We start from the raw sequence: 263,400 nt of genomic DNA, 5'->3' as shown, positions 1-263,400 counted from the left end.
TTTTAATACCCCCATCATGTCCGTAACACTTGATCAAACTGTTTCCCAAAAGTTTCCTGCTGGACACCCTCAGCCCATCAAACATAAACTCGTACAGGTGGTGTGTGGTGTCCCCACCTGTTGTCTCAGTGGGGAGATGTGTGCATCTGAATTCAACTTCCTCTCTTTCACTGAACTGAGAGACTAACTTCATTGACACTTTGCCAAGTCCTGCTCCCTAAAATGCACGCTGGCCAATCACAGTGTAACCTCAGCCAGCTCCAGCCAGGGTCTGACGGCGATACGCCTGTGCTCCTTAAACTGTCAGGCAATCATGTGGGGCTGTCAGGCTGGATTTGTGGATTTTGAGTTAGTCATGGATAAATGTTAAAATGATGCTTATTACCCGGAGAGGTTGGAGGGAAGTACACATTTCTTTTTTATTTGTGAAGTCAGTCATTAACTAACACTTCAATGCTAGGCTGTAAAGAAGGTATACTGAAAGTATACATATGTGGCTTTTTTTTTGTTTGCAATTATTTTAACATTGACCAAAAACCTACCTTGCCAGAGAGACTGGCACTGAACCACAGCTTATTTCCCCCACGGATCAATAAAATATTCTGATTCAGATTCTGATAAAGCCAAGTCTGAAAAGCCGATGAAGCTGATGTTACTATCCGATGGAAACAAATGGCCATAATGTATCTGTGGAAGATTGGCTGTCAACACTCACTTCCTCACTTCTTTCTCCTATCTGTTGTGTGTTTGCTGCACAGTTTGCCCAGCTGCAATCCCTCCGGTCTTATCTTCCATCCCTCCTTTTACTCTGTGTTTCAGTGAACCTGACCAGTTGAAACTTATGTGGACACATTTGCTTTTTTTGTTATTTAGAGCCTGAAGAGTCTGACAAAGGGCAGTGATCCTGACGTCCTCCGACAGTCCTGCCACTGTCCTCTCTGCAGCCTCTCTGTCTCCTCCATTTTCTCTCTCTCATTCTTTTCGTGGAAAAGCTGGCTTGTTATGATCTCCTTCTATCTTATTCCACTGTTTATTATTTAGTTGTTTTTTTCCCTCAGCTTTATAACAGCTCTGTCTCTTCACCTGGGTTTCATTTGGTGTTGAAAATATGTGATTTTTTATTTATTTTTTTACCTTTTGTAGCTAACAATTTCCATTGCTGTGTTTTACAAGGCTGTGGCCCTGATCTCTGCAAGTTGCTGTAAAATGGATTGAGATGTAATCCTTTCTAGATTCTTAGTTTCAAAATTGCATTTATTATTATTATTAAGATCTATTATTGCTGATTCTAAAGTCACAAGTGGCAGAAAGAAAAAGGTAATTGTTACTGGAGAGGCAATGAAACCCATCAAGGCCCAGTCATAGAGTCAATAGAGCAAGCATGACATGAGGAAAAAATTGCAGAAATAAATGCAGCAATATTCCATCAGTGTCTTTAACATGGGGATCAGAGACATCCCTCCTCTGTATCATTCCCACACATCTTTAGGAAAAATGACTGTGAAAGCATGAAACAAGAAAAAGAAAGAAAAAGAAAAAGTGTCTAAGAAACCACTCAGACTCTTGAGGCTCTGACCAGGACAAATGAAAAGATGCCCAAAGGGCTGACCCTGAGATGTTTGTCTCAGCAGATCCGCAGCAAAGCCAAACAAAGGACAGCGAGCGAAACAGAGGTGAGGGCCACGGCTGTCTGTAAAGAGAAGATCAAGTTTTCTTTTGATTGGAGACGATGAGTTCCAGAGTTAGAGAGAGTTTGCAGAGGCGTCTGCAGAGAAATTTCTTCTGCTCTTTGAAGAGACATAAAAGTGTGGAAACACAGAGGAGAACTTAAAAAAAGAAGAATCCTTCAGAAGGTAAATTGCAGATGGTATTTTGTAATAAATGCTGCAATTCACTTTCTCTGTGTTAAATTATCTCTATTTTTGCTACATCTCCAACTATAGCCCCTGAATCCCCTAGAAAAAAGGCAGCCTAAAATGGTTATACAGCCAGCTAGCTAATTTGTTAAGGTAGTTCATGAAGATGCTGTTTGTCTTGTGATGTCTTTGTCTACGGCTACACAACAGCAACGCAACAGAGATATTCGATAATATATACAGTATATAAGTGTGTGTGTGTGTGTGTGTGTGTGTAATATCACCATTAGTGTTTTTTTTTATCCTACAGTTGATTTTCACCATCAAACAGTGTCCCCCCGGAAAGGGGGGAGACACATGCATACCTGGGTCTCTTGGTGGTTTTCAGCTGAATGGAGCTTGAAGAGGCCAAGACACAAATCACATTAGAGATACACAGAAAATGAACAGAAAAGACACACTCCCTCTCTTTTGTGCCTTCCCGACTGAAGGTAACACTCTTTGATGCATTAGGGACACTGTGTGCTCATGTGCAGGTGAATATGCATTCTTGTGTTTATTGGTTGAGAATCCCCACATGCAACATGTAGGAGTCCTTGAAGAAAATTCTGTCTCGGTTTCATCTCCATCTGCATGAGTTTGTCCTCTACTTGCCCTTCTCCTGGGGTTCTCCTCCTTCAGTGTAACTTGTCATCTGTATTTTCACATCAAAATTGACAACCAATGTATTGGACGTATCTTGAAACAGCAAAGAAACGGAGAAGTCTTTTTCTTTTCATGTTCTCAAAATTAATAAAATAAGAATAAGTCCTCCAAGCAATGCAACATATACAAAAATAAAATGTTTTGCTTCCTAAAAGAAAAAAGCTTACACCTGGATCAGTTGGACATATCATTTGTCCAGCTCAGTATCTCTAGGAATTACCCCCATACCGAACAATTTACATCTGATTTACATCCAAAGCAGGAAGTATGCCCTATACTGATGCAGAACAGGTGGAGGTTGAGGTGGGGTTGAAGTGTAGTGCGGCTGAATCCAGAAATGAACTTAAAATTAATTCTCACATTTAAATTTATCGTAGCAATGATCTTTGCCCAACCTTACCCGTACCATAGTGGCCATGCACAGACATTGTAGGATGCATGAATTTTAAATTATTCACACCTACAAATAAAAGTTTCCGGTTAACCTCATCGGCATGTCTTTGAACTGCTGGAGGACGTTGGTACTCCCATGCGGACACAGGAAGACTCAGACTACAGTCCCCATGTTCATCATGTCACCCGGTCCAACAGCGTGACTCACTGATGTGTCATTAATAGTTTTTGGAGAACAAAGGATCTCTGTGGCTTAGTAGAATAAGCTATGTATGTTTTAAAATAATCAAGACACAGGGAAAATAATAAATATATCACAGAGTGACTCAAGCTTTTTGGAAACAACAGACACTGCAGTGATGTGAAGCACTAGAGGGATGCAGAGACCTCACTGTAAAATTCTCTATTTCCCTCTGCATTACAAGGCTGCCGGGTTGTCTTGTGGTACCGCTCGCAGCCTAAATCAGCTTGTCATCAGTGCAACGGCATTGTGAAAATACAACATCAGAAACACATTATCCTGTTTTATGATCTGCTTCTTTAATGCCTCTCTTTCCTTCTCCATGTCTCAGTGTTTCTCTCTAGTTTCTCTCTTGTCATGTTCTCGGTCTCTCAGCATGAAGCTCATCCATCCGAGGGGAACTTCGGTCCTTTCCTTCTGGTTACATTTGGAATCTCTTCTCTCTTAGCCTTGTCATCGTGAGCTTCACAGCCACATGGCTTCTGCTTGGCTTTCGCTCAGTTGCTGAATCATCACTTTGGATCTCTTCTTTCTGTCTGTTTTTCTCTATCATCTGCCAGCTCTCAGTCCCCAGCCACTGATCCAAGAAAAAGTTGCTGCTTCTCTGTGCTTGCTTATGTAATTCCAACTTATTTATATGTTTTATTATGTAATGTTTTCTCTGCAGTAGCAACACTCAAAACAATATCCTTGCCAGTAAGGCTTTATGCAGAGATGAAGCATGTGAAGCCAACAGTCCTAATGAGCATCAGAGTGTTTGTTATTGCCATGAGGGCATTCGTTAGCATTGTAGCCACAGTGCTAGGTAGCTCTTTTGACCCTTGCCACTGTATATTGTGTAATTATATATACTTACTACTTTATTTGTTTGCTGCATGCATTTTAGAAAAGCTCATTCACCAGTAGAACTCTGCTTGTGTTTCCCTAATTTGTGGCATAATCATTTAAGTACAACACATGTCCATTTTAAAGTAACATCTGCAGCTGTGATGGTGCTGTGCACTTTAATGCAGCACCTTCTGTTTAATTCAGATGCCTAAACTGGATTTATATAAGAAAGCAAGTCTGTTAAAATAACCCTGATGATCTCATGTGGCCATCTCAGCTTCCATTTGAACATACCAAATTCACGAAAGAGGAGCTGCCTTACAAATTAGTTGCATGGAGTTTGCAATCCAGATGTGGTCCTTGATCGCTCTGTGAGGCACAGCCACCAACTGCTGGTATGAAGGTTGATATAAAACGGACAGCCTGTTTCAAAATTTTTAAATTAAAGTCCGAATTCTTAAATGAGAATTCTTACGTGGATTTACAAAAGAACCAATAGAGATATGATATGAAATTATGTACCACTTTAAAACAAATTAATAAACGAGAGAGAGTGCCATTGCCAAATCTTGCTTTAGCCATGCTCGTGGTGTAGCTCAAGAGATGGCAATGCCAATACCATTTTACTTTGATAAAATATAATGCTGAAATACCTCAGCATTACTGAATGAATTGCCATTTACTTTTGTACAGACGTTCATGATCCCCAGAGGATGAATCCTATGGACTTTGGTGATCCTGCAGATTTGTACTTTTGAATGTAATGCATGTTGGAATGATTGTCATAAAATTAGCTATCCTTAATGTCCAGGAGCATCATTTATAAAACTGGCTCATTGGTCAATTTTGAACTTAAAAAGGACTTAAGCAGAAAACCGTGCATATGTAGTTATTTATAAAGCCTTACTTTCATGTGGAAATGATCTTATCTGGAAGCAAAGTCGAGATTTGATGTCAGTGATTTTCCTTGTGGTTATGTAGGGATACTGCAGTTTGCGATGTACAAGCCTGTAGTGAGCTCTGCATGGGCTTTATAAGAATGGGCTTATAAGAATCATCAGTTGAAGATATTAGCAATTAATTACCTGAGCATTTCTTTTCAAATCAGCCACAGCTATCATTAACTGGAGCTGCGTTTTTGGCTGCGTTTGTCAACCCGCTACTTAGCGCACCAAAGAATATGTGTTGCCTTGCTTCAGTCTCCTCTACCATCACTGTGATCTCGTCATCCAGAGAGTTTTTCATCAGTGCCTGTTCCTGACCAAACCCTCATTTATTCTGCCGTTACATCAGGGGAAATCACAAGGCAGGATGCTGTCAATTTAACTTGATTTGAGATTTATCGATCACAGGTGCATAAGTTACAAATGAGATTTGTCAGAAATGATCTTCCCGTAGTCAAACAGCACGCATGCAAGTAAAATGTTATGTCACAGAAGAGTGTGTGTTTGTGTGTATTATATACCTGTGAATATGCATTCAACAATTAACAGCTGACCTAATTATTTTGCACATCTTCTGGTGTTTGTTGCCAGATGGAGCAAAGCCAATGGGCAGGTGTGTATGTGTGTTTGGGTGTATGAGAGTGCTAGTTTAATATGTCACTTATGTTCCATCCCTCCCAGGAGGCCACATACAGGGGCGAGGACCTGGCTTCACTGAATGGCATATTTGGGCCAATTAAGCTGAAACTGGAGCATATATATACACACAGTCACACACTTACACATAGACACACACACACACAGTAGAACCTGAGAACACCCTGTGGATACACCCTCCTGCTCTTTCACATGCACACACACACACACACACACACGTGCACACACACAGACACAGACACGTTTCCCTTCTGTTCCACATCTCAGAGGCACTTAAGCAGGTACTCAGTCTGCTTTCTGTCCACACACACACACACGCACACACACACTGTATGCTTATACATCCACTGCAGCTCTCTGTCCCTCCCTCACACACATCCACTGCAGTACTGCTGTCTGTTTTTTCCCTTCACATACAACATGCACGTGTATATCTCCTGCAGCACATTTCTAACTTTTGTCCTTTGCATGTGCTTTTGTCTTCTCCACTGGGATAAATGATTGATCCCATTTTGCATAGATATCCCTTTATGTCAAACATCGTCTGTTTTCTCTCCTCCTCTCAGACTCTGACTCGGAACATCAGCTCAATGTCATACAAGGCTGACAGAGGCTCCAGTACATCTGTAGCTGAATACTCTCCTTTTACTTCAATCCCCACAGCGAGACAGCAACACAGGCCAGTTACTCTGAGTGCAAGCTCTAGGCTGTGTGTGTGTTTACGCGTGTTCAGGATTATTCTCACATTTGGACTTACGCAGACAGGAAAGTCAGAGATTGTATTGGTGTGTTTTTTTATTTTGTTTTTTTGTCATGAATGCCTGCCTGCCGCACCAACAGACACAACCGCAACAGAAATTCTCAATCCCGATTCAGGCTCGTTCAATTATTCATACTGCTATTGCGGCGCTCTGGCACAGAGAGGGAGAGAGATAGGAAGAGAGAGAGAAATGGAGGAGGAGAGAGATGGCTGAGGGAAGGTGGGAGGGAGCTAGGGGGAGAGGCGGGGGGGGGGGGGGGGGGTGTATTGGTGTTTCCTATTCCTAAGAAATGCAGCTTTAGAGTTGGAATATTATGTATATCCAGTGACACAGTATCGACTCTGTTTCACTGTGGTCCTGCCACGCTGCCTCTCATAACCTCTCCCATCTCCTGTTACTTTCTCTCCCTCTGGCTTCTGCCTGTCTCACTTTGCTCCATTTGATCTGTCTTTCTCCTTCACGTCCTCTCATTTTTTTTCCCTTCTCTTTTTCCAGCCTCTTTCCTGTTCACCTCATCCGTCACTCTCTATCTGCTTTATTTACCCTACCACCCTCTTCCTCTTTCTGTCTTACCATGTGACACTGTATCCCCGTCCCCCTTCGCTGATCATAGGATGGTCCTACCATTAGAGTCCTCAAAAACAAGGCCACAAACTCATTTAAGAACACTTTATAGTGTTCATACTGTTGACCTTGAATATGTAATCACTCCCTGTACTTAACCCTCCTCCACCTAGCCTCTGAGAGGTGACATCATCCCATTTACAGACCATCCTACACCTCACTAGCCCCTTTGGGAGGGCTACCGTAACAAGTCCAGGACCCATGTTTGGACCTTCTGACCTGCTGGTCTCAGGGTACCTCATTTCCTTTGTCTTATCTGCCATGCTTTTACTTTTTATCCCCTCTGTGATCTTCTTGTCCACATTGTCTACACCCCTTTTTCATGTATATTTTGACAATCCCATTCCTCCATGCCTCTCCGTTATGGAAATTACTGGCCCCCTCTTGAGGATGGCCCGTTTCTGTGAGATATGGGCTGTAAGTGCCTCCCCAGAGACATAGACAGAGAGAGAGTGAGAAAGAAGAAGGCAGTGAGGCAGGGAACAGGAGAGGGAATGTGGGAAGGGAAAATAAAGAAAAAGTATAAGCTTGCTTAGTTGGGTTTATAGTGCGAGAAATAAAGATGATGGAGGAGGATGAAGGAATATGAGAGAAAAGACTTGGGGGAGAAAATGAGAGACTTGGGCATATGAAGTCTGAAAGTACAGAACACAGTGCAGAGGAAGCAACAGCAGCCCATCATTAGACTCCTTAAGCTAAGGACATCCCGTTTTCGCTAGACAGCTCCTGTACCACCACCCTTAAAGAGTAGATTATAGGTTAAAACTAATTGGCGGTTTTTATGGATTAACAGGTCATTTATTAATGTTTCACAGATGAGTTATAAGATATTAAATAAAATTGTAAATAAAATGTTTTTAAAAAATTGATGAATTTAACACAACACACAACACATGTCCACTTGGACTCAGGGATAAACTGATCAGAATCTGGTGCTCAAAGTTTACTGTGACCACATAAAACACATTTTTAACCATCCATTATTATCCATTATCTGGGAGGCTGGAACCTGTCCCAGCTGACATTGGGTGAGGGGCAGTGTACACCCAGGATAAGTCACCAGTTTATCACGTGGAGACTGTCAACCAACCAACCAACTCATGTTTGTATCCATAACTCATACATAACTAACATAACTATCCTAATTATGACAAAATTTCCAACAAATGTCTAAAAGGATAAAATGATGAAGTGATGACATTTTATATCCAAAAGGTCAAAGGTCAACTTCACTGTTACATCATCCTGTTTCAGTCCATTTTTCAACACGGTAATTCAAGAACAGAAGGACACGTTGGAGACAGTTGGTCAGATGGCTGATGTCTAATACTCGGTGCACTCATGCTGGGTGTCCATGTTGAAACTGTACTGATTGTACAGATCTTCTGTGCTGCTGGATTGAAGATGTGCGTCCTGTCTCCACTTTGTAGAATTTGTACCTTCTTTGCGACGACATTCCTATATAATGTTGCCGAAAGGAAGTTACAAATAGTCTTGATTTTATTTTAAAATGTTATTTTCAGTTTATAGAGTTCAGTTATTTTCATTTTGGTTTAGGGAAAAGTTTCCCTGTGCAAGTGACTCCTTCACTGGTCTTCTCCTCCGATGAATCTGCCACATTTGTCTGCCTCACTGCTTCTGATTTCCATGGGGGGAGTTCACCCGAAACGACCTTTCAAATGAGATCAGAACTCCTGGCAATGGAGACCCCTCCCCTTCAACCTCCCCAGTGTTCCTCCAGCTTCCTCTTTGACATCCTGTTGTTGTGCGTCAACCATACATATTTCATTGAAGTTTCAGCAAGGGGTAAGTGGCAGTAGGTAAAGGGTAGGCACATTAATAAATCAAAGCAGATCAGCAGTGGCATGATGGGATTTCATACAGCGTCAATACCATTATGGTTGTTTTTGTTTTCTTTTTACCTGACCTGAAACTACACAACTATGGCTATGTGTTTGTTTTGTGACCCTTGAACACCAAGGGTACGGGTGGGAGGGTTGGGGTGGGGGTGTAAAACCTTAATTAATCAAATGGAAAATTAAAATTCATTCATAAAAATCACAAAGAGGTCCACTAGTAACCAGGAGGAACCCTGAAAATCACCTGGGAGAATCTCACTACAAACAGCTGGAGGAAACACCTGAGAGCCCACAGAGGTGCACGTAAGAGCATCTGTCTGTGGAGAGCTGAGCTAGGGCTCAGCAGGGTTCCAGATCAAACTCATGCTTCAAAAGGCTCCTGCTTCTCAAAGAACAGGCTGAATTGTCAGGATTGTCCAGGCTTGTTTGAGATGCAGAGAAGCTCACATTCAATAATTGTGCTTGCAGGTTATTAAATGAGGGAGACAGCTACAACCCCATGCAGCAGTATGAACAGTGTTAATAAGCACAAACGCAACCACGTTGATACAATGACACAAGGTGTTAAGTTCAACAAAACCAATAAAATAAACACTTTGAGTTCAGCCAAGGTGTAAAATCATAATAATCAACCATAGTGAAGCTGTGTACAGCTACCGTGCTGCACGCAGACTGAACCAGCATCCTGACAATCTGAAATTTGCCCCAAATTAAACCACTTTTAAATTCAAATTTTAAATTTTTGCTTTTCCTGCCTTTGACTGATTCATTTTCTCTCCTGCACTTTTAGTTCATTTATAAATGTGGACAATAAACATACTTAGGCCCAGGCTACTGACCCTCACGCCTTCTCTGTGCATAGTTTTTAAAAACAAAAAATATAGTTTGCAAGAGGCAAAACTCTGGGTCTTTGGCCGTGGGCTAATTGTACAGGACTGTAAATTATGAACCACTTTGAGGATTCTAATAATTTTTTCAGGTCAGTTTAAAGGTTTGTGGTCACCGTGTATGTAGATTATTCACTTTTTCAAAGCTAAGGGATTACTCTTCACATACAACACTTAGTGCAAGTGTTTATATTGTCTCTATGTTCAGCTCTGGTTGTGATGGCCTTGCATCTCAACAGCCACCTGTTTGCAAAAGTTAGCAAATTGTAATTGTGTCTGTGGTTTTCTCTGTCTTTAAACAAGCTTACCAGGCAGTAATACATCATGTATCAGGACTGAGCTGTCAGCAGTGCTTTCAATCACCAGTGAGGGCAGCGCCACTGCTAAAAGTTACTGATCTGAGCAGTGACAATGTTATTTAGTAGTGTTAGGTCACTTTGAAGATTCATTAAATATTGATTTGCACATAATCTGAGCTCCTCTAAAGCACATCAGTTTTACATGAACTGTTTGTTAAGATTGGCATCGTGAGAAAAGCAGGATCTTACCAGAAGAACATGTGCAGATGAGAGTAGAGCTGCCATATATGGAATACAAAGTATTTTAAAGTAGAGACAGACAGGCAAAGATGCTCATTCACAAAAACAATATGTTTGCCATATCTACAGAAAATCTGAAAAAGTTCATCCTTAGCTTTATTTATTATGTGTTTTGTTGCCTTTATTTTATGGCAAGTAAATTTGAGTGTACGGAGGTGGAGAAAGACTTTGTAACCATAAATCCACTGGATTAACTACGTATATCAATATATCATCATTTGTTTACATGATATCTCATTTTTAAGTTGCGCGGTTATCGCAAATACTGGTAAATCACATTCCTATTGGAGATGTGAAAGAAGATACAGCTGAATTAGAAATCGAGCCTTCATTTCCCAGGAGATTTCGTATGCTGTGGCAGACACAATTGCATAGTGAAAGCAAGACTTAAATGTATGATCTAAATCCTGCTGAAGTCTGAGGAAAGGATAAACGCTCAGTAAGTTACTACGACTGGCACGGTGATGCAGTCTGTGACTGGGCCGTCTCTTCTCTCAAACAACACCATATAGAGGTTGTATTAATGAAATCTAATAGGACAGTTGAGGCTAATTACCTTGCGGCAAAGCAGTCTTAAAGGGAAGAGATAATGTGCAGCTCTACAGCAAGTATTTTAGCCCAGTGAGCAGTTAAGCTGGTGGCAACTAGGAGTAAAGTCATCTCTTACTAGCAGGAAAATTATTAGAAAGTTGTAGGACCTGCTAGATGTGATTCCTGTAACTGTTTCAGTAAATGAGGTAATTCATTACTATTTAGTTACTAGTATTACTAGTTAGTGAACATGCCTCTCTGGTCTTTTAAATCAAGAAAATCTGTGGTTCTGCCAATATAACTGAAAGTTTATAATCATAATAATGTATTACAAGAATGCTTGTATGTGAAAGGAGCTGCTTGGAGTAATGGCCCTGTCCCCCCCCTCAGCTCTTTGCAACTAAAACTTGTTGTTTTGGTTTTGTCATTTGCAACTTCACTGTTTGATTTGCCTCTGCCAAAGCTTCTCACATTGTCAGATATGCCCTAAGGTTATTTTTATAGCCACTTTTTCTCTTTCATTTCTCAGACTGGTTTGCAAACTTGTGCTGTTGTGGGCCCACGAAGTCCACGGAGACAAGCTTATGATATTCAGTCTATAAAAGTCCAAAGTAGCTATAAGGAGTGAAGCCTCTCTGTGCGGACCGAGACAAGTGTTAGTTTAGTGGAGAGTCCTTGGTCCTACGGTGAGTCCTGACCAATAGGGCAGCCTCCTGTTGTGGCCTGCATCCACCTTGATCCCATCCTGCCCAGGAAGCCTCATTATCCTGACTGTATCCTTCCTGGAAGCTTCTGCTGATCAGTAAATGCCACAAGTTCCACTCCCTGCTGCCTCTGAGAGCTCTCACCATGGGAGTGGGAGGAGTCTCCTTTGAGGAGAAAAGCTTGATATTGGTGATCTGCTTTCAGGCATCTGCTGTCATTATTCCTGTTGCAAGTCTTGGAGCTCTGTATGAAACAGCTCCAGTGGCAGAAATAAGTAAGCTGTCAATAGCCCAAAGGCTTTCACCATTTTGCTGATATTTGAAGGAACACACACTCTTTCAGTAGACATACTCCTCAGTATCATTTGTTGAGTATAGCACCCCCAAACTCTCATTACATGGTGCTGCCTTGTCACCCCAGTGTTAACAAGAAATTGCTGTACTTCTGAACTGAAACATTATTCTTGTCTTGCCTCTGCCACGGGGGACAGCTTATGAATTAATGAGATGTCAGCAGAGATGTCACATCTTTATCCACTCGATCTCTTCAAAAGAAAAAAAAAAGCAACCTCCATGGAGAAATTGATATAACATAGCACCATGAATCTTGTCTGTCTCTGGTGACTTGACTTAGGGGGCCTCATCTCTGAAAATGCTGGTTTCTTCTGTTTGTTTAGTTTTTTTTAGTTTTTTTTTTAATGACAAATATACATCTGGAATACAGGAAAGAGGAATAACTCAGTGGACCCCACTTGGCATCCAAATTGAATCACTGATACAGACAGCATTTAGTTTAATTTGTGCATGTGTTATAACTCTGTGCATAGATGTTCAGGGGTTCTTTAGTCATTTTAGCCGTATACATAGCATATGAGTAAGAAAAGAAAGGCTCACTCGTCCATTGTGTATGGATACACGTCTACTATTCATTGTCTTGTTTGTCCTCAGTATCTTTTTTCATTGCCAGGTGAGGAGATGCCCTGAAATATGTGCTCTGCCAGCAAAACAGTATGCAAACTACTTCATCTTAGAAGCAGGAAAATCATGAACAACCATTCAGTAGTTGCTCTGTACTCCCTGTCCTTCAGTCATTTGGCCTTATGTCAAGGCTGTATGGAGCCATTACAGTCTAATCAACTGACTTTCTTTGCTAGCAAAGGTAGGCGTAACCCCAGTAATTTCATCATGTCATGTTGTCAGTCGAGATTGGCCATGTAAGAGGTGACAATGGTGGTCTCATGTGTAAGATCATCCTTTAGGCCGCCTGGATCTATTTTCAGCTGTCTGCTTTATATTCTACACAAAACAGTGTCTGGAGCACAAATGCAATTGCACCACAGCAATATATTCTGTCAGGGCTTAGCAGCATTACCCTGGCAGGGGATTAGCTGAGTGTAGTAAGCAGACCCAGTTATTATGACTGTGTGCCCATTGATGGGTGTAGGGTGTGGTGGTGTCAAAAGTCAGGCTTGTGCAGCTGAGGTTTATCCACCCGTATGCTAATGCCTGAGCAAGTATTCATCCAACTGGCACAGAATAACCTGCAGGCCTGAAAGTTTTAGATTATATTATGTGTACACAAAACAACATTTGTCAAAATGTATGAAAATTACCATTTTTTTCAAGAAGGTCAGCCTTTTTTTATTTAACAGCATCTTATCAAAAATCTTACGATAAATTATGGTTGGAAAGTCCTTCTGCAGTAACAGCCACTTTGGCCAGTACCCAGTCCTCTTTCAGCTGTCCTGGTATTTTCTATAAATGCATTTGGCTGATAAGTGTTTGGGGTCCATCTGCCAATGTGGCTGAGGGATAGAATAAATAGTTTTCTGCCCTGTGTGTTTAATTCTTCTACAGGAATTTGCTCTTTGTATTAATGTCTTGTCATTCCTTTAAAAAGCTCTTGACCCTGGCTGCTGTCTGCTGCACATCATGGAGATTAAGCTGATGTTTCTCTCACAGGTAAAGAAAATCCACTTCAAAGTCATGCTTAAGATCAAAATTTATTGAATGGAAAGTCCTGGAAAGACCTACAACTTTGTCTTTCCTCAAAAATGTTTCAGTCAATGTTCAAACACGTGCACAAGTAACTGCAAATACTACAAACAAATTGAGATTTCTTAATACAGCAAGAGTCCCAGTCTGTAGTGCATGGTCTAAAAACTCTTAATGGTCATCCAAATTATCATGCTAATTAGTAGTGGATGTCATGGACTGGGATGAAATAATAATACATCATTAATGACAAATATATTGATTACATTACCTGCAGTGATCCACTAGCATACAGTCCATACAGTGAAATTGTTCTGAGTAAAGCAGCTGTTCTCCTGATGAATCCTGAGGCAGAGGCACCAGTAGAGGTGAAAAGTCACTGCAGTTCAGAGTCTCGGAATCTGAGAAAAAAAAAATAATAATTTGGGTGGATAGATGAAACTGTTGTGTACAAAACAAAGTGACGTCGGATCCAATCCACGCAACACTAGCGTGTAACTACACACTAGTACACGTGCTGTGATGTCACCTGTGTAGGTACTACTTACTATCTGAATAATGTGCCCTTTAAATAACAGAAAAATACTGTGTCATTGACTTTAGACCAGGTTATTACAGGTCAATGGTGCAATTGCTTTCTGCCACCTCAAGCAATACGTCAAGAATGTGCATGAGCACACATCGTTTTAAACCCAGCACAGCCATGGACACACAGATGGGCACGAGCTTCTTACACAACATAGGAACATTTGTGCTGCACTGTTCACTGCTTCAGCAGATGACAGAACCATGCTGTCATCTGCAGTTGTAGTCAAAGCAGTTTAACTGTCCACTGAATTTGAAGTACTGTAGTGGTTTGAAGTCTTTGCTGATGTTTCAGAAGCAAACAAAATTTTAGTTTCAATTAAGTGTTCAGTTGAAGTGTGAGTGATTAAAGCTATCAAGCTGTTAATCAAAGAGGAAGGTGTGAGAAAGCACCTGAAATGTCAAAAATGAAAGCAAGTTCAAGTTCCACTTAAGATGTTGCTTGAAGTTAGTACACTGTAATGTATTAGTTTGTATGTGAGTAGTGACAGAGCATTTGAAGTGTCAGCGTAAAAATCACTTGAGGTGTCAATGGACAAATGAAAGCTGAAAGGTCAGCTGTTTTTGCAACATTGAAGTGTTCTTTAAAGAACCCGAGCTTAAGACAAAAATTAGGTGAATCAAAAACTTGAGAAAACTCACAAGTTTACTGTGTGAGAGAACTTCTTTAGATCAAACACCGCGTGATAATATGATATATATGGGCAGAAATTATTCAGCACAATATTAGATTAAAATACTTGTTGAAAAACAAAGATAACTGCCGCCCACTGTGATGAGCTCTTCTGAAATGTCTCATGGTAAAATACCTCTAGGTGGTGTAATATTAGTAGAGCAAATCATGTCTGATGTATCGCTTTCATCAGTTGACGTTGAGCAAGAGATTAAGTGTCTAATTTAAATGCAGGAGGTGTCAACAGTCACTTATTAGGTCTTGAACTGATAATGAAAACTGGTCTAAAGTGCTACAGTTTTAGTGTAGGCTGCACTTGAACTGGGCCACTGAAAGGCTGACATGACGAAGCATTTTCTCCTCTGACAGCCTCGTTGTCTTCAATGCTGGCACCGCATCTCACAGCAGCAACAACAAAGAAGTGAGTGGGTTATATTCCTCAGTCGGCCTAAAAAGAATCACTGCACACAAACACACAGGCAATGTCTTATTTCTCGCCTATAGTGCCCTCCGTGTGACCTTCACTGCCTTCGGACTTTTCACTTATCTGGCAAGTAGTTCTCCCTCTTTACTGTGTGACCATGGTAAAAAATACATTCACACATTCTGATGAAGATAACCAAAACCACGAATGCACTTGACATTAAGTATCACAATTTTATTACAAAAATTAAATTCTTCATCTCTCAGTTTTGCCATGCTTGGAGCATATAACAATACAGTAAAAAACCCAGACCCAGAGAAGATAGTAAAGCAGATTTCAACAATGCTTTCACAGCACCCTGTCATTCATGCTGTTACTATACAAATACTGTGACATTCCTAATACAGAGTAGTACAAACACCTGCCAAAACACGTCATGTCAGATAACAAACTGTAATTAACTTACATTTACCAGTGGAACAAGAAACTCAACCCAGCTCAGAAAAGAAAACAGAAACCAATGAACATTGAAATTGCAACTTATAACATACTGAATGTGCTGAATATCTGTAGGCACCCAGGCTTTGTAGCAATGTTGGCAAGTTAACGACATTCTTACAGAAACACTTGAAGCGAACAACGATTACAAATTGACTTGTACCACAGTCTGACTTTGCAGTGTCCTTCAACATACCCTCCTCTCCTGGCGATCTCTTCGTCAGTCACAGTGCAAGTTCCGGAGGGGCGGGGCAGATTGAAGGAAGAGGAGTGGGGGTGGGGCTGGGGTCGCACGGAGCTGTACCACGTCAGACATCACTTCACAGCGCCAAACACCAACGAGAATTGGATGGACAGTGTAATCTCCCACTCTAAAGAGGGAAGGGGGGTGGGGGTGGTTATGTAATTCCTCACTTGGATTGTGAATTGTCCAAACATAAGGCGCAGATTGCCAGCTGCCAGTCCAAGACGAAATAAGCCAAATGAAAAGCTTAAGTGTGCGTTCAACAAGACGTCTGAGGAAAAAAAGGAGAAACAGACACCAATACTTTCTCACCGAGGTTCCCAGGACGAATTAGATTTTTTTTTTTTCCCTCAAGATGAAAAGTGTTGTTTTGCACATAAATATCTAAGAATGATAGAAATCCCAAATTTAAGCTTACCAATAACTCAAATAGTCTCTAAGAAACGTCAAATGAAGACAAGAACGACAAAAGCTCAGAAATACAGAGAGGCCTTTCTTGAACAATCAAATGCAGTTCAGTTGGGTGAACGACAAGGTTCGAAGGTCCATTTGGTTGCTCCACCAAATATTTCGATGTTGCTCTCTGTCCAGGAGAAGACATTGCCAGCCGGTGCTTTGCTGTTGCAGGTCGCCAGGTTGTAGATCTCAGCAATAGAAAGTTTCCTATTCCAGATATTCAAGTTCGCTAGCTCACCGACGTAAGCTTGTGTGGCGTCAAAGCCTCCTCCCAGTGTGTCCTGTGGAATGATGCAGACAATTGTAAATCATCAGTTCTACAAGTGCACGTCAAAGCTTTAACTGAAGTGTCAACAGGTCTATTTTGTATGATCATTTGGCCAGGAAAGGATTTACAAACTGAAATAAAGGGAGATGCCACGTGTTTTCCTGTGAAAAATCCTTGAAATGATGTTCATTTGAGCACAGGATCACATATGATAAGATTTTATTATGAGTGACATGTGAGATAACTTAAACTCAATCCTGAACCTAGTTAGTTGTCTTTAGTTCAAAACTACAAAACTGTGACTTCACAGACTCCAGCCTGGAAATTGTTTACTTTGTGTAAGCATGCATGACACAATTTCTTTTAGTAATTTGGCCATATATTTCATGAGTATTCCCATGGTTAAAGTTAAAGACATGGTGGTCTCAAAAGGATTTTTTTATAAGTCATGGCGATTGATTTGAATCTGAATATCCACCTGCTCTTGTCCCAGGACCAGCACTCCCTCTGGTTTGATGGGGTGGTATGGTGCCAGATTTTCCCCGTTGCCCCGCATCACGCCATCCTGGAAGGCTTCCCACATACCATCACGAGTGGTCCATGTAATGCAGAGGTGATGCCACTTCCCATCATTGATGAGGAACGGCAGCTTTGCAACCTGCAGCGTAAGACATTGCATGAGGTACGTCTTTATCTCCGGTTAACAATCTCCCTTTCACACTTCAGTCGCAGAGTCTCTCCCCGCCTGAAAACTCATCACTTCCACACCTTCTCATCTTCCTGCTGAATCATTTCCCCATCACACATCTTTTCCTCTATAAAAACGCCTTTCGTTTCTCACCTATCTGCTATTTTTATTCCATTTCCTGTTCTTGCACAGAGAAGTTGTCGGGTTACATCGACCCACCCAAGCACAAAGTATTATAACTTTATCCTATTTCTGCACCAACTGAAGCTATTCGGCACATTAACATGATATGTGGGAAAAGCCACAATGAAACAAAAGGGAAGAAATGTATGAAATCAATGTTCATCCATGATAAGCAGTCTTCCATTACCTTGTCATTGATGAGAATCTCCATGGGGTTGTTCCCCCACTCGATCAGCACCAGCTCGTTGGACTGACCCGGGACAGCGTAGGAGAAGGGTGTTCCTACACCAGGCGAGGCATTGGACTTGATCCACAGACACACGCTGAAGGAGAACATCTCAGGAAGGCTCCTCTTGGCTTTAGCGTACATGTAGTTGGTTCTCAGAGGGAAGGTGAGCTGAAACTTATCTGTTGGCCTGGTGTCTTTACCTGTAAGTGAGATGTCAGTTAACACTGTCATATGGATGCTTCAGCTGTTTGAATATGTAGTATAGAATATTTTTCAGCATTTTATTTTGTGAATGAAGTGGAGGATAAAGCTTCGAGGACCCAAACATTTGATGAAGATTATGGGATTCATATTCTAAGAGCCTCTTTTAACGTAAAAACCCCCCCCCAAAGCTCATCTAAAGAGTTAACAGATTTTTTTCCACGATGTCTCTTTTTGAATATGAAATACTGTGTTTACAGTGTTTTTCTTTTCTGTTGCCTGTGTAGGAGGGTTCTCTCTTCTCCATCTCTGTTCCAAAAAAGGTACGCACGCGCATTTGTAGAAAAGCAGAACAAGCCTCCAAAACGCGCCAGTGCGCGGCGCACCCTGCAAAGTTTCCGAGCCTCTGACCTCTGCGAAATCACTCCCCTTTGCATGCGGGCTCATATGCAAGTTAAACAGTCAGGTTTTGGCTGCGAAAAACATAAACTCAGCGAAGTAAAGGTGCTAACAGGTCTTGAGATATGCAAAGCAATGCAGCCCACTCACCCACCCACACACACACACACACTATCTGCGCGCAACGTGATGGTTGCACATTCTGAACGGTCCCACATGGATGCTATGATGATGAAGATATCTGTTTTTCTAAAGACTGAAATGCCCTTGAGCTTAAAGACACAACTGAATTACACTTAATCTGTTTTTAGAACTCCCGCAGAGACACATTCAATGCAGTTAAAGTCACATGCGCGCACTGGGTTGGCCATGAAAACCTAAACGCACCTTTCTCCAGGTCTGTGATCCGATGGTGCAGAGAGGTGAGCGTGGACTCCACTCTGTTCCGCTGCTCGGTGTCGTTCCTTGAGACCGGTTTGGTCTCCTCTAACGTGTTGACCCGGGACAGAACTTGCTTCTCCATGTCGTCTATCTTGTTTTGCAGCAAGTCTTTCAGGCTGTTCGCCTGCACGGTGTTGTTCCCTCGACTGTATTGCTGCATCGGACAGAGGGAGACAGACACTGGGTTAAGGGACTTCAGGGAATAGTTTCTCTGGTGTTGCACTGGCTAAAACATGTTCCTGCTCTTGTCCTAACCGTGTTCCTTACTGTCTGTCTGCGTTTATGTTCTGCGACACATTAGGAAATGTAGCTACCCTGTATTTGCTTTACTTTACATCATGCTTCTCTGTGGGAGGAACAACTTGAACTGTGTGTGGTTCCGAGCAGGGAGTGCACAAAGCCAGAACAATATTGCAGCACTGCATTAGCGGCTTAACTCTCATTCTACACAACAACCCGGGAGGCTGTTTTGATTAACTTTTGACCCGGTCGCCTCTCTTCTCCTTCGCTTGCCTACCTCTAGATTCTCCAGTCTCTGTTTCAGCGTCTGCAAAGTCTGTCCAAGCTGGGCCAGCGTGTCCGTGGTGCCCCGGGATACATCCCCCATCGTGTTCTTCGACCCCGGCCGTCTTCCGCCGGGTCCCGCCGCCGGGAGGCTCTGGCTCTCGCAGCGGCTCAACTTGGACGTTAGTTCCCTGATTGTCTCCTTTTGGTTCATAATGGTCTCTTTTTGCTGCAGCACGGTCTCCCGCAGCTGCATGACCGTAGTCTTCAGGTCCTCCGCCGGCCCGCTGTTCTGCATCGTGGCCGTGCACAAGTCCATATCCTTGGGCACCGACGTGCAAATAAACTGCGTCTGTCCAAAGTCTTGCGCGGAACTCTCCACAACAACCAGACAAGAAAGTAGAAAAAGTTTCCACGAGAACCCGTCCATGCTTCCAGTCATGTACCGCGGCTGGAGTGTGTGTGTGTGTGTGTGTGTGAGTGTGTGGTGTCTCTGAGGTTTCAGCACCACGGAGCTGTCCACTGAAGCTGAGCGCTCTGCTCGCTGTGTGCACTTTATATAGAGGACATAACGCAGCGCAGATTCACTGCATCACTGAGGGGAGGCAGCAGGTTCAGCCGTACCTACAGAGCCCGGCCCCCTATTTAAGGTCGTCCTCACTGTTCGTAGAGCCTCCACACACCCCTCTCCTTCAGAGAGAGAGAGAGCACACACACCATCTTACGGCTTCATATTTCCGCACTGAGTTCTTTGGCTTAAGTGAAAGTAACGATATAAACGACATGTGTTCTCCATTCAAAACTTTGTAAAAAAGTACAGGAGTGTAAAGTGATGAAGGTAAATGTGCTTATGTCCTTTCCATAGTGTTTGATACGTACTGTAGGAGTAGTACTGACGCATTAATGCATGCACATTAATATTTAGTAACCATTCCTTTCTGAAATGCAAGATCAATTGTATAAAGCGAAAAATGGAAGTACTCGAAACTCCCCGAGATTGCGTTTACAGCATACGGTTTGAAATGACACCTTTTACTCTTTAATAGCCTAAAAATGACTTCATGATCATTATCCCTTTTCCCAACACCGCCATGTGCTGCTACAGTTCAGCGGGACCCCTTTAGAAACAAAACTCCTGTCCGAGTGAACGCAACGAGTTGCCTGCCACTCGGATTTCTTATGACAAACTGAGTTTAAACCCCTTACAAGCGTGTGGAAGACGCGGTTTGTGTCGATTCTGTTGGTCCACCTTAAATGAAAGCCGCTCCCCATCTTCCAGAGGAGCCTGTCCCTCTGTCGGAGTCCCCCACCTCTCCCTGCCTTTGTGTGTGTGTGTGTGTGTGTGTGTGTGTGTAGTACGCGCTCTCACGCCGTAAAATCTACATCCCCACACCGGAACATGTGGTGAACAGGGTTTGCAGCGTTTACTTGTTAGTGAGGTCAGCAGCTATTCACATTTCCTGTGCGGATGCTGCGTACTTATCTGTGCGCCCTGTTGTACAATGAAAAACCACATCTTTCCACTTTTCACCCAGAGGGTTGTGAAGTGACCCCTGCGTTGTCCTCTATACTTCTGAGTGAAGAGAAACAGAGATGAGAGCAGTCAATGAAAACGCAGAGCAAAGTCATTAACGCAGAACACACGGCCGGTTAGAGAAGCTTCGGGCTCCTCAGTCAGTGTTAAACCCCACCGCAACAAGACGGAGGCGCCAAAAGGAAAGCGAAATGTTTCCAAATAATTAAACAAACTGTTACGTAACCACCCCGTGGCTATCAAATGAAAAAATTAAGACAAGGAAGAGCTCCAACACTCCGGTATAGATCCTGTTGGGATGACAAATCACCAGAGAAGGCCGTGACGCAGGAATGACCCGCTGCTGCGCGGAAAGACCCTGACCTGAAGTGAACTAAAGAACAACTTCTGAAAGCTTTTTGGCTTTACATGGCAGAATAATACTAATCGTAATCACCGCTAAAGTTTTTTCCACTACATAGAGAGTGGATGAGCAAATAAAGTTATTTCTGTATTTCAGTCGTTTCATTTTGTTCTCAAGCTTTGCTCACTTCTTTGTTTGCTTCTACAAACTGTTAAAAACTAGCCAATATGCGGAGGAACCCCTTCATCACTCAGATAACATGAGATAAGAGGTCGTAAGCAGAAAGCTCAGCGCTTTATATGAATGAAATCTTTCCTTTTCATCCAAACTGAGCTTTTCTTTCAGGGCACAGGTGAGGAATCTCCTGATAAGGTGATATATAAACTGAGTAAGTCTTTATTACCTTGACCAAAAAGTTATTAGAGGTGGACAAAGCAAATATATACAGCCACATAGGTCTCACTCTCCTTTATTTTTTTCTTTGTTGTTGTTGTTGTTTATTTTTACAGAATTGCTACGTGTATGTCGGTATTAATATTTGAAATGAATTCATTAAAGAAGTACTCAATGCTCCTTGCAACCTGAGGCCTCATTAGGTTTTTAAAAATGTGGCGTGCAAAATGGCCAGTTTCCCATGTGAACAGCCTCTGTCACGCAGATGAACGCCCAGTGGATTACTGTCTCATCAGTGCACAGCTTGTGCCATATTGGAGTCTTTATGTAAAAGTCACACGTTTGCTGCCATCTTCAGAGTCACTGCCTGTTTCCCTCCGTGTCGCATCGGTGTGGCAGAGCGCTGCGTAAAAGTGTGCCATCAGGCAGAATCCTGGGAAGAAATGTGCAGACCACACATTTTAGCAGCACTTTAATTTTGTTCTGTTGCGTTTCAAGCGGGGTTTTACACTTTTGCATGACGTCGCAGCAGCCGCGGGCTCAGATGGGATGGAAATTGACCCAGTAGTCCGCTTTAATTTGTTTAATTATCGATCGTAATCAGCAAGGTGCCAAGCTAAAGGCGGGAAACAGCGGATATAACAAATGGTTAATGGCAGAGTCTAATTGCCGTGGCCCAAGACAGGCGTGTAACAAATCTTTATCTCAGCACATGCACATTACAGGCCAAGCAATGCTTGTCATTAGTGCTCATAGCCTGCAACTAGAAATGCTTCATTTATTATTCTCAGCAGACCGGCAGCAACACAACGCTCGATTACCAAATAGGAGCAAACTGCGCAGCTTTGAATGCTTTTGATGTGCACAGTTTAATGTCGATGATCTAGCTGAGCAAAGTGCTTCCCACCTCTCATACAGTCAGGTTCCAGTAACGGAAGAGCTGCTTGCCACATATATCTGCTCAATATTCTTCTCTTATCCCACGCATAAAAAGTGCTGCAGCACCATATGTTCGGCCATGTTTCCTCTCATTCTCACCATGTGCCTGCCACTTACTCTGCTGTAACACTGAGAAAAATTGTATTAGATGTCAATCAGCCTTTACCGAGCTTTCCAGAGTGTAACTAATTGAATTTGTTGCCAGGAACTTTTGGAGCTGGTGCTCTTGCTGGCATATTGTTAAGGTTGACTTTACTTATAGAAAGACAAAACAGGTTTGTGAAAAGTAAAGTATGGAGGTGGGGCACTGCAGCCAGATTCTGGTGTGCTCTGCTTTTGTGTTTGCCGTGTTTCTGCTCCAACATTCAGAATGCTCAGAGCAAAGGGTCAGATGTACATACGCATCGGCTGGCAGGCTGAGCTGGACTCCAGAGGCTACTGTGGAAAAGGGCTCAAATCCATAATGATCAGTCTCTCAGGCTCACTGAATAATGCAAAGCTTTATAATAGAACCCACTCTCTAATGGCAGAGACAGATAAGAACAATTTCACACACTGGCAGCAAACTGCTTGCTTATTTATACAGCATCTGCAATAGCAGAGAGGAATGATGTGGAGAGAAGTGTAGCACAAACAAAACAAGAAACAAGACGAGTTGTAGATGGGGTGGAGGATGTGTGTTGGTGTACTTTGGAGTATGTTAAATATGGTTTATCATATATTGTTTTTCTACATTAACCACTGAATAAAAACCATTGCCCTGCTTATAAGTCAGAATTCCCTTTTATGTTCTTTGTACAGTTCAAAGGAACTGCAGTCTTAATTGGTAAACCTATTAACTTGCTCTGTTTGCTCTGTCTCCTGTTCCACAAGGTAAGCTTTACTTTCCCTCTGCACACACTTCACTGATTCTCTTCTGACTGCTGAGATTTAAGACATGCTGCCAGGTACCCAGAGCCTCAGCGCAGCAGCTCCACTGTCTCTGCTGCACTGAAATCTCCATTTCAACCATACAACCACAGAGAAGGGAGTGGGGGAGGGGGGGTCCAATGGGATGCCTGCACTGTGGAGCAGTGTGCTGCTATGCATGTATTCCCACTGGGGACAGCAAGACTGGAGGAATGGAAAAGGAGCAGAGAAAGCTTAAAGAGTTTAACCATTCATACGTTTCACATAAAGAGTCTTCTGGTCTCACAGGCAGTGATTCCAAGTCATGTACAAGCACACACACACACACACAAACAAACATTTTAAACTGCTCAATCTAGGGCCATATTTTCAATGTATATTGGTGAGTCACAGGGCTGAATGATGTGGACTTGACCTTCCATTGCTGTAATCAATTGCTCATAACTTCACAGACTGGAACATTGTTTTATTGATGTCCAGTCATACTAGAGTCATTGACTAACTTCTTCCCCTCTCATTAAAACCCAGAGTGACATAAACAAATACTGGCGGCATTATGTGTTCTGCTGGGCGCTAAGCTAACCCCATCATAATTCTCCAAAGCCTGCACATTAACGCTTTTGCAGCGACAGCGCTGTTCATCAAGCCGCTTGTGTTGGTCTTGTTGGACTCCCTCCAAAAACAACATTTTCCGCATTAGGCCGTCGCCTCAACAAGTTTGTGGCCAAAATGTGTCTAAAAGAGGAAGTGGGTTAAGTCTTTAACATAAGACTGATTGAAATAATGATTGTGTTTTTCCGGAAACCTCTGTGAAAGATAAGGGGGAAAAATGTATCCTGTGCTGTATGATTTTGGCACAATGATTTATTATCCAATTTTACACAGCATATATTTCAAAGACGGGATTGATGACAGTGAAGGCCTACTCAGGCTCATCCTCAGGCCACTTGTGGAAATAGAAAAGAAGACTTTGTGTGTAGGGCTGTCACAGCATCAAATTCCCACCACACGATTACTGTGGCCAGTAAAGTCACAAAAATGATATTATCTCAATTTCTGCAAAAACATTGTTGATAATTGCTGACTGGTGTGTCTTTTTTATGGAATCCTAATACTCCCACAGTGGCCAGCTAACTTTTCTCAGATGTGGGTAGTGTCTAGCTCTCATCTGCCATCTCCTCTAACATGGTTTTGTGCTGCAGTAGTATCCACTCACTGTGGTAGCAGCTAGCTAGCTAGATACTGTGTCATGTTTTTCATGTTCTTTATTATGTGCTGTGGCAACCAAATTTAAGATCCACCTTGTGAGAAGGTGAGCACCCTCCTTCTCACGGTCTCCCACGAGGGACGCGTTTTGATGGCCTGTGAGGCAGCGTCGAACACTTAAAATTAAAAAGACGTTTCGGACTTTGTAGCGCATATACGCGCTGACGCGTGTGTGCGCACACGCACACACACACACACACACTCCCAAGCACACGGAGAAATGGACTCTATCGTCAGTTTATGTATATGCAAATGCTTGGTGACATGTTTGGCGTGGCGTACGCCATGGACGCTTCGGCGCTGAAAGGTCAGCCCGCTGCGTCGCTCACCTTCCACAACCACAACTCACCCGTGTCAGTTTTCTCCCCGGTTTAGCATCCAGGCGTGTGGTGAGGTACCCACTACTCGTCCACCTCTTCAGTTCAGTTTGTAAAGACTCTGGTTTGCCATACATTCACACAGTCACCTGCACTCCCGGTCCGACTCCACTGCTCCTCTGCGGAAGCGCGCGCCGCTGCAGGGGCGGACTTTATTGGGCCCAGGGCAAGGGGGCACGGCCCATTGCACTCAGGGGGTTTTTATTTTTCTATGGTATTGGCTATGTGGTGTTTGTATAAAATTATTGTGTGGTGTGTACATATTTGGTGTGTGGGTAAATTAACTTGTGCATTATTTATTTGTTTGTATCCATTTATTATGATTATAGTATTGTATGGACCATTATGTTTATTGGTAATCCCCTCAATAATGGTTTGGACCATTTGGGCTCTACAAGCAGCCCTATTTAAAGGAGCCTCATTTTGCACTTGTTGTTCCTTGGGAGAACTAGTATGTGCTGTTGTGAGAGTTGGTTATCGGTGTTCAGTTCCTGCATTATTCCTGCATTTTGTCTGCCTGTGAAAACCTTGTGTTCTGGGAGATTAAAAGGATTTTTCCTGGCACCTGACGCTTTGCTGCCTCCTGTTTTCAACCTCTTCCACCTGAATCCGGTCTTGCCGAGATCCCGTTATTCGGGGAGACCACTCTGGTCCCTCACACACCTTATATACCAAAGCCAGAATGGAAAGATTTTTTTTCCTCACAATATTATCACGTGTGGATTGTCTGTATCAGTAATGCATTTTTTTTAATGATTTTTTAATTTGGCATCTGATTTCTGACCTGCTGCATGTTACATGAGGTTTTCCACTATCCATGTTATTCTGGTGTATGAGAAAACTTTCTCAGGATACCCGAATTCCCAAAGAATTCTGTGTCTTTTATGGTTCTTTGTGTAATAGCATAAATATAACATACATTCGGACAGACTCTCACAATAATAATGTTGCATTTGTCTTCGCACAGTTTCATAAGGGAAGTAGTTGTCCGAAGAATGGCCAATAACTACATAAAGTGGGTTACTCAAATTGTTGGACATTTTCCCGATACGATCATCAGATGCTGCAGCTTTCAAATGCTGCAAGATGATTCAACAAGCTCTTCATATGAGGTGTGCTGGGGCCATAACTCTGACTGCTTACAGACCATTTACTTTTATCAGTACAGATTAACTCTGTGCTTTTGTTCTAATTAATTCTCTTATCACTTCAGAAGAGGGACTTTGTTCAATATGTAATTCTATTGCAAAAATGGACCTTTTTTTCTTTAGAAATATTCATACTGAATTGCATGCAAGCAGCACTGTGAGGTCTCGCAGCCTTGCCATACGTGTGTAAAGCAGGCGTGGAACATTAACACGACACACTGCATTATGCTTCAGAATGGTCACTTTTGCTCAGTGCTCATGAAAATGCTGCTGTTTGTGCTGACAACTGGTAGCTCAACAACACACACACACTTAAATCAAAACTATTCTGAGGTGTACTACAGCACCATCCAGGCAGAAATAAACATTAAGCCTTCTAAAATTTTATACAGTGCAGTAATGGAGCAACAGTTCCCACAGAGCTTGCGGTCTTAAAGACAAGCCAAAGCACTTAGCGTTTAGTGGCGAGGCGAGGCCGTGGCACTGTGGGAGCAGGTGTGTTTTAGGACTCAATAATGTTGTGAAGATGAAACCCTGTAAAGCAGACGAGTCTGGAGTGGAAGAGAGTAATAGGGGAGCGAGCTCTCTGCACATCCTCTCTCAATTACATCAAGTGACCAAAGCGTCCTTGTAAAATAGTGCTTTCTCTGCCCTGGTCCTCCTTTGTGCTGGGTTATTTCTCCCAAAAGGAGATTAAATTTTCACTGAGGTTGAAGTGAATAGAGTTTACAGAGAGGGAAAAAGTGGGTGACGTTTCATCAACACTTCAGGTTTCTTGGTTTGCAAGTGAACAGAGAATGGAAAAATAAAGTTGTACCTTTTTGTGTTTTATTATATTTTAAATTCTTTACAAAACAGAAGAGGCTTAATGCAGCACAGCACTTGCCAGCGTCATGCTTCTTGTTGTGTAGGTGATTAATGTTCTGTCTGTAAATTTGGCTCTTTTTCAGGTGTGTTTCATTGTGTAAGTAGGATATTTCATAATCTGTGTGTCTTTGTTATGAGAGATGTCACATTATCCACACAGTTAATTAAAGCAGTGTCATAATCACTCACATTTGCTTTGGATGCTTTTTTCAAAGGTCTGCATTATTTATAGCAGTGTAAAGCAAAGACATCTCAGCGTTGTACCACACTGTTTACACAACACTGCACTGAAGTGCACATCAGTAATACAGATACAGAGACTTGATGAGTGCCAGTGTCATTTGTAGGCACATTTGGGCTTACAAACCCAAATGTTACTTTCTGTATACATGCTCATGAGACCTTGAGCAACAGCAAGTCAAGACAAGTGTAATCTGAATTTCAGAAGCAACGCTCTTAAATCAGCCTGAGATATTGCTTTTTCGTGTCCCTTTGTTGTTGCGTGCAAGGCCACTTTTCCAGTTCATTTACAAGGTCACTCTGAAGTCCAGGGCAGAGTGCCGCTGAATCTGGATGCTTTGTTACTCTCATTTCTCATTCATCTTTACTATTGTCAAGCAGGAGATACTCCTTCCCAATTGAACGCCATGCTTCTATGGTGGTGTAATTTCTCTTGGCATCTGTCTATTTGTCTAGATAGCTGTATAGCTGTTTACGGTATATGGCTAACTAGCTGCTTAAATGTAAATGAATAAATGTTAATAAATGTTAAATCAAAGTCTCTCATAATATGGACTCAGCAGTCATTTGTAAAATACAGTATATTCAGTTTGTAAAATCCATTCAGACAGCTTGTTTGACTCACAGACCCTGAACACATCCTTGTGATAGACTACAGGAGCAGAATACAGCGTGATCTGATCCAGGCAGCAGTTAAACTTGTCAGAAAATGATTGTGTGACATTGGTTTTACAGCAACATCTATCTAAAATTAGCTCATGTAAATTAACAAAGGTCAAAATGAGCAACTGGTCATTCATTCATCGAAAATCCACTATGAATGAAAGTTAGAGTATTTGTGATACTGGTCTCAAAAACTCTGTAATGATTGTTGATCACTACAGTGTTTTATTTTGTTTACAGAGTAGATTTGATGTTGAAATCTTCAGCCATTTGACTCTTCCAGTATAGTATCAGCATACTGTATATGACTTGCATAAACACAAAGAACCCAGGTCTATGATAGAAAATGTCTCCTTGCTTACAGAATCACAACATATTGCAATATAATGAATTGTAACCCCTGTAGCGCATCACCAGAATCTTGCCGACACCCATCCTTTGTGGGGAACTTGTGGGGCTTTATAACATTCATTCTGTTCAGCTGATGATTCACTTCTACTTGCCCTTTCAGAAAAGAAAAAAACTACTCCATCTACTGAAGTGGTACGTACTGCTTGGCTCTCAGACCCAGGCACTCCACACCACCCACATCTGTCACTGTGTTTGCTAAGGTGAGCAGCAGGTGCTGTTCATGGTTATGGAAAATGCACCTCATGCTTTTAGTGGGGGGGCTTGTTCACTCATTGCGAATATGTGGTTCCAGTCTTCTCCAAAGAATAAAGCCTGAGTGCTGGCCTCATCACCAGACTATGTGTGTGTGTGTGTGTGTGCGTGTGTGTGTGTGTCTGTCTGTCAAAACTGATTTTTTTTCATGTGACAAGAGCAGAGCCTGAAGTGTCACAAATCCTTCCAGCGTGTGCTTTGTCAAATACAAAGTGACATCACCATTATCGAACACATCACTTCAAAACTCAAGGTCAAGGTCAATCAGCTCTTATCTCCCTCCTCTCCTTTCCTCCCCCACTCCCCATCTCTGTGGGGAGTCTCCCTCTTTCATATGTGCATGCGCATTACCAAGTCTTCCACTCAAGTAAAAATAATAAGCATTTTTATTCAGTGAAGGAAGAGTTGCATTTGTTTCCCATTGTAACAAAAACAGAGCAAAAACACAACCTAACAGTGAGGAAGGAAGTAAAGTGTACACGAACCTCTGTGGGTTTATGAAGTAAAAACCACAAGTAGAATCTCACTTTCCTAACCTGCTGACGCTGTGGCAGGTAATCTCTCAATGAGTGTCATGCACATTCATTTTCCTGGGAGGAAGACATACAAGGTAGACACCCACATTCATTCAATTGACTGGGTGTCGTCTAGTCTAATATGAACTCATTGATCAAGGGTAAATGGAGACATGTCTGGAGAATGTGTGCTCCATGATGCCTGGGCGCCATGAATGAATAGGTACCTGTGTAAGTGGCTATCGATTATCTTGTCAGGAAAAGCTGCTAGCAATTACAGAAGAATTGCATGAACAAGGGGCTAATTTACATATCTCTCAAAGCTAATTATTGACAAAGCTGTCTTTAATAAGAGCACAGTTGTCAGATACAGTTGTCATTTAAAAGCTCAATTTAAACCTGACTTCTGCATGTTGCTAACATATTTCACAATACAGCAGCAACGTCTCTGTGGAACAATCCACGTTCTTGTTATGGTGTGATATTAAAAACGTTGTACTTTACATCATGGAGCTGCAAATTTGTTAAGCATCTCATTATCAACACACAGAGCAGGCAACTGCCTTAGGGTCCTTGACCATCAAGGGATCCAAAGATATAGATTCACAATGTAGCCATTAGTTTGTGATAATTTGATTCATTGCAAATTTATTCGGGTAAAGTGTATGCTCCAGTAAAGCACACTGAGCAGTGAAATTAAGTAGTAAGGGCCTTAAGCCTGCAATAACTGGCTAGGGTAGCTGAAACAAGCTAGCAGGGGATATGGCTGACCTGTTATCTTATTTCTTTACATCCTGCCAGTACAGATCAGCATTGGCTTCTTTCTGTCCAACTGATGAATGTAAGTACAATGTTCACTGTTCTTTTAGCTCATCTTTGGTCTCCACAAACTGCCACCAAAATGCTTAAATTGGGTAGAATAAGACACATATATCAACTTGTGACTTGAGGTTTGTTTTTCAAATAAAGTTGTGCACACACGATATACATCTATCAGCCACAATATGAAAACCACTGACAGATGAAGCGAATAGCGTTGATCATCTGTTTCCAGCGTAATGCTATGTGGAAAAACCTTGGGCTCTAGCAATTGCATGGATGTTCTTGGTCACACACCACCCACCCAAACGTTGGTCCACTCTTAAAATAATCCACCCTCCAACCAGGTGGGAAGTGTTGCACTCAGTGCACAGGACCCAAAGGTCCCAAAGGATCCAACATTCTGATGTCAGGGATCACAATATACCTCCAGAGATCCTGTGTGCCTTCCCCTGACAGGTCAGGTGGGATCGCCAACCTGGAGTGGGTGGGTGTCCATTGGGAGCTCACAACTCTGGGGCCTCTAACCCCTCTAACCCAGCCCAGCTGTTTTCATTTAATGGCTGAGATGATGCAGCTGCAGCAGGATGGACCTGAAAGATTCCATGTTACTATGCTTGGTCACCAGGTGTTACATTTTAATACTTTTCACATACCAACATAAACAAAACCCCAAAAGTCTCAACCAGTAAAGAAAGCCAAGTTTTGATGGTTTTACTCAACAATGTCTGTCAAAGAAAGTTATACAATGAGACTTTACACGTGACCCTCTGACTCCAACAAGATAATTTTCAGCAAGGAAGATGTGAGATTTGAAGACATTTGAAATAGCTTTCTGTTTAATCATTAAGACCGGTAGAAGCCTTGAAATATGCTGCCAAAATGTCTTGAAAGTTGTTAGTTGACAGTGTTTGAGCAAAGTACCACCCTTTGAAACCATTAACTTCCTAAATATGCTTTGAAGAGACCCACCAGCGACACCTCTACCACAATATTTCTGCCGTATAGGGCATACGGATGATAAATATTCGGTCCCATGTATTTTATTCTTTTGATAATATAAGATATGTACAGCCTTTGATAAACGGCATAAGATTTGTCTAAACATTATACACTGAACATGTGAACATTATACTTTTTAATGTAATGAAATTCTCAGATTTGTACCAATTGAAATAACAGTGTAGATCAGTTTTCCTCAGAGAAGCTGCCAGGTGAACAGGGAAAGGTTGACCTACCAGAGGGACTCCCTAGCATTGTATCAGACTCCTTACATTCTTCAAAATACATATAAGGAGCATTAAATCGGCTAATCTTTAATTTCATTTATTTTTACTTATTTATTCATTTATTTATTTGCAAATAACGATCACAACTGTGTCAAAAGAAGTTGATCTTCCAGCCTGATGTGTGGAATGACATGTAAGTCCATTAATTAGGCCGTTACTGAATATGAAATTATCTTAATAGTAAATTAAATGCACATACATGTACTCATACACTTTGTGGAGGATATCGATGGCCGATGACCTGTAAAATCCTGTAAAAGTGTTCTTTTACTTTTACATTGGTCTTCAACAGTACCTCACCTCTTACAGGTCCAGAATTTAATCCCCAGGCCTCCACCTTCAAATCCTACTCAAGGTCCATAGTTTGTGTTCTCAGCTTTCAACCGCTATTCGCCAACTTGAGCAGGTCCAGGAATTCATCACCAAGTCTGAATCCTCGACCACCTCAGCCGACCTCCTTCGCGTCTTGGGATTGATTTCCACTTCTCAGGCTTCCACCCCTCAGATAAGCCGTGCTGGTGTCCAGAAGCGTGTTGTTCCACAAAGTGACATCTGCCACTCTGTGGTCTAAGTTTGAATTATCAAACTTGGCAATGTGTTTTGACTGAAAAATATTTTTAGTTGATGAATTCTAGTTTATTTTCTACCAGAAAAGAAAAAAAGAAGCTTTAATGAAATTCTCATCAAATTTTTAAAAACGCTGCTAAGAACAATTTTCAATCCATTATCCTTTTAATCACATTGATCATTAAAAATTTAATTTTTTGTGTTTGCCACTTTTCATAGGTATAAAAGCGGGAGGCCTCAAACCTTCAGTCTTCACCTTGGAAGAAAAATCATACAGCTACACTTGAAGAAACTGAACTGTCCACAAGTCACAATGAAAGAGAGTAAGTCAACCAATCAAATGTTAAAGGAATCTCTCCACCTCCTATAGATGTAGACGTCTGAAACCTTGGGAGCCTCGGAGAAAGAAAGCAAAACTTTACTAAATGCAGTAAGTCTATATGAAAGAGAAAATACTTGAGTTAGTCATGATCAGAGTCTGACTGCAGTTTATTCAGGTGACTCTCAGAGATCCAAAGCCAGTTCATTTTCATTAATTAAACTTAGTGAGCCCCCTGCCTCCACCTTCATTTTACAATATACACCTACAATCTCATCCTCCAACTGCAGCGGCTAACATCCAGCTTATTCAGCCGCAGCTTTCAGAAAGATATCTCCAGCACCTTCCATTACCTGCACCCCCTTGCTTTCTGCTAAAAGAAAATTGTTTTGCCCTGACAACCTTGAGGATCAGCCTCATCCTCCTGCCTCAGCTAAATACTGAAACTGTTGCTCGTCTGCTGCAACTGCTCCTGCAGCTTGTTGCAGCCAGCTAGTGCAGATCCAGCAACAGCTTGTAGCATCTGACAGCCATCTGCAGTCACTGTCTGACTGACAGCATTTGCCAGATATTAGCAGCCACAGTGTCCGCATCCAGATTCCAGCAGCCTTGTTTTTCTCCACCTGCTCCTTCCAGGTATAGCTCTAGCTTCCACCTAAAGTCACTGACATCCAGTCTCCAGCCAGTCAATCCCAGCTACTGCTAACAGTATCAAGCAACCAGCTCCTGCTTCCACCTCAGCCTTTGCCTGAACACTTCAGCAGGCAGTCTCAGGTTTGCCTTCTACCTGTATCCTCCAGGATCAGCCTCCACAGCCAGCTCCACAACATTTACTTCAAATGAAAGCCTTTTCCAGCCAGCAGCAGCCACAGCCTCCACCTGTTTCTTCCAACCTGCATTCAAGACTAAGCCTACAGTCATTGTGTTCCAGCCTTGGCTGTAACACCTTGTTCCTCACCAATGTCCACCTGTTGCCTTTACTGCTGCCACACAATACGTTAAAAAAGCCCCCACCTTTGCCAGCAGTTTGTGCTGTCTGCGGCCTCCAACTTCAGAAAAGCAGCTGCAGCCTCAGCCTCTTACTACTGCAGTCAGCAAGCATCCTCATGTGAAACCTGCAGCATATGCCATGTACAGGCAGTCTCCATCTACACCCTTTGGTAGCCAAAATCTACCACAACCTCCAACAGCTTCCAATAGCCAGTATCAATTTCCTTCTGTAACTCTCAGATGACATGTCAGATGACATGTAATGACATTTAAATAGCATCTTTAACACAGCTAAATATGACACACTGAATGTGCTATTATACGAATGTTCTGACATTTATGGTGTACAACCTTTTTTTCCAGTAGGTTGCACCATTTGTCAACCAGCTCATGCCCCAGCCTCTGCCAGCAGCAACATATTTATGCCAAAGCAGATCCAGCCTGAATCTTGACTCTAGTGCTTTGACTTTGTTTTTGTTTTAAAATATTTGATCTTTTCTGTCTATACTCATGAATTTGAGATTTTTGATGTGCTCAATCTTGATTTTTTTCACATTCAGCTTTCAGCCTCAGCATCTCTCACCAGTCAACTAGAGCCTATGTGTCCAGCTGCAAATGCAAACTGAAGTCTAAGTCTGTTTTCGGGGTGGGTTGTGTCAAATCGGGTGGTAGAAACAGAGTGTAAAATCCAAAATTCTGAAAACTGTTTACACTGACCTCTGTGGATCTTCAGAATAATAAGGACATTTCTGCTGAAGTTTACAGCTGCTTTACAATGCTTTGAACAGCACAAATGAAATTCCAGCTCCTGTCTACAACTTTCACTAAGTGCTCCAACCTTTGTCTACCATCTATTCATTAGCTTTTTCCATCAGGCCTCACTTACAGCTAGCACAAGTCAGCTGCAGCCCCAACTGCTGCTTGAGACATTAAGTCACAGGCAGAAGCTTCACCCTCAACTCAAATCTGTAGTTGTTTATCAGTCAACTGCGGGCAAAGCGTCTATCTGTAGCTTCTGACAGTCGAGAAAATAATTTGGTGTCAACATCAACGTCCGGTGAGTACCATTTAAAGCCCACACTGCAGCAATCAACGCCTTTCAGGGACTTGATAGATTTACAATTCATATTCTCAGCCAACCTTGAATGTGAGTTCTGAAGGCTTATGCTTTCACTGGAGCTGCTCAGTGAGTAAATACTGATTATTATTATGCCAGGGAGAACCAAGCATTCATCATTACAGCAGTGTTTTTATCAGTGTATTGTGAACTTGCCTTGGGAATTGCACAAGGTCTTTTGTCAAATACAAAGTTCAGAATAACCTTTTATCTTCCTTGAAACTCAAGAATCAAAATGTTAAAATGTTTTAATTTGTACTGAGCTTGATTTATGGCAGTGGTGCATTAATATTAGTTATGAGTGAGACAGATCCTGTAACGTATCTGTTTATTGGAGCAGATGAGAAGAGGATTAACGCTTCTGCCCTTGTGTCTCCAGTTTCCTTCTTGAAAGGAGTCCCTGGTCTATCTGTGTCCCAGCTGAGCATCACATGATGCCAAAGCTTCCTCTTATGAAACATTTGTTTCCTTGAAACCATCCATCCATCACCTCACTCTTTCCTCAGCTTTGTTACAATCAATCCTTGGAAACAGGGGTTTTGCCTTTTCCTGCCTCTGTCTGATTTAACTCTGGGAGCAGCTCCAGCTTCAAGGATCCAGCCCAGTTGATCATGTCACCCTGTTCCCTCCACGATGGAAGGGTGGATGACAAGAAAAAAAAAGTAGACTAATCTTCGTTTTCTTGTTCTTCCTCTCTTAGGTATCAGCTATCCCAGGGTCCCAACCTCTATCACACTTAGGAGATTGGATTGGTTTCCCCCCTACAGTAGCCAGTGGGACTGGGAGGCGAGAGGACCAAATTTGGTCAGATGCAACTATGAGTTTCTTACACACCAGATTGCTCCTACACTGTTAGTATGGCTAGCCAAGAGGCCGCAGAGATGATTGCTGCGCTGGCAAATGCACTGAGAGGGATATTTTCATGCTCCATCCATCTGGTGCAGCATTTTCATGTTTTCTGATGAGCTGACAGCCCAAAGAAAGCTGTTAGTCATCTCATCGCAGCAATGTCCTCTGTGCCCAAAACAGACTGTGTTGTGCTTGATTTAAGTCATTAAGGCCTTATCTCTTTGTTGATGAAGAACAAACTGGCAAACATCTTTAATGTACTCTACCAATTAAATGGCTCTTAGTAATGTCACGACCAACTGAGTGAGTACATGCAGGCTGGTGTTAGATTTCTCTGGGACAGATGGAACAACTCTATGTGACTCGTCCTTCAAAAACAAACCTTTAGCTCCTGCTGTTTGAGAAATGAGTGTGAAGTCTGACAGGAAAGGATGTTGAGGACAAAGAATACATACACTTGATACAGGTGCTGAGAAAAGCAAGGCTGTACATAGCAAACATCACCATATTGTTAAACAATAACTGAAAACAGTGAAAACAATAACACAATTCAACATTAATTTAAACATCTTCCATTTGTATTATTGTTTTGTTTTAAATGTACACTTGTCCTTGAAACGGCTATGACTAGTATTTCTGATGACAACATCATCATAATTTAGAGGTTTAGTTTACTGGCATGTTAATAAACTAAACTACAAAACCACATAATGGAGCATTTAATAGCTAAAAAGAAAGACACAGAAGCTCAAAGAAGCAAGACAATAATTGTAATATGTATTGATATAAATATAAATAATTAGTAAATAATAGTCATTAGTAAACATAGTCAGAATCATATTAGCCCTTATTAGCACTACTGTTTCTTGTATTACAGTATACTGCATTATTGTGTGTGGTTTGTCCAAGCAGTGTTGCCCAGTGCATTTGTTGACTCCATGGCTACAGCCTTGAGAAGTAGACTGAAAGTAGAGAAATATATGATCCCTCTGCTATCATTTGATATAAACAGCTTTCAGATGAACAGGCCGGGGGTTATCACATCACGCGGAGCAGTGTGGTCATGCACATCTTCATTAGGACAGCACTTCGACATTGCTTACATTTATTCTTGTAAAAACATTGTGTAAATAACCTCAGATTTCTTTACCCAAGTGCTGAATTAAAATGTGAAGCTATTCAGTTCGACTTCAGTTCTATTCAATTCCACCCAGATTAAAGCTAATGACAGACTAAAATGGTAATAAATAAATATTGACCTACTCTTCTTACATTACTATTTCTTAGAATACATAAACACACATATATACATATATAAAGGCTAATGTACATCAGTGACTCAGATGATAAGATCAGTTATCAGTTTAGTTTTTACTACTAGCTAATTTGCGAATGCTAAGGGAATGTTCAAATTTTGTTTAAGTGAATAAAATTAAAGTTAGAGTGAGATCAAAACAAATATGTTGTTACATAGCATGGTATTTAGCAAAGAAAAATCTCTTTCGTAATAGGTGGTTATCAAACAAAAGAATTTGTTTTATGGTGTTACTCAGCCCATACCTGGGCTTTGACATTAAGTGCACTAAAAAAAAAAAAAAAAAAATAGAAACCCCCTCTTCCCAGTTTCCTAATGCGCTTCCTAAAATAAAAAAAGAAAAAAAGGTTCTTTTTTTTCCAAATTGTTCTGATATTGAGCTCACTCTCTGACAAAGGTATACTCAGAGTTTCTCACTCATTCTTTTGTTTGAGCTCACAAATTACATGTAAAATAATCAAATAACATCCATGCATTAAAATTTTTGCAAAGCTTCCAATACTAGATTGTTTTTAGAGATGGCCAGAAAAGTGTTGATTCAGCTATGTTAGCTATGTACATACTGTTAACAGAAACGTGACACCATAACCTCAAAGCAGTAGTACTGTTGCACAGAATTAGTATGACAGGTGTTTCATGTGTCCATTTTGCGAGGTGTTGTGATGATACAAGAGGAAATACAAACACACAGATGAGTCACTGCAGTGCTGTTGACTGGGAAAAGACTTGAGTTTAAACAAATGGAATTAATGAAATAAGGGTGGCTTAACATCCAACGCTGATCGACAGAACAGTCCTCACGTGTTTGGCTTTGTACTTGGCCCACTGTGTTCATGTAAGTCTTAAAGGAAATGGCAAAGATGGCGTTTTAAACCGACATTTGTGAAGAAAGTTAGCCAACAACAAACGCAATATTATGATTGTTAGAGGATGAGTTCTGGTTCAATCTCTATATATCTATATATATAGATATATATCTCTATATATATCTCTCTCTATATATATATAAATACAGTTGACAACCATGTTAGTGCGCAGAGTTGCATAAAACATTAGCAGGCCTCGGTTAATTAAACATTTAAAACATGGTTCTTTAGTTTCGTGTAGAGTAAGTGTGTGTTTATATTTTGCTGTGCAACAGAAAAGCCAGCGGTGACGTTTCATGACACCCTCGCCGCCCCAACAGTGCATTCTGGGTCCAACCCAAGATGGCTGCGCCCTTGCAGAAGTGCTGAAAAAGTGCCTCCTCGGAGAGATTGTCGGGATTGTGTGTGATTTCCACGAAAAACATCGCACCAAATCAGCTACCAGGGTCGCTGGTTTGCAGGAGAGGACCATACGACTTAAGTCATCGATAAGTGTAGCCGGCGCTTCGTGTGGCTGTGGCAGACTGTCCGTGTGAAGATGGGCCTCGTCTCCAGCCCCTTCCCATAGCGAAGAGCCGTGGGGAGAGGAGCCGCAGATTCCCTTGCAAACACGTACCCGTCCAACTTGGATTTGACGGGTTTGACATACTATACAGGCTGTGGACGTTGCCCTACAATTTTCTGACCAGGATTGTTTGTGCGACAGTATCTGTCATCGTCCGGAGACGGAGAGGTTCCTCAGCCCGGGTTGATAATCCCACCGCACCAAGGTCTGCACACATCTGCACGCTTCGCTGCGACCACTAGCGCCATTTCTGCACATCTGCTCTGTCTCCTTTATCTTTCTGCTCATGCTGTTTCGCAAACAACATGGGGAAAAGAAAGCTTCGAATAGTACTAGCTTCTCGTGCAGTTTGACGGCTGACAACGATGGCTGTCAAATTAGCCGCGCCAGTTCAGCTAGCACTTAGCTAGCAGACTGGTTTATTTGCTAACTGTCCTGCCAGGTGCTCGCTAGCACAGAGCTCCGGCTGTGGAGTTAAGTTCAACACAAACAGGCCATATTGACGTGATTTCATAATCCAAGTAGCTCATCATCTGTGGCTCGAGCAGCGTTCATGTGGCCAGCTTGATCCCCTTCATGACATCAACCTCAGTGCCCTCAGTAAAAGTGTGCTAACAACTTGGATGCTACGCTGTGGAGTGAGGCAGTTTGTCTGTTAGTCTTAAAGTTCAGTGTAGAATGAATCCAGATGTGTGAGTCTGTTTGGTTTCAGTTGTTGTTGTGGTTTAGGAGATAACGCAGCTGTGCATTAAACATGACTCATAACATCCTGTGAACTAAGACAACTCTGTTGTCTTAACGCCACACACTGGAAAACTCAGCAGACTTTTAGGTGTCAGGATTGTTAACGCCCCCAAAAAATATTGAATTCAAAACATTCTACAACATATGCCCACTGGTGTCTTTTCTTTGCATTACTGGCATGACTTTAATAACAAAACCAAAAAGTCTGCAAACTTAATCTGGCACATGTCCTTGAAGGAACTCTGTGGAAGCAATGCTCACCTTTCACGGAGGATGAATTACAACTGCACAAGAAGTCCCTTTAGAAGTTAAATCATATGTTGTGGAAGGCCTTGTATCTTTTTCACACTAGTGCCAATGTGACGCATACTTTTTTTGATATCTTTGAGGATCAGAAATGTCTCTCTACACAACCATTTTGCCAGAGTTTTGAAATATTAAACATTGTCCAAACATAATCAGTACATTTTGCTACTGTGCCAAAAACAGCACTGAGGTGAGATACACATTCTCAGTTGTGTAGATGTTGGGATTTTACACTTTAATTTATTATTTTTTGACCCACCAGCCCATTTGGGAAACTCTCACAGTGGACTGTATATTCCTGTCACTGATGAATTATCTTTATCTCAGTGGGGATAATTAAAAGGGAGATAATCTCCCACTCAGAAGCAACAGGTACTTCCATGTCGGCTCATCCAGAATTCAGAATTTTTCCCAGTTTGTGTTACGGAATTTTTTTTTTGAAAATAGTAAGGTGGAAACTTCTATTAAATTCTTGGGCCCTCACAAAATCTTAAAGCTAATATCACAAATTATGTCAGAACAGTATTGAGCTCTCTCATTTTGGGCTTTGATAGATAAATGAGTAGGCTACAGAGAGCCGATGAACACCTGTAAATGACTGTATTATATTGTTAATATTGTGCTACTTGATGAATGAAATTACAAGTATCAGATTAAAATATTCCTGCAAATGCAGTGGTCACGTTTAAGTTTCCTTAACTATCTTACTGAAGCACCTAATTATTCTGTGTCTTTAACGGCTGCAAGAAATATTCTGTCAGGCTTGTATTGGCCTACTATGGTTTGCTGTTTATTTTCATGAATAAAAATGTTTATTTTTTTCATAGATCACAGCCTAAGTATAAGACAAGTATCAGCCAACCTGAAAATTTTTCATTTAAGATATTTTTATACACTAATTAAATAGTGATAAATACATTAACATTTTTTTGTTATTGTGAATAAAGTCAGTTAAATAATAATGTTTTTAGTGTTAGTTTTCCTTCATGACCACACAGCAACAGCAAATCAAATCTGTTTTACTAACGAGCTCTCACCTGCAGGGCCCTCATGAAAATGGACTCGGACTTGCTTCATTCGCCAGCCGTGGGCCTCGCAGAGGAAGAGGAGGCCGACATGAATGACTGGAAGCTTCCCCTGGCCTTCATGAAGAAACGGCACTCAGAAAAGATTGAGGGCTCCAAGGCCTTAGCACAGAGCTGGAGGATGAAGGACAGGGTAATTTTTCTGCTCATCTGTCTGGAATAATTCAGCAGTTCGCACATGCTCCCTGTGCTGAGCTGTGGTTGGAGTTATTATGTTCTCTTTCTCCTGTAGAGCTGTACCATGCAGAGTTATGCAATGGCTATATTTTCAAATACCACTGAGTGGACCGTGATAGTTTACATAGGTGCAATAATAAAATAGGAAGTCTGGGACAGTTAATAATCATGATAATAATTTATTATCCAGATATCCTTTAAATACCATCTGAGTGACAAAGATATTGTCCTTTATTTTTAGTATAAACTTGGTGATATCCTATATCTTTGTTATGGTTAGCAAATCCCATGAAAAGACCAAAACCAACAATGAATTGGTCCTGTTACTAAGTGTTGCCTGCGTGGCCACAGCCTGATACTTCTTTTGTGTCCTTATGAACATGTTAACTGTTGTTTAGTTTGAGTTGATCTCACATATAACGTCCTGTTACTGTAAATAATCGTTAGCACACCAAATGTGTACCGCCAGTGAAAACAGTAACAGTAATTGACTGTTTCTCCTGGTTTAAATAACGTTTGCTGAAAACTCCAGTGCCTGGCTGGTTTTGGAAATTACTGAGCCTCTGTTATAAATGAAACTATTTCTGACAAATATTTACATCTTGAGTAGGAATTAGTGGTGTCACGATTTCAATTCTATTTCAAAAATCAATCAAAATGAACATTCATATTCAATTATTGAAATCAAAAGCAAAGATTGGCAGCTCTCTGGCTTTCTTTTCTTGTGCGCGTCTGAAGAAACTTTAGCAACAGCACTTGTGGCATGAACACACAAAAAATAAGCCACCCGGATACGAATTTTTAATCCTGGTCGTGTATTTGCAGGTGAAGAAACTACAACCGTTGTTGAAAAGTGCCTTTTTTGTTCTTGTCTTTAACAGTTTGTCCCCAGTTGATTGGTGAAATATTGTTATTACATTTCAAATAAATTACTTAAAATTGACCATTTGGCCTTAGTGTGGTACATTCTAAAACTATGGTGGTTTTGCATACACTTGATATCATGTAATCTTTTTGAAGAATTTGAAATTTGAAAATATAAATGACAGTAGTCTGTATACAAATGATCTCTAAACAAACTAAGACTTGATAGTCTAACAATGGCATCGCCATCAGCGTTGAAAAAATTTGTTTGAATCAAATTAAATGTTAATTGAATCGTGACCTTAAAATGAAAGTCAAATTGAATTGTAACGTAGGAGAACTGTGACACCACTAGTAGGAATTAATGGGCTTTAGTGGGAAAATCAGCTAAACTGGGATAAAGCAGAAAATATTAAGTTGGTTTTGGTCTTTTTTAGAAATTTCTTTTTTTAAAAAATAGCCTTATCAACATATACTATAAGACTCTATTAACAGATGCCAAAAAAAAAAAAATCAGTTGGAAAATTCAATAATAATAAAAATAAAAATAAAATACAATTAATTTACTTCAGTGGAAAAGTGTGTTGGGCCAAGACTAAACTTTGTGCTTGTTTGCTTTCTTGCAAGATGTCAGGGGTAAAGATTGATGCTAGATTAGCTTAGCATTTAGATGGGAAACAGCTAGGCTGGCTCTTTCATCAAAAACAAAAATCCGCCTGCCCGAACTTCGAAAACTTACTAATTAACACATTATATCTCTGGTGTCTTTGGGCAGAGCCAAGCTTGGCTCCCCCCCGTCTTCAGTCTAAGCTAAGCTAACCTGCTGCTGGCTGTAGCTTCATAATTACCATATGCATATGAAAGTGAGATCAATCTTGTCAAAGTACTACTCTTGGCAAGAAGCATATTTTTTAAGGAATTGCATTAACAATAACTTCATACTTAAAAGTGTCTTTGTGGCTTTTGGATGTCATGTTTTGGGCTTGTTCAAGTTAATACATAGCTGTGATTGGTGTGTGAAGTCAAAAGGCGATGCTGGGGTCATCCCACAATGCCAATTCACAAAATTTCAATCCATTAAAAAGAGAAATCAAAAGCACCAGTGCTACGGTGAGAGGACATCCGTATTTAAACAGCAGGACACAGCAGCAAGCCATTGGCTACCCTTGTCTTTATTATGGTGCCAATTCATTTTATTCTGCTGGAGGCTACCCGCACTATGCTTTGATAGGGGAACCTCAGAGCTTTCCCTCATGAGTGGCGACAGTGTAGTTCAACTCTCATAAAGCTGCCATTTGATCCACTGTAGGCCTACCAACCTGATTCTTTCAGCGCCTTCTTGCCACAGAGCACTGCTGTTATAATGATGGCAAACTTTGTCATACATAACCCTGACATACTCTGCACCAGCCATAGAAATTCACTCAAAGTGAATGTGACATGTGTTACATGTTGCTGATGTTAGGCCACATGGTTCCCACTAAGGTGTCAAGCTTCAGAGTAATGTTGAATGAGAAGGCATCACTACATGTGACTCTGCTGTTGATTTAAAAGATGTAATAGGAGCTGGCTGAAATAGGAAGCCCTGGCAGAGTGTCATGCTAACTCAACTGTCAACATTTTTCTATGCTCAGGGCATTTTCAGGCCATATACCCTCATTTGTACACTTGTAAGAAGAATGTGTTCTTTCACATTTCTGGGCTCTAACAGTAGCTTTTTGTGATTTTTATAGCTAGGATTTGGCCTTGAATGTAACTCTGTCCCTGCCTGGGGTTCAGTTAATTTTTTAAGATGTCAGTCATTGCAAAATAAGAACTCATTTTTTTTCAAGAGTACTCTGAAAAGTGATTTTTAAAAAAAAATATATAATCAGATGTAATAATCAGATGGTATCATGCTAGTACAAAGTGGTAGGTATTTGGTGGCTGGCTTAAGTGGAAGACTAGAGGGTGTGGTGAAAACAGCCACACAGTCAGTCAGTGAATCAATTAACTGATTAGTTGATCAAAAGAAAATTAATCACCAGCTGTACTAATAATCAGTGATTTGTTTATTTTTCAAGCAAGAAACATCAACCATTTGCTTGTTCCAGTTTCTTATGTGTAAGGATTTGCTGCTTTTAGTTGTCTGTTTATGTTTATGATAGGAAGTTAAGAGTCTTTGGGTTTTCCACTGTCGGTTGGACAAAAGAAACAATCTGAAGATGGGCTCTGGAGAATTGGTGTTTTATAAACTAAGCAACTAATTGTGAAAATAATCAGTAGGTTAATCAATAATATAGTTGCAGCCCTAGTGGTGATTTATACACTCCCAGCCGGTCACGTTACTGTTCTCACAGCTCTGAACCTGCTCTTAACCTCCCACCTGTTTACACCTCTCCTCCTGTCTGTGCACCATGCTCTCTGCACTGTTCACCAAAATGCCACGAATCACAAATTTCAACATCAGGAAAATACCAGATGGTAATATTTTGGTGTACTGGGCACAGTTAAGATGGCTGTCACAAAAATAGTGCCCAGAATGTTATTCTGCGGTTGCACATTTTCTTTTCAGTTGTTCATGGGTGATCTCAGACAGCACTTGGCCTGTAATTGCTTTGGTTGATTTAAGATGATAGACAGCATCTTTCGCTGTTAGGATATCGAGCGAGCTGGTATGCCAACAGTTAAGCCTGGTGAGAGAAGTGTGCACTGTGAGGCTTACGAGTGGGCTGTAAATGATGTTCTGCACTGTGGGAAATCAGGGGTCTTGCTCTTTGAGACATTCGCACACACATACACACACTGAGAGAGTTGTATTGGAGGAGAGAGGGCTATGCAATTACAAAGCTCATTGGTCAAAATGTGTTTATTTCCCTGTTGGGCCAGTAGCAGCTATTCAGTTGTGTGTGTGTGTGTTTGCAGTTGGGTCACAGCTGTTGATGTGTCCCAGTCTATACAGTGTGGCTGAGAGTACATTTACTGCATCTGCCAGTTGGAACCATGATAACAGATTTCACATATACTGTATGAAAAGCTGTCAGTGTTGAACAGTGGAGTCCAAGGTCAGGGCTCACTGTGGGTGACAGGGTCCTCATTTAAGGAATAATAAAATACCAAGTAATGTATTAGAAAGCTATCAAGAAGGCATGGAATGTTCTCTTTTACAGTAATGTTATCTTCAGTAAAAGTAACTAAGTCAGAGGTGTGTGTCTCTAAGTATCACAGTTTCATTGTGGGGCTGTCAGGCCTACAGCGTGAAATTAAAGCAGTCATCTTGATAGAGGCTGAGTCAGTGGGATTACGATTGTGGTAATTTTACATTACATTAAATGCATTTTCATTCTCACACTGAACATGACACTTGTATGCTGGTGGCAAACATGAACCCCGACCTGATAAGACAACTGATTGCAGGACAGGTTTTGACCATTATTGATCCATGGATGGTACACTTGCTTGTAAGGTATCATGCTAAAAAAACGGACATTGTAGATTGTGACAAAGTCAGAAGGTTCCATAAATCCCATATCTGGTATGTATTATAGATTCCTGCATAATGCATCATAACTATAGACAGATCAGTTGGGTTGTTTGAGCCTCTGAGTGTTTCCATTGTACTGTATGGTCTCCACATGGTGTTGACACAGGGGCTCTGCTCTATTCAAATGTTCCAGACAGCCTTGCAGCCTTGCAGCCTTGTGAGCCAGTGTGCACAACACACCCAACACACCCCACACCCAACACCCTGATACTTAGGCAGCATCATTTATTTAGGTTTTTACACCTGCACTTCTCCTACTGTGTTGTGTCAGAATGTGTTTGTTGGGAACTGGCGCCGGGAAAACAAAATCAGGTTTGCGGTGATTTCAACTTAATGAAACTGACCAAAAAGGATGTGTGCATATCCCTGTCTTCAGTGAGTGCACACAGTTTTTAAATTGTGAATGTACACAATATTATGTATCGAGCCCCTGGGGTTTAAATATTACTTTGATGAGCAGATAAACTGCCTCAAAGCTAGATGTAAGTTGACCTAAACACAGAAGTCGTTGTCTCCTGAGTTATTATGCCTCACAATCCCCTGTGGAGCTGTAAGCTGTATGACGTCAGAGTGGTGTGATGCAAACTTTATGTCCAACCCTTGCTAGTCTAACGCTGACAGGGGGACATGCAGGAGGTCAGTGGAGGTTGCACAGTAGAATAATGTGAATATGAGCCACAGGCAGCAGGACGTACAGTAGGAGAGTTTATACTACATACTATACTATACTACACGGGACATTTTTGGACACCATGTTTTTAACATAAAAAAACCCGCTGTGATTAAGTTTACATAATTTGTTATATTTGCAATGGCTTCGATCTATTCAGAACTTTGTCATGGTCACTGTAATGAGGCTCCTGCAGCAGCACATACTAACATACTGACTGCTCCAGTGCTCCTGCCTTTAATTAAGACTCCTGTTAAGACCTGAGAGCAGGCTAATTAATATTTTCTATAATAAATAGATTCATGCTTAATTAACTCTCCTAAGACTCAGCAGTCATCACGGGGAGGCACATTTCACCTTCAAGCAAAGAACATGCAGAAAAAACACTTTGAATCAATCTCACAAAACAATAACTAAACATGCTAAAACATGTTAGACACTAAACTGATTGCGAAAATGAACAACTTTTCTCTTTTGCTTTTTAAGTCACATATACCTTTTTATAATATGTGTGCATATCTCATGATGAACTCATTGCTCATTGAAGATCTAACCAACTGTGATAAAATCTAAGATGTTCAAAAGCCGTCCTGATTGTGTGTGTTTACTCGGAGATCGTGATGCTGAGCTAATCTGTGAAGAACTGCATTTACTCAACTCATGCTGGCGTGATGTGCCTACAGCACAGCACAAAGTAAAAGTTTTTCACCTTGATGTGACACAGAGGCATATCAGGTTACAAGTAGAAAATAAAACAGCAAATAGTTTCTATAGCTCTTCAAACCACTATAACTGTTTTTGTTGTTCTCTCTGCAATATTTAAAACTGACCAAATATGTGCACATCTTCTTTATATGTCCTGTTTTATTGAAGAGTAGCAACGCAGGCAGAGCTTTGTTTACTCTGTGACACACAACACATGTTGTTTCCTTTAGATCCTTCAAAATAAAAGCCTCCTTCTGGTTCGGTGTAAAGCATTTAATGTGAAGCAGAGATCGTGGCCTGTAGACATTTGACCCAGATTTCTTATTAGTGTGCTTTCTCTGGACAGGTGCTTCCTTACTTCTACTTATATTTGTAGCCAGTAAAACAAAAAATGATCAAAAATATGATGAACCTGTCGTCCATTACTGCTCATTAGATGACAAAAGCAAATCTATACAATATACTGAACAACTGACACACCTGAAACAAATCCCACTAATTACAAAAACTCCACACTGTGTCCACAAAGCCTGAGAGAGAGACGAAACAACCACGCTTGTTGTTGCACTTCAAATTTTTTAAAAACTTTAGTGTTGTAGCTGCTTGGTGTGCATTCTTATTGGCAGTGGGGTATGTTATAATGGAGTACATCATACCTTTATTTCTCACCATCAGACACGCAAGCACCACAAGACTTTACTTGAGCTACGGTTCTCCGTGGTGACCTCCATGGTACTCTACGGAGGCCTGGCAAATTAAAATGTGGTTGTGTTATGTTTGTGTGCGGCTTGTCTCTTAAGTGCTGCACATACGTTGTCAAATTGATGAAAATTTTTTCTTAATTTTCCTGTGTTTCGTCCATTTGCATGTGTTTTCTTAAGTTGCAGCGCGTTGAGCTCTCTCAACCACCGTGCTGATGCCACAGTTGTAATTAACACAGAGACAGCACGTTGTTGTTGAAACACTTTGTCACAGCAGAATGTGTGTGAGTGTTTGTAGCAGTGTGAAAATAGCCTGCAGGTGTTTGTACAACAACGTTCTTCCATGAGATTTTAAAATTGAGCACATCAGGTCATTTGTCTTCAGTGTGCCTTTCGTCATGGACATTGAATGGTTCAAACACAAATGACTCGAGGCAGTCTAGTTTTGTTCTTTAACTTTTGAAGAACTGGGACTTTAACTATATTTTTAAAAACTGAATCTAGAGTAGACATCATGCTTGATTTTTGCAGTCAGAGTGAGCCACTGTGGCTTGTGATATTTGCCAGATGACCTGTTACTCGAGCCACTGTGGACACACACACACACACACACACACTCATTTAAATCACTCTCGCACCCTGCTAGTTTCCACACATGCGTTGCCTGCTGGGGTTTTCGATTTAGGAGTAATGAAATCAATAAGTCATCAATATCCAGGCTCATCGTATTAATGTGGAAATGAGACAGGTGGTCTGTGCGGCTTTATCATCTACATCATTAGTTTACAATCAATGTACATGTTCATTAGGCAGCCTATAGACTTAAGGCCACAGAGCCATGAAAACAACATGTATTTCCGTTTTATTGTTTACTAGAAATGATTACATTCCAGACCACTCGTTAGTGAGCGCCTACCCTGCTGAAGTGTCCTTGAGCCACATACCGAAGAAAGACGTAGTTGTGACCCTTTCATTAACCTGACCTCTCTGCGTGTAAAGACGAGGCTCAATGTGTTCCTTTTCTTCTGACATGTTTTTCTGGACCTGTGGGGGTTTTGGATTTCAGAGAATTTTCTTGTAGCCTCAGAAATAAAGTATGGCTATATTGAGGCTATTAGCTACATGGAAATGACTCTCTCGGTCTCATTTTAGATCATCTTTCACTTCCTCTTTGTATCATCGGCATTACTGGAGGGATAATGCTGATCCTTTTTTCTGGGAATGAAGATTAATGTACACTCTCTGTCTTGTAGTGGATGAGGATACTTTGTAAGTGAACATCATGTAAAAAAAATTAAGTTTTTTCTGGCTTGTAGGAAGCCTGAAATGAACTTTCATTATAGTCAAGCGGCCTGTATGACAATTAATACGCTTTTATTATCTGTGTCAGCGTAGACTGGGTACAATGTCCTAACTGAGGCCTCCTTTAGTTTTTTTTGATGGCACAGCTAATGACACAGACGTTTGGTAATAAGTCATTTGAGAGCATCTTAAACGTCAGTACACTTACAAAGATTTTGTAGACGAGATCCTTCTCTGTATTTTAATGTGTACGAGTGTGTGAGAAATGTGTAGAGGGCTGATGGAAAAGTTGTTGCCCCTTCTTGTAAAGGTTAAAATGCTTGTGTAGACAGACAATAGTATAAGTATACAGTACAGTATGTCTGCACTGTGTCACACACATATGCATCTATGCTTCTTGTGGGAACTGCATGCAGGTTTTTTCTTTTTTCTTTCATCTACAAACACCCATACGGCCAAAGGTCTCAATGTATAGTATGTTCAAGATAAAGTCCCTTTCTGATCGTCTAACAGCTTTTTAAAGCTTTTGGCATGATGGGAGGCTTTGTGCGGCCATTTTTCTGACTTTAAATAGATTGAATTCGGCAGGATTTGAGCTTTTTTTTCATTTTTCACGCAACCATTTCTGTTACTTTGGGGACAGCTCTATAAATACCTTTGACAGGAAGGATTACCTGAAAGTATCCCTGTTTATACCATTCATTGTACATGTTCAAAAGATACAAAATAGAGACACATCGAATTCTCGGAGAACAAATGTGGAGACAGTATGATGCAGCCAGGGGGAGGCTATGATAGACATGATAGGGCAGACTTTCAGCCCTGACTTTGGGTGTTGCCATTTGTTTCAATTGTCAATTAAACTCCTGCTGCTAAACAAAAATATAACATTTTTCATATCATGTCCAAAAGACTTGTAGATCTTCTCCAGACTTTGAGCTAAAGCGACCAATAGATGACCTGTTGCTGCCAGCCTGGAGGAGATCAATGCTCTCCATCATTCTAATAACCTTCATTTGCTGCGTGCCTAACAAATTGAATAATCAGGAGCCACTGATCGGCATGGACAGTGTTACTGCGGGCTGTAAGGGTGTCTTAAAAGGGCGCAGAGGGAAAAGGCTGGGAAGTCCCCTGGAGTCCTGTGCAGTTATTAATGAGGGGAGGACAGCAACCAGTTATATGCATGGTCCCAAAGAGAAGGAAACGCACAGTAGCTCACATGAACAACAGACTTACAATTAATCACCTTCTGTCTCCTTCACTCTTTCTCTCATATCTTAAATATTCTCTCTTGATTTGTATCACTTTTTACCACAGCACGGCATCAGCATTTGTGGAAAAAACAAAGTGAACACAGTACTCCTTCACTCCTCTGATGCTCTGTTTTCTCTCTCTCTCTCTTCCTCTACTCTCGTCCTCCTCCTCACACAGATTAGTTGATTATTGGAAATCCATGAGGTCCAGCAAACCTGTTTTAAAATCTAATTTTGTTTAGCCTTGCGCCTCAGATTAGTGCTAACAGTCAAATTAACAGGCTTTGATAAATAGCCACTTGTTATGGGTTAAAAGGTGCTTGGCTCACAGTGGGAACCCTCGCTTTGCTATCCCTGCTTTCCTTCTACCCCGCTCAGCTTTCACTCTTTCATCTTATTACTGTCTTTAACTTTCTTTCTTTTGTTGCTTCCTGTCTTACTGTATCTGTGTAATAATCATTTAATTGTTAATTTATCCGTTTTTATTTTTTATTGATCAAAAGTTGTCAAACATAGTGAAAAAATAACCAACAAAAGTTCCTGCAGCCTAATTTTGATAAATGTACTGTTTTCCAATGATCCAAAACTCAAAGCATTTAACCAACAGATTTTGTACTGCAGTGTTATTGTTGCCACTGTTCACATTCCAAGGTTGTTGACTGGTGATTTGTGGAAATGTGTGCTGATTAGTTACTGAGAAGTTGCAAGACGTGACTCGCAGGAAGTTCAAAAGTTTGAAGGTTTGAAAAAGTTGTCAGAAGAATGTAAAACATGTTAACTGTGTGATGAAATATTAGCGTTTGGATGTGTATTAGGTAAAAGTCAATGTACCTTAAGTATAATCACAGTCTTAATTTGAGTGAGAAAGTTAATTATTGATCGTGCTGGTTTGGAAGAAGGAATTAAAGCTTTACTTGGATGGAGGGGGGTTCAACCACATTGTTTGTTGAATTACTGGAAGCGAAGGCAGCCAGATATCTTTAGGTTGTTGAAGACGTTTCACCTCTCATCCAAAAAAGTTCTTCTGAAATTGAAGGAGAAATCCATCTATTTAACAAATAGCTATCACAAATCAAATCCCAAGAAGCAGAGGCCTTCACTGAACACATCAACTCTGTGGGCCATTACATTAAATTCACCAGGGAGGTTCCCAAGGGAAATAAATTACCATTCCTGTTCTGTATGGTGCTCACTGAGGACAATGGAAACTTGAACACTGAGGTCTACCGGAAACCCACGAACACAGACCAGTACCTGCTTTTTGACTCTCACCACCCATTGGAACATCAGGACCCTACGCCAGTGTGGGGGAGTGTTTCTTCAAAGGAAGAGGGGAGAAAGATGGAACGCACACACATCAGCGAAGCGTTAAAATGTGTGGCTATCCAAATTGGGCCTTTGTCGAAACAACTAGAAAACAACACCAAACTTCAACCACTTCAACAGAATAGACGGAAAAAAGTTGTTCCTATGTGACGGGGTTGTCTGAGAAACTCAGAAGGATTTTCTCAGAGCACAACATCTCAACACACTTCAAACCCAGCAATACCCGCAGACAAAGACTGGTCCATCCCAAAGACAAAACACCTACAGACAAGTGTAGTGCTCAGACCTTTACATGGGGGAGCTCATCAGGACAAGACTCGGCTGTGTATCTGCATCTCAAGGATAAGGGACACACCTTTGAGGACTCCAATGTTCACATTTTGGACAGAGAAGATTGATTGGTTTGAGAGACATGTGAAAGAGGCCATCTGTATCTGGATAGAACATCCATCATTGAACAGAGGTGGTTGCTTATGACAACAACTTTCAGCCGCCTGTAGTGCAGCTTTGAGATCCGGTTTATCCCCGATTTGCACCATCTCTCATGTGACCCTAACGACTCACATGATGGCACGAAGCGTCAATGACCCTCAAGACCAACACCCAAGATGACATCCCCACTAGAGGTTAAATAGCTGGATTTTCCCCTTCAATTTCAGAACTGCAGAAGTCTTACAGATGAGAGTGAAACGTCTTCAACAACCTAAGCATACCTGGTTGCCTTCGCTTCTAGCACTTCAACTACCATGACCGGGATTACTGAGAACCTGCATTGACAACCACATTGTTTGCAACAACAACAACTCAATTGTCATGGAGCTTATACTTGTATGGAGAGAAATTCAAAATGCATCCATCACACTTGTGTATGCTGAATATTGGATGGGGATTGGCTTCTAAACAATTTGTAATGTCCCAAATCACACTTGTAGGCTCTCTTAAAATCAGATTTTCACTGAGCAAAAGGAACATTTAGACTTTCGGCAATGAATGTGAAAACAGCCTTAGCATGTGTGACTCTGCACATATATCATTGTACACAGTGAAACTCAAACATTCAACTGTAGGAGGAAGAAGAAAAACACATTTGACTGGAGGGGAGCTCTAATGGCAACTCCACAGCTATATGAACAAGGTTTAAAGTCAGACTGTTTCCTCCAAGCCAGACTGTGATTTTCTGCTCATTGGTTTCACCAGCGTTTTCCCTCATAGTCAGCCAATTGTATTCAAACCAGGCTGATAAATGAACTGCTTGTTTTTGTTTTCTGTCTGTGTGTGGAGTGATATGTGGAATAAACAAGCAGATATATCAGTGAGAATAATGTGGACCACATCTGTGTGCTGTCACACTCGAACGCCGCGTTGCACCGCAATGATGAGCTGGAACGGAAAAATACTGTCCCCCCTTCCTCTGTATTATTCTCATGTAAATGAATGTCAAATGTATTATAAATTGTCTGCGTTGCATACTGGATGGAAAACAAATAATTTCATCAGGGTTGTTTATATTTGGATGTTAATTATCTCGCCTTTTTGAGCCACTTAATTGCAGTCATGATCAGCGCCAAGGAGTGTAGTCTCTTGTGCACAGGTGACAAGTTTTTTCCTTCTCAGTTGAGTACTAAATTCGGTAGCTTTTGTGTATTTGAGGTAAAAAAAAATATTAGTCCTTGTTGACTTAAGAAAATGAAATGATAGCTTATCGTCTTCTCCAGAGAGTCAACAGTTTTCTTTGACATTTTACCTGCCATGACAGTCAGATCTTTTCTCTCTCTGGACTTTGCATTAATACGTCTCTAAAGTGTCCTGTCATTTCAGCTGTTGTATTTTAAAGGGCAATCCTGCCCTGGTTCCTCCCAGTTGAGTCTGTGCCTTTCTTGTTTCTCTTTCAGCAATATAAATGTATTTTCCCAAGATATTGGTGCAGATATTTTGCGGCCCCTGCAGAGCTTACAGAGAACAGGCGAACATATATGCATATTAGCAGTCAAATCTCTCTCTTTTGGCTTTTTAAAAGTGCAATCAAACAACTTGCAGTAAGGTGTTCTTTCTGTCAACAGGGGATCCAAGTGCGTCATATTGTTATTTAAAGAATGAAATGAGCAAGTTTGGACAAGATAATGAGAAATGCCTCATAGCATAAATAAAGATATACTCAATTATTTTATCAGCAGTAGGGCCCCACTTTGCCTCCCAAACAGCTTGAGTCTTCATTTAATCTTCTGTCACTGAGGTCCTGAGTGGTGTGTCAGGGAAGATTAGATCATTCTTGAAGGAAAGCCTCCAAGTCTTTGAAGCCTGAAGGAAGAAAGAATGTTGGCGGTACGTCCCATGAAACCTCGCTGAGTTTTAGATCTGGCGACTGGGGAGGCCAGGTTTTGTTTTTTGTTTTTTTCAGCTTCTTTCTAATGTTCATGAAATGACACTTGAGCTTTCACTGAGTTTAAAGATACCAGTATACATTCACAAATGTGCGCTTAAAGCGTCCTCTGCCTTATGTCTGTCTTAATGTGAAAGTTAAATGACTTGTATGATCATAAGACATCTTTAAATTGCTCACTGGTCCAGGTTACTTGCTTGCTCGACTTGCTGGTGTGTGTTTTGAGTTGTACCTGACTGGTTTCATTATTCCCCCTCTAGATATCCACCCAATTCAACATGAATACGAGTATTGTACACTTTATCAAGGCACAGTGTGAACTGACCTCAGAAACAGCTGTGAACACAGATATTAAAACCTGACTAACTGAAATACATGGAATGTAATGTTATTTTAAATAAGCAAAGACGTGCATAAATCTTCACACTGCCTCATATGCCACATGACAACAATAGGAATATAAACAAGCATTGAGGGTCTAGACACATTATTCACTTCTCTTATCTTTGAAAAACCTCTCCAGAGACAGTGTGATTTTTGTGACTGCACCCAAACAGGCAGTGCTCTATTGATGGGCTCATAGTTAAAGACAGCAAGACTCACATTGCCAGTAAGGTGCTTGTCAGGCAGGCTGGTCCTATGTTGTTGGGATTATTTTCATCAGTGAAAAAGCCAAATTGGAGTCAAAGTAGGCTTTGACCTTCAGTGCACAGAAGGAGAGTTCTTTGCCCTGGCTTACATTTCAGTCTCACTTTGCAGTTCTATTATTTCAACATCTACTCCATTTGGGAAGGAAAAAGCATCCTACAACTTGACAGATTACAGTATCATTGTCATTGAAGGGAAGGTTTTTTTGACAAATTTGTGCAATGTTCTCCATGTCGTTCATGTCTTGAAAATGCCTGACAAATTCAGTTGCCGCTTTACCCAAATGTAAATATAATTGAGGCAAATCTAAAAACGGATAATAGAGAAGTACAGAAAATCGAGTAAAAGTAAGCATTGGAACAGTGAATAATATAACCTCTCACACACTGTGTCAATCTAACTTTTCTCATTTTTCAACCTCTTTGTCCTTGCTCTACTGTCCAGAGTCAGACTTATTCAGTTTGTAATCAAGAAGTCTTGACAGTTCATAAGTCTGTCTGCCTGTCTGTCTGAAGTTTCTTGAGGCTGGAGCAAGTATAGGATAAGTATAGGATAGGAGGAGCTTGGACTGAAACTTGTTTATAAAGACAGTTATAAATACTGAGTGTTGCAGAGGAACATCCTGAGATGATATGAGGATCTGCAGCAGCACAACCAGAGAGGAGGATGACCACAGCAGCTACATACAATAACAAGTATAGCATAAGCATATCATAGTAACACACCTAACATTAGAACAGGGGTATGGGTTTTGAGACTTATTAAATGTCATCCAGCCAGTCAGAGAGGAGGGAATTGTGTTCCTAATATTTTCAGATTTGCTCAAAGCACTGCTGTGTCACCTTACAGACCTGCCAGCATGACTGTAGTTTCTTAGTCTTGTTCAGGAATATCACACTACTGTAAGGCTCAGTCATAGAGCTGTCGACTTGGTTTTTCACAGTAACCAGGTATTCTGTGCATGTAGTCATGCAGCCAAGCAGCAAACTTGTGTATCAGTGTCCATTCATCAGGACATACATCATAGAGGCAGGAAAAGGGCAAAGCGGTCAGGTAAAAATATATGAAGTGATAAGGTGCGTCTGCATGTCCAAGTTGAACCTTGTCCCGCTAGCACACTGACCTTTTACTCTGTCAGTGGGAAATGCTCAGGGCACCTTAATTACCTTCACAACAACAGCCCTCCTAACCCTGATCGGCCATGGGTTGTCATGTAACCCACTGTATACGTACAACATGTGCTCTGTAGATCTACATTACACACTGACACGGTATCTAAAACTACCTGCAAAAGGTCACTTGCAATGGTGCATTGACCTGCATGACCACATTGTACTTGGACAAGCTATCGTGTTTGTGTGTGTGTGGGGGGGTTGTATACAGTTGCTGTGGTACAGTTTAATTTCTGAATGCATCTGCTAGAAAGCCATGTTGTTGTTTTGGTGGCTCTCTCTTTCTTTCTCTCTTACAGAAACTTGTCAAAATAATATTTTATTACTGTTAAAGCAATTAAAATTGTCATCTGGAGCCTTTAAAAAAGGTCCAGATTTCTTGACTTGACCTGATTTCAGTGAAGCTGTAACCAAGGAACAGAAAGAAAGAAATGAGCCCTGTTGGGAGCTCAGCATGTAGCTGACCTACGGCTAATTGGAGCCAAGAGGACATGCAGAGCCTGGTGAAGTTGAAGCACCATCTGTCCCAGAGTAAACTGTATCAGGCTTTGAGTCACAAAGTGACACGATGATGAAACAGTGACTGGTCAGCTCGGGTCAAGCAGTACCATCAACAAAGATTTGTCCTACTGTGTCGTTGGCCAATATCAGGGCCAAAGATGAGAGAGTTATGGAGTAATTGTCCTTTAACATGTTTAGCACATTAAATAAAGGATCATTCCATACTTACTCAAAAAAAGTCATGAAAAATAATATTAAATTCGCAGATCCTTGCAAAACGCCGGCGCTCTAATACTTTACTTTAAATAATAGTTTTAGTTATGAATTTTTGATGGTTGGCTCTCTCATCTTTAAAGAATCTTTAATTTTCAAAAATTAATGTTTCCAAGTATTAATACGCATTCTGGCATTCTGGTGTAGTTTTGCTGGAGTCATAAAGATACTCCTGCTGCCTACGTTAGCTAAGTTGATCAGTGGTTTCAGCTACAGCTGATTTTCACTACCCAGCTATTCTGACCAAAAGAATTCACAATTTGTTTGATATATATGAAATATATAATATGGAAAATCTCCTTCGACATAATTTTGAGCCACACACTGTGCTAGTAACAGCTAGCTAGTTACTGCATCGTTTACTTCTTCTTTTTTATAGAAACCACCATTATGACACATTACCACCAACTACTTTGACAAAATGGTACAAAATAAATGGAAATAAGAGGTGCTGGATTAATTACACAGTATTATTATTATTATATATGTATTTTCACATATAGATATTATATGGTTATAATCAGAACTAGTAAATTGTGACTCCCCTAGTTTCAACCAATATTCCACCAATTATTTGCAATGTCTCATCATTTTTTATTTTTAGATATACATTAGTACTGCGGGATGAGTGCCATGGTGTCACAAAGGCTTACGTTTGCTGTGATACAAGAAAAGTGCTCATAGTGAAGATGGAGTGATGGCTAACTGCCAGTGCAAGACGTAATTTGCACTGTAGGACACCTGTGTTGCCTGATCAATGCCTAGGTGTGTTTGTGTGTGTCAGGACTTGTCACATGAGCCAAAGATCAGTGGGTGTTTTATTTCATATGGCCTATTTCTCTTTGCCCTCACTTCCTGCTGAAATGTTCTGCTGTGTTCTAGTTCATTATCTTGTGTGGCTTCAGCCTGTAGTTATGATTTTACTTTCCCAATTTGACATTTATTTATTGGGATATGTTACAGACAAAGTCACTGAAGACATACCAACACGTTTGTAATGATGTTAAGATCTGTGCAACTTTCAGTTAAAAAAAATCAGATTTTTTTTTTATAGCTTCTGTATTTTTGACACTGTAAAATGTGGACATTGTATTGTTTTGAACATATGGTATTAAAAATGTATCGAGACTGTGATATTTTTGATAGTCTTAAGATGTAGTTTCCTGAAAATCTCCCAGGATGGACCTGAAGAAAGCATGTATGCTCAGTTTGAAAGATTTAATTTGGTTTTGAAATTATTAAGAGCAAATGCACTGATCTATTTGGATTTGAGCTCTGGCATGTGATGATGATGTTGAGTTCTGTGTCCTCGTCCCACAGATGAAGACGGTGAGTGTAGCGCTGGTGTTGTGTCTCAATGTGGGAGTGGACCCTCCAGATGTGGTCAAGACCTCCCCCTGTGCCAGACTGGAGTGCTGGATAGGTGAGTGAGACCACACACCAACATGAATGCTAAGTGGAACAAGCAGTCATGCACAACACAAAGAATGGGATATGATGAAGTGGGTTCTTCTTATACATTATGTTTTAATAAGGGATTCTGAATGTGCTGCAGGACTGTGGAATTTGTGTCAGATGCAAATTGTCAGTAGCACAAATGCACAAACCTTTGTTCACAACAGGGGTCAGAAGTAGCATCCCTTCTTTTTCTACTCATAAGTCGTTCAAATCTGAACTTAAAGTTATCATAACACACCCTTCTGGAGTCACTGTTGTCTGTTTCAGAAATCATATATTCTTGTATTGCATACCTGTCAACAAATATAGACTAAAAGTGGCTCGAGGCTCAGTGTGTAGCTGCAGCTAAACCTTCCAATCTTCCAAAATTTAGAACATCTTCTAAATAAGAGGCTTTGGTGATCCTCAGGCTTCACACATTTTGATTTTAATCACATATCTTGAAGTATTGGATGGATTGCCATGAAATTCAGTACAGACATAGATAAACTTCAGGATTAACTTGGAAAAACTTAAAGCTTAGGTGTTAGCGTTTTTCTCAAAGCACCAATTGCCTCACAGAACAGCTAGTGTGGCTGTATCCTCTTAGTCTTCGCATTTCTGAATAGTCCAACTTATCCTAACAATAACTAATATGTAAGGTGTGCCTTGGTAGGACACACAGTGACTATGCTGCAAGCCTGTAAATAACAAGTGAAAGCAAATAGCCAAAGAGGTTACCATTCATAATTTCATAAGTAGTGGTAAGCCATTCAGGACTACTGTCAACTTTAACTTGAGTGTAGAAGTTTAGCTTGTACTTTTTTGCAGCATTTCAGGACACTCTTTGACATTCCCATGGGAGCTCAATTCATAAGGCCTCTGTCAAGTTCTGCCCCGACCAGAACCACACGACATGACACAAAACGAGAACAAAAGATGCAGCCCCATTGAAAACAACTGTTTAGCTCCCTGGAGACTGCTTGACACTGAGGAGTGAGGAAAGCACATTAAAGAGGGAACACAGTTCTTAAAGTTTCTGAAACTTTCTCACCGGCTTCTGAGGACACTGACATTGCGCAGACCTACCTCTTGGTTTTTGAGATGGTGTTTTGGAATATGAAGCAGTAAAGGAAGGGCTTTTTGCTGAAATGCACCCTGGTGTTATATGTATGATGCATGTTACAGCTATATGCTATTAGAAGGGCTTACATCTGCTTTTCAGTGGCCATGGTGTGTGCTGCATGTGTGAAACTTCCTTTATATTCTCACACTTTTTAAATTTTCATCACGACAGGAAGTTGCGAAATGGTTTTGTGAGCTGGTCATACAGTGATGGCTTTAATGGTGAATGTACTTTTTTGCCATGATAGGCAAAACTCTAAATGACTCTGTAATAAAAGGTCATTAATTGGTATTTTCAAGTTGCTTTAAATAACTTGTGAGTTTTGTTTTTCTTGACAATGAAACAAAGTAAACCAGAAGGTATAATTTGATCGATCGAATGCATCTTTCTGTTTTCTTGTTGTGATGATGCATTTTAAGGGGATCTTCATCAAAAAGACAGTGGTATAATTTGCAGGACGAAGCATATCAGTATCTTCTGCAAACTTGCCAATACATTCTTCTCTGTCTGTTGAGCACAATTTGATCCGTCCTCAATCTATATTCTGCTATTCTTCATGCCATATTGATTCTCTCTCATCAATATTTCACCCTAAGGGGCTGCTGCTATTTTTCCAAACCCTGCTTTTGATATGAGAAGAAAAATTTCTTTGATGCTGAAATCATGAACTATAGCTCGCTTGTGTAATCATTGCATAGAAGTGTCTTTTTCTCTGAATGTTTTATTATATTAGCATTCCTGTATGGGTAATCATGATAATCATGTTACTAGATAAATGTAAATGTGTAAATGTTGGCAGTGATATGGTTGGTCTGTCAGCTCCAGATTGACCGTGTGTGGTTTTGCTGCATGCTAACTGTTGTGTGCTACGTGCGTGATCGCAATGTGTTTACACTCTGTGTTTTCTCGGCAGATCCTCTGTCGATGAGCCCACAGAAAGCCCTGGAGACCATTGGGGCCAACCTGCAGAAGCAGTATGAAAACTGGCAACCCAGGGTGAGTGAGTTCCCGTGAAGCAGCCTCTCCTTTTTGTGCATGTTCACATAGTGATACAGCAATCACTAATGAGTCACACCACTGTAAGTTTCGTGCTTCCCATAAAGCGCTCAAGAATAGAATAAAGTGAATTATAGGCATTCCAAGGCATTCCTTGGTCAGATTATTACTCATCAGTTTTGGCATCCATTAAGCCATACTATATGTTTTAAGATGTTTTATGGATTCTGGCAGCCTATCCTGAGTGATGTTTGTAACCCCTCCCTATGCTGTGTCAGAAAGGGCTTTTAATGCACTATCTATCTATTGTGTTCTATCTATTCTATAATCTTGTTTTTGTTTTTGTTTTTTTTTACTTGACGGACATCAGGTTCTACTCTTTAATGTGTTGAAATGTGGCAAACACAGTTCTGGTGCAGATGAAACCTATGTAAAGGTGTGAAAACTTTAAGCACCGTTAGCTTATTCAGTGTGTGAATTTGCAGACAAAACATGTTACTCAACATGACCATGGGTGAGCTTTTCCGTGGCCTTGATGCATGTGAGAAAACAGTCACTGCAGCTGCCATGGTAACCGTTTGGCTCCTACTTCGCTTTGTTTACATTTAGTGATCATTTGAATGTGTATGATGACAGGGTCACCTCTAACACACTTACTGTGTGCACTGTGCCAACAAAACACCCACATGTTCTTGACATTGATTCATGATTTTCTTTTTAAACAGCTCCATTATGTGGTCTTTTTCAATGCAGCTGTTAGACGTTTGTGTGTGCATTCATATTGTTGCCAGCAGCAGCAGTTTTCTTCTAACTCATCATACAACATAGTGACTTTGGTTCATTTGGATCATTTAGAGTAGTTGCCAGGTAGTGGTTAAGGTCCAATACTGCTAATCTTAACAGTAACTCACAATGGTGTCCATTTCACAAAGTGCTGGTCCTGGCCCTTTTGTGACCGGGTTCTTCATGCCCCCTGTCTTCTGGTGCACACATCTACGTTTAAAAGCAGCAAAAGCAGCAGCTGCTTGTTTGGCTCCATTCTCACACAGTTGATCAAGAATTTCTGATGTGACTCTTACTCTGTAAAGGATGTGTCTCAATATGTAGTGAAATTCCTGGATGTACACTTGCAGAAAAATATGACTTTGTTATAGTAATGAGAGTAAATTTAATTTATTACTTCAACTGCTGCCACCTACTATTTAGATTGTATTACATGGCTTAAGTTGATATACTATGTTAGCTGGTCCTGGACGTTTTGCATATCCTCCATATCTTTTTCTGTTCTTGCTGTGTTAGATATGTGTCCCTTGGGAACTGATGGACAAAAATAAGCAAAGGCTTGAAATCTGATCTGAGCTATTGAAGTGAGTTGTATTTGCAGATATTGGATTTGAATTGCATTTCAGATGACCTGCAAATATTTTTTAAATCCAGCATGAAAGGATTGGATTTGATCATGCTTCTGTTGAGACTTTGTAACAAAATGTCTGTTTGGTATTAGGTATGTGAAGGAAAATTCAATTTCAGCTGTCTGTCTGAACGGGGCCTCTGAGGGACAGGTTCAGAAGGATGGAGGATTCTTTTAGGCCGAGCGGAGAGGCAATGCTGAAAAGTAGAATGTGAAAAAGAGACGAGCTGGCGACACAGAGGGCACCAGTCGCAGGCTACCTACATGACCACCAAAATAAACCATCTCATGGATCTCCGGAGATAAAAGTAAAAACATAAACGGCGTGTGGCTGTGTGGTAAGATAGTACAGAAGCAAAGCATGAGGTAAGAGGAGGTGGAGGAAGAGATGTCCCAGGAGAGGGAGAGCGGCTAAAGGAATGTAGGCTCGGGCTCGGTTGACCAGGAAGGTCAGCAGCAAATGGTGGTAGGAGTGCAGGAGGAGGAGTGGGAGGGTGAGAATGCTGTTCCTTTTTTTCAGCCTGAGGATTCACAGCTCTGCAGCACGAACACTGCAGAGCAGCGTTCGCCAACACACCTTACGTAAACTGTTGACAAAGCAATCAATTACACAGCCACTATTTGCCCACTTTGTCAGAAATCTTATAATGAGTTCATTTTGAACGGGTCGAGTTGGTACACATTAAACCCAAGAGGAAATCTTAATATCTGTCACATTTCCCGCGTGCTGCCGGTGGTGCCAGCCTGCTGTCACGAATCCGTTTCCCTGCTTCTTTCTTACACCAACCATCACGTCCAGAAAACACAGAGAGAAAGGCGCACACTGTCTTGGCCTGCTGCCCACTCACTCTCTCCACCAACACTACTCCCACAGTTCTTTTTAAAACCTCATTTTCCACACCTCAGAATGATAATTCTTTTCAGTCAGGTCTTTCAGGTGTTGATCTTTTCTTTTGGATTTGTTTTTTGCTTGTATGTTTGTGTGTCTGTGTGTTTACCTGCCTTATTGCTTTCATAGTAGATGCAGATTACCCATGATGGGTATGCATAATTAGCATCATGTTTCATCTTGGAAATACTGATGTTGTACATGTGGTTGCATTTGTGTTTTCACTACAAATGAGTCAGCAACCAGGAACATTTAATGCTTTCATGGCAACAGGTGGTTCTTCCCAACATAAAGAGCAGGCCATCAGCACAACACACGTCCACACATATGCACGAGCTTTGGATTCATGAACCTGTGGTTAAAACTACTTGCTTTGTCCTTCATTTATGCTAAATATATTGTTACATTTATATTATTTCCCAACTTATAAACTCTCAGCTTTTTAAGTCTTTCTTATACTTTTTCCTATTCCTTCTGTTGTATAACACCTTAATGAGCTTATTGTGCTCACCATTAAAAGCCATCTTTGCTTTGAGGTTCATCATTTCTCTGCCTTTTCCTCTTCCTTTTGTTACATGTGTCTGTATTGTGTTATGTTAGAGCCCAGAATGGATTCAACTGAGCACTGCTTTTTTTTCCACACAAACACATCAAGAAACCAGACCATACTGAGATACCTTACTTAGTTTACAGTTTCTTTTTCAGTTTTCTGTCTCGACATGACTCCTCTGCTCTTCTATTCTCTTTCAGAATTTACTTGTTGTCTTTCCCTTCACTTGTCACCCTTTAGGTTCTCTTTCTCTTTCTGTCTTTCTTGTTTGTGATTCTGGTTTGAAATTCTCCTCTCTTGACTTTCCAGATGTTTGGTTGTTATTGGGATGAAAAGTGGTATGCTTGTCTTGTCAAAAGTCATGCAGTACTTGCTGAACATATTGCAGCTGCCAAACAGGTTTTATACCATACCTCAGGCCAATATCACTGTCATTTTCTCTTTTGGTCCGTCGGTTTCTGTATCTTTGTGTTCTCCATCGCTCTCGGTATCCAGCTGTCCTGCAGCCTGTGAACCCCTGCTGTCCACTCCACCAGCTGTCTCTGCATTATGTATCAGTGAGCTGCAGCTCAACACTTTGTTGCTGATTACCTTTGAGGTTTTCTCTTATCACCGTGGAAACACACCAAACTGCACAGCGGAGGACCAGTACAAGTGAAGGAGTTATGTGCAGTCTGCAATGATGCAAGACGCTTTTTAACCTTAAATAATGTTAAATTCTTGTTATGCGCTAACGGTGTTTGTAGGAGCACTCCAATGATTTTACACACAAAGTTCATGAGATAACTTTTGTGAAGTGGTGCTATATAAAAGAACTGAATTGAACTGAACGGAATCATAGAGAGTTCTGCTTTATGTCTAAAATCCAGGTACCTCTGATCTGGACTGTTGTTTTCTTAACCTGACTCACAAGTCTCCCAAACTTATAGACATGATGCTCAAAATCTCTGGATTACCCCTTTAAACTGATGCAGCTGGTGTAAATAGCTGTAGAGTTTATCTAATAATGAGTATTACCTAGTTTTGCTGTTGACTTGTCTCGTTGTTCTGGCCATTGGAGCCACTTGCTTAAGTCATTTTAAGCTGCCCACTGCAGCCACAGTCCACAAAATGTAAACAGATCACAGTTGTGCAATAGTAATGAAGGTGTCGTTATGAACGGATGGCTACAGTAGACATTGGGAGAATAGGCCTTTAACAGGAGGCAAACTGAGACTGACTAATCTTAGATGAATGAAGTAATTAGGTTTGAATACTCAGTATGTGCTGAACTCGTCAGCTGGTTTATTTGCTACTTTACGGCTTGGCGACATTCATGGTAACGTTTACATATCAGACGATACTTCACCATTGCCAACTGTGAAGGGTTTAGGGTTGGCCCTTCCCAACAAATTGATTAGTCTACATAAAATTAGATTAAAAAAAAAGTAAAAATGCTACATGGTCTCTACAGGGTCTCTCAGTGCAGAGGTCCCCTCCATACAATGAGTAATTCTACAGCAATGACGACAATATGCCTTTTTCACAGCACACAACTGACATGTTACAGCAGGAAAATCACAGTGAATCTTGAATCTTTACTGGGATGCTTGTGATTAGTTACCCCTGTACTTTATTTCTTAATGTCTACAGTACAGAAGGTCTACAGAGAATACGTGAGCTTTTATTTGTAAAATGAATGTAGGCTGAGCAGTGTCATCAGATACAGATCAGATCATTTGTGTTTATGAAGGGAGAGACAGCAAGACACAGTGAAGATGTGAAACTACTAGAGTGACCAAGATCATTTGTTTACTTAGCAGCCTTTTTCTCTTTGCAAGGGTTTTGGATTGCCACATTCTGCCCAGAACAGAAACCAACATGCAAACATGTACAACTGGTTAGGGAATTTCCAGTTGTGACTCACTCATGTGACCAGAGACAACCCCTGTCTAGTGGAGTTTGAGAACGTGCCCTCGCCCCTCACCGGCAAGAGGCAGAGTTCAACACTGTGTAATGGCTGCTTGTAAAAGCTGTAAGGTTGTCAAAACTGTAGTAGTTATATTTTTCCGCTACTTTAGCGTTGCTACTGTAGCAGTGATGAGGTTTCAGTGATGTATTTCTAAAGGAATACAGCGGTTCAGCTCCCGTCTTTGATGCTTGGTGTAAAGGCTGTTCACTTGTGCCTGAAAGTGAGAAAGGCCACTGGTTAAAATCATGTGAGTATAATTACAACAACCCAGATCATGTGAGGATAATAATGCGTGGTCTTGTGCAGCTCCTGTGTGACCAGCAGTAGGGAAAATGTGTGTTGACAAAGCATCTAAACTCAGCATAGGAGGCAACATGATGTGGGTCATTTTCACACATTTTCAGTTTTTCACGATTTCCATTTTTTTGGAGTGCACGTTTTGGCAAAGAAAGAAATGACCTTGGCTGCTTCAGTAAAAACAAGTTGATCCTCCTTTCTCTCCGCACTCCACAACTCATTAACCAACACCACTCCACCCTCTACATTATTCTCTTGTAGGACCCCTCACAGATGCCAAATCAATTGAATCACATTTGAGCTCAATTAACAACCAGTGTGTGCGGGAAGCTGCAGAGTGAATAACGTGATGCGGAAACCGTCTTAATGATCTCCCCTCGCCTCTCCTCAGGCGCTCGGTCCAATAAGAGCCACAGAGAAAACCATAAGCCCGCTGGAAGATTTATGGGCATCCCACCAATACATCTATAAACCGTGTGCTTATGAGGAAGACTACAGGTCACTGCTGACATATCCATGTGTGTCACAGAGAGAGGGAGATTATTGATCAGTTCTCTCACTGATGCTGATCACCCTGTAAGTACCCACTAAACCACAGCTTGGAGACCTCAAACCACCTTTTTGTTGATGGTTAGATGAGATTAACTCCAGATCATCATAATGTCACAGTGATGCAGAATGTTTACTCAACATCTGCAGCAGAGCTACATACTCTGCTAATCTAAGGCTTGGGCCTTGAAATGTACCACAGGCTCATGGCAAGTGGATCCTCCTGCGAGTGGAGCGGTAATGTGTTGTATTGATCATTGTTCCCAGTACGACACACGTAATCTCTCATTCTTTTTTAAGAGTTACGTGTGCTTTTGTTAGCTATGAGTCTCTCCATCCTCCTCTGGTGAAGGGAAGGAGACAGCTTTGAGGGTTTTGTTTTTATCCCTGTACTATTTTTCCTCATTAATGTGTGTAACATTGTCATGGTAGATGCACAGACCTTCAGCAATACTGCATCAGGGTACTGTGTGCTTTGTTTGATCCCGACAGTATACAGTACATCATGGTATAATCGCCATTCTAATGATGTATAATGATGTCTTGTTTTTTGTGTCCTAAACTGTCACCAGGACCATCTGTCACTACCTTCTGCATGGCCTAATGCTTTGTGACGAGTCATGAGAGATGACACAGCATGCCAGACATGGTTTTACATTTGCAAGTGGCCTATAGTTAGAAAAATAGAATCTTAGAAAAAAAAGAATCTTGCAAGAATTCAGAACATGGCCCACAGTCCAACTAAGGTATAAATAATAACATTAATAATAACTGTATTTCATTCAAGTGAGGAAATTCCTGGGACACTTGAACTGCACAATCGCAAACATAATGATTTTCACCTCTTTTTCCCTGCTGTGACATATGTACATGTGTGCTTCATGCAACAGTGTAATGAATTGCTTTTTGCTGTGCCGTGCCCGTCGTGACTCGCGGCTCTGTCTCCCGCACACAGAGGCTAATGGCGAGTGTGACACTAATATCACTACAACCTGACGCTGTGTGCGTATGTGCATGTGTTGAAGATCTTATTATATGTGTGTGTGTTGGCATGACCCTTCCGGTGAGGATGCAGAGCAGGAAGGGACAACACAGGAGGCCAGGATGTGACTCAGCGTACAAAGATTTAAGATACACCACCCACCATTGATTTATCTATTTTTTATTCTAGCAGTGTGGAAGGAAGTGTGGCTCTGACTGCATGTGCATGCCAATCCAACAAGCTTCCAGTTGAACAGAAAGTGGGCAATGGTGCATTGGGGCGTTCAAGGACAATGGTGCAAATTGGGGGCGGATCCAATCAGAAAGTGACTTACTAAATCTCAGCTGTGGAGGAGTAGTGTGTTCTCGATGACAAAACCGACCATCCCTGAAGACATTTTTGTCTCTGCAAGTCATCTGAGACACTGCCTGTCACTCTGCCTTTTCCTCTGTAAAAATGATCAACCACTCTGCATGTTTCTTTTCTTTATTATTAACGTGGCTCTGACCAGCCAACCTCAGCTGTGATATTAAATTCTAAAGCTCTTTTCTTCTGTGCTGCAAGTTCAAGTGCCTCTTAAAATTGTCCAGTCCCCAGAGGAATAATTTTATTTATTTATTTCTTTTTGTCATTCACAGTTTCGGCACAGCCTTCCATTGAGAGGGATTATGAAAAATCAGACTTTCAACATTGGTTTAAAACTTGACAGTATGATGAAATACATAAGATGACTGAATAAATCCTACAGCCAGTCTCGCTGAACTAGCCAGTCATTTGGTAACCGTAAACAGGTCAAGGAACTGATTGGTACTCGCATGTGTCTCACCCCTCCTTATTCTTTGACCACTGTATCAAGTCTTCCACCTCTGGATGAATGCACATTTAGCACCAGATTGTGTCATTATGTCATTTATTATTGTAAAAAGTAAGTAGCTGAAGTACTTGCTGCACGTACTGTCAGTAAACATCACATCAACCATTGACCATGTGCTCAGCCAGTTACTAAAGTTCAGCTTCCTAGTTCCTGGTTAGCAGTTAGCTAGCTTCTAGCTTCTGCACATTAGGTAGCTTGGAGAGCTTCATTTGGTCAGTTCTTGAGACTTGAACTGTGCTTGGCTTGAGCTGCAAGTTTTTCTTTAATGGTTACATTTCTGTAGCTCTTTCTTTCTTCAATCCTCTGCCGAGGCCATTCAACATTAAATAAATGGCTCCTTAGAATTTGTCTAGGCCTGAGTGATTTGAGTTTGAGTTTGTCTCCCCTTTTAAAGTTATTTTTATTACTAAAGACAGATTTTGTTTATACAATATAATCTAATTTGCTACACCACAACAGTTTGTTCTCATTGCCGAAGCGTCTGCTAACAGACATTAATGGCCTTGCTGCAGTCACGCTGACATCCAAGAGTCTATGATATAGTGGCAATTTCTCATAATTTATCGAGTGTACTGTATGTATACAGCAATTAGTCATGTTTTTCCTCTTTTGTTTTATTTTCTGTTCTACATTTTTTATATGAGAAAGAATTGAGAAGAAGCTTTAGCCCTGAGAAGCATGACTAATGAATCGTAATGAGCTGTTTGCCAGTAAGCTCGATGTAGATGTGCTGTTTTTATTGCTGTAAACAGCAATTGCTGTCTCGACAGCAAATGTGCAGAGGGCTCCTTGTTCTTTTAACAGCAGATAAAATCATCGGGCCGCACTGACTAATAATTATTAAGTCTTTTTTTTCCTAAAGTGGCTTCAATTAAAGAGTGAGTTCTTACATTATGCATTCAGCAGATTGTGATATCAGTCTTCATGTCCCTGTTCTCATTAGTGCACAATATTAAGTCTTTATGTCACAACTCTGAGACATGGCCTTGCTCAGCCTCTGCCAAGCATCCTTCACTCCAAATTCTCTCCCTCTGTCAGTCAGTGTCTCTGAAAGTGGGGGACCTGCACCTCTCACTCTGTGCTAATTAATAGGACAGCTGTCTGTATAGATCATTAGTGCCCCCCTCTACCCCTTCAGTTTTCAACTAATGGTTCCTGTGCCCCCCCTCCCCACTTCTCTCTCTAATGGCCTGCTTGCCTCTCATGGTGTCTCAAGGCAGTATGAGGTGTCTGTATCAACGACCTGACCGACAGTGCCCTTTTAATGGGTTCATTTTATACAATTTCTGCCTCACTGTCCATCTTTAAATGTAATCACACTTAACCCTAAGAATAGAATAGCCTTTTTTTATGGCAGATGGTCAGTTCTTATTAAAAGAACCAGAAAATGATGTCAGGCAGATTTCATTATCTTTTCCATGACGGTAATCAAACACCCATCTGGGGAATGGTCAATTACGTGACACGTCTGGCTGGTGTAGTGCTGATTCTCTAAGTCTCACGGAGGGCATTTCAAACTCCTTTTTGTTTTCATAAATAAAAACCAATACATTTTAGAAACTCTAAGAGGTTTTATTGAGGTAAAAAAATGCTAATAAAGACGAAATAAGAAAATAAGAAAAAGAAATTTTTGGCAGATGCATGTTGCAGGGAACTAAACAACCTTTTAAGGATCTGTATGGCTTTAGATGTGCTTCATTAAAAAAGCAACACTTCATTATTTTATGTACTTACATGTGAGTGCACTGCAATAATGAAACAAGTCATGCTTGAAGAGTGGAAGGGTCCCACCTGCAGTAGGACGTTGACAGAACAGGAAGTGGCTCAGCTCTCTCTATGCTGACCAGCTGTCCAGAGCTGCTGCGGAATCTGGGAGGAACAGCTGAAAGGACAACCGTTTCTGTGCACTTTTCTTCAAGACAAAATAAATACAGAGGTCACACTGTGGCACTAGTTGGAAAAATAGTTACATGATTACTACGTTTCCCAAAATGTCTTTAAAATGTGCTCGAAACTTCTGTGCCAACAATCTGCACTTTACACTGATGATAGCCTGCAAGTTATGCTTTTCCAGGACATTATGCAGAGTATGTACAGAACTGAATATGTGCACATTATCACACCTACTGCCAAAAGTTGTTGCCACATAAAGAAACTGCTGCCAGCCGAGGAACCCAAACACACAAAAACTGTGAACCGTATTACAGCTTGTTCTAACATGAGAGAGTCAGGAAATCCTCCAAAAACCATAAAGCCCAGTCCCGCAGAGCCTGACAGGCTTTCTTTCTTCTTCCCTGTCCCTCAGCATCATTAAAAGGAAAGGAGAATCTTTTCAGGATTAGAGGGGTTTGTAGAATACTTCAGACTGTGGACAATTCATCATTATACATCTTCTGTGCACTCCGCTACACCACTTGCTCCTCCTCGCTTCTCTCAGGCCATGGCAAAACTTTCATCTCCCTCCCTCTAATATCATTCTCATCCTCACCCATTCCCTGTTCTTCCCCTGTCCCTTCATCTCATTTCAGCTCTCATCTTTCTTCCATTTTCTGTTAATGCATCATATCAGCCCCCTCTGTGGAACAGGGCTTTAATAGGAGCTGTTTGCAAAACAAGCTTAATCATCTTAGAGGCCAAAATTATTTGTGTGATCTAAGAAAAAACAAGGGCTCCCTGAATTGTGTGATTACAAAACCCAGTTAAAGAACTGATTGGGTTTTCACTTAAAAAAAAAGTTGAGATAGATTCTTTTATTTGTCATTGTCACACTTTGTCCAGCCAAGTTTTTTTTTTTTGCTTCGATTAGTATAACCCTGATGACAGGCGTCAACGGTTCTGCAAACCCGCGATTCAGTTTAACTTTTGATTTGTTCGTTTGGTAGTTTTGGTGAAATAAAAGTCTGGGCGTTTTAGTCCGATGTTGTCTCAGTGCCATGGCAGGACCGGGGCATGGCTGGCCAGTGGCAGCAGCTGCACTAAACAGAGGGATGAAGTGGTGCTACACTTACAGGACAAGGCTATTTCACCAAGGGAACTGTTTCACTTCACATTTCCTTTTCAAAGTATAATGGTTTTAGAAGAAGTTGGCTTCTCAAGTAGATGTGACAATTTATACTGTATCACGCATTTATGTTATTGCAGTAATTATCAGAGACATTTTCATTAAAATGATTGATAAAGCTTTTTTTTCCACTTACAATTCTAAATGATGTAATTGTACTAAATTGTTGTAAAGTTATATTATCTGAAGTAGACGTTACGAGATACAAGTGACTCCCAGAGGTCATACTGCTTCCCACACCACTAATGACCAAAGTGCTCTGAAATGAGCAACCCACCAGCTCTGTCAAGTTTTAGGGACAGATTTACAGACCGCACTAACTCCTGTCAGATTTGAGGTGGACTCAGACCAAATTGTCAGAATATATTTACCGTATATATCTCATATGTAATATTCCAACCTTTTCCTTGTCTCTAAGACAAAATAAGCAGCCCAGACTGTGACCCCCTTTTACCATCTTTGTCATTAGTCTCCTCACGTTTTGTATTCATGTGTCATTTCATTTTGCTTGACTGCATGCTGTCATTAATTACTCGTCACAGGTGACACATTTTTGGCCTTGAGCTTCCTCCAAAAGAAAAAACAAAATTCCAATAACTTTCAAGACATGGCCTTAGTTTCTTGTTTGATGCTGATGAGTCCTCAGCAGTTTTATGTTTCTCAGGTATCATTCATAAAATACTGATTCTCTGACAGCAAGAAAATCAAGGATGAGTTAGTGAGCCACCTGATAGAACTGATGAAGTAAGAGTGCAGGCCACAGAGGGGTGGTAAAGTAGCCTGCAACTCCTGAGAGAGGACAAAACAAACATATAGTCAGTTTGGTTTGGAAAATAAGATTTCAGTTTATTTGACATGTGACAATTTCACAACCTGTGCAGAGCAGACAAAGTCTCTGTGTGCCCCCCATGTTGGGAACCCCCTGATATACAGTATGTCATATTTGGCAGTGTCTCCTTCTGCACTGCAGTGAGAACCAAAGCCTAAGCTCTTCCCAAGCAGTGTAACCAGGAGAAACACTTGTCTGTCAAATATGCTTAACAATTTCAGGATCCCTTATCAGCCGTGTCGCTCTAGCCAGTGAAATTGTCTGTCAGCAGAATGTGTTGACAAAAGGTTGTTAGGTTTCTCAACTTCTCATTACACCTGGGATTGCATCGGAACGAAAAGAAATTTAAACAGGGGTTTGTTCCTAAAAACAAAATACATTTTGCAATGCACTACCCCTGTGTCCAAGCTTCTCTTCTAATTTATTTAGAAATAGATTTTGTGTCTGCCAGCTTTGCTCAATGTGTATGAATTTGTGAACACCGATGCAGGTGTGAAATTTCAGGGATGACAGCATGACCTTGCAAACATTTTGCAGATTTGTAATGTAAAACCTCAGAACACAACGCTTGGCCAAGCATTCTTATCTGATTCACATCAGCTCCATCTCTCAGCAAAATGATCAAAAGACTCGGAAGAGTTCAGAACATAGACACCTCAGTCTGGTGCTGATAGATGCAATGGGATAATGTTCACAAAAATGAAAAGGACCAGACTAAAGCGAGGTGGTCCATACAGGAACAAGAGAACAGAGGAAGCCATTTATCACAGCCAATCCTTGAGTGCAGATGGCATAATGAAGACAGATTGTGGCTCGAGCTGACAACATGGGCTGCTTATCTCTATATTAAGCAGTCCCACCCTTTAGGAACACACTGGCCACGTATTAGGAGATTGATCTGGAGCATTTACCGACTGGATGAACACCCTAATTAGACTAAAGTGTGACACCAGGTCTTGTTTTCGCCACTTCTCTCCCACTGGTGAGGTGACCTTGTCACTTAAGTTTGAAGCAGAAATAGTCCTTTATTTCCTGCCAGAAACTCAGCTTTCAAGACAAACATCACATCAGCGCCTCCTGTATACATCTGTATTTTCATTTTCTTCTTATTTTATTCCTTTCACAGCATCATCTTTTGAACAGAATGATGTTGAGGTCAAATGATGATTGTCAGAGCATGAAAGTCATCACTAGTGCAGTCCTTCCTACAGATTAGATTCTTCACCCAGATTATTTGCTGTGAATAGATCTGAATAAAGGCAGCTCCTGTATATCTGAAACCTTTAAGCCTCCTGAGTGCTTAGATCAGCACAAAGCCTTGTCACAGTGGAGAAATTTCGGAAAGGAACACAGAACATGGCTCAGAGGACAGTCTTTCTCATTTCCGAGTGTCCTTGGTGTCATGTAATACTGTACTGACAGAAATGAGGAAATGCTATTTTGGCTCACCCTCCCCCACCTTCAACAGAGAGGTCGGAGGTCAGAGTCAGGGTCAGGTACACAGTAGTGAAGTAGTAGTGATTTCTCATTGGCTGAACGAGGTGCACTGTGGTGACCCTTTTCTGAGGGGAAGCAGGAAAAAGATGATCTTCATCCCTGCTGGGTAAAGAGAACAATAATAATAATAATAAAACAATAATAATAATTTGGCAATGCAGCTATGAATTTGCAACAGAATACTGTACTTGATTTTGAGTCTTCTGGTACGGCCAAGCGTTAACATGTTCCTGTCTGCTAGCGTGTCAGTGATCAGCTTTCAAGCAACAGAAGATGTCCATTATGGTTTTATTCAAAGCTTTGTATCCATGTTTGAAACATCGTTCAGGTTTCAGCCTGTGTGTACATGTGTCCTGTTTGTAGCTGTGTTCCAAATGTCTTCAGCTGCTCTGTGTTTCTGCTGACTTTAAAATGTGTTTGATTAACTAAATGTAAGGCTTTCCACATACTTTGAGAGTAGTAATGCAATAACTGGACATTGGCATCTAATGAGCTTTTTGTTATCTAATATGATCCTGCCTGTTCTCCATCTCCCTCCTACTCTCCTCTCCCACCAGTTAAATGCATCATCTCATCCTTGCAGACTATCAATTTTCTCCTTCAGGATGTCTGAAACAGAGGATGATGATTATCCTCTTCCAGTCCTGCCCTCCACCCCTCCATTTACCTATTCGTCTTTCTAGTTTGCCCTCATCTTTCTCAACTTCATCCTCCTTTTCACCCATTTTTTTTCAGTTCCAGCATTTCTTTCAGTCTGTTAAGTGCTGTATGACCAGAATTTCTCTCTCTCTCTCTCTCTCTGCCTCACACACACACGCACACACACACACACACACACACACACACACACACACACACATACACCCATCTGTGTTGAACAGAAAAGCAGCAGGAAGAAGAAAGTCAGCCCCACTTAGACAAATAACACTGTTGATCCAAGCAAATCGTCCCATCACTTGGACCCATTAAGATCAGATACAGGTTTGACTTGACACATTTTAATATTTAATCACCTAAGAAGATTATTTGGCAAGACTTGTAACATTGGTAAACTTTGTGTGTTTTATGGATCAGTTTGGATGAGAAGCTTACATAAAGGCTGTGATACCTTCCTCCATATTGAGCTCTCCAGCGCTCTGTTACCTCAAAGATCAGCGCTGTCACTAAAGCTGTCCACCAAAAAAGAACATTTTGATGAATGTTCTTTGCCACCACAAGTGATTCCTCTTCTGCACAGTTGTTTTCTTTCACATGGCATGATTTTTGCCCTGATTTGTTGCTGTTTTAAATGCTGGTGAGACTGTAACAGCAGCAGAATCAGAGCCATGTCCTAATTTGTGTACTTTCACTTCCACATTAGCTCTGCTTGGCTGCTGTATAAGCTTCAGTTCAGCCACTACAGGGTTACTGTAGCTCAGTATTTGGGGGGTCAATTGATTTTTTTTTTTTATGCCTCTGCATTGCCTTTGTTGTTATTGATGTTATCTGCCACTGATGATAGACCATATTCACAAGGCAGTTATTTTCCTCTGACTCCACGGCACAGATGGGGGATGGAGAGGTGGGGCCTCAACATATTTGATAAACCCATACAGCCACTGTCAGACAGCAGCTAACACTGACGTTCCAAATCTCTGCTAACGTTTCAGCTTGATAGTGTGACATGATATGATAGGAAAAGAAAAGAAATCAATTCTGACATTTCAGCACACATCTAGGACACATAACAAAGTGTAATAAAACAGACATCTCCTCATGCCACACTAAACACTCACAGCTAAAGTGCTTGGAGCACACTCTTGTGTTGGATGTAATCTATACAAACATTACGCTGAAATACATGCTCCACTGACATAGCTAGAACATTTCTGAGGTCAAATGAAAGCAAGATACTTATAAGATACAGTGTTTGACAAGCTTGATTACATCCAGTGTATTTTACTTTGATTCTTAAATAAATATGTCGAAGATGTTAATGGAATTAGTTTAGATCTCTCCTCTCGTATTGTCAAAATGCTTATGTTAACTAGGAAGCAGCTGAATTCTAAAGTTATCTAATGTGTTGTTTTACTCTGAAATACGTCCTGTTGTCCCTCTAGATTGTCTCTGTCTGCTGTCCTTTCATGTGCTCATCAGTTAGGAAACTTGATATGATAACGTGATTTGTGAAATTACCTCTGATTATATACGACTTGCAACCCGGAATACAGCAGCATGATTTTATCCCGGCATTTGAGCTTTCCACCCTAAACGTGATGTCAGAGGGTAATGGCCACCATGCGAATATGGTCTATTCAACTTCCCTGTAGCTGGATAACAAATACCACAGGGATTTTCCAGATGCATTTCTTATAAGTGTAACATAACAGCCCTGCAAATATGGGAAACTGAACAAGTTGTCCTGAGTGTTGTTAGAATTTCCTGTGAGTGCTTTTAGAATGCTTTGTCTTTTCCTTTTCCTGACATTAACACATTGCCAATCCAATAAAACCATCTTGAGCTTCTTGCTCAATGTCATTACATTTGATGCAATATGAATGCGGCCTCTTGTTCAACGGTTCCTTCTTTCAATGGACAGAGTTGCTCTCTCACTCATTGATAAAACGGCATCTAAAAAGGCTATTATATTCAGTGATGTGGGAGCTATTTTTAGTGACAAATGCCTCCTCTCTGAGTCTTCCAGGAATGAGGCAGAAGAGCAGAAAATAACCCCACTTCAGTATCTGTTTCCCAGTGCTTAGTCCTGTGAGGGAGGAGAAGTGGGTGGAGGTGTGTTTAGTCTCACACTTAAAAACGGTTATTTTCGTGCATGTTCACTGGGCATTAATGTCCCAAGGGGCTGTAGTCCCAGCTACACACACACACACACACACACACACAACTAGTTCATTAATCACAGCTACAAAGTCTCATTTGACACATGCTTACATCTAATGGTGGATGATCTGACCAGAAAATAATATCACAATCTCTTTAATCACAAGCAGGATCCACAATCTAAATTGCAATCTTTTTTCTTTGCTCTGAAATGTCCTGTAGACTAATGCCGGACTTGAAATGACCTTTGAATTCCTCATTTTTCACCATTAAAACACAAAATTTCATCAAAGTCTTTTGTACGGCACAAGCTTCTTTTCCTCCTTTTTACCAGCTATAACCCATTGCATTGTTTACAATGCATCACAATGTTTCCGAGCTGCCTAAACACAAAACAGAAAAAACTGTCTGATTGCCCGCCCCTACTGACATCCTCTCTTTCATGCGTACACACACATGCAAACACAAACACACACTCACGAACGCATTTCTTACCAAGCAAGCGCAAGAACACCGCAATTAGAGGCGTTATTTACCCCGTTATTTATTTGTTCAAGGTTTTTCTGTTGCTTTTCTTGTGAGTCTAAAGGAAGGAATACTGCTCCTCAAAGAGAGGAGGAGGAGGTGTTTTGTTATGACAGGTATTTTCTTATATTGAAAATTGATGGATCAAACATCTGGATTGTAACTTTGCTGACAAACAGGCTCTATCAGTAGATATTAGTAGGGTGCTGCTGAGCACCAGATTTGTTCATTAAAGCTATGAATAGTAGCATATGAATGGACTTGATGAATTTCATTATTATGAAATGTTACATCCTCCTCCTCCTCACTGTAACAGCAGGTTTTCAGCTTTCATTTTTATTTTCATTTGAGCAGTTTTTTATTTTTAAAATGTCTTCTTTTCATACTCTGTTTTTATTTCACAACACCGCTTTTCCATGACTACCCTGTAATAATACCTCCCTTCAACAGAATCTTTCTGCCATCTCAAGATGAACGGGGCAGAGCCAGTTATGCGGCTGTTCCTCTGCTCATTCAGACCGAAGCAAAAGCCAGTCACATAAAAGTCTCAGCCCTGCTCGTCTTGATTTGAGCTGAGTTTGAAAAAAAATGTTTTGAATATCAAGATTCTTATATTCCATATTTTGAACATAGTAAGCCATGGGACTTTTGTATTTCATAATGTCTTATTTATCCGTGTATGTTTGTTGGCTCGCCACATAAAATAAGGGTTGCAACAAACTTTACAGCTTTCATAGTGATAGGAGTTTTTTTTTTTCTTTTTTTTTTTTGGATTGCAATCGAATTTATAGGTGTACCTAATTAACTGGTATTGGTAATTCTACTAAACTGAACTGGCATTCAGACATCTATTTCTGTTTCCACACATTGCTGCATTAGCAAAGTATGGCTTCAGCATACTGTAGCTGTAATTGATTTTATATATATGACTATACTTTGCTTTCATCTTTATGAGGGAGGATAAAAATACACAAAACAAGTTTATGTACTCTAAACAAGCCATTAGTTTATCATCAGATGAGGATGAGCTAGAGCTTGAGTGTAGGCAGATGTATACTCAAGAGAAAAATAAATCTAGTCTAGCATCCAGGTTCTTCTGCTCAGGTCATGTTGAATGCTGAGCCGTTGACACTGAGGGAGCCACACACATGCAGGAAAGGAAAAAGAGGCAATGAAAAAAATGTACAAATACACGCAAGTGGACACACATGTACACACATTCAAACTCTTACAGTTCCAGTGATAATATGTTAAATCCAGCTCTGCAGCTGTAGATCCTTCGAGTTATAAATATGTCTCATGACATCCCTCGGGGCTACTGTTGAGTTATTATAGGAAACTTATGCGGTCGATTCAGACTGGTAATTGAGGAGAGAGATGCTCTGTCGAGTGCTATTGCTGAGTGTACATGTATGAATATATGTGTGTGTGTGTCAGTCACAGAAACCCTAGTCCACTCCAGATGACCCCTGGGATTGAGAAAACACATTTTTCATGGCAGCACAGGCCTAACAGATATCCTCTGTATGCTTCAAATAACATGAGTGTGTTGGTGTGTGGACTGTCCGGTTGGGTCCCTGGTGCTGTGTACAGAATTACCAGCTATTTCTGAAGTGAAGTGGATTGATTACATCCCAACAGAGCTTTGTGTGTGTGTGTGTGTGTGTGTGTGTGATTTCCCCATTGCCCTCCTGGTCCACATTTTAAAATTAACCCAGAAACCCAAATCTTCTCTTGCCCTCGCCTGTCTTTTCACTGAGGTTGAGGTATTGACAGATTTTGTCTGTTGATTCATTTGCTTTAAGTTGATACATAATCTGAAAATCAAAAAAAGACCATTACTTTTCCTCAAAGCCCAGTGGGACATCTTCAAATGTCTGATCAGCAGTCAAAATAGTCACCTTAAAGATACTCAGTTCACAATGACAGAAGGAACTAAAAGAAATAAACATGACATCCTTTTTTTAAAATAAATGAACCCAGATGACTCAAATGAAAAGCACATTGTTAAAATTCTTGTTGTTTTACAAAACTTCTGGACTCCTGCAAAACTTCTGAAACTGTTCATTTAATTTCCCAAAAGCACATGAGGATAATGGACTGGAGCTTCAAGGTGCAGTCAGAGATGAGGAGCAGGGCACAGATGTCAACTAAATCTCAGCATAACCCTCTTTCTAACTGCACACTCCCAGATTTGTTTCTTTTTCAGACTTGTTGTCCCAGCCAAAGCTGATTCAAGTGACATCTCTTGAGGTAATTTATCAGCCTTTGTGCTGCTCCCTCTAGAGCCACAAAAGCTTCATGTCACCTTTTTCCACATATGCAATAGAGCTTCCCAAGACCTGTGAACAGACACTGATGTGTAAAATTGGTATAATTCCCCTTTAATCCAGAACATAGTAAAATTTTTCAAAGCATTACATCTACTTGAATATGTTTAACCAGACATAAATCTCTAGATTTATTTTCCCCATCTCATTTTTTTCCTACATGTTGTACTATGAAGTCACAGTAAGACAATGAATATAAATGTCATGCATTTGCTGCATTTGAGTGGAATTAGGCTGTTGTTGACAGATTGCTGTTTTTTCAGCTTGGTTGTTAAAAAGGTTTTAAGCAGGATTCCTAATATCCCTCTGCACTAATGAGTGTAATAGATGTGTGTGGGTTTGTTTGGGTTCCTGATCAATATTAATAACTCAAGGAGTTATATGGCACTGCTTTTTCTGGTAGAATGTGGCTCTGAGCAAACATCCAGCACCAAGACACAAGTGGTTTTCGAGTCATGAAAAATGTATGACTAACTGGTTTTATTTTTCAAAGTGTTTTTGCAGCATTTTGAATTGTGACATATTTATTTGTTTACAAGATCTTTTAAATCTAAGCTCTTAGCTTTTTCATTTTTGAGAAGAAAACCTTACTATGCATATCAAGTACAGGCCGCTGTAGGACAAGGTTTTGAAATCAGAACTCCATGTGATAATGAAAAGGTTTTAATAAAACTTAAATGTGACTTCCAGTGTATTCCCTCACTAGAAGTACATTGAGACACACAGGCATGACATCACACTGAGACAGAGACAGCAGTGGTCCCTAAGCTCTGTCTCCAGACTAATGGTTTGTGGCACTCTTGCCTGCTCCAATCCCTCCTCAATCACCGACTGGTGTAACTCTCCCTGCAGGTGGCTGGAAATGAGGGCAGCAGTTGATTAGAGCAGTGGAGAGTGCGGTAATAGGCAGCTGGCTGCTCAGGTCAAGAATAACTGCTTCAGTGGTTACTGTGATTTACTGTTGCTGTAAATATAACCATCATCTCACCTTATTAATGCACTTTCACAAGTGTCATAGTGTAAAAATTCACATCCATATTACAGGTGTGCATATTAGAGTATTTTGAGTCTTAAGATGACTCTTTCCTCATATATCTTGCTTAAGTACAATGAAAACTCACAAAACACGTTACTTTTGGAGGAATCATTGCTATAATCTTCAGGTATAGAATCCTATTACAAAGTGACTTTACTGGGAAGACGGAGTGGCCAATGTGACGCTTTTAGATCAAACCTCATCTGAAAGAGTTCCACTGTCTACTTTTCAGGTGAATCGTAGAGATCATGATATTTATTGTCCTTTTCCCTTTGTTCCCAAACTACATATAACCTCATTTGTATTGTGATTAAATAGATCCTGATATTTTTTTTTGGACAGATTGCCCACCCCTCTGCAGCTTTTCATACCTAATGGATCCCAATGGATGTTCTGATTATGATTTCTGATTCTCCATTTCATCCAGTCACCTTCAGCACAGGCCATTAGTATTCAGCTAGTGACACTTCTTTGTTGCATTGGCTTTGTACTACAGTTTTGAAAAGAAACCATAAATATGAATTTAAACTGTTGAATTTCAGTTTTGATTAAGATTACATCAACATCAGATCAACCATGTAGGGACTGTAGGCCTTTTTACACACAGTCCCCTAACTTTTAGAGACAAAAGGGAATTGAATCATATCTACATCCACATTTACATCTACATAAAATGACTAATTTATACACACTAACAGCACACAGACTTCAGAGCCTTTTCAGCAACTCAGCCTTTAATTGGACTGCTGCTTTAGAGGTCTCTTTCATGCACACTGAATTTTAATGTAGCATCCTGTTGCAGCCTGCTGGATCTGCTACTGAATCAGTCACATACATTTATTGTGAAACTGTCCTTCATTTTGTGCTTTTTACCAGTTTTGGTGTCTGTAATGACTCTGAAACAAGAGCCAAATTCATGAACACCTTAACTTGGATTTCTTCGTTCGACTGAAATTATATGTGACATGCTGTTGAATCAAGACCAATCAAAGATTTAGTGGTAAATTGCAATTTTTTGCTTTTGAGAAGGAGCAGAGAGAAAACTAGAGGGGCATAATGCCTCAAAGGTCCATGACTTGAACACAGCACATAATCTCCATTGGACAATAGTATTTGTTGATGAGAATGTTGCCAGTACCCTCTTCCCACTTGATCCTGATATGGAAAATGTCTGAATGATCTACACATTAAGATATATGTGCGGGAAAATAAATTATGAGGCGATTTACATGAATGAGTGTGAAATAATTATTCTGATTTCCCTGCTCATGTTCCATACAGACAAATGGCGAAGCAAGGGTGTCTTTCATAGTTATAAAAAAGTTATATGGAATAGTCTGTTCGGTCGTGTTTGAAGTCGTTTGTATTTGAAATCTTTTTTGTGTTACAATACATAAGCACTTAGTCCATTTGGACCTTCTGCCAGTTACATAACCCATGTCACTTAGTCAGCTGCACCAGCAGTGTTCTGACTCGTGCTGCTCTCTTTCACCATCAGACTTAAACACAAGAACAGATGAAGAAGAAATTAAATCGTGAGTGTCGCTGTACCATTGGATAGACTATCTGCTATTTGGAGCTCATAGTGCCTTTACGGACTCATAAGTAATAGAAGGTCAGTTTATACCCTTCTTGACCACAAGCCGAAATTTGGGTGATTATACCCCTTTTTAAAATGTCTATGTGTTGTTTTTGACAATAATTTCCTTCAAAGTGCAGCTGTCCACGCCTTTGAAGCGGCACTTTTGAGACTGAGAAAAGGCTGTATGGGTAACGTAGTCTTGACAGGAGGTGTTTGCTGGCAGAAGGAAGGAGACATGTCATCTCTCCCTCTGCTTCATCCGACCTGCTGTGAAGTGACTCAGCCCGGACACACTGGCCCCAGCAGGACTGCTGTCACTGGGGAAATGACTACCACCAGGCAGGCCGGATCACCCAAGTTCTTGCCGCTATTTATCAGATCGGTTGCACTTTCTTAGTTAAATTTGAATAAGTACACTTTATTGATCCCTGTAGGGAAATTGTGTTTTTGTTTGCAACCCTTTTCAGGTCAGATCTCATGGCTGGTGATGTAGATCAGTAGTGTTGAAATCTTTAAAGTTGCAAGTTTCATATCTTGATATCAAAAATTACCAACCTATTTACTTTACAATATGACTTTGAACAAATGTAGACAGAGCACCTTCATCTTCAGCGGTCCTTGTTGTTCAAATTACTCACAAACACCATAGACTGGTAGTGGAGGTGTTATAAAATAGTTGCAGTACAACACACAAGAAATTAGCAACAAGGGGATCAGGCATCTGATCACCAAGTAGTACTATTTCAATCAAATGCCTGAACTATCTCAACTGACTTCTTTCAACTTCAGAGAGCTTCATCCAGATATCTGAGCTCCTTACCTTACCTGTAAGGGTGAGCCCCAGACACGCTGTGGATGGAATTCATTTTGGATGCCTGTATCCTGGATCTCATTGTTTTGGCCTGAAACCTGAAACTCTTGACTGTATGTGAGGGTTGGAGCGTAGATCTACCAGTCAATCTACCAACCTCCACTAAAAAATATTGTTTGGTGCAGTATCTATTTAATACTAGTTTATGTAAGCCTGTGAATATTCTCATTCATCCAGGTCATGGCTATCTCAAGGAAATTCAATCGAATGCAACTGGACTTAGTTATTTGTCTTTGAAGACGTTTCACCTCTCATCCAAGAGGCTTCATCAGTTCATGCTCGCTTGACTAGGCTGGGACTAGTCCAACTAGCTGGTGTGGAGACCCAGGTATTTAACCTCTGTGGAGGCATTCACATGACCAGTGGTGTCATAAGCTCGTTTAGTGTTCCATTGTGACAAACGACAGTCGTTGAGACAGTCGTTGGGGATGGTAAAGTTGGTTTCGACTTCGTTACTGCTCTGTTGTGTTGTAACGACAGTCGTTAGAGTCACATGGGGTCCTTTGTGAATGGCAGTTTTCCTTAGAGGCTAAGTTGTGGAATCTCCTGGGAAGAGATGAAAGGGCAGCATTGTAAATTGGAGATAGGTGGTGTCGCAGACCTCCTCCTCTGTTGAGAGATGGTTTTTCTAATTTCACATAGATGGCTTCTTTTACTCCTCTTTCAAACCATCTATCCTCTCTGTCCAAGATGTGGACATTGTTGTCCTCAAACGAGTGAGTTTTCTCCTTCAGGTGTAGGTATACAGCCGAATCTAGGCCTGAGGAGTTGGGCCTCCTGTGCTGATACATGCGCTTGTGTAGTGGTTGTTTAGTTTCACCAATGTAGAGGTCTTTGCATTCCTCATTGCATTGGACAGCATACACCAGATTGCTTTTTTGAGTGTGTGGTGTTCTGTCTTTGGGATGTACCAGTCTCTGTCTGAGTGTGTTGCTGGGTTTGAAATACACGGGGATCCGGTGCTTGCTGAAGATCCTCCTGAGTTTTTCTGATACCCCAGATACATATGGGATGACTATGTTGTTTCTTTTGTTCTGTTTTTCCTCCTCAACTACCTTGGTGGTGTTCTTCCTGGAACCAGCTGCAGTTTTCACAAAGGTCCAACTGGGATAACCACACGTTTTGAGGGCATCCCTCAGGTGTTCATGTTCTTCCCCTTGGGCCTGTGAGCTGGTGGGTACCTTATCAGCTCTGTGTTGCAGAGTTCTGATAACACCAAGTTTGTGTTCCAAAGGGTGGTGTGAGTCGAAAAGGAGGTATTGGTCTGTGTGTGTGGGTTTCCTGTATACCCCAATGTGGAGGCTCCTGTCCTTTTCTATATGGACGTCACAGTCTAAGAAGGGCAAACTATTATTTTTAACATCTTCTCTGGTGAACTTGATGTTCCTGTCCACTGAGTTGATATGTTCAGTAAAGGCTTGCACTTCTTTCGTTTTGATTTTGACCCACGTGTCATCCACATATCTGAACCAGTGGCTCGGTGTTGCTCCCTCAAAGGAGTTCAGGGCCCTGCGTTCCACTTCCTCCATGTATAAGTTGGCCACAATGGGAGATACTGGTGAACCCATGGCACAGCCATGTTTTTGTCTGTAAAATTTGCCATTGAACTGGAAATATGTTGTGTTTAGGCACAAATCCAGGAGTTGGCATATGTGTTCTGGTCTGAGTTTTGTTCTGTCCTGGAGAGAGTCGTCCTGTGTAAGACGCTCTCGTACTGTTTCCAAAGCTTCCATGGTTGGTATACAAGTGAACAGAGAAGTCACGTCGTAGGATACCATGGTTTCATCTGGATCCATTTTTAAGTTCCGGACTTTGTTCACAAATTCAATAGAGTTTTGTATATGGTGGGGGGTGTTGCCCACCAAGGGAGCCAGGATGTTCGCCACGTGTTTGGCAATGTGGTAGGTGACCGAGTTAATGCTGCTGACAATGGGTCTGAGTGGAGCCCCTTCTTTGTGGATTTTTGGAAGTCCATATAAGCAAGGGATAGAATCTTGCGGATAAAGACTGTGATATTGTGCTTTGTCAATAATCCCTTCTTTCTGTAGTTTTTGTAGACATTCTATTGCTTTCTTTTTGTAGCCACTAGTCGGGTCTCTTTTCAGGGTTTCATATGTTTCTGAGTCGCTGAGTAGTGTAGAGACTTTGGCATGGTAGTCAGTTGTATTGAGCACAACTGTGCATCGTCCTTTATCTGCTGGAAGAATTGTGATTCTGGGGTCTTTGCTGAGTGTTGTGACCGCTTTCCTTTCCTCAAAGGTGAGGTTGGAAGGGGGAGCCTTGGCGTTGGACAGAGCTGCTGACACTTTTAACCTAAGCTGTTCGGCTTCGGTTTCTGTTAAGTTGTTTTTCTTTATAGCTGATTCTGTAGCTGTAATCAAATCAACTATAGGTAACTGTTTTGGTGTCATGGCAAAGTTCAAGCCCTTGGCTAAGACCTCTTTCTCTGGTTGGGTAAGTTCTCTGTCTGACAAGTTCTTTACCCATCTGTCTTGTATTGTATTCTGTTCTGGAATGTCAGTCTTTTGCTTCCAAGTAAGAGTTTCTGTGTCGTTATTGCTTTTGTTCCGAGACTGCAGGTTATGGAACTTTCTGGTCTGTCTTTCTTTGCTTTTGTTGTGTTGGGATAATTGGGCTTTCTTGGTGAAATCCACAACTTTCTCCAACATAGAACTAGGTAGTTTATGTATCAATCACAAGTTTGATCTTACCCTCTCTTGTAAAGACCCCAAGTTACTTGAAGTCCTTCATTTGGGGCACCAGCTCACTCTCAACCTGAAGGGTGCAAGTAATTGTTTTCTGGCAGAGTACCAAGGCCTCAGACAGGTACTAACCTTCATCCCCTCTGCTTCACACTCTGCTCCAAACCCTACTGAAACCACTGATAACTAAATCTTGGTCCCTAGTGTCCCAAACTTTCCCCTACATAATATGCTGGGAAATATAATCCTAAGACTAAGTACAATCCTGATTTCAGAAACGCTGGAACATTGGGTAAGACACTGATAAAAACAGAAGGCAATCATTTGCAAATAAATTATTGTAACTGACAGCGCTAAGTGGTTTGCCCCATCCTTGCTTATGAATCATTCAGCCTTTCCAGGATGCTCCTTTCATGCCTAGTCATGATACTCTCAGCTGTTACCAATGAACTTGTTAACCTGTGCAAGGTTCCAAATGGGTGTTTTTGAGCAGTACACAACTTTCACAGTTTTTTTGTTGTCCTGTCCCAATTTGTTTGAAATTAGTCGCTGGCAACAGAATGATCATATTCTTACAAAAAGCAGTGAAGTTGGTCAAGTAAAGCTTGTTACTACCGTAATTTAAATATACTCATTTTATACTGTTTTTACTGCTTTTACTGTTTTTGAGCATACAGTATATCAAAAGGATTATTTATGTTTTACACATCATCCCAACTTTTTTGCAGTCAAGGTTACACACAAAGCACATGGAGTGGCAACTACCCAGTACCCTTGCAAGGGCAAACAGTTGGCTTCCTATTCTGCCTCCAGGATGTTATTTGTCCTGAAACTGAGGTTCATCACTTTCACTAAAAGTTAGAAATACTTTGCCATTTTTAAATATAGGATACCACAATAACACCATATATCAAAATATGAAATATACTATTTTCAAAATGCAACAGCCTGGCAGCCTTTAGTGTATCATAGTAGAATTTCCACAGCTTCAAAGGCAATAATAAATACATTTTGGCAGAAGTCAGTTTAATCCGCTCAATCCACTCCGCTGATCATTAATAGAGTGTTCAGTAACAATGAGCAGCAAAAGTGTTATTGGCAGTAATTTCTGTCCATCCAGTTGTCGTTAACATCAATGGCTGTCTGCTGTTGAAGACTCTTTTCCTTTACCCAGAGTGGACTGGAACTCACATAGTGTCACCATTGACGTTATTGACTTACACGCTGCGTGTGTGTGTGTGTGTGTGAGTGTGAGTGAATGACCTGCATAACGTACTCCACTGACACACACTGCACAGTAATGGGCTTTTCAAAATCCAATTCAGTCTGAAGGAGTCTTCATCCCTTGGCTGCATCTTTGAAGACAAAGACCAAAGTGTGTGTTTCTTTGTTAGTGACTGCCTTTAGTGTTGACAATGTGCACATGAGCACCCTGAGGCTCATTGTTAAAGCTCTATTAGAGGTTGCAAGAATAAGTGCAGTATGTTCTTTTGAGGATTCACTTTTGAATGATTCACCTCACAGGTGTGAGGTGAAGTGTGAGGACGCTTTCCTGTAGTGAGGTCATCTTTGCTGGTTCTTACTTGTACATGTAGCAGGCTCAGTGTTGGTGTTAACAATAGTTCATGGCCCACTGAGGATTAGGGTGCATGGTAGTTTGGTGAACTTGTTGAAATTTATAGCTTTTTGTACCATCTCCATTGCCATTCCATTCCATTGCCATTCCAAAGAACATCAGTACAATACAATGTTGCCATACTACAATCCTCAATGACTTGCAACAATCTCTATAAAGGCTTCATAAAGCCATTATAGTTAAAGGCACAAGAGCCAAGGTATGGAACAACAGGCAGCAGTTAACCGATTTGTAATTGTACATATATTATGTTGCTATATTGCCCAAACTTGTTGGCCAGAATCTGAATCGCCTCTCCATAGCGTGATCATAACTCAGAAATTCATTCAAGTGTAGTAACCCCATTTCATCATGCTGATTTGATCAAAATGCTGCCATTGAAGCACTCGTACATCCTAGACAAGCACAAATGCAGACAGCATGAAAGGCTGAATCTTAATTTTGTTTCTTAAGAGAATTCTGACTTGTTTTTTTGGGCAGTATGAACACAAAAGAGACCAACCAAGCCATTGTGCGACATTGATGTATTGTGTAACACAAACTAAACAAATGTGTCCTGTTGGTTTGCTAATCATGGCAACCATTTCCTTCATCATGTTGCAGTGCAGGGTGCATTTTCTCCTTCACTCTTGTTTCCAAGACCTCCATTGTTAGTTATGACAGATGAAGTCCAGTTACAGACTTGAATAATGCCCATTTCTGCCTGAGCTACTCGTGACCACTACAGAAGAAAAATAATTCTTCAGCTGTAGTGCTGGAGCTCAGCATGATTTACTGTCAGCTCCCACAATAAAACTTATCCGTAACACTTTACTTGTCGGGTGAGTACATACACATTCATAGCGGCTGTCATTAATTGCTCACAAAGCATTCATGACTGTTTCCTAAGACATGATACAACATTCATAGCCAACGTTTCATTAATGTAGAAGACAGAATGCGGATTACTTGTCAAGTCCAGCAAGTTGGTCATTGCCAACATTGAGTGTAGGCAAAGTAGCAAAAGATGAGAATTACCTGCAAAGGTTACATAATAAAACAAAAACATTTTTATAAAACATAAAATTTGTATGTTTGCCCATGTTCCATCTCTTTGGCACTGGACTTGCCCATTGACTCAGATGTGACATGATCAGGTAACAGCTTTAAAACAAAGATCGTTGGACTTTTATTTTGACAAGTTGTCGTTGTTCTGTCTTCCACATTTATGAAAGCCTGGCTATGAATGTTGTGTCATGTCTCACGAAACAGTCATGAATGCTTTGTGATCAATTTATGACAGCTGCTATGAATGTGTTATGTACTCACCCATCAAGTAAAGTGGTACCAACTTGTCATATAGTTGTGTTGTATGTTGTGTAATATGGGGTTTTTCCACAAAAGATCTTCCACTGGCTCCAGCTTTCAGAGAACACATCCATTAAGCCGTTATAGAGACGTTAATTAGCAACAGTGAAGATACAATTCTTTGAAACGCTTCCTTTCAACTTCAATCTCTCGTGTTTCTTTCTCCACGTTTTTCGTTTTCCTCTTTGGCATGTTTCAACAAGCTGAGTGTTGCTCACAGTCTTGATTGGTGATTGAAAGGGCAGAGGTTGACTTTACTCATTTCCTGTCTTTGACAAGTTGCTGCTGCTGCTGTCATTGTCACCCAAGTTAACATGTCCTTTGAGTTTTTTTTTTGTTCCTTCAACTTAAAGACAAATAAAAGACATGAATTCCATTTAGTTACATCCCTTGTTACTGCATTGCATACCTATAAAATATTTCTCTGTCATAATTGATGATACATGCAGTCGACAAACATATTTTTGTAGTTTATGTTTCTGTTGGAAGCTTTCTATGTTTCCAGTGTAAGGAAGATGGGAGTAAATGCATGTACACAAGCTGTTTTTACCTTTAAAAATGAAATGCTCTTTGATGGTTGTAACTTGCCATCTGATTCTGTTTTTGTTGTCTAAAATGTAGCATGATGTGTGAGACAGCCAATAGTGGTGAACCCTACAGCTTAACAGTATATTTTAATTGCCTTCTGAATGCTTACGGTAGTTTGCAAAGGTCGCCTGTTTTCAGGAAGTGACACAATGATGAATGGCAATGGAGCCAGCATAGAACACACCTTTAAAAAGAGTTTGTTTCTTGTGGCCTTGATGGATATAATGGAGGTGCTTTATAGAGATGGTTAGAGGAAAAGAGGCAGCAGCCGCAGTTTCTGTCAACCTCTGGAGAGAGTCGGTCCCTCCAGGAGGCTGGAGCTCCTCCTTCAGGTCAAGGTGGTTAATGTTGGGATGAGCTTTTATATACATACACACACACACACACGCGCGCGCACACGCACATGCTCTCACACTCTCCAAGGTGTCTTCCTCATACATATGAATCTGTCTTATGCCACTTGAATTTAATATGCCCGACTGTCATGAATGTAAATGAACAGCTTTACTAAAGCCTCTAAATACAATTGGGATTCATCTGAAAGAAACACTACAAGCAGGTAAGTGTAAACACTTGTCCCGCCTGCCTGCTTCCACTCTCATACTCTCTTTCCTCATTTAATTCAGCACTCTGCTTCCAAAATTATCCCCCCACCCCAGCTTTCCCATACGAGCTCTGGTTTCAAAGACAATACCTCCATCACTGCTTCTCCCTTGCTAATACCATTATGCCATTCAGATACCACTTGATATCATCGGCATGAGCGCTGTATCTCTCGGCATTCAGACGCTCTTATCTGATTATACGCAAATTGAATCAGAATACCAGCTCTGCTGTCACGCTGCGGTTCGAGCTCATCCAGATACGGGCAGCTGAAATGTTGCATCTTTGATCAAGGTCTGTTCAGTTTGGCCTCTGTAGGATGTGTGATGTGACGAACAATGAGCAAGTGATAATTTTATTCTGCAAATGGACACAACACATCACGATTAATAATTGGGATTACATCATTTAGCGTAATTTAAACGATAATAACACGACTGTAGCATCTAAAAAGCAAGGATCAAAAATTTCTGTGTGACTCCAAGAGTGATAAATATGACCAACTTTATGTATAAAAGTCAACAGTTCCGGGTAGTAGTGTTGCACATGAATTTTATAGATGGGACACAGGCACTCTAAAAATCTTTTTTTTTTTGTTTTGTTTTATTTTTTGCATATTTTTTTTGCAAGAAGGATTTTTTATTTATATCTGACAGCCATCTAGAATTGCTTTCGTGTTGTTTATTTCCTGCTGTCAGATTGAAATAATCAACATTTTAGGTACATTTTTTGTTAAACTGTACTCTTACACTTAACACTGTCGTGACTCAAGGCCATGTCTTTGTCTTGTTGTTTTTTATTAGTTTGTGTAGCTGTAAGTTTTGAGAAAAGTTGAGGTTGAAATATGGCTTCTCGTGTGATTCAAAGCCATTTGACAGGAGGCAGGCTGTTTGGTAAAAGGCATGTTGGTTATGTAACAGAAGGGCTTTGGCGAGTGTGATAATGATTCAGACTGGTCTAACCGGGTGCTTTTCTGTTGCATAACTAGTTGACACCTCTGTCCCTTCCATCCACACACACGCGTGCTCACACACACACACACACACACACACACACACACACACTCTCTTTATCTAATGATCTAATGAATTTATCTAATGAACTGAAGGAACACAAACAATGCACGTCCTTCGTCTCCTACTGTTACTCCTTTAAAGTTTCTCCTGCAGCTTTTCCACACTGCACACACACACACACACACACACACAGGCACGAGCACCACGCTGACTTCACACTTATAGAATCACAGAGACTAGTGAAATATGATCTAAAGTAAGCAACGGGTGGCAGAGAAAACAAGTTGACAGCAGTAAAGCAACAGAAGCACCACCTCAAACTCAAATTTGAACTTCTGTGTTTTTTAGTTTGTTTATGTGTAGAATATCTGCTTCTGGTGTTTCACTGCGAATTGGCACTCAGAAGGCTTTTGATTTGTACAACAGCATTATATAAGAGGTTTGTCGAACTGGTACTATATTGTGTCATATTTTATACTCCTCTCACTATCAACAGCTTGTTTAAAGTTCACACTCGCAGGTGTAAAACCTTGTAAAAGCTTCCTTGTTTATCCAAAAATTGCATTGCCTTTTTACACTGTGTTTTTCAGCTAAAGTTGTTATTCTTTAAAGATGTGAGAGGGCTTTGAAAAAGTTTGCCATCTTCCAGAGCACAACATCTTTGTTTGAGTCAGTATGATTCTGGATCATTGCAAACAAAATGTCTCTATCACGTCTGACAGCTCCTTAGTCACTTCTTAACTGATTCAGATCCTTATTTTTGGGCTGCTCAAAACAGAATGCACAAAAGGTGATATCTCCTCCACACAAAATGTGTCATTTTCAATTGCAAACATTAGCTCTTCTGTTTTAAAAAAAAAAACAAAACCAAACACAAAACAAAACATTTCTGTTCCGTCTATTTTAATTTTGGCCTCAGTGTATTGAATAGTGTGTAGAAGAAATGTTCATAATTGATTTGGGTTTCTACTGTTGTTCCCTGATAAATCTGTACATCCAACAAGAACTTAAGTGCATTACTATGACAATGTATTTTATTGGTGAAGTATTTAGTTACAACAGCTTTGGTGAAAGGTAAATGATGTTTGGCTTCCACACTGGTACAAAGTGATAGAAACATGCAAATGGATGGCATATTCATGGAAAAGTTCTTTTGGTAATGTATTCTTCTACCAGAGCTGCCAGAATACTTTCAGTTATTCTTAACATAGAATCTCCAAGTCTGAGGAAGTCTCCTGGAGGGAAATTACTCTTTCAAAACACACTGAAACAGAAATTTGGTCAGACTCTGAAATTATTCATCCAATTCAGGCCTAACCTCAGGCTTAATGCGAAGAGTTTTGGCCTTTTACATGTTGCTCCAAAATCTCCCAAAGGTGTTCAACTGGTTTGATAAGTGGTGACCACTGCATATGACTCACATTAATAACGTGGACTACATCCTTTACAGCTGTTTCACCGAAGGATAGTAGCTTAGATTTTTGGCTTGCCATTTGATGCAAAGTGGAGCCCAGCAAAGTCTACCCAGTAAACTTTTGTACATGACATGGATCATGATAGTATGTTAATTTCCTGTAGAAAAGCATCTGTATCCCTTTCTTCACTTTGTGCCTAATAGCCTACTAACATACTGTATTTTTTCAACTTGCAGATATATAAATAACAACATAGCAGTAAATAAATAAATAAATATACCCATTTACGCCTACACACATTGCACATATATTTATTTCTGTACAAGCTACTAAGCCACCACGCATCGCAGTATATCTGTTTCAGTGCATTACCTGTTTGTCACTACCGCACTCCAGTCTGCTTCAGTACAATATGTTATGTTTTTATGGAGTATTTTGCTTTATATATATATATATATATACTGTTTTTCTCCTTTTTTTAAACTTCTGCCTTTCTAAACTTCTTGCCGTTTTGCTTGTGTGGTTTTCTTTAGTACATTTTGTGTAAGCATTAGCATAGACAGAGCCTGAAGAGAGGAATTCATTGGCAGTGACTGCTTCACTGTAATTGTTATGCAAGAACTTCGTTGACCATAGAAACATCTTTAATTACAATAAACAACTGTGAGTTTTGTTTAAGTCATTTCTGAATCCCTATGACTCTGTTGCCATTAGTCCCTCTCTCATGTGGAATGAAAACCAACAGGATGATCTCCCACATGTCCATCTATCTATCTGTTCTTACATGTATGCCTCTGTATTTTTCGAGGCTGCTATCTTTCCCCATAGCATTGTTTAAACCCCATCAATTCCAGGAGGTGTTGCCTCATTTAACCCATTAAGTTGGAATGTTATGCCTGGTCTCCTCGTCTCTCAGCATCTCTTGTGCTATTTGTAGGTGTGATAAGTGATTGTGGAAATTGTGTGATTTTATGTTTGTTCTTATTTGCAGTATATATTTCAGTGACACCTTTGTTACCTGTTACCAAATATGCTTATGGTATGGAAACCACTATGTCACATAATGCCAAGCTTGGGAGAGTTCCTGCTTCTGCCTCCATCTGAGTGTCAGTAAACTGTCCGAAACCTGAGTTTTAGATGTAAATGATCGTGCTGACACTTTCCTCTATCCTTTCTTGTTTTTCAGGCGCGTTACAAGCAGAGTCTGGACCCCACAGTGGACGAGGTGAAGAAGCTGTGCACGTCACTCAGGCGTAATGCCAAAGAGGAGCGAGTCCTCTTCCACTACAATGGCCACGGTGTCCCACGACCCACAGTCAACGGAGAGATCTGGGTCTTCAACAAGGTACCAGACACAGACACAAGAGAAACCTGCTGTACAAACACTGTCTGTGGACTTCTAAATCTTTACTGCAACAAGGAAGAATTAATTTTTGCAAGATATTGTGGTTTACATGTGAACCAAAATGCAACTGTAATGTGATCGTGGAAACAATCACGGAAAAGCTGAGTTCATGTAATTGTTGTATTCTCACTAGATTAGTGCAGTAAAGATTTAAGCCACAAAGCAGTAGTCCAATTCTATACACATAATATTCATTGAACTGTGGAGGTGATTTGGAGGTGTAGTGTGTACAAGGTTAGCCGTCATCGTGTGAGAAGGAGTTCATGGTGCATGTTACTTCACTAAATATAAGCCAAACCATGGAGCCACATAAAAAGTTGGATTATGTTGCAGCTATAGACAGCAGGCCTAACAGTATCATGTGAAGCACAACAGTTTGTATTTCATTCTTAAAGAGAGAAAATAATCACAAAAATAACATTTTTATGACAGTTCTCTCTTGGATTGGTTATATTGCTTTCTCAATGCAGGTATTCTCACTGGAAATGACTTTCATCACATACTCTTTACAGCCTTACACAGAGTCAGCCTGTGTGCCTTTGGAGCCTCATTTGTACATCTTCAGAAATGGATTGTGTTTGGAAGATGTAATTATGAACAGTAAATCAGGATGTAATGTACAGTCAGCAGTCAGCAAAATAAACAAAATTTCAACAGGGCAGGCAATAAGATATGAATAGAAACCAGCAGAGCTTGTTGCCACTGCCATGATTTTGTTAACAAAATAATAACTCTCTGGAGTATCAGCGTGTTTTGTTAAGGCTGATACGTTGGTGTCAGCCAAGGATGATTTTGTCCACATCTGCCTCCAAAGTACCCATGCAAGTATGTCATCAACCCAGCAGGTTGTCAGTGTGAGCTTACTTGTGTGCATACGCATGCATTATTAGAACTGACCAAATTGTCTGAGGAAGGCAATCTGGGCAAAGCCGATGAAACGGACAATTAAATCAAATTCAATCCTAAACAACTATATTCCTGTCTGTAAAGGCATGCTAAAACAATAAAAAGGCTGTTAAACATGGGTGGTTATGGGTGAAGTATAGCAGCATCATTAATAAATGACCATATATGTTATAGATGATTTTACACACAGGACAACCCACCAAAGTCTTGATATGTTTTGTAAGTTACTGCAGACACCACAAATTCAGGATTTTTGCCACTAAAGTAGTTCTTGCAGGTGAAATGATTGAAATGCAGGCGGAGCAAGGGAGTGTCTCAAACTTGGCCAAAGAACTCAAACATGAGAGCAGTCCTCATGGCGCACCTGCGTGCCGTGATCTCAGTGTCGAGCTCCGCTGTGATGCACATATGCAACTTGTAAATGGGACATAAAGTCATGACTGGTTCATCAGCTTGGTCTATAAGTTAGCACCCACTCACAATGATGCACCGCTGCTGTCTGGGCTTCGCTGCTGCCTTCACGTCCCCAGTACACCCTTGGGCCATATGTCCTCTTCTCCTCTTCTGTGCTCGCCTCCCTTTTCCTCCATGTATTACTCCTTATACTTATACTTTTTCCTATAAAATGAAACTGCTGTGTCACTGGCTGCTGGAAGAAAAGGATCAATGGGAATTTGTTGCGGAAGCAGTGTCACGGGAACTGGTCTCGAACAAAATTTCGTTTTATGTATAAGCTGCAACAACTTAATAGCACAATGGTTATTCGATTTATTACTCACTGCCTCTTCCTGTGTTCCCATCATCCTCGTTTTTCTGTCTCGCCCTCATAACGATCTTCTCTTTTCTAGTGTTTCTTTGCCCCTCCGCTTCGCTCACGCTCTTCATCAAACAGATGATGAGTTAATAATTAAACACAAATCAATAAAAGTGAGATATCAGCAATACCATGATGCACCATCCCTCTCATTCCCCAATCTGACATCTCTTTCTCTCTCTGCTTTTCTCTTTCAGAACTACACCCAGTACATCCCGCTGTCCATCTACGACCTTCAGACATGGATGGGGAGCCCGTCCATTTTTGTCTACGACTGCTCCAATGCAGGAATCATCGTCAAGTCCTTTAAACAGTTTGCCCTGCAGAGAGAGCAGGAGTTGGAGGTGGGCAGCTGCATGGACAAACACACTTTATGGTTTACGGCATGTCACAACACAGCAGCTGTGAATCAGTGTTAGGGTCGTCATACAAACGCACACAGTTGGCTCTCAGGCAAATGGGGCCAAATGAACTGTTGGTAGGTGTGAGTTAATAGTGAAAAGGTGGATGATTTGTCATATGCACATCACACTCCGTAACAGACACTCATATATACTGTATTTACAAGAGGGACCTAAGTGGTGTCAGGGGGTGTCGAGTCATGATTCTTTGCTTGCATCGTCTCTCTGAAAAATCCAGGATGTCGTCAGTGCTGTGATCCCGTCAGTCTATCAAATGGGCAATTGGCTTTAAATCTTGGAGTTTTGCTTTACTCTTGGGAGGACACAAACACACACACACACTCACCAACACACACATTCTCACTCATTGCCACAGATGCACACCACTACCAGCCCCCGTCTCCTCACCGCTTCATCTTTTTATTACGTTTTCTCTCTCCCGGCTACGGCATGTTGTGTGAATCCCTAATGAGATGGCGCTGTCATTCATCTCAATTATTCATGGAGAAGTTTCAGTCAGACTGTAGATTAGCTGGAAAACGAGAGAGGGGGAGAGAGAAAGGTACAGGATGAACAGTTCCGAGCAGGGAAACAGGAGGTAGGGCGAGAGTGAGGAGGAGCTGCCTTAAAGTAAAGGTGAAGGCAGCAGCTAAACTGCTGAGTCGCTGCAATATTTGACAGCACTCATCACAGATGTCTCTCCACCCTCAGCCCCTCCTCCGCTTTTCTGTTCAAGTTTACAGAGGTCATGAGAGGGCTGCACCATCAGGGCTGAAGTCATCAGTGTTATTTTGTTAAATATCTCAAGGAGGAGCCTGAAATAATTAATTGTTCCTTTGCACCGTGTATTTTGAGTTTATTCTGTGTAGTTCTGTAGGTCCATATTTGAGGAAAAAAATGATTTCTTCATCTCTTACTTTGCGGAGACATTTGTACCCTGAGTGTTCGCTTGTTACTATCCAGGTTCAAACCAAAGATTCTCTGAGAGAACAACAGTTTCTCTTTCACAGATGCAAAGCACCTCAGGGATCTGTCTTGCTGTTTAATCCCAAACTCACCCGTTCACATTTAGCAGTACATTTAGTCTACAACCAGTTTGCACCACCCATAGGAACTGAAAATTGGTGCCACCTACAGGCAGTTGAAGTAATAACTTCTGAAAGTTTAAAAGGTACAGATTCTGTAAATGAACTGATTACCAGATGACTGAAACATGGTGAACTGTCCAGGATGTAAATGAACGAAGCAGAGGCTACAGCAGAGCTCAGTCAAACCTACGCTGCTAATTTTCTGTTCTTGTAGTTCATACAGGGGTTTGAGTAACGGGCTACAGGTGTAGCTGACTGTAATTCCGGTCAAGCTTTAGCTTTAAGTCCTTTGAATAAAGCTTGTGAAGTGGCTATGGCTGGAGTGGGCTCAGAGATGCTGTGTGGCTGATGCAAGAATGTACCAACACTTGATCAGTCATTTCTGAAGACAGTATTCATAGCAGGGTGTGTGCTCCAGAGGTATTAACTGCTTCATTGCGCAAAAAGTGTTTATTTAAAGGTGGGAGCTTCAGAGATTCAGTAGGGAAATAAACTAAGGAAGTCCCCAAGTCAAATGCAGGGGCAGTTGCATAACATTCACAAGCATTTTCACTTTTCCACCTGAGCGCTCGCCTGTGTCACTCACTCACACAGGAAATGGATAATGGAGAGGTGTAGTGAAAGATGAGGAGAGGGGTGATGACTTCCCGTGACTTTTTAATCGTGCAGGAGATGATCCGAGCGGGGAGTCCCCCACTTCGCCCACACACGCTTCTGCACACGCATCCCCCTGTCGCGACGCTCTGTGCATGCATGCAGGCGGTCCCTGGAGGAATCGTGCAACAGCCACACACACACACACAGAAAACTTTGTCAGCCATTTTTAAACACTCACTGTTGACGCATGCACAGCGCACATGTTGGACATAGCAGGCCTGATCTCACCAGGGACTGTTTTATTTGGACATGCATTGATGCCGATAAAGACAAGAGCATGAAAGAAAATGGCTGAGGGGGAGTTATGAAGGGAGGAGGAGGTGTTTTATCACTCCTCCACAGCACCATATCAACCTCCTCCTGCAGTCCATTCAGTCAGTTAGCGCGCATGTGTGTGTGTGCGTGTGCGCTTGCTTGCTTGCTCTGAGTGCTCTATTATAAGGCCACCTGCTTCCTTTTAAATATCTCATCAGTTCCTGTGTGCACTCAACAGACATGCTCACTGCATTAGTTGTGTGTGTGTGTGTGTGTGTGTGAACCCTGCAGTACTGACAGCTAGGACACGCTGGACTGTGAGAGGTGCGTGTGTGTGTGCGTTGCCAGCGCTCACATAAAGCTTCCTTCTATCATTTTAATGAATAATTAATGCACGGCTGTAAAATGTATCGCCTGACTAGGGTTGCGTTTTGGTAGCTCTGCGTGCACGTCCATGACGACGCCCTTCTGCTGTGATTTTGCGTTTTTACATCTTAAACCCTCTCACAGGATTAGTCTCATAAATTAGTTTCACTTTTTAAAACAAGACATTCTCAGAAATGAAACTGTATCCTGATATCCCAAGTGGGAAAGAGAGAGAAAAGAAAGCTGTCATGGTGATTTTCATGGTAATTTGTGAGATTACAATATGCTAATGTGATAATTACAGTGGATGCTTGGCATTAATCAGCTTCTGCTGGCAATGTTCTTGTATTTACCGTTAGGATTACTGCGGCACGCCATCATGCGCTTTCTCCAAATTTCTGTCAGGAGACAACGTTCTTCTTACGTTGACACAACAAGAGGCTTTGGGATTGTGTGCTGCTTTGTTCATGATGTCTGTGAACGAGTTGACATTTTCCTCATTAGAGAGAGGAGGGGGAGGCGTTAAGTTACAAGCAGATTGGCACAGATCCATCCTCACTGCAGGTCGGGCTCCCACTCACGCCTGCAGGCATTTCAAGGAGAATTGAAATATGCATGTTGAGAGAAAAAAAAAGACATGCACACAGTTACATATACGTTATCTTGCTTCTCCCATTAATTAAGACTATTCTTCTGTATTTTTAATATCATGATTTATTCATATGTGTGTGCAGATCTCCTTATAGAGCAGTTCTGTAAATACAGAGATCTGAGATTCAGCGGCTGCCGCCTTTCTTCCTGAACTTATTATACAGTCAGCTAATGAGTTATTGGACTAGCAGAGAGCAGGAGGGCTGTGTAGTATATACAGGAACGGGGAGGCATTATATAAATCTACAGTGCTTCATCACAAGCCTTTTTTGCAGTTTGATTAGCTTCACTGGAAACCACATTGAATATGTGAGTAAGGCCGTGGCAGTGAATTTTTCACAGCGCACAGGAGGAATCACTTTTTCCTGTTTAGCTTCCTGGGCAGTCTGCTGGATCGTTTGTTGTGTTTGTTTTCTTGTCTCATCCACTAATTGATTTGGCTCTGGGTGCAGAAAGATTAGCACGTGCCCTCAGTGCTTGCCTCAGGTGTACTTTTACCCCAACTTGCATCAGATGCTGAGGTGCAGCACACAGTGAAATGGGAGGCCCCTCCAGTGTGTTTTTGCTGTGTTTGGGCTTGTGTTCAACTTGATTAATGCATCTACTATATGTAAACGTGCTCCTGTGCTTTTCTGTGCATGTTCCTAGACTATAAGTCTACACATGCTTGTATGGCAGGGCTTTCAGTGTGTTCTAACGCTAACACTCCTTACGAACACACTCACTTGGAGCAGCTGTGTGTAGTTCCTCAAGTAGTCTTACACTTACATTTTGCAATTAATGGAAATATGATTGTCTCCAGTGAACAAGGCCAAGTGTTTTAATATATGTTCATATTTATTCATCGCATACCAGTGTTTTAGCTCGAAATGAAATTAATGCATTGCAATTGTTGGCAGGAATGTCACTGGTAGGACTGAGTATTGAAAACAGGTTCTGCAGTGGAATGACTTGCAATTTTTCCAACTTAAATAATATGCCAAAAAATTGTCATAAGAATTTGTTAAAATACAGAATCAAGATGAAAATTAATGAAATCCAAATGTTACTCCAAATTATCAGTTACACATTGAGTCCAGTTTTTCGAGGCACACGTTTCCGAATTGGGGGTGTAGAGATAGATTAAGTAGACACCTTTTCGGTCACGTTTATTTTCGCCCTGATCCTAAGCAGAGTCTTGTATTATTGGGAATCAGCTGATACCTGGTCCCATTACATGATTAAATATGTGTGTTCAAACTTAAAAAAAAAGAAAAACCTTCAAACTTTATTTTGTCAGTATATTTTTCACATACACTGAAATTCCTCCTATGCATTTAACCCATCACTGATTGAAACACACACACACATGCAACATTTAGTGACACACACAGGAGGAGTGGGCTGCCGTACCAAGTGCCCAGGGAGCAATTGAGGGGGTTAAGTGCCTTGCTCAGGGGTACTTCAGCTGAGTAAGGACTGGGGGGATTGATCAATCACTCCACCGCACTTAAATTTTTCCTGCCAGTCCGGGATGGAATCAAATCCTCCCCTTATTATCTGACATATTGAACTAATAGATAGATACACGGTCTTCAGTTGCTCCTTCAACCAAGCACTGAAGGTCCTGTTTAAAAACAGCTAGGTTTCAAAGGTAAAATAATACTGATATGATGTGAATAAAAGAATGTGACCCCTGACACTGATGTGAAGCGATCCTCTAGAGAAGATGTATTACTCACACTCACACAAACCCAGAGTAGCAAAGCTTCATTTTCTCATGTCATTGTTGATTAGCGACAGTTGATATGACCTGCTGCTGCCGAAGTGGATCATTTTATCTGTTAAAAGCTGTTTTTGTGCACTGATCAACAGAGGGCTCAACAATAATGATTCCAGCTCACCTGAGGAAAATAAAATACCACCTTGGACTAGTAAATCTAGCCAAGTGTTTTTTTGTTTTTATTGTTTTTTAAACAATGTGTTCCTGAGCTGACAATGGACGTAGCTACGGAGTTAGCTGTCTCGCCTCCTACTCTCTCTTTTGAGAGTCGCACATGCTCAGTACCAGTTGGGTGGTGGGTAAAGGTGTTAGAGGATTCTGTAAAACTGCAACTACGTATTGTGTAGTTTGCTGCAAGATGAAGATGAAGCAGGGTGAATAAGATTAAACTTTTGGTAAGTATAAATCGTTTACACTCCCAAATGTGTAAATATAATTTTGCTATCCACTTTAGTTTTCACTGGGATATATAGTATAGTGAAATACTCCCAGGGCATAGACTGGCTGTTAAGAACAGCAGCGTCATTAGTAGGCTGTGATGGACAAAACACAGGAGGGAAAAGGATCAGCATTTAATTGACCTTATGTTAGCTCACTCTGATCTATTAAAATATGCCCTTGTTGGCCCTGATGCAGATCATTTGGTTCAGCTCAGGACATACCTGCCTGACAGTAAAATTGTTTGAGATTCATTCTGAATGTGATCTATGATGCAAGACAGATAGCTGAGCTTGCTTTTCAGTAAAATGTTTTTTAACAAAGTTTCAGCTTTGCATAATTTTCTGTATGTTTGCATCGATTTATGAGGACACAACAAAGGATCTGTGTTTGCTGGGACATTCTTATTCTCAAAAGCTTGGCAATGACTGACAATCAGATGTTTACTCCAAAAATCTTATTGTCTTAAATTCCGGCGCAGTAAGGTTTAATTTAATTTCCGTTCATTTGTTTGTTTTTGTCCATTTGACCTGTGAAACTGTGACGTTAGGTTGTTTACTCATTGGAAGAAGAGCTGGTCTCAACTATAATCTGACATGTCATCAATAGACACTCTCCCTAGCCAGTTAAAAATGAATAAAAAAACATGATGCCCTGTTTCTTGGAATAATAGAGACTTGTGCACTACTACTACCATCATTTCTACTACTAACAATGATAATAATAATAATGATAATACCGCCTTAATTTTTTTATTAAAATTATGCCGGGCTGCAAAATGAAGGCAGCAACCTACAGCAGTCAGCGATGATAAAGTCTTGGATTGCTGCCTTCGTTAAGACCCACAGCTCATTAACGTTACTCAACAAAAGACAGAAACCATATTGAACTCCCACCAAACAAATCAACAGTACAACAGCACAATGAACTCATAAATAGTCAAGACCTCCAAATATAATTAAAGTTTTACATCATATGCAAGCCTATTCCATTTTTCATGTTTGCAAATATCGACTGGGCCGTCCCAGAGTGCGGAAATAACATGCTAATTCTGTTCGTAGAATTGACAAGAGGATTGTTTACCACTGAGGACCGCGTGGTAAAGGGGCAGGAAAAAGGAAAATGTCCTCACTGGGATCAATAACCTATCATATTATCATTACGTTCTCAAAATGTCTCACACAGTGCGTTGTAATGTTTTCCCTGGAAGCACAAGGTGGAAAACCTGCAGAAAAAGGTGCTATTTTGTATCTTCTGCCGTCACATTTTCTGTTTTTATGCAGCAGAGGGAAAACAAAACAAAAATATGTCTTTTATTGCTAATCCCATGCTGTCCATAACACAAGCAAACAGTTTGTTGATAGATTTTAGTGAGATTTTTTTTCTTTTCTATTTTCAGTTTTCAGTGTGGTACACACAATGCAGCAGCTTAATGACGGTGAACATCATTGTGATGGACAAAGTTCAGTGGGACTACATCTATAGTGCGTTACGGGGACATTCATATGTCTTATAATGCATACATAATGCTGTATGACTACAGTCAGAAACACACACAATGCTTTCTGTTGTACTGTATCAACAGTCATAAAACATGGATGTGCATGAATTATAGTTCAAGTGTTTTATTGATGCTCCTGAATAGTTAAAAACCAGAGGTTGACTGTTAGGGCCAACAATGCATCATGACTACCTGTACTCATTTATACACACACCTTAATGATCAGCTGTAGTCAGGACTCACAGTGTGTCATACATGTCCTTCAAAAAGTGTTGACAAGTGACTAAATGGCTAGTAGACTTGTCTTTGTGGAAAGATTGGAGTGATGAGATGGTGCCAAATCTGATGAGCACAGCTTGCAACAATAACGACAACAGAGCAGGCCTGTGTAGGTGGTAACAGGGTGCTGATGCCTTCACCTGTCGCTTTTGCTGGACATTGTGCGCAACCTCTGACTTCAGATTTTCTAATTTGCTGTTCCTCAAGTATTGAGGTACCAAAGACTTCTGCTTCATTTCTAAGTTGTCTTTTTTTCTGTGTGCCTCTTCTCTGCACTACATACCTTTTGGTCTGGAGGCTGCTAATCTTTAGCCTTCCACTGACCTTCCTTTTCATCTCATCTGGTCTTTAGCTCAAATTTATCGTCTGTTGTTTTCTGTTGTCCTCTCAGCTTGCTTCTATTGCTGTGACTATATGGTAATCCTTCTAGTACTGCCAAAATACCAGGATTCTGCCTTTGTGATAAAGCTCATTTCGGTCTGTAGCTGCTATAATGCCAGTGCTAACAAGAAAGACCATCAGTCAGCACCTTCAAAGTGAAACACTTGCACACTATTGAAATGACAGCAGCTTTGCTCAAACCCGTTTTTGATAAATGTGTGTCAACAAATGGGGCTGCGTCTCCATGCCTGTGTCTGTTATATCCTCTGACAGACACAAACACTGGCCACATACGAGTTTCCCCTCTTTTCAATCAGCTTGTCTGTCAGCCAGCTCCTCTTCTCTGTCTGTCCTGTCATTCATTTCCCCAGACAATAGGTCAGGCCGTGGAGCAGCTCAGTAATTCAGTGTTTTAGGTCTGAAGCACACATTCATACCGACATTGCTTGTTGTGGCTTTAAAATATCTCATTGCTGCCAAATGAATGTAAACAAACGCTGTCATGTTTTCTGTTCAGGTGGCAGCCATCAATCCCAGTCATCCACTTGCACAGATGCCCCTACCGCCCTCCATGAAGAACTGCATCCAGCTGGCTGCCTGCGAGGCCAGCGAGCTGCTTCCCATGAACCCCGACCTTCCAGCTGACCTGTTTACCTCCTGCCTCACCACGCCCATCAAGATCGCCCTGCGATGGTAATGTTTCTCTCTCATTTTCCTTCCCTTCTCTCTGCTGCCACTGACATGTGAAGCATGAAACACTGAGTAACTCTAGATGGTACATTCGGAGTATCTACTGAATTCATGTGGAGGCAGCTGGCTTTCTGGGATTTAACTGTTGGTAACTATTAACATTTAACCTGCGTTTTCCGTTAAAGAAACCAAATACCAAATAGCATGAGGAGAAATTTTAAATTCATACACAGGAGCTATGTGGTTATGATTTTAGTCTGTAGGTCAGAAAATCTTTTCAAAAAATCTTAGATTTTAGAAAAATCTAAATAACTTTTCTGCTCATGCAGAAAATGGTGTGGGTTGCCAGACAGGGACGTTTTTCTCCAGGGGAAAAAGTGTGACCTTAAAATCTCTGACTTCTGTGGCTTCTGTTACAGTTTTATGCCACTTTTCCATTTCTCTGTAATAATCATGAAGATGCACACACATTTTTTCTTTCTTGGACCTTGCAGGAGACCATGTGTTGGTCATACATTTGTAAAGCCTGTTAGTGACTGCGTGGACACTCTGAGGACACAGTGATATGTCCTCTTCAGAGAGCATTCCTCTGAGCTCTGACTCTGCTCAGTATTCAGCTATGATGAAAAATGTAAACTGACATCATCCACAGCAATGTGAGGATGATGATCCCTGCAGAGGCAGCTCCAGTAAAATAGGTGAAAGATATTCAGGCAAAATGTGATCATTTGGGAAGCTTGGCTGATACAGCGGCCTGATGTAAATGCAGCCTGATGCATCATTCAGCGAGCTGTAGCGGAGCGGCTTCAAGCTAAACTACAGGAGCACACGGGTTACATCAGCCAGTCAGCTGTGTGTGGGGCACACTGAGCGCAACGGGCTTGCACACCCAGGCAAAGGTGATTGCATCACCTCCTATCCCCGTCAACACAAAACATACACACATAGATATGTCATTCATGTTTTATAAACACATGTAGTGTAACTCTACATCCTGTATGTTGAGGCTGTTATTTCTGAAAGAACTGAGAGCTAATTAAAATAAATAAAGTCCTTGTAATGGGTATGAAATTTGTCAGCAGTATGAAAAGCTTGATTTGAAAGCATTGTTAGATTCTTAGCTTTTACTTATTCTTTGATTACATACTTCCTTATTTAGTTCAGGAAGTCAGACAGCCTAAACAAATTTAGTCTGTATTTTATTACTTAAAAATATTATGTATCAGCTACAGGAGTGCACCTGCTACCCATACATCACAGATTTTTGTGTCATACTTGAAAATAAAGTTTAGTAATATCTTACCATAATAGTTTTGGCCATTATTTAATTAAATTTTAAATCAGATTTCTACTTTTGAATTTAGCAGGATATACTGAACTCTGAACTCAAACAAGGCTTTTTGGTTGATATTTGCTGGAAATAATTTGGTTGGGGGTCTCTTTAAAAGCTCATCAAAAGAGCTGATCAGATTAATACACAGTGCCGTTTCTGTGTGCTGCTATAAAGCCTTAGCGTACTGTAGGGCTCAAGCAGTGGCCTGTCATCTGCGACAGAGTCCTTTGCCGACCAGACCACAGAAAATATGTCTTGGACTTACAGACTTACGCTTAGCAAATGATAAGCTGAAACAATTGTAGGCCACATCGAGGTGCGTCTTATAATGCTGTGAGCATAGTTAGAATCACTGGCTGTCTGCCCAGTTTGAGGCCCACGAAAAATATGAAGATTGTTAAATGTTCCCGGGGTACGGGTCCATCGATCACAAATCACAAGTGGCAGGACCTCTTAAATACACTGTGATGGTTAAACCAAGAGGGTAAATCTGTATTGAAATCGACAGGAGGAGAGCTAGTTGCCTATAAGCTATTGATTTGGTTGTTGATTATCATGACAACATGATTATTATTTTTGTTTCAAGACAATTCAGCTTGGTAACGAGAGAGAGAGAGAGAGAGAGAGAGATTGAGATTGTATGTGTGAATGCAAAATCAAAGATGAAACTAAATCGTTAAAATGTGAGAAGGATACCATCAGCACAATCATCACCCACTGGCTTTAAAGAGATTTCTTGTTAAGAGATATTTTGAAAATGTAGGTGAGTACCTTATCTTCCATGCAGAGCCCCTCCCTCTCTCTCTTCACTGTATAAAGTTACTTTGGTGTCATAAATCATTACTTATCCCCACTGTTTTTGCATTTTAATGACTGAATTCCCTTTGCACACTCTAAAAGTCATAGGGAAGATTTAACAAATTCTTAACTAAAAACTTGAAAGAGGCGGACAACTTTTTTTTTGAGAATGATAAATGAGAATGACAGGTTGCCTTCAGGAGGTGTCCTACTGCTAGCTGAATGTTTTTTCTCTGCTAGAAATGTTCAAGAGTTTCGTTTATCTTCCCCTGCACTAAATCCACATCCCACCATGACCTTCAGCATAATGAGGTCTCAGTATTATGCCATTAATATTGATATCCTTTACCAACATTCCATTCAGAGACCAAGTTACTAAAAGCCTGCTGGATTATATTGACTGAACCATTCTTTAATACCTTATATCTGCAAAAATGAATGTTGTGGTTTGTAGGGAAAAGTTAGGACTGATCCTTCCTGTTAATGACACTTAAAGGTCAAGCTTCAGTGGTTTGTATAAATGAATTTAACTTGTTGGTCAATAATGAATTAGGGACAACTATTTGTTATGTATTTACCCACATAGCTCAGTTTAGTTTGATAAACTAATTCAGCATAAATGTTCCATGTACATGAACATACAAGATGCACTCAAACACCCTCCCATCCACTCAAGGGAAAAGCACATGTGATTCACACCAGGTCACCTTCTCCCATTGCTCTGTGCTACAGTTCTGATGCTCATGTGGACACGGGTCAAGCAAACACAACAAATTGTTATGCACTGTGTGTTCTGACACCTTAAGCAGTTCCATTGGATCAGACAACACAGGCCAGCCTCCCCATATGCATCAGTGAGCCTTGGCCACCAATGACCTTGTCGCTGGTTCACTCTTTTTCCCTCCTTGGCCACTTTTAGTAGGTCCTGGCCACTGCAGATCGGGAACATCCCACAAGAGCTGCAGTTTTGGACACACTCTGACCCAGTCGTCCAGTCATCATAATTTAGTCCTTGTCAGAGTCACTCAAATCTTTACACTTGCCCTTTTTTTCATCCTCAAGGACCAAATATGCACTTGCTGCCTAACATATCCCTCCCACTTCTGAGTGCCATTGTAACGAGATAATCAATGTTAGTCACTTCAGCTGTCAGTTTTCATAATGTTGTGGCTGATTGCTGTATCTACGTCTTACTATATGTTAATGTTGTATTTCTATTAAAAAATTGCATGATGGAAATCCATTCATTCATTTTGATATTTAGTTTTCCCTCTTAATGCATTAATTAAAATGTGTCTCACCATCAGTTCAAGAAAGGCTCCTGTACATGACTTTTAAAATAAGAAGCAACGCATTCTTCCTTATAAAAGTTGAGCTCATGAGCAATATGTCCGCTTTGTCCTCAGGACTTTTACTGATACAATATTTCTCGGTTTTATATGTCTTAGCTTGTAGATGCTAATGGCAGCTAACATTTGTAGAAAAAAGATATTGAGTAACAGACATTATGGAGTCAGTTCACTGACTGTCTGAGTCTTCTCTGCTTGTGCCACCATCACACTATGTCAAAGAAAATTGGGGTTATTCCATTATTACTTGCAGCTAGAGTTGCCGCTGTTCGGCAAAAGTTACATAAACTTACTTTAAACTCGAGGCCTCGAAGGAGACAACTCAGTATGTCGCTGCAAAGGACATTACTAATTCCAGACATAGTATACAGCTGCTGTTCAGCGCCCTCCTGCCAGATTTTGTAGAGAATAACAATTTGATTGAGAATAGTCCCAGTGCTCAAGAAACCTCCACACCAGATTAAACCTACCAGCTGTGGCCTGCATTTACATCAACCTTTCCTCCAGCTTTTGATGAAACTGAGAGCTCCTCACATGTCTCCAAAGATGCTGCAGCTCTCTCTCAACACTTCTTCCCACCTCCTGATGTTCCCATAGTTTGTTGCTGTCTCTCCTCTTCACTTATTATTTTCTAAATAAAGACATGCAAAGCTGCCTTCTTCTTAATTTCATATAACCCCAGAGTGAGAAACTGCAAGAAAATGAGGATATGCGGTAGAGTTTAGCGAGGTTAGAAAGGCCGATAGGAGGGATTCACTTGATGTGAGGCTTACCTTGGCTTTAAATCTTTAATGAGATGCATTGAAGGATGGTGATAAGGTTTACAGAGGGAGAGGGAGAGCAAGGCAGAGTGAGTGCATGTGTGCCTTTCATTGCTCAGCTGAGCAGAAAATCATTACCGATGGAGCGCCATCTTCAAGGGATTTCCCCACTGCTGCGATGGATGGGGAGGGATGGGGAGGAGGTGAGCATATGAAAATAGAGAGGGAGGAAATAGGATGACACCAGGGGTTTGCAGGGTAAGGAAGAAAAAGAAACACTGGATGAAGGAATAAAATGCTGAGTGCATTAGCAATGTCAGTCAGTCTGGTTGCACAGTTGGCCTGTCAGTTGGTTGGCCACTTTGGTCCAGAGTGAAATATCACAACCATTGCTTAATGGATCATCATGAAGACCTTCAGACTTTAAATATCTCCACACTTCTCCACACTAGAGTTGTGCTGTCACAGTTTTTTTTTTCAGACAATTAAGAATTATTACAAAATTTGTTCCAGTTATTTCGAACACACCTCGTGTAGTTGATATCTGTACTATATTGTAGAATTAATGTACTTCTCTGATTGGGAACCTTAACATTCTCAAATGGTTTGGTGTTGTGATTCGCTCTTTGGCATTACTCCTCCATTTTGTGTTGATAAAAAAGGCCATTGTATAGAGTCAATATTCTCAGCAACTATTGAATTGATGTTCTTGAAATTTGTAGACATTCATGTTCTCCTCAGGATGAACAGTAGCATTCCTGTTAGCTAGTCATACTTTGTGGTTAGTTGTATTCAGCAAATGGTAAAACATGCCAGACACTTTTTAAAAAGCCATGTTTGGCCACTCTTGACGACCATTAAGATTGCCTGGGAGGAGCCTTGTACCATCATTGCCAGCACTTCTGTAATTCAGCAGTTTAGGGAAGGATCAGGCAGCAACGATGAATCTCTGTGGAATACAAAGCAGACCAAGCCAACTCCTCAGCAGGTGTCTGCGTTTCTGTCTTTAATATTACACCAGTACCACTGGCTCCACACATGCTAACCCAACCAACTGCAGCACTGTGGTTTCCTGCATGTATGTGAATAATCATGCCCGCACAGGTACGCAGGTTAATGCGGATGATGATATCTATATGTAAGCCTTACAACCTTTCTGCTCAGCTTTGACAGGTATGATCATTATCTTCATACATGTGCTGTAAACAGTACTGTATGTGAACCTCTAAGAGAAGGAGTACAGATGAGATTTTAATTGGCTCACCTGATCGCATCCTATATTCTCTTCATTGTGCAGGCTCTTCCCTAACACACACACACACACACACACACACACACACAGCCTCATTATGTTCATTGAGACAAATGTGGCTACATCTCTGTCCTTCCTTATTGGTGGAACAAGACACATTAAACACTCACAAGAATTGATATTTGCAGCCTTAACACACACTCACACATGTACTACACTATTCTTGTTCCAGAGCCTTGACTTTAATAAGTGAAATGTAAATCACTGGTTAAAAAGAAAAAAAAGAAGGGTGAACTACAGAGGAAACTGTTACATAGCATTGTATATGCCTTAGCTGAATAGTTTCTGGAGGCCTCTGTGGATTTAAAGAGAGCAGCAGGTTTACCTCAGCAAACCCCATCAAACATACATCTGATAGCTTGGCTCTGTCCCATCCCGACTTGACTGTTTGCTGATGTGACACCATAACTTTTGAGTGAGGTTTTTTTTTTTATGTCAGATTTTTTCTAAGGCCAGATCAGCAGAATACCTCATGCTGCTAGACACCAGTCGCTAACGTAGCTTTTACACATAATAAGAAAGCTCTGGCCAGTTATACATCTGTTTAGATTGTTCACCTACCCTAATTGTGATCACACTGTTAAATCTTCCATCCGCTTCTCACTTTAAATGAGATAAATGGCCACTGAAGTCTGTAAATGTCACCAAAAAGCAACCACAGTCTTTGGAGATGCCTTGAAAGGACACTTTGCAGACGTCACCTCCTTGTGGTCTGTGGTAAAAGCCAGTTTGTCTTGAAGCTGATTCACTAAAGTCATAAGCACTTCCTTTTAAAAGTTGTTTGTCTGGAACTTTGGAAAGTCAAGTCACAATTGTAAAATGGTAGATCCCTTTGCTAAAAGGAACTTTAAACATTGTTAAACTTTGACATGCGTCAATTTGATGCAGAAAGATCTTAGCTTTATAAGCTTTCCAATTTGAAAAAGGAGGCATCATTTAGTGTAGAGTTCAAAACAGTCAGCTGGGTGACGTACAGAGTTGCAGTGATTAGTCGATTATTGATAAGTCGATTGAAGGAAAAGTAGCTGCCAACTTTTCATAATCGATTATTCATTTAAGTTGCTTTTTAAGTAAAAGTATCATTAGTTGGTTCCAACTTCTTAAAGGTCAGGATTTGCTGCTTTGCTTTGTCAATTATGATCATAAATGAAGAGTCTTTGGGTTTTCGACTGTTGGTTGGAGAAAAAAAGTGGGATCTAAGGAATTGTAATAAACATTTTTTCTTTTTTCTTTTTTTTACATTTTATAAACTGAACAATTAATCAAGTAATCATTAAGATATCTGTCGGATCAATCAACAGTGAAAATAATCATAAGTTGCAGCCCTACTGACTTGTAGGAATGTAAAATATTTTGCAGCACCACAGTCAGTCAGAGCTGCTTCACTTCTCTTTGGCATCGTTTCTCTGAGCTTTACTTTTGGAATGAAAACCATATTTCCTAGCAAGCCTTTCCTCATTTGTGTTGTGATGATGGAGGTGGAGAGCGCTGTCTAGCACGTCAAAATCCTCCAAACTTGTTAAACTGGGTGGAGGTCTGACTATCACATATGATTCACATACACACATGCGCGCGCACATTTATTTAGGCTTTTCCTTTAATTCCATCTGTCTTAAATACAGCCACTCAATATATGTCAAATTAAATTGCCAAAACATAATGAGTTTATTTTAGACAGTTTCATGATAACCCCCCTAAATATACCTAATGGTCTCATTAGGTGATATCTGCTGATTACTTTCTATCCAAATGAGTTAAGTCTCAGGGTTACAGCTGTGAGTCAGAAAATGTACTCCTCTCCCTGTAAATTCACCATGGCTGCTGTTAAAGAGTCTCAACAGTTGGTCAATTATTCACTGTCGGAGTCACTACAGGATTTGTCTCCAGGTGACATCATCGCTACAGCCTGTCTCTGTGCTGTTCAGCTGGAAATGAAACACTTTAAAATTTACAAATTCAAGCGGAACTGTGTGGTGTTTCAGGAAATAACATAAGTGAATTCTATAGGGTGGATTTTTCCTTTAAACTGAATTGTGCTGTAGGCGTGGTCATCACACATGTATGCTCAGGAAATTTCTTTTCATTAGCATAATGTGTCTAGTACCGCTAGTGCTACACTTTGATGTTAATTTAAATTGATAGCAGTAATGGAGCATGATTCCATGCTGATCAGGCAGAACCTTCTCCATCTTCACATTTGTCTTATTAATAATCAAAAAGAACATTGCTTATAATGTATAATTTGAGATTTGCTGTGAAACTAGAGAAATTGTACTGGAGCTTAGGAGCCCACTGCCACTTAATGAACAGCATGTTATGAGCTTATGTAACAATGAGAAATTTGGCAAGAAGTTGAAAGTCATATTAATACATATACAGTATATTCTGCCAGTGAATGGATTTTACACATGCAGACCATGCACCATTTTGAAGCATGCAGCATCACTGAAAATCTTTTCAGTGTTGACTACTCACTGACTGTAGGCTGTGGTGATTTTGCAGCTTTGCCCTTTGCACTACCATATCTCCTGGACTCTGAATGTCCACATACCGTTTCCTGCAGTTGGAGAAATGGTCAACAAAATAGAGCTTTGCAGTAAGGTTGTCAAAACTATTGAAATATTGCTACTTTTTTCAATACCTCATGTTTAAAAGCATAGAACATCCACATTTCATGGTATCGAAGCTACCAAAGCTACAGTATATAGGAAAAACACCGGATATTCAACCGAGGTTGATATTAACGTTATTGCAGTTGTTCCCGTATGCGTTTAGAGACTTTTTCTGTCTTATACCACTGCTGTATTGAGTAATCATGACAACCTTGCTTTGAAGGCAAGATTAGGAATGCCAACATCATCTTCCTCATAGCTAGGTAGCTACTTAACTGCATCTACAGAAAGAAGCGACAGAAATGGCAACAAATACACTGTTGTACAGCAAATGACAGAAGCAGCATTCTTTTAAATGACACTAACACAGGGTAGATACTGAACAGTTTTTTAGTACGTGACTGTTTGGTTCAAATATCTATCCATCAGTGTGTTGGTGGTGTTGGTGGTGTTGGTGGTGTTGGTGGCCCTCTGAGATTTACTCCGCGAGCAGAAGATGTACCTGGTGAGTAGATTGGTGCTTGGCAGGTGGCAGGGCAAGACTGATTCAGGAAATGAACGAAAACAATGAATTTATGTCAATTTAAAAAGTATGATATATTCATTAATAAATCTTCAGAATCAGAATCGGAGTCAGAATTCCTTATTTATCCCTGAAGGGAAATTCTTGTAGAAGTTCTCAAGTATTTATCAAGTATTTCAAGTCAAAAGGCTCAAGAACAAGTGAAGATACCTATCAGTGGTGTTACAGTCAAGTTTTGTGGAGTATAAAGTCATCAAAGTTGTGACTCGAGTCCATGTCATGTGTCCAGCATCCACGCCTCTAACTGAGGATATTGTTCACGGAAGGAGAGAAGAGACGAGAGGCTAAGAGAGAAAGAAGTTAATTGTAGATTATACATGATATTTGAACTATTATCAGCCAAGATGAGAAACAGGCTGGATAAAGCAGCTACAGGACGCAACTGACACAAAAATCTGGAAAAAAAGCTGCCATCCTCTGTAAAGGAGCAAGTTGTTAACTGTTTTGGTACTGGAAAGTTTTCTTATGGACTGTTCCTTCTAAGAAGACAAATCCTTCTTTTTTTTTTTTTGTTAGAGTTACCTGTGCTCAAACTATTCCTCAGTAGGTTTTCAGCCTGTGTTCTAAGGTTGTTGTTGAACCCAACGGATGCCAAGATCACCTCACTAATGTATGCAGCTGTTCTGCCATCTCAGATGTTACATCCAGTAAATCTGCCTAAGATCTAAACATTCTCATTGTTATGCTAACAGGATTAACAGATGCAGTAAATGAAGGATTAGAGAATCCGAAGTCCTCCAGATCACACCTTTCATCACTCCGTTTGTCATATTTTCTATTGAGCTGATGACTAGACCCTACTAAGTATGATATATCTCATATATGTTGTAGCTCAGTCACAGAGCAGATTAGATATTGGGATCACCAAGCTGTCCCTCTAGCACATGACAGACAGAGACGGTGACTTGAGACTGGAAGGCTGATTGAAGAAGTGATGAGCTGGAGAAGACAGTCAGCTCTGTGGGGACCAGAGGGGACGCTCTGCTCCTCCTGCTCCTGCTCCACCACCCACCCTTGGAGCAGTATAGTCGTTTCCTCGTACGAGATTCACTTCATTTCCCTCCTCAAAGTTTAATATGTACATGCCCACCTCCCCACACGCTCTCTCTTTTTCATGATCCAATTAAATTTGGCCGCCTCGCTCTCTCTTCTAATAATCCCTCAATTTCCTCGTCATCTCTGCCCTCCAGCTCTCCACTACTTCTGTCCACTGATTTGTCCCCGTTCGCCTCTTCCAGGAAGTTAAAGTCTGTCAGCCGTAGTTGTTGATGCATCTCAAAGCCAAATTTTGCTTAGTTAGAGGTAAGGTCATTTACAGTCCTTCTGTCTGGATATCTTTTATCAGCTTCATAATTGTTTCAGATCGCATCATTGGAGTGATTGCCATAAAATTTGTTGTTCATGTTCTCATCAGGATGATTAGCAGTAGCAGTGTTTTGAACTCTTAAATTTTTGTGTAGCGTCATCATCAGGTCAAAATTCTAAATTATCCAATAAGTTGTTTTATGACTAAATACCTTAAAACCTAATGATACTATCATCATCCTCAGGTTTACTTTGCTAAGTGTTGGCAGAGATGATTAACACTATAAACAGAATCAGAATAACCTGTTATACATCGGTGTGTTTACATGATGATAACTTGAAATTTATGTCTTGTTTGTTCACCATAGAGTAAACCTTGCCTCTAGTATATAGGGTGCATTTAATGTGTGTGTGAGAGACTGATTTCGGACACAGATGTCTATTTTAATGTGAAGAATAGAAAAATTAATAAGAAACCATTAGTAGCAGATCCTATGTATCCACTATGTGGATCAGTAATCAACCTATTTCAAATCTGGTTGCAAGTTCTCAGCCAGACCTAACGCTGTATTACCTTGTAACGCTGTATTACCTTGTAACCATAGCTACATGTCTTTTTTTGTACAAGCAACCTCATGTGAGTTAGAGGCCGTAAGGCCCATGCGTTGAATCGGCCTCAAAACTTGCCATTTAATGTGGTTAAAAGGTCTATAAATCAGTATGCATTGATCTAGAAATAAATATAAACTTCTGGCTCATGCATTGAATTAGTGGTTGACCAGAACAGATTAATAGAAAATGATATTCATCTGCTTGTTGAGTCTCAGGAAGTATTTCTTTCTAAAATCGAAAACAAGCCGTTCCCATCACTTCTGGCTGCCTGAAGCTTTTAAAATAATTTTCCCAGCTTGAGTCATGGCTGAGATGAATGATTGTTTACGTTTGACAGTACTCCACTTTGGGGTTTTAGCACTGACATTACCCCTGATGTGTTACCCCTTTGAATGGTGATGGTATAAGTGCCCTTCTAATTAGCAAGTACGTGGTTGAATGTGTCATGTGGCTGAACTGCATTCAGCAGATATTTTACAAAGACCGACGAGTGTAGGTGAGACCTGAGTGATGACGAAATTGAAAAGATAATACACAAGCCTTGATAAAAGCTCTCTCCACTGACCCCCATGCCTCATTCAAACCATTCAATCTCAGAGTGACGTATGATCTGGTTTCAGCTTGCATAATGCACTTTCTTCCTGCTTTGCTGTGTAGAATAAAGATTTAGTCTGATCCCTGTCTGATTCTCCGCTTAGTTTAGCTTCTGGCTGTGTATGTAGATTGTTACCAGAACACTAGACAACATATTTTCAATTTTTGGTCGCTTTTGTCTTATTTTTAAGCAGTTAATGTGTCCACTTGTTGTCGTGGATTCATAGTTTTGGGATAAGGTTCAAGTTTGTATGATATTATAAGCTCTGGCTGAAACGTCATCATCTTGTTTTCGATCATTTGAGAGCACAAACGGAACTTTTTCTGACGCAGGTTGAGGATCAGGACTACTACAGATCTAAGTGTGACCAATTTTCTTATCTCTCTTCTCCTGTCTTTCACACCAGAGGGATTTTACATCTGCCTGCACAGGGTTTGGGTGGAAACAAAATCTCCCTGATGCAACCTCCTGTTTGGTCTGTGCTCTGTTAGCTTTGGCCTGGCTGTCTGTTTCTGCCAGACTCCGTTTTTAGTTAATCATCTCTGTTTATGTCTGGGGATTCACCTTATCTCCTTTGTAGCAAACACAGACAAAATCATAAACAAAATCTTTAATCTGTGCTTCAAATGAAATTCAGAATTAAATGCAGAGCACTTTTCTTTAGTATTGTGCTGGGAGAAACAGCGATATACATGTGTTCCCGACAAAGACCTGGCACATACTAATGCAGATGGTGTACATCATGGATCACATTCAAATAGTTGCTGATCATAAAGACTTTAGAACAAGTTGCTTGGTTACATCTTTCCTCTCCTTTCTTTCCTGAGTGCTGGGCACACCCAGGGCTCGTGTTGTTCTTTAAAGAGACACTGAGTTACACTGGGGTCATGAGGGATCTCATTACTCGCCAGCATCTGGAAGAACATTTGAATGTGAGTGTCAGAGAACGTGTCACAGTCAGGGTGGTACAGTTGTTGGATACAAATTCACTGAAATTGACTTCTGTCCTTTTGGAACTAAACTTCACTCCCAGTCATGAGTTTCAGTTGTTGGTGGATAAAACTGAGTCACTAATACGCGATCAGCATACATGAGGGGTTGAACAAGGAAGCTTCAGAACTAAATTAAAAGAAAGAGTAGCTTTTACCTTGTGTTTTTATTAGGGCTGGGACAACGTTAATGCGTTAACGCATTAGGGCTGGGCAAGTCAACGCGTTATTATCGCGTTAACACACTCAAATCAACTCGTTGCTTTACATTTAACCAATTAAATGTTTTATTTAAATCATATCACATTTGTCTAGTTCCTGCAGTCAGAAACAATTCTGAACTTGTAATCATGACTTTAAAACCTGTAAGTGGAAGATGATGAGTTGGCTCAGTGTCCAGAATAGCATTAAACACATTCAGTTCAGTTGTTGCTGTCAAGAAAATCTGATAACCTGGTCAGCTCTAGTGAAGAATAACATTCAGGAGACTTGGATGTCTTACATTCAGTGAAGCTCGCTCAATACAAGTTAGCACAATGTGTAATGCCAAAGCAACTCTCCAAAACCCTTCCTTCCTGGACCCTCTTAAGGTTATTTTTTACTCCTAAATATCTGTAAGCATTCCATTGACTCATGGCCTTTTACACTGATAAGGTTTTGCAAACTTGAGCTGTAGTGTGTTTCTAAAATGCAGCTAGTCTGTTGAGTCTGCAGCAGAGTACAACACACCTTCAGCCTTGATTTCTAGGCTCTAGACAACCCAGACTGTCGTCTTACCTTTAGCCTAAAGAAGGAAAATTCCCTCACAGTTGTTCATGCATATATTATATTGCATTAATATCTTATTAACATAATTCCTAGCATGCCCTGCATTTGAGTTTACCAAAATACATCTCTACTGAACGGCATGTGTCAAAACAGCTGTGTCGCTTATTTTTATGAACAGCCCCACACCAGCCGTGGCAAAGCACTTTCATTTTTTCATGTGCATTTTGTTTTCCAGAGAAAAACTGCAGATGTTATTTACGAGTTTGTCGGTTGGCTTTCAGCATAGTTGTAAATATTTCACTTGCTCCTGTGTCAAGGCTAGCGTCCAGCATTTTAAATTGTTCAGGCTAGCGTTTTAGATTTTCAAAAGTTACCTGTCTTAGATGAGTCACAGGGTCCTCTTTACCACTGGTGCTTTTTTTAAATCTACTTGTTCTGAGTATGACATTCGTTTCTATTTATATTCATTTGCTTTTATCAAAAAATTGTTGTATCCAAAAATGAATTGTTGAGCCCCACCTGAAGGTAATATAAATTGGATTGGTCATACTGATGAAGGACAATAATCACAGACCTCTCGCTGCTCTGTGGCTTGTTTTAGCTTTATTATTTTCACCCTGCAGCTTCACTGTTGTGGTTCAGTCTCTTGTCAGCTCTGTTTCCAGCAGCAGCAGGCGTCTCTTTCTATTGACCAAAATCTGAAAACCCACCGTACGCTACCTGTCGAGCACCAGACAGCAGCCAGACAGGTGGACAGTAAACAAGGGTTTAAGAGAGACAAATGAATGCAGCTTTCAGCTCAGTTAATATGACCTGGAGGGTTTTTTTTAATAACAAATAAACAAACCAAGCAACACGTTCAAGTGCAGATTTAGTGAAATCAAAATTTGAAGGCTGCGCAGTAACTCATGGTTTATGTTCAAGTACTGTCTTGTTTTTTTGCAGTGTAATCTCAGATGTTTTTGTCATTCAGTGTTCCCTGCAGTTGATGTGTGGCTGATGTTTGCTCATGCACACACACACACACACCTGCTCTCCTCCAGGTGTGTGATGACTCACAGCGAGCCCCAGCACCGAGCTGTGCGCCTGTCGAGGCTCTCAACGCCAACCTGCTGTAACTTACAGCTGGCCCAACCTGTCAGAGCTAACCGTGCACAGTAAACAATAACCCCCATGACAGACCTTTCAGAAATACGACTCTGCGTTTCCCGCTGCCTTTCCTGCTGCCTTTCCTGCTGCCCTCCCCTTTGACTGTAACTCAGCCAGAATACACTTATCAAAGTACTCAGTGGTTGTAATCTTTGAAGCTCTCATTTTTCTTTTGGGTGTTTTATCCGTTGATTGTCTCTCGTGTAGGTCGTAAAATCCGATCTGTAGGGGCCAAACGTTTTTATTGCTTTGTCTGGTCTCTGAGCACCTCTTGTTTTCCTTATCAACAGCTTTACCCTGTCTGTTTTTTTTCCCAGGTTTTGCATGCAGAAGAGTGCCAAGTTGGTGCCGGGGGTGACGTTAGACCTCATTGAGAAGTAAGTGACACTACACCGCCATCCTAAAAAGACAAACAAAAAAGAGAAATCTCTGCTCTGTCACAGCTCTTTCCCTCTTACTGTCTGTCTTTCTCAGGAGGGTGCAGTCTAGAGATCATTATCCCATTTCCTCCTGTCTGTCTCTCTCCATCTGTCTTCCTGTCTGTCTCTTATTCTCCCTCCTCCTTATTGTCAGCCCTCTCTCTGTTGTTTTCCATCCTGCAGGTATAATTCTCTGCTTTTGTTTCCCCCTCACAGCCAAAGCGGCAGTAGTTTGGCAGATTTAAAGCTCCACATTTCTTCAATAAACCTGCGGGTGCAGAGCCACTCAGAGCAGAACATCTCTTGCTCTTAGGCACACACTCTCAGATATTAGCAATCAATATGGATGTCATATCTAAAGTTTTAGTCGTTTCACTGAACCATCGGGAGGCGGCTTTTCTATTTTTTTCTCCTTAAGTGCGGGGGAGAATAAAATGACACCCATAAACTTAGTTGGATGAGGTGACTTGGTTTTAGAAGTATTAGGTAACGTAAAAGCACTGTCATATCTCAGCAGAAAAAGTAGATCTTGTTGAGAAGCACCTTGAGGTGTTTAAGTGTCTCAGTAGTCTGTTAATGAAGTTGCTAAAGGTGGGCGTACTTGAACTATGATTTCAGTGTACCATAGACACATTTCGTGTGTGCATGAACACGCATGCACACACAGTAGCTGCACATCTGTAGCTTCCACTAGGTTTTAATTAGTTTTTGGCTGAGGGTTCGTGCAGAGATGAGTGTTATCTGCTTTGTCCTCAAGAGTGTGTGTGTGTGTGTGTGTTTGTGATTCTTCATATTCCAGACAGCAGGAGCTGTCCCATAATGATGCACTTTTGCTTTCCTGTCCAACCTTCAGTCACGTAAACAAGTGGTTTCCACAGTGCTGTAAATTCTCAAGTAGTAGCCTTTATTTTTTTATTAGAGACTGTTACTTCTGATGTTTCCACTTTTATATCTGTTATCCTTATCCATTATGTTGGTAAATTCAGTATAATCAACTCCATAATATACTACATTTGATTCATGTCATACTCTCTAGTCAGCTGCTCTGAGTTTCCCTTTTTAACACTGAGTATTGTTTTCACTCACTTTTGCTCATCTGTTTCAATCTCTAGTGACAGACTGCACAGATATTTTACATTAAAAGCCTTCCACAGGCTCAGAAAGTATAATCTCTCCCATTTGTGGTAGGCTTTTAATTTGAAACATCTGCTGAAAGTGTCAAGTTTTATTGACAATATCTTCACAAAGATAAAGGGACAATAAGTGCATTAAAACACAATTTCTAGCATCAGATTAGTGATGGGGGCAGAACTTGTTTTATTGATTGAATTAGTGTTGTGAAGACATAACATTACATGTACACTATACAGCCACCGGGCAGTGGCAACCTGACTATCACATTTATATAAGCTCATTGGACATCCCATTCTAATGCCCCCCACACACACTCACACACACACACACACACACACACACACACACACACACACACACACACACACACACACACACACACACACACACATATACTCACACTCTTCTGGGTAGGATTTGCAAAGGTTTTGTGTCTGTGGGAATTTTTACCCATTCAGGCAGAAGGGTGCACATGTGAGGCACTGTGCAAGAACAGCCTCAGACCATTATCCCTCCTTCACTAAACTACACAGTAGGCACTAAGCATTCCGGTACCTAACACTCTCCTTGCATCTGCCAAACCCAGACTCGTCCATCAGACTGCCAGATAGTGAAATGTGATTCATCACTCCAAAGAACCAATTCCACTGCTCCAGAGTCCAGTAACAGCATGTTTTACACCACTCCAGCCTGAGGCTGGCATTGCATACGGTGATATGAAGTTTGGGTGCAACTGTTCAGATAGGGAAACCGTTTGTATGAAGCTCCCATCACACAGTTTGTGTGCTGATGATGCTACCAGAGGTAGTTTGTTGCACTGCAGTGAGTGATGCAGGAAGGTGATAGGTGATTCTTAATCACTGGCCCTGCTCTGTGAGTTTGTGTACCTCTAGGAGCAACAACTGAGCTGTTGTTCCTTCTCTGTGCTTCAGCTTTACAATAACAGACAGAGGCAGATCTAGTGGAGCAGAGGTTTAACAAACTGATTTATGGCAAAGGTGACATCCTGTAACCTGAGCAGCAGCCCAATCTATACATTTGACTGAGGAGATTTCATGGATAAATGTTTAATCAATGTTTTTAACATGTTCTTCATTTGAGACCTGCTTTTATTCTAATTCATTTTTTTTGCACCAGTTTTTGCTAAATTGGATTTTCATAATCTGTATTATAGACAAAAGTCTCACACAGTGTCCATCAAATGGCAGATGTCTACAAACTGCAGGTTGTATTTTGATTAATAAGGAATGACCAGGTTCTGCACTCTGTATTGATTTCTTCATGTATTAATGTGATTTCTCAGAAGCCACCCATTGAAGATGTAATGCATCTCCCTTATTGTGATCCAAGCATTTTTAAAAATCCCATAATTGAACTAATTGGTCCAGCATGTACATGTTCATTCTCAATTTGATGATTAATAAGGAATAATGATAATTTGTTAATTAATAATTAGTATGTTCCCCACCTCTCCATGTCTTATTTGTCACTGATTTCCTTTTGCCTTTCACTTAAATTCTACATTCTATCATGTCAACCACACCAACATCAGTGGGTAGGTTTGACAGCACTGAAGCTCTGCACTCATGCTCGGGCTCCCATGTCCTCTTCATCTTTTATCTGTTGTCCAGCCAGAATAGAGAATGGGCTTCCATGGAGAGGGGAAAAGTAATTTATGACCTGCATGCTGTAAAGAGAGTTTTAGCACCCACGGACGTCAGAGACAGTGCTGTGGTGCGTTGTAACCCGATCTCATTCTTCTGTGAGGCGTGAGTAAAACTGAACAGAAGCATCAAAGACAGGACAGTTTATCAATGCTGCCACCTCAAGATGGAATTCAAAATGGTTTCCGACAGAGACAAACAAACCGTGATCTGAATTCAAAGCTACAGTCACTCATCAGTCATAGAGAACCACACATTATAACTCCACTGTGCTGTAGGTTTGATTCGTTTAATATGTATGACCACAAAAGACAGAAAAAAAGAAACAGTCCTTTCTGACTGCAGAGTGAAGCATTCATGCACAGGCCCTTTTGATATGTTTTATCTTCAGAGGTATACACAGCAGCATTTTATATAATAGCAAGCCAGTAAGCTTAGAGAAAGGGATCTGTAGCAGCAAAGTGCCAACCTTTTCTGTATTAGTCTGTATGCTCTTCTGAAATTGAATTTCAGATGTTGTCAATTCCAAACAATATTGAAAAACTAATAAAACATCAAATTCATGAGATACATGACCTTGAATTGACATATAAGCATGGAAATATTAAAGGTTGGATATTGGATGACATATGGTCAGATTTCATGCGAGTGGAAAATATCAAGAAAATACAAAAGTAGAAATAAAATAGTGAAATAGAAAATCCTAATTCTAAAATTCCACAGTTACATGGAGAGAGAGAATAAGGGTTTATTCTTATTCTTATGAATGAAGAAGGGCTGTTCATTTTCAATCAGTTGGGGCTCGTGGGATCCCAGGTGCTTCAGTTGTGGTTTTGGTTCATTGCGTGTCCAACATGCTGTCCAGAGCACTAAATGTTGACTCAGCTGATGTCCCTCAGAGTTAAATAATGGATGGTCTCAGAGCTCATAAAAGAAAAATGGAACTAAATCTATCTTCTGTCTCACCTCTCTGCTCTGAAGCTGGGCCAGCATTTTAACTAAAGTCAAGTGGCGAAGTCAAGTATTTTACAAGGAACAGAATCAGCAGTTTTTGTGACTCGAAGAGAACAGTGATTATAATAATTAATATATTTTTTAAAATATTAAAGCTCTACTAATCACAAGTTTATAATAATAATCAAATGACTTTAAAAAGCATGAAAAATGTTGCTCATAGTGACTCACCCACAAAGGATTATGACCAAATGCTGCAGTTTTCACTTCCTCTCAGCGCTGTGCAGCATTTAAGCCTCTTTTAGCTTGTTATTTTGGTTCTGTGACTCACAAACATTGTTGTGACTAACCTTGTCACCAGTCACAGCAACACTGCCCAACACTAAGTGGCAGACGGACACAGCTAGCAGCCAGCTGGTGAGCATAGTGGAGCATTTAAAGAGTTGGTTGTTTTTCTCAGATGTGAGGACTGGACAGAAACATGACTCGGACGAAAACTTGACTGCCCCTTGTTCCCTGGATGTTTAAATGAGCTAACGTGTGTTTGCTAACACGTCCACCATAACAGCATTGTAAGATTTTAATCAGTAGTAATGGTGTCAGTGTTGTGTTCATAGCTTTTTCTGCCTTCTCCAAGTAGAGGAAAGTCAATGATTGCGACTTTAAGTGTAACTTTTCCAAAGTGAATGTGAGATTTGTGAAAGTTCATTCAGAGTAGCCCATGACACAAACAGTAGCAGTGTCCCCTGCACCCTTAGGACCTTGTTGTTGTCCTGGGACAGTGGGTGAACACTGTGGCGCAGCTACATATGCAGCTACATATGCAGCAACTGCAGAAAACGTCTCACTAACTGAAGTAGATGCAGAGGCACATTGCACTGTTTTAGGTGCATCATGAAAAGCAATAGCAAATGGAACATAGATCATCACAAGTTGAGAATATTTATGAGTATAATAGCCTTCTTAAACAGGATGTGAGCGGTGCCTTGTTTTATTGGACTTTAAACACACTAGCTTCTCTGTTTCTGGTATTACGCCTTGTTTTTCTGTCATTTTCTTTTTCTGTTCTAATCATACAGGACTTCATGAAGTTTGAAGAAACCTTATTTTCATATGATAAGCTGCTGCTATAGCACAATGCAACTGTAATGACAGTTAATTATCAGCTGAACTTGTGGTATCTTAGCAACAACAACATAAAAGTCACAGCAGGTTGCTTTTCTTTGGAGGCTTCAGCAGAGAGATGTTGGGCAGCGCGCTATTGTTTAGACTTAAAAAGGTGTCCGTGCTGATTGGGCTTAAACAGTATTCAAAGTACCTGTGTCCAAATCACACACGTGGCCATGAGTAATCTTCTAATTAGACTCACTGTTCACTCACTGGACACGTATTCGCCTTTGAAGGTCATACATAGTTGGAAAGTGTGTATTGAACACTCATCAACCTTGAAATATTACAAACATTTGTTCCAAAATGAATTCAGCATAATGTCAATTTTGAGTAATTGTGTGAGGTGGATTTGTTTAGAAATTTGATTCCTCTTTCTCCCCTCCATCTGTGCATCCTTCTGTCTCGGCTTCCCACATACATCCAACACACACTCTGGCAATGTCCAATCACAACAGCCTTGTAGATAAGAGAGTCACGATGGTGAGCGCGTGTGGATTTTACCTGCATCCAATACACTTGGATCTCTCTCAAGCTAGAGTATCTCTCACTGTTTCTTTTGTCTTTCGTGACACAGGCGTCGTGGGTTGATCTCTATTCCGAGCCTTCTTCAACAGTCTTTCACAGTGAGACTCCCACCCCAGGTGGGCAAGACCAACCCGCCCCCTTGGTTTCTGACACGCTCCGAATCCCAGCAGCGCTCGACTCACTGTGGGAAAGGTTTCTAGACTTCTAGACTTCTAGAAGTGTGAAAGGAATCATATCACTGTGATGGCACTTTAGCTTATATATTATTCCGAGGGAATAGTTTATTGATCCTGAAAGGAAATATTTTACTCCCCGCACTCCACAGAGACGTCAGAGAAATTTGTGAGCTACACGGCAGCATCCCTCAGGGAGGCAGACAGGTGGCTCTTTGCTATGATGAGAGCATTATCTTATTATTGAGGACTGTTACCCAGTTCACATGTAGATCCTTGCATCCAAACATGTTCAGATTGATACAGCTGGAGTTACATTTGGTTGCCATAAAGCCTTATTTCTGTATTTTTTTTTCTACATTTTTGGGGTTTTTTTTCTGTATTTTTGCGTCATCAATATCCATGGTATCAAACATGATACAAATAAAAATCAATAAAAGCGAACTGCTCGTGCCCCATCGCTAGTTTCAATATAACCAGCTTATATATGCACATGCCCGCTTAACGTCCCCCACAGCATAAAAGTTCTCACCAGCAGTGCTGCACTGTGGCTTCATAAAAGTCATCATGTGGCTTTGTGTGTAATTTAAGGGAGAGCAGGGGTATGCTGCAGAGACACTGAGCTCACATGGCAAGTATGCCCTGTTCTTACGTGGGGGCACAGAGTAGCGGGTTCCCAGGGTTAACCACATAATTTGCCTGCTTGGCTCTGTTTTCTCCTGTTTCCATTATGTGGGTAAAGTAGTTCACTTCTCAAGCAGTGCTTTCTCATTTTTTTGATATTTATTATGTATTGGATTTATGCTGGTAACCATATTGAATGAGAAACCTGGTGACTACAGTGTCTGGGTTTTCCTTCATTTAGACTGAAGTACTTTTACATAGCTGGCAGAAAACGGTAATGCTTCCATTCTATTTGGTATCAGGAAGCTAAGGACATAAAAACACTTTTTTGGTGTATTTTCAAACCCCTGTGCATCAATACGCACAGTACATTTACACCTTCACCATGGTCAGGGACATATTGAATATGATTACTTTGAAATGATCTTAAATGCGTCCTGGATACATTTTGGTTTAATCTTGCATATGGAGTTGCTGATTGAGTCGTTCAAGAGTTCAAGCCATTCGCATCACAGTGTTCAACCAAGTTCAACGAGTTTGTTGGGCTACTTTCTTTTTCTTTTTTCAATGTTGACACAGTGTTAATGTCATCCTGAACACATTTTACATAAAATATGAACGGGTCCTGTGTGACCTTTGCATCCAATGCCTCTAGTCACTATGTGACTTCATCAACGTGAAAAGCAAGTGTGAGTTTTAGTGTCTCAGCAGATGTCTCACACTTAAACATACTAATAACAGACATACAGTACACAGACTCATAGTGGTAGTAGTAGTAGTATTACTCTGGATACTGAGCAGGGATCTGACCTGCTGAGCGTTCTCAGTGCTGACTGCCTGAACGCCTTTGGCCAGCACTCAGAGTGCTGAGGAGCTGGCCGCTCTTCACGGTTATACGGCAAACTTGTGCCTGACAGGAGCCTCGCAGCTCTGATGATTTGTCACTTAGAGGTTAAAGGATTATGGCAGGGGAAGGTCAGACACTTTGTATGTAGTTAGAAGAATTTTTTTGGGATACTGATTGAGTTTGCATGTTGTGCATGCATGTTGTTATCTCAGAACAGTTTGTTTGGATTAGTGACTGTTGCGTGTAGACAGCTGATTTTCAAAAGCCAAGTCAACTTACCAAACAGTACACACTTCTTTCAGTTTTATTTGCTGCGTTTTTTTAAGAATAAAAACATAGGTATTGTGCTTATCATCACTGTTCTTTATAAAGTTTTACAACGCCTTCTAAAAGAGATATCCCTCCTCTCATTTCCATGGTTTTTCCATGGAAGGAATAATGGAATGATGCCAGTGCCAGGCGACGAGTGGAGGGGTTTCTCTGATGTGTGATGTGTTTACACATTATGCCCCCCTAATACACATTATGGACACACAGCTGTAAATACTGTTCTGCACTTATAGAATACATATGATATCATACGTACCACTGGAATACATGTTCAGCAGTCTGAGGATACCATACATTTTTGACGACATATGGTATCCTCAGATAACTGCTGAACATTGGAATTCATCAGGAAAAATGTAAATCTCAGGATAAAATATAGCAAAATCACGCTAAGGGCAGTGAGTCTACAAATCTGACATGTATAGTGGTGGTGGTGATTATGACACATTGTGATAAAAATTTTACAGCATAGTAACATTAGTCACAATCAGTGCCTTTAAAATGTATTTAATAAATCAGCTAGCTATCAGCAGCTATCATCAAGCCCTTGTTTGTAATAGTGTCCGCATTTTTTATTCCTGCTTTCTGTGATTTCATCTCATAAAATTGCATTTTTATTATTGCTAATAAAATATTAGCAGAGGTGGTCAGCAGTTCAGCGGGCACAGGACACCTCCATAGTAGTCAGATGAGATTGAGGAAACCCTAGTCTGCAGGTCAACTCAGCATCAGTGTGTATTCCCACCTGCTTCATTCTGTTGGGAGAGCCCAGTGGAAACACATGTAACCTTATAAAAACACTGCAGTCTTTCTCTTCTTGTGGCCAGTGTTGCTCCGTGTGCGTGCGAGAGTGTATAAGCACACGTGAATGTTCAGACTCGCACTCACTGTTAGTCCCTGTGAGTAAGAGCTAAATGTCTTCAGAAGCATTGTGGTAATACTATTGAGCAGTTGCCACTTTATGCCTTGAGTCAGCCCTGTGACATATAGTGAATGCGGCTGACACACTGCCATCTGTGTTGTGTTGTGTTTGCTGCAGGATCCCTGGCAGGCTCAACGACAGACGCACTCCCCTCGGAGAGCTCAACTGGATCTTCACGGCCATCACCGACACCATCGCGTGGAATGTGCTGCCTAGAGGTGAGGCTTTACGCACAGAGACGCACATTAAGGGTGCACAGTTAGACTTGATTCCTCCAGTATCAATATCAGTGCTTATTCGATGCCTGCAAATGTCAACTTGTGTCAGTGCAGCAACACTACTGGCTAGATATGTTTCTTTGAAATGAACAACCCATTGTTTTTATAGTGTTAAATGTGGCACTGCTGTCACTGTAAACTGCTCATCTCTCATGTAAGATCAGAAAGTTGGCAATTGAAACAGCAGTAACTAATGGGGCAGGTCGGTTTCACAGGTACTCTCACCTGTGGGACTTTATAGCAATCTAGTAGTGTTTTAGTGGTTTTCAGTAGTATGTAGTTTTTTCAGTAAAATATTATAACTCCCAGAAAATGTATCCTCAGCTCAGCGAAAAATGCCCCAATATGTAATAAACGTGAATTATCTTTTAAAGCAGAGGAGCAAACAAATACAGACTTACAAACATCTTACTGGTGCTGAAGGTGGTGAAAAGGCAGACTTGTGAGGACATCTAATGGCAAAATAAAGTTATGAAACTGCTATATATATGTGTGTGTATGTGTGTGTGTGTATACACACACACATACACACACACACAAACACACACATATATTTCAGCATATCTGGCCAATGATAAAAAAATGAAATGATCTGTGTGTTTCAGCTCGCAGGGAGCCCAAATTAGGTCATCTAATAAAACCAGCGCAGTAGTGAAGCATCAGCAATACTAAAACTTTGAGAACATCCCCAGTGGTTGAAAATACTGAAGATGTTGATATAAAATGCCAGAAGTGCAGTAAGTGCAGACTGACTCCTCAAATGGAGATTAATTGTGTTTAGAGTATCTAGCGTGGTAATTGGGGATATCATTTTAACTATAATTTGGAGGCCATAAAATCAAATATGCATGCACACACACACTCAAGCCAAACTCTACAAGGCGCACATGCATGCACATACGCGTACACACTGTCTCTGACCATTATCTCGGCTTGGACAGATGGAAATACTCACGCAGGCTTCTTTTTTGACATGCATTTAACTTTTGCATGCAGCACATATTTTTTTCTCTCGTTACTCACCTGTCTCTTGTATGCAACACACATCCACAGACGCACTCACACACTCCCATTCGAACACTCAGACTCCCACAAGACAAACTGTATCCCAGCTAGAATAGCAATGTGACAATGCTGACGGCCTGCCAAAGCCTTTTAAACCCCCGGGGCTCTGCTGTTAATGAAGCAGCCCACATCAGAGAGAATCCCTCTAATGAAGGCACTGCACACCTAATCCAAATCTCTATCTATCTATCTATCTATCTATCTATCTATCTATCTATCTATCTATCTATCTATCTATCTATCTATCTATCTATCTGTCTGTCTGTCTATCTGTCTGTCTGTGTGTCTATCTATCTATCTATCTATCTATCTATCTATCTATCTATCTATCTATCTATCTATCTATCTATCTATCTATCTCACACACACACACACTTTAGCACAAACACTTCAACATTTAAACACTAACAGCAGGGACAGTAGTTGTCAGACTCTCGTATAATACCCCCCCACACACACACACACACACACACGCACACACACACAAAGAAGGGAATCACAATCATAAGCCAGAGATTGGCATGGGATTGTCCTGGCCCCATTAAAGTGAATTAGTGAATACATTAATGAGCTGATGAAAATGTGACTGCGACTCATCACATTAATCTGCATACCACTGTCCTCTATACTCCAAAAGCATACACCCAAGCTACACTGTTTGTCTCTAAAGTGGCCACTTCATTCTCATTAAACTTCTTCTATCCAGTTTGATTTTCAGTCAGCGCCCCAGTTTCCTCACTCGTAAGCCCGTCTTTGTGTTAATTTTACTCAATCATGGCCCCTCTCCTGTCTCTGAACATTTCTATTCTGTCTCGCCGTCTCTAGATTTGTTCCAGAAGTTGTTTCGTCAGGACCTGCTGGTGGCCAGCTTGTTCCGCAATTTCCTGTTAGCAGAAAGGATAATGAGGTCGTACAACTGCACACCGGTCAGCAGTCCACGTCTGCCCCCGACATACATGCACGCCATGTGGTAAGACACACACAAGCAGAGCTTCACACAGATGCACAGATTTCCTTTGCTTTGTAGAACAGAAGGCCAGAGGAAGAGGAGCAGTCCTCCACAAAGCTTTGCCGTTAGCTGACACATTCTGAACTTAAAAGGTGAACAGACATTCTGATAGATAAATTCTTTGTTTAGACAAGAGGCACTGTTGTGTTATTGATGGTATGGTATGTTTATTTAATGATTGTAAGTGATTGCTACTAAAAAGCGAAAGACAGGCTACAAAATGCTGTCAACTCATTTGCTTCTATACAAATGGTCAGTCTGTTAGAGGCTCGCTTATTTTGCTTATTTTGTTTGCTTTTGTAATTTTTTCCTATCATCTTGGCTATTTGGAAAAACAGACCATGTTTTGCCGCAGTGAGATATTTCTAGCAGTGACTTTGTATTGCGTGGATTTGGTCCAGGTAAAAATAGAAAACAGGACTGTGTGGTCTGAAGGATATGGCTTCCCTGCTGGAGCTAATGATTGATCAACAACAGCTGGGGCTGGTGAACGAATGAAGCATCTCAGCATCCGCGTTAGTTGCCAGACTCAGACTTAGACCAAGACAAGTCTTAGATGTTTTGGTGGTTAACTTGCTTGCTGATAAGTTCCAATACGACTGAAAAACAACACAACACAAAAATTGAAATGCGTAATTTTCCTCTTTCCTTGGATCCTAGATGTTCTCTGCATTGAGGTCTTTGAGCTAAACCAGGCTAAACATCCTGGATCAGTCATTTTACTGAATTTATAGAGACTTTCAGTAATAAAGCAATAAACTTGGGAAGCCTGGTTTGTTTCTGCGCAGGTTGTTTATGTTGCCATCTGCCACTGCACGGTGCTAACAAGATGTTAGCTCTCACACAGCACAAAATTTAACATGCTTGTAGGGTTGCTGTTAATGTCCTTGAATATGCAATGTCATTGCCAGGGGGCATCATAGTCAGGCCTTCAATGAAGAGCATTATTTTTCATTTACAACCGTCAAATTCATGTAAGAAGAGGACAAAATAATCCACTAGCCGTTTTAATACTCCAAACAGCTACAGTGTTTGTGATATATTTTCTCAGAGGGTTTAACCCACATTCATTATAGAGAACAGGAAAACAAAATGAAATGCTTTAATTGCTTTCACAACTTCTCAAAATACATAATGTTGTGGAGGTGTGAGCCAGAATGTTTAGGCGTTTTTATTTGCTTCTGCCCTCTGCCATATGCCTACACCTCGTTCATGCTAAGTATAATTTCAGTGTTTGTGTTTATTTCTGCAAGTTGACCGTTGCCAGTGTTGCTGTTTGTGTTGCAGAGGCAGATACAGCAGCTTCTGTCAACCTGAGTGCAGTGCAGACAGACACAAGACAAGTTGAATATGGAGTTAGGGTGCCCCACCCCCACCCCACCTGTGACTGAAAGCAGCATGATAACACTTGCTCCTTGGGGATATTAAAAGGCTTGTGTGACATGTTGGACATCTCTAGCTGTGGTATACATGACAGATTTGGGTTAAATTAGTGCTACCCCAGAAAGACACAATTGCAGTAGTCTCCAAAAAAAGGTTTTTTTTTGTTTTGTTTTTTAAATAAACGATTTAAGAACAGAAATGTAAGCGTGAATTTTAGCGATGATGCCCCCTTCACTCACAAAGACTCACTCACAAGTTCTTGCAGTGTTGTACAAGTTCTCCTATCTACTGTCTGATTTGACCTCCGGGTTCTCTCATTACTGGGACTGTATACAGACACAGATGTCTGAAAAGCCTCCCCACTGTCCACTGACTTTACATGCTCCTCCTGTGTAAGAAACATCATCCCATCATGTATCGCCCATTAGTTATACAAACACTTCTCCTACTATCTCTTGTTTCTCTTGTTTGTCCTTTATAAATGCCTCCTTCCATCTCTCCCACTCGCTATCTGGCTCATGTTGAAGAAAAAAAAGAAATGTTCTCTCACTCTCTTTGCCTCGAGGAGCGACTTGTTGTGTAACACCCTGGCATCACTTTTTGTAAGGAGCACTGCTCCCTGCTCCTTGAGCAAGCAATAGTCTTTCTTTCTTGCTCGTAGCGACCTATTATTTTAGATTGGGTGTATATTGCGCTGTTTACCGCCAAAGAAATTGGGAGTTGCGCTTTGTTTGACAGCAGCACAGGCAGTATTAAGGAGGACAGAGTAACGACAGAGAGGTGCTTTAAGACTTTAGGAAACAAGAGTGAGAGAAGGATAAAACAAAGAGCCAGAGATCAAAGAGGGAGTAGAAGAATAAAAGTTTGGATCAGCATAGATGGGGATGGTGGTGGGGGAGTGCAGAAGGGGAAGTAAGGAGTTTGGGGGCTCGTTGATCGATGTTGGTGCCCGAACACAAACAGCAATTGTTATTCAAATGGAGCAGACCGGGAGAGAGCAGATAAACCCAAGGCTGATTATTCCCTTGTGGGCAGTTTCAATGTGGGAGTGTGTGTGTGGGTGTATGTCTACTTTCTATGTGTGTTTGTGAGTGTGCGTCGCTGCAGCACTCTGCAGGCAACAGGAAAAAGAGCTTAGTCAGCCGCCAACTGGTCCCCTACACTCCTCTGTTGTCTCCTGTCCCCTCATCGCTCTCACAAACACACACACACACACACACACACACACACACACACACAGGTTTTGGTGATGAGTTACTCATTCGTATTGGCAGGCATCATGCGAGTTAACGCTGTCATCTCAAGCGGTGAAGCAGCCTCCTCCCTGTGAGTGTGTTTTCGCAGATTAGACTGCTCTATCAGCTTGTTTCCTCGCTGTTGGATTACATAAACACCTAAACACCAGCGGGGACAGATATTTGTTGGCAAAATTACTGCACAGACTCCAGCTCAGTACTTCAAGTTATGAAACCTGAAAATGAAAGGAAAATGTAAAGTTTAGGGTAAGATTGAGATGGCCTAAAAAAAAATCTACAGTAATACAAAATGAGTAAGACAAAGAGGAGATCATCAGCATACAGCTATAGCCTCAACTGTTAAATCTCTCACAAAGACTTTTATTTATTTACAAAAAAACACAAAGCACAATATTGGGATGTTGTGTTCCCACACACTAGACTTGAAAATATATATAAAAAAATAACTTTCCTCTCATTAAAAGCTACTGTTAGATGTGTGTAAATTAGTATGTTAGGGATTTTGAAATCACATTGTAAGTAATTGTAGCAGACGCTTTGCAAATTAGTGCAAAATGCCAAAATTAACTCACAAATTAATACACAGTATATTTCACACACGTTACCTGTGTCCTGTTACTTTTGTCCATGTAGCGTATCAATACAAGCTGCTGTTAGATAAATGTCGGTTCAGTCAGTGTGTACACCATCAGTCTAATGTCTCTAAAATTTAAAAATTTCCAACACCAGTTCTTAATAATGCAGTGATGTCTGTTTTGCACTGTTGACATATTTACAGGAAGGCTAAATGTTTTGCCTGCCCCAGCAGTAGCTGAATTTATTTTCTCACTTGGTTTGAACTTTTACCACCTATAATGAATGCTGGAATAAATTGCCTTTTTGTTGACTTTTACATGGTACATGCGCACACCCTGCCACAATACCTCCTGGTTTTCAAAGTAGACAGCTTTTCAAGGCACACAGTGTATGTTTGCATGCTGCACATACATGAGAGCAGTGGATCCATTGTTCGTTCAACACTGTGCGGTCAACCCGAAGTGCAACTCTATTACAGTGCTTCTAGCTAATGAGAAAAGCTGTCTAAGCAGCAGAAAGAGTCACAGACAGAGTGAACTCAGTGTCACTTGTTCAGCGTCACATTACATTGCAGTGCATCTACTGGGAACATGACTCAACCCCCCTAACTCACATTAACTGAGAGGATAAAGCTCCATGGAGGCCTTGAGCTCGATTTTCTGCTAGAAAAAGGAGCCAGAAAGTGGACTGAAAGAGAGACGGACAGAAAGACTAGAGGAGCTGTGATAAGGTTTGATGTGAGTTACATAACACCATGAATTAGATATGATGACCATGAGAGAACGCTGGTGTTTAGAAAGGGATTAAAGTCTGCCCTCTCCAGGACCTCAGGCTGGGAATTTAAGGAGATACATGTGTACAGGGAAGAGAGAAAATATGAGCTGAGAAGAATGAGTGAGTGGTGAGGAGGAAAGCCAATGACTTTGTGCTGAGATGCCTTTGTTTCTATTGTTTGGGGCTATAAAGAGATTCCTTTTAAACTGCAACAAATATGTGTGGTTTTGGACATGTTTCTCATAATGCATGTGGTAATTCTAATGTGCTTTGGGTATGTGTGTGTGTGTGTGTCACTTCACTACAGGCAAGCATGGGACCTGGCTGTGGACATCTGCCTCTCTCAGCTGCCCACTATCATTGAGGAGGGCACCGCCTTCAGGGTAAGTGTGTGTGCGCATGCGTGTGTGTGAGAGAAAAACAAACACTGAGACATCTTCAGCTTCACCTCAAAAGTGAGAAAGATGCTCTGGTCGATTGTGTTTTTGCGAGTAAGCATGTGTATAGGTTAGCGGCTACTGTTTGTCTAGCATTGATGGATGGCTCTTCTCTTGGATCTGTCCACCACTGGCGCCTCCAAGCATCAACAGTTCTTGTTTGCACTGGAAGTGGTCTGCCACCAGCGTCCACAGCATCTGTATTAATCTTTCAAACACACACTCACACACTCATTCCCATGGGATAACATTGTAAAAATGTCAGGTCTAATAATTCAAGTGTCAGCGTCAAATAAAAAATACTCTCTGAAGCCACCGGCCCTGCACTTTCAGCCGCACTTTACTGTTAAATTTCCTGACATGGCAGGAGGCAGTGATGGAGATGCTGAGTGTAATGGAAACATGCTGCGAGAGGCTGACGGAGCTGACGATGACTTAAGATATCTGGATCAACTCAAGATATTTTTGTGTGTGTGCAGACACACACTCACCAGAGAGCAGCAGCATGTGCTCTGCAATGCAAACTAATCCAAAATCTCTGAAAACACAGAAAATGACCAGAGCGGGGCAGTTTCTCCCTTACGTTAGCACTTTCGTCCATGCCTTTGCTCTTCTCCGCCTGGCTCTAGGAGGTGGGCATCTTCTCCATCGCTCCCACAGGAGCAGTTTTCCATGCTCAATCCTCCTCTGCCTTCTCCTGACAGCCACTTAACCGGCAGCGTAATTGAGCCTCTGAGGACTACTAAAGGAGATCTTCCCTCTTTGTCTTGCTCTATGTTTCAGGAGCCTTTATTTCCTCTCTGATGTGCTGCAACTGTTTACCTCATTTTCTTGGTCTCTGTCCCAACTGAATTTAAAGCTGCAGAGACAGTATAGTACAGATTGAGTTTTATTTTCTGCTCTTGACAGTTTTCCACAACTGACTGTGGTTTAAGCTTCTGCTGCAGTCCTTACAGTCCTCTGTATGTAATTTGGGATTTTAATAGTTTCTGTACATACATGTACATATGTGGTTGTGAAGGAGAGGTGAACATCACATGTCGTGCATCTGGTCTGTCATATTTATGGCTATCCTTTCCTATTTCTTGTTTGCGTGGTGTACTTTGCAATGCTGTTTGTACCATCATAAATAACGCTTATTGACCGTTCTTGTTTTTATAAATATCGAATTCTACAAGAAGCAAGCCTGGTGCTTTCTGTGAGTTGGATCTTGAGTGATGAAATCTGCAAAAACTAACATGCCTTTTGGGATTGTGGGATCCTCACTGTTACTGTCCTCGCCACCAGCTGAAAACAAAGAGGAGTCGATACACATGTTGATGCTTTGATCTGAGTTGCAGCAAGTGCTGTGCAGTTGTTTTTGCCCTGCGTTGTGCCTCACAGGCCACATCTAAATCAATCTAAATTTAATTTACAAAATATTTTCCCTTCCGTAGCCTGTTACAAGTCTGTTAATTAATTAATTAGGGATTATTATGTACTTTTCAGAAATACTGAGAAAACTATGATATAATGTAAGCAATTGAAGGCCACATTGTATTTACTGGTTTTTCATCATATTGTCATTCGTTGGCCAGTACAATCATAAATTGTATTCTATTTGGTATCTAAAAAGTCTTTAAAAGTCTCACATTTAACTTCAGAACTTCAGAATGTTTGGCCATAGGTTTATTTGCAGTTAACATACATGCTGGTATTGAGTATTAATCAGATCAGTAAAGCAAAGACATCTCTGTAGTAAAGATTCCAATGCTACATTATTATACCCGTAGCCAACATTATACCCACTATTCAAGGTGTTCCACAAACAGGAGAGCCTCTAAGCTGGACCTCCACCCACTGTGCACCACTTTTTTTCACAAATCTGTGTGTGCTTGTAGATTTATTAAGCTTTGATTATGCACAAATTAATTTAGCCGTCCAGCCGTGAAGCATTGATATTTCCCCTCTCGACATCCATCAACAGTCTACACAACGCTGTCGTAATTCCCGTCGCAATATTAACACTCAGTGTGATCAAAAACTCTGCGGCCAGCAACCAATCAATCAGGCAAACTGCCGTGGCACCAGCGAGAAAGAGAGAGAGAGAAGGAAGGTGATCATGATAGATCAGGATTTATGTTGCTGCTGCAGTGCAGTGTCACTACTTAGCTTTTTGTGTCAGTGCTTTCATCATACGATAAGCTCACTGCAAACTGGCTCATTACCGTGTGTGTGTGTGTGTGTGTGTGAGAGAGAGAGAGAGAGAGAGGATTGTTCAAAATCATAATAAACCCTGTGTGTGTGTTTTGTGTCCACAGCACAGTCCTTTCTTCGCTGAACAGTTGACGGCGTTTCAGGTGTGGTTGACGATGGGTGTGGAGAACAGGAACCCCCCTGAGCAGCTCCCGATTGTACTGCAGGTACAAGCACGCGCACGCACGCACACACACACACAGACAAACCTCCAAGCAGCAAGTTTCTTTGTCCCTTTCGATTTAAATTATTAATTTAAGTTTGCTCAATCCGCACGACATGTAATTGCAATTGTTTTTCAAAGGATTCAAAGAAACATAGTGGATGAAGAAACTAATCGTGATTAGAACTGGTTCTAAGAAAGGGCTGTGAACGTGGAAGAAGATCATTATAATCCTTACCCATCTTGTGCACCATGTCATCAGTTTTATGTTCGTTACACATATTATACACATATATTACATATTGCTTTACGAGCAGTCCACTGAGGGTTTGCGTGTTGTTTGTCATCTGCGTGTCTTGTAGCAGGCATCTGACTGAGCTGGACCTTCAGTGTCTCCCCCGAACACAAAAACGAAGCTTTTCAAAAAGCAGAAAGCCCCAAAAAACCTGTGTTCACTGTCTGTTTAATGCTGTGATCTTTGATGATAATCCAGAATTATAATTATGATTCAGTATGCACCATGAAAACATATGGTTTTAAGAACCGTAATTACAGATTAAAAAGTTCACTAAAACTGTGTCATAGAATAGGAAAAAGTTGGGGGAAAAAAAACAGTGAAATAGCAGAATATGATGATCCATCTCAGTCATTGTCTCGGGCTTGGCATCATTAAGTCTGGACACCAATATTCTTACTTTCTTCTCTTCATCTACAGATTTCAGATGAAGCTCTGTTGGTAAATGTGTGGAAATATGGTTCTGTGTTGTGACAGGTTTTCACATTTAAGTAAATCAGCGACGGCCTACTCGCTCACATTGAGGGCATGGGGGAAAAAAACTCCTGCACATATACAGTCAAACAGACCAATATATGGATGTATTATTCTCTATTACATCCTTTTCAAGTATGTTCTTCATTAATACAAATATACAGTCAATCTTTCTTGTCAGTTTCACAACAAGTCACAACAGCAGTTTCACTTGCTGGGTGAACATCCCGAGAGGCCTATTTTTCTACTCTACCTATTTCTGTAACAGTCACACAGTCTCATTTAACTGCTGTCTCGTCTACAGGATGGCCACAATAAACATACAGTTCTAAAAACAGAGATGTATTAATTACACAAGTTTGTAAGAGCGATGTCATGAATTTGATAAGTACATTACATTTTTCTTTACTGCACTGACCATGTAATCACAATGTCCCTGTTTGATTTCCAGCCGGGGACATCGCGCAAGTCATCCTTCTCTCTTGTCATCTCCTGTCGCCTTTCTATTCCCCGCTATCAAAATAAAGCCCCAAAAAATAATGACAGAGTTAAAGTACCCCTGGAAAAGAAAAGAGTAAGAAGAGAGTAATCATCAGCGTCACTCATCTTTCATTCATCCCAACTATTTACAGCGTGAATATCCAACAAAACACTGTGTTTGTCTCACCCTGACATGATGTCATTTTTAAATATTCTCGGTCTTTGTGTCACGCTGTGGAGTTTTTAAATTCTCTAATAAATTATGACATTGATGAGAGGTTAGTCAGTGAGAATTGGGGCGAGAGTGTCTCCACTCATGATGGTCATTAATTAAGACATGTAGATGAAAATTAACTTTTCATTGCTGTCTGTGAGAGAACTGAGAACATTCCCCGTCCTTGATATTATTTTCCTGCGCTCCGCTGTTCTCAGTAGTGCCGACTTCCACTGGTGCCACATATCATGCACAGCACTGCAGCAGTTTGAGAAATGGCTTGAATAGAGAAACTGTGGAACCTTTGTGTAATTGAGACCTGTGTGTGGAGCCAGCAGGTTGCATGTTTAAAAAGTCCCACGCGGAAAGAAAATATATGAACATATATGTTTTTTATCTATGCCACGTATATTTTCCAACATATATGCACATATTCGAAATTGATGTCTTTCAACTATATGTACATATATGCACACATATATGTACATATATGCTATACATATATATGTAGGATGTATGTATGTGGGACTGTATAGTGAAAAAGGTGTAAACAGCATGATGCAACAACAGTGCCGCTCTGCTGTTGCATCATGTACATCAATCCATCCAGTGTGATAAGCTGGAAGACTAATTTCCATTTTCAGGGGACTGAATAAGATAGACATTAGGTTGTTTGATAATTTAGTCTTATTCCACTTCCTTTTACAGATATGAGATGTAGTTGAAAGTTCCAAAAATGTAGTAATTGTACCTTTAAATCTGTCATGTTATGCATAGTGTTTTCAAGGTCTAGAATGAACGTCCTTACTGAACAACATACTTCTGTTTTGTCAACCATATGGGGATATTTTTTAAAATGTTCTTTATCACACACTGGTGGGAATATATGACAACACTACGATCTTAGGTTGCATAAAATATTCTAAAGTCCGCTTACTGTAATGAACTCACTTTGTTAGGGCGATACCAGGTTCAGCCGAGGTCCTTGGCTTTGCTTTCACGTTGGAAATGAGAAAAATCTCACCCCATTGTTTGTTTTTACCCAAGCGATCACGTAAACAATTGTGGCAGTTAACAACACAGAACTTTTGCACCACGTTTTAACTTGTTTAAACAAAACAACAGAACACGACTACCAAGATGGCGCCAAGGACGGACGCCCTGGTGTTTTGGTGCGCTCTGTCTTACCTCACCCACTTGCACTATACTCCACCCTGCACTACCTTACTTTTGAACTACCTCCAGAAAAATATTTATTTCACTTATTTTATTTTGTGTTACCTTACTCTATTTTATTTTTATTTTTATTTTTTATTTTATTTTATTCTTCAATTATATGTTACTGTTATGTTCTATGTATGCACCAATCACCAAGACAAATTCCTAGTAATGTGAAACCTCTTCACTTACATGGCAATAAAGTCTTTTCTGATAAAGTCTTTTCTGACGAGCAGCATCACCCATGCAGCTGGCGTAAACACACTTTTCAGTTGCCTGCAAACCCCACGATGCATTGCGGTTTTCCCACTCCGCTACGTCACACTTTGAAGCCCTATAGTCTTCTAAGCCAGGTGTCTCGGTTCGGCTTTATGAGTCGGTAGTTTGTCCGTCGCCGCAAAATGGATCGAGTGTATATGGATCGAGATGTATAAGACAATAGGTCTTATACATCGAATTTTCTTCTGCAAACCTCAATCTGCATTGAATTAAAATAAGTACAATCTTAAATATATTTTGTTTGAACATATATGCACATTACATCATTTGCAAATAAAGTGAGATATAGGCATGTATGGCATATATGCAAAAAGTCAGACATATATGAGCTATATATAAGGCATTATGTATGATATATATGCACCTGACTGTGGCATATATGTGGATATAGTCAGATATGACACATATTTACTATATATCCACATACATGCACATATATGACCCTAAATATGACATACATGCTACATATATTCTGCATTTATTTGGATATATGTTCATATATTTCCTTTGTGTGTGGGCTTTTCTCTCCATTACGCATGAGCAAAGTCAGTGCTGCAATCACCTGCTGAGAGTCCATCATTAGCTTAGAATGTTACCGTTGCAGCAATACTATTATTTCCCACCACTTCTCTCTCTCTCTCTCTCTCTCTCTCTGTATTTATCCTCACCAACCTCCTCCGCTCTGCAAATAATGTCCCAATGAGCGATTAATAATGTAGTTTCATTTTCCTTATCTTCTATACAACATGCTCTTTCATCCAGGTTGTTACTTTAGATCTGCCAGCAGAAAAGTGTTACATGCGCTGCGAAATTCCTCCTGTAATTTGAGCTCAGCGTTTGCCAGGCCAATTTTCCTCATTATAACCCTGCAACAAAGCCTACGACAAGAACAGTGGCTGCTGTGTTTCCTGTAGTGGTGCTGAGATGCTTTAATTGGGGTGAAATCTTGCTGAAAACCTCATTGTGTGCGTCAGATGTTGAGTTACATCAGTGGGATGTTTTTCCCCTCCCTTCTCCTCCTACCGCCACCGCCGTCCCGAGGGACCACACAGTTGTGGCGTTGTATTATATCTCAGCGTAGTAGTGCCGCTGTCCGTGTTGAATGGTAATATCCTGCTGACTCAGCGCGCTGCGAGCCGCAGCCTGTCCATACAGCAGTTCTGTCGGGGCCCGTTAAAAGCCGAGGAAAAGGCAGACGGATTGGGCATCACTGGATGGCGTGTGAAGGTGTGTGCGTGGTTGCTGTTGATGTGGAAGGAGACGAAGTGAAACAACAGTGGCCTTTAAGATTACGCAACATTATGCAGCTTTACACCATGAAGGCAAAGTAATCTCAATGCTACTCCATTTTCTGTGATGTAGCAGATGGACATATAAACAGGTTTTATACCCTTTTAAGCATGCAGTTGCATAAGAATGAACTGATGCAGACTGGCATACTGTATACCCTTGGAGGATTTACTGTTTTATGCCAAAATATAATCTGGCTCCATTTGAAAGATGCAAAGAGAGACAAGAAATGAGCAACAGACAGCATTCCGTCAATAATGCTCTTTAATGAAATGAGCAAAGGGAGGACAAGTTCATGAAGGAGAGATGCGGTGCAGCGTTGTCTTGACAACAGCTATTTCACCCAGGAAGGATTAACAGATTTTGAAAAGGAATTACAGTGTCTCTAAGTTGTGCTGTTACGGTAACAGCGGCACTTTCACGTTAACACACATGGGGCATTAGGTGTCAGGAAAGTGATTAAGACACGTACCATATGAAGCATGACAGTGTGTGTCTCGCTGCCTGTAAACACGATCGGATGATGGGAAGTGCTTAGTCATCGCACTAAAGGAGATTGGAGTCAAGGTGTTACGCAAATGAGGAATAGAGTCATATGTGTACTCACACACACACTGGAGATGACACCATTGATCAGAGATTTGTATTTTTGTCCCTTCCGTGATAAAATGGCTCATGTATGTTAATATGGTATGTGAATCACTTTCATGAAGTGTTTGTGTGTGTGACAGTGTGGAAACTGTTCACTGACATCTGTGTCAAATCAGGTTGAGAAGAAGAGTCGTGACAGAGAGAAGCTTGGATCAGGAGAGGTTTAGATTCAGTTCTTTTTTGCTGGCTTTTCTTATTCTTAAAGAGCTCACGCCTACGTCAGACACACACACACACACAAACACAATCACACACACACGTGTCCATGTTCCCACGCTCTTCCTTGGAGCTGGAGGTAACCCTGGGCCGGTCTTCCCCCGGCATCCTTCTGTTAACATGGTCACGCTCACCGGGTTGGAGTCATGGAGAACCCTAATAATACATTATGTGTTGGTGGAAGTGTCCGCGTGTGTGTATGGTGTGTGTGGACCTGGGCTCCTCCATATGCTTGTTCCCACACACACTGTGGGACAGTCACATGGGCTTGGACCGGTGTTCAGAGACTCAGTGCTGCAGTGTGCGCAATGCTGCATAAGTTACACTTTGCGCACACTTAGATATACATTTTTAGCATGTACCATATGCCTCCTTAAAATAGTTCTTCTTGGCTAAAACTGCTACATCGTGAGCCCATTTGGCATCGCTGTTACTTTGCATGTACGCACGCATGCACACACACACACACACACACACACACACACATATATTTGGCTATTGTCCTGAGCCTGTGTCTCTGTCAGACACAAAGTGAAATGGCAGCCAAAAGGACGCACCCAAGCGCCCACACGTGTATGCTTTCACACACACACACACACACACACACACACACCGAGTAAACAAGTGCTACCTGGTGCCTGTGTGTTAGCAGTAGTGGTAGAAGAGCCACCTGTTTCGGTCCACCTTTTCACCACCTCAGCCATTTCTCATGCTGTCCTTCCTCTTCTTCCTCTTCCTCTTCCTCTTCCTCTTGGCCTGGAAGCAGCACAGCTGACCTCTGACCTCTGCTCTCTGTTGTAGGTCCTCCTCAGTCAGGTGCATCGCCTGCGAGCTCTAGACCTGCTTGGACGTTTTCTGGATCTGGGTCCCTGGGCCGTCAGTCTGGTGCGTTTTACATGGTGTACCTGTTTGAAAATAATGCTTTTATTTTAAAGGAACCACACACTGTGTAACAGGACAGACAGACTTTAACATTTATTTGATAATGTATGCAAATATGTATTAGTAGCAAATATGACATTTCAACTTTGTGGTTTTCTCACAGCTAATGGGAGCTACAGTTAGCAGTTCCTTTGAAAACAAGTAAAGCTCTCTGTCCATGAGGAAAATCCATTAGTCTGTAAGAACTGAGGCAGAGCAGCAGGATGATATAAGAGGGAAAACCAGGAAATGTTTTTTCCATAAAATACGACAACAGTACAACAATGTAGTAAAAGTGAATTGCACTCCAATGCCAGTTAACAAAAAATACCATGCAGAAATTAATAACATCTTGATGAAAAGCTCAAATATTACCACTGTAGTTGAGCGGTAAATTTTTCATAACACTGCCATAAAATAATTCTTCACTGAAATAAAACTTAATGACATCTTTATGTCAAGTCCAAATTGTACCACTGTAGTTGAGGAAAAAAAATCATGGCATACGTCCAACCCAAATCCAACCACACATGGCAGTTTATTGTAATGCAATATGTAAGACTGAATGATTTTTAGTTTGGTTATTATTAAGAAGAAGAAGAAGAATCAGCTTTATTGGCAGTATATATATTTTTACATACACACACTGAATTTGTCATCAACACCCGGCAAATTACATGCAGTGAAACACACACAGGAGCAGTGGGCAGCATCAAGCGTCCGGGGAGCATATTGGGGGGTTAAGTGCCTTGCTCAACGGCACATCAGCCGGCTAATGGAGGGGAGGGGGGCATTTTTCGCATTAATCACTCCACCACACCCAAATTTATACTGCCCGTCCAGTGGGGCAATCGAACCGGTGACCCTCCGATCACAAGCCCCTTCTCCAACCTCTAAGCCACGGCTGCCCCCTGCTCTCCCGTGGTGATTGCATGTTCATGTCGATTTGACCGAATGACACTTGATCACAACAGTCATGAACTCCTTCGTGTTCTTGACTGGTGTCATGTCAGTTTTATGAACACCCCTTCAAATAAAGTGTCAGACTTGAAAAACTGAACCTCTCCTTCATGTAGAAAGCTGCAGTCTGGACATGGATAGCTTGGGAGGGAAACATCCAGCCCGACTGTCTCCAATGCTAAAAACAACAGCTATAAATACCTCTGAAGCTCACTCGTCAACATGTTGTAGAAGTAAAACAAACGCCGCATATAGTGGGAAAAAAAAGGCTCCAAAAGAAATTCTGTGTGTTTTGGGGCATGTTTCCTCTGATTAACAGGTCACGCTCCGTCGGCTTGCTGAAGAGAACATAAATTGCTTTGTAAACTCTCTCATCTTGGAAGAGAACGTTTTGCTGCAGCTGATTTCTAACCTGGCAAGCCAGAATAAAAGCCCTACTATTCACTTCCTTTATTACCTGGAAGACATCCAGCTATGCTGCTCTCAAAATATTGTCTCGTTTATTTAATTTGACATAATCTCTGATTCACTTTGGACCTTACTGCCTTATGTTGTCACTCACAGTCCAAGTTAGCAGCATACTGAATGGCGGGATTACATTTATCATTCCAGCTGCTGCTTCTGCTTAGCTAAATTTCATTTCGTGCGTGTTTACATTTCAAACTACAGGTGTGTCTTGGTGTTCAAACTTGGACAAACACATTCAGCAGCTGCAACTGCAATATCATCACTGCTCTCTAAACATCAACGCTCTGTGTGTGTGTGTGTGTGTGTGTGTGTGTGTGTGTGTGTGTGTGTGTGTGTCCAGGCCCTGTCTGTGGGGATCTTCCCTTACGTGTTAAAGCTGCTCCAGAGCTCGGCCAGAGAGCTGCGGCCGCTGCTGGTTTTCATCTGGGCTAAAATCCTCGCTGTGGACAGCGTAAGTTATATAAAACCCTCACAAATATTAAAATCGTTCTCTCTCATCTTTTCTAAATCCTTATTGTTGTGAAGTTTTGATTTTTTTTATGTGCTTTTTTTTTTTAACGGGACCGTTTTGCTTTCGTCTGCTGCACCTGATGACTAAGAGAGGGAATAAAAGAGTGAATATGAGTCAAAAAAAGAGAGTCAGATGTATTTGGTGTGAACATATTCACAATGATGTTAGGAGCCTAAATATGTATTTTTCTGCACTGATGATTTTGCAAAGACTGAAAGAGCCGCCATGCTCAAGCACATACTCTGTAAGTAGTGTGTTTTTATTTTTCTACTTTAATTAAAGCAACATAATCGGGGTGAGACATTTTGATAAATTAATTCCGTGTTGATTCTTGGTTGGTTTGATTCATAATCAAATCTGAAATTGGTAAAGCTGTTACAGTTTGATCAGTGTTTTTGTTTTTGAGCCATGAAATATTGCTTCATTTTTGCAAAAGTAATATGTTTCAAATGACTGCGTTTACATCATGTTAATAAAGAATACAGCATTCGCACACACGCACACACACACACACACACACACACACCCTTTTGTGTACATTTCAATCAAATGGTAAGCTTAACTGCACCCTATGGTTTATATTACAGATAGAGTAGTAAATTGTCATATTATTTGGAAGAAATGAAATCCTTCAGAATCATACACTATCTTGATTCTTCAACATTACCTTAGAAGATTTTTAATAAGAATTTTCTGCAGTGTGCCATCAATATTCATTCATGGTTTGGAGGCGCTGCTGTGGGAGAAACACACCCTGTGACAGGACTGCTGTGGATGTTGTATGAGTGGATGGTAACATCTGCACTGAAATGAACTCTCCTGCCACCCTGTCCCTGTCCCTGTCTCTGTCCCTGTTCCTGTTCCTGTCCCTGTCTCTGCAGTCATGTCAAGCTGACCTGGTGAAAGACAACGGACACAAGTACTTCCTGTCTGTGCTGGCTGACAGTTACATGCCAGTGAGTACCTGCCGATCCAAAAGTGACACAATCTTGAACTTTTTCTTGTAATATAATATGAAGGGATATATCTCTTAATTTCTTTTCTCTTTTTTTTGGTGCTCAGTTTATTAAGTCGCTAAAAGATTACGAAGAGTTCAACAGGAAACAAAAGAGTTCCCTTTTTTGTTACAGGCCGAGCATCGAACCATGGCTGTGTTCATATTGGCTGTTATTGTCAACAGCTACAACACAGGGCAGGTACGTGTGTATGTGTGTGAGCGTTTGGAGTGTGTGTTCTGCACTGTAGCCCGTTTGCTTACCAGAAGTCCAAAGGGAGAACGTGCCGTGTTATCCATTTCCTCCCCTCACCAGAACCTCGGTGGGTTGTTTGGGGCCAGCCGTCGCTTTGAGAGATCACTTCATGGCCCATTGTGTATTCCACTGAGATACTGGTTATGTGACAGTTTTGTCACCAACAGTCACCTCTATAATCTCCGTCTCCGTCCCAGCCACCTCCATGGTGACACTTTATCACTGGAAGTGTCACTTTGGCCTGCTTCTAGCCTCCGGTGTTTAATCCCAGAAGCCTTTTGTGTCGGACGCTGATCAAACGTCCAGTGTAGGGATGATGTAGCTCGTCATTTCATGGCGTACACACACTCTTCCCCCCAAAAAAAATATTCCACTATGTCTCCCTTTTTCTTCCTCTCTCCTGCTCTCTGCAGTTACTTTTCTCGTTGTTAATGTTATTTGACTCATTCATTTTTTTTCTCCACTACCTTTCAGTACTCAACATCATATAAATGTGACAAATCATAAAACCTATATGTGCTCTCAAGATCCGAAACACTCATTCTTCTTCCATACCGCGGTTCTTTAATTCTGCTACCTCTCTCACAGGCCTGTAAATAATAGATGATCCCCAACATTACAGAGAGACTCTCTGCCTGCTCCACATCTCCATTATTTATCCCTCCTTCTTTCAGCAACAGCGCTCATTACTTCAGTATTGCTGTTGTGAACATGTCACCAAGCGCCGACGTCTTAATCTTCCGGCTCTCAGGGTTCAGCTGGGAGGCTCGATCAGAGCTGAGGGAACAATGCACCCGCAATCTGAGGCACTTGAAGATGTGTGTGGGGTGGGGGTGGGCAGCAACGTGTCACTGCTGATAAAAGATTTGTTGTTATGACGAGACAAAGAAGGATTCCCAGCACACCAAACGGGTCTGTTTGTTGTGCTTCTTGTGTATGTGAGGTGATGCTTAAAGTGTTTTATGTTCACAGGGAAGATCTGAGGCTGGCGAGTGCTGAGCACTGACACATGTCTGCTGTGCTCCTGATATGCAAATTATAAATTTTTAGTCACCACAAATGTCTTTATTGATGTCAACATCAGATTAAAGCAGAATGACAAGTTTTTATACCTATATTGCAAGATTCATTCACAAGAAGTACATTCGCACTGCAGTAATATCACACTTACCTCTCTGCTGCTTTTGAGCAGAATGAGCAGTCTGCTTTACTTTGAGTTTTTGATCAGTGTCAAGATAATGCCAGGTTAATTGATTTCCAACATATAAAAGCTGACCAGAAAAGGGGAAAGTGATTTGAGTCACTTTACAGATTTTTCACTGTAAAAGCCTAACTGTGTCTCAAAGGGAACAGCACAGTTTCAATGTGAAACCTTGGCAGGAAGCGTTAATCAAGTCGTATTGATGGTAGCTCAGTCACACAGTATGTAGTTTGTGCTGTTAGGGGTCTCTCAATCAGAACAAAAGGCATACATATCATAGGATTATGAGCGTTGTTGTCTTCATTGTTAAACAGCCACCATTGTCAATAAAAATCTATTTTGTTTTTAGACATGAAATGTTATATATTATGTCTTTAACAAAGGCAAGCAGATGTGATTGGAATTGAAAATTGAGATGCTGGGGCAATCCAGATGTTTAGGCTTAACTTTTGGGGAGCTCACGTGTTTATATACAGTGATTGGGTGCCTACAACGTGACTCTGATGGAATTTAGTGCTGTTGAAATGTGTTGATTTTACCCTGTGAGACGCTAAAGTAATGAATTCCAACTTGGCCTGTACTTTATTGTTGTAGTGTTTGACACTCACTTTTAATTACCTTTTACAAAGTTGAACGTCCTTCAATTAACAGTCAATTAACAGGCCGTGTTACCTCATGAAAAGAGGAAACACAAAGGCACCTCAAAACAAGAAAGGAGACTAATGCTTGTTAATGATCTGCACAGAATAAATCAATCACAAGTAAAGTTTTGAAAGCATTTTGAACAAAGGATTTGCTCTATTTGCTCTCGGATTTGCGGCTTTTCCATCACGCTCAGAACTGTCTCAAACCTTGATGCACCATTTACCTTTTGTTCACAAGCAAGATCTGATGAGAGCTGAAGGGTTCAGAGGAGTAATTCATACTGCTGCAGAGCTCATAATGTTCTTGTCCATCACACAGTGTGAGGTTACAGGTTAGTGGTGATTAACTGGCTAACAAGGTACAAGACTGCTTCCCGGCCTGCAGCCCCAGCAGGTTTAAGACTCATGAATAATGCACATATTGTGATATAAATGAAAATGATTACCATGATGACCACAGTTACAAGTCCTAAACAAAGTTTGTGAGTGAGAAAGTTTTTTGTTTTTTTGTTTTTTATATAGCTGCTGACTCATAAGTTGTTATATCTATCGCAAATGGCTTCTCCACTGCTACTGTTAACTTCATACCACACAATACTTACAAACCTATTACATTTCGTGGATGTATTGTTTGAAGAAGTCTGAGGCACTCAAGAGCCTCAAGAGGAAAATGAAATGAAAAGTCTTTACTATTGTCTCATGACTGTTGTATCATGAAAAGCGTGCCTACACATTTTAAGGCCTTAATCGGGACAAGTACCAAATGGTCACCTTGGGGTTCATGTACGTTTTAGCAAGTAGCCACATGATTAATGTAGACAGTTTAAGTCACATGACCAGCAATGTCCAGCTAAAGAAACCTCATGCAGTAAACAAATTAATATTCACATGTCTTAAACATCTTAATATTAAAGTTCTCAGCACACACGGACAGAAGAGCTAATACTGGTACATAAAGACTCTATTTGAGTGACAGAAACGTGACAGAAAAGAAGTCATTTAGAGTTCGCCTTTCAGTGTGCTGTACCTTTCAATGTCCAGACTGATTTTCTTTGTAAGAGCCTTTTTAAATCTTATCCTGGAAGCATCCACAGGTATCACACCTTTAAAACTTAAAACTCCATAGTACATGTGTTAACAAATCACCGTCTCTAACACTTATCATTCTGCATCCATCCTTCTCGTCTCTCTTTCTCCTCCATCCCACCAGGAGGCCTGTCTGCAGGGCAACCTAATAGCCAACTGCCTGGAGCAGCTGTCAGACCCCCACCCCTTGCTCCGCCAATGGGTAGCCATTTGCCTGGGCCGCATTTGGCAGAACTTTGACCCAGCCCGGTGGTGCGGAGTTCGGGACAGCGCCCACGAGAAGCTCTACACCCTGCTGTCGGATCCCATTCCCGAGGTGAGAGGATAATGTCAGAGTGTGAGTACGTTTGAAAAAGTGCAAAAATATGTATTTTTGACTCTATTTGCAGTCATTTTCTTGACTGCAAAAAGAGCACTTTAAGAATCCCTACACTCCTGTGAATGATTAAATCATGCATGGTTATCTAAGATACACTATATTGCCAAAAGTATTCACTCATCTGACCTTACACGCATATGAACTTCAATGACATCCCATTCTTAATTCATAGGGTTTAATATGACGTCGGCCCACCTTTTGCAGCTATAACAGCTTCAACTCTCCTGGGAAGGCTTTCCACAAGGTTTCCGAGTGTGTTTATAGGAATTTTTGACCATTCTTCCCAAAGCGCATTTGTGAGGTCAGACACTGATGTTCTACATGACGGCCTGGCTCGCAGTCTTCACTCTAATTCATCCCAAAAGTATTCTATCAGGTTGATATCAGGACTCTGCAGGCCAGCAGGTCGAGTTCTTCCACACCAAACTCGCTCATCCATGTCTTCATGGACCTTGCTTTGTACACTGGTGTGCAGTCATGTTGGAACAGGAATGGGAGATCCCCAAACTGTTCCCACAAAGTTGGGAACATGGAATTGTCTGAAAACTCTTGCTGAGCTGAAGCATTCAGGGTTTCTTTCACTGGAACTAAAGGGCCAAGCCCAGCTCCTGAAAAACAACCCCACCCCATAATCCCCCCTCCACCAAACTTCACACTTGGCACAATGCAGACAGACAAGTACCGTTCTCCTGGCAACCGCCAAACCCAGACTCGTCCCTCAGATTGCCAGATGGAGAAGGGTGATTCGTCACTTCAGAGAACACTTCTCCACTGCTCTAGAGTCCAGTGGTGGCATGCTTTACACCACTGCACCCGACGCCTTGCATTGCACTTGGTGATGTATGGCTTTGATGCAGCTGCTCGGCCATGGAAACCCATTCTGTGAAGCTCTCTACGCACTGTTCTTGAGCTAATCTGAAGGCCACGTGAAGTTTGGAGGTCTGTAGCTGACTCTGCAGAAAGTTGGCGACCTCTGTGCACGATGCATCTCAGCATATGACCCCGCTCTGTCATTTTACGTGGCCTACCACTTCATGGCTGAGTTGCTGTCGTTTCTACTTTGTGGAAGCGAATTCCAACTTTGACAGTTAACTGTGGAATATTTAGTAGCGAGGAAATTTCACGCCTGGACTTGTTGCACAGGTGGCATCCTATCACAGTACCACGCTGGAATTCACTGAGCCCCTGAGAGCGGCCCATTCTTTCACAAATGTTTGCAGAAGCAGTCTGCATGCCGAGGTGCTTGATTTTGTACATCTGTGGCCATGGAAGTGATGGGAACACCTGAATTCAGTTATTTGGATGGGCGAATGAATACTTCTGGCAATACAGTGTACATTTTCATTAGGTTATAAAGTTTGTTTCAATATAAAAAGTTTTTTTTTCTTAATAGAAAGATGTTGACTTTTTTTTTTTTTTTTTTTAGCTCTGGCATTTTAGATAAAAGTAGATTTCTTTTCCAATTTAAGACTTTGAATTTGAAGCTGATGTGCTTCCATGTCATCTTTTAAGTATTTCCAAAACAAATGTGTCCCAATTCAGGAAATATTTTTGTATCCTTTTGCACTTCCTTCATGACAAACTTTCATATGTAGAAACTCTGTCACCCAGTCCTGAAAGTGAAGAACTCTAACAGCCTTCCCAAAAAAGAATTAAAACCAAAGTAAAGACTGCTCTGGCCTTCTCAGATAAGAGGCTGCACATTTATCAACACGTATGTCTTCAGGTGGCTGCAAGGATTTCATGAAGTGAAGACCAAGCTTTTCACACAGACACTCATTCCTCATTCATTCAGACTGACTGATGTACTGACATGTCTGCTGTAACTATATTGAATGCTAGTTTATAACGCAAAGTTAAATGCATCTACTTAATTAAAATAGTTTATTTATATTTTAAGCATCATTCTGTTCTGGGCGCAAATCCACTGCAAATATTTTGTTTGGTTGGTCGGCAGCAGAATGACATCATGTCAACCCTGTCTGTGTCTCATGCTCTCTGCACTCACCACCAAAATACCACACAGACACAGCAAGCAAAGCAAATCCCAAGATCAGAAAAATAGCCAACAGTCAGAGCATTGCTTACTCTGGTTGTTACCATTTCAATAGGACTCACAGAGCCATAAGTCGTTACTGATTTTATTTTGACTTTATCTTGCTCTACACAAAATAAAACCTTGTTTTGTATTTAAAGACCAAGAATACACCCTAAAATCAACAGAAAAATACCTAATAATCCTCTGGTGTGAACACGTTCTGCAGGACTACAACTATTTATACAGACTAATAAAAGCTAGTTTTGTTAAAGACGTAAAAACGCACACACACTCAAAGCAGACCCACAGAAACCGTCTGGACCCACTGTGTTAAAACAGGACGGTAAGCATCTGAGTGGGTCGTGTGTGGACCAGAGGGACAGTGAGGCAGAGTTTGCCCTGAAGCTCACCCAGACACTTGGTGCCCTCACACACACACAACACACATATTTGCATGTTCACACACAGAAACACACACAAGCAACATCTGTTTCCAACAGTCACTTCCTCCTCTCCTTGGACAGACAGCTGCTATGGCTGTAAGGTTGAATCTGAGGTCTTCAGACACATATGCCTGTTCACACACACACACTTTTTTAGTTGTTTATATATTTTACATTAAGAATTTTCAAAGTGTATGTGTGTGTTATTCAAAGCCGCTGAAGACTCAGACTGACAGATCATAACTGACTACATCAAATTGTTAAGAAATAACAAATTTGCACATAAATGGCTGTTATAAAGTTCTCATCAGGTGTTCGATTGAGAGACCACATGTGTGTGCTCGTGTGCGTGCGCTCATTCCCCCTCCCCCAAAAGGGAACTGAATTGAGATGACAGACTTGTTTAGTCATAGTTTGCGAGTCACTACATCTCATCTCGCACACATTGTATTGAGCTGGACACTGACATGAGAACACTGCCTGTTGCACCTGGAATATGTGTTACAAGGCTTTAGCCTGTCAGGTTTAAAGGATCCATTTACATAGATGGATTTTGAAAGCTAAATTTTTATGCTGTTTTCTGCATTATGTGACAGTTTTTGAGGTCTGTTTATGATGTTTGTAGTGTATTTATTGTTGGGCAGCTTTGTCTTATAAAAGGGGTTTTAATCTTTGCTTTAAATTGTCAGGAACATTTTTAGATAAATAAATATGTAGATAGAAAAAACCTTACTCTTCTAAAATGTAAAGTTTCAGAAATAATGCATGCAAGAGTTAGAGCTGTTGTAGTGGACTATATTTAATCATACAGTTGTTCTTGGTATTCTGAATCCCATATGATCCAGTGCATAAAGATGCTTTCCAGTGTTATACTAGTGCTGTTATGACTTTCCTTGGTCCAAGGTTTGAAATGTCCCAGCTGATGATTTTAATTGAAGTGAAGTGAACCATATCAAACCAACATCTGTCTGCTGTGGCATCACTAAAAAGTAGCTGTGATGAAACGTTTTCTGTTGGCACAATAAACTGGAATATTCCCTCTGTGCTGTGACAGGTTTGCATTAAACTTCCAATGAAGCAGCATATACAGTAATGAGTTGATGAGCACTGATAATCTCCAGTGCATGTGACAGGGATACATTAAGAGACAACTGAGCCATCGTCACCAACATTTTGCATTAGTCCCACTAGCACACATTTGGGTTTCAAAAGGCCTCACTCATCCTTCTGATGGCTGAAAGAAGCAGACTTGTGCATTGATGAAGGATCATCAGACTGATGAAATATTCAAACATATAGGGCCGTATATTGGCAAGAATCTGGCGATGTGATACATATCACATTACAAGGGTTTCGATTCAGTATGTTGTTGTACTGTAAGAAAGGCAGTTTGTTGTTTCATAGGACTGTGTTCAACACAAAATGAACCACAGCCACAAATCACTGCATGTAAACTGTTCATTTAAAATTGATGCAGTGTTTTTGAGAATTGGTAGAGTATCAAAAAAGAAAACAGCAATGCTTAATCATATCGACGTTCTCTCACACCCATACCAATGTGTGCTTGCAGGTGAGATGTGCGGCTGTTTTTGCTCTGGGGACGTTTGTGGGAAACTCTGCTGAGAGGACGGACCACTCCACCACCATCGACCACAACGTGGCCATGATGCTGGCCCAGCTCATCAACGATGGCAGCCCTGTGGTCCGCAAGGTCGCTGCAACACCCTAACGCTCGTCCACGCACATAAAATACATGGGCTTTATTATCATGATAAGCACGTGATAGTAAGACAAACAAATGCAGGGCTAGATGTAAGTGCAGTGTGTGGTTACAAAATACATGAAATCGGTGGAAAGGGGAGGGAGTCAGCACTGCAGTCCAGGTCAGACTGCAGGTCTACTGGAATACAGAAGTCAGAAGGAGATGAGAAGAGATTTGGCCTGCAGATACAGTGACTGAGAAGAATTAGATTAATACTGTATAAGGGTAAGTCGGGCCAAAACCACCAATTCAAGGTCTTAGCAAGGATCTTTTCAGAGAACATACCTTGAGGTGTAAAAAGAGAGATGAATAATGAGGTAATTCACAATATTTGGTTTAGAGATCCAATTGTGATGATACCTAGAATAATCCTGTTTGAACTTAAGTCTAAAAAGTCATAATCAGCGGTGCTGATTGTTGATTATGTTCTCCTTTCTTTTCCTACTTATGTTTGACAGGAGCTGGTTGTAGCACTGAGTCACCTGGTGGTCCAGTATGAGAGCAACTTCTGTACAGTTGCTCTCCAGTTCATAGAAGAAGAGAAGAACTATACAGTACCTTCACCAGCCAACACCGCAGGTACTGGAGACACACATACGAGCAGAAATACTCATTAAAGTGCGCAGAATACTTACTGAATACTTAGAGAAAATACTCATCCATATAAAAAATAATATGATGGTAAACCTCATTCATGGAGTGAGGCATATTATCGCTTATCAAATTAGTCTCAGTCACAGGGAAAATCCAAAAAATTTTCTGATTTTCCTTTCAAATTTATTTTTCGATATTTTTGAGTTAAACTAAACATTTTAAGCCTCTCCTCCTATCCTGCTGAATTTCCACTTCAAAAGGATAAGAGCTGCCAAAAGGATGAATGCGACTGTATTTGAAATATCTGAGAAATAGGGCTGCAGCTAACAGTTATTTTCATATTTTCACTTCATTAATCTTTCAATATGTAAAATGACATAAAACTGTAAACAGTCCAGAACCCAAAGACTCTTCTTTCACTGTCATATATGAGAAAGAACATTAGAAAATCTCGACATTTAAGAAGCTGGAACTAGCAGATGTTTGACATTTGAACAGGTAACAGGATTTGGTTGAATCCATGTGTTCTTTGAAGATTGGACCTCAGATGCTGTTCCGATCAGGACAGGATCAAAGCATGCGAGCATGAGTAGCTGTACATTTTATACCCGTCCCCGTCTAAATGTGACTATATTCTGACTAACTGAGTTCTTGTAAACTGGACAGGCAAACTGTTAAATAGAGTTACCTACAGTGAGAGGAGTCACGTACTAATTCAGTGATTGAATTGATAGAGTAAATACCTCTATCAACTCTTAGTGATAAGGTGCCAGGCTGCTGAAGTGGGTGGATGGTTGATTATATTTTGATGCAGTAACTTCATCTGTATAAAGGTCTTTAACAAACTGAATCCCATTTCTGTGCCAGACACGAAAGGCCAGATCTGTCACTGCTGGGGTAAAAATATGGTTTGAAAATGTGTGTGCCATAATCAAAGGACTTTGTAGGCTATAGTATAGCAGTTTTCTTAACTGCGACCAGATATTATGTGGAATGGGATGCAGTGATGATGTGGCGTTTCTGACAAACAAGACAAGGTTATGTGCGTAAAATGTGACTTTGCACAATGAATTTCTTCGTGTTGTCCTTCATATGCACGGCTAAGGATACAACCTCTCAGATGATTTGTCCCAAGTTTATGAAAGGTATATGAAAGAATGCAGATCCAGTCTGATCAGGTTGCTTATTCGAACATTTCACACATTACAGCAGCATCTCTTTGTTTTGGGATTATCCAGGCTTCGACCTGATCTTTGTCCTCCTGTGTTTACATCCAGAGCCTGGTAACCTGACTCCAGTGAGGGACAGCCCGGCCATCCCACGCCTGCGATCAGTCAACTCCTACACCAACATCAGAGCTGCCACCACTGCCCGCAACCTGAACAAGAGCCTGCAGAACCTCAACCTCAATGAAGAGGGTAGGAGAGAGAAAAAAAAATAATGCAGGGGGATACAAACAAAAGAAAAGGAAAACGATGAAGCATAAATTTAGATGAACCTGTGGGGGAACTGAATGAAGACAATGAATCCAAGGAGAGATCATTGGCTCAAGTCATTAGGTTGTATGTAACCATCCTCAGTTAGCCAAGCAGAGTGTGTGGTGTGTTGATGTGTATTCCACTTTTAGCAACAGTTTTTCAGTCTGTTCTATAGCAATGTCCTGACTCCTCTCAATATTCTTCTAATAGCTTAACTTCTAGTTCTTCTAGGGTTCTAGTTGCTCCTCAAATTCCGCTAATCCTCCTCCTTTCTCCTGGCTTGTTGCTTGGCCGTGGTCGGTGACAAAGTCAGCGAACATGAGGAGCTCTCCATGGTGCTGAACTGCTGTTCTGCTCAGACGAGCTCACACAGTTAAAACAGGGACAGGGTGCAGTGCAGTTGCACCAGTATTGACAAGTTGTTAGGTTTTTTTGCATGTTTTTTTGTTTTGTTTTGGGTTTTTTTATGCACTTGAACTTCCCCCTTGCTGGTTTGGTGTGGTCCTTAATATTTCAAACACACCATCCTAACGTGCTGTCAGGCGTGCCACGGTTACCTCTGCTTCCCACAGTTGTGAGGAAGAGCTCAGAAAAGCTGTGTCTGCATTTATGAAAGGATGCATAATTTTTATGTGGAAAAGAAGGAAGTCACTTTATAGCAGTAAAACTGTTTCGTTTATTTTTCCCAAAAATAGATGCATAGCGAATAGATTATCCTAATGTTAAGCCAAATAATCCTGTAATGATCGAAGCATTAGTCCTGCCTAAAGCTTTGCTGTCACCTCTGAGCTCTTGACCTCCTGTTTGTGTCACTGCTCTGTGGTTCAGACACAAGGCGAACTCTGTCCACTGCCACACTGTGTGATGCATATGCCCTGAGTGGAGCTAAATCACTGGTTGACGTGCGTAACCTACTGCTGACATCTCTCACATCTGAATCACATTCTCGCTGTTTTTTCCGGTATGCTGCGGTGTTTATCATCAATAAGCACAGAGCAAAGAGTATTACCGTTCTCTACCAATCTCCATTTCCACATTTCAGCCTGCAGTCAGTTTGGAGGACGTGTGACGTTTAGGTTTGTATGAGTCAGAGTAATGTTTGGTGATAAGGAAAGCTACTGCGAGAGACGACTGTGTCTGACAGCTGAAATGAAGTTATGAGCAAGCTCTTGTGTTGGCATCTCATCTCCAAGTATAAGGGCTGCTTACATTGTTTACACACATCATACTTTATTGGATATTGATTTGGCCACTGGCTTTGGTTTTGTCTTTTTACAGCAATAATAACCATAATGCACTTTATTTATATAGCACTTTTACGGCAAACAAAGTGCTTTCTAAACAAAATACGAGCCTCTTCTTCTTCCTCGTCAACTCATATTACATTTATGAGACCTGTGAGATATATATATATATATATATATATATATATACACAGATATATATATTTTTTTCTTTTTTCCTCCTTTGCTGATTAGATCTAAGGCTTTTGTGTGTGTCTGTGCTTTCCTTCATCCAGGTGGACCAGCAGCCTTCTCTCCTGGGAACCTGAGCACCAGCAGCAGTGCCAGCAGCACCCTGGGGAGCCCCGACAATGACGAGTACATTCTCTCCTTCGAGACCATCGACAAAATGCGACGGGTGTCCTCCTATTCTTCCCTCAATTCCCTCATAGGTAACAGCTTGTCAGTAGTACTGCAGTTCTACAGCATACTGCCTTTCAGTATTGTTCATTCATCTTAAATGTGCAACTTGACCAATTTTACCCACAAAGGTAAGTGATGATGAGTGGCACAGCCTGTGAAGGCAGTTGTATGTCTTCTTTGCTGGCGAGGCTTTATATAGTCTGAAAAGATTCCCCTAATGATGTCATGTTGATGTTTCAGTGTGAAATGTATCGGGATTTAGGAGGGGAGAAGAATTGAGAAACACTGTTGATGCTGCATTGTGGGAAGTGTAGGATCCAGCATTTTTGCAATTTGGCCCATAGGTTCTGAAAATCAGATCTTAAATCTCAGCTGCTTAGACAGTAATTTTATTAATCTGTCTTCTGCAGGTCCCCTAACACAGTCACTCCTTTAAACCATCCAAACACAGCTGATCAAACCTCTGCAAAATATTAAGATCATGAGCTTTCCTTCATTTTTTAAAGCAGCACTTTTATCACACATTAAAGCACTATGTAGTAGTTGCTCATAGTGGCAAATCCTCCCAACTCCTATCAGCTTAATAGTCTGTTTTGCTTTTCTAACCTGCAAATTTTGGTTGAGTCTCACCTCTCTAATCGACCGTGTTTCTAGCTGTAGTAGGAAGCTGTTTTCAGCAAAAAGGCTCTAATAAACCCACTATACGATACCTGCCTGGCAATAAACAACAGACGGACAAAGGCAGCAACTGTCAAGTGAACAAAACAGCAAAGGCCTGGCTGTTTTTCTCAGGAAAATGTGGAGACCAAGCCAGAGCTAAAAGAAGAGTGAATATTGGAATTGCCTATATCAGAGTGCCACAAACTGCCTGGATGTGTAAAGTGGCAGATTAATGCATCTTTCAGTTAGACCTTAATTCTTTTGCCATTTATCCTCAGCCATTTTAAGAGGAATTTTTCTTTTGGACCTGCGACGATCTACTTTTCAAATTAAACATCTGTTTTTCATTTGTCATATCATCATGATGTTAATTTCTACTTTATATCTCTTCTGTGAGCAGTCTGCCAATTGTGCATGGAGACACTGGTGGCAGCATCAGTGGTGTAGAAGTGCCCTGTTGGATCAGTGCTGACAGGAAGCTGTTGTTTGGTTCATAAACGGCCATCCCATACACAAACACTCCAGAGGGGACTAAACTTGAGAGAAAAACAGGGGGAAATAAATGGCCCGCCAACCTAGAGAGGGTGAAACCCTTCAAATGAGGGAAGTGACAAAGAATGAAGCTCCCATTTGAAGAATAGAACAGCTGACAACAGAGAGGAGATGGTGGGCAGGATAGAGTCACCTGAGGCTATGAAAGTGCTTTTCTTAGTGCACACTTAACCCAAACCCGTTCTCTTACCCCCCCTCTCGGGTGATTGGCGGGTTCCACCATGCGTCCTGACAACCTGTTTGTGTGCGAGCAAGAAAACCATTACCCCTCGGGAAAGGGGAAAGCGAAACCAGGGATTTCCCCCTCTCTCTCTCTTTCCCTCTCTTGCTTTTTTCTTCCTTGTTGTTGCACATTACAAACCGAGCCGCCCTGTCACATCCCGCTATGTGATTTTTTCACAGCACTTTGTAAAATGACTTGAAATGTAAAATCCACTAGAAAAGTAAATTGAGCTCTGGAGAACAGTGAATTTGACTTGGTGGGAATGTAAGTTCGGGTACTATAATGAAATTTCCTTTTCAGCATATTTGCTCTGCTTTGTTGCGTAAATGAATGCCATCTTGTTTTAGGTGTGCCTGACTCCGTCGAGCTCAGCTCAGCTTCATATTAGCCTTCTGAGGAAACCAAATTCCTCTGCTCTTAAATTAAATTCAAACACAATCTGCTGTGCATATCTGGATGGAGTCGCACTCATATGCATGTACACACACGTACACAAATCATATGCACATTTTCCTCTCTCACACACGGTAGACAAAGACAGGCACAGAATATTGAATACATCAGGAGATACATCAGACCATCTTCTAATCTGGGATTTATCAACTAATCCAGATTTAATCAAACCCAGACTAATTTTTTTCTCAAACAGCTGCTCTTGCAAGATTTCCTTTTTAGGGCACAGGTACCATGGGACGCCAAAGCTTAGAAATAAATCTTTGATCGACACAAAAATAATAATAACAATAAAAACAGTCTGGCACAGCGCTTGTCTTTCATTACACTTTTATCCCACAAATTTAGCATTTCATGTTGGGCTAAACCTTTTCCAAGCTGCTTGTGGCCCTTTAATACTGGTGTGAGGTCCCCATGTAATCAGGTTCAAAGACACCCTGGTCCTTCACCAACCAGCCAGTGCCCCACCCCCACAGCTGAAAAGAGTCCCAGCCTCCCAGTGTGCTTGTTTATACATCCCTCCCCTCAGTGTGCTGCATGAATAAACAAGCAGTGCAGGGCAGGTGAATGGATGTTGGTAGTAATATTCAGCAGGAGCATAAAGAAAAGACTGAAATACATACTTGAGTGCAGATGAATTTGATGTTCTGTTGATATTTATGTTTCTGTTGTCACTTACATTCAGTTATCTAACTCAGCTGAGACTTCACTTGTCAGTTTGACTTTTGTGCTGTTTACTCATTTGCTGCTATCTTTTGTTTGTTTGTGAAGTTGGTTTCATAAGACCCCTGGGGCTTTTTGTTTTTCATCCCGCCTCAAAAATGCATTCACTCGATTCTCTCCTATTGGTATAAAGCAGCATTCCTTCTCAGTTTTATCACATCTATGTTTTAACACTGCTAATAAACAGCAACATCGAGGCCGAGAGGTAAAGTGGTCCGCTATAGTTTAGCAGTGTTGCTGGACATTGGCCCACAAAAAACCAGCAACATACCAAAGCTGTGTGGGAGTCAGGGCAGAGTTCCACGAGTGATATATTGATTTGCATTTGTAACATTCATTCTTCTCTTTTTTTGGTCTTTGTCCTCTTACTATAATTTATACAAATCCTGCTACAATATTAAAGCCACACCAACAGCTCTCTAAAGTTGTATTTAAAAAGAAAAAATTAGGAGATGGACCAATGGGCTTAATCCCCTCCCTCTGACCTGTTGATGGCACTAACTGAAAAAAGATCACCTAAATCATTAGGATTCACCCTGTTGGGAGCACGAGTGTCTTGTAGCTGTTAAGGTATTTCAGTGGATATGTTTTGACCAGCAGATGGCTATAGATCACCAGGGTCATCAGGATTAACCTTCCTGTCCTATGGAACATATGCTCTCTCAATTGGCCCCTTTCTCTCAGAAGCATCTTTTTCTTGGACAAGTCAGGTTAACTTAAGCCACAGATTGTGTTGATTCCTTAGTTAAGGCAGGTTTACCTGTCTAACAGTGATATTACTGGCCAGTTTTCTGATCTGTTCAAAAAGTATGACAGTGAATTTGTATTATAATTATTGGTATACAGTGAAACAAATCTAATCAAGCTAACTTTAGGCAGTATCATGAGGAGCTTGACTGGCAGGGTAGTCATCCCATCATGACAATGCCATTCCCAGCAGGTGCTCACATACCTGGTAACATTTCTAATGGCAGCACTGACACCTGATATTTAAACAGAAAATCTATTAAGTCACGTCACAAGTCATCAGAACAGTAACTCGAGTCAACTTAAATCTGATGGGCTGAATCCATACCATTCCTCAGCTGAGTCTCACTCAGAAAGCTCATTTGTCAACATCCAGATTATTTTTGGTCTTCCAAGTTCTCTTTTGGAGGGGTACAACTCAAGTACTCTTAGTCTTTAGATAACTGTACTAAATTCCATTTAGTTGTATAAATATTTAACTCAAAGCCAAAAATCTCAAAAATCTCATTGTAGGGTTAGCTCAAAGGTCGCAGGGTTCATCCTCTGGAAACATGAATGTCTGCCTTCAGAGTGAGTGTGTGAGACAGACGGACTGGGTGAATGAGAAGCAAAATTATAAAGCTCTGTGGAAAAAAATGTCGTCATTAAATGCCTGACAAAGGCATCCAAGGTAACATTGTGCCTAACATTTTCTGTGACTGCGCTGACATTTATATTTTGTCACATCAAGGGCTCAGATTCACTTGTACCTGTGTCAGTGTATTTGAGGCATACTCCCATTCAAAGAGCATCTCAGATATGATTTGGTGCTGCTTGCACTGCATACATCTCCCTGTGAAATATATTTAAAATACGCCTCACAGAGGACTTCTCCTCTGCTTTCAAACGTTCTGGTGCATTTTTTATGCCTCAGACATTTACAGCTCCAAAAATCGCTATGCAGTGTTAAAAGTATTTTATGTCATCTGCCAGAACTGTGGAGGTCATAAACCAGTGATGCAGTGGCTCATTTAGCCAATAATTAACATCTTTACTACTGTACATCGATTTCAGTCTGCACAAGTCTTTGAATGAGTCAAGTCAGGACAAGTCACTCATGTGGCGTTCAGCCAGTGAGTAATGTTGGCCTTCCCTCATGTGCACTATGTAGAGGCAGTGCGCTGGTAATTTGTGTGCACCCGTAATGTAGTGTAGCAGTTAAATGGGAGAGGAACCATATTTCACATTTATCAACTGGCTGTTTACCACAGCATGCTGGCTAGCCGTCGCTAATCATATCCTGCCCCTCAGGCTACAACCTAATCACCTCTTTTACTCCCTCACTCGCTTTCTCTTCCTCAGTCCCTCTCGCCCTCTCTATCCCTTCTTCGCTCCCCTCTTCTCTTAGTTTCTTGTGTTTTTCCACACCCCGTCTTCTTTCTCCATGTCTTTGTGCCATCTCCATCTCACAGCACACAGGCTTTTGAAGGACCTTATCCCTCCTTTTCCCCCTTTTCCTTGCTTCTTTACTCCTTCTGACCTCCTTCTGACCTAACTGTTCCTCGCCTTTGCAAGATTCTTCCTCTTTCCATACCATATCCTCCAGTCTCCCCAAGCTTCTCCTCCTCTCCTGTCTTTGAAGAGCAGGACCATTGAACCCTCTTGGCACTCTCTGGGGAGGAATCTGAGTTGTAAGCAGGGAGCAGGCTTCAGTCATTCCCACCTCTGCATAACACCCCAAGGAGTTTGGGCCATGTGCCTTGCGGAAAAATGAGAAAATGAGGAGAGGGTCTGGGAAGCAAGAGAGAGAATAAAAGGAGATGAAATAAGAGCAGTCATCTTCACAGGTCAAGTTTAAAGGACCACCTGCATGGTTGGGAAAATTTGAGGAGGGGAGGAAACAGAAAAGTGTGGGCAAAATGAGAAACTGCAACGGTTGGAGACTATTAGCGCTCAGCTCCTCTTTGGCTGACACTGAGGGAGGAGAGGAAGATGACAGATTGAAGCTGACAGACACAGGAACATTTAAAGGAGACAAAGCAGAAAAGGCACAGCAACAGGGAGGGAGGCTCGCTGCACTGCAGAGACAACTTAGATAAAGGGGAGCGTGTGCAGAAAATGAGGAGGTTGCTAATGGCAGAAGATGCATGGCTGGCAGGTTGAGGGCCTAAACAAAATGATGTCAGGAAGCAACTCTCGAGAAAAGAGAGAGAGCTGGAGTAAGTGGCAAATGAGCAGACAAGCAGGCAGAGTTAAAAATCAAGTTCAAAGACTGATGAATTAGCTGAAAATGTGAAAATGGTCACCTTTCAGTGTAAAGATGATACTGAAGATAAGAACTATGACAGATGAACAAAACCACTTGACAGTAAGACAGACTTTATTAATTTGTATTCATGGCCACAGAGACAGTTGACAATGAAACTCCAGTGGATGAGGAGAGCCAGCTGCCTGTAATATATGTGTGTGTGTGAGAGAGAGGGTTGATTAATGATGTACATTATGTGACACTGGAGGTCATTTTCCCTCTGCCTCCTCAACACACCCAACAACTGCAGGAGAGGAAAATGACCAGTACGGGTAACAAGATGCTAATGAGATGAATAGTGCATTACCACTTAGCTGTTAGCTGTGCCATGTTAATGAACTTGGATTGGGAGTGATGAGAGTTACACCAGAGTCTGACATATGGGCCAGAGGCTGTGTTGTGTGTGTATTCCTCTACCGTATATGTTCATGATTTGTGTGTGTTGTCAAACTGAATTTAATTCGTGGGAATAAACTCCAATGTCTTTCTTTGCCCTGTGTGTTTTCCAGGTGTGTCCTTCAACAGTGTGTACACTCAGATATGGAGGGTGCTGCTCCATCTCGCTGCTGACCCTTTTCCTGAAGTGTCTGATCTGGCCATGAAGGTCCTCAACAGCATTGCTTACAAGGTATGCTGTGGAGCTTGTTTACTGAAATAGGGCTCTTTTAGTGGTTGCTTCAAAGGTTTTGGGGGTTTCTATCTGGTGTGCTCACTGTCATTTGGACATGATTATCAACTCATTTGTTCTAAATTACCGTTTGACTCAGCATCTGTATGTCAGTTCTTTATCTCCACATGGTTATGCAGTGAAAAAGGACTGTTTCCAGCACGTATCCCCCACCCTCCCACCGGCATTTTTCTTCGTCCAAAAGGCCATTACTTTTGTGCAAATGCAATTAAGCGCCAATGACTCCCTCCAGGCCTGGCAGAGCAGAGTGGAGCGAAGAGGCTGCTGTAACTTAGGGAGCCGTAATAACCACCACAGTCCAACACCCATCCTCACCCTTCGGCAAAATTTCACGTTTCCCTCCCACCATCACAGACTGTCCCCTCAGTTACCTTCAGAGGAGCTGCAACTCTGCGATGAACCTCCCTACTGGACTGTAAGAAAAAAAAAACAATCAGGTCTAGATTTCAAATATAATGCAATAGATTTCTCATCTTCCAGCTAATGCTCTGCACTGTCTTGGGCACCACAACCAGCTTCACACTTTTAGTATGAACTTCTGTGTACCTGCAGTTCTGAAGTCGACTCAGCAAACTGTGGTGTCGCGTTACTAAAAATGACAGGAACAAACAGATTTTGAGCAATGCTGTAATCCCAGGACAGATGACTGAAACACAAAAGGACATGTTTCAGTGAAGCACTGCACCTGGCCCAGACCCTCTGCATCATCAAAACAAGAACTTGAACTTGTGCTAAGCAAAAAACATTCAATTCTGAAGTTTTGACCTGGTAAAGTCCATCAACAGTAAAAGGTAAAAATAGGTCACAGGTGAGCAAAATATCAAAATGAGTCATTAATGGTGAGCATTCAAACACCTGAAACACAAATGACATGCAGTGGAGACTTGACTTTTGATTGAGTAACAGACCTTAACAGACCTGAGACTTCACTTGAGACTTGACTTGGACATGACTTAAGCTTGTCCTAATTGGACATGACAGCCGTGTGGGCATGTATACCTGATGAGGAAGAGAGTGACCCTTCAAAAGGAATGACAATAAAAACACCTTCAAATGCTTTATTTTCTAAAGCCAGTGAGTTGTCATAGATAACACCCACATTCTTTTTTTTTCTTTTGCACACAGCTAGTCAGAGACAGTTTAATCAAAGAGCATTCATTGCAAATTCACAAGTGTTAACATTAGCCTGACTTCAAATGCAGCTCCTTTAATTAGGATTTTAATGTCAAATGTTATTGATTAGTAACAAAGTGAACAAGGTAGCAGCTAATTAAAATTTGTTTGCTTCTCAGATGCTAATAGCATTAACATGCTGTGGTGGAAGTCATGTTTTGTTTTGTTTTGTTATCTAGTTAGTGTGTCTGTATCTCAAGATGTTTCTCAAGGACGTTACCATAAAAAGTCCTCAAATGCTTGGGTGGACTTTGGGACGGCTTGTGGCCCCACACAACACACATCTATTCTCCACACACTTATCCCCCATGAAACTCCAGCCATCTTTTCCACCATCTTTGCATTACATTCACTTTCACCACTCCCATGTCCCATATGTAAAGGCAGCATTGTTTGGCACTTTGTCCACCAGGTGACCATCTCAGAAGCACCTTCACTGATTAAACAGGCACATCATCAGCTTTCATGCCTTTGTCGTACCGGCGCCCTTGCTATTTGGCTGGCTCATGTGCACACACTTACTTGTTTGCTCATTCGCCTCACTTTCCAGCCAACTAATGACTGAGGAATTCGGGGGAAGCGGGCTGAAACAGGAGAGCAAGCTGTTTCCCAGCGTGAAGCGAAGCAGCTGGTAGAATCGAGGTTTCCTGCTAATGTGGGTCTTGTGCATATCTCATTTTATGGAAAGCTTGTCAACAGATCAGGCACGCAGCATCCCGCGTTAGCATGATGTTTGTTTACCACACGCTGGTGGTCGGCAAATGTTGATGAATAATCCACGAACATGTTGTATAATTGAGTCTTTTTAACTGATTTCACATTCGTGCCAGCATCTGGTTAAAAGTCTCTAGTCCTCTTTCCTCTCTTGCCTCTTCTTAACTCTCATATTAGCTCCAGAAGGATCTATGCTGCAGGGTCGAGCTCAGTTTTTCATTTTAAATGTGCAGTTTCTCTGCCGTGCACTGATGCCCTCGCACACACAAGCTGCTATCCATCGGCTTTATATACAGTCACTTTCCAGTTCGACCAAAATCAGCATATGCCTTTTTTTTTCCTCCTCCTCATATTGATCCTGTTGTGCCTGAGTAGAAAAGGTAGTTAGATTAGTGGCTGAGCTATTTTCATAATAAGCCTTTCAGCTGGTTTCACTGCTCTTTCTGTTTCATTTACAATTGCTGCTTAATGAAGCGCTAACAGCCAGCCGTGGTAACTGATGTCTTTTTCTCATCACAAATACACTAGATTGTATGTGTGTAAGCTTTGCACTATAAACAGCCTGTGCCTTTTAGACATACGCACACACAAAAACATTACTTGCCGCAATTTTGTAATTAGCATAGAAATCAAAGGCAATCCCAAGTAGTAAGATGTGTTTGCCTGTGATAACTAGATTTACGCTGCACAGAGTTTTCTCTCCACCTGGCTTGGGTAAACAACAACTCTGCTATTCATCAGCGATGCTTTGCCTCTATTGTCTTTATTAAGTTTACCCTTCCCTTGTGAGCAGCCATTAGACAGCTCACAATGAAGAGGTTATATTACCTGCTCCGCCTAATGAGATAAAGTTCTGGAAATTTAGGCAAACTTTGTAAAGTGCTGCTCTTCACGCACTTTGCCAGTAGGAAGGGTCCAGGATTACTTCTAATTCTGGTCTGTGTGTCTGAATATCTGAATCCCTGCCCCCTTCTTCCTTTTAACTTTGAATTCCATGTTTCCTGTTTGATGACTTGAGAATGAGCCCACAGTTTCTTTGTCGACAGGCGACGATGAATGCTCGACCTCAGAGGATCCTGGACTCCGGATCTCTCACCCAGTCGGCCCCAGCTAGCCCCACCAGCAAGGGAACACACATCCACCAGGCTGGGTGAGAGAAGCTCTCACAGGAACATCCAGATAGACAGAAAACTCATCACAGTAAAGCCATAAAACATATGCAGACATGCACACCGCTCACTACACCTTCCTTCTGCTAACACAGAGTCACAGTTTCATTTAATGAGCCAGGCAGTGAGAAGAACCTTCAACTGAAGAATGTTAGCATCTCAGAAAAGCAATTGTTTGCAAAATAAACCAGTTAAAATGCCTAATGTTGTTTTCAAGAGAGTTTTGACAAATGTTGCTACAGAGCTCAAGAGTGGTTGCAAAATGAGAGGCCACACACACACGGTGAGAGTACAGACGGAGCGTGAATAAGAACATACGATAAACTCGAGAAAAAAAGCTTAGACTATATAATTAGTGTCATCTTCTTGATCAAAATGACAAGCAGCAACATATAGTCTGAGAAGAAACACTATTTCTATTAGAAAATATATTAGAAATAGAAGCACTATTTAGAAGCAATATTTCTATGATCTTTCCCTGCCATCAGCTGCTGAAAACACACCCCCGGAACAAACCACCTCTGTAACAAATTATTTCAGGATTACAGAGAGTTTTTACTGTAAGGATACCTGTTGCTCAGGTTAAAAGCACCACATGTGCAAGTTGAAATGAGGAGTTAACTTTTAAATACTCATTTTATCACAAAAGCATCAGAAGCACAGCATCACTAATAATGACCTGTTGCTATTGGCTGTATTGTCAGTCAGTAAAGGCTCTTAACTTTTTCACTTTGACTGGTTTTGTCTCCGGTCTGATCTGCAGCCCAGCTGACAGGTGTGTGGTTTGTTACGTGATGTAACAGAAATGCAAATTTAATGGAATCAGCGAACATCTAATGCGACTGTGTTAGACAGTGTTTTCACAATATAGCTGAGGTTATGGATTTTCTGTGTGGGATCTTTTGTGATTGTTTTCTCTGCCCCCTCAGTGGCTCTCCTCCCATGCCCAGCACCAGCAGCTCCAGTCTGACCAACGAGGTGCCCAAACCCCCATCCAGAGAGCAGCCGGCCACAAGGCCTCCCTACACCCCCACACTGGGAGGACAGGCACCTCACTCCCACCAGTTCCCCCGCACGCGCAAGATGTTTGACAAGGGACCCGAGCAGGTAGAGGAACATGCTGCTAAGAGTTGTGTGTTGCATATGTTCTGTTTGATTTGAAGTATTTATTTTTTTTTTGTAGTTTAACCCTTTCAATTGTTCTACGTGTGTGTTCAGGCAGCTGAGGACGGAGACGAGCCGGGTGCTCACAGGAACTACATCAGCCCCGCCCTCCAGACGGGCTTGTGTGATTGGAGTGCCAAGTATTTCGCTCAGCCTGTCATGAAGGTAGGGTCACCATCTCTCGGCTCTTTTCCATCCGTTGCTCCCGTTTACCGTCTTAATCCTCAGCGCACACTCGGCCCTGCCATTCTGTCTCAGGTAACAGAGGTGTGTTAAGTTTGCCTTTTTGTTTAAGCCAGAAGGTAGTGCTTCAAGTGATAACAGAACAAGCTCAAAGCAATGTGTCACTTGAGTTATTGCTTTGATGAAATGCAGGGCACACATTATTGAATTAAAAAAGAAAAAGAGCAAATCCATTTTAATGAATAATTAAAAAAGAATATTTTCTTATTCTTCCTCTGCCAAGCAATCTATTTCTTGATCAGCAGCTTAAAGTGGTTGCTAAGCAACAAAGAAGTAGTGATATGACAGGTAATTTTCCATTTTTACATAAATATTTATGTGAAGTGGTATCTTAGGTGCACGTTCATCCTGGATTTTGCAATGCTTGGCTTCAGGAGTGATTGAGCCATCTGAGGACATGAATTCTGTTTTACAGAATGCATTTAAAAAAATCAGATCCTCTGGATAACAGCAGGGTGGGAACCAGTCACAGTGTGAGAAAGCTTCTACTGCTTGTCCACGATGGATTTGCTGAATAATTGAGCTCTCTGAGCTCCATGAGTTAACATCCCCCCGAGTGCAATTTGAGATTAAACCAAGCTCTTTTTATCATGCACAGTAGCTGGAGCCCAATTTTGTAATATTAAATCAAGTTTCTGTCTGTTTAAACACACTAAACAGTCAATCCTCTCTGGAAAGAGAGTTAAAAACAATTGGTGTCAGCACATTTGGTTGAGGTCAAACAAGGAGGGGGGGGGTATTTAAAAATAGTCAGGCATGAGGGTCAAATAGAGGATGAAACAGGAAGTTTGGGGAGTGGAGAAAGTAAAATAAATAAGAAATCTATTAGAAATTCATGTGTGCATGAAAGAGTGGCTGATATAGAAAGAGAAAAGTATATTTTAGTCAAATAAAATATTTACAACAAAGACATATGTGACAAAGAGAGGAGTGAGGAGATAGAGAGAGCACACAGAAACCAAAAAGTAAGAAATGATGAAAACAAAATATTTGAAAAGAAGAGAAGACACCAAGAGGAAGAAAGAGAGTGGGAGAAAGAAAGAGAAGAGGAAAAACAGAGGTGTTGAAAGTGAAGTCAAACTTTATAAAGGGCATGAAGTGGCAACAAAAGGTGATGAAAAGCAGTGAGATGATTGGGTGGGAAGAGAGAGTGAAAGAGCAGGCAGAGGAGGAGGAGGAAGAGGGAGGAGAGGGGGTTTCCGGAGCGCAAATCAGAATGCTGTGTTGGCAAAATTTTGAGTGCTGCCATAAAACTCTGCTCCATTACAAGCTGTGTGTGTGTGTGTGTATATGTGTATATGTACGTATGTACGTACGCACGCCTCAAAGTGTGCACACAGGTTATCATATCACTGTGTCAGCAGCATGAGAGCAAACCGTGTCTGTTTCAGAGAGAGTGGATCCACGCCTGCAGTTTCAGGGGTGTGTGAGGTGCAAAGACACTGAAGACTCTCGTCACATGAGGGTGAGAGAGTGTGATTAAAGAAGGCTGTGCACAGCCACGGGCTAATATTTGTGTTCAAGTCGGGTGGAGAGAGACTGAGGGCGCCGGTGATGAACACAGCAACATTTGACACTCCTGTCCACATGCTTTGTGGAGATTTGGTGTGGAGGAGTTTTTCATAGTTTAGGCTATGTCCCATGGTTGCAATCAAGGGAAGTCTTAATGCATTCAGTCATGTTTTAGACTATAGCCTGGTGTGGCAGAACTTGGCTGTTCTGCATGGAGCCGTGGAGCCACTTCCACTGATTGGTCCCAAGTTCAAACCTGGCCTTCTTTCTTGTTACATTAGCGGGTATTTCCTCAGATTCTGAACTGCCTGGATTCTGTCAGCTGTGGAATACACAGAGTTCTGTGTGTGTGTACATAAAACAAAGGCATGCCTAATGACAACTTAGCAGGATGCACAGTTAAATCACAGTGAAATGGAAGTGTGAGCATCTTCAGTTATGACATATTTCTGAGTGAACTGGAATGTGTGGGCAGGGTTTAGCTATGAGAGAGCTTTCAGTTAAATCCTTTACATGTGAGTATATGGCTCAATAGTGGGCATGATTTGAAAAATACAGCACTATAGTTGCTGCAAATATCACATGATGTACATATATAATATATACAAGATGTTTTGGCGTCACCTTTTTGGAGCTTTCATTTCATTTATCTTCATATACAGTCCCTGGCCTCCACACACACTTCCCTCACCTGTATTGCTATAACAGGCACACACACATACAAACTCCAAAGCTGGAGCAACAAACATTGAGAAACACTCAACTTTATGCAAATATCCCTGAGGAGCAGCAGCAGCAGCAGCAGCCTCGTTTTTATGGCAGCAGAATGGCAGCAGAGTGGAGAGAGCTTGCTGTACACGCATCAGGACTGCAACCTTGTCCACTCAGGCATCATTGTATTGTTACTGTTTCAACGTGTACTATGTTTAAAAAAAAGAAAATAAAAGACAATAATAAAAGTTATCCTGTACTTTGGGAACAACCTGTGCAACAGGAAATGAACTAAGCTGTGTGTAGTAGAGCAGCTACATCAGAAAACAAGTGTCGAGACGGAGCAGAGTAAATGAATTAGATGCTCGCTGCAACACAAACGCGAAGCTACAGCTTCGTGAGAGGACAGCCACTGTCTGTTACTTTGTATCTGTATATGTGAATGCAGCAGGGGGAGGAGGACGATGCTGAAGGGAGACTTCACCTACTTTCTTTAGAAACCACTCACAAAATATGTCGTGGCACCTCAAACCTAGTTTGGTATCTCTCTCTACATTTTCTTGGTTCTTTCTGATCAGCAAACACACACATACCGATATATCTTCTATAAGCTGATATCAGCCCGTATAATCCTGGACAATTTATCAGTCTAGTTTTATTTTATACGCTAACAACAATGGTTTTATATTACAGGAAAAGAAAAAAAGATTTTGATCTCTTTTAATCTCACTGTGTCTGTAAAGTATCCCCCCCCCCCCCCCAAACCTGCAGAGACAGTCAATTTAAATAATATAACCTCATTTAGTAAATCACTAACAATCACATATGGGTGTAAAGTTTGGATGCCCACATACATGAGTTAGGGATTTTACTGAATATTGACAAATGTTGAGCTCTCACACACACATAATTTTTTACCTTAGGGTCTCATTATACATTACATTAGCAGCGGACACTGTGCAGGACCACAACCCCGGGAACCACAGTATCAGCCGTGGGAATACTTCAGTCTCTGTCCGACTGCTATATCTGCCTCCTCTCAGGCTCGGTCAGGAGCCCCAGAGGCATTGTATGTGATACAGATAGAACTGCACATTCACAGAAACACACACTGTACGTACTCATACACAGATATGTTCATTCACCAGCTTAAAATGTGTGCTGTGTTTCCTGTGGAGCAGCATGCACAGAGTGAATTCATTACAGGGATATTGATTATACACAGTAGTAGTATGGTCGCATGACACTGTAGCTGTGTGTGTGTCAGGGTATTTAGCATTCAGGCGGCCTCACTCTAGAAATGTGCTTAATAAGCACACATTGGCATCCAGCTTTGAAAAACACACACTAGAGTTTTCTTCTGTTGCTTACACTCTGTGTTTTTATTTTTCTATCAAACATGTATAAGAATAGCAAAGTTTTTAATTTGCCATTACAGTACTTTTTAAAAAAGAACAATGAATTAGCTTTACATTGCAATTATATTGCATATTTAATGTCGTGTTAACAAAGGGATCATAATGTTCTCTTGAAATAAAGCCGACACAAAATCTGTGGGCGCCATTTTGTGACTTAATGAAACAAAATTTTTCATATTGTACCTCTGCTCGACAGATGTGATCAAATGTGACTGCATAAAGTGACACCTTGACTCGTTATCTCTTTAACCACATGAGTGTCATTTTAACATTGTAGCTGGCCTGAAATGTGATGAGAGACGTGTAAAACCTTTGTCTGATTAATGAACAAAATGGTGCGGTCTGAGGCTACGTTGTGAGCTGACAGAGTCTAAGCCTTAAAGGAATAGTTCAACGATTTAAAAAAATACATTAATTTGCTTTTCTTTGGTGAAATAAATTAGCAGATTGATTTCAGTCTTGTGTCTGGGTGTTGAACTGGAGTCAGGGTGCAGTTAGCATAGCTTAGCATTAAGACTAGAAGCACAGGGATTGATTGATTCACTTGAGTCATTTTTACACCAAAATTAGGGTGTTTTTTTAAACTTGTTCAAACATCAGGAGCATGTCGCAAAAAGGGGGAACAGTAGAAAGCAGCACGGAGGCCAGTCACCATAATGTTACCTTTTTATCTCTTTTACGTCAGTCAGTCTGTCTTTCAGATTCCATGCAGACTGAATGTCTGAGCTCTGCATGAACAGAGATGGGCAGAAAAATATTTACGTGCCAACATCCTTAACTTCACCACACATTATTGCATCGTGCTGGAAAAAGGGCAAAAATTAGCATGTCATGTTTCCATAGGAGCTGATCGAAGACGGAAACAACAAATACCTACAAATGACTGTCAGTTGAACTTTTCCTACTGAAGACAAAAGCCAGGTGTTATATGTCCAGTGTTAAACAGCTTGTATGTTATTGATTTGATCCATACATACAGACTTTTTTTTTTTTGACGAACAGCAGCCAGGATACAGCACATCTGTTTGGATTGATCAGATGTTTGAAGCCTGAGATCAGTTGATTAAATGAGTGGAGTCTGGTGTGGCCCTGCTTAAGACATGATAAACATTCCTTCGGGTTTCAAGCTATTCCGCTTATCAACAGTTGGTGGCAGCAACATTACAAGAATTGCATCAGATTAAAGCAGGAAAGCAGGTGACTGCTCTCTGATGTTAACATGGATGCAACTTTTAGAAAGTTCGCAAATTCACCTTTGCAGAGGCTGGAAGTGCTGCCAACACAACGCTGTGTTTTGGTAAGAACTCTGAATGTAAACATTACTTTGTGTCCACAGGGTATCTTCAATGTTCAACAGTATGTGTTTCTGAGAGAACTCAATATGAAAACCTGAGAGAGTGTTCTCAAATCTGCAAATCTACTGTGATTCTGCTATCAAGCCAATTTTGTTTTAATTTTCTTCCAGTTTTACGATATGCTCCAGAAAAGAATTTCAGTGGCGTATGAGATGAACTTCTGTCTTATTGCTGATCAGACCCTGTTCTTGTCCCTCACTACAAGAAATTCACTCAACTTTTGAGAGGATTCATTAGAGCCTCCCGATGATGAACACTAATTATCCAGAGAGGAGTTCTGTCTCTTCCACTAAAGAAGGGAACAGAGTGAGATTAAGTGAGGGGTTTGAGAGTCCTGGAGGGGCGAAAGAGTAACTGAATGAAAGGGAAACGAGGAGAGAATTGCCATCAAGAGGGTCTGAGTATCTGCCATATTTACTGTTCAGTTATTATGCATATGGTCGCTGCATGTTGAGAATCATCAAGACAGATATTATAATGTTATTATGTTTAAACCCGTTTTGGAGCAGATTTGTCACAGTATTTCATTAAGGAGTACTTGACCCACCTACAGAAACAACATCTCAAGTGTTAATCTCAAATCACCACTGTATTTTTTGTTTTTTCCCTTCAGGGGCCAATATATGTAAACCATAAATATGTTATTTGTAGGAATGTTCCAAAAGCAGCGATCCGGTAAATAAGCTCCTCTCTGTCCGTTTATTTGGTTCGCTCTTTCAGATCCCAGAGGAGCATGACCTGGAGAGTCAGGTCAGGATGGAGAGGCAGTGGAGGTTCCTGAGAAACGCTCGCGTGAGAAGGCAGAGCCGAAGCATCACGCAAAGAGGTTAGTGACACGAAAACACACACACACACACACACAGATGTGTTTCCATATATTAGGGCTGAAGTGATTTTATTTTTAGAATTCCAGAGGGTTATTATAGCAAAGATAGCAACAGACAAACAGCTCTATATGACAGGAAGAGTCGCCTTATTTACAGGTTGGCAGAAACCTGAAAACCTGCACTTTAAATGCAGACTTCGTTTGCACAGATATTACTGGAAATTATATTAAATCAATTATGAAAATGTCATTCCAGGTTTTAATCACTTTGGCATCTCATGACATGATCAGTCTCATATCTCATGAAAAGGCGAGGCAAGTTTATTCATGAGAACATTTTCATATGCAAATCAACCTGATTAACAGAGCATCAAAATCACAGAGACCATAAAAAGGTCAGACAAGCAATGAAAAAATAGACCAAAATAAGTTGAGTATCAGTTCTGTTCTCAAAAAAGATGAAAAGTACATGTTAAATAAATAAAAACAAACATTAAATTGGTATTTTGGTTGGTTAAATTAATGCAAAATGTGCAAATGGCAGTCAATATTATAACATGGCAAATAATGTAACATAACATAATTTTCTCCTTAGCATGTTGTGACACACTCACGACTTGTGGCATAAATCTGATGCCGTAGTCACACAGCAGATGTAGACGGTGTTGCTTTGTTTGAGACATGCGGGTGAGTGAGCAGCAGATTTGCACTGATGAGTGAGGATTGATTTGAAACCAATCCATGGTCAGAAACAACCCCCTTTATGAGTCACAGGACTCCCCTCACACACACACACACACACACACACACACACACGGCTCCCCAGGCTGGCAGCATGCACAAACTCCCCAAGTGAAGTCAGAGCTTTTTCAAACAGAATAACTAACACCTCCAACGTCATTGCTACCACTCCACACACACACACACACACACACAGAGTCACGAGGCGATTGGCGTCAGAACCTCTGCTCATGCACATGTCTCCCTCTCTTTCTGACTGCTCTCTAAATCATTGAATTCCCCTCTATGCTCACAGTTTTTTTTTTTGAAAGAGAGAGAGAAGTAGTAGGATTGCCCTCATTCAGTCTGTTCCCTCCTGAGAGAAACGAGATGAGAGGGGGCCGGAGGGTGGGATGGAGGGAGTGGAAGACTGAGGACGGAGGAGGTGAGAAGCAGGCCGGAAAGCTCGGAGTAAAAGAAGAAAAAAGCGCCAGAGAATTATTTTGGCTTGTAAAACCGATTTGATTTTCTATTCTTGTTGATGCAAAATGTACACCCATCATCATGCGGTTCTTAAGTCCTTGGGGTTGTTTCAGATTTCACGCTAGTTCCATTTCGAATATGCCATCAAACAGCGCAAACAACAGCAAATCATTGATGATCTTATTATATATTTTCTGCTCCAACTACGTTTCAGTGCTTCAGCTGCATCTGTGATGAATTTCTGATGGATTTTTCCTCATTTTTCTTCATCTCATTATGGCAGTCTCAAGAGTGCATTCAGGTAGCCAAGGACAGGCTGGTGAACCAATATGTGTTGTTGCCATGACAACATATGGTGAGCCAGTGAAGTTATCAGTTGTATCATCATGTTGAAATCTGCCAAAGGGGTACACAACTAGACTTTTTTTTTTTTTTCCATCCACCTCCAATCTCCTGCCATATCTGCCATATGTTTTGTTTGTTTTTCTTGCTTTGCCTCAAGTCCTGCCATTATTTTGTACCCTTGCAATGCTGTCGTCATTTCTTGTTCCCATACTCAGTCATCCATTCCAGTATGTTCTGGTTTTTAAATGAAGGCCTAGTTGCTATTTTTTAATTCCTCTTGTGTTTTTTCCTCTGTTCTGTCCTGCCCTATTTGCAGCTACAAATTCTCAGTTTCCCCACTGGCGTTATCAAAGTTTCATCTGAATTTAGAGAATACATTTTGTAACAACAGATTCTCAGAGCATTCTTAAATTAGCCATCCTCATTTACAGCAATGGTAGTGCCACACTACTGAGGCCTTGTAAGAAGTGCAATTTATATCCTTGACCCGTTTTCAAAGATTTCTAACTTCAGTTTGACAAAGTGGGTTCAGGACTGTTCACAGGTTACAACTACAGGCCCAGTACATACCAAACTCAAAAAAATGTAGAAAAGGTTTTATTTGTTCAGTTTTTGCTAGTGTCTGCTGCTGCAGAAGGGCTCAGGATGGCAGGATGGGGCACTCCAGCAGGAATCCAAAATGTGATTTACCAGTTTCATGAAGTTCTCCTCCTCCACTCCCTCTGTTACAGGTGTTTCCCGTCTGGATGATCAAATATTCATCAACCGAAACCCTGGAGTACCGTCTGTTGTGAAGTTCCACCCCTTCAACACCTGCATTGCTGTGGCCGACAAAGACAGCATCTGGTCAGACGCAGAGAACTTACACTCAGTCTATTAAACCCAATCAGCTTTAAGACCATTATGGGAATGTTTCAGTTTCATAGGTGATGGTTTTAAAAAGAGATTTTATCATTAGAATAAACACGTTTATGCGTGTATGTTTGCTGTAGTTTCTGGGACTGGGAGAAGGGCGAGCGGCTGGACTACTTCTACAATGGAAACCCTCGTTACACTCGCATCACTGCCATGGAGTACCTGAACGGACATGACTGTTCATTACTGCTCACTGCAACAGGTTTGAAACGCATACACACATGCCCATGTACAGTTACACTCACGTAGACACTTACCTGGCAGGGGAGATACCATGATCACCAAGGTGGTTCACCCAGGGCGAGGCTCGGCCATTGCACTCCGGTTGTGCTGACCCCTGCGAATTCCCCAAATGTGGGAATCTCGACTGCATAATTTCTGGTAGTGGGGGACTGCGTTCGCGTTCTCCCGGTGTCCATGGCTGAGGTACCCTTGAGCAAGGTACCTAACCCCCACTGCTCCCCGGGCGCTGCACGCGGTCGCCCACTGCCCCGGGTTTGCTGTGTGTGTGTGCACGTCACTTGGGTGGGTTAAATGCAGAGCATGAGTTTCGTTGGAGTGAGTTCCCTCCAATGACAAAATATGTCACTTTCATCATTTCATCAACAATATCTGCAAAGAGTAATAACTCAAGTTACAAATGAGTTGGATTCTCTTTGAGTGAGTAGCCCAAACAAGTGTTCACGCCCACCAGCACAGAGGAAACCGCAATGAGACTCATTTGTAGCAGCAACAAGCCTTAAACACTTGACTCTGCCCCCCCATCAAACACATGCACAAAGCACACATGTGTATTCTTCATCATTCATCAACAGAACAAAGCAATTACCCTCCATGGCTTTATCTTCATAACCCAGAGGAAGTGTAGCCAACCGCTCCACACTAAGACACACACACAGAAACACACATTTATTTTGTTTAGCCATTACAGTGTATCATTAAACTAAGAATGAACGCTGTATTTCATTGCACACCTCCTGTGAGGCTTTGAGAAAAGCTCAGGAATTAATAAATTTAAATCCCATCTCATCACAATGTTATGTGTACTTATTCGTTTTTTTTCTCCATCAGTCACACTGTAAAGGATATCAGCGAGGATGTTAGTTCCCAAAAAAAAATATGTAGCGTTCAAAAAGGAAAAGGTAGATTGTAAATCAAGTGGAGACTTTTATGAGTTGTTATAGCTCTCTCATAAGAGTATGTGGACATGTTTAATGTTAAGCTCCATGTCTTTGCTGACTTTCAGTTGCTGTGGTAGAGGCTTTTACAGTTAGACTCATGTCTCACTTTGTTTCTCATTGACAGAATGCTTTTAAGTAAAGAGCCTTTTAAGATGCTGCTCTTCTTTATCTATTTAAGTGTGTGTGTGTGTGTGTGTGTGTGTGTGTGTGTGTGTGTGTGTGTCCAACACAGACATGGTCAAGTCATGCTGTGTGCTGCATGATTTCAAAGAGACTGACCTCACGGTTTTTCTGCACAGTTCACTGTGCACTTCCAAATGTGTTAAGAATACAAACAAGTGATGGGTCCTTGTTGCATTAGCCTTTGCGCCTCTCTTATCCGTATTCCTGACGTGGAGGCTCACTCTTTACTTCTCTCTGTGTATCCCACCTCCTCCAGACGACGGAGCGCTACGTATCTGGAAGAACTTTGCCGACCAGAAGAACCCGGAGATGGTGACGGCGTGGCAGGGCCTTTCCGACATGCTACCCACTACCAGAGGTCAGCCCCCCACCAGCGCTCACAGTAAAGATCAACGCTCTATTTTACTATCTGCCCCCATCCACCCACCCATACAGTACTTCTGTAGTATCTCGCCAACTGCCCCACTGTCCACCCCATCCCAGTCTTCCACACTTCCACTTTTCACCACCTACAGGGCAACCAGGTAGGATAGGAGTTGCATTTTCTTATTTTCCAGTACTTTTTTGAGTCCTATAACTCGGTCGGTTAGGTTTCATGTTTAGTTCTTCAAGACAATGATGTCCCATTTTTATATAATCTTACATAAGATTGCATAACAGTGCATGCCAAAAGGTAGCATGATATTAGCATAACGATCCAACAAGCCAGTGAGCTAACTCAGTAATGCCAGTTTGACAGCAGCATGTACCTAGTTTGCTAACTAATTAGCTATCACTAGTCAATATAAGCTAGCGGTCATACCAGACCATTTGAAGTTGTAGCAACAAAAACCCATAAGTGTGTTGAATTGATTTAGTGTTTATGAATGCAGCTTGTCGATTATAAAATAAAAATGTTATTTCTTACATACTCTTGAAGTTAAAACGTGAAATGTGAACAAAAGGATAGCATTCATAGAAAGTGTATCAGTCTGGGTTTGCCTGAAGGGTACTCTCTCTGGTGTAACAGTAGATTGTATTAGCTTTGTTAGCTTTATTAGCTTGCTAATAGCAGTTATAGTTGCTCTTTAATACTGCAAAATATTACATTGTGTGTGAAAACTAAATCCTGCCACAAAGTTATGAATGTTACTGGCCTTTTTTACAGAAGAAAGTTACGTAGGCTGGCTTACCGTTATACAACACAACAAATAATACCGGTACTTCTCTAAAACATTGTCATAAGAAGCAGGCCAACAATGGTTGTATGAGCTCACACATACCAGAACACTAAAGCAGGTCAAGGAGTCCAGGTCCAGGAGTATCCAGGCGTATGCTTGTTACAATAGGTGATTTGCCTTGATGCAGTTAAACCCTCTAAACTCCAAACACCCTGCTGTAGATTATTTCTGCCACACTGGTGGCTTGGTGGCTGAATTTAGTCCCGTCAGTCAAAACTAAATTAACATTAACTTAAAGTCAGCCATCATCCTCGACTGTCCTAATCTGTCACATACAACATATCCCTCATATACCTGTCATATCTGAGGAAATAGTAGGTGAGTTTAATTTGGAGGCCTACAGTCAAAGTCACGTTTGTGTAGATACAAAAACACAAAGTTAGCCATTGTTTAATTATTTGCTCGGTGGGTAGTCATTTTCAACATGGACTGTAGACATTGGTGGCCATGTTTACCTTCTGCGTTGACAGGCTTTCATCATGATGCAAAGTTATTCACAAATATATGAATCAGGCCCGACACCCACAGCACACACTTGTCTGAGACATCCACCCACTTCTGTGATGTGCCAGGTTACCCACTGTGTCACATTTTCTACCTCGGGCGTTCCTCAGTCTTGATTTTTTTTTTTTTTTCTTTTTTAGGGAACTGACAGCTGAAGCAATTGTTGAATGTTCCTACAAATACTTGACAACCTTTTTGAAACATATTAATTACACCACTTTTGTCTGCTTTGAGAAAGTCTTGGAATGATTTCTATTAGCGTGGACACGTGATGTGGATGTGTGGGTGGACAACTTTGAGATAGTATTTTTAGAGCACATCTCATATAATATGAGATAAATATTTGGCTAATTGGCAGGAACGAGAGCACAGCTGTCAGGATGAGTGTCTGACTGACTCACTGGCTGACTTGATATCTGTGCGGAGACGTAGACCACGCTACGGGTGCACGTATGTGTCTCCGTCATTACAAAGCTCCAGAGCTCTCTGGGAACCTGTGGAGAGGTGACACAATTAACTAGCATCGCTGTCTGTGTGACGCTCGCGACACAAATCACCCCGAGAGACTCTTCCCCTGCGGAGGACTCTCCCGCAGTGAGCCACAGCCTTGTTTTGACTAAGACTTTAACATTTAATGGTGTGCTTGTTATCCTGGGTGTATCCTTAGTGACAGTTGCTGTGTCGGTTCTGCATTAAAACTATAGTGGAGGCATCAATTTTTATATAAATAGTCACTCGACTGAGATCTTTCATGGAAAAGTTTTTTCCTGAAAAGTCCAGCTTCAGCTTGTAGTGTTCTTTTTTTCCCCAACGTGGAAGGAAACTTGAAAAACATTTACAGTTTCTCGCAGTCTTCGCCAGTGCATTCACGTACACCGCCTCCTGGCCCAATAACCTGTTTAGACTTTGTACTGTTGCTCGGAAGGTCTTTCAGTGTGAGTACAATAATTATATGCTTGTGTTTTGAAAGTTTTAGATTTTTAGCTTTGACTCAGAGCCATTAATAATGTAAAACCTGATGAAATATTACACAGATCTGACTTTGTGCTGCCAAAAAACCTGTTCTGCCTCTGTAGGCAGTTGCTGTAAGACTGTGAACGATTCTCAATGAGACGCTGGCAGACACACACACACACACAAACAATTTCTCATACACACCAGTCCTGCACAACCTGTCCTCACTCTTCCCTTCCCTGTTGTCCAATAACATGCTTTTGTTCTGTTTTTGTCAGCAGTGAACCATCTCTGTAGACTAAGTCTGTCTGGCTTGTTGTTACTTTGCCAGTTCTTTGATATTGTTTTGGGGTTTTTTTTTTTTTCCCCGTCTCAAGAGGATGAACAAGGCAACAAGCAGTTTTCCTGATAATGTACTCCTCCACAAGAACAAATCTTGCTATCAGACTTTTTCATTTCATGTGTTGGTATCAATGGATTTATTCCATCACCCAGACTCTCATTCTCATGCACATAAAGTTCTCTCTCGGCGAGCTTTTTGCCCTGTGGTGAAGGGATTCTTGGCTTGGAGGTTGGGGACCCTGCAGCCTCCACAGCCCCTGTTTTCACTGCAGCAGCTCAGCTCATGCCCCTCTCTCAGTCTCTCTTTTTGTTCTTTGATCCTGGCATATCACTGTTTGTCATCTGGGAGACTCCACGCTGGGAAACCACTGCCTTGTTCATCCCTCTGCTGTTTGAATGCATGTGGAGTGTATTCATGAAGTCTTACTTTTATATGTGTGTGTGTGTGTGTGGGTGGGTCTCCATGCACGAGGGGGGGTCCTTGCTAATTTGTTGCTTGCTTTGTTGCGTTTCCGCTCTCCCCCTCTCCCCTTCCATCTGCTCCCTCCCCCCCTGCTCGCAGGTCTGGCCAGAAGGGTCTCCATCTATCTTGACAGGAGTAAACAAGGAGGTGAGTTTCACCATTCTTTTCTGGACTTCCTCACCCCCAGAGCAAAGATGCTGCACTAAACACCCAGAAGCATGCCTCTTTTTTTGTTTTATTTTGGTCCCATGACCACCTACCCCCATCCCTTCATCTGTCCAGTGAATCTCCATCACTTCATTCATGTCATCCCAAAAAGTTGAAAGACTCACTATGAAAGTAGGGGAAATGTGTTCTCCAAGTGCTAACATGTCCTCTTCAACAAGTCGCACACGCTTTTCTCATAAGTTAAATAAATAAATAACATGCAAAGCCCCGCTCCCTTAACTTACTACATTTATGTCGGTTTACCTTTCAGTTCTAGCGTGACACTGCAGTTTACAATGATAATGGAGACAGTTACCATTCTCAATTCTTTAGTAACTTTTGAAACAATGGGTCCTTCATTTCAGACTGAGGTAAACAAAAACAGACCTATTATTTTTAGCAAAAAACTAAATTTAGGATCAATCTACCAGCAGGGATGACAGCTGTTGTTCAGGTGAATCTAAGTAACTAATTATGCTGATATTAGCCCCGTGAGTCAGTTGGAAATGTGCCCTCCTTATCTGACTTTTGTTTCCAGGTGACACAGTTTAAAATGAGAACCCTGTAAAGGGGTCTTTCATTTTCTACTTTGTATATCCTTGATATACTTTATATATGTATTGAGATGGTGTCATGCTGAAAGACTGAATCTGTCCCAAAAAGTCATTCATTCTCACCAGTTAGTGATAATGAAGAAACAGCATTGTCCGTTTGATGCTGTGTAGAGAAAGTTATTCCTACTGTTATTATTATTTTGAAGAGATATATAATATCTGACGTGTATGTAGGATGCCAAATTGGTCCAGTGGTGGGTGTACATTTTGTGCTTTGGTTAACTCTCAAAACAGGAAGGCGCTTTCAGGGGACCGGTTTGCTGTGATGAAGGAGTTTTTTGACCATGTTCCACTTGTCTTTTTGGTTTTGGAAAGACAACAAAGAACATCATCCTGTTTAAATGCCGAGTATCATGAGAGCTTGACAGACCCCCCCCCCCCCCCCTAGTTTGACAGACATGCCAAGTTACAGTTGCTAAGATAATCTGTGAAAATCACTGCTGGGGAGGGGGCTGGCAAACTGTTAATTGAGAGCAAATTTGCACATTTGGCCATGTGGCTGAAATCCATCCAGATGCTTATTTAAAGAAAGAGGAAAAAAGACTTTTGTCTTTGGTATAGCCGAGCTCTCTCTTAAAACAGGCTTTGCCCCGTTACTCGCGTTCAACTCAAAATGGCTTCTCTCAAGTATAAAAAATATCCTTATTCAAGCTGGTCTCAAAGGTGTCACTGTTTAATTGGGAGCATGTCGGTGCTGTGTGATTTTAATAGCACAGGGCCACCGAGGCCGTCTCGCCAGAGGGATTAGCCTGTTAAACTCCAGAGGAACAAGTGAAATTAGGGGACCGTTGCTGGCGTAGACTAGAGAAACCATTCCTGTGGCTACTGCACAGCAGAGCACAGAGACGTCACATCTCTGCAGATCAGACCGAGAGCCGATCTAATTAAGTTCTGATCCCCATGTAGTTAATGTTTCAGCACCCGCCACCCCTTCTTCTTTCACCTCTCTGTGCTTTCTCTACTCATTCCTGCCTCTGCAGTCCTGTGTTATCTTTGTTTTTTTTTGTCCCATTTCTTTTGGCTGCATATGTGAAAGTAGGGCTTTAGGGAGGCAGATGCTGTGTCCTGTGCTACATTTGGCTCCTCTGCTTGGTGCCTTGTTAACATCAGGGCTGTGGGAACTTTCTAGATCCAGAACAGGACTCGGTGTGGAGTGGGAGAGAGGCACATGACTTGGAAGTTTCAGGAACAAAAAGTCATCAGAGAGACTCACTTAGTCTATAGCCTTTACTGGAATGTAGAACAAGGGGATTCAGTATATAGTATGCTGTGTCCACCATTGTCATACTTCATGTGTACACCTCTTTTCAGTTTCAGTGACCTGTTCAGACTTATTAAGTTCGGTAAGATTATACCTTCACAAGTTGAGATTCTCCTCCACATTTAGACTCCTGTCACAAGTTCTATGTTCTAATGTGATTTAGTGAGTTCTGTGAGGTTACCTGAAATCATGTGTTAAGTTTCAGCTGTCCCCTGTTGTGAATGATGTAAAATGATTTAAGATGTTAGTGTTGTCCACAATAATCATGTCAGCAAGTGCTAATCTCATGTAAATTATGCTTCATTTCACAAGGTCTTTGTTAACCAGGCAGGTCAAGGCCTTTTACCTCCCCAAAATGCCAGGCCTCAAACTCCAAACCTCAAACAAATAAGCAAATGCCATAACAGAGAAGACTTCCTGCCAGTCAGAGCACTCCCATAGATAACTTCATCCTCTGTTAGAGGCGCACGCATGCTGGGCAAGTCCCCGGTAATCCTGGAGAAGCGTTATTACAGGAGTCCTGGAGGACCTTTTCAAAGCAAACATGATGAAGGGAAAGAGGCTGAAGACCGAGGAAGGCCGCCACACTGTTTAATGAGCAGCAGTGTGTGGGAGAGCTAGTCCATCACTGGAGATAATGGTGCAGAATAAGAATGCAGATGGAGGTGCCTTCTCCTGAGAGAGACAAAGGGTGAAACAAAGATATTTATGCAAAGGAGTAGATAATTATATCACAAATTAGGAATTTTCTCGGCACACTGGCACAGGAACAAGATGATCTACCACAGCTCAGCCGTTAGTGGTGATAAAAAAAAAATTCCACCCTTGCCAAGATTAAACAAGGGAAAAACCATTCTGCTAACAATATCATCACTGTTTTTGATATCTTTACTGGGGGAAGACATTTGATCTCATGCAGTAAGGGAAAGAGACCAGGCTTAAAAAGACAATGCACATTGAAGCTATCTATACCTCCACCTCAGTAAGGTGGTGAGATTTACAGCTGAGGGAACATTGCCCACACTCCCTTGCTCCTGCTTCTCCCTCTCACATCTCTATTCTCCATGCTTATATCGATTTCTGTGTGGGGAACTAAGACCTGCTCAGGCCCACAAAGTTTCCCTCCAGGGCAGACCTTTAACCTGTTTTTAGCGGTTTAGTGTTGACCACAAGAAACAAAGCGTTGGTTGGTTTTAACAGCATATTGAGTACCTTTAACAGTGAAAACAGGAGTGGATCAAACAAAGGCTTCATACTTAAGTTTTGAAAAATGTAACATAACTTTAGACAGAATAACCTGCACCAGCTTGTTACTGGTCTCTCTTGTGGACATCCAGACATCCATCAATGTAGTGTAGCGACAAGTACCAGTCCAGCCAGATAGATAGAAGAACTTTTGTAGGCATATGTGCTCCATATTTTAGAGGAAATACATGCCCACACTTTTGTGTGTTGGAGAATCTTCCTCAAATGCAACCCCCCCCCCCAGACACACACACACACACATTGTAACCCAGATTTCCTCATCACTGTTCTGAAAGCTTCAAAGGGAGTGCCTCTTCTCTTCTCACAGCCTGAAATGAGCCAGCATCAGGCGTCCCCACATGCGACTGTGAAAGTGTCGCTGACTGAAGCGAGATTCTGTGAAGTGGTTTTCCCCGCACGCTATTCCCTTGCATGTGGCACGCTGTTGTCGTTGTGACGCCTGAGTGGGCCGAGTGACGTCACAGTAGAGGATCTGAAGCCACCACATGGGGCTTGGGTTTTCCTAACACTCTTAGCCAAGTGGAACGGTACAAAGCCCTGTCACAGATGGTTCGCTAGAAGAAAGTTAAGCTAAGTCACGACTCAAAAATGAGGCACGTGGAGGAGATGAGCAGTGAGAAAGGATAGCAAATACTGCACATGTTCACTATTGTTCTGCTGGGTCAGAGAAGATCAAAGTAATGGAGTCCTTATCCTTGGTTATTGATTGAGAGAAAATAGCAGGAGGAGAACAAGAGAGAACAAGGAGGAGGAAAGGGAGGAAACGAAGCATGGTGTGTTGAGCTTCAAAAGGAGAGAAAAGGATGCTGTTTTTGTAGTTTTTGTGGTAAAAGCATTCTTGAGAGCGAAAGATGGAGAGCTGCTTTTAAAATGTGGTCATGCTTTCCACATTTTTGTAGCCACATACATAGTTTTTGATGATTTTCTGAAGTCTGAACTGCAGCACCCTCAGTTTGTGTCAGGCCAGAGACATTTGCTGAATGTCATTTCATCTCTCTCGTCTCATTACTAGCCATCTCTCTATTACCAATTTATCAATGAAGGTATATAATGGCCGAGAAATACTTTTGAAGGCAGGTAGATGCTGTTAATGCTTAGGTTAGTATGCGCAACTTGATTTGCTAATAAGTGGATTACTTTATTTTATTTCGGATTCATTTGTCAAACTACTTTTCAAAGTCAAGAATGAACATCGACTTGCAGATGTATATTTCGTCATCTGTGACTGTTTGTGCTAATCTTTTTGTGAATGCTTATGTGCTGTCCAGAATCAAGCCTAACATTGTAGACCACAAAACTAGACAAGACAGTTTTATAGATGTCTGCCATGAAGTACAGTATATAGACAAAAGTGAAGGGATTTTAACATCCTAGCAATACACACACAGCAATAACAGCTTCCAATCTTTCTTGAAGGCTTTCCTCAAGATCTTGGAGTGTTTCTGTGGGAATTTTTCCCCATTCATGCTGTAGAGCATTTGTCATGTCAGGCATTGATGTTGGCCCGAAAGGCCTGGCTCACAGTCTCCGTTCCAGTTCATCCCAAATGTGTTGGATGGGGTTGAGGTCATCCAAACTCTTCCAGCCATGTCTTTATGGACTTTGCATTGTGCACTGGGACACAGTCATGCTGGAATAGAAAAGGACCTTCCCCAAACTGTTCCCACAAAGTTTGAAGCATAGCATTGTCCACAATGTCTTGGTTTGCTGAAGCATTAAGATTTCCCTTCACTGGAAGTCAGGGGATGAGCCCAACCCCTGAAAAACAGCCCCAGAAAGAGGTGTGTCTGAATACTTTGGTCTACATAGTGTATATTAAAGACATTTTAGCCCAGTTTAGCCCCATTTTGTATGAAATGTTGTTGGAATGGCGTTTAACCCTAACCTTGGAAGGCAGGGTGCTAAATATGCATTCATACTGTAAGGAGTATGAAGTAAAGCTTGCTTCCTATTAATTTGGAGCATATCCCTGGGGTATAAGGAAATTGCTTAACAAGACAAGGCAATACATGAGTGAAAATTGATATTGAAAAGGTTATGGGTCCTAAGTTGAAAATTTTTGACTTGATGTAAAGTGAAATTCACCAGGGGCTCTGTGGTGATTTTCCAAAAAGCGGACACCATAAAATTGCTTCACTTTTGGTTGCAGGAAGTTCATTACTTGAGTTTGAAGTTATGATGTCCCTGTGTCCAAGGTTCCGACTCAGCTACTCTCTGTTAGTGAGCATTCACAGGCCTACAGCACAGAAAAGTGATGGGAGTTATTGTCAAAGGATTTGTTTGCCTGGTGTAGAGTTGTGGGGTGGGGGTTGTTAAAAATGTAATTAAAGTTGCACGCAGGCAATCGCTCTCCTCCAAAGCATAGTGTGGCACTCTCTTATACTGGACACACCAAAAAGACTGTTTGAAGAGTGGAAATAGGCGATAGGTTCTCCGTGTGAAATGGCCCTGGTTGTCAACAGGTAGGTGTGGTAGGACAGATGCTGCTCTTCACGTACTGCGTACTGATGCCTTTAGGCTGCAGCCAGAGGCCTCTGCCAGGCATCACTGAGCCAGCAGGCCGAGTGTGGCTCACATAGCACTGCTCACTTGATTCCTGCTGTGACTGCCGGTATATGAAGAGTCTTACTGACTTGGGCTTTTTCCCTCCTCACTTTCTCATTGAAGTGGCATTTTGACTCATCTAAGCCAGCATCTGCTGACAGGCTCATTTCCAGGGTCAGCGTTTGTGTCTCCCGGAGGTCGTCTTGTTGGGAAGGATGCACAGTGCCAAACCACGCTTTCATCTACATGAAATTCACGTTTATTCACTCAGAAAGCTTTAGCAGAAACACAGTCTTGGTGACAGTGTGTGATAAATCCACATGAAAATTTGCTTATGCACCTGCAGCCTCTGCAGTATTCACGGTGTTTCTGTTTTCTGAATTCTTTGTGGTGTATTTGTAAGAGACTGATTCGGATCAGGAAGGAAGCTGCACTAATCTTTCCTTTGACTTGCTACATGTGGCATCAAGAGTTTTCTTAAACCTCCAACAGATTGTGTGTGTGTTGTGTGTTAGGGGGATCAACACATGTTGTCGGTGTGTTTAACAGTTGTGTCTGACTGTGTTTATGTGTGAGTTTCCACTTATGGATTAAATTAAGTCATGTTCCAAACCATGTACAAATGTCACATGAATGTACAAATTTTTTTAGTAATTTAATATTTTATAACTGTATCAGACATATCAGATTTTAAATATTAATCATAATGATTATTAATGACATATTTTGTTTTAAATGAATAATGCAATGTTAGTCCAAATGTATCTTTTAACAACACACAGTACTTGTGTATGTTCTACGGAGTGTACATGTGCTGATGTGTGTTCGTGTGTACATGCTGTCCATTAAGTGCTGTGTCATGTTGTGCTGCAGGTGCAGGCATGGTTGTGGACTGGGAGCAGGAGACGGGCCTCCTCATGACGTCCGGAGATGTCCGAGTCATCAGGATCTGGGACACTGACAGGGAGATGAAGGTCCAGGTACTCAATGTGCACGTTTGAATGTTCGATTTTCTCAAAAACATTTCACAAGGAATACAGCTGAACTGGGTGCTCGCGTAGCTGTTGGCTCAAGGATTACATTAGCTAATTACAGTAGCTAAGTATTAGCTGGTGAGAAACTTTGTTGCATTCAAGTCTTGCAAGACTGTTGTGTTCACATTTTCTAAAATGATCCTATGAATGCATTGATTAAGAAATGGTTAAATGCGCGGGATGTAATGTCTGGCCCTTGGGGGATTCTCGGTCAAAGCAATGAAGACAAAAGATCTAGCTTGACGACGAAGTAAACTAGTGACTCTCAACATGAGAGTTGTTTTCTTCATTGCTAAACACGATTGCTGTTGAAAATCTATCTGACGTGACTTGGGCAGAAATGTTCACAAACTAGGTGATGTTTGAAAGTTTTACTCGCGTTTGCAGACTTATTTCCTCGCTCTGTGTTTCTCCTTTGAGTTACAGTAACAAGCAACCAATGGAAGCACACTGTTAGTTTGAGTAAAATTACAGATTTCTGTTTGAACATTGGAAGCCTTTGGGGAAATGTAAGCAGGCAACTTAAGTTAGTTATTTTTAGACATTTTAATACATACATTTTACATATAATATCTTTAACAATGGCCTGAACGCGGAGCAACATCCTGAATCTTAAAGTAAACTAATGGAAATCTGTGGCACACCTAGGACCATTAGTGTGGTTTCTTCTTTTTCTCCGCTTTTACACATCTAATGTTCCTCAGCCTGCTAATCATTGCCTTGATGGATGGACTTAATACAAGTACAAATGGCCCAGCCTTGCCTGTGGCTGCATATTGATGGCTGGGTCCAACTTCAAATGAGCCCACGGTCAACAGAGCACATGACTGATGATGTCAAAGGTTTAGTGTGAGATGAGCATTGAGCAATGACCGTGATACCTTGGTGGGTTTCTTTTAAAACATTTCTGTGTGTTTGTGTGTGTCCATCAGGACATCCCGACAGGAGCAGACAGCTGTGTGACCAGCCTTTCCTGTGATTCCCAGCGTTCGCTCATTGTTGCCGGTCTGGGTGACGGATCTGTACGAGTATTTGACAGGAGGATGGGTCCGAATGAATGGTAAAACACACCACTGTTAAATTGGTTGTTAAATTCTCAGCTCTTTTTTCTCTTTTACTGTCTGGACATGATTTAAATACATCCAATGACACACACAGCAGTTTTTATGTGCATTAATTCCTACAGAGTCTTGCATTATTCACTTCTTTAATCTATATTTATTACATTTAATGTGCTGTAAATCTCCCTTTGGGGTTGCCACTTCTTTTAATGGACCCTGGTGGAACCGTATCCCCCCAGTTGGTTAAACAATATTTTAATTTCAATCCCAAAGGGAAAAAACAAAGCAGTTAAACCATGAAATGGCCCATAAATCTTTAAGTAAAGCTAATTTAATAGCTCCTGAGGCATGGAGTTACATCTTTCAGCAACTATGTTGCTCCCCATGAGATTAGTGCAGGACCAGTAATCAGCACATACAGGACTGTCAGTTGTTGTAAATTTGCGTTATTTGCATCTTCTTTTCAGCACTGGGAGAAAATAGTCAAATATGATGTTTCACCAAGTGTCTTATCCTTGAAATTAAGGGAGATCAAATGCACTCCCTGTCAGGATGTATTTGACCAAGTTTAACAGAGTGCATTATGGAAAGTGAGTAATTCAGGCACAGCTCAGTCCTAAAAAGATGGTCGTAAGATTATAGTTTTTCAGCTCTAATGCCACATCAGTCTGCAGGAAACAGTTTGCTTTTGCTTTTTGAGTCGTGATCCCATGGTGCCACCCACTGGCTTTTCACCCCCATTACATGTTACAACATCGAGACACGCTTCTCTGTTTTTTTTTCTGGTTACTGTAGCTTTTTATTTTTATTATAGAAGAATGCAATCATGGCATGTGAGAGGAATGGTTTCAGCACATACACACAACTTTTAATGCCGTTAGATACTGCACAGGCTTCATTATTCCAAAGGAACGGTCTAGTGTTTTTGACACTGGAAGTCATTGCTGTGATGGATAAAGCATATTGAATTTGGTGAGGTCTGACAAGGCCAAGTATTACAAATAGAAATATAGGTGAAAGATATCCAGGGAAGTTACTTGGTTTAGGGTCACGGGATGATTAGCTAGGCTCTGTTTTTTCTTTTCTTCAGTTTATTTGTTGTCGTTATTATTGCTCTGTTTCTTACTAACTTGTAATGTCGGTGGAATGGAGCTGATGATGTTCACGGTCTCACAGCTCTGTTGTTTCCCTGTGTTTCGTATCAGGTCACTGTGAAGAAAGACACAGCTGAATGTTACCTTAGCTGATATTTGTTCTGTCTTTTGTGCAGTCGGGTGATGACCTACAGGGAGCATGGAGCCTGGGTGGTCAAAGCTCATCTGCAGAAGGAGACAGATGGACATATTATCAGCGTCAGGTATGTTCTTTTTTTAGCTCTTCAGGTAACACAACCAGACTTGTTTTTTGGTTGCCTATACTGACTTTAATGCTCTACACCAGTGTTAATGGAGACATTCGATTCTTTGAACCACGGACCCCGGACTCTATCAATGTGCTGCAGACAGTGAAGGGGTTAACAGCCCTGGATATCCACCCACAGGCCAACCTGTTTGCCTGGTGAGTTTGTTTGTGATGATGCAGGCTAAGCCCCAAGAAAAACTCATCAAGATCAAGCAAGATTCATTCTTTCTTTTTGGTCTTCCTATTTCATTTGTCTTTCTATATGTACTTGAGATGACAAAAAAAAATAAAAAAATAACTGGGCAATACACCTGAAATTCATCTAGAAGGTGAAATTTCATTTCACAAAGAAATCTGATACAGTTCACACAGTTTTTGATGGATGTGATGTATAAAGCTGAGACACTCACTCGCTCTGTTTTATCCTCTGCCCTCCAGTGGATCGATGAACCAGTTCATAGCTGTCTACAATGCTAACGGTGATGTGATCAGTAACATTAAATACTATGACGGCTTTATGGGACAAAGGATTGGGGCTATCAGCTGTTTAGCCTTCCATCCTTACTGGGTAAACTTATTTTTCTTATTTTTACCACACCAGTATTCATGCAGTCATATGTCTGTGTCAGTCAAGTAATTCTCTAATATTTCAGACTGTTTAACCTTCCTTTTATCTTTGTCTCCCTCCAGCCACACTTGGCAGTGGGCAGCAATGATTACTACATGTCCATCTATTCAGCAGAGAAGAGGCTTAGATAACACACCAGCATTCACCACCTCCCCACCTTCCCAACAAAACCACCGCCACCATATGACTTCTGACCCTGAGCCTCAAGCCCCGGGATGTAAATGACGAATTTTTGTTGTACATATGCAATTACCACCCTGAATGTTCTAGTGAAGGCTGCTCACAAAAACTCATGCTATGAACGACTACATATACATATATATATACATATATGTATATGTATATACACATAATAATTATTATTCTTATTGTTTATTCATATTCTTATTATGAAGCTAATGATTGTAGACTTGGCTGTGCTAAGGAGTGTGTATATTTAAATAGCGTATACAGAAGAATAGAGGTTCTATTTTAAAGAAGTGGTACCCCCTGATCTCTGGGGCTCCTCCTCGCCGCACAGTGAGCATCACTACCTGAACTAACTGTGACCCCAGTGAACCTAGAAGTGGCGAGAGAGGTTGGTGGGGTCGCCCAGAGGACATCACTCACTGCTGAAACACATTCACTGGTACAGAAAAGACAGGCTCGCCGTCCACTGGACCCTGGCGTGTTTATAAATTAATTTTGATTGCCGTCTCACAGCCAAAGGACAGAGAGTTTTGCTACTTTGCTGCACCACTTGGCAGGACACTTGTAAGGATGGACCCAGAGATGGTGGACTTGTGCTGATTCTTGCCTGACATGTCAACCGGACAGATGTGATGAGCGTTTGTTCACGCGTGCGTGTGTGTTTAACTGCATTATAGCACAGATGTGCCCCACAGTGGGACTTCTTAGCCTTGGACTTAAATGATGCCCAAAAAAGATGCCTGCTCCCATGCTAGAACTCCCCTTCTTGCTTCCTGACCCCAGTGTGCCAAACATAATCATGTTTTCCACATGCAAGCCCTTTTGTTGTGGCTCAGAGGAGCATTTTTTGTTTTTTTAACTTATTGCCAGGGAAAAGGGAAAACCTCTATTACCCCTAGAATGAGATAAACCTTTACATCTAGCACAATGAAAGGACAGCTGGATTGGTAACAGTTAAGCACCCAGTCCTACAGGTATCCTGCCTATATGCCCTGCAAAGCAATAAAATCCTCCAGTGATTTAACCTCAAGCTCCTCTTTAGCATTTCCAATAGCGGCGTTGCATCCTCTTGATAGTCTAAGGAAGTTATTCCTGCCCAGAATCTGATCTGCAGCACCCAGTGGTGCCTCAGTATAGCAATACAAACACACCCATTTTAATTCACAGAAGTGTAATTTATTCTTTTTATGTACTTTGAGTACCAGATGGGTGCGTTTTGTCCCATCCACTCACACCAGTGGCAGGAAAGACATCAATTAAATTGATTTCCCTGTGATTGTCTAAATCTTCGGTCTAAATCTTCCACATGTCACTTCAAAACATACCCAAAGAAGTCTCTCAGATACATTTTTGACCTGTCTCAGTTGAGTGCACTGGTCCCCAAAACACATCTTTTGTTTGTTTTTGGCTTTGTGTGCCAGTTCATCTTTTTCTGGCTTCTAGAAAACATAAATAGAAGTTGACTTCTGTTGCTTATCTGACCGCAGTGAGGCATAGCTTTCTTATTTCCAAATAGTCAAGACACCCTTTGACCATGAGCACTGTAAGTTTAGAGAACTTTTCATCATGGTATTTTTCACACTGGGGATCACCCGCTGCCTCACAGTTTGGACCATGTTTCATTCTGATAAAACCTTTTGCAAGGTTTCTTTTCCCCCTCATTTTTGAGCTTTTATTTTAATTTTATGGACAGACATGTTTGGTTTGATTTTGTTTAGCTTAGTGAGGCATAAAGTGAGTTGCATGTTAATGGGTGGCATCAGAGCTGTACATGCTCACTGTGTTAAGTGTTAGTCAGCATCCTAAATCTCGCTCAGGTACTTCATGAGCCACCTCAAACCAAGGTCAGTCAGCTGCCCGCTTTGCCAGTGTCTGCAGCATGACGGACAGGTGTGGTCAGTCACATGACCTTGTGCACGTTCTCTCCAGAGATTATGGAAATTGTTGACATAATTATCATTGTGGTGCTGTTTTGGGAAAGACACTTAACAAGAAGGGGTCCTTTTCTTTTTTTCTCTTTTGCGCAGTATTACCATGGACACGCCTCTTCTGTGGGGCTGCAGCTTTGCTTATTTAGCTTTTTAAAAAAATTTTTTTTTTCCTCCTCAAGTTTTGTAATTTTATGTTTTTAACTCTGCTGGCATTTTGTTTGCCTTAGCCTTGGTGAGGTGGAGGGAAAAATTGGGGACAGCCTTACCTTCTCACACACACACACACACACATTGTTCCATGTCCCCTTCATTGCCAACGTACCCCATCAGCTGCCCCCTCCTTTCTTTCCTACCACACTCACCTCACCCCTCTGCATCGGTTGTCCCAAGCTTAGCTTTTTTCCCTCTGAAGGAATAGACTCGTGGACTGAAAGTGAACTGGGAACACACACCATACAGTCTGTAAAGCGACTGCAGTTGCGGTCACCACATTAGTCCCCACCATTACCATGTCACTGAGCTCTTGAGCGCTCTCTGTCGTTTAGCAGGCCTCAACTGCTCTACTGGCTCAGCCCAAGTAATACACTTTGGCAATGGGCCATTTGCTCAGAATCACATTCATCTCTTGGTATCCTGTTTTGAGTTTTAAGGTTTTAGATCTGGAGAAAAAGAAGAGACTTTAACAAAGCAGTAAGAAAGGAAAAATGAACAATCAGGTTTGTCTCTGTGACATTAGACTGCTTTGCTGACTCTGGTTTATAAGACGGGAGATGAAATCATTGAAATAAACCAAATACAACACCGGACCGTTTGTATTTTTTTGGCATTTGCATTTGAAATAATAATATGCTGTGGTTTTCTAATATTTAATCTACATGTGTATGATCACATATCCCCTATTGAGACACATTAGAAATACACTGTATTGCCAGAAGTATTCATTCACCCATCCAAATAACTGAATTCAGGTGTTCCCATCACTTCCATGGCCGCAGATGTACAAAATCGAGCACCTCGGCATGCAGACTGCTTCTGCAAGCATTTGTGAAAGAATGGGCCGCTCTCAGGGGCTCAGTGAATTCCAGCGTGGTACTGTGATAGGATGCCACCTGTGCGACAAGTCCAGCCGTGAAATTTCCTCGCTACTAAATATTCCACTGTCAACTGTCAGTGGTATTATAACAAAGTGGAAGCAATTGGGAACGACAGCAACTCGCCATGAAGTGATAGGCCACGTAAAATGACAGAGTGGGGTCATCAAGGTGCATAGTGCGCAGAGGTCGCCAACTTTCTGCAGAGTAAAGCTCTGAAGACCTTCAAACTTCACGTGGCCTTCAGATTAGCTCAAGAACAGTGCGTAGAGAGCTTCACAGAATGGGTTTCCATGGCCAAGCAGCTGCATCAAAGCCATGCATCACCAAGTGCAATGCAAGGCGTTGGGTGCAGTGGTGTAAAGCATGCCACCACTGGACTCTAGAGCAGTGGAGAAGTGTTCTCTGAAGTGACGAATCACGCTTCTCCATCTGGCAATCTGAGGGACGAGTCTGGGTTTGGCGGTTGCCAGGAGAACGGTACTTGTCTGTCTGCATTGTGCCAAGTGTGAAGTTTGGTGGAGGGGGGATTATGGGGTGGGGTTGTTTTTCAGGAGCTGGGCTTGGCCCTTTAGTTCCAGTGAAAGGAACCCTGAATGCTTCAGCATACCAAGAGATTTTGGACAATTCCATGCTCCCAACTTTGTGGGAACAGTTTGGGGGTGGCTCCTTCCTGTTCCAACATGACTGCACACCAGTGCACAAAGCAAGGTCCATGAAGACATCGTTGGATGGGTTTGGTATGGAAGAACTCAACTGGCCTGCACAGAGTCCTGATCTCAACCTGATAGAACACCTTTGGGATGAATTAGAGCGAAGACTGCGAGCCAGGCCGTCATGCCCAACATCAGTGTCTGACCTCACAAATGCGCTTTGAAGAAGAATGGTGAAAAATTCCCATAAACACACTCGGAAACTTTGTGGAAAGCCTTCCCAGAAGAGTTGAAGCTGTTATAGCTGCAAAGGGTGGGCCGACGTCATATTAAACCCTATGGATTAAGTGAAAGAAAAAGGTCAACATCAAGGCTGTAGAGAACAAAATATTCTGAATTGTAATCTTTTGTGTGGGTCAAGCCCATAAATTATTAGGGTTATTTTTTCAGACTTGACAGTAAAAGCTCTAGAGCTGCAAAATACATTGATTATTTTCCAAGGCTGAGTAATGTTGCACACGACTCTTAAATTGACTGACATAGGGAGAATGCCTTTGTTTGTGATAAAGAATAGTTTTGCAGCTGTTAAATAATTGTTTGGATAGGGGTTAGGATGAAATTGGAGTATACTGTATATACATTATCCATACCCTACACTTGCACAGTAATAGTCTAATAATTGGGTTTCAGTGATGTAACTTGTTCGATTTGCAAATGAACAACTGATAATAATAATAATAATAATAATATTAAACCTCAAATAATTCAAAAAACTGCCACTATTTGTGTTCTGGAGAAACAAATGTTAACTAAATCAGAGAAATATAATAGAGTTAAACAAATGGACCTAAAACATAATAATGTGATGAAATTTTACAGTTCCTCTCATTACTATGAAAAGTAAATTATAAAATGTAATTTCATAATAGACATGCTTATTTCAAAGTGTCTATCCCCAGTTACTCTTTTACTTTATAATTCACTTATTGTGACAGCGGAGGTGTAGACACTGCTCACCTTTAAGCCAATCACCTGTCCCCAGCACCTGAAATTTAGCTAGCCAACTCTAGTTAGCTAAAGCAACAATGCGAAAAGACTCATTTTAAATTAAGCAATTAGTTACTGTTCAAAAATACGCAGTAAAACAATGTTAAAAAATGGCCTCTTCCATATTTTTAACATGGCTACAAGGACGGCTCGGTGGTGCGTTGGTTAGCACAGTTGCCTCACAGGAAAAGTGCCTCTCTATACAGAGTTTGTATGTTCTCCCTGTGCCTGTGTGGATTTTCTCTGGGAACTCCAGTTTCCTCGCACAATCCCAAAAACGTGCTCGTTAGGTTAATTGACAAATGTACATCGGCCTTCGTCTGTTGTCAGCTGGGATAGGTTAGGTTCGAGCCCCGCATGAACCCAGACAGATAAGCGGTATAGAAAATGGGAGAATGGCTACATGCTGCCTGACTACAGCTAACTAGCAGGGTTACTCAATATTATTAGTAATAATAATTAGTAATAATATTACTCAATATTACTTACAAGCCACTATTAGCTGCAGCAGCTAGCTAAGTAATTTAGAGTTCTCTCTACAGCACTCTAAGGATGTTCTAATGAAAATGCACACAAGTGACAAGACAAATCACAGTGTTTCTCTTTGTCAAAGCTGATTGGGTCTAACTAGCCTCTGAACAGTTGGTTAGCCTGCTGAGAGGCTTAGAACACATGTGATTGGTTGAAAAGGGGAGCAGACTCTTATGAAAACTCCTTTGTCATAAAAGACATTGTGAAATAAAAAACAACTTTGACAACATTTTAAATGTTTTTGTAAAATCTTGCATTCGGTGATGTTCGTTTTTTTTTTTTTTTTCCCAAGTCGAGAATTTTATTCAGTTTACATCTTGAATTCAAATCAAGTCACAGACTCACCGCTGCAGTTAAAAATGACTCTCCTCGGTAGTTCACCTACACCTACATAATTAATGATAGGAAGTGTGTGTACCAGTGAAAGTGGCTCCACCTACATTTGTTCTGTAAGAGCCAGGCTAAGATTTATGTCAGTGAAGACAGTTTTTATTAGTTAAGCTAAACCATTATCTTCACTTCAGGAAACGGGCTTAGCAACATAAAGATGTTATCCCGTCTTGTTCTTCTGTCTACCTGCACCGGCCCTGCCAGCCAAGGTCAGAGGTTAAAGGCCTGACTACTGTACCCCGAGCAATTCAACCGTATTTTGACTACCATTTCACAGACATACACACACATTCATGAAGGAGACCAGAGGAGAACATTCCACAACAGCAAAGAGCCAAGCGACTCGAACATCCTGAGGAAACAACACTCACTTCCTGGCAAATTAAGCCAAGCTGACGGCTGCTCAGCTTGATAACCGCCACCGCTGGCTGACCACTGAGTGGCTGAGGTAAAGCACCACCTTAATGTCCGCTCCCGCCCACTAGTGTGAGATCTTCCCTCCACACACTACCCATCAACCACTGTAGTCACAAGTCTGTAAGTGTCAGCACAACCAGCTTCTGTGGGAGCCTCAGTGTCCCTCATATAGGATGGGCCTTCTACTACTGCTCATCTCCACGCTCCTGTCCAGCTGTAAGACTGCTAACCTTTTATCTTCTTCTGTAAAGGAACTCTTGGATATCTTTTTTCTTTTTTTTTGGAGGTGATTTATAGATTTGTCTCTAACATGGTGCTTTACTTTCTTATCTTGCCCCAAGACTTCCACCCAGGGAGAGTGGTGAACGCACACCGATGTGAGTATGATCTAAAATACACTAGAGACACTCAATCTAGGATTAGATTTGTCATTACAAAGAGACAATTTACTGAGTATCTTCCCCAGAAAAGGGGAAAAAGGACTAGTGTTTATGGAGCACCATTGCTTTATTTTCCATATGGAGTTTTGGACTTTGTGTTGGAAGACTTTTCAACCAGCTGTCATCTGCTATAAAACACTGGAAAAGCCAAGAGAGACCCATGTCTATCAGTGGAAACTGTCCTGTTTGTTATCAGAGTTTTCTGATCATTGGTGTCTGGGTGGAAAAGCGCTGGTTGAAAGCATTGGGAACATGCTGGCAATCAGTGTCACACGCCTCCCTGTCCTCTTGGTTGGCTGGTGATGGAAGGCATGAGTCAGTTGGGATCAGTTGCAGTATACATGGAAGGACTGTCAGAGCCAGGTCCAAGACTGACCTGTATTTTGACTGGTTCATGTTTTTCAAATATTAGTTTTCTTATATTTGTGATTGCTTTCTATATGATTGATTTATTAGAGGCCCTCTTGTCATATTGTTTTATTTAAATGTATTTTAGTTACCTGAAGAGGTGAACTGGCCACTCTTTCACCAGAAAAAGAAAAAAGATAATTAGAGATCTACTGAATTCATTCTAAATTGCCAGTTTGATATAACACTGACCTTTATTGCAATATCGTAAAGTATTGATTACTATGGAGGAGTTTGTTTATAAGGCACCTTTTTAAGTCAGACCTCGCAAATTGCTCATTTTCAAGACAGAAAACAGGCACAATATGAGAGCAACTTATTAAATTTTAAGGCAGTGATCTGAACTGACATATGTAATATGTAACATTTGGGGTAATTTAGTTAATACAAGAGCTTTTTAAATATGTCTATATTCCTCACACACTGACAAAAAAAAATATACTTAGCTTCATCCAAAATTAAATCTCCACTGCATCTCTTATATGTTCTTGATGTTATATCGATGTATAATAGTGGAAGAAGGGTTCAGATCCTTTCAGTAAAAGAACCAGTATTCCAGTGTAAAAATGCTCCTTTACAAGTAATGAAAAAAAAAATTGTTCCCTGTGACTTTTATTATATATTATTAACACTCCATACAGATAATAGTATGGGAATACCCCTCTTTATGATTGAAATCAGGTGTGGTATGGGGCTGCTTTTCAGGGGTTGAGCTCAGCTCCTGACTTTAAGTGAAGGTAAACCTTAATGCTTCAGCATACCAACACATTTTGGTCACTGCTATGCTTCCAACTTTGTGGCAACAGTTTGGGGAAGGCCCTTTTCTATTCCAGCATGACTGTGTCTCAGTGCACAAAGCAAAGTCCATAAAGACATGGTTGGATGAGTTTGGGTGGAAGAACCTGACTGGCCTACACAGAGTCCTGACCTCAACCCCATCCAACACCTTTGGGATGAACAGGAACAGAAATTGTGAGGCAGGCCTTTTGGTTTTACATTAGTGCAGAACAAAACTTCCCACAGAAACACTCAAAAATCTTGGAAAATCTTCCCAGAAGAGTGGAGGTCAAAGTGTAAGTAGTTTTAACTACTTTATGCACAGTTTAATAGTTTTCTCCAGTGGTTTCTAACCTCTGAGTTGTGCAATGATTAACAGAACGAAAACAAGAAAATTCTGCATTGCAATATTCATTTTCCCAAGTTTATCAGATGTTTTAAAATTTTTATCTAAATCAGCGGTCAGGTACATGTAGGGGAGTAAAAAGTACTAAATGGTAAAGGAGAAAATCAATATTTCCTTTTGAGATGTAATGGGGTGTACAGGAGTGTAAAATACTCAAGCAATGTTCAGGTACCTCATAATTGTACAGTACTTGAGTAAATGTACTAGTTATTTTCCACCACTAGCTCAGCATACATCTACCATGAGTCATGTGTACTGAGAGCCCATAGCCAAACGTAATGCATGTCTGTTGTTTTCCATAATCAGGCCTGCCAAGTCCTGCTGAATGATGTTGGGTGTGGGCCAGATCCAGGTTCTGAAATGGTGAAAAGGTCCCCCAAGTTGCACATTTGTCAGACAAAGTACTTTTCCTGTTCTTTTTTTTTTTCTTTTTTCTTGTTCTTTGGGTTTGTTTATTGTCCCACAACATCGTTCCCTGAGTCACAACAGCAGTCCGTTGTCTCTAATGCACAACCACATGGGCAATGTGGTGATGTGGCAGACAGGTGTGGCACATGTGCAGAAGCCACTTTCAAGTGTTTCTAAAAGACCAAATGTTGCCTTGGACAGTTGTTTCTACACTCATAACCCTAACAACAAATATCTCCTGTGATTCATTCATTGATTTCCACCTGTTAGTGTCTCTGAACCACACGAGTATATGAATTGATTCGTGGCTTTGGGAACCGTTCAGGTGATTATCGAAGTGTTCACATGTGGCCATCTGAATGACGCAGTTTGACTGCTGCAATAAATCCAGAGACAATGAGGCTGAGAATTAAAAAGCATCATGAAAGATGACTGTGAATAAAACTGGAATGTTTTGTCAGAAAGGGAAAATTAGTGATTCATGATGGTGATGAAGATCAAACAAAAGAACAAACTTTTAAATTGTGTTTGCAGGACAATTTTTTGTTGCTGTTACACAAATAACGGAGTTATCTACCCTGCCTTGCCTTTGGCAGCTAAACAGGTCATTTCATACATGTAAGATCAGTGATTTCATTGGCCCATTGATGTCAAGGCCCTTAGAGAGGAGGTTCTAGAAACCATGAGCCCTGTAACAATGATCTATGACTTTTTCTTTTCCTCTCATTTATAAAGAAGTAGGCTTATAATAAGGTCCAAAAAAGCAAAAAAGCACATCTGGTCTTACTGTCTATAGATAAACTATTCTTTGTTATTTACTTCCGTCCTCTGGTATTGTTGTTGTTGTTTTTATCATCAGATCACAACCAAAGAATTTTACAGTTGCACCTTCATGTTTTGTTTCTTGAGTGAGTCACATACTCATATAAGATGCTGTCAACAGCATGAAATTGCTTCCTGAGAGCCAAGTTGAAACTCAGATTTCAGTGGTAGGCAATTCAAGTTCCAGTAAAATGACCATTCAGAAATGTGAATGAGAAGAGGTTTTAAACGGAAATTCTGTTCATTTTTATGCAAACTGTGGCTCATGGGTGAGAAAGGAGAGGAAAGCTCATCTCTCACAACTCCAACAAAGTCTTTTTGTACATCAACATTTCATCTGCCTTCCTCAGGTCAAAAAACAGAAATTGTCTTATAGGCATTTATAGCGTACAGTAAAGGTGAGGTCACTAAAGTTCACAGGGGAAGCAAGATGAACTCAGTGGTAGACTTCATGGAGAGGTCAAGAAGGGACTCCGGTGTAAATATGGGTGTGTTCTTTTGCAATCGCAAAAAACAAACACAATTAAAACCATGTAAGTGCTTACATTTGAAGCAAGAAATAAGCCTATAAAGGAATGAAAGAGTAAAAAAAAAAAAAAAAACTTCCCCAAGCTACACATGTATTATAAATATATGTCCATCAAGTAAATGTGTATGGATAAATGCAGAACCACAAAGAACTGCACAGAAAGATTTATTTGTTTAATAGAAAACATTTATGTGTGTAGTAGTAGTTATTGTGTTACAGTTTGTGTGTCACAAACTGTAACCAGTATAGAAAAATTATCTCGGGATGCCTGAGTGAGTTGCTCTCTAAAACAAAACCCATAACTGTTTCCCTGTTAATGAACAAACATTAATGCCACATACAAAATTTTAAAACCAAGTACAAAGTAAAAAGATAAGGATTTATGTTACTACACATTCTTTGAGATATAAAAGAAGGAACACATAAGGCACAGAGGAGTTATCAATTGAGTATGAACTCACAATAAAGCAAAACCTTTATGAAATGGTCTAAAGAGCTAAGTAAAAGCTCAGCCATAAGCCGACTCTTTTGTTCAGTGTGGTAGATTAGCTTGCACATTAAAGGTCTAGTAGGGCGGCACGGTGGTGCAGTGGTTAGCACTGTCGCCTCATAGCAAGAGGGTTCCAGGTTCGAATCCCGGTCTGGGCCCTTCTATGTGGAGTTTGCATGTTCTCCCTGTGCCTGCGTGGGTTTTCTCTGGGTTCTCCGGCTTCCTCCCACAATACCAAAAACATGCACATTAGGTTAATTGGCTACTCTAAATTGCCCCTAGGTGTGAGTGTGAGAGTGTGTGGTTGTCTGTCTTTGTATGTTGGCCCTGCGATTGACTGGCGACCAGTCCAGGGTGAACCCCGCCTCTCGCCCGTAGTCAGCTGGGATTGGCTCCAGCTCCCCCGCGACCCTCACGGATAAGCGGTATAGAAAATGGATGGATGGATTAAAGGTCTAGTGTGTAGGATTTAGTAGCATAGGTGGAATATTCAAAAATATGTTTTCATTAGTGCATATTCACCTAAAACTGAGAATCACTGTGTTTTCATTACCTTAAAATGAGCTTTTATATCTACAGAGGAGGCAGGTTCTAATCCAGAGTCTGCTACATTTCTACAGAAGCCCAAAAGGGACAAACCAAACACTGGCTCTGTACAGGGTCATTGTCCTTTTTACCAGGCACTGTATGTTCTCCCACACGCTTGGTACGGGAGGGTGACGGTTGGAGTATTCAGTTGGTTGTATTCTGCAATCTCACAACTAGATGGCACTAAATCCTACGCACTGAACTTTTACATCTAATGTTTTTTTTTTTTTTTTAATTCACTCCTTAGCATTCACGATAATAAACATCACCCTGTCCATCGAACCCAGCTCTAATGTGAGTCGAGGCACCAATGTGACTCTGAGATGCCGGGCCATCGTCAGCAGCAAGGAGCAGGTGACGCTGAGTCGTGAGTACAGTATATTAAAGGACAGCAGCCCAGTCCACACTGAGACCTCCAGCACCTCTGAGGATTTTCTGTACCCACTGCCCGATGCCAGACTCTCTCACACAGGAAAATATAAATGTGCAATCAACATTGAGGGCAAACAGACGGTCAGCGAAGTCAAGAAACTCACAGTCACAGGTTGGTTTGTTAATATGGAAGCAGTGTTATCTGTTTGTGAATTTAAGGTGAATTTAAAAGTGAGTAGTTAACAGGCTACAATTTTGAGCAATCTAATTTTAAAAGGCACGACAACAGTTTTTAAAATGTGTTCAAGTAAAGCATATATGTCAGTAGTAGTGAAAGAACAGCTGAGCCATGATAAATTTCATGTATACGAAATCAAAAAAAAAATAATTTTAAAGCTTCGGTGATTGGGATTATGTTTTTACATGGAATAGTAAGCAAAAGAATCTCTTCAGCAAGGTGGTAGCAATGGGTGATGCTGTTTCATTTCCATGAACTTGTTTTTGTTTTGTTTTGTTTTGTTTTGTTTTGTTTTGTTTTCAAGCTCTATCAGATTAAATCTGATAGCATTTCACACATTTTGTGTTTCCAGGACTGTCAAAACCAGTTCTCCACCTTGACAAACTTGAGGTCAGTGAAGGTGAGGAGCTAACAGCCAGGTGTACGGCGCCAGGCGAGTCAGGCTCCTTTGTCTTCTATTTCTATGACGGCTCCAAGGAGATCTTAGAGAAGAAGTCTGATTTCAACCAGGTAGAGGTCAACATCAGCAGCAATGGCATCCACAAAATTCACTGCGTCTATTTTGTCCTCTTAATTCCGGACCTCTTTAGATCTGAGGAGAGCAACGTTGTCAATGTTTCAGTCACAGGTAGGAGCATTTTGAAATGTTGGTTCTTTTCAAAGCACTGGACCCTTCTCAGGCTATTTGCTTCATTGATATTTTCTCCATAGAGCTTCCCATCACAACAGTTCTGAAGATTTCACCTCAGCAGAAGATCTATGAAGGAGACCAACTCTCCATCTCGTGCACCATCAGCGGCTTTGTGCCCTTGTCTCGAAATTTCAGCCTGTACTTGATCCAGGGGCATAGGCTTCTCAACACTGGTGGCACCGAACTCAAGCACAGCATGATCGCACAGGCAAAGGACTCTGGGGAGTTTGAGTGCAAACTAGAGATAGAGATTGGAAATATAGTGAAAATCACCACAGAGACAGTTACAGTGACTGGTGAGTGGTCAGAAGAAAGGTCTGTTTGTGTACATTGTTTATATATCCTGTGTTCTAACTCCTGATAAGTTTTTGATCTTAAAATTGTTAATTATTCCACCCATTAATTAAATTCTTACATCTAAATTTATGAAACCCCAGAACTGATAAAATGCATTAAAGGTTTGTCAGACAAGTCAAATATATAATTGATAGCATCAAAAAGTGTTGTGAGTGTAAAAATAAATTTAGACCTTCATGCCTTTCCTGTAACTTCTAATCAGTTGGTTAAAAAGTTGATTACTTTATTTGATTTGACAATAGCTCATTTTGTACAAAGCTGGTTGATTTTGTTAGTGTTACCTTACCAGCTAACATTACAAGAGTTTGTACAGTAATGCTACAGCAGTATGCAGTACAGTATGTGGACTATTAACATTAAATGAAGAGGTTAGTGTAGGTTTATGAGTAAAGATAGCTTCAGTTTGGTAGCAAGCTGAAAAGACTGGTGCTCAGTGTGCTCAGAGGCCAATGTTTTCCGTTAACTAACTATAGCTTCTCTCACTTGCACGTGTACTGGTAGTACACACATAAACACACACATATAACTATCCTTGTCAAGACATTGCATTGCACTGCTTTGATCACCACTCATTTTGGACAGCCTAAACCTAACCTTAACCAGAACTTCAGAAATGGTTTCTGATGTCATCAGTAAGATGTGTGCAGAAGCAGGAGATCAGAAATCAAACCGGGTTATCTTTTACCTACAGTGACATCATGTCAGAGGAACAAATAAACATGCAAGGAAATGCCCTTTTGAGCATGCAAAGAACATAGCTGAGTTGATATTTGCCTCTCATTTGTGGCACATATATACAATATGTGTGTATGTCAGCATGTGATCTGATTACTTTTAGCTGATCGAGGTGCAGTCTGATGAGTATGAATGACAAATATTAATTTGTCAGAGAAAAAAAAAACTTGGCGTTGACTTTTTCTTTTTAATCTATCTACAGAACTGTTTTCAGTACCCACTCTCACCATGTCTCCAGCTGAAGTCTTTCAAATGGAAAATATGACACTAACCTGCAAAAGTGAGCGCTATGCCTATGAAATACTCAGGAAGGAAGAATTGACTTATACTCTTGATCCACCCCAAAGCACACTTGCTCCAAAGGGCAATGGTGTATTTTCCGGCAAGGCCCTGCCGCATGATTTCAACTACACCTGTGCAACTCGAGCCAGGGGCATTGTGAAACACAGCAAAACCCTGACTGTACGACCTAAAGGTGAGCTGACTTGATTCCTCGTTCAGATTTAAACTGTAACACACATATTTAGAGTACATACGTCAGAAATTTTACATGTTGTTCTGTCTCTGAATCACCATATATTTTAACTCCCTGCATCCTCTCCCACACCACCTGCTAAATATTGTTTGAGTATCGTAGTTCTTTCAATAACTGAACAAAGCTGTCAAAAGCATTCATACAGAAATCACAGTGATAAAATCATCAGTGATAATAATAAGCAAGGTAACGTATTCAGTGTCTCAACAGACCTTTCGTTTTTGCTTCGTAGGATTTGTCAATTATGTATGTTTGTTAGTTTTAATCTTTCAGCCTTTCTGTCTAATTTCAACAGCCTCTGGACTATTTTATTCACTCCCCCTTGTTTCCTTTTGTGTGTTTGTTTGTTGGTGGTTGGTGACACGTCCCTATCCTCTCCACAGGGAATCAGTCAATTTAATTTTTCCTTTCTTCTCTTTAGTTTCTGTCTCCAAGCCAAAGATCTCGGTGGTTGACAGAGCAGTACTGGGACAGGCCTTTAAAATCCTCTGTCAGTCGGATGGCAGCCTACCGATAAAGTACACTCTGATGAAGGATAAGATCCCAATAGATACAATCACCATTGAGTCTTCAAATAAGCCAGCTCTCTTCACAGGCACTATCTACAAGCCTGAAGAAATAAACAAGTACACTTGTGAAGCAAAGAACAGTAACAAGAATCCCCTGTATAGTGAAAGACTCAACACTGCTGTCATAGGTAAATATATGTGTTTGCCCATTTTACATGATTACTGTGTTTTTAATTTGATCAATCAACAGATTAGCAACTCTCACAAGCTTTGATGTGCCACTGCAGAGCCATTTCAGCTTTATAAATGAGCACATGACTCCGATAAAAGCAACTGCTAAGAAATGACAAAACAGTCTCACCTCAAGGTCCATCTGGTAGATTTTTTAGCTTTTGATCATATCGCATAACCTCTCTCAGCAGATTCTGATTCTTTTCCACCTACATTCAATTGATTACAGCATCAAGATAAGATTTTTATAAATATACACTCATTCTGAATTTGATGCCTGCAATATGTTCCAGAAAAGCTGGGACAGTGGCATGTTTGCCACAGTGTTGCATCACCTATTCTTTAAACACTCAGTAACTGGGAACTGAGGACATTTTTATTTTTTAGTTTGTTTGTAATTGTTTAGGTTTTAAAAGTGAAATTCTCTGACATTGTCTTGCTGGAATAAGCAGCATGAGTTGCTCCAAAACCTATATGTACCTTTCAGCATTTATCATCACGCTAGAGCACCAGCATCTTAGACCAAACAAAATGTCAAGGCTTTATTCACTCACTCTGAATACATCCTGCTCATGAAACTCACACAGAGGGACTCTCTATTTTGGCTTGACTTTTATACAGTGGCATCAAGTGGTGACGTGTTGTCCATCTCAGCATATGTCAATGAGCCATCCCTGCTGCCCACACAAAGAACAAATAACTTCGAATTACAATTATGTCATTCTCTGTTCAGAACGCTATTACTCTGCTATATATTTCCATAACAAACAGTTTGCTGCTATATTAGCATTCAAAATATCATATATTTAAACTTTATATGGTCCTTTACAGCTGTGCTCTAACATAGTCTGTACCATACCATCACAGATGTTTACTTTTGAACTTTGTACTGGTAACAATAAGTTTGTGGCATTTTTGGGTGTTGATGATGTATCTCTTTTGTTTTGGATGATAGAATCTTAACTTGAACTTGTAGATGCAGCAACAAACTGTGTTTATGGACAGTAGTTTCCAAAAGTTCTCTCAAGCCAATGTAGTAATATCCCTTATACAGTGTTAATTTTTAATATAGTGCCATCTGAGTAATGGAAGGTCATAGACAATAATTGTTGGTTATGTACAGATTGCTCCAGAGACTTTGAATTTTTTGATGATACTATGGATTGCGAATGGAAATCCCTTAATCTGTGCATTGAGCAACATTACTCTTATACTATAAAGGTATTGAGACACCTGACCATTACACCAAAGGGGACTTTGGTGACATTGCATTCTAAGTGCATGAACATTGGTGTGGAGCTGTTCCCCTCTTTGCAGCTGTGGCAGCTTCCACTCTTCTGGGAAAGCTTTAATCGAGATTTTGGAGTGTTTCTGTGGGGGGTTTTGCCCATTCATGCAGTGGAGTGGAATGTTGTGGGGTCGGACGCTGGTGTTGGATGGGGACACCTAACCCATGGCCTCCGTTTTGGTTCATCCTTGGGGTGTTTGATGGGGTTGAGGTCAGTGCTCTGTGCAGGCCAGTCGGATTCTTCCACTCCCGACTCATCTTTGTTGATCTCACTTTAAGCTTGCGGCGGTTGAAGGGGCCTTCCCTAGGCTGTTGCCATGGTGTTGGAGGCATAGCTTGTCCAAAACGTCTTGGTATGCTGAAGCATGAAGATTTCCCTTCACTGGAATTAAGGGGCTGAGCCCAGTCCCTGGAAGCTTTTTTTTTTGTCGATATAGTGTAAAAGTGGTGAATCTCATCCCATCCTTGCTTGTGAATAGTCTTGAGAATCCTGCAACTTTTGGGGTTGGTTTTATTTATTTTGAGGTAGTCATGCATAAATGTTATAGTGGTGTTCATTATAATTAAGTCAGTCATTAACTAACGATTCGAAGCTAGGCTGTACTGAAGGTATATTGAACGTGTACACATACTTCTTTTGATTTGTAATTATTGTATTGCTGGGCTTAGGAAAGGACAGTTGAGAGTGTGATGACTAATCTCACCTCATTTCTTCCTTATTTTCCTCTCCTAGAACCTCTGGCAAACCCAGTTTTGACTGTCATCCCTGAATTAAAAGAAATTCCAGAGGGAAACCATCTCCACCTCATATGTGGTGTTCAAGGCACTCCACCAATTACTTTTAAGTGGTACCGTGAAGGCAATGAACACCCACTGTATACCACCACCACCATGACTAACAACACATACTACGAGTTCCACTCGCTGTCGAAAGATCACAGTGGTGGATACTACTGCGAGGCTGTCAACCACGCCAACAAAGTTGTGCGCAGTGAACCGGTCAGAATAAAGGGTAAGACTGATGGGTATTTACATTCACACTCCTTTTCAACTCAACACTCAGATTAAGCTCAAATCTAGTTTTTACCTTAATCTTGCTTCTGCTCCCAACCAGTCTTGCCTTTTCCACCATCCTGTGCAGCAGTGCAACTAGTGCACAGTATTGTTTAACAGGCTCCTTTTTCAATCTACAAAGGTTAGTGTAGCAGTGATTTTCCTGTTATATCTAGTATGGAGTTTTTTTTTATTTCTCACTCCTTTTCAGTTTGTCTTTATTATTGACCACAAGCAGCTTCTGCCTAGATGTTAGTTACAGCTAGGTAACCTCACATGCAGGCACTGTGTATGTATGTCAGTCCTACTGATCCCAAAACTTGTCCTGGTTCCAAAACCTACCAGAAAAAACAGCAAAATCCCAAAACCTAACAGGAAGTCCAGCTAATCTGTTGTCCCTGCTGTTCAGCAGATATAATGTTTAGCATGTTCATGTGCATGTTAGCATTCTAACATTTGTTAATTAGTATTAAAAACAAAGTCCAACTGAGGATGATGGTAATGTCATTAGTTTCTCAGGTATGTGGCCATTAACTAAATGAAACTAAATGATGAATCTGATGAAGTCAGGGGATTGTCAAAAAAAAAATTACACTTTACCACTGAGGGCTACATGATTGCATGTAAAAATGAAGTGATGAAATGTTGTTTGTTAGTGTTAACCTTTCTGCCTGTCTGTCTTCAGTAGCTTTTTCACCCTTTCCTTTCCACCCCCACCCCCCTATCTCTCTCCATAGTGTGCATGGCGTTATGGAAGAAAGCTCTGATTGGAGGGTTCTGTCTGCTGGCCATAGCGGTGTTGGCGGTGGTGTGTGTGCTGTGCTTCAGATCCAAGAGAGGTAGAGAGACCTACAGTCCAGCAAGTCAGGCCTCTATGTCTAACTGTATGAAAACCAACTTTCCTTCTTCCACTTCCTCCTGCTCTTCTTCTCACGTCTCCCCTCTTATTGTAGGTAAAAGAGAAGGAGCTGCTGAATTATCAGTGTGAGTTGGTTTGACTACTTGTTTCCAAAAAATATGACAGCAAAAGTTAGTAACTAAAAGCGTATCTACTTTTATTAGCTGGCTTAGATGGCTAAGGGTCTGTGGGTGTTACGTTTCTATTTTTTGTAGGGCTCCTATAAAGAACCACACTGGTTGTTTTGCATGTTTGTACGGTAAAATTACATAGACTTAATATTTCTGAGTATACACTGAGTATTTATAAAATTAGATTTTTTTTTGATCGCACACACTTTGTACTGCTTTTCAAAATGAAGGCCAACTGACGACTCACACGAACTGAAATCACTGCCTGTTGATGACAAGACTCCATCCAAGGAATAGTCATATAACCCTATGAAAAAACACAAACTTACTGTTTTAAATTAGATATAGTTAGTAATTAGTAAACTTTTGATAGACAAATTTTGCCACTGTTTTCCCGTGTTTCCCCATCTCCTGACTCTATCTTTACATTTAGCGTACACACATTAGAGGGGTGATTTTCTCAGCTAACTTGGCAAGAAAGCACATAAGCATATTTCCAAAAATGTCAAACTATTCTTTTAAGTTAGACAATTAGAGTGATTTATTCATCACTAAGGGAGCGTTACAATTGTGAGTCACATAAATGGCTAAATGATCAATGAAAGAAGTCAGTGGGAAACAAAATACCTAAAAAAAGCATACAAAACCACCAGTATGGTTATTAAAGTGTATTTTCAGCTTATATCAGAATTTATCACATATACTGTTAAAGCTTTAGATCATTTTGGCATTCAGGAGATTTTTTTCTGGACTTCAGTGCTGCCCAAGTTGACTTTATTTTAACCTTTTCTCAGAAAGCCTTCAAGCGCTAAATCAGATTTAGAGTTCGAAGGGAATCTAACCCACGACACAAAGGTTTATAACACAGCCACAGGTAGCGTGGTTTTACTCTTCTCTTATGTACCACCAACTGACCACCACTGACTCATTAGTCATCATCTTCGTAACCATTAGTCATTTCTGTTGCCTCAATAGTCATGCCATGTTTCCTGCTGCAGCCACAGCAATCCATTTTCATCCCATGATGCATGTTCTAATATGCATGCAGGGCTTATGTTGCAGTAGCAATGTTGCTTTGTAGAAATCATGTTCAGGTTTATGTGTACGCACAACATTTATGTTTAAGTTTATTGTTTTCCTCTCTCTCTGACTTTTTGTGTCTCTCATTGTGTCTAAGTTTGTATTGCAAAAGCAAGAAAAGTAGGATATTGTTAAGATAGAGTTGTAAGGAGTATACTCGCCAAGGTACAAGCTATGCTTATGCAAGATGCTGCTTAATTAGTTCAATCACAGGATGTGGCATTGATTATCAATTGTTGCAAACTGCTTAGAGCGCCCATTATCTTCTTCCAGGCGCAGCGCCACTCTATGATGGCACAGAGGGGAGAGTGACCAATGGGGTGCGAGATAGCGTGGCGTCACTTCCCGTTGACATCAGCAACAGGAGCAGCTACAGTATCCCAGCAACAGTTTAGAGATGCCCCACATTGGGCAGGACATTAATTCAATTGTGGGGGAAAAAAAAAAAAATTCAAAGAAAGCGAAGCTCTAAGAAAGCAAGCAAGAATGGAGAGCAGTCATCCTGTTTGTGATGACAAGTTTTCTAAGATTTGGACACTTTGTTCACTGATGAATTTTCTCGTTGAAAAGGAGGGGCATGTAATGAAAAAATATAAACGAGGACCCACTGCTCCCTCTCCCCTCCTACTGCAATCTAGATGGTCTCTCATTTTATACATAACATTACTGTGTTTGTCTTTTGTTTCATCATCACAAGTGTCTGCCTGTGCGATTTCATGTCCTTTATTGGTGCAACTGTTCTATCTATCTTATGTGCATGATGGTTTTTGTATGCATTTTATTACCATCACAGGAAATGTGTGTATATATTTTTGGATGATCCCTTGACTGATTGGAAGAGGCATATAGAGAATAAAGACATTGGTTTTATTTAGAAGTTTGTCATTACAGTTATTTTTGCTCCAGTTGTTGTATGCGAGGCTTAATATGCTTAAAAATGTTCAGTACAAGAACATGTTTGGTATGATCATGCCTGCATTAATCTTCCATTGCAATGTATGCTGGATATTGCTGCCTTCCTAAGCACAGGTCCATGGAAATACCAACAGAACATGAAGTCGATTCATTTCCTAAAAAGGAACTCACAAGAGAGACTTCCTTGAACTGTTGAAACAATAGAGTCTGCAAGACACTTCCTATGTTTGCACAGAGCAGGTTGTGGTTGGGGGTGGGGTGGGGGCGGGTGGTGGTCGGTGTTGGGGTTTATTTTGTTTCAGGCCAAGCAAGTTTGAATACATGCAGCAGGTGGAGGAAATTAATCACACAAGCCTGGTTGAGCCATGTGTGAGATTGCATTACCAACTGGGAAGTTGCAAGGGGAAGTGCTTTTTGCCAGAACTTATTGTCCAGCTGCTGCTGAATTAGCAGCCTATTGTGCAGAAGGCAACACAAGACTTCTGTATATACAGCAGCAGATGAAGACATGAAATTTGAAATTTATTGTCACTGGTTTTGTTCTAAGGGTAAGAAAGCTTCCACTGAAGGTCAAAATGCAGAGAGTTGTCACTAAAGTGTCTCTCAGCTCTGTGTTTATAGAACAATATTATCTTATTTGTCCTTTGGTCATGTAAAGATAATTTAAAGTTTTGAAAAATATACTTATTCACACTTTGTTGCTAAGCGCTATAGGTGAGATACAACTCTTAGCAAAAAAGCAAATAAATATGTTTCTAAAAAGTGAAACTTTTTCATTAGGAATCACTCAAACACACATCACTTAGATGTCCAGTGATATTTATTCAAGAGGTTCTGTAATCTGTGATTTTACTGCTAATTACATTTTAAGGTATGTTTCTTGATCCTAATCGGTTGAGAATTAATTTAAGTCAAGTGAATTCGGCAGCTGCCTTATAACATGATGTCTGTCTGTCTGTGTTTCACAGTGAAGGTGGACAGAACTACTGTCAGTGTGTGGACCAAAAAACCACCTGAAGCTGGTGAGCTGGCTTTGTAATATGCACCATCACATTACTGACTTTAACGAAAATGCCTCCCAGTTCCACAAGAGCAAGTAATATAGGTGGCACTATTATGAACTAAACCTTAACCTCCTTTTTTTTCTGATAATGAACTCTTTTCATGAAATTTCCATTTGTAAAAAGAGCTTTCAAATTTCCTGCACTGTCTCCATCAGTGGACAGAGTTTGTTCACTGGACATGGAGCTTCATCTGCTGACATGCATGGTCAGAAGAATTAACTTGCATGCTTAAGAAAACAACACCCTCATTAAAATATTATGAAGTCATGCTTAGGGTTTAACATACGTGTTCTTGTTCATGTATTTAGATGCAGCCAACGACGAGGAGAGTTCAGTGGTGTCAGACACGCCTGACGTGGAGTACACTGAGGTGGTGCATCCTCTGTCAGTAGATCCTGCTCGAGGTAAACATACTATACACACACACACACAAAATGATATTATTTGAAGCCTAAGTCCTAGCCTCTCTGCTGTCTTCTGATTTGATAAACTTTTGTTCTCTAAACTGTTTAAACCATTCTGTATTTTCTCCCTTTTGGCTCTAAACATTCTCACCAAAACCATTTTTCTCTGCTTTGGCCACATTCCTTTATAACTGATAATACAGACCAACACATCCAGGGAGGGGCCTAATTACCCATAATTAACACATCTCCAAGTAGGGGTAACTGCAGAGATAGTTGAGCTGAGATTTCCAGAGGCATTCCAGACCTTATAAACAGGAAGGGTTGAGCTAATTGCCAGGACAGTTTCTGATACTGCTTTCTTCTTCGTCATGGTCCTGCACTAAAGGTCCCGACAGGCTGGAGATGGCAGTTACACAATGTGATACATCCGTCTATTTTTAGATTACTTTTAGCGAAAGATTAGTATCCACTAAAGTCTTGTGTAATGATGTTCAAGCAGGCTAATGTGTTGCTCTTTACATTAACAGTCCCTCTCAGAAAAGGCACAGACACAGTGTACAGCGAGCTCCAAAACTCTCCACATGGTGAGTTTTACATCCCTAAAGCTGCACCGATGAATATTTTTATATTAACAGTGATGACTGTCTAATTGTGAAAGAGGTTATTCATAGTGAAAAGCCCACAGAGATTTATCACCAAACTCTGCAGTTCTGTTCCATTTTAGCATCTTTAAGCTCATTGTTTTGGTTTTCCTGCTCACAGCTTTACTGTTTTGGTTGAGCCTCACTGTTTTCATCAGCTTCACTTCGAGCCGCATCTGGCGGCTGTTTTCAATGAAAATTCTCTGATACACCAACTGCATGCTAACTGCCCACAAAGTTAACTAGCCAGTGAACATAAACAGTCATTTAGCAGCCAAAGAGTCAGATATTCTTCTTAACAGTAGGTAAACAGAGCTAAAAGGAGAGTGAAAATTTGATATGGAATGGTGGTCAGAAATACAGCTTGCAGTGGATGACGATGTTGCTTTTTGTCTGTTTGATTTGCAAATAGGCACCTGTTTGTTCACCAACTAAACTATAATGTGATAAAATATTAATGATGTTTGTAGCTCGTTTTTACTACCCCCAAGTGGGAAAAAAAATCACTTAATTCTGCTTTAAATACTTTTTCTACAACCTGATGGAATTAGTGACACATCTGCATGACACAAAATATTATTTCTAAGGTGAGATCTCTGACTGATGGATAGTTTACTCAAGCCAGCTACAGAACCATGACCATATCCTGTTACTGCTGACAGGAACTTCCTGTTAGTAGAACACCAGCCAGAAAGCAGAGATGTCTATCAAGCAGTCCATCTGAGTTCTAATGTTTCCTGTTCAACAGTGACAAAAGAATTCTGTGTTGTTTAGAGAAGCATCTTTATGAATAGGAGGGACTCTTTTAAATACTGACTCATGACAACAGAGTCTAAGCTTATTGGCTGAAGCATAGAGATTGAAAGGCCTCTGCAGAGGATCAGGTGAGTCAGCAAGGTCAGCCATGTCTTTATAACTGTCAGAGGACTAATGAATAACTATGATGTATGTACGCAGGGTACACACACACTTAACCTCTGATGCTTTTTCCTGTAGGTGCTGCTGACCACCATGACTATGTGAGTAATCAGCAGCACAGTCACACTCATCAGTCTTTATCACAATTATCCTTAAACTTTTGCACCTGTTTATTGCTTAATATATATCACATGACTATGTGATTACTCACATAGTCATGGTATATATATATATATATACTGTATATATATGTTAAATTAATGAAACTATCCATTCATTGGTTGCCTACTGGTCACAGTTACCATTTGCAGGCCCATAATCCAGAGCGAGAGGGAAATGGCTGTCAGAGTTTCCAGACAAGAACAAAGGCATTTGGGCAGGGGCTTCCTTCCTTATCGTCCTCTCCAATCAGCCCTGTGGCGCAGTCAAATTATGTCCAAACCCATCTCATCCAGAATACTGTCCCTCAGCATGCCTTAATCATTGCTGTTCCTGGCCTGCACTGTTTGTCCCTACATGGTGTTTGGAATTTGAAATAACAAGCAGAGGAAATGACAGCATCTAAAAATGGTTGATTCATTCGGCAGTGTATCTTCTTGATGGCAGAATATGTCAGATTGGTCTGACACTAGTCTTAGTATGGTTTTGGGGAAAAAAAAACAAAGCATTATCTGGGAGTGTGTTATTGCTCCAGTGATATTGAGGATTAGTGCTTAGGTAGTTAGGGACATGAATAAAAACTGTTCACATCACCAGAGGCCACAAAAGCATGCATTTGTTGAATTTTTAACATTATCCTGCAATGGTTTTCAGTAACAGAGAGGCCTCTGATGTGTGCTTTACTCTTAACTGCTTTGTGTTATGTGCCAGGGTTTAAACATTAAAATAATAAATGAATCAGCAGTGTGTTAAATGGCTCTGCTTTGTGTGTCAGCAGGGTTCAGTAGAGTACGCTGAGCTCAACGGGGACCAACCTGAGATCAATCACTACCATCCAGAGAGAAACAGCTACCAGGACCTGCCGGTGCCGGTGGATTAGTGATCACGGCCTTCTTTTTTTCACACACCTCTATGTTTAGCTCTGTTTTTGTCAGCTTCACCAAGTACATTCTCTGCTTCCAATCAATAATATAGTTGACTGCTTTTAGTTGTAGTTGTTTTTCTGTCTTAATAAACACATGGCACATTATCTTTGTTGTGTTTTGTTGTTTGTCTTTCTTGCATGATGGCGGGCCGTGATATCACATCTATTAAGAAATGAGATAAGCAGAAACTGACTTGACTATCATGCTCATCAGTAAATCATCTTTTTCTAGCGATCCACATGGTAACTCAAGTTTCTCGGCAGAAGTTTGAGTGACTGTATTTTGAAGTTGCATTGGAACAGAGTCAGTCTTGCTGTCTTATGTATAAAAAGAAAAGACTAGCAGGTCAATGAAATTATGGTCAAATAAAAACACAGAAAAGAAAATAGCTATAACACTACTTCCAGTTTATATAGTGTCTATATCTTGTGCACTGCATGTGTATTTCACTGTGATGATGATCACCTAAGCTCTTGTAGATAAATGTTAGATAATACCTTCCATAGATTATAGAGATTATAGATGTATACATAATAGTTTGGTTTATATTCTATACCACTGTGCCACTTGAAAGTGCTTCCATCATCTTAAGTGTTAATTAAATAAAATCAATAAATAAAATAATTAAATAACCAATAAAATAAAATATGCTATTTACCTGTTGCTTCGTTATGTTACATAGAGAAATGCATTATAAAACAGGTAGAAATACCAATTTGCGCAGTTATAATAGCTTCAATCGACCAATTGAAATGCTGCCACACAGGAAATATGAGAAATAACAAACTCTGGGCAGATGGAGGGAAAGTTCTAAAACCAAAACAGTACTATATACTTCATGACAAAATGACACATGGACCATTGAATGGCATAGTGCTTGTCTGTAAGTGTGTCAATATTTCCAAAAATTATTTCTAAAGATTATTAGTAATCACATCAAAGTAGTTATTCTATTATATCTATTATATTATCTATTATAATATAGAGCAAGAGAGAGGGCTGGAGAGGAGAAGATAGGATGAAAGGATCAGGGCAAAGCAGGACAGACGCCCCTGCTGCCCCCAAAGTTTACTTGTAAATTAAAACAACAATTTGCTAAACCCTGGCCACAATATTTGAACTATTATTGATATAGCAATGCATGCATTTCTCTTTTTATGATTACAGTTATAGTTGTACTTTAGAAAAACAGAGAAAGGAAATCCAGTATAGTTTAGACATTATTCTAAATAAATAAATTAATTAACATATATTTATTTATTTTTTTTAAAAAAAAAGATCATTCCAAGTGTCAGTGAATTACTAAAGTGAATTTTCAAATTTCTGAATATTCTTTTATCCTCCCCTATGGGGAGTGTTGGCTCCAGGTGTACGATCTTCACACACACACACACACACACACACACACACACACACGTCTGTTGTGCGATGCTCCGAGTGAGTCACTTCCTTCTGCTGAATCGCACTTGATGGAAAAAACAACAGCATGTCAGAGAAAGGAGCTGCTCAGATGCATCTCTGTATTCTGTGATGTTACAAGTGGCCCTAACCACTAAAACTTAGTGCTTCTGTCAATGCGCGGTGTATTCCAACAGTGTGATTTCCCTGGTTTTCACCATTAGGAGGCGCCATTGTACTAATGGTACAGAGCAAACACTCTTCTTCCCCTTCACTTCACAGCTGTTTCCAGTATTTGTTGGATGGTGGATCCATCTTGTGGAAGAATATTATAGGATGTAAAGGATGTAGACCAGTGATTCCACAGAATCACTTCTTATGATATTCGACTACACAACTGAAGCACAGATTATCTTGAATTTCCCTCGGGATCAATAAAGTATCTATCTATCTATCTATCTAGACTGAGAAAGATTTTTTTAACTCAATCACAGTGACATGTACAACAGGAAAAACACATTGTATTACAACCAGATAAAACATTTACAGCTGATAAATGTCTAATATTTAGTTATCAGTAACTGATATTTCAGATATAATGAGAAGTTCATTTTCTTTTATGATGTCAGTGATGTCCTTGTTGAGCCAAACATGTCTATAACTGCTCTACAGCAGTTATACAGCAGTTGATGCAGTTGATTTGCTTTTTGCTTTACCGAATGTAATTTCATATGATTAGATACTTCACCTAAGGAAGCCAAATTACCCCACACAACTGCTACTATCAATATGTTTATAGTAACAGTGGATCAGATGATTTTGTCAGAGGTGTGGTTGTGGTGACAAACTCACACAGAATTATCAACTAACTGTGCAGCTCTACAAAGTCCAGTAGCTTTCAGCTCATTGTTTTGGTTCTCCAGCTCTGCTCATCAGCCTTATTACCTGCTGCAGCAGAGCAAAAAAGCTCACATAAAGCGTTTGAATCCACCAGACTGAAAAATGTAACCACCAGCTGGTGAACAAAGAGGGACATTTAGTGTGTGGGACACATGACACGCTCACACGTATGATTCAGTCTTACCGCCTTTAATTAAAAAGTGGAAAACTGAAGGGAAAGGGGCTTTAAACTAAGAAAGTCAAGTGGAAATGTAGCAGAAGTGAGATGCAGCACCAAAAGAGGAAGCTGCAGTCATCGTGTCACCGTTATTCTGTTATTTATGCAAGGCCACCAAGCAAACAGAGAACAAACAGTAGAAGAGGCACTCAGATATACATCAGTAACGTACAGTACAACCCTGATACCTTACAGGATATGCTTAGTAATGGGTAGACAGTTCTTATGACTCTTATGGAATTGCATGAGCTCTATGCACTTACAGTACACTCTTGAAAATCATTATTTTCACTTTTCAGTGTTTGTCTGTTTTGAAAAAGCACACACCTCTGATAGTTTCCAACACAGTGCACGGTCACAGCCTCATGTGTTATTCCAATGTGTTCGGTCAGCAACTTGATGCACAAATGTGCTAAAATGTAGGCCTGTTCTTTTTCAACAACAACAAAAAAAACTTCATGCCTCACAGTAGGCAAATGAAAACAGCTCATCCTACAGGTAAGGACACATTATTTGTTATCTCAGTCCTTTTAAAGATAGATTTAACGATCCTCTCACATGGTGCGCATTATGAGAGGAACGTGGTGATCCTCGTTTCAGCTGTGACATCAGCATCCACGTTGTTTATTAAGCACTCACGTCATGTTCAGAGTTCTATATAATTGAATGTCCTGCTTCCCATAACCTCAAGGACTCCAGGGGCCTCTACCGGTTGTGTTGGCATGGCAACTGCGCTTGGACATTTTCTTTAATAAATGTATTTAAAGATGAATGTTCATCTCTCTCTCTGTTATCCATTAAAATCCCATTAGGCTTTAATGACCTTAATTCATTCAAATGGTCAAAACATGAGTTAAACTCCGTGTACGTCGATCACTGTGTCCTCATCTTCCACTGTGTCCTCCTGCTCTGAGTTCATCCTGCTTATTAATGAACTTCCTGGCACAGTCATTCATGTGAACAGATAGATGTATGGTTTTTTTTTAACCTCCTTTTGATTCACTGCAGGTCAGGATCTCCTGTTGTTCATCCCCAGTGATGAAAAACACAGAGCTGATTAATTCTTTTGAATCCACAGTGATGTGTGGATTGTTGTGCGTCTTATTCACAGAACATCTTCAAATGCCAGCAGTTAAATAACAAATATCTTCTTCTGGTGTCATTAGTTACAGTATGTACACTAAGTAAGAGTGCTGCACTTAGGTACAATTTTGAGGTACTTGAGTATTTCCGTTTTATTTAATTTTATTCTTAAAATCGGTTGTAGTTAGGCTGCTAGTTACTTTGCAGATGAGAACTTTACCTCCAAAACATGATTAAGTCATAAAATATGTTGACGTATTCTAGCAGCATGGCTCTAGGAGTGGCGACTGGTTGTCTGCTGGTTGACCGGTCATCCAAACTCAGTCTCAACCGCCACAAGTTTAATTGCTCTAAAATTCTGAGCAGACATTCATGCCCACTTCATGATATTTTGTAATGCATTAGCTGAACTTTTAACTTTTCTGTTTCTAAGTTCAATTTGTTCACTACTTTTGTTTGTTACAAAATATCTACAAAGCTAATTTTGTGCAAATTAGCACCTTAAATAATATGGTTAACATTCACATGCTACATGTTACATGTACACTTACTATATAATATATTATATATTATATAATATTAACATGTTGGCATTAGCATGAATGGCTGTAGGCTCTTAGTTTAGTAAAATTGCTCAACAATTCCTCAACAAGCCAGCACTTTAAAAGTCTGGTTACATGTTCATTGAGCAAAAATCATAATCAAATAATAAATTTGCATAATGAGTATTTTTACTTCTGATACTTTCGTTCAACGGTCGACAACGTGACTACTTGCACGTGAAAGGATTCATAGATGAAAACACTCAAACACAAACAACTACGATCTGTCCCTGCAGCTTCCCTTAGCTCTAGTGAGCTTTGCAGTATCTTTCAGCTCATTGTTTTGGTTCAAGCTACTGCTTTCAGCAAAAAAAAAAAACAAAAAAAACAAGAAAAACAAAACTCACAGCACCTGTACCTGTGCCCTACTACTACAACAATGAACTGTTTACTAATGAGTTTATTTTTTTCACCAAAGGAATCACTTATTTAATTTTAACTTGTGACATAACTTATTACTGCTTTTAATTAAGAATCTCTTCATCAGTCAGCGACTACAAAATATTGCAGGCATTCAGATTGTCTTTCACATGTCTTTCTTGTTTTAGTTAGTTATAATTATGATCATTTCTGAATAATTCAATGCAAGTCTCCAATCTGGAGTTTTCTGTGACAGGAATTAGCAACCATCCTGCAAGACAGGTTGGTCTGCATACACCAACTGCTAGACACTTGAAGACAGCCTTTCCCCTCTCCGCGCACATTATCTTCTTTGAATTCCTACTATCTCCCATCATCATACACAGCAGGTTGTTGGTTGACCTGTCTGATTAAATAAAAGTTAAACAAACAGTGACTTGAGATTTCCAGAGTGGCAGTCAGCAATATTTACATTTAAAAGCTGCCCTTGATAAAATAAACAGATAGCTTCTCCCTTTAGCACCAACTTAACTGTGTCACATCTTGCAGACACCATGAGAACAGTACAGCTGCAAAATGTGTGTTGAGATCACACACAGTGGAAACCATTGAACTGTACAACATAGAGTTTGTGAATATGTCTTACAAAAGTACACCTGCTGTGGTTTAAACTTCATAATATTAACAGTTTTGTAGGTATTGTGAGTTTTATTTTGACACATGCAAATATATTTTGGTGACCCAATAGAGGATGTGGCCAATCCAGCTGTAAAAGTGACAAACTGTCAAATTGTTTCCGCTTATCGTGTGATAGGGGTCACTGCTTTGTCAAACTGAGAAGCAAAACTTCATGACATGCTTTGTATTTAGCGAGAACACCGAGGCCATTTGTCTTTTTCTTCTTCCTGGAAAGAAAATGTAAAACTCGCACTAAGACATTAAGCGCTATAGCTTGTACAGTATTTGTCTTACAAGCACTATTACTGCATTAGCACACAGCAGATCCTCAGTGAAATATTGACAGAATCAAACTGAAGCAAAGCAAACACCCCTGCACAGAGAACTGCTCTTTCCTTAACACCTTGACTGACATTTGACTTTCACACCTTCAGGCTGTAGGTAAACGTGATATCAGCAACTTTAACTGATTAGTTATCCACATGATTCTATGTTAACCATATCACTTTTCATACATGTTTCAACATCAGAGATTTAGCAGATGTAGAAGGGAGCTAAGAATGAATACTAATTTGCCTTAACATTTTTGCCTCAATCAGAAGAGCCTGTTGCCAGGAAACCAACATCCGCTCCCGAATCTCACTTTGCAGCTCATCTGCATGAAATCCTACCAAACAGTACCTCACGCATTGCAGCCAAAGAGTTTATCTCCAAAACAAGATATCTGTTCTTTAAAAAAACAGAATCTCTTAAAATGCAGTTAATTGCACTGACACAGAAATCATCCTTAAGTACTCCTGAAGTCGAGAGGCAGAAATTTTGTTCAGTACAGTCCGCCTCCACCTGTAGGCAGGGGGATGTTTCCAGATACCCAAGACAATGCCATATGCAAAGTAAAGACTGGTTATATATAATATCCATATAATATCTCTCAAGTCTGTAACATACAGCACTGACTGAATGCACATGCTCAGTCCCTAAGTAATTATACTCAAATGTATGGCTTGTGGCAGCACAAAGTCTGTTGATCTGAACAGATAGCATTGTGATATGATGATGAAAACCTGTCAGAGTTAATAACTGGAAGCATTTTTTTTACTTCCCTTAACTTAAGTTATTATGTGAAGATGACCTTCTGACTAAATTCATGTAATATCCTGACTTAATTGGGAGTTTGTACAGTAGTTGTGTATTTATCCCTTAAAATGGCAAAATACTGAGCAGCTGGTTGGAGCTCCAGACTACAACATAAAGAGTACCTCTAAGTCAGGAGTGGGTGTAGGTGGTCAGTCTGTCATCCGTCTGAATGTTTTTAAAGATGTTTGATTAACTCAGCAGAGACTGAAAGCATGGATATCTCAGTGCTCTGCCAATTGCGTTCTCCTTTTTAATCTGTCTCTGTTGCACTACTAAATCACTGGATACTTGAGTTTTGATTCAGTAAAGTCTGTGCAATATTTCCAGTGCATCCAAAGAAGCAGTGAACACTGACAAGCCAAATACAGCAAAGACTCTACTTCTCTCATTTCTGTTGCTTCCAATACAGTACTTGTTGATGGAGATCATCTGGAAGCATTTAATTATTGGGGCTGTGTATTGGCAGGCATATGGCTATATGATGCATCACAGTACAGGGGTTATGATTCAATATAGTGTGATACATTGCAGTACAGTAAAGGAAGAGATCAATTGTTTCATAGACCTGTTTTCTTTGTGATTACACCAGTGATATCCACTCATTTCTTCCTGCCTCAAGTGACATTTGTTATGTGGAAGCGAAAGAGTCAAATGACTGAGGTGACATTAGAACACTGATATCTGGCTTTGGGGGTTGAAACACAACACAAAATGAACTACAGCCACAAATCTTTGCACATCAACTATTAAAGTAAAATGAATACAGTGTTTTGGAGAATCAGTGCAGTATCACAAAAGAAAGTATTGCAGTGCTCAAGCACATCAGTATTTTTTTAACAGCCCTTTTCATGAGCAGTTAACTCACATGTATTTACCAGTACACTGTTATATCACAAAGCAATCCGCTGTATCACAGTACAGAGTGACCCTTAAAAGCCAAACTTCTGTACAGTATATTATAGACATGAAAGAATAATGTAGTTACTGTGACAATAGGGGCCTTGACGCTGTTGTGTTTTACATCCACTGAAGCACCAGCTCTGTAGCACTGTTCACATACCAGCTAATGTTACATGTTTCCAAACAGCGTGAATACTTTTTTACTTTACTTTTTTTTTTTTTTTTTTACTCACTTCACATATGTGTTGCAAATACAGAGAGGTGTTTCTGTTAATTAGCCAACTGCCACTGATCTAGGGATGTTGCTCCCACTCATGACACTAGCTATATTGTAATTATCATGCTTTTAGAACAATGATGTGTAAATTGAGCAACATTCCGTCTTTCTTCCAGAGTATGACATGATAGAAGGTGTGGCTTTCTGAAGAGCTCAAACCAGTTGTGAGATTGTGAAACCCATTATTATTATTACTTAAATAATAATATATAATGGAAAAATAACCCGTGGTTGTAACTGTGGAATATAAAAATAACTAACCTGCTCTCTTTTGCTGTGTCCAGATATTCAGTTGCTGTTCTCAGTTCTCTGCATTTTGAGGGCCCCTAAATTTCCTGGTCTGCAATTTTCTGCTTGTGGCTGGTAAGTTCAAACTGATGATAAGCATTGCTTATTCCAGAATAACCTGCTCTTGATGCCTTTTCATTTGTTTTGTTGAAATGCCTCTTTTTTGTCATTCTCTTTGCAGCAGACCGAATGGACCTCTACTCTGACACTTGCCTTGCTGCTCTTTTGGTAACCCAACAAAGATGAGCCTCTATTTACCTTTCTTTAGTACTGCCTGCCATCTTGATCTTATCTGTGAAATGTCAGAAAATAAATACTTAAAAACACTGGATGCTCTATATGTAGACTTTTAAAACTTGGAGGAGGTAAACTGGGTTTTGTGACCTGACGTGGCAGTTGTATTGAAGCTTCTGTATTGCAGAACTGCTGGTGTATTGGTAACACTGTCTTGGCTTTCTTGGCTGATGTTAACAGGAGCAGTAAACAGTAGTCAGAGTACAGCTATCCATATCCATGACATCAGTGACAGTATTACAAAAGCAGCCACAGTCAGGTCACTAAGCACATCTACAGCCACAGCTGTGCTCACAGCCAGTGGCTACCTTAGCCTCAGGAAAGGAGCAACAAATAGTAAATGCATCATGTAAAGTGTCACAATTGTCTGTCAGTGTATTATCACTGGACTGGATGAACATCCAAGCAGAAGCCTCTTTGGAGGCTCTATAAATCACTTATTCTTAAAATAATAATAATAATTTGATAGACACTTTTTGTTTTTTTTTTTGTTTGTTTTCTTTTTACTCATGTGATGTACAGTTTAAGTGTTAGGCTACTGATCATTCAGACTTTGCCCTGTCCCCTTTGCAAACACAAAACTCCTATCTTTCCAAAATATCCCATAGTTGCAGCTGTTACAGTTAAGTAGACCAGGGTCTGATACAATATTGTAAATACCCAGGTTACAACATAGTTTAGATATTTTACTTTGAGAACATGTATTTTTTTCACACATTTGGATAATCAAAAGAAATACTTAACGATGTAGCTACCATATCATTGAAAGTAATAATAAATAACACAGATAAATATCCGTTCAAGAAGTGTTTGTACGTAAAAATAATGTTTCCATATAAATTACCATTGCCCCAGTGTGTTATCAGTCAGTGCTGATGCGTGCCAGCAGAGAGCAGGGAGCGCCTCTCATTCACTTCCAGGTGCAGTCTGCTGCGGTCCAGTCACATTTCAACACGAACTGCTTTCGGCCTGATAAATGCGCATGCGCACTACGGCTGACCCCTCCGGTTTCTGCGTGCAATGCCACGTTAGTAGCGGTAGACACAAAATACCAGCTACTCTCATAACGTTAAACAAGAAAAAAGACCAAACCTAAGAGCAATTTCCCAGCTAAACTGCAGCCGACTGTATCTGCAGCTCTCCTCTCTCTGTCAAGAAGAATACTCGACGGTAACTATGTTGAAGTTTTTGCTCCTCTGTACACTGGCTGTGGCCAGCCGGGCTGAGATCGCTGAGGAAGAAGATGTCCTGGTGCTGAAGAAAAGTAACTTCGACGAGGCTCTCGCAGCTCACCCAAACCTCCTGGTTGAATTCTGTGAGTAACAGTAGCTTCAAAATCTCTCCAGCTAACGCTAACTGTCTTCGGCAGGGCTCGCTGGTTGCCCGGCTAGCTAGCTAAATTAAGCCTGGTTTAACGTTACCATTAAACTTTGACACTTCTGACAAGTTGCCGCTGTTAGCGGGTGACTCACTGATTTCATACCAATGTTGCACTTAGTCGTGACTCTGTTTCACCTCCTTGTTGGCCTCCAGCTCTTTTACCACAGTTGGAACTGTGTGGGAAATGGACGGGACGCTGTTTGTCAGACTGCGTTTTCTCTTTATCGGAGTATTTCAGTTTAACTTGACTAGCTAGCACCGAGTATATTGGAATTGTGATTGTGATCAGAATATGAAACTTGCCGAAACGCAGTCTTTTGTTTCACTACTAACGTTAGTCATATTGTATCTTATGTTTAGCAATAATTAACTTAAGTTAGCTGTATCTCCAGAGTATTACAAGTTAGATAAGTTAGCTAATGGCAACGCATGATATTGCAGTCAAGAAAACGGCCATTGCGTCCATGATCACTTGAAATATCAGTATAATGCTGTAATAACATAACTCCTAACGCCATAGTTAGTCACTAGCCAGAGGCAAAAAGAGTAAGTTGGACGAATGGATAAAGTTGCGGGGTTTATTAACTCTAGTTTCGATTGCTTGATCTGGTTTCAATCTGTAAGTTTCACTTTTCGTGGAGTTCAGCCATCTTATTTAATGTATTTTTGATTGATTTTGTTGACTTAAAGTAATTTATTTTTCAATGTAATCTATTCACAATTAGTCTTTTTCATAGCACCGCTCCATAGCCTGCGGGCCCATCCCGCTACACTTTTGTGAGCTTGTTGACCTGCTCACATATTAATTGACCAATCAGTGGAGCAGTCCGACATGACCATGGGGAGGATTCTCCAATGAGCTCAGAATGGGAGGGATGAAGGCTTTGTTTGCCCACGTATTCCTCAGCTGGGCGGGATCTTAGTGGAGATGTGGAGCTAGGTTGACGTGTACTTTTCAAAAGTTCATCTTTGCGTTTATATTGACTGTCCTGGAACAAGGAAGTTTTGACCTGCATTACATCACCTGAAAGTCTTTGTCAAGACTAATTTGTACAGTTGAACACCGTGGCTTACACTTTAACATTGTAAAATTAAATTATCTCACATTATTACAGGCACAAAGATGTGTATCCATAATCTTCAAGTGAGTTTTCTTTAAAACTGTTCCTGTAAACAGGACAGAAATTATCTTCACAAAAAGTTGTCCTAAAACATACAGGGCTTTAATGTAGTTGTTTTTTAAATCATTAATTAATCTGTTCGTGTGTGTTGTGTGTGTGTTTTTTCCTCAATTTATAAAATGTCAGAAAATATAATAAAATGTTGATCACCAAGCTGGCCTCCTCATTCCTTAACAAATTTAACCTTTAGGGATCTGTGTATATTTATTGTGAATCATTTATCAAAACATTTTGGTCAGTCCATAGAATCGATTACAGTTGATTAATCAAACAAATCATTTCCATACCACTTTATTCTGCTTCATATGAGCAGGACAGTGTCTTAGTCGAGAGCAAAGGAAGTTATCAAGTGTTTTAAGGGGATAATCAGAAAATGTATTCAGTGTGATTAAAAAATAATTTTAGTTTTTTATTGAGAAAACATCAGATCTGGTTAGTGCTACACCAACAGAAAGATTTAATCTCATAGGTTTCTGTGCTTTCTAGACAAATTTTTAGACATTACTTTGGGCTCTTGTGACGGACTTGGAGCATTATTTCTATCTGTTGTGTACTGAATAATAGATGTGAAAAATGGGGAAAAATTACGAGTAATCTGTATTGCCAACAGATTATTGCAACTCCAACTTTGTAGTTGTTTCAGTTTCTGCAGTATTATAAATGAAATAAAATTTTATCCATCCTGAAGGATTTTCCTTTTGACTTATCAACAATAATGCAAAACTTCTATATGTGCTCTGCTCATTTTCCACCTAACACCCTTTCAGATGCCCCATGGTGTGGTCACTGCAAGGCCCTCGCTCCAGAGTATGCCAAGGCTGCTGGCATGCTGAAGGCTGAGGGTTCAGAGGTCCGCCTTGGTAAGGTGGATGCCACAGAGGAGACTGAACTGGCCCAAGAGTATGGCGTCCGGGGATATCCCACCATCAAGTTCTTCAAGGGCGGAGAGAAGGAGTCTCCTAAAGAGTACTCTGGTGAGCATTTTTGTGATTATCATGAATATATATATACCTGGTTGCATGAGACAAAGGTGATTAAGAAGTTGGAAGCAGTGGTGGAAAACTAGCTCCATTTATATACTGCAGTATGCTTTAGTGTTCTTTTTTTACTTCAGATTGATGTCAAAATATTTTTCTTCTCCTAAATTACATCATATAACTGCTTTTCTTTCTGATGCAACTTGGTTTTTCTCTAACCAGTGCACCTTAATTAATGAGAGATTTTTTTTCACAAAGTGATGTAATCTTGAGTAACCCCTGCCACAGTGAAGTGAGTGAATTATTTCATAATTTTAAGAAATGCTTCATATTTGGCAAAATCTGACAACCCTAGACAAAGCCCTCTTGACTTATTTCATCCTGGTAATATGATCATCATGGTAAACAGCAAGTCAGCCAATCAGCTTTCAGCAACATGACTGAGACAGAATGTGGGTTGAACCTTCCCTGCACGTTCCTCCCATGCTGACTTGGAGCCTTTAAAGATATGTGCAGCTCCTCACGTCGCCTCCTGTCTGCTTGCCACAGGCAGGCTCGTTTTAGAAAGGGCTGGGAGGTTTTAATTCTTTTCGGAAATTACTACTCTGACTTGAGTCCAGCTTCTGGAAACCTGTGTTACAGACACTGCATGAAACCTTACAGTGCTGCACCAACTACGTGCTGTATCACTTCATCAACATGTGTTTCTCAGTGAAATTGCTACGGTGTTGCATCAGTAGTTCAGTCTGACAGCCAGAGTGAACCACTGGGGTCCAGTTTCACTGCAGTTTTTCAGTGTTACTCCAAAGAAAGCTAAAATGTTTTTAGAGTCTCATAAAGCTAGCATAATGATTTTTATGTTATAATTTAATCATTATAAAATATGTTGCTTGGATTTGAAAGTGCAAGTGAAAGAAATCTGTCTTTTCTGCAATGTCATGTGAAATTGTAAGAGCTGTTAGCCACAGGTTTCAGAAATCCAGAAGTGACCTGTTTCTACTGTCTGCATTTTTTTCTCTTTCAAATTGCAAATTTATGAAGAGATATTGCATGTCTTCAGTTTGTAGTGCTGAAGCTGAGCTCGGATATATCTCTAGCTGTCTGAGTCAAGGTGACATCTCTTGGCTCTGTTCAGATAATGTGGGGAAAATGTTTTTCTACTTCGCTAAGATGCCTGAGGCCGATCACTTACTGTTCATACTTTATTCACATTGTTTTGAAGTTTTAATTTTTGACAAACCTCATGATGTCTGTGTATACAACAGTACTTGAGTTATCGTGTTTTGATATCTTGCAGCTGGCAGGCAAGCAGATGACATTGTCAACTGGCTAAAGAAGCGCACAGGCCCAGCCGTTGCCACCCTGGCTGGAGTCACTGAGGCAGAGTCTCTAATCGCGGACAATGAAGTGGCCGTCATTGGATTCTTTAAGGTATGATTCTGACCTGTCAAGGCTTGAATACAACATGTTAAGATTTAAAAGCCTTGTTAGTAATGAAACTCCTTCTTTTTGTTTATATTGTATCTATCGATTCACTCAGATTATTGGATCGTTGATGTAATTTATCAGTCTCCGATTTGTCATCTCAGAAGTTTTTGGCTGTTGACTATTTTCATTATTCAGATATGATTCCTTCATATTCAGATATGATTTTTTTTCCCCCTTTTGGCATCATCTTTGCCATTACACTTTGTTCTTTCAAAGCATCCAAGAGTCTTAACAGTCATACTGTAATTTAAATGTTTAAAGGAGCTTATAATTATTGATTTAATTTGTGCAGTGCTTTGTCCTAAGGAAAATTTCTGTGTGTGTAGGATGTTAACTCCGCTGATGCTAAGGCTTTCGAGAAAGCAGCTGAGGCCATAGATGACATTCCCTTTGCCGCCACCTCCGACGATGCTGTTTACTCCAAGTTTGAGGTGTCCAAGGACAGTGTTGTCCTCTTCAAAAAGGTGACTTCACATTCTTTACTGTTCAATAAAGATTAATGTAGATAGTAACACACAAAGTGCATAGAGAACCCATATATTACACCAATGTGTATTCAAACATATGGACAAACTGTGACTACAGACATTTCAAGTATTTGCTCACTGTCCCAGGAGTGATCAAAATATGTTGTAAATATGTTATCGGTGACCTCGTCTCAGCTTGTTAAACACATGTGTAAGTGTTTACAGACAGGCTGTTGAAGGCTCCCCTGTGTTTTTGATCTACACCTCGGTAATGTGATGCTGTCGACCTCACAGTATCCGCTCTCCGTTGCTAATCTCGGCTCGTCTGATGTCCGCCTGCCTTTGGGCCCGTTGCTCGACCCATTGCTCGATGACCTCAGCGTGTTGAGCTGATGGTGAGCAACAGTAAAGAGCTGTATTAGGTGATGGTACGTTTTTTGAGTACCTCATTGGCTATGAGCAGTGGATGAATGGAAAGCAGCTGTGCGCTATCTGTCTATCCATGTTTCCGTCTTCTCATGTCTTGTAGCTTATTGAAATTTACACAGGATGGGATTTTTTTTCCTCCCAGAGCTGAGGCTTGTATCCCAGTTATTGACAACCAGTACTTGCAGAATAGATCAGAGATCATTTTGCTTCCTTATCAGCAAAGCCATATCTCAGTCAGCATGTGGATTTGTCAGACCGGGTCGAGGTCCATTATATCCATCAATAAAGCAAATTAAGCAAGCGACATGAGGGTGTTTGATTATTTAACCCTTCAAGTCCTGTAATTCTTATTTCACAACAGCAAAAATTCCCTCATCCTGAAGCGTCTTTCTGCATTTCCTTTTGCCACTCTGTGTTCACTGTGATCACAGAGCGATGCATTTGCTTAAATATGACCACAGCTAATATTCTGGTGGGAAACTTAACTCCTGAGATTGCTTCTTAAATGCAGGTGATGACTCACTGGAATTGAAACAAAGAATTAAATAACAGTGTGTGGACAATATGAAAGGAACGATGAACCCATAGTTAGAGCTGTTACAGCTGTCACATGAACCTGCTGCTGAGCACTTGAGTTGGGTGCTTATTTCTTTGCTAGTATCAATCCAGTTGTAGTTACTAGAGATCACAGATCCAATCATCAAGGGGTGTCGGGGGGGAAAAGGAAGGTGTGGGAAGTTAAACCACTGAAATGCCAACATGGACGATTTGGTGTCAAGGAAAAACATATCTCTTATTTGGGGATGTTACTGGGTTTACCCAGATGAGGCCGAGCCTAAGGATATCAGATTTTGAATCATCGTGAGCATGGCTCAACATCTGATGGAGTTTGAAATAATGAAGCTTTCTACAAGCAATATAAAAGTGTGAACATTTTATTTAAAATATTGTGTATTTAATCACACTGAACCTGTAATGAACAAGTAGTCGTCAATATATGTGGGCATGTCTGCATGTGCGGCTTTGTAAAGTGCATTGGACTGCCCCTCGGTGCTAGTAGCAGTAGTCCATTTACAGTTATATTTGATTTTATGTTTGGTATGGTATTATTCTGTTCAATTTTCATCATTCATTTCATTTAATTTAACAGTCGTGCGTTATGCTTTTTTTTTTTTTTTTTTTTTTTTTTTTTTTTTTTTTTTTTTTTATACCTCCTGACTCGCCTCATGTCATTGTTTTTAACACTGCAGTAGGGTAGTGATAAAATAATAACGTATGTAGCCCTAGTTGCTTCAGCAAGAAACAACAAACTCTAAATATGTCAGTCTTTTGAGTTATAGTCATTTTTGCACATGGGCCAAAACTCAATCCCCTCGCGGCCCACGCCATGCTGGTAATTTTACCCCGATACAAACAAAGCTGACATGGGCTTCTCCAAGCAGGGGCTCAGGCTATAATAAACAGCAGGGGTCTTTCACTTGTTTATTGCAAAGGGGGTTTAAGCTTCAAGTTTCACATCCTTGGTCAATGGCCACAAGTTTGGCAGCATGCCACCAGCCAAACATTCTTTTTTCTGTTGTGTGCCAGTAAGGGCTGCTTGGCACAGCTGTACCACTGCTATTCTTAACACTTAATAAAAGCCTATTTGGGCCTCTGGCTCTTTGGTCAGCGGGGGCTACCAGAGGATTAAAGTTTGTCTGGTAAATCTATGCCTGGTGTTCATAGGCAGAAGACATATGTGGATACTAATTGTATCTAAATGCATCTTTTTACAGTTTGATGAAGGGCGCAACACCTTTGATGGAGAGGTGACCAAAGAAAACCTCCTGGCTTTTGTCAAGGCCAACCAGCTGCCTCTGGTCATCGAGTTCACTGAGCAGGTATTGACCGGGGCCACTCACATTAACCCTGACCGTTATGTCTTTATTTTTTTTCCCCCCACTCCACTCTGCTGTCCTCAGCAATGAACCACACAACTCCAAGTGTCATCCCCACATGTCAAACTTGTATATTTCTGTTTTCTGCAGACTGCACCTAAAATCTTTGGTGGAGACATCAAGTCTCACATCCTCATGTTTCTGCCCAAAGCTGCTTCAGACTTCCAGGACAAAATGGACCAGTTTAAGAAAGCTGCAGCAGGATTCAAGGGTCAGGTAGGTGTCTGTCTGATAATGTCTTTTTCAGTGTGCGATTGATGTACATGAAACACACAGGACTTTACTCAGCCAGGATATTTTGAATGTCCTGTTGAGATAAAAATCAGATATTGATCTCTTCCTTCTCCCCTCTCCAGATCCTGTTCATTTTCATCGACAGTGATGTGGACGACAACCAGCGCATCCTGGAGTTCTTCGGCCTGAAGAAAGAAGAGTGCCCTGCTATCCGCCTCATCACCCTGGAGGACGAGATGACCAAGTACAAGCCCGAGAGCAACGCCATCACAGCAGAGAGCATCACTGAATTCTGCAAACTGTTTACTGAGGGCAAACTCAAGGTAAAGGAGGACTGAGTTAGTTATCCGTTATGGATATACTAAAGGATTTTATCAGTGATTTAATTAAACATCGTGCATTTTCATGCAGATTTAGTGTTAAATGACACCTCTGTATTAACTTTCTTCTCTCACAGCCCCACCTCATGAGTCAGGACATCCCTGAAGACTGGGACCAAAACCCTGTCAAGGTTTTGGTTGGCAAGAACTTTGAGGAGGTGGCCTTCGATTCCTCTAAGAACGTCTTTGTGGAATTCTGTAAGAGCCTCCATTTTTAACAGCATAATCAGCACATTCTTGAATAAACTTTTTAATGTTATAAAGGGTTTCCACCTGTTTTAAAAGGGTCGGAGCTCATTCACTCATAGGTGAGAGGTGGTAATGCCTCTAGCTTCACTGTTTGAAACTCTAGTCTTGCCCTTCTTTACTTTGCCTGTGCTAAGCTCTTTTCAAATACCTAAGAGTTTATGCTAGGGGCTCAGTCTTGCTCTCTCTGCAAATTAATTTGTTACCAGACACTGATGTTGAAAGGATTCAGTTAAATATAACTGCAGGATTTTTTAAATAGTGATTCACATTCAAATTTGCACTATTTTTGGAGGAATTTTCCATCTCTGGCTGTTAAATACAGTCTATGGTCTGTCATGCACAGCAGAGTAGGCCCCTATTCCCTGACAGCTGGGGAGGGGGTTTCCAGCAAGCGAAAGAGGAACAAGGCCATGAAGCTGAGGCTGCATGTGACACGTTCAGTGTGTGTTTGCCTGCTTCCGCCTATACATTGGTCCATACACATCTGTCTGAACATCCAGGCACCACATTGACAACAGGTTAATTTGATGGAATAAAAGAAGACGCATGACAATATGTTGTGGGTGAAAATGTAAATAAGCCAATCCAAGTGCAGTTTTATTTTGTCTATAATGAAATCACACAAAACTCTTATGTTTTTTTTGTGATATTCCAGATGCACCTTGGTGTGGACACTGCAAGCAGCTGGCACCCATTTGGGAGAAGCTGGGAGAGAAGTATAAGGACAGCGCTGACATCATCGTAGCAAAGATGGATTCCACAGCCAATGAGATTGAAGCAGTCAAAGTCCACAGCTTCCCCACTCTTAAATTCTTCCCTGCAGGAGATGAGCGCAAGGTGAGTGTTTGTTTCTAAGTTTTTAGTCAATATTCACTTCTTTGTTAACTTTGATCAGTAATCAGAGAGAGAAGTTAAATATTTATGTCTCATCTCTTCAGGGTCTTCTGTAAACACTTCCATTTGTGTTGAGGGATATATAATCCATCCATCTGTTCTCCACCTGTAATAATTGGGTTCACCCTCTTTGCACTCATTACAGGCCTTTGCAGCTGTGAGTTATAGTGATCTGGGTGGTTGTTGGGATCCAAAATCATTGCCATACTTGCCCCCTAAGTATCATTAGTGCCTCTTGATTTAGCAGCATTGACCATGTGGAGAAACCTGAGCTTGCTGGCCTGCCTGCACCCTTATGTTGGTGTTTGGTTCTTATAGATTCCTGCTCAATGACTTCACTCACAGAGACTCTCTGCTAAGCCTGCAAGCACTCCTTCATTGTCCAGGTCTTCACGTGCCAGCCTTCAGTTTAGTTATCTTAAATGTTTGTATAGAGAGGGCCTGCCCATAGTAAGTCTCAAGGATTAGCCCGTGACCCTACTTAGAAGCATGCAGAAGAGTTGAGAGAAAGCTAAGAAAGGGATGGAGCTGCAGTGACAGGTTGTCATAGCCGGATTAAGTTACTAAAAATTAAGTTGGTTGTTTTTGTAGACGTCCTTTGATTGTCCTTTTCATTTTAGCAACTGGCTTGCTATGTCACCATCATAGATCATGTCCGGACAGCTTGTTGGCACGAGTTGAACTTTGAGTGCCAAGTTTTATTTGCTGCTTTTAAATGGCACAGTCAGGTGTCATCCACTCAGTGATGTATGTGTTTTAGCATTTAAACACATCCACTTATGCTTGCACTTAAGGGATTTATTTTTCGTGGTGTGGAATAAGACAGTCTTTTATGTTCATGATAATCAAAAAGAACGTCTGCTCAACAGGTAATTGATTACAACGGGGAGAGAACACTGGAAGGCTTCACCAAGTTCCTGGAGAGCGGTGGTAAAGAGGGCGGAGCCCCTGCAGGAGATGACGAGGACGATCTGGATGCAGAGGTGAGATCATCTCAGCTGAGAGATGCTTCGGCACACTTTGCAGGAGGCACTACAGTTACAACTGAGTCACGGCCTTCTGAGAAGACGCTGTCAAGAAAAAAAAATGTTTGTCATTTATAGACAAATCTCTGAATATTTCACAAAACCTGCTCGGACTGTCTGAGCTTTGGGGAATTTAAGTAGACTAATAATCTGTTCATCTTGATACGATGGCTCACCTCATATTTTTCTTTTTAGACAATATCAAAGAAGCTGCATGCTTGCACACGAACTGTGCATGCGCTCCTGTGCTGAACTATGTGTGTTGTGTACTGAGGGAGGTCATCTTCATGTTGAAATAGTACTCATCAGTGAGAGAAACCCAGAATGGCAGTTAGTCTTAAATGTAACAGCTGCTACATTAAAGAGTAACTGCTGTGTGAGGATTTGGAGGTGTTTCCTGAATAGTGACTGTTGAGGGAATGTTTATCAGTCAAAACCTTAACATTTTTTTATTTTTTTTTAACTGGATAAGATGCCTACAGTATATCCTGTCCCCATAACCATCTGAAACATGGGCTCATTTTTAATAACTTTTGCATTATTATTATGAATATAATTTGGACATTCTGAGTGTGTTTTTTTTTCTTTATGACAGCTGTTAATAATGGTTAAAAAGTGAAAGTCAGGACTTCAGATTCTCATTGAAACTGCTTTTAACTGCTTTTTTGGAGGCATATTTTGCATCACATCTGCACCCAGAATAGTTTCACATGACCAGCTCCCATGAGGATTTAAGGTTGTAACCTTAGAACCTGACCTACTTGGCTTTTTGAGCTTGAGCTTGACAATACCTTCAGCTAGCCTACAGCTCTGCTACATCCAGTGAACATTGGGGAGATTGGCTGATTACTCCACTATTGCCACCACGCCCCCTTCTCAGAAGTCTAATTGCAGCCCCTAAAGCCATCTGCAGCTGTCTAGCTCTTTACTTAGCTTTGCCTGGAGCTTCCAAATGAAAGCAGCACGTGCAGAACTGCAGTCAACATTAGGGCCTGCCAGTAGCTGACACATCTCCTCATCCCACCTGTCTTCACAGTGGACGTGAAGGAATGGTCATATTAAACAAAGATGTCATCTGCATGTAGAGCTGTGTTTATGCAATGATTGTAGATGCTGCCATTACCAACACTGTAATGCAGGCAGTATTGAATATTTGTAGAATACTCATGGACATTTTTTTTAATTAAACATCTGTAGCTTCTTGCCACCGTAGTTTATTATGCATTCAGTATAAACTAGACATGCATGCTTGGCAGATTTGAGATATTTCACTGTTACTCAACGAGTCTCTCTTCCCCTGCTCTCCAGGATTTGGATGATGTGGATGAAGGACAGGAAGTGGACTCCGATGGTGAGGAAGACGATGGACATGATGAGTTGTAAGAGCTGGCAGAGAAGAGAGAGAGGAGACGAGTCCCGCCCCAACCCTTCCAACCAGTCACCATCACCACCTTCACTTCCCTCTCCTGTGAACATTAATACTTCCCCTTTAACTGCCTCAGTCAGTCAGTCAGTCGGCCTGCTAGCCAGCCTGCCAGTTAGTCAAGTCGGTCCATCAGTGGCATGGCAGGCCCTTTTTGCCAGCCACATCTCCAGCGTCGCAACTTCGGGCCAGACTGGTCTTGTCTGTGACTCTGTGGAACAGCACACCACCTCGACAGGAGACCTCAATGCCTTCTCTACAGAGCTCCACGTCAGCTGTTTGCCTTGTACGTTTTAAACCAAATGTAAAACTTGCATTGAGATCCAGTTTTCAAAACATTTGTTTCGCTGATAAATTTGATCCCCTCTTCTTAAAAAAACAAAAAAAAAGCCTTGCTGTTATTCAGTGTGGGTATGAGCTAAATGAGTGTTGTAACCTGTATTTGTAGGTAAGGGGGGGGCTGTCAGTGTTTGCGCCCCCCCTCCCCCCTGACAGAACTGCAGAGGACCAGAGTTTTGTGTGGTGGTTTTGTAAGGACTGATCTCTCAGGGGACAAGGGGCCATCCTATAGATGTGTTTACTTTGCAATGTCTTCACTAAAATCCCCACCCCACCCTCTCCAAGAGCTTGTCAAGTGTAGCACAAACCCCCCCACCCCCACCCCCCCAGTCTGTAGCTGAAACCAGTAATTTTCTTTCAGTGGGGGTGGAGTCTATGTTTTCATTTCTTCATTCCCAAATCATTTTTCAGTTCAGTCTCCTCCTTTCAGCATGGCTACTGACTATTTTCTAAATGGAACAAAGGTTAACTTTTCTGGGGAAATTTTATTTTATTTAATTGCTTTCACTATGACTTTTTTGTTTTGTTTTTTTTTTTTTTTAATGTAGGACTTGTCATTTTTAATGATGTACCATTGTGCCGAGCTGTAGCCAGCTGGCCCTGTAGGGGCAGAGTTGGCCCTTGGGCACGCTCTCAGACCTGAGATGTTTTGGGATTTTTTTTTTCTTCTTGTTTGGAGCCAGTTCTGATAGGTTGCACTGCATTCATGCCTAATCAGAGATTCATTGTGGTTACTAAAGCAGACAGAGATTGGTACAGTCTACTTGTCAGGTTGGTCTGAGAGAAGTGTCTATTACATCTGAAGCTGGTAAGGAACCGTTGCACAGCCCCACTCCTCACCCATACTGTACCTCCCGCATCCCTTTTGGCTCTACCCAACCCCCTTGTTGCCACAGCAGTGTGTTTGTTATTTGTGTGTATGAGTGCGTAATGTGCTGTGTGAATGGTGTTTAAGAAAAAAAAGAAAAAGTAAAAAATTTGCTGTGTGATGACTTGAATGAGTAGTTCATGTTTTCTGTTTGTCCATGAACAGGAGAATGAATGTACTGTGTTTGGCAGGGAGGGGAGGCTTCAGTAGAGCAAGGTGATGGTTTTAACAACTGTACAGCGGTGGGGGATACTTTTCAAAGCATTCCATCATATCCAAATTGATGTGGAAAACGTGAACTGGTGGCCAATAAACAAAAAAAGGTATAAAAACACATATGTCTTCAGTTTTTTGTTGTTGTTTTTTTGGGGGGAGGGGTTCCAAGTGCACCAAGACTACTGTGATTCTGAAATAGTGAAGCTTTCGGCAGTATACTATGGAACAAATTCTTGGATCAAAAAAATGCTTAATATATGTTTCTATTGTATTTATTTACTTATATAAACATCATGACAAAGTAATGCAACACTGCAGACTATCCCTACTGAGACCAATGAGCTGATGTACACAACAGCAACAGTGATCCATTACACAACAAAGAGCATTACGCCCCATGGAAGAGGAGGGTGGAGGCTAAGATCAAGGCAAAATGGAGAGAAGTCAGCTAGCCCTCAGTGCTGCAGAAAAGCATGATGGAGGAAGGGCTACCAATGGCCCTGGAGACTGCCAAAGACTCGCAGCTCTGGCAGCCTGCCTGAAGAGATACACACAAGAAGCGGAAGCTAGGAGAATAAACGGGATGTTCTTCACTGAACCATGCAAAGCATACACTCGGTGGTAGAGCAATAACATGAGAACGGATCCACCCAGAGCTGAGACTACAGAGACATCAGTCTCTCTCTCTCATACATGGAGTGTGTGAAGTCTTTCCAACTCTAAATATGTTCTTAATTTGCGAAATCTTACTCAGAACTAATTCACTAGTAATGAAACTTATTAACCTTATTCAAACTACTAGTGAATTGGATATAAGCACAACCTCACTTTAGAAAGGATGACATACTCTGTAGTTCTGTCTTGTTACATAGGAATAGACCAATAAAGAGCCGATACACTAATATTCCTGCTAACAACCAACTCGTTACTGTTAATGTGTTTTCCCTAATCTAAAATGTTACTCATTCTGTTTTTAACATCGACAGTGACATTACCAATTTCCCACAAGTCATAAAGAGGATGATGCAAACCATTCAGTCATTTGGAAATGGTCATTACCCATCCTGTGTCTCACATCAGCGATAAATTATGAAGACAGCAGCCTTTCTTGACTGTTTATGTCAGTGCAGCTGAGGGTCAACAGCCTACACATGACACTTCACTGCTCAACGCCCTTGCAGTTGGCACCAACACACTCCAGCAGTAAACCACTTTTATCCTGCCTGGTGTTTACTAGAAGCCTCCAGCCCTGGGGATGTCACTGCTATCTTTAAGCGGGAAGCATCTCGGTACGTGCGGGTGACAACAGGGGTAAAATTCACTGGCTGTCACGTCTGGAGATGTGAGCTGTATCAGAAGCTTGTGACAGGCTAGTGGGAGGGCTCTGACCAGAGGGATACTCATCTTCCACATTTCGCCATTGGATCCATGAGGTGTCGTGTCCTAAAATAGCCCTGACAGAGAGTATAAAGAGGCTCACGGGGAGGCCTGGCCCTCAGAGGAACAGATTCACCATCAACAAACACTCAACAGCAAGAGGCCCACACTGAGAAGCACCGCTTGATCCTTCTGCAGGGGAACGAAAACTCACTCTGATTTTTAAGACTTGACAAAAAACTAATTTAATCTTTGTGAGGGTGGATTTGATCAAATATTCTACGAGAGCTGAAGAAAAACCAACTTTGACCAGGATGAAGTACTATCAGTGTCCCGTGTCCCAGACCATAGGAATCAAGGTTTACTCCCAGGACTGTGGAGTCCCAGTCAGCTGTAAAAGCTCTGCTTCTCTCAAGCCAATCCGCAGCGTGCACTTCCCCAATGACATCGTTTTCCAGGACTATGTTCGACATGGTGAACTGGAGAGAATCGGATGCTTCATCCGAGCCAGGAGAGTCAACCTGGATACCATCTACCACTCTGGTGAGAGTCCAAGACTCCTGCAGTTACAAATCCTGCTTGTTAAAGCACAAATTATTATGTGCTGAACTAATGGTCATTTCTCACTGCCTTGTCTACGTAGGCATGGCTGCCATCCACGAGGCCGTCCTGTCTGGAAACCTGGAGTGTGTGAAGTTGCTGGTCCACTATGGGGCAGATATCCACCAGAGGGACGAGGAGGGATGGACCCCACTGCACATGGCCTGCAGCGACAGCTTCCCACACATTGCACGGTGGGCTCAAAACTATTTCAGTTTAAAGTTTATAACAACTAACATTTATCAACTACTTCTAATTTCTCTCAAAATGTAGCCACATTTGCAAGCATATACCAACACAGCACAGCACATACACAGCACTCCTACACCACAAAGATAAGAGAAGCTGGAGGATATGCTGGGTTCTGGCACCTTACTGACCTTTCTGACACTGAAGTGTTGCACAAACTCACACTGAGACTGCAAAAGTGGTAAACCAGCAAGGTTTGGCCTTTTAGTAAACAGGGTTACACTGTATTTCTTACAGGTATCTTCTCTCGCTGGGTGCTGACCCCGAGCTGGAGAACGACTGCGGAGAGAAGCCGGCTGACCTCATTGACCCAGACAACAAGGAGCTGCTGGAGCTCTTTGGCTTGGCTGTCAATGGCTGAGAACATTTTGCTTTTAAAGCCCAGAAAGTCTGAAGCCTACTGCCCAGTCACCTTACTGTTCTGCAGGGATGGGCAGAAAGGGCAACATCAGTCCAGCAACCTGATTTTGGGAGCTGCCTAAGTTCTCGAGGCCAAGGACAGTGGATATGTGGTAGAGGGAGGGCTGACAGAGGCTGTTGGCTTCCTCCTTAATGGAGTGAACCTTTGCTGGTAGGGGCTGGCCTCTGATCTCCAGCAGTACAGATTTACTGTATCCTGTAAGCGCTTCAGATATTTAAATACTGTAGTGACCTGAAAGATCATTTGATTTGGAGTTGTTGATTTTATTTGGCATGTCGCTGGAGTTAAGAGGGCTTCTTAATGTTGTGAAACTTGAAACTGTTGCTGCCGCTCAGCTCATTAGGGCCTCTCTGAAAGCTAAGATTAGCAAAACCAAACCAGGATGTGACAACTGCCTTTAGAGCAAATGTTTGCAACTGACCAGAAGTTAGAAGATTTTTAATTCTTCCAGGTGTCTGGTCGCTAAAGCTCTTAGTTAACTGTATTCATTACTGAGTTTTTGTATTTGACTTTTTTTTGTATATGACTTTTTATACTTTTTCAAAATAAAGTTTATCAGACAATATCTTTCAGTGTCATCACCAAGAACATCTGAATGTGCATCACTTTCAGCTCCTTGTCAAACTCAAAGTAAACAGACTGGAGGGATTTTTACATAATTTCACACACTAGCAAAGTGCACGTGAAACAGTGGCAACCCTAAAGACTAAGTCCTCTGTAACATTTGCAATGGGGCTGTCATGACCAATGGTTATCAAGAGGTTGTTCTCCATTCTGCAAAGGCCAGGTTTGGTCCTCAGAGACTCAAAGTAATCAGAAAGCTTTCTAGTGCATTGTCTTTGACACAAAAACCATAACATTATTAAATCCCTGCTGTTTAACTGGACCAGCCATGTTAAAAAATAAGCAACTTAGGGCTGCACAAATAAAAACATTTACATTAAAAATGGACTTAATGACTCTGTAATGTGAGAGGGTTCACTCTCAATGTCAAACCCACAGAGAAGTATCACTCAGCTCTGCAGATTGCCTCATCTTTTTAGCAATGTTTTTTGTTGTATATCCTGCCATCAAGACCATTCTGAGGTTGTATAAGCTACACCTGCCATGAACATGAACATGCATCTTAGGAAATCTTATCACAAGGACATACATAACTCCAAGTCCATGTATGAATGAAACCAGGATGCATTGAGACCTGATCACTCATACTTTTGGTGGTGGTCCAGGATGCATATTACACTGCATTGCGCTGCATTTTACACAAATGTGTCCTGGGCAACACTGAAAGACCACCTTCTCAACCTTCTTTTGTATGCATGTACAAAACACGCTTGCTTGGTTCACTGTCATATAAATCGCATGTTTGGGCTCTTACATGCTAAGATATACAGTTATTCATTACAAAATGGCTATGGCACATTCTAAATAATTCACACTTTCTTGAAAATTATGCATTAAATACATTTTGTCGGTTCTTTCATTGTACAACTAGTGTGTCCATGTGTAATGGCATCACTGTACCAGCCTGTCTGCTCCATGTCTTATTTGCCAACATTTAGCAGGTCTTCAAATGCACTATTTCAACTGATTTCACCATTTACATGTGAAAGAAAACATTTTATTACTGTAAAATTTTACAAATTCAGTAAATAGTAGCCAACATCCACCACCATCCAACATCCTGGTGCCCAACACTAATGGACACCCCCCAGACATCCTTTCTCTGTGCCTAGACAGGTCGGGTCAGATCTGCCTATGTCCCACAGATTCATTTCCATTTCAAGGGAAAAATCTGGCTCTGATATAAACTATGAGGCCTGTTACTGGAAACACAAAACAACCTGGTTAATCCCATCAAGAGGGATTAAAGTCAGATTCAGTCAGCTGCACACTGGAGATCAGGTCAGATGCTTCAAAATCACAGCTACAGAGGATTCTGGTGCAATCGAGCATACTGACGAAACATGTCTCACATAACAAGGCAAAGCAAGAAGTGTGCATGCAATGTAGTTTTTTGTTGTTTTTCAATTTAATCACATACTAAATCTGTCAACATCATACAACAGGTTCCAAATGTCCTTAGCATTACATCAGAAGGAGAAAGACAAAAACACATTATTTACATCTGACATAAAGTCCATGAACAGGCCTTTGTGAGGGTCTCTGCAGGAGCCCTGCCTCCACAGGTTCATTCTTTGAACTTCCACTCCTGTCTGCACATGGGGCACTGCTGCTGGACCTGCTGCGAATTCAGCCATTTCAAGATGCAGTGCATGTGGAAACAGTGGGAGCACTGACCCCAGACCAGCGGGCAGTCATCCCCAGGCACTTTACCTGCAAAAGCAGTTTAATATTACAGCTCAGTTGCAATAGTTTAGCACTCAACTGTAAGAGATACTGAAGAAAGAATATCATGTAAACGCATAACTGATTAAACCAGTATGACTGCATAAAGGATATTACAACATGGCCTGAGGAACACTTTGGAAAACTACTATTGGAACTGAAAATGTATGGTGCATCATGAAGCACAAAGCACAAGACAGATCCATCCATCCATTTTCTATACCGCTTATCCATAAGGGCTGCGGCAGGGCGGGCTGGAGCCTATCTCAGCTGACTACAGTCGAGAGGCGGGCTACAGTCGTCAGTCAATCGCAGGGCTGACACACAAAGACAGTCAACCACACATGCACACACTCACACCTAGGGGCAATGTGGAGTAGCCAGTTAACCTAACATGCATGTCTTTGGGGTTGTAAAAGGAAGCCGGAGAACCCGCAGAAAACCCACGCAGGCACAGGGAGAACATGCAAACTCCACACAGAAGGGCCCAGCAAGAGCTCTTGCTGTGAGGCCACAGTGCTAACCACTGTACCACCGTGCCACCCAAGACAGATCTAGGACTGTAAAGAATCTTAAGTTATATATCAAGCAAGTCAATGTTAAAGAATTTCACATTCAAAACTTCAACAGTTGGTGTCTTCAGTTCACAGACAGAGAGTGCTGTTAACAGAAAAGGTGATTTAACACTGTGATAAACACGACTGTGTTTCATATAGTGCCCCAACTTTTTGGGGTTGTATTTTGCTTCTAAAAAACATAATGAACCGGCTGTAACTAAAGTGTGCAATACATGAAAGTCCTGTCAGGTAAAAAGAAAAAAAATAAATAAATAAATAAACTGCACCATTTCACATTTGCTTGGGCTTGGTTTTGACAAGAATTTGCACCAAAACGACTTGTTAAATTCTTTCCTAATGTACAATGTGCATATCACTGTATCACACTCAGTCCTCTGGATACGTGTGCCTCTCTCTGTTTTAACAATGCCACCCTGGTTTGCATCATTCCAACAGAATTCCATATTACTCCATCACATTTTGATTACTGTCAAAATGTTGTAATGCGTTGTCTGTTACAGTAGTACAGATACTGTAGCATGCAGTATAACAAAATAACTATTTTTTTATGATTGTTATTATAATTATTAGATAAGCATTTATATTTTTACAAGTGACAATGACCAACGTATTATAAAATATAGCAGTGACTAAAATTCAGTCATTAAACACTTGCCATGTACTTATGCTATGGTTAACAGCGACATTTTACGCTGCACATTAAAACTATGTTGTGTTAAATGTGGAATTAACGTTGTTTTATTATAATAATAATATAATATAATATAATCTCTTTCTTTTACGCACTCTTCTAATGCTGATATTGTTCCAGTACTGGTGCTTGTCTTACAATACAAAAGACTAGGTGATGTAAAAGCCAAGGAAAGGAGGTCCACCTGAACATCTGACAACAGCACGTCACATCTACTGCTAACGCCAGAAACATACTGCACCGCTAACGCTAGCTTGGTTCATCTTACTCACAGTCTGGGCAGCAACCATTGAAGGGCATCCTGCAGATCCCACAGTTTTCATCATTGGCCACCCACAACCAAGAGGCCACTCCGTTCCACTGTCGGATCTTTACCTTCATCCTCCGTGTCTGACAAGAGCAGAAAACAGTCAACAACATACTCCCAAAGTAGTCAAAGCAGCTAAAGTTAGCATGTGGGCTAATGTTGCCGGATAACTCCAGTAGCAAAGTTAGCAGTTATCAGATATACAACATTAGACAACTCACTAGGCAGCGTTTAACGTATCCTTCAGATATCCAACACAAGTTAAGTTGTGGAGTTTCCTGGTAAACCAGAAATCATCTTATTGTCACTTTGTAGATTATCAACAACATGCAGCTAATATTTTGGGAACCCGGGGAAAAAAAAATGTCTCTCTTCTTCTACTGAAAGCTTTATGTTGGGGGGCGAAACCATAGAAACGCTGCCCTCCACAGTCCGTTTAGGTTAAAGCAGGCGAAGCGCAAATAATCCAACAAGAGAAGTTTTTAACCCTGTAAGAGCAAAATATAGAAAATATATGAGGCATCTCATGTAGAAATTAAAGATTTTTCTTTTTTTTGTTTACATTTTAGTAAGTTTTTAGGGAAATGTTATAATATTGCAACCACGGGCCTATTTGTACTCACTTTGTCTAAACAGATATACAGAACATTAAAGCATTCATTTGCAGGGTTGATTGCTTACTTAGCCCCATAACAGTATATACCATTAGTAATAATCACACAATAATCATAGTTTTATGAATAAGCATTTATTAATAACATTTGTATTTACAAAACTTTTTCTTCGGTCACTTTCATTGTGGTTTGAATAAAGTCTGTTTACTTGCAGTGATAATCCCTAAGACAGTTCTTTTCAACTGAGAAGCACAGGCGAACATTGCACTTGCTTCACAGTGTGTTTGTGTATCCATTATTGCAGTGTCTGCAACGTTCTCTCTTCACCTTTACTGGGAAACGTGCAGTCATGTCTTTGCGTACATCCGGTGTGGGTTGGGTGGTCCGATGACCTCTTGGCTGGGGGACTCACATCTGTTGAGGATGGTCTCTTCGGGGGATCCAAAGGGCTCCCTGATGTCACAGTCTGTGTGAATGTGTTGGGTGTTGTGTTGTGTGTGTTCACTAGGACGAGAGAAGATGCAAATTGTGCCTGAAACTGTCTCCTGTTCAGTATCTCTTTCTTAGTCATCTTCAGAGCTTTACAGCCCCGCATGTAGAGGAGCCAGGCGTTAATCACGGCAAGGATGATGGTGTGCCATAAGATGTAAATGCACCAGTGGTGGGATTTCATGGGGAACTTGTACTTGGCAGCAAATGAGTCCTACAAATCCACACCTACCATGTGTTTGTTGTAGGAACCAACAATGTAAGGCCTCTCAACATCAATGATGGTTTTGGTGGCTTTGTCCCAGCGCTGAATTTTCTGGACAGGTTCTGGTCCAGCAAAGGATGACACAAGTGTGACCACACGGCTGTCATACCATTTGACAGCGCAGATGTTGTGGTTGTCCTCCACTTGGACATCAAAGCTTCCTCTCCCCTTTTTCTTCAAGCTCTTCTCATCTTCAAGGTTGCAGTTGGGTAGGCGTACCTGCCTCGCTGTTCCCACATAATGGATTCCACGCTCAAGGAGCTTGACTACCAATGGGACACAGGTGAAGTAGTTGTCTGTGTAGATCTTGTAGTTTTGGCCTTCTGGAAATGTAGAGGTGAGCTTCATCACAACATCACCTGGCAGTCCAAGTTCAGATTTGGCTTGGCGTATTCCATCTACACTCCCTTGGTACACATCAAAGTCACAGAGCATGCCAGAGATTCCAGTTCTCACCCACAGTTTGAACCCCCATGGGCGTGGCTTGCTGCGCATATATTGCTTGATGCTACTGAATCTCCCCTTGAAAGGAATCATCATCTCATCCACAGAGTTGTGCTCTTCAGGCACCACCTGCAGGCATCTCTCCCTGAATGAATTCAGCCATGATCTGAGTTTCCAGAGTTTGTCCTTCTTTTCCATCTCTGACACAGTTAAGTTGTTTATAAAGTGTAATGAAGTCAGCAGAGATTGGAATCTGTTGCAGGACATCACATCAGAAACGGGTGTACCATGTGTCTCCCAATTCGTACGGACTCCAGACATTTGCATTAGGTCCATCTTCAGGTACATGCCAAGCATCTTGTCAATTTCCTTATCTTGTCAGAGCCTCAATCATGTCTTCTGTCACAAACTTTTGGAAATACTCCAGTGGGGTGAGGAGGAAGGTGGCATCATTGGTGATTTCTGAACCAGAAAAATCAGTATTGGGACTGATAAACTCCTTTTTCAGCCAGTGAAACTTGTCACGGGGCACAGTGTGTTTTTTGGTTAGGGCTTGATGTCCACATCATCATTGGCTGGGCAGTCATCAGGTTGGTGGTTTTCTTTGTCCATTTCATCTGCATCTTCATTCTCTGAGTCACTTGCTTCAGTGTCATCTGAGTCCATTTCAAAATCGCTCTCTCCATTTTGGACTGCAGCAATCACAGCCTGCACACTGAATATATGGCTTTTCTGCGCTGGTGGCATTCTGAAATGGAAAAAGTAAAAAAAAAAAATCTAATCAAATATGTGAATAATACATATAGGTCTTATATTGTAGTAGATAAACTGAAAGAATAGGCAGGGTGGTAGACGATGTGTCGAGGGTAGAGATCTAAGTATTACCCATCAAAGTATTATCATTTCAATGCAAATGCTAATCAAAATCCACTACATTCAAACAATACTGTCTGGCTGGCTTATTATGCTCTCTACTTATCACACTAAAAGGAACACATGCATCCCCCCAGAGCACTTACAGGTTCACATTCAAGACCATTCACACCTGTCCATTACAGGTGCAACAGGCATCCCCCAAAAATCCAGAGCATTCAGAGCCTCTTTTTCTAATGCTAATGCTACAAACTGCTACTTGGGCAACACCCATAATGAAATCTCAGGATGATTTAAAAGTTTAAAAACAAACAAAAAAACTACAAAGATACAGGGAGTTTCAGATATTTAATCCTGTGTTTAATTATGGTGTTAAACTGAATAAAAATGTAACAGAAAAGCACATTTAGAACTTAGTTACAATGAATCATCTAATATTTTAAACTTCTACAACATTTTTTTTTTCAACTTAGACCATGTCAGAAGTGCAGTGTCCTTATGTAATGTGCAACGAGCACAGGCTATGTTGGCTACCACTCTGGCCCAACGTTGTAGAATTGCAGCATAGACACAACAAGCTCAAAATCAAATTTGATGAAGACAGTGCAGTGCCAGTCAGAGTCAACCAGCTGTCAAACATGACAAACATGAGATTGTACATGTAAAGGAAATCTGCATATCCATATATATATGTAGGTTGAGCTCTGCTGAGAATTTGCTGGCCATTTTGCTCTTCACAAAAGTATCCTAGCTGAAAGTGATGAGTGGCTGTACAGGAGCTTTAATAATAAATGAGACAGTAGATGGCACTGTTAGCTTCAGTTTTACTGCAAGCACAGTTTTACTGTTAGGTGATTTTTTATTGAAAGTCCTTCTGTATGTTTTTAATCTGCAGTCTGAGTGATTAGTTACAGGGGTATGATCATTTAGACACAAGAGTAGGAATCTGAGACTTCTATCACAAATAGGGCTTGGTAAACAACGACAAACAACAAAGTGTACAACAATGTTAGTGTTTGAGTTTGAATTTTCCATAGATATTCTTCACGTATGGAAGAAAACCTGGTAATTCAAATACTACTGGCATTGAATTCCTAAACCAATTATTATTATCTTTAAATCAAAATTTGTTTCTTTTAGAATGTCTTGATTCATACTGCCTTGATGCTACTGTAAACCTAATTGATACCACCACCCTACCATGCTCAGTGAGATGTGACGCTTATCTGCAGAATATATTATATATATACTCCAATAAATCACCAGCCAACTTTCAAATGTTGAATTCTTGGAAAAAAAGAATTCCATCGTGGCTGCTTACACAGGTTAGCACTTTATTTTACCCATTCTCTATTCTTATTGTGTTTTTATAATTTTGTGTCCTGTTTTGCATGTACAGTAGGCTGACAATACTTTAATGATTCAGTTGTCAGCGTGTTGCTGTACGCAAAAAAAACACACAAAAAAAAACAACAATGGGACAATATACATTTTAACAAAAGAACCAAACAAAACTGATCAAAACTTATCACTTTGTATACCTGATACAGAATCAGCATTACACTTGTTTTATAACTGCTGGTTACATCACTATTGACAGATGTTTGTTAATTATTACCATTGTTTGTTATTTATTTCTCTGAATACATTGTTTTGTGTTCATCTGCTCCTACCAACTAAACTGCAAGTTCAGTAGTCACAAATGTTACATGGGATGCTTGGTAGTAACTCATCCAAAGCATTTTGTTCATGCTTCAAACCCGAGTTATTGTGTCGATAAAGTGACAGCACAAACAAGATGGCAGTTAAACTCCAAATAATTGTGCCTTCTGTACAAATTTCTGTTTTGTTCTGGTTTTGTTGACACAGATTCCTTACTGGACCATAAAAGCATATCCATATTGTCTGGATGCTGTTTGTGTATCACACTGATCTTTTTAGATTCAGTTGTTAACAGTTTACTGGAATAATCACTGACAGACAGTTGAAGGAGAAAATGCACAAGATGAAAGATGAAGATGAAAGATGAAAGTGACATATTTCATATACTGAAGTGCGTAGAAAAGGGATATGCAGATTTGTATGTACACAACTAATGTCTTTGTGAGGGAATGTGTTACATGTACAGTAAACCAAAAAAATCATCACTGAACAGAAGATTTGCAGAACATTTTTGATTACTTACTAACTCATTACTGGCAAGTAATCTGCCAATTTAGCAGACATCTCCAACTTTCCATGTCACAGATATTTATGGAAGGTACCTTTAGGCCTATGTCTGACAGATTTTAATAAGTGAACGAATGGTTTTACATGTCATAGTCCAAATCATGAAAGAATGTTTAGAAGCTAAGATTAGTGACATTTTCACTCCTCGATTTGAATCAACAAGCCATGAAGACAACTGCAAGCAAATGCACCTTTGGACGCATGTGCCAAAACACGTGCAATTAGTTTGAATGAAAGACAAAATCAAATCTCTTATGAACAACAGACTAATTATTTAGAGATCTTATTGTTTTTGGAATAAAATACTTCTCATCCAAGAAACATGTCAAGCGAACGAGAAAAAGTGCAACGCATTCACAATGCATTTCCGTTGCCTGTTTCAGGTCCTTCTGCATTGTTCAATGAAGGCCTTACGGGGGGAATGAGAGGGGCGGGACTTCGGTGTTGTCGTCACTTCTGCGCAGCTACGCATTTCCGCTAGTTTCAACGTCACCGCGCCACCTGAGAGAGAAGCTCATAAACAATCGCGTCTCAACTCTAAAAGTTCTTTGTTCATTTTTAGCGTTAGCTACAAGCCAAGCTCCACGATGGTCGATAAGATGAATATGTCTCTGGACGACATCATCAAGCTCAATAAGAAGGGAAGCAGCGGCCGCGGTGAGGGATCGTCGAGGCCGGGTGGAATTTCAGGTCGGGCCGGTGGATCGTCGAGGCCGGCGCGGAATCGACAGAATAACTTCAACCGTGAGAGAAACAACAGACCCACACCATACACCAGGGTATGAAAGAGAAGCAGTTGAAATGGAACATAAATGGAAATGAAAGTAACGTGGCGTTGACGTGTTTCGTAGTGCGTTCTTTTGATGTTACTGCTCCATGATAATGGACTTCCTCTTACTAACGCTAGCGCCGTTTAGAGCAACAGGGAAGAAGCTAGTAGAAACTCCTAAGTACTTGAAACAAACTGGCCATGTCCCGCCTGAGTCACTTCATACATGTATGTAAATATACAGCTGTGGACCGCATTCCCCGACTAAAAACACTCGTTTTATAATGAAGTCAGCGTCGTGAAACCATGTCCCCATGTGAGACTTGGCGTGGATTGACTTTTTCTCAAGATGGCTGCTTTGTATCTGAAGATGTTCTTTGAGAAGTAGTCCTTTGTGTAGTCAGGTGAGGAGGATGATCTGCTGACCAATGTTCTTCTGTGTCAGTTATTGTCAAGCGACTTTAACATCCTTATTTATTCCTAATGGAAACAAATGTTGAAAAAATGGCATCAAAAATGGCCATAATGAAAATGTTGCTGCTTCAGCAATTTTTTTTGAAGGACTTGAATACTTTTCTCATTTTTTTTCATTTTATCACCACCTCCTTGGGGCGAAAAGGTTCTTTGTTTGTCACTGGAGAAAAGCCATTGAGCCTGTTTTGGATGGACTGCTGTCATGTTTGGTTCTTCCCTACTGTCACCACCATAATCAAGCCTTTTGTGTAGCATACAGGTGTGACATTCAATACTCACCCTGTTCATCGCTCACCTATTTTGGGATTTGAGGTCAAGTAATATTAATCTGATCACCAGTCCAGTCTTTGTGAATTTTTGTCAGAACACATGAAACCTGATTACAGTATTGCTTTCTTTTGTCAATCTTCGCAGCCCAGGGAGTTACCGGACAAATGGCAGCATGACATGTTTGAGGAGCACACTGGTGGACACAGAGGACAGAGTGCAGGAGCAGAAACCAGCAGCTCGCCACTGGGAAAGCTGCTGGTTTCTAATCTGGACTTTGGTGTCTCTGACTCTGATATCAAGGTGAATAAACCCACTTTAATCTCATTTGCTAAAAAAAACAGCATCTAGCATCTGCTAGCATCAAAGTGTTGTGAACATGACGTGACTGACAATTCTCTTTTCTCTTTTCTTTACTCTTTTCTCCCTAGGAGTTGTTTGCAGAGTTTGGAACAATAAAGAAAGCTTCTATACACTACGACCGGTCTGGTCGCAGTAAAGGAACTGCTGATATCCACTTTGAAAATAAGGCAGATGCACTCAAAGCCATGAAGCACTATAATGGTGTTCCACTTGATGGTGAGGATTTGGTTTTCCAGTGGCAGTGTGCTGTCATTACACATGTCTGTCTGTGTGTGAGTGTGTGTGTGAGAGAGAGAGACACACACACTCCTGATGAGCAGGTCAGCACCTTGCATGCAGCCTATGCCATCAGTGTATGAATTGCATGAATGTGAATGGGTGGATGTAATGTGTGTTGTAAAGCACTTTTCAGTGGTTGGTAGACTACAAATAAATGTAATCTATTTCCTGTAGGCCGCCCCATGAAAATCCAAGAAGTGACCTCAGAGGTTGATGCACAGAATAGACAATCTACACAAAGGTAAGTGCAAAAGCTGTCATGCGCTCAGAATGCAGGAATAAATTATTGAGTTTGGAAAACAACAGACAAAAGCCTATAGCTGTTCTTTCATTACTAACAGTTGCAATTTCTACATACCAGTGACTGGACATTATTAGGTCAATTAAAAACATATAATGTCATCTAAAGTGCTTTTTTGGTCTTCAAACAGAGGCTTTGACCGGAGCAGGCTTGGACAGCCAAAGTTTGAAAGGAGTGAAAGGACTGGCAGGACACAAGGTGGTACCAGTAGAAGCTTCAGAGGCCGGGGAAGAGAAAGTAGACCCCAGCTTTCTGCTGAGGAGCTGGATGCCCAGTTGGATGCTTACAATGCCAAGGTGTGTACTTGGCTCACGTGAAATTATTTCATTCTGTATTTTGACCGTACCGTGCACATTTATAATAATCATATTTCTCCTTTAAGTTTCAGATGGACACCAGTTAAAGTGCTCAGAGAGGATGCTACTCCTTCTTTTTAGTCTGAATTGGTTGAATGCAATGGATTGGATCTTATTACGCTCATGTTTTGAAGCCATTTTATTGTAAGGACCATGATTATCTGTTGATTATAATATTTCTCAGTATTTTTGTAGCCATGTTTTCTGGGGCAGTTTTATGTTCTGAGGATTTTTCTCTTAGACCACCAGCTCCAGTGTTCTTTTCCAAATGTGTGGACAATTTCTTTGAACTTTGAACAGGATTGTTATTTTTTTTTTAATCACATTGTTTGCAAGACTGTTTAATTTTAAAACTGTAAAATGTAGTAGTTATAGAGTTGCCTTTTGGCACTGTGTACATGGACATATTTCAAAGAGTTTTGTACATAAAGAATTATATAGATTCATCTTTTTGGTGTTTGATTATTGAGAAATGTCTCTTCCCAAGACAGAAAAATGCCATCGCTGTTCACTGTGACAGTATCTGTATTTTTAAAGGGAATGAAATCCAGATGTGACTTAATCAAAACAGGCCCGTGCTGTATATTGTTTGTTATGCATATTTGTATAATATATTTTTATATTGAGTTTGTAATGTCCGCCACATAGACTTAGACATAGTTGTACAGGGGTCTTACACAGCCATTTTGCTTATTGGTGGTTACAAATGACAATAGAGAAGTTTAATGTCATTTCATTTCACTGCGTACAGTTGTGGCTGTAGTAGCTTTTTATTGGCCTTCTGTTATTACTTTACAAAAAAGTTACATATTTTTATTGTAAGGGTTGAGTGGATTTGTTAAACAGATGCCTGACTAGTCACCAGTCACCTTTTATTATGAACAGTAATTGCGTGCATCCTTGTATCCTCATTATTAGTTAGGACAAGTGAAGAATAAAATGAAAAAACAGTAACATGTAAACATACTTTTTCTATTTCAGTATTCGCAGATTGTAGAGTGATATATTGCGTATATTCATATATGCAATGTTTAAATTAAAGAGGTGTTTTTATTTATTTATTTATTTGATGGCGCACGGCACCGCATTGCACGTCATTTGCGTGGAGCGTGCGCGGACTTGTACCAAGTTCCTGGAACCATGTTGCGCGGGCGACGCACGGGGCGGCGCCGTTCCCTTGTTCGCCATAGTTGCGCTGGAGCTGGGAGCATCGAACGTACTTAACAGTACTGCAAAGGCACCTGAAAACACTACTACACACATTATAAAGGTAAGTCTTCTCGGTTTCAAGGCCAACTAGTGACACAATTTCTAGAATATTCCTAACCTGCCAACATCGCTGGAACCTTTTTCATTTCACTGCTTTTCTCCAACTGATAACTTGTCAGGCTAATGTTAGCCGCAGGCTCTGGTTAGCTTGGATGAATTGTTCCAAGAGAATCAGCTAGGCACTTGTCTCCCTCCTCAGTCCCACCCTGCATGAGACGTTCGTCGCAAACAAAAGTTGACCCCCCATTGTTTAGTTTAAGCCAATTTAATCTCTGGTAAGTTAAGTTTTTGCACCTAGCGGCGTTCTGTCAAAATTAGTATGTTAGCCGGTTCTCTGAAAAGATGCCAGTCTACAGTGGAGCCGTTAGCAAGCTACCACAGTCACTAGTTACATCTAAGTTACTGTTACATGGCTCTGATAGCAGTGGTGAGCCTCTGGACACCCATCTTGACACACTTGTGGTGAAAATTATATAAGTCAGCAGCATTTGATAAACGGCATTATTACAGCTTGCCTTGTTCCTACATTGTTTAATTAATTCGCTTACAGTCGTTTATTTTTAATATCGATGTGCCGAAAATTAGGCAAATATGGAAAACGCAGGTATTTACTTTGTTTACTTCTTTTCTGTATAATTACATATTGTATAACATTTATTCTTTGTAGCCATCAATCCAGCAGCAGAAAGACACAAAGATAGTGTATAGATAGTGTCGTTGCCCCGCCGTTTGTCATTGTTCCATACTATAAGAGATTTACTTAGAAGAAGCCCAGGCCACACAAGAGGTAAACTTCAGTGATGCAGTCAGACTTCAGACTCCTGTATACTTCCTTTGTGTATGAGAACTTGGGAGTTTTTAGTTTCCTGTCTTGTTCTGTCAGTGCTTTGTCTAAAGGCTTCTTCTAGCTGGGTGGGGTGTCCCTGTCAATTTGGATTTCAGTGCTATCCTAAAATTTCATAATGTTGATGTTTTGCATTACAGCACTGGATTAGAGCCTTTATGTTGCTTTTGGTCAACTCCTTAATCCTTTTCCTGCTGAACCCTTTTGAACTATAGAAACAGAGCACATATGGTCAAAACCTGTTTAAGGTTATATGACAAAGAAAACATGGCAAATCACGAACATTTCTCATGAAGGCCAGCTTTCTGCTTCTGCAGCCATGCACATGAACCCTTTCCACCTAAAGAGAAGGGAAGATGAACCTCTAGATTTTTCACCACAGTGACAGCGAGCTTAATGCCAGGAGTTACATAATGCGTTCAGTCTGAAGCCCCCTCCCCCCACTAGCACCTCTCCTATCAGTACAAAAAGCCTTGATCCAAATTTTGTCTCTTGAGAATATCAAATTTAGTTATGCAAAACAGGCGAATGTATTTTTGAGATCAAAGGAATGTTCAATAGAAGGAGCCTGGATTCCTCTGTTGCCCTGTCTTGTTTCATGACCCATCCTCTACTGTCTCTTCAGTCATTTCCATAAATCCTGAGTGATTTTTGAAGTCGCGTTCTTATTATCCAAAGGTACAAGGGAGCTTGACTCTACCAAACTGTATTAAAATGTTCATCAGAAAATGTGTCCTAGATTGTTGTAGCAATGGTGAAAAAAAATTCAAAAAATTGAGCATAACAAATATTTTACTGATGCTTTTTGAGTCTTGAATTAGTTGCTTGTTCCTGGTTCCTCCTCTGTGCATAGTGAGTGGTGGAATAGGAAGGAAGACCACTGAAAAGCATTTTGGACCCTGCTCAGGCTTGTTTCTGACTACAGTCTACTCCTTTGCTGCTAGCAGACATTCCTCTGTTAGTTTGGGCAGGTCAGAGGAGAGACCTGTGAAGAGGTCTGCTAAGGGATTCTCTCTTCAAACCAGAAGGAGGAATCTGTACAGTGATAATCACAACAGCCTTTACAGATGTTGACAAGATTATTGTGTGCATTAGTTATCGCAGCTCAGGACAGAGAAATACTTCACAGCTGCCACCTCATGGCACCTCATATGTGCAATATACAGTTGGTTGTCATGTCCCAAAACTTTCTTGGTCACTTCCGCAGTGCACTTGGCACTGTTGTTGAGGGCCGTTGCTGAAAGCATTTAAATCCCTCGGTGGTTGCTGTCATCGTATAATGTAAACAGTATTGCGGCAGTATTAAAGAATAATTAGTGGCTTGGAATTGTTTGGAGCATATGAAGATAAAATTAACTCAGTTGTGTTTTGTTATAGGTGAATGTATGTCTGCAATTGACAACTATTTTTTTGATAATGCAGTTAACCATTTCAGAAAGTAGTAAAAAGAAAAAACAAATAAAAAAAACCTAGCAGTTATTTTCACTGTCAAAATCTGGACCAATTCATTAATTATATTCTTTAGAAAATAGCTAAAAAGGCCCTGTGTAATTTCATCACGTGTTGTTTTATCCAACCTTTAGTCCAAAACACAAGATATTAAGTATTCGTTTACATCAAGCAAGGAAAATTAGCAAATCATCACAGTTTATTTGGCATTTTTGCTTAAAAAAGAACTTAAATGGCTGATTAATTTTCTGTTGATTGATTAATCGGCTAATGGTTTCAGCTCCAGCTGAATCTAATGTGTTTGCTCTGTGCAAATGGTTCCATTTTCAGACTCATTGCAAATGTCCAGTGAGAGCTTACATCCTTAATTTACTGTGCTGAGTTTCCCAGTAATGTGGAAAACTCAGCACATATTACTAGTGACGTACACAGAGCAACCCATTAGGTATCAGAATGCAAAATGTTGCTAGAATTATTTATTTACAATGTTAAAATTGCTGCACTTTTACTGATTTAAGATAAACCGCTAACACAAAGGTGGTGTAGGGTAATGTAACTTTAATTCTACGGATGCAAACCAGAACAATTCACATATCTACGGTGCATTGCTTTGAATCTTGAGGGACCTGGGCCTGTTGCGCTTAGTGGGAGGGCCTTAATGTGAATGTCAGGTCTTTTGGCATAAACAAAGCTCTTCCTGCTTTTGTTACTTGTTATGTTTCAGCAGAGGGATTTTTCCAACATTAATCCCGCAAGATGATGACCCTGCTATAGTGAAATTCAGAATGAACAAACAGGCAAAACAAAACTTAGACTCATTGACATAATGTTTATTTATCCCTTTCATTTGCCTCAGAGAGTTTATTTCCTGATATGAATTGAATGCGTTCCTAGTGTTTCATGTGTGCCAAACAACAGAAACAGAAATAAATTGCACTACATTAGTTTGCGGAGTGTGCTGGATACTGTTGTGAGCTTTCTGCATGGTAGACGGTCAAGTGGTGAGAGACCTGATGGTTTGGTTAATTTTTTTTCCACAACACCCCTACAGTCTTTTCCTCTCATACCACAGGAACACGGTCCCTTTTTTTATGGCCCAACTACTGTCTGGGGCCGTGAATGTCCATACCACCTCAGGGGCTTTCTGTCATGTGTTTTACAACGCCTTATTCATAACTCTAATAGTGGTGATGATGTTATTTCAGAGAAATGTGCTCAGATGATGTCACTCAGCAGCCAGTCTTAGGTCATCAGTGACATAAAGACAAAATCTGCTGCTTACCAACACGTAGGTAGGGGTATCTATCGCAGTACATATATATATATATATCACAACTCAGGAATTATTTTGTAATTGCAGTTAAAGCTACTTCATCACTTTTGAATATTTTCTTCTTTTATTTCAAACTTCCATACAATCAAAATTTCGCACGATCGTGCAAGAATCCAGCCCTGACTTGCTACATGGCCTGTCCTCAATATGTAGCAGAGACACTAAGGATAGCTCCCTTGGTGCAGACGGTATTGTCAAATCTCTGCTAGTGGATATATTTCTGCCTTTGCACGTTATATACCACCATATCACCCAACCCTACCGGTAGCCTACACACTTGCTATCGGCATGCCTCACTTGAATTGTCGCAGTCATCTCTTTGTCCCGTGATTTACAACCCCTTCTCTGGAGGCAAGTGTCTACGAGGAATACGGAAAGAATTCTCTGTGGAGTGTGTGTTTGGTTTGCTTTCACATTTCTTTCTTAATTTATTTTGATGTCCTGTTAATGCCCACTACTTTTCCTTCCGTTACACCCACTCATTCTCCAGACATGGCTGAGGATGAGGTGACTCCAGAGCAGCTAGCAGCCATCGCCGCTGAAAATGAGGAGCCAGAGCCGGTGAACTACAAGCCACCAGCCCAAAAGACGGTGAAGGAGATCCATGACCTGGATAAGGATGATGAGAGTCTACGGAAATATAAGGAAGCCCTGCTTGGCCCTGGGGTCTCTGAGGCCGGTAATGCAGTAATGAGTAATAGACGAATAAATCCTAGATCCATAATTTTGTCAGACATGATCTCTGCTTTACTAATGAGTTTGAAAGGATGCTACGTGTTTGGCTAATAGGTTGGACTTTTTAGTATCATATGCATTTAAAGTGTAATCTAAATCAGGGAAGGGCTGAACAGTTTGAGAGAAAAAAAAAATCATTTTTTCTCACCAATGGTGTGATTAGAATTTTTTAACATTTTCTGTAAACTGAATTAGCTGACCTGTATTTGGGGTTGATATATAATTAAATGTGGTTGGTTGATAAGTATAATCAGGAATTTATCTTGTTTCTACGTGATTATGATCACATAAAATAATGCCTTACGTTTTTTTTTGTCTCAGACAATTTCAGAAAATTACATTCCTCAATAAGCTAATCAAGGGTTTTTCTTTTCTAGAAATTTGATCAATGTAGCTCACATTCTTTAACTTAATAGTCTTACACTTGACATTGCTCAATAATATTGAAAATTAATCACAGTGTGTTTTATTCACTGATCACAGCTAATTGACCTGTGATATTGACAAACGTCTGTGACGTCACATCTGACCATGTTTTTATAAAGACTGATGACTCCTAATTAAGTTGAGACAACATTACATCAATGCTGCTGTAGATTACAGCTCCAAAGTCTGAAACAGACCGTTAGCTTAACAGACTAGCACAATGTCTAAACAGTGCATGCAGTGAAAGCAGCATGTTAGCAGAGCAAGCTGTAAATGAAGGAGCTTCACAGCCCTGAATGTTGAAAGCTCCCACTCAGAGCTGTAAGGTAATAAGCTTAGAACAGTGACTGTGAGAATCCAACAGCTCTGTCCACCAGTCATCATATCAGAGGTTTTTTCAGCTTAGGTTTAAGTTGACTCAGCTAAGAGACAATATTAGTCGCCTTTCCAGATGTCCACATCCTGGAGCTAAAATCAGACTTCCAGGGGGAGTTGTGTATATTCGGTATGCATGCATTCATGACAGCCTGTGACCTAGTATTTTTCAGTATGTTGGACGGCTCATAAATCAGTATGCTGTCTCTCAGTGAAGAGAAAAGGCTGCTTCAGTTGGACTGAGAAGAAACTTAAGTCTAATTAATGCAGAGGCTGTCCCAACTACAGAAGAGCTGTCCTGATTTCAGCTCCTCTGAGCCCAGCTGCTTGTTACAGGACGTGCATCATGTGTAGACCTCTTGTAAATGTTTGGATTCAGGTTTAACGTGTCTACATCCGCCTACACCAGTGCTGTCACAACAAATACCTGTAAATTAATTGCACACAAACACAGTTCAGTTTCTCACATGCATTAATGAATGTATGATTGCTCTTGTAATAGGAACATAAACCTACATGATATACAGAAAGTAATGGGTTATAGTGAATGGTAGTGAATATGCTGTAAGCTAAAGTAAGCAGCTGTAAACACCTCACCTCCCTCACTCAGTGTTTGAAAATGCTTGGTTTATCTTTATTGAACCATGTGTTTCTTTTATCCTGTCTCAGATCCCTCTGTTCCCAATGTCCAAGTGACCAAGATGACTCTGATCTGTGAGGGTGCCCCAAACCCCCTGGTCCTGGACTTGCAAGGTGAGTCCCAGTTTGGGCCGGTTTATGAAACAGAACTAGATATTACTTGTGTATTAACCTTTTGTGAAAACAGTGTTACTCATCATATAAATGTTCGATTTTGACAGACTGTGGAGCCTGTGCATCAAATTGAAAGAGGTCATAAGAAGGTCTTGTTGATCCAAACATTAATAGAAGAAGTGATAATCCAGTTTGTTGCTCCCTGACATTCTTCACACATATCACAAAACAGAAATATTTTCTCCATATTTTTCACCCACTAACTGTATCCCACTGACAGCTGCGCCGACTGCACTTATTTTTATTTTCATCCAACGGTACATACATCTGTGAAGGTTTGAATCTGTGCTGAGCATGCTGTAAATGTAAATGGATTCACTGATTGTCTACAGCAGTAGAGAGTGGGACTAGATTATTTTCTTCTGTTTGGCTGCAGAAATGTACTTACAATATTCCCAGTGACCATTTAGAAGTTAAGACATCTGTCTCTGTTGCTACTTGCGCCCCAGCCGGCCTAGATTTAAATCCATTCAGAACATTCTGTCCTGTGGTCTACCTTTCTCCTACTTACTCAGCTAAAAATAGTGACGGTACACCTTGTAAATAAAATCAGAGCTCAGAGTTAGACTGATTATGCTTTTTTTGAAAGTCCCTGTCAGTAAATTTAGGTTAAATTCACAGATAGACAGCATAGTGATGCTAATATTCAACTCTCTTAGTCAGTCAACCATTTTTATGTCCAGTACTATATATTTAAATGAGTTCTTGTTATCGTAGAAAATATCTTGAAAAAATATTTATATCATCATGTATATGAATTCAGCCTGTGTAGCAGTTCTTCTTGTGCTGGATGGTAGGTGATTTGCATTTCAGTGACACGCCTCAGATGAACCACGGGTACGAAAAGTCAGAAATATTTTAGTAGGTTTTATAGCACAATGATGTTTGCATCTTCGCTTACCTTCAGGGCCGTGTAGATCTGGTAAGTTAGGTCGTGCTATGTGACTGTGATGTTTGTGAGAAAGAGCGCTGCAGAGGTGGAAAGGGAGATTAAAAATACCAGAAAGGTTAGACACCTCTCTTCAAAGTAGAAGCGACCTGCTGGTTCTCTTTCTGCCCTTTGGACACCCACTCTTTCTTATGTTCTATATTTCAGCCAAGTCCATAAGTCAGCTACAGTACATAATTCATATTTAAGCATTTGTAAAATTAGAAAGCATCAATGTCTAATGCTGGTACTAATTAAGAGTCCTTGTTTGTAGTCTGAATAAATACTGCACACATGTCCTTGTTGTGAATCTGCTGTTTGTTTTCATGGTCCAGTACTGAAAATGTACCTAGACAGTTCGTGGGCCATCAAAATAAATTTGTATCTCTGGAGTAGGAGAGCTGGAACTAGGTTTGCCGCCGCTGAAATACAGATAAGGTATATGAATATTTTAGTGTTTCTGGGCTTCTGGGGAAGTTTCTGTGGCTGAAAGTGGCCATTTGGCCCTTAAAGTTTCAGTACTAATAAAAAACTGTAAAGTAGCAACACCCAGCCGTGCATGTAGTTAAGATATAATCCCAGTTCTGTTCAGGTCATGGTCATAGTTTGGAGTATATTTTTATATGAAACATGTTTAACATGAACTATACACGATTGTATATGTTTTGTCCACCCCTGTTATATGTATGAGGGGGACAAAATATAAAGTTTTGCTCTGTATATTTAAGTTCAGTTTAATACCAACTGTAACTATAGTTGTCATATCATGAACACCATCAACAAAAACTGAACAACACAAGCTTAGGTAGGAGTAATTCTTTTCTAATGTTTTTGCTTTGGATTACATTTGACTGCACACAGTGCACCTGTCATCCAAATCAGAGAAAACTGGCTCTATGTAAAAAACAGATATCTCACCCCATTTGCAGAAATAAACTTCCTGACAATGAGATACATGTAAGTGCAGCAAAATCCTGCTAAGAATGAGTCAGTGAGTTAGATCACTGCCAGTAAAGGAATCAGTGCAGCTTGTGTGTGTCAGACCTGTGTGACATTGAATTATTATGGCTTTGAAGCTCAGGCCCTAGTGTAAGAGAAGGATCCCCCAGGAGGAGAAGAACAAATCGCTCAGTGGGAACATGCTGGAAGCTAATGCGCAAATGAGCAGGCTGTTTTTAGTGGCCTGGGAACTACAGGACAGTGACCGTCAACATTGTGGTCAGCACCCAGGGGGCTGGAGGCCATGTTGCAGGTCGTGGAATACAACACAAAGTCTCAGTATAAAAACTCAAATGTAAACACACAAACATAATGTACATAGTTTTAGACTAAGTGTGACTAATTATCTTCCATGTACATCATGAATTTGCATCCTAATCTGCTTAGAAATCCAGAATTTGCTTGTAATCCAGGGATAACTGTTGGTACACTGCAAGTAGCTAATTCAGCAATGTGAACAAGTATAGCTCTCCATAATTCACTGGCTCCTGAAGACTGTGATAAGTACATGAGATAGAAATGGATTTCAAGTCCATGCAGGTTTAGTTTCTTGGTCTGTTTGATCCTTTGTGTAAGTGTGTGCAGGTGAGCAGGTACTCATGCTGTAATTAAAAGGGCACACTAGTGCTTTGGGAAATACGTGTGTTTGATGAGAAATGGATTCTGTGGTTTGTCAGGGTTGAGTTCATCTTTCACATCAAAATCTTAAGAAGAAATGATAGCGTACAGTACGTTATCATTATAGAAGAAATTCAGAAGAAATGGACTCAATAACAGCCATCTGGTAAAACCCTGTGGGTTTTGTGAAGTATTTAACTTTTAATACTACCAATTTACAGTTGTAACGATACCAGAATTTTAAACTTGCTACACAATGTTGTATTTTGAATAGCTTTGGTATGTTTGATACTATCAGATGCAGATATCGTATTGTTTTAAACGTGGTATCAAAAAAGTGTCAATACTTTTGACAACCTTACTGCAAATACTTGAATCATAATGTCTCTTGACTCAAGAAAAAAATGCAAACCTCAATACATTACAAAACTGCAAGTTTAACTAAACAGACTCTAATACATTCAAGAAGGGGCCAGTTCAGTTCAGTTCAGTTCAGTTCATTTATAGCACCAAATCACAACAAAAGTTAGGACACTTTCCAGACAGAGCAGTTCTAGACCAAACTCTTCAACTTGGGGGCAGCCGTGACCTAGAGGTTGGAGAAGCGGCTTGTGATCGGAAGGTCACTGGTTCCATTCCCTCACCAGACGGGCAGGAAAAATCTGGTGGAATGATAATGTCCCCACCCCCCATTAGCTGGCTGATGTGACTTTGAGGAAGGGACTTAACCCCCTTGATGCAGCCCACTGCCTGTTGCATGTGTGTGTGTTTCAATCAGTGGTGGGTTAAATGCAGAGAAGTAATTTCCCAGCTTGGGATTAATAAAGTAACTTAAAGTAAATTAGGCTTTAATACAGAGGAACTTGACCCCCCACGAGCGAGCACTTCATCCTCACATCTTTAATGAGTACCTGGGATTGGGAATGTGCTTCACACTTTAAGATGTAAAGAGCATTTAGGAAGGGTTTTCTCCACAAATATAAAACATTGACTTGGTACTGTTTGGTTTGGTAATTAATTGTCCTCATTGTCATGATCAACATCACTTTGATGAACAAAATATTGAAGTCTTTGCTTTGTGTCCCTCTTGGTTTGTAACAGGAGACCTGGAAGCCTTTAAGAAGCAGGCCTTTGTTCTGAAGGAGGGGGTTGAATACAAAATAAAGATCAGCTTTAAGGTGAGAGTGCTGTAGCTACAGCTCTATACAACATTATGACATGGAGGATGTTTTCAGATTTCTCATTTGGATAATTAATTGAAGTCAAAATCATTCTGTGTCTTTGCCAGTTAGACTCAACTTTATGAAAGGCCAACACACATTCAAGCTGTATTATGTCTGTGTCACACTTAGAGCTGCTGAGTCTGGCTGTATAAAAATGGCTTTAATTCCCAATGCCACACTTGTGTCAAACCCCTGGAATTTAAGTCGAAAGTCTTCACTTTGCTCACACCTTGAGTGCTTCGTTTCAAATTCAGTGTGGCGGTGTACAAAGGCCAAATGCCAAAAACGTATACTTGTCCCAATATATGGACCTAACTATATATCTTTTTCTATATTTTTGTGGGCATGCACAAAGTGAGCTGTGTGTGTCAGAACAACCAGCAAAGAGACTGAACATTTATTTCAACACAATATAACATCACACAACAACTTCTTTTTTTCAACTTTTTACCAATTTATCAATTTATTATCAACAGTATGTGTGATATATTGATTTACTCGCTGAACGCACCTGAGCCTGTCTTTGCTATCCCTGGAGTCGAAGTCCTGGTTTGCGACGCTGTAAATCACCCCAGTAAAGGTTGCTGTAGTCGTGAAACTGGCCTCTGTCTGCCTGGGAGCCTGTGATCGGTCCTGATCTGGTTTTGTTCACTGGGAGGTTGCTGAGCTCAGTTGCTTATTCCTGAAGAAAATCTCCTGCTGGCCATCCAAAGCTCTTGTGTTAAGAGTGTTAACGCCAACAACAACTTCCCAGTTAGCTGCACGGCTACAGACGTCTGTTTTATAGCAGTAAAAGTCTAAATCTACTTGCGCCCCAGTCCCAACATCCAGGCGCAGTTTCTGAGTGGAGTTTGAGGTTGTTGTTTTTTTTGTGTGTGTGTGTGTGTGTACATTCAGTTTCGTGTCACGGTAATGATTTTGTTATCATCCTGCTCCCAGAAGTATTTATCTGGAATGGGACAGTATGAGTAAAAGAGCAACACAATCATGACCTATTTTTCGATATCTCAATGAAAGAAACGGGTTAAATGCCAAAGTTTCAGGGACACTTTGTTGAAGCTCTTAACTTCTAAGAAGAAGCCTTTTTGGATGAGAGGTGAGACGTCTTCACTTTTAAACTAAAGTCCATTTGCCCCAACATCAGCTCTTCTGTGCAAGGTGACCTGGATGCCTGAGAATCTACACAGACAGTTTGTTACCCTTGTTATTAGCCAAGCAGAGCGAATCTGTGCTTGTCTTTAACAGTTTGTGTCTCCTCAGGTGAACAGGGAGATAGTTTCTGGCCTGAAGTATGTGCAGCAGACGTACAGGAAAGGAATGAGGAGTGAGTGAACATTTTCTGTTGCCATGTTTGAAACCATATCCACAAACACATCCTCTGCCTCTGAACGCTCACTTTTTAACCTCTGTTTCTAGCAACGTCTTGAATGTAGCCGAAGTCGCATAATTAAATGTAGTTTGTAATTTGAGCATGTGGGAATAACTTGTTATTATCAGTCTTAAAGTCCAATTGAAAGCTTTTTTCCTCTGACAGCATACAGATCTGCTTTGTCCTGTACATGTCCTGTGCTTTCTTTACACAGTAATGCATGCAATTGCCAAACCGTTTTTTTTCTTCTTTTTAGTAGGAGAAAAAAAAAATATTTTCAATGAATTGATGGTTTTTCACCACAGAAGGAAATTATTTTTTACATTTTAGCCGCACTTTTAAGCTTCTTAACCACTGATGACACATGAATTAAGTCATTGTTCTTGGCCTAACTGAAGAGAAGAATGGGGGGCAAAAATTATGATGGTTGCCTTAGTGGCCGAGGGGTTTAGTCCACTAAGCACACACTTGTTTCTTGTCGTTTCCATTAAATCATACCCTCCCCTCATTTAGTCTTGCTAACGTTCACTCTCAAAGAAAAAAAAAAAAAGTACAAAGGTTGAAAAATTCCTCTCTGACCATAATGTCCACTGTCATTTGTTGACAGTTGATAAGACAGACTACATGGTGGGCAGCTACGGGCCTCGTCCAGCTGAATATGACTTCCTGACCACTTTGGAGGAGGCTCCTAAAGGTCTTGTGGCCCGGGGCAACTACGTAATCAAATCCAAGTTTACTGACGACGACAAGCACGACCACCTGTCTTGGGAGTGGAACCTCAACATCAAGAAGGACTGGAAAGACTAAAAGAGGCCTTTGTGTTAGGGGGCGAAGGAATCAAAATCCCCAAGCCCTGTGCGTTCCTCACCACCCCCCCCCCAGCCCCCGTACCATGTCCACCATTTCTGCCTTCTTTGTTTTTACCTTGTCATGCATTTCATGCTCTCATGCCTTAGTTCCTCGCTGTCTTCGCACCTTGGCATCCTTCCCACCTCTCTGTCAGCAGCAGTAGCATCAGCAGTAGTAGCAGCCCACCCCCCATCCGTCCGTCCGTCCGTCCATCCATCCATCCATCACCTCCATCACCTTCATCACCTCCCTAACTGTCTTCAGCATTTCATCAATTGCACATGAACCACCTCTGTTCGGCAACCTGCCGTCTTCACTCGCCCCACCCCCCTCACCCCACCGAGCTGTGCCATGTAGCACCTTACTTCCTTACACCCAGCCCTCTACTTTAGTTTTGTCCCAGATTTTTGCTGCTTGAAGAGATTAACCCCGCCTCCACCACCACCTCTCCAGAATTGTGTCTTCCTCTCTCAGTATGAAGTACAAGTGGGAAAGCAACTGTACAATCAACTTTTGTTTGCCTTTTTTATATAATTGTATCAATGGTTGTGTAATGTGACTGTATTCACATCACTGTTAATCAGCTGTTGTGTTTATACCAGGCCCCACCACATCCATCTGCCCCCCCACCCCCACCCTATGTCTGCTCTTGCTACAGCATTCCTTTGCTTGTCTACATACTTGCTGTATTTTGATATATTTACCAATACCTGCCTTGGAAAAACAACTCATTCAGATCTGCTAAACAGCGCCTCCCTCCCTTCCCTTAATGTATTCACCCATTCCCCCTCAGACGGGGACTGGGGCCAAAGTGAACAAGGGAGTAAAAAGTACAAGGGTAAGAAAAAAGCTGCCTTATGTATCGACTTATGTCTACTCTATTATATCCAGTTAATGTCTATTTTACATGCCTTGTGTGTACGAGCTGTGCTTGCTGTCAGGTAGCCTGTATATCAGGGGCTCATTACTACTTACCATCTGTAGCCCTGTTGTAGTAGAGGCTGTTTATACAGGTTGCTCAGATTCAGCTCAGCACATGCTTGCTGCCCTCATAATAAACCTACTTGTAATTGGAGGTGACTGAATGTTAAGAATTGGAGAAAAGATACCAAACCCAGTGAAAATCAGTATTGATAAATCTCCACACTCTTGTTTAGCCATGAGGCCTTAGCACGAACTATGATCACATGGAGACGAACAAAAAAAATTCTAATTTAGCCTTTTTCTGTCTGTATATGTTGTTCCCCTCTTTGCCTTAATGTACATCATTTCCCCCTACAAAGCCCCTGCCCCCCCTCGCTCGTTCAGATTGCTTCATAACTCTTAGCCTGCAGTCAGAAGATCCCCGGTGTGGAGGAGGATTACCAGAGAA

General features: G+C 40.9%; 8 protein-coding genes, 1 long non-coding RNA gene and 1 other non-coding gene across 26 annotated transcripts; 8 read left to right on the top strand and 2 right to left on the bottom strand.

The window, feature by feature from the left end:
* Positions 1–15,480: 15,480 nt before the first annotated feature.
* Positions 15,481–20,345, bottom strand: LOC124066355 (neuronal pentraxin-1-like). Its single transcript, XM_046402698.1, has 5 exons — positions 19,391–20,345; positions 18,820–19,027; positions 17,791–18,032; positions 17,211–17,390; positions 15,481–16,745 (listed from the first exon to the last, which is right to left on the bottom strand). The coding sequence occupies exons 1-5, from the start codon at positions 19,817–19,819 to the stop codon at positions 16,524–16,526; spliced, it is 1,281 nt and encodes a 426-aa protein (XP_046258654.1). The 5' UTR covers positions 19,820–20,345; the 3' UTR covers positions 15,481–16,523.
* Positions 20,346–37,643: 17,298 nt separating this feature from the next.
* rptor (regulatory associated protein of MTOR, complex 1) lies at positions 37,644–191,541 on the top strand. 3 transcript variants are annotated; one of them, XM_046402669.1, is made up of 36 exons: positions 37,644–38,135; positions 40,024–40,198; positions 56,881–56,983; positions 59,037–59,119; positions 91,664–91,822; positions 93,800–93,946; positions 101,899–102,074; positions 116,555–116,614; positions 125,117–125,217; positions 127,168–127,312; positions 131,648–131,723; positions 134,078–134,179; positions 140,094–140,177; positions 141,982–142,092; positions 143,034–143,108; positions 143,283–143,348; positions 146,458–146,649; positions 150,764–150,904; positions 151,414–151,534; positions 152,827–152,967; positions 154,547–154,702; positions 160,828–160,946; positions 163,940–164,043; positions 164,992–165,169; positions 165,281–165,391; positions 171,186–171,291; positions 173,571–173,685; positions 173,832–173,956; positions 175,375–175,500; positions 178,701–178,748; positions 185,367–185,473; positions 186,460–186,587; positions 187,859–187,945; positions 188,029–188,145; positions 188,428–188,557; positions 188,680–191,541. In XM_046402669.1, the coding sequence occupies exons 2-36, from the start codon at positions 40,031–40,033 to the stop codon at positions 188,746–188,748; spliced, it is 4,077 nt and encodes a 1,358-aa protein (XP_046258625.1). In that variant the 5' UTR covers positions 37,644–38,135; positions 40,024–40,030; the 3' UTR covers positions 188,749–191,541. The 3 variants fall into 3 exon arrangements, with proteins under 3 accessions (XP_046258625.1, XP_046258634.1, XP_046258643.1); XM_046402678.1 differs by having other exon boundaries at positions 37,647–38,135; positions 175,375–175,476; XM_046402687.1 differs by lacking the exon at positions 178,701–178,748 and having other exon boundaries at positions 37,647–38,135; positions 175,375–175,476.
* On the top strand, positions 174,004–174,167 carry LOC124053917. Its single transcript, XR_006842266.1, has one exon. It is a non-coding gene; the product is annotated as a U1 spliceosomal RNA (small nuclear RNA).
* Positions 191,542–194,924: 3,383 nt separating the features above from the next.
* pecam1b (platelet and endothelial cell adhesion molecule 1b) lies at positions 194,925–212,986 on the top strand. Of its 14 annotated transcripts, none has more exons than XM_046402566.1 (16): positions 194,925–195,082; positions 195,208–195,243; positions 199,982–200,278; positions 200,697–200,972; positions 201,056–201,331; positions 202,330–202,602; positions 203,084–203,359; positions 205,424–205,702; positions 206,481–206,582; positions 206,697–206,727; positions 207,567–207,646; positions 209,736–209,789; positions 210,140–210,235; positions 210,766–210,822; positions 211,876–211,898; positions 212,735–212,986. In XM_046402566.1, the coding sequence occupies exons 1-16, from the start codon at positions 195,040–195,042 to the stop codon at positions 212,834–212,836; spliced, it is 2,301 nt and encodes a 766-aa protein (XP_046258522.1). In that variant the 5' UTR covers positions 194,925–195,039; the 3' UTR covers positions 212,837–212,986. The 14 variants fall into 14 exon arrangements, 10 of the variants coding, with proteins under 10 accessions (XP_046258522.1, XP_046258519.1, XP_046258536.1 ...); XM_046402563.1 differs by having other exon boundaries at positions 212,732–212,986; XM_046402580.1 differs by lacking the exon at positions 210,766–210,822.
* Positions 212,987–215,400: 2,414 nt separating this feature from the next.
* On the top strand, positions 215,401–221,350 carry LOC124066288. Its single transcript, XR_006844567.1, has 3 exons — positions 215,401–215,895; positions 220,719–220,797; positions 220,904–221,350. It is a non-coding gene; the product is annotated as an uncharacterized LOC124066288 (long non-coding RNA).
* A 651-nt stretch (positions 221,351–222,001) lies between these two features.
* On the top strand, positions 222,002–234,621 carry p4hb (prolyl 4-hydroxylase, beta polypeptide). The gene is made up of 11 exons (XM_046402531.1): positions 222,002–222,331; positions 224,345–224,551; positions 225,852–225,985; positions 226,369–226,506; positions 228,714–228,818; positions 228,966–229,091; positions 229,232–229,432; positions 229,567–229,687; positions 230,394–230,575; positions 231,502–231,615; positions 232,966–234,621. Exons 1-11 carry the CDS (start codon positions 222,193–222,195, stop codon positions 233,038–233,040), a joined length of 1,542 nt encoding a protein of 513 aa, XP_046258487.1. The 5' UTR covers positions 222,002–222,192; the 3' UTR covers positions 233,041–234,621.
* Positions 234,622–235,994: 1,373 nt separating this feature from the next.
* On the top strand, positions 235,995–237,715 carry ppp1r27b (protein phosphatase 1, regulatory subunit 27b). The gene is made up of 3 exons (XM_046402542.1): positions 235,995–236,423; positions 236,524–236,674; positions 236,967–237,715. Exons 1-3 carry the CDS (start codon positions 236,195–236,197, stop codon positions 237,088–237,090), a joined length of 504 nt encoding a protein of 167 aa, XP_046258498.1. The 5' UTR covers positions 235,995–236,194; the 3' UTR covers positions 237,091–237,715.
* Positions 237,716–239,163: 1,448 nt separating this feature from the next.
* On the bottom strand, positions 239,164–241,463 carry anapc11 (APC11 anaphase promoting complex subunit 11 homolog (yeast)). Its single transcript, XM_046402552.1, has 3 exons — positions 241,297–241,463; positions 241,041–241,158; positions 239,164–239,487 (listed from the first exon to the last, which is right to left on the bottom strand). Exons 2-3 carry the CDS (start codon positions 241,147–241,149, stop codon positions 239,342–239,344), a joined length of 255 nt encoding a protein of 84 aa, XP_046258508.1. The 5' UTR covers positions 241,150–241,158; positions 241,297–241,463; the 3' UTR covers positions 239,164–239,341.
* A 4,981-nt stretch (positions 241,464–246,444) lies between these two features.
* On the top strand, positions 246,445–249,244 carry LOC124066239 (THO complex subunit 4-like). Of its 2 annotated transcripts, none has more exons than XM_046402506.1 (6): positions 246,445–246,768; positions 247,647–247,802; positions 247,931–248,078; positions 248,316–248,382; positions 248,573–248,738; positions 248,831–249,244. In XM_046402506.1, exons 1-6 carry the CDS (start codon positions 246,577–246,579, stop codon positions 248,843–248,845), a joined length of 744 nt encoding a protein of 247 aa, XP_046258462.1. In that variant the 5' UTR covers positions 246,445–246,576; the 3' UTR covers positions 248,846–249,244. The 2 variants fall into 2 exon arrangements, with proteins under 2 accessions (XP_046258462.1, XP_046258453.1); XM_046402497.1 differs by having other exon boundaries at positions 246,448–246,768; positions 248,825–249,244.
* Positions 249,245–249,910: 666 nt separating this feature from the next.
* Positions 249,911–262,139, top strand: LOC124066253 (rho GDP-dissociation inhibitor 1-like). The gene is made up of 6 exons (XM_046402520.1): positions 249,911–250,068; positions 254,184–254,372; positions 255,899–255,982; positions 259,689–259,765; positions 261,071–261,134; positions 261,787–262,139. Exons 2-6 carry the CDS (start codon positions 254,186–254,188, stop codon positions 261,984–261,986), a joined length of 612 nt encoding a protein of 203 aa, XP_046258476.1. The 5' UTR covers positions 249,911–250,068; positions 254,184–254,185; the 3' UTR covers positions 261,987–262,139.
* The last annotated feature ends 1,261 nt before the right edge of the window (positions 262,140–263,400 follow it).

The sequence above is a fragment of the Scatophagus argus genome, chromosome 2 (genome assembly GCF_020382885.2).
Source record: "Scatophagus argus isolate fScaArg1 chromosome 2, fScaArg1.pri, whole genome shotgun sequence".
Taxonomy (NCBI): domain Eukaryota; kingdom Metazoa; phylum Chordata; class Actinopteri; family Scatophagidae; genus Scatophagus; species Scatophagus argus.
This window is presented reverse-complemented; position numbering and strand designations above follow the sequence as displayed.

Excerpts from the sequence above, each read along its gene's own strand:
- LOC124066355 (XM_046402698.1), bottom strand. The coding sequence starts at position 19,819 with ATGACTGGAAGCATGGACGGGTTCTCGTGGAAACTTTTTCTACTTTCT. Across the intron at positions 19,028-19,390 it reads AGAGACTGGAGAATCTAGAG|CAATACAGTCGAGGGAACAA; the intron begins GTAGGCAAGCGA and ends TGTCCGATGCAG. Across the intron at positions 17,391-17,790 it reads AGATTCTCATCAATGACAAG|GTTGCAAAGCTGCCGTTCCT; the intron begins GTAATGGAAGAC and ends CTTACGCTGCAG.
- rptor (XM_046402669.1), top strand. The coding sequence starts at position 40,031 with ATGAAAATGGACTCGGACTTGCTTCATTCGCCAGCCGTGGGCCTCGCA. Across the intron at positions 102,075-116,554 it reads ATCAAGATCGCCCTGCGATG|GTTTTGCATGCAGAAGAGTG; the intron begins GTAATGTTTCTC and ends TTTTTTTCCCAG. Across the intron at positions 127,313-131,647 it reads ACATACATGCACGCCATGTG|GCAAGCATGGGACCTGGCTG; the intron begins GTAAGACACACA and ends ACTTCACTACAG.
- pecam1b (XM_046402563.1), top strand. The coding sequence starts at position 195,040 with ATGGGCCTTCTACTACTGCTCATCTCCACGCTCCTGTCCAGCT. Across the intron at positions 195,244-199,981 it reads AGTGGTGAACGCACACCGAT|CATTCACGATAATAAACATC; the intron begins GTGAGTATGATC and ends TTCACTCCTTAG. Across the intron at positions 205,703-206,480 it reads TGAACCGGTCAGAATAAAGG|TGTGCATGGCGTTATGGAAG; the intron begins GTAAGACTGATG and ends CTCTCTCCATAG.
- p4hb (XM_046402531.1), top strand. The coding sequence starts at position 222,193 with ATGTTGAAGTTTTTGCTCCTCTGTACACTGGCTGTGGCCAGCCGGGCT. Across the intron at positions 229,433-229,566 it reads TTACTGAGGGCAAACTCAAG|CCCCACCTCATGAGTCAGGA; the intron begins GTAAAGGAGGAC and ends CTTCTCTCACAG. Across the intron at positions 229,688-230,393 it reads GAACGTCTTTGTGGAATTCT|ATGCACCTTGGTGTGGACAC; the intron begins GTAAGAGCCTCC and ends GTGATATTCCAG.
- ppp1r27b (XM_046402542.1), top strand. The coding sequence starts at position 236,195 with ATGAAGTACTATCAGTGTCCCGTGTCCCAGACCATAGGAATCAAGGTT. Across the intron at positions 236,424-236,523 it reads GGATACCATCTACCACTCTG|GCATGGCTGCCATCCACGAG; the intron begins GTGAGAGTCCAA and ends TTGTCTACGTAG. Across the intron at positions 236,675-236,966 it reads AGCTTCCCACACATTGCACG|GTATCTTCTCTCGCTGGGTG; the intron begins GTGGGCTCAAAA and ends TATTTCTTACAG.
- anapc11 (XM_046402552.1), bottom strand. The coding sequence starts at position 241,149 with ATGAAGGTAAAGATCCGACAGTGGAACGGAGTGGCCTCTTGGTTGTGG. Across the intron at positions 239,488-241,040 it reads CAATGGTTGCTGCCCAGACT|GTAAAGTGCCTGGGGATGAC; the intron begins GTGAGTAAGATG and ends CTGCTTTTGCAG.
- LOC124066239 (XM_046402497.1), top strand. The coding sequence starts at position 246,577 with ATGGTCGATAAGATGAATATGTCTCTGGACGACATCATCAAGCTCAAT. Across the intron at positions 247,803-247,930 it reads TCTCTGACTCTGATATCAAG|GAGTTGTTTGCAGAGTTTGG; the intron begins GTGAATAAACCC and ends TTTTCTCCCTAG. Across the intron at positions 248,383-248,572 it reads AATAGACAATCTACACAAAG|AGGCTTTGACCGGAGCAGGC; the intron begins GTAAGTGCAAAA and ends GTCTTCAAACAG.
- LOC124066253 (XM_046402520.1), top strand. The coding sequence starts at position 254,186 with ATGGCTGAGGATGAGGTGACTCCAGAGCAGCTAGCAGCCATCGCCGCT. Across the intron at positions 254,373-255,898 it reads CCCTGGGGTCTCTGAGGCCG|ATCCCTCTGTTCCCAATGTC; the intron begins GTAATGCAGTAA and ends ATCCTGTCTCAG. Across the intron at positions 255,983-259,688 it reads CCTGGTCCTGGACTTGCAAG|GAGACCTGGAAGCCTTTAAG; the intron begins GTGAGTCCCAGT and ends GGTTTGTAACAG.